This window comes from Sorex araneus, chromosome X, assembly GCF_027595985.1.
Source record: "Sorex araneus isolate mSorAra2 chromosome X, mSorAra2.pri, whole genome shotgun sequence".
In the NCBI taxonomy this organism is placed as follows: Eukaryota; Metazoa; Chordata; class Mammalia; order Eulipotyphla; family Soricidae; genus Sorex; species Sorex araneus.
In genome coordinates, this window is record NC_073313.1 from 181,354,580 (window position 1) to 181,642,937 (window position 288,358).

General features: G+C 47.1%; 5 protein-coding genes and 1 pseudogene across 7 annotated transcripts in view; 4 read left to right on the top strand and 2 right to left on the bottom strand.

Annotated features, from left to right (window-relative positions):
* Positions 1 to 36,547: 36,547 nt before the first annotated feature.
* TMEM37 (transmembrane protein 37) lies at positions 36,548 to 44,594 on the top strand. 2 transcript variants are annotated; one of them, XM_055123424.1, is made up of 2 exons: positions 36,548 to 36,637; positions 43,885 to 44,594. In XM_055123424.1, the coding sequence occupies exons 1-2, from the start codon at positions 36,620 to 36,622 to the stop codon at positions 44,455 to 44,457; spliced, it is 591 nt and encodes a 196-aa protein (XP_054979399.1). In that variant the 5' UTR covers positions 36,548 to 36,619; the 3' UTR covers positions 44,458 to 44,594. The 2 variants fall into 2 exon arrangements, with proteins under 2 accessions (XP_054979399.1, XP_054979398.1); XM_055123423.1 differs by lacking the exon at positions 36,548 to 36,637 and adding an exon at positions 37,155 to 37,265.
* A 2,174-nt stretch (positions 44,595 to 46,768) lies between these two features.
* Positions 46,769 to 117,076, bottom strand: SCTR (secretin receptor). The gene is made up of 14 exons (XM_055121236.1): positions 116,310 to 117,076; positions 116,087 to 116,192; positions 101,739 to 101,859; positions 79,473 to 79,586; positions 76,469 to 76,575; positions 69,658 to 69,755; positions 68,194 to 68,323; positions 65,789 to 65,942; positions 57,110 to 57,170; positions 56,045 to 56,114; positions 54,324 to 54,415; positions 52,461 to 52,587; positions 47,752 to 47,793; positions 46,769 to 46,939 (listed from the first exon to the last, which is right to left on the bottom strand). The coding sequence occupies exons 1-14, from the start codon at positions 117,074 to 117,076 to the stop codon at positions 46,769 to 46,771; spliced, it is 2,160 nt and encodes a 719-aa protein (XP_054977211.1).
* Positions 117,077 to 130,794: 13,718 nt separating this feature from the next.
* On the top strand, positions 130,795 to 220,393 carry CFAP221 (cilia and flagella associated protein 221). The gene is made up of 24 exons (XM_055122322.1): positions 130,795 to 130,853; positions 132,124 to 132,308; positions 135,039 to 135,139; positions 144,372 to 144,458; positions 144,601 to 144,699; positions 146,656 to 146,756; positions 157,562 to 157,665; positions 169,631 to 169,790; positions 171,706 to 171,826; positions 171,906 to 172,017; positions 172,720 to 172,828; positions 176,467 to 176,554; positions 178,757 to 178,846; positions 180,614 to 180,712; positions 184,675 to 184,780; positions 190,030 to 190,160; positions 192,336 to 192,416; positions 196,525 to 196,632; positions 196,722 to 196,856; positions 202,142 to 202,300; positions 203,788 to 203,879; positions 211,834 to 211,926; positions 217,564 to 217,659; positions 220,200 to 220,393. The coding sequence occupies exons 2-24, from the start codon at positions 132,170 to 132,172 to the stop codon at positions 220,303 to 220,305; spliced, it is 2,517 nt and encodes an 838-aa protein (XP_054978297.1). The 5' UTR covers positions 130,795 to 130,853; positions 132,124 to 132,169; the 3' UTR covers positions 220,306 to 220,393.
* On the top strand, positions 134,034 to 134,292 carry LOC101552092 (small nuclear ribonucleoprotein F-like; annotated as a pseudogene).
* A 22,832-nt stretch (positions 220,394 to 243,225) lies between the features above and the next one.
* Positions 243,226 to 246,982, top strand: TMEM177 (transmembrane protein 177). 2 transcript variants are annotated; one of them, XM_055121833.1, is made up of 2 exons: positions 243,226 to 243,259; positions 245,700 to 246,982. In XM_055121833.1, the coding sequence occupies exon 2, from the start codon at positions 245,722 to 245,724 to the stop codon at positions 246,655 to 246,657; it is 936 nt and encodes a 311-aa protein (XP_054977808.1). In that variant the 5' UTR covers positions 243,226 to 243,259; positions 245,700 to 245,721; the 3' UTR covers positions 246,658 to 246,982. The 2 variants fall into 2 exon arrangements, with proteins under 2 accessions (XP_054977808.1, XP_004608213.2); XM_004608156.2 differs by having other exon boundaries at positions 243,242 to 243,309.
* Positions 246,983 to 287,800: 40,818 nt separating this feature from the next.
* LOC129400055 (uncharacterized) overlaps positions 287,801 to 288,358 on the bottom strand; it is a 12,756-nt gene continuing 12,198 nt past the window's right edge. Inside the window, exon 2 of the mRNA XM_055122814.1 lies at positions 287,801 to 288,358. This exon is cut by the window's right edge and continues 511 nt beyond it. Coding sequence (XP_054978789.1) covers positions 288,245 to 288,358 — 114 coding nt within the window. The 3' untranslated portion in view covers positions 287,801 to 288,244.

Consider the following 288,358-nt stretch of genomic DNA (forward strand, 5'->3'; position numbering starts at 1 on the left):
TGTAACCGATACCTGACTTTCCATGCATCTCACACCTCCTTTCTGAGTTTCCACAGTGAGTGGCCCTGTCTGGGTGCCACGTTTGGTAACCTACTACTTCCCATGCCACACAGCATCATTTCCGCCACGGAAGGCATAACTCAGCTGTTATGTCAGCGGTGGCCACTGAACAGAGCTCAACTGCCAACTAGACACACAGAGTCAGGACAGATTTTTCAAGGTTTTATTCACACACCAAAACACACGAATGCAAGGGACTATGTTGAGGGCACTCATACAAGGGATTCAGCGCTGAGGGTTTGCAAGCTGGTACTGTTTCCTGGGTTTGGAACCCAAATCACCCTCAGGAAGAGGTTTTTAAGCCCTATGTCCTCCTGCCTACTTGACTGGGTGCACGCCTGCTTGTCTAGTGCCCTCTGCCAGGTGCATTCTCATAATCTTGAGCAAGTCAGTGGAGATACGGAAGCAAAACAGAGCAGTTAACACGTCTTGTTACACTTGCTTAATCATCCTTGTTTTTTGTGGTCAGAGGTACGGGCATTTATGTCCAGGCCCTTGGAGTCTGGCATGTTTTTCTTGCTAGGTTGTAAACTCATGACCCTGAGGCACAAAATGGAGTCTGGCTTTCCAAAATGGAGTCGCAGTGGTTCTTTCATCAGCCCAGTTAAAGGAGGGAGCAGAGACCTACTTGTTTTATTTGTTTTTTAAGTGAAGCAAAGTAATTCCTATCGAGCTCAACTTGCTTAGAAAAACTGTGAGAAGAAGAGCTGGAGCAATAGTACAATGGATAGAGTGCTTACGTTGCAGATCAGGGTTGACCCCTGGCATCCCATATAGTTCCCAAGCACTATCAAAAATGACCCCTGAGACCAGTATGACAATAATAGTTGCAAATGATCACTCTGGGCGAGAGTTGAGTGTTAAAAGAAGGTAAAGAGATATACACGACAACCTTTCTTCAGTATCTGGACTGAAAATCACAATGCCCAAAATGACACAGAGAGAAAGAGAGAGAGAGAAAAGAGAGAGAGAGAAGAGAGAGAGAGACATAGAAGTGTCTACCCTAGAGTCAGGTTGGGGGTGGAGTGGAGGGGAATTGGGGACACTGGTGTTAGGAAATGTACACTGTGGAGGGATAGGCATTGGAATACTGTATGACTGAAACTAAATCATGAATAGTTTTATAAGGGCCTATCTCACAGTGATTCAATAAGATAGATAGATAGATAGATAGATAGATAGATAGATAGATAGATAGATAGATAAGAATAACCCCTAAGCATAGAGCCAGGAATAACCCCTGAACATCACCAGATATGTCCCAAAAACAAAAGGAAGGGAGGGAGGGAGGGAGGGAGGAAGGGAGGGAGGGAGGGAGGGAGGGAGAAAAAGAGAGAGAGAGAGAGAGAGAGAGAGAGAGAACATGGGCTTAAAGAGCAAGCAGAGACCTCATCTCTTTTTTTTTTCTTTTTTTTTTTTGGCTTTTTGGGTCACATCCAGTGATGCACAGGGCTTACTCCTGGCTCATGCACTCAGGAATTAACTCCTGGTGGTGCTCAGGGGACCGTATGGGATGCTGGGAATGGAACCCGGGTCAGCTGCGTGCAAGGCAAATGCCCTACCAGCTATGCTATCGCTCCAGCCCCGAGACCTCATCTCTTGAAGGGAAATGTGGAGCCATTGGAGAAAGGGCCTGTGGGAGAGAGCAAAGACTTCATCTCCTGAGGCAAGTGTGTCAGTATGTCAGAGAACCAGGAAGAAGGGCCTGTTGGGTGTAAACACCGTTTTAGCTCTTCTGTGGGAATAGAACCTGCCAGAGAGAGGCACTGGCATCTGTCCAGTTCCCCTTCCTGGCTAGCCAACCCATCCATGTACCCTCTTCTTGCTCAGTGCAGAGTGAGATGAGCTTCGGTCACTTTCTGGCTACAACATGACAGCGCTCAAAGGATCCTTGGGCTGCTCAAAGGTCCAGACAAGAGAATGTTTGCAAAGTCCTATCACAGTGAGGAGAGTAGGACAAGGTCTTGCCATCCTGTTCCCTCCCTTTCAGGACCTCTCACTATCACTGTGGATGTTTGAAACAGGTAACTAATGCCATCTCTGTTGTAAGACCAAAGTAGCAACAATTATCATCGTGGGCAGAGCATGCCCTTGACTTGCAAGTACACTCTGGCCACCACTGTAACCATCGCTCCAGTCCACTGCTCACGGGGTTCTTCTCTTTCACAGTCTTCTTTGATCTTCCACTCATGAGTGGCCCTTCTCACCAAGAGATTCTAAACTGCAACCTTGGACAAAAAAGAGAGAGAAAGAGGGGTGGGGGAGGGAGGGAGGGAGGCAGGGAGGGAGGGAGGGAGGCAGGGAGGGAGCAGGGAGGGAGGGAGGGGAGGAGGAGGAGAGGGTGAATGGGGGGGTGGTGGGAAAGGGAAAGAGAAAGAGAGAGAAAGAAAGAGAAGAAACGTGCCTGCCAGAGAGGCAAGCTGGGTGAGTGGGAGAGAAACTTGGGGACACTGGTGCTGAGAAATGTGCTCTGGTAGAGGGATGGGTGTTGGGACACTGTGACTGAAACCGAACTATGAACATCTTTGTAAAGATCTATCTCACAGTGATTCTCAATAATAAAATCTTAAAAAAATAAAATAAGGAGCTGGAGCAATAGCACAGCGGGTAGGGCGTTTGCTTTGCACGCAACCGACCCGGGTTCGATTCCCAGCATCCCATGTGGTCCCCTGAGCACCACCAGGAGTAATTCCTGAGTGCAGAGCCAGGAGTAACCCCTGTGCATCTCCAGGTGTGACCCAAAAAGCAAAAAAATAAAATAAAATAAAATAAAAATAAACTGTAACCTTGCATACTTTCTCCATGTATAAGCAAGAGATATTTGAAATTGCTTTTCAAGAGATTTTTAAACCAGGCTTTTAAGGTATAGTTTCTTTACAAAGCATTGTAGCCAGGGTCAGAGAGGCAGCTCAATGGACAGGAGGCCTGGGTTCCACTCCCAGACTCCCAACACCTACCCCCACTATCAACAGCCCCCCACCCCCACCCCAAACTCAGCCACACTAGTCTGGGTATGGCCCCAAAAACAAAACCAAAAAAGTGGGAAGGCCATATTCATCATCACTTCGTTAAGTCATTTTTGTTATCACTTAGAATTCTGTTGAACTTTTCGAGAAGAAAAGAAATTGAGGGGGAAGTAAGATAAGGAAGTAAAGTAATGGAGGGGAGTTGGGGGGAAGCCGGGGTCAAAGGTCTCAGGTACATCACAGTGGTGGGGAGTACAAGCCACAGGGTGAATAGCACTGAAAATAAGACTCAAATTACAACCACCAACCCCTGTAACTGCCTGTCAATGTGGCAGGCTGGAGAGGGGCCAAGGGGGAAGGAAGCTGAGGACACTGGTGGAGGGAAGTTGACACAGGTGGTGGGACTGGCTAAAATGTTGAATGACTAAAGCTCAACTATCAACAATAACTTTGTAATTCACAGTTCTTTAATTAAAGAGAAGTATATTTGAAAATCTGTTAAGCTTCAGGGTCAGAACAATAGTTGAGCAGGCAGGGTGCATAAACTCACTTGAGGACGACCCTGGTTTCATCCCTCGAACCCCATATGGTCCTCTCTGAGTCCACCAGGAGTGACTCCTGAGCATAGAGCCAGGAGTACGCACCAGATGTGGCCCACAAATAAACAAACAAAATCTGTTCAGTTTTTACTATTTCTAGGGTTAAAAAAAAGCGTATTAGTTTCTTGAGGCTTTGAGACTCCCTTGTAGAGGAAGATTTGAGGGGACAATATAAAGGGTTCAGAGACAGCGTTCCCACATGTGCCCCCACTGCCCCCAGCCCTCTTTCTCTCGCCCACTTGCACAGTTTCTTTTTTTTTTTTTTTTTTTTTTTTTGCTTTTTGGGGTCACACCTGGCGATGCACAGGGGTTACTCCTGGCTCTGCACTCAGGAATTACTCCTGGTGGTGTTCAGGGAACCACATGGGAGGCTGGGAATCGAACCCCGGTGGGTCGCGTGCAAAGCAAACGCCCTACCCGCTGTGCTATTGCTCCAGCCCACAATCCCTGATTTCTGAGCCTTGGTTTTCCTTCCGTGGGACTCTGGAGCTCCCCTGGCAGCTGCGTTCTTCTAGGAGCTCTGCTCTCCCAGTCTAAACGCCCAGTTCCGGCGAGCAGTGTGTGTGTGGGGGGGGGGGGGGGCTGGGGGGCAGGGAGGGGTGTTGGGGGAGGAGTCAGTGGTGCTGGAGGCTCCTCCCTTTGCCAGAGCCACGCGGCTGCAACCCACAAGTCAGTCTGAGGGCTCAGTCGAGTGGGGAGCAGCCGCCCTCTGCGCACCCGTCATCAGGGCTGGAATGTTTGCAAAGGAAACATTTGCAAAGCCTGGAGACGGTGGAACCCAGAGGCAGAGGACAGGAACGCTGGGTCCGCTTTTCATCACGCATGGCTAAACTTAAAACTTAAAACTGGTCGGGGCAGGCTGAGCGCAGAGGCTGCTCCCTGGCCTGCGCTGCGTGCCGTTTCAGCCGTGCTGGGCTCAGGACCCGGCAGTGCACTGCGCCGCCTTAAGGTCTGGCACCTGCACGTGCCAAGCACTGGCCGGAGACATAATACAGAGTGTAGGTATTTGCTTCGCTTTCTGCTACTCAGTTCAAGCCGGGGTCTGAATGTCACATACGTACCGCTGGGAATGATTCCTGAGCACAGAGCCAAGACTAAAACCTGAGATGTGGAGGGTGTAGCACCCAAACCTCTCCCTCCCTACCACCCCGTTCCCCCCCCCCGAAAAAAAAAAAAACCGCAAACACCTGTGCCCAGACCTTTGACTATCTCTTGGCCCAGAATTTAACCTCTTCCCACTAACATATAATAAGCTTCTTAAGAGCCAAGATCCAGAGACTCACAAACAAATCTCTGAAGAGATCAACAAGCTGCAGAATTGCCTCCAGATCCCAAAGTCACCATTCAGTTAAAAAATGTAACTCCAACTGCATCACCCTATTTAAAAGTTTAGAATTCCTGGAGCACATGCCCATGTTCATGGCTGTGTGCGATAGCTCATACATTACACCGCTGATGTACAGGGAGTAGCACAGCACGTTGGATGGGGGTAAAGTAGTATGTAACCGATCTCCACAAAATAAATAAATAAATAAATTATATATATGTATACATATATATATATATACACGTTAGCACACAAATCTCAACCTGTAACAACATGTTAGTCATCTCTTGTACAAGGGCTTAATGACTCCAGGGTTAGATACAAGAATCTTCACACATTTTCTTCTAAGGTATTTTTGATCATTTTTAGAAGATTATTCATAACAAACAATGTAAAATAAATTATTTAGGGCCTTCTACTGGGGCAGGCTTGGGTGGTGATTGGGAAATTTTGAATAATGGTGGTGGGAAGGAGTAATAGTCATGGGATTGGTGTTGGAATATTGAATGTAATAAATTATTGCGAATAACTATAAAAATAAAATAAAATTTTATTAAAAACAGAACTCACCTCTTAATTTCTGTTCATTTTTCAATAAAACGCATCAAGCATACTGAAAAGCTGACTTTTGCAGTGGACAGCCAAGTTCCACACAGAGTTCACCCCAGCATTGGTTCTGAGTTCCTTTATCACACCCATAGTCCCTCCACCCACTATCAGTGTGACAACCTGAGGTATTTTTAGAAGTATATTTCACAGTAAATATCAGGTTTCAGCATGCTCCCCCAAAATAGTGAAGTATGTATATTATGCCTAGAGTTCAATTTTATAATTTTTTAGAGGGGATGAATTTATATATCACAAAATTGAAAAAAAAACTTACATTTGATAAGTCTAAATGCACAAACCTATACAACCTGATCCCTATCATGATATAGAACACTATTCTCAATCCTGAAAGTTTCTTCAAACTGAGTGCTGGAAGTAGGTAAAGGGATATACATGATAATCTTTCAGTATCTGTGTTGCAAACCATAAGGCCCAAAAGGAAAAGCAGAGAGAGAGAGAGAGAAAGAGAAAAAGAAGAAAAGTAGGGGGTGGGGGAGAGAAACTGGGGACATTGGTGGTGGGTAATGTACACTGGTGAAGGAATGGGTGTTTTATATATATATATGCATATATAATATCATTGAAATCCAGTCATGAACAACCTTGTAACTGTATATCTCACTGTACTGTGATTCAATTTAAAAAAATTTTATAAAAGGAAAGTTCCTTCATGGTTCTTCCCAGTCAATACCTGTCTCCATGCTCTAGTTTCTCTACCCTCAGCTAGTTTTACCTGTTCTACAACTTCCTATTGATGAAGTCATATATTTAAATTTTTTTATTTGAAACTCTATGTTTTACAATATTGATACTGGCAGGATTTCATGCATTAAACATTCCAACCCCACCCCTCCACCGGAGCATCTGCTTCCCTTCAGCACTGTCTCAGGGTCCCCTCCCACCCCCCCTGCACTCCCCAGTACCTCTTTTTTTTCTTTTTGGGTCACATGCAGTGATACTCAAGGGTTACTCCTGGCTCTATGCTCAGGAATTACTCCTGGCGATGCTTGGGGGACCATGTGGAATGCCAGGGATTGAACCCAGGTTGGCTGTGTGCAAGGCAAACGCCCTACCCACTCTACTATCACTCCAGCCCCTCCCTGGTATCATTTTTATCCTTTAAGTGAAGGATACTTTTTTCTTGGCCTGGATAAGGGCGCGCCTCAGAGGTCCTCTTGGTCACGCTCTTGGTTATTGAACCCAGCACCACATACAGCATGCACCCAGGCCTTTGAGTCATCTTCACAGTCCCAAGCACATGTAACAATGCAGAAGGAAACTGGCCAGCTATAAAGCCTACTGGGAACCCAGTTTTCATTCGGGGACAAGAAAAATATATTTTCCATTAAGTACAATTTTAAATGACAATAGCTGAGGGGAGATGAAAGAGATAGTACACTGAGTAAGGTGCTTGCCTTGCACACAGTCCACTCAGGTTCAGTTCCCAGCTGCAATAAGCCCTGAGCGCAGCTGGGTGTGTTCCTCACTCCCCCTCCCCACAAAAAAAAAATCAATTTTTTTTTTTTTTAAGTTTTGGAGCCATCCCATATTGTACTCCCAGCACCACACTCAGGGATCACTTCTGGCTGGGCTCAGGGGACCATATGGAATGCCAGGGATCCAGTGCACGTCTGCCGTATAAAAGCAAGTGTCCTACTCACTGTAATATTGCTCCAGCTCAATTGATTTTAAAATAAAATGGTGTTTAATGGGGAACCATTAAGAGAGGGCAAGTGGGAAGATACGCTTGCACTTAGGAAGATAGAAGCCCTAGAGAGAGAAAACAAGAAGACATAACCCAAAAGGATGAAATGACTGAGAGAATTCTATACACCAGACCAAAAAGCATACGGAAGTGTGCTCAACCTCTCATCACTAAGTAAATTCGTTTTATTTCTTGTAATTTGTTTTCTTTCTCTTACTCCTCCCCCTTGCCTTCATTGTTGCTGCTGGTGGTGTGCGGTGCCTGCCGGTGGCTGGAATTTACTCTCTTTAGTGGAGGAACACAGTTACAGTGGAACTCGACAAGGGTTGCTGCACCATTTACACACCTGCTCGCCAAAGGTCACACTTCCTGGCTGGGCAACTAGCATCATTTTTGGCTACAGTAGTTGCTGAGGGTTGCACTCTCTTTTTATTAGATGGTGCTAGCATGTATCTGGCTGGAAACTGCTTGCAGTGCCAGGAATCATAGAAAACAGAGTGGCCAGGATCATGCTTGGCACATGTGGAACACCAGGGATTTGAACTCATGACCATAAAGTTGTAAGGCTTTAAGCTTGTGATATTTCTCCAGACCCCATTAGGAAAATTTGATTTGGGGTCCATGCCAACTGTGCTCTGGATTTATTTCTGGCTCTGTGCTCAGGCACCACTCCTAACAGTGCTCAGGAGTGACATATGTGGTGTTGGGAATTGAACTAGGATTGGCCTCATACGAGGCAAGTGGCTTACCTGCTGTACTATCTCTCCAGGCTTCTCTGCCCTTCTTTCCCATTCAGGAAATTTATACAGATACCAGAATAGAAAAATGAGAAGGGGAAAAAATGCCAAGAGTTGGCAAGAATATAGAGCAACCCAAACTCTCACACACTGCCAATGTTTTGTCAGCACAAATATTTTACCTCAAATATTTTATACAATGGTTTGGAAGCATCAACTAAATCGAAAAATATTTCTACTCTTATGACCCAGCTTGGAGCTCTCTTCCTCCCAGATCCCCATTTTCTGGTAGCTAGGTGGTCACACCCAGAAACTGCCTCTGGCGCCATGTAATACCATCAACAGCCAACATCCAGAGACTATAAAACCAAACTCCCGGAAGCTTATAGTTTATAGCCTAGTTCTCCCTCTCAGAGAACCTGGCAAGCTACCAAGAGTTTCCTGCCTGCATGGGAGAGCCTGGCAAGCTTCCCGTGGTGTATTCATATGCCAAAACCGGTAACAATGAGGGGTCTCATTCCCCTGACCCTGAGAAAGCCTCCAATGCGGCACCGTTGGGAAGGACAAGTAAAGAGAGGCTGCTAAAATCTCAGGGCTAGGACGAATGGAGACAGTACTGAGACTGCTCGAGAAAATCGACGATCAGCGGGATGGTGATGATGATGATGATGATGATGATGATGATGATGATGATGATGATGACGACGACGATGACGACCCAGCAATTCAGATCCTCAGCATATAGCCAACAGAAATGTACATACATATGTTCAGAAAAAATAAAAAAGACATGCAAAAATGTTCAGAACAGCACTATTCATCACAATAGCTCTAAGTGGAAACAATCTGCATTCATCACCAGGATAGAAGGAAGGGGACCCCAGAAGATGGCTCAGGGGATGCCAAAGCTCCCAAAGGAAGCATGAGCTGTGCGTTCAGGCCTCATGCAGCCCCATACACTGCGCTGTCCTCACAAGCTCATCGTCTGTGGGTCCCTGTGAAGGGGAGCAAAGGAACCTTCGCACAATGGAGTAATATAAATCATGGCTGAACAAACTGCAACTTCATGCAACAAACATTAATCTCATGCAATAGTCACTGTCACTGTCATCCCATTGCTCATCGATTTGCTTAAGGGGGCACCAGTAACATCTCCATTGTGAAACTTGTTACTGTTTTTGGCATATCGAATACGCCAGGGGTTGCTTGCCAGGCTGGAGCTATAGCACAGCAAGAAGGGCATTTACCTTGCAAGCGGCCAACCCAGGTTTGATTCCTCCACACCTCTTGGAGAGCCTGGCAAGCATAGAATAGCAAAAAATATAAATAAATAAAAGAACAATCCTGTTAAGAGCCAGAGGGAAAGTGCAGCAGGCTGAGTCTGTGCTGAAGGCCCAGCATTTCATGGTCCCCGAAACATGACCGGGAGCTACCCCTGAGCAAACAGTAGGAAGCAGCACTGCTGGTGTGATACAAAAGAAATATCAGGAAAAAATAAATAAAAGAGAACAAAAGGCAGGCGGCAGGGAATGTAGCTCAATAGGAGAGTACTTGCTTGAGGAGGCCCTGGGCTCAATCCCTAGCATCACAAAAAAATTAATTAAATAATTAAAAAAAATTTAATGGGCAGATGATCTGACAAGGATTCTCTCAAGAAAACATACACATGGCTAACATGCATGAAGAGGTGCTCCACATCAGTGATCTAATCATCAGCAAAAAGCTAATCAAGGACCACGAGAAGTCACATTGCGCTTATTACAATGGCTGCCAGCAGAAAGCCAGAACGTTGCAAGTGTTGCTGAGGGTGCGGAGAGAGGGACACCCTGTGCAGAGGATGTATGCCCACAGCCACGACGGAAAACAGCATGGAGCCTCCTCAAAAACTGGAAATAAAAGTGCCGGATGACCCAGCAATTTCCCCTCTAAAATTGCAAAGGAAGTGAAAACACCGACTAGAAAAATGTATGTGCACCCCTGTGTTCATCGTAATTTTATTTACAATAGCCAAGACACGAAAGCGCCTAAGTGCCCGTCGATGATGAATGGGTAAAGAAAATGGAGTAACACACACACACACACACACACACACACACACACACACACACACACACGGAGGTGGTGGGCTGGGCCTGGACGTGAATTCTACATGGGGCAAGATGAGAGTGTATGTCCTGAGCAATGGAAATGTGACAGGGGCTGCGTGGAGAAGGGGAGGACTCACGTGGAGGTGAGGAAGACCAGCTGTCCCGCTGCAGACATGGGTTTTCCTTTTATTTATTTATTTATTTAATTTTTTTTTTTTTTTTTTTTTTTTTAGTAAAACTGGTTTTATTTGGAGGGTTTTAGGTGTGGAGGGAGAGAGGGTGAGAAAGAGTAACGCACTCAGAAGAGAACGCGGGCTTCTCGAAGGGCGGAGAGCGCCCCTACACACATCCCAGCATTAGACACGAAAGCATGAAAGTCCACATCTCAAGGGGGGAGATTCGGGCGACACATGTGCTCTGGCACTGCATGTGCTTGGCCACTCGGGCACAAGTAGCACATAGGCTCGGGCAGCATATGCGCGCCCTTCCCTTGTTCAAGGTGTCTTTTATAGAGTCTTTTCGGGTTGTCTTGATCTGGAAATTCTGGAATCTTCTCAGGATCACATTTTAATCAGATTAAGGGAGAGGTCCGAGGGTTTGAGGAACTTCATGGGGAGCGGTCCAAGCTCCTCAGGGTCTGCTGAAGGTCAGCGGTTTCCCTTTTAGAAAGCTTATTTTGGGTAAAACAAAACGCCAGTTTGAGTACTACCCTCAATTAGTCGCATTCTTTCAGACAGTTGGGGGAGGGGCAGCTTCCCGGGAGCCTGCAGGGTCTGGCATGGCATGCAAACGATGTGGCCAGCAGGCCTGCTCCCAGGATACCCAGAGCGACCCACGCTGTAATTCTTCTCAGGGCCGGCAGGTTGGACCGAGTTCCGGCTCTGCGGAAGCTCCCTGAGGATCCACCTACTCGTCTGGCAAGTCACTATGACGACAGAATTAATTTAACTGCGTTCAGAAGCGTGGTGCCATTTTCACTGTGAAGCAAGAGCAAGGGCTCAGTGCCGAACTTCAGGTGAGGACTAGATCTGTCTGCTTAGCACGGAGAGTAACACCCTTTCTCTTCCTGCATCCCTTCCTTCCTTCATTCCTTCTTCCCCTCCTTTCTCTCCTCCCTCCCTCCTACCCTTCCACCCTCCTTCCTTCCTTCCTTCCTCCCTTCCCTCCCTCCCTCCCTCCCTCCCTCCCTCCCTCCCTCCTTCCTTCCTTCCTTCCTTCCTTCCTTCCTTCCTTCCTTCCTTCCTTCCTTCCTTCCTTCCTTCCTTCCTCCTTTCTTTGCTTCCTTCCTTCCTTCCTCCCTTCCTTCCTTCTTTCCTTCCATTTTCTGTTTCAGGGCCATACCCGGCAGTGCTCAGGGATGACTTCTGATTTGGTGCCGTGGAACCAAGCGGCACCAGGGATCAAACTCAGGGTTCAGGCATTAAAAGTAGGAGCTCCACTCCATTGAGCTATTTCCCCAGCCCCTCTTCCTCCTCCTCTTTCTCTTTATTCTTCTCCTCCTCTTCCTCCTTCATTTTTTTTGGGGGGGTCCAGGGTCAAACACTGGTGCTCACATAAGACCCTCAGTCCAACCAAACTCTTTTTCGGAGTTGCTGGGCATCCTGCATACCCGTCTGACAGAATAAAGGCCACAGCACAGAACCCAAACGATCTGCTCCTGTGTCTGCCCTCCCCACCCGGAGCTCTGGTCGGGAACAGCTTCTCCATCAGAGGTCATACGGGCCCTGGTGGAGCCCCAGAAAGTCTCAAGGGAGGGTCACAGGTGAGAATCACATTAAGGAAGAGGAGTCACAGAACAAGAATAGGGTGGCAACCAGTCGGATGGGAGTGGGGGAAGCCACAGGAAGAAAACTGATCTCTCGAGAGGCCCCAGTCCTCAGGAAAGTTGAAAATCTTTGGGCTAGAGCTCTTTTTAAAGGCTGGGAACCCAAGAGTGAGCCTTTTTAGGAAGTGTTGGGGCTCCCTCTGGGGGCCAAGCAGTGAACTACCAGGTGCCAATCATCGCTGTAGGCGTCCCCTGCGTACTTAAGTCCTAGTGCTGCATCCTAAGATGCAGCCTCTTAGGATGGCTGCAAGGGATGCTGTGAGAGTAGACATGGGCTGAATCCTGAACTTCTTATGCAGTTCTCAATCCTGAGCCCTCTTCCTGCTTCTTGTCACCTGAATGACGAGCCCTGAGGAGTATCTCCTCCCCCAGCAGGCCTTGTGCATTCCTTCCCACCCCAGCCTCTCCACACATGGACCCCTTCCTCCCTGCCTCTCGCAGGACTCTGTGCTGCATCACAGTGATCCGTTAACACAACTGCCTGCACCGTCCTGACTGAGGTCCCTGACCACAGAGCCGTGTCTGGTCTGTCTCTGTGTCCTTGGAGCTTACCCACATAAATTCTCAATGGATCCCAACTCCTTGACTCTCTCTACCCTACTGCCTTCAAAGATACGTCCAGAAAGTATTTATTATTAACCTGACACTGTCCTCAGACACTACCATAACTTCGTGAAAAGACTCAGGTCTAGCAGTTGGTAAACTACAGGGACCTGCCCACTTTTTTTTCTTTTGAAGTAAGCAGATTTTATTCAGAGGTTTATGAGGGAAGGAGGAAGGGATAAGTGGGAGAGAGAATAGTAAGAATAACGAGCTCAAGAGAGAATGTGGGCTTCTTCAAGGGTGGAGAGAGCCCTTACACACATCCGAGCTTTAGACACAAAAGTATGAAAGTACACATCTCAAGAGGGGAGATATGGGCGACACATGTGCTCAGGCACCGCATGTGCTTGGCCACGTGGGTGCAAGCAGCCCATGTCCTGCCCACTTTTTAAATAAAGTTTTTTTTTATTAGTGCACAGTAATACCCTTGCTCAGAGGATGTCTATAGCTGCCACGGCTCCCCAATGTCAAGTTTTTGCAACAGAGACTGTAGTGTTTGCAAAGCCTAAAACATTTGCTATCTGTATTTTTTTTATCAAAAGATGTAAAGCAAAACAAATACCTATATGTCTAGTGACTGCAAAACTACTACATTTACATTGCAACTTGTTTTTATCATTTCAACTCCATGGGATTCATCTTATAGTCATATCCCTTACACTCTATCTTTTACCTTTGTAGGGTTATGGTAGTGTTTATTTGGGTGTTTGGGTAGGGTTTTGTTTGTTGACTTTCGGTTTCAGTTTGTGGGGACACACTCAGTGGTACTCAAGCTACACCCAATTTTTGCCCTTTGAATTCTCCTCATGGCCCACCGGTCCTTATTTTAATAACTTCTAGGGAAATAGTAAAAAGACTACGGAGAGGAAAAGGAAAGAAGAAGGAAGAGGGAAAAAAAGAGAAGGAAGATGAGGAAAAGAAAGGAATGAGAGGGGAGGAATGGAAGGAGGAAAGGAATATTTACTTGATTAGGACTTACTTTAACTAAGTAGACCAGCAAAGATTTCACCTCCCAGAACTCAGGAAATGATGTGAAGGCAGTTGGTTCTCAAAAGAATCGGAAGCTTGCCAAATCTAGCTTCATGCAATGCTCTGGGCTTCTCTCTACTTGGCAACTTGGCTTAACTGATGTTCCCTACTCTTTCTGGTCACTTCTGGTTTGCTCCTCTCCCTCTGTCTCTATTTTCCCACTTGCAAACAGAGAACAGGTTAGACATTATTTTTTAAACAAACGTATTAAGAAATAAGAGAAATAAGAGGTTAGAGATATAAGTGCTAGTAGGATATTTGTCTTATACGTGTGAGACCCAAGGTTTGGCTCCCAGACTCCAAAAAGCCAAAAAAAGAAAAGAAAAGGAAATGAGATTCATGCATATCAGCACCCTTCTTCCTACTGAAATGTATCCTAAATGCTGTATTTTTGCATTTTATATAATAAGCCTTACTCACTCGCATACAATTATAGCCTCATATGTTCTTAGACTGAAGCTACTCTCAACAATTAAGATTCACTTTTCACTTTTGTGGTAGGTCATTACCATTCCCTAGCTTGGCCAAGCAGTCACTTTGAAATGTGTCCACTGAATGCCCTCCGTGCTCACCCCATCTCTGAACCCACCTTCTGCATATGGCACCAAAGGGGTAGTCCAGACCTTAAGATCTTGTCTAACTCCCAGGATTTGGAATCCATTGCCTCAAAACAGATTTCTGATTCCTCCGGTAGAGGATCATATTAGAGTACAAAACTAATAGAGGCACTTCAATTTAAATAAAATACTCCTGTACTCATTGGCTGGATGGTGGGGGCTAGGGGGTCTACCAAGAGGTGCTAAGAATGCCTGGGTCAGCTTCTGATACGTCGGCCAGAGGATGCAGTGCTAGTTAGGTCCTGCAGTGCTGTTGGGGCTTACCCAATCCACAACCCAGAGAAGCTCAGGGCCTCCGGGTCTGCATCTGACAGTGTTCAGGGACCGTGTCATACCGGGGATGGAAAAGGGGCTGGCTGCCCTATACTATTTCTCTTTCCTTTTCTTTTCTTTTTCTTTTATATTTTTATTAAATCACCGTGAGATACAGTTACAGAGCTTTCATGATTGCATTTCAGTCATAAAATGATCGAACACCTGACCCTCCTCCAGTGTACATTTTCTACCTGTATCCCTCCGGCCACCCCCATCAGACCACAAGCCCTGCCTCTATGGCAGACAATTTCCTTTTTACTCTCTCGCTACTTTTTGCCTGTGCTATTCCTCTGATCCCAGTTATCACTTTAGAAGTTACAGAACTGGGAAAGAAAGCCCTCTGGGCTGGAGAGACAGTGCCTTGGGTAAGGAGTTTGACCGGCCTTGCTGGGTTTCCACCCTCAGGGGCCCCGAGGCAGACAAGTTGTAATGGGATGAGCAACGGGATCCGAACTTCAGCCGGGTCTCCCCCGGGCCTTTTCTTGTGCCTCCTTGCCGGACTGGTCCTTGGTGAGGAGAGCGAACTGCCACTGGGCAAGGATGAGTTGGGGTTGAGGGCCCCAAAGCGGTTGGGGACCCAAAAGGAATCCTGGACCGCGGCCCTCGCTGTGCTGCAGGCTCCTGGCCTCTAGAGGGCGCGCCGATGCTTTGCCTGCTCTCCAGCGTTCTTGGCAAGCCAGTGATCCTGGCTTCAAGAGCAGAAGCTGTTCCCCATCCTTGCCAGTCCTCTTAGCGTCAGGAAGCTTTGCATCGGGTTTGACTTCTATAGGTTTTCATGCTACTATCCTTTTCCGGATAGAAGTTCATCATTTGAATGTGTTTGCTAAACACACAAGTCCCTTCTCACCTGCAGATCTCTCTCTCTCTCTCTCTCTCTCTCTCTCTCTCTCTCTCTCTCTCTCTCTCTCTCTCTCTCTCGCTCGCTCGCTCTCTCTCCCCCCCCCACGCCCCCACACCCCGGATGTCCAAATTACTGCAGGAACAAGGTCAGCTGCACCAAGCTCTCCCCTACGGCTCACCCACCACCCAAAGGCTGGGCACAGAACTGGCCTTTACCTCAGCCCCCATCCTCCGTCTTGTCTCCATGTCTGGATTTGCTCCCTTCCTCCCCAGACTGGGAATGTCTGCTCTAAAGGAGAAGTGAGGAACAGGCACTGCTTCCTTCCAGGAGCCAGCTCACACACTGTGTGTGCACTTGGACCAGAGAGCCTGGGAACTAGGGTGACCCCTTCCCTGGGTTCCCCCATCTCCCTACCCAGGAGCCTCAACTTCCCCACGTGGGAGCCTCTGAGCACCGCTACATGCGGTTCCCAATCTGAAAAAGAAAGTCTCTTTCTACGGTACTCTGTCTTATACTTCTTTGCTGGTTTGATTTGGGGGGGGGGGGGGCGGAGAGTGAGGTCACTCAAGGAGGGGGCAGAGCTGACCATGACCCCCAGCATCTGCCTCCAGAGCCCTAAGCAAACCACCTGGCCTCCTGTAGGGCTCCTTGTCCAGAGAAGGAAATGGTGAGGCCGCACTGCTTTCACCCCCACCAGAAAAGAACTGTCCTGAGTGGACCCCCACGACCTGCCCAGGTTAGGGCAGTGCAAAGTCAGAAAGAGACACTGTGGCAGATGGAGCCCTGTGCTAAGAGTTAGGGTGCCTCCAGCCGGCCGTGAGAGAGGTGTCCTGAGAAGAGCAGGGCCAGGTGCTTACTTTCTGGGAGGCAGCAGGTTTGGAAGCAAAGGGGTACAGGGTTTCTGAAATGTGGGGGTTCTGAGAAGGCATGGAGGAATGGGAATGGAGCTGCCCTCCCTGAAATAATCAGTAAGGGGACCACCGCTCCACCGACGTCCCCTTGCAGATCACCACCCTGAATCTGATCAAGACTCTAGGTAAGGAGCTGAGCCCCAGGATAGCCAATAAGCCTCTTGCTTTGCACACAGCAGACTGGGGTTCGATCTCCAGCACCCATATGGTCCCCTGAATCCCTCCAGGAGTGATCCCTAAGTGCAGAGCTAAGAGTTGGCCCTGAGTACAGCTGGGTTTTGACTCAAAAAATCAAAAAAGACTCCAGGTATGATTGTGGATTTACAAGAAATACAGAGAACCCAGGAGACTTATAGCAGATCCCTTAGGGATGCCACAGATGATACAAGCCCCATAGGGTCAAATTCGGTTTTGAGGCTCTAGAACATCGTGATTAGATCCTGACTTGATCCTGAGCACAATACTCTTAAAATTTTTTTTTAAAATGTCACGAGGGACTAGGGATATGGATCAGTGGTAGAGAACTTGACTCGTTTGACATCCTGAGTTTGATTCCCAGCAACTGGGAGAGAGAGAGAGACAGAGAGAGAGAGAGAAAGACAGAGACAGAGACAGAGACAGAGACAGAGGCTTCTACGTGAAGGAGACCAAAAATTCTTTTAATCAATTTTTTAAAATTATTTCAAGAATCTATGTAGGGGATGGATTATACATAGGGCCCATACGTAAGGCATTTGCCTTGCACATGGCTGACCTAGGTTTGATCACTGGCATCCTATAAAGGAGTGATCCCTAAGGTGGTAGAGTGGTAGAGAAGGTCATTGTCTGGTTGTACCCCCAGTATAAAGTGGTACAGTCCACGGGTAATGCTAGAGAGGTAGAGACGTAGAGAGTTAGGGAGGGCACTTTTCTGGACGTACCGTCCCTTGTCAAGAGGTACACTCGAGGTCTCTCAATCTGGGTAACTCAGGGAAGGGACCACCAAGTAAAATGTGGTCGGAGGTCATGTGGGGGAAGGGAGATGCGGGCCGAATATAGACTAGAGACTGAACACAATGGCCACTCAACACCTTTATTGCAAACCACAACACCTAATCAGAGAGAGAGAACGAAAGGGAAGACCCTGCCATAGTGGCAGTGTGGGGTGGGGGGAGACGGGACTGGGGAGGGTGGGAGGGATATTGGGTTTACTGGTGGTGGAGAATGGGCACTGGTGAAGGGATGGGTTATCGAACTTTGTATGGGGGAAATATGAGCACAAAAATGTATAAATCTGTAACTGTACCCTCACGTTGACTCACTAATTAAAAATAAACTAATAAAAAAAAAAGAGGTACACTCGATGGGTAATGTAGCGAGGTACAGAGGTATAGATGTACAAAGGGCCCTTGTCTGTTCGTAACCTTCATGTCAAGTGGTACAGTTCCTGGGTAAGTCCTGAGCAATGTTAGGTGTGGCCCCCAAACACACAAATCTATGTATATCTGTGTTCAGTACAGCCCTATTTTCAATGGTCTAGAATTGGAAGCAGCCTAAGTGTCCATCAAAAAAATGAGTAGAAAAAGATGTCGTTTGTGCACACAATGGAGAACTCCTTGGCTATCAGAAATGATGAAACAGTGCCTTTTGCTTGAAGAAGGATGGAACTGAAGGGCTCCTGCTAGGTCAGAAGGAGAAAGATAAACATTAATGATCTCAATCATATGTGGGATATAAAGAGACAAGCAAGGAAGCGGGGGGAAAAAAACAAATTCAAACAAATCCTGGATTTTGACTGGAAAACTGAGGTTCCAGGAACCTGGGGGAGCAGAGGGTGAGGGGTGCCAGTGTGCTGGTGGCTACTAGTACCTTGGTGAGGCGGAGGGTGCTGATATGTTTGAAGAGGTAGGAATCTGTACTCCTGGACACAAAGTATTGTAAACCAACATTATCTTAACTTTTGAAAAATCAGTGTGACATAGCGAAGGGTGAAAATAGACTTTCAGTGGTTGACATTGTATGATTCCTACAGGTGCTGACTTATAATGCTCATATCTTAAACCCTTTATCATATAAAGGGAATCATAAAGGGAAAATATATGTATGCCTGTCGGAGAGCCCAGCAAGCTACCAAGAGTATCCCGCCTGCACAGACGAGCCTGGCAAGCTCCCTGTGGCGTATTCGATATGCCAAATACAGTAACAATGACAGGTCTCATTCCCCTGACCCTGAAAAGAGCTTCCAATCGTTGGGAAAGATTTTAGCAGGAGAGGCTACTAAAGGTCTGGGGCTAGAGCTACTCAGGGCTAGGGCTACAGCGGATAGCACAGCAGGTAGGGTGTTTGCCTTGCACACGGCCGACACAGGTTCGGTTCCCAGCATCCCATATGGTCCCCTGAGCACCGCCAGGAGTAATACCTGAGTGCAGAGCCAGGAGTAACCCCTGTGCATCGCCAGGTGTGACCCAAGTAGAAAAAAAAATTAAAAACTAAATATAAATAAGTAAATAAACAAAATCTCAGGACTGGGACAAATGGAGATGTTACTGGCGCCCACCCAAGTAAATCAATGAACAACAGGATGATAGTGATACAGTGATCTGAAACCCACGTGTGTTATAAACTACAGCAAAACATTTTAAGTGATGATCTAACTGAAGAAATTAAATACTGAGATAACACTGATGCTACCCAGGAATTACTGTTTTGGAATGGGTATGATACTGATATTAAGATAAAAAGTTCTTATCTTTACACTTTAAGGTTCTGTTTTGTTGTGTTGGTTTCTAGACCACACCTGGTGGGGCATAAGACACCATATGGGGTACTGGGGATCAAAGCTAGGTTCCCCACCATCCCAATAACCACATGGGTCTCTGTGAACCACTGGGAATGATCCGCAAAGAAAACCAAGTGGCACTCCAATTCCACTCGGTGTGGCCCAGTCCCTTCACTCCAATCATTTTTGTTATTGGTGGTGATGGTGGTGTTTTGGTTCTTGGGTCACGCTTGGGAGTTCTCAGGGGTCACCCCTGGCAGGGCTCTGGGGACCATTTAGGGTTTGGGAATGTGAATCCGGGTTGGCCACATGCAAAGCGAGCACCCTACACACCATATTATCTTTCTGGCGCCCTTTTTTTTTCATTTGTTTGTTTGGCTTTTTGTGCCATACCTAGCTGTGCTCAGGGCTTACTTTTGGCTTTGTACTCAGGGGTCACTCCTGATAGGGCTTCAGGGGACCACATGGGGTGCTGAGATCAAACTCAAGTTGGTTGCATGCAAGGCATGCAATCTTACCTGCTGTCCTCTCTCGCCCACATCCAATTTTTTAAAAAATAGATTATTTTATTGAATTACTGTGAGATTACCCGTACAAAACTATTCATGATTAGGTCTTAGTCATACTATGTTCCAACACCCATCCCTCCACCAGGGTACATTTCCCAGCACCAGTTTCCCTCCTACCCCCCTACCCCCCGCCCCAGCCTGCCTCCATCAATTTTTTTAAAAAGATACCTTTATGGGGAGTTGAAGATGTAGTCGAGCAGGCAGAGTGATTGCCTTGCATGTGGCCAACCCTCCCAGCACACCATACAGTTCCCCGAGTTCTGCCAGGAATGATCCCCAAGAACTGAGCCCCGAGTAATGCTGGATGTGGACCAACCTGTCGCCCCTGCCAAAAACAAAAACCAAAAGACCACCAGATACTTTCACAAATGTACTTCTCGACAAAATAAGATGTATTTGTTTAAAAATCATGGCCAGGGCAGCCAGCCCTGGTTTAATTCCCAGACCACACATATCCCCTGAGCAACCCCCCCATCTCACCCCCCGAGAGGTGGGGACGAGCAAGCTGGGAGGCCCAAATCCACAAGTCTCTTGCTCCAGTCAATCCTCCCTACCGTTGTTCCCAGAGAGGGAGCCATTTCCTGGTTCTTCACCCTCCATCTTTGCATTTGGATATTCTAGAAGATCTCTAGAAAACACCTGTGTGAGATCTGTGAGGCCCTTTAAACAAGTTCAGGCCTTTTTTTGAACAGCCAAGATATGAGTGGCATCTCCGGCCATCCCTGTGGAGGGGCTGGTCTTCAACTCAGTTGCCTTCCCTCGCTGTGGCTGTGTGTGCTTAAACCCGTTACTTGATCTCTCTGCTCTGTCCCGCTGACAACAGTGCCTGCCTTGTGAGGAAGGCCAGTGGGACAACAGAGATGAGGCTGTCTAGTGTGTCTAAAGTGGTGTCTAATATAGAAGTGCTTGACAACTATTCCTCTGCCCTGAACATAAACCCCACTCACTGATAGTTCCTTTATCAGACAGCACATAAATCAGGCCTCCAAATAGCGCTCCAGCAACCGTGGAGAAAATCCTTTTGAAGTGTCTTTCGGGCAGGCCCCTGTGTTCTTAAGCAAGTGTGAACAAACTTCCTATGGACCTGAGGTCATAGGCACAGTAATCTGTGTGATAAATGTTAAAACGCAAGTGGAAAACAGCCTTGAAAATTCCCTCTAGAGATAAAACCAGTTTAGTCACACAAGCATGGTTTAAATTAGCTTATTTCGTCACACTAACTTGACCTAGGTCATTTTTGCTTGTGCCTCTGAAAAATCATAAGCACAATTTGAACTCTTGCCCCGAACTGAGATGAGCTGACCACTAACCAGTTATTCATCAGTTGAGAAAATTCTAGGGCCCAGGGCAGTCTGGTGGGAAATGACCTGGTAAGTGTGAGGCCAGGAGTTTGACCCCCGGTACTGGTCCTTGTTAATAGACCTCAGCAGTGCTGCCATCTGGGATCCCGGCACCTCAACAAAGGACAAAGCGCTGGTGCATCTCAACCAAGGTGGGAGGCGTGCCCAGAGAGAGCTGAAGCCCAAATATGCACAAGCACAACTGAAGAGTGTGGATGGGCTGGAGAGGGAGCAGGATGGCTGGGCCTGGGTTCAGTCCTTGCCACCACACATGGCTCCCTGAGCACTGCTGGGTGTTGTCCAACAACCCTCCCCATGCCCCTCCCCCAAATAAAAGAAAGGGAAGAGGAAAGAAGGGAAGGAAGGAAGGAAGGAAGGAAGGAAGGAAGGAAGGAAGGAAGGAAGGAAGGAAGGAAGGAAGGAAGGAAGGAAGGAAGGGAGGGAGGGAGGGAGGGAGGGAGGGAGGGAGGGAGGGAGGGAGGGAGGGAGGGAGGGAGGGAGGGAAGAAAGAAATGCAGGGCAGGGCGAGCTCCCAAGTGGTTTGTGTGCAGGAGGCTCAGGTTTGTTCCCCAGTACAGTGTGGTTCTCCAAGCCCACCAGTATAACCCTAAGCACAGAGCCAGGAGTATCCCCAAAGCACTGCTGGGTGTGCCAGCACCCAAATATAAGAAAACAGCAAGAAAAATTATAATATTCGAGCCAAATCACTGTATGGGAAAGACTAGTCACTCCTCTCCTACTGCGCGGGTTGCTGCGGCACATCTATACTCTAGCCTTGTTCCACGTTCCGGTTTGAGACCTCCCAGTGCACACAGTCTTTTTTTGGTGTGGATATCATTCAACAATAAACTTCTCCCCCATGCTAGGGAAGAAAACAGGGCCTCAGCCATGAGAAACACGTGCTCTACCCCTGAAAACACATATCCCAATCCAATAAACGTTTACTAATTACTAATCCCATGATTCACTAGTTTTACTTCTGTTATTTCTGAAACTATGATTTAAGTTAATCCGATAATGTTTCAGAAACTCAGTTTGATTGTTGAGGAACTTTGGGTGGGGATAGGTTCGCACTTGTTGAGACAGGTGTGATTGTCGCATAAGTGGTATATGGCCACACAATAATAACTTCTGTCTTGGGTGATGTTTGTGTGAACAGATGTAGCTGTGTAGGTCACCACTGTACACACACACACACACACACACATACAAACACACACACACACACACACACACACACGCTCCCGCTCACAGACCTAACCCACATGCAGAACTCTCTCCCACCCTTCACATGGCTCTGAACAATTGTAAGCAAACTGAAGATCAAGCCGAAACATTGTGAACTCAGAAACAGAGAAGAGAGCAGGGCAAGAAGGTGCGAGAAACAGAAGCCTCACACTAAAGTCTCTGGGCAGGAGACCAGAGAGACAGTGAGCAAGGTACTTGCTTTGCACACAGCTGACCCGGCACCCCATATGGTTCCCTGAGCCCTGCCAGAAGTGATCCCTGAGCGCAGAACCAGGAATGAGCCATGAGCACTGACAGGTGTGCCCCTGCCCCACAAAGAAATCTTGTATGGAGCATCAGGTGTTGGATAACATTGGTTTGCCTTGCTCCTCCCACTTAGGTGTATTGAGTTACTCCCACCACAGTGCTCCCAAGGCACAACCAATTCCATCAGACTCCTAATCCTGCTTCTGTCTGTTCTTTATGTCCTTTGCATGGTTTAACAATGTCCTTTTTTGCATAGATTCAGGAAGACAGTTGATGCTATGCTTTTATAACATGGGAGTTAATTGACTCTAAATAATATTTACTCCTGGGTATCCATCATATTTACTTGACTTAAGCCTCAGTTGCCCTTAGTTTCTACCACCCCAAAATGGGGGTCCCTCCAAGGGACTTGGATGGACCCAGGGCAAGCCATAAGCTACCCTGGCACCAGAAAGAGAGAGGCTAAGTGCCGTAAGAAGTACAATAAGTTAAGAGCACGGTCATGGAACAAACTCTGTCATGACCCAAAAAGAAGTACCTGAATAAGGCCCTGCTGGGATTAGGAAAGACTAACCTGGCCTGAGGATGGTAGTCTGGGAGGTATAATGAGCTGTCCCCAGGAAGAGCCAACCTTCAAGCTTAATATATGTCTTACTGTGTTCATATAAAATGACTAACAATATTAGTAAGAATTAAATTTACTACGATTGTTTAAATGGATTACTAGGAAAGGAAAGGAGAAAGCAATACACCCTTAGATGGAATCCTGCCCTTGAACAGATCTCCTAGTAATCTAGACTGCTGAACCCCTAGATGAGATTTTGTCCTTGAATTAACTCCAAGAACTTCTCCTGAAGGAGTGGCTTTACATCTGTTTATTATTATGATAATGTTCAACCATACCCATGTGTACCCCCACCCTTCATGATTTCTATGTAACTAACACTGTGAGATGAGAGTAAACGGTCACTGATTACCAACCAGCCTGTGGCCCGTTACTTCATTTGTCCATCACTGTCCGCTGGCCCTGTGGGAACCATTCTCCGCCGCTGAACACACCCATGTTTGAACTCACAGTCAGGGATGAGTAGAGGGATCTTTTTGTGGGGTGGAAGGGCACTGGGACTTTGGTGGTGGAACAGTGAATCCTAGAGTCAGGAATGTGAAGTTGTAATCTTGAAGTGCTGCAACATTGTAAACTCAGGAGAACTCAATAAAATATCAATGATAAAATTACTTGGGGAGCTTTAAGTGCTTCTGTGCCCTCTAGCACAGAGCTCCCAGGAGTCTTAGGTTTCTACAATACCGGATAGTCCTTAGGTTAGAGATTGAGAGATCTAGCCTTGCAAACCAGTTAGAGGCCTACTTCCTGGAGGAAAATAACCAGGTCACTTACAATTTAATGCTAATTAGGTCCTACCTAATTAGCATGAGTTTCTGTAAATTGAATTCCAGAGCAATGCAGAGACAATTGTGGAGGTCTTGAACACTTTAGTGGTGGTGAAGATGCAGTAACTTGATACAGTAAAGCCATAAATGTTAGGAGCTGGAGAGATAGTACAGCCTGTAGGTCACTAGCCGCCTTGCATGCAACTGACCCAGGGTTCAATCCCTCACACCCCATATAGTTCCCTTAGCATGATCAGGAGTAATTCCTGAATAGAGAGCATTGCCGGGTGTGGCCCCAAAAACCAACCAAACAGAAAGAACCCCATAATGTTAACATAAATGTCAACATTACCGATAATTCTCATTATATTTTAAGTAAGAACATTACCTGAAATTTAAGTTAAAAAACAAAAGTTGGGCCAGAGAGATAGTGAGAAAGGCATACTGTAACCAAGGTTCAGTCTTCCATACTGCATACATCCCCTGAGTCATCCTTGAGCTCAGAGACAGGAGAAATCCCTGAGTACCACTAGATGTAGTCCAATCTCAATCGCCATATCATCCCCCCTACCCCCCCAATCCCTGCCTCCAAAAAAAGGAGATGAAAGCCAGCTCAATAGGCTGAGAGCATGTTTTGTATGCAGAAGGCTTGGTTCAATCTATTGTACTGTATGATACTTGAACATCACTGTACTCCCCAGCACAGAGCCTGGAGTAGTTTGGTAGAATAGCCTTTTTTTCCTACTTTTGTGGGCACAGTAATAGGGGGTCTGCAAATTAAAGGACCAAAGCACTGGTGGGCAAGATAAAAATTGTATTCATGTACCACCTATGCATCTATCTACACACATACATAAGGGACTCAAGGAAGAGACTTGAATCTTAGACTTTCCTAATAGAAAAGGAGCAGGAAATTGTTACTTGTGAGTGATTAGAAAGATAGACAGGCTCTTAGGAGAACAGATGGAAGGAAGATACATCAGTCTTCAGATGGTGTGATGTGGACTTCTCTTGTGATCAGTCCCTTTTGCCTAACTGCTCCCGGGCGAGGAATTATGACAAATGAGTTTAAAGGGTAGAAGAGTAAGCTACCCCCAAATATGGTGTGTTTGCTCAAGAATCATTTTTAAACTGAAGGCAATGGAGAAGCAGAGAAAGCAAAGAGCCCTCTGTCCTTCCCCTGTGTGCCTAGAATTAGGACATAAGGGCCCAGGGAAGTCATTCAAGTGAAAGGGCACAGGCCCAGAGTGGAACCCAGAGTTTGATTCCTGATTCCACCTGAGCATCCAGGCATTGCTGGGTGTGATCCTGGTGGCACTGGCACCTATAATAATAATGATGATGTTGATAATAATAATAAATTAAAGGTAGGAAGTACATAAACTTGTAAAGTTATCACACCTTTCCCTCTTTCCCAGGGAAAACTAAGGTTGATCACGGGAGAGAACTCTAAATCCTTATCAGTCCAAAGAAGGCGCCAGAGAAATTGCCCTACCAACTTTATTAAGTAGCCCTTATCTTCCATTTCTCCCCCACTTATTTACCTTCCAACATTTTGCTGCCATAGAAACTCAGCCTGTCCTGTCACTTTTCTAGAACGGTATTATTTCATTAAGATTCTGTCTAAGGATCAAGCAAGGACTTCTCCAAGTTATGTGGGGTCATAGGCTGATAGTCTTCAGTTGGCTTTTCTCTGGTTAATCTGTCTTTTTTTTAATCAGTCTAATATAGAGACTCCCAGCTAATGAATCAAAAACAGGCAGGGTAAAACAGTTTTCCTTCTCTATATGCTTTGGGATTTTGTTTCTTTTGAAGACTCTGCTTTTAGGTAGCTAAGGAAAACAAAAACCTATTCTCAAATGCTGTCAGCTCAAACTTATTTTTCTGTGTCAGTGGTGAATTCTAGATTCCTCTAAGATGAAACCCTTCACCTACCCTCAGGTGAAAGAATAAACATTTCCTTATTTCCCTCACATAATTAAGAATCCTGTGGGAAGCACAGAACTACTAACACAACCTTGGCTGATAGGCCTATTCACTGTGGCCCTATGAATGATAAACTTTTATCATTATTATTTTGTCTGTGTGTTTTAGGGCCACACCTGATGGTACTTCTCAGGATTTATTCTTGTCTCTGCACTCAGGGATCATTCCTGGTAGGCTTGAGGGACCATGGGTAGTCTCAGGGATTGAATATGGTTTGGCTGCATGCAAGAAAAGTGCCTTACCTGCTGTACTATCTCTTCTGCCCATGATCAATTCTTTTTTTGGGGGTGGGGGGGAGGAGGAGAAATAAAGCAAGATAGTTGTTTGGTTTTTTTTTTACTTTTAATGACAGCCTTTATTTTTTTTATTTTTTTTATTGAATCACCATGTGGAAAGTTACAAATCTTTCAGGCTTAATTGTCAGTTATACAATGATCAAACACCCATCCCTTCACCAGTGCACATATTCCACCACCAGGAACCCCAGTATACCATTCACCCCCCACCCTGTCCCCCACTCTCCACCTGTGTAGCTGATAAATTTCACTTTACTTTTCTCTTTACTTTGATTACATTCAATATTTCAACAGAAAAATCACTATTATTGTTTGGAGTTTCCCGCCCCACCCCCCCAAAGTCAGACCTCTTGAAAAGGAAGCATTTGATAATTTGTGGGTTTTTTTTCTCCTTCCCGCGCCACCAAGTTCGTACCTGCTTAATAGTCCTCATAATATGGCGGATGCCATGCCACTTCTCCCGGAAAAGGGAAAAAAAACCTAGTAAGAAGGATCTTTCCCCTCCTTGGCCGGCGTGGGGCTGTGGCTTAGTTCACAGTCTAGAGACATGGCTGCAAGCAGTTGCTGGGACCAAAAGTAGTCTAGATGGCCTCCGGATCATGGTCAATCAGCAGCAAAGTGGCCGCACAAAAGTGTGGCCACTTGGGTCTAATCTCGATGGAGCGAGCGCCTGTATCACCCCCGGCCCAAGACTAGCATTTGATAATTTATTTTCCATTGCTGACAATGAAGAGATATGAGGTCACGAGGCCACAATAGCGGCCATGTGGTTTTGGATTTCTGTATTTTAGTAAGTAAGTCCAGGGAAATTTCTGCCAGAAATTGCATCACTGCAAGCTCGTACCTCCCTTTAGTGGTCGTCATAAGATGGTGGCTGTGGCTCAGTTCACAGTCTAGAGATATTTCTGCAAGAAGCTGCTGGTGCCCAAAGTAGTTTAGCTGGCCTCCGGAGCCATGGTCGTGCAGCAGCGGAGAGGCCGCACACATGCGGCCCCCGGGGTTATATCTCAGTGGAGGGTGAAAGCAAGATAGTTTTTTAATTGATTTAAACTAGCTTAGAAAGATGTGAGAAAAGATGAATTGGGGAAAGATATTTAAGAGGGACCACAAGTTTCTCCAGATTATAAATAAGCAAGTAGAGAAGCATAGAAATAAGCGAGAGAGATACATGTTCAGGGAGAACACATGCTTAAGAGGAAGCCATGACCTGTGAGATCAAGTGTGGGTGCATTCGGTGGCCGAGGACTGTCTCACAGATGGCTGACAGCAACGAGGAATGAAGGAACGGGGCCCAGGCTGGTTGGTAATAAGTGACCGTTTATTCCCATCTCACAGCATTGGTTATACAGAAATCGTGAAGGGTGGAGGTACATACAGGTGTGGTTGAATATTAACATTAACAATAAACAGATGTAAAGCCCTTCCTTCAATGGAAATTCTTGTAGGAGATTAACTCAAGGACAAAATCTCATCTGGGAGTTCAGCAGTCTAGATTACTAGGAGATCGCTCAAGGGCAAGATTCCATCTAAGGGCACATTGCTTTCTCCTTTCCTTAGCTAGTAATCCATTTATTTCTAGTCATTTTTGTATGAATACAGTAAGAGATAAATTAATCTTGAAGTGTGGCTCTTTTGGGGGACATCTCATTATATATCCCAGACTATAGTCATCAGGCCGGGTCTTTCCTAACCCCAGCAGGGACCTTATTCAGTTACTTCTTTTGGGGTCATGACAGAGTTTGTTCCATGACCCCGCTCTTAACTTATTGTACTTCTTACGGCACTTAGCCTGTTTCTTTCTGATACCAGGGTAGCTTATGGCTTGCCCTGGGTCCATCCAAGTCCCTTGGAGGAACCCCCATTTTTGGGTGATAGAAATTAAGGGCAACTGAGGCTTAAGTCAAGTAAATATGATGGATGCCCAGGAGTAAATATTATTTAGAGTCAATTAACTCCCATGTTATAAAAGCATAGATAGCATCAACTGTCTTTCTGTGTCTATGCAAAAGGGCATTGTTAAACCATGAAAAGGATATAAAGAAAAGACAAAAGCAATATAGGATTAGATGTGTCTGATGGAATAGGGTGTAACTTGGAAGCACTGTAGTGGGAGTAACTCAATACACCTAAGGCCCCTGTGGGAGGAGTAAGGGCAAACCAATGTAATCCAACAATGACCAACTTTTTTCTTTTTTCTTTTTTTTTTTTTTGGTTTTTGGGTCACACCCGGCGATGCACAGGGGTTACTCCTGGCTCTGTACTCAGGAATTACCCCTGGTGGTGCTCAGGAAACCATATGGAATCTTGGGAATCGAACCTGGGTTGGCCGTGTGCAAGAAAAATGTCCTACCCGCTGTGCTATTGCTCCAGCCCCCAACAATGACCAACTTTTAAGAGGTACTTTGTAGCCAGGGAAAGAAACTTCCAGAAGTAAGTCTGAAGGTAAAAAAAATAAAAGTAAAGAAAAATGGAGTTTATGTCCAATTCAACCAGCTTAATTAATGGCTGAATAAACAGCAGTGCTCCTACATTATTTTAAAAAAATTAAAAATAAAAGAAAAGTTGGAAACAGAGGAATAGTACAGGGTTTTACAGCACCTACCATGCAAAAGTGTCTGGTCACCAGATCAAGTCCCTGGTGCCCAACATGCACACGATTCTGTCAGGTCTGCCGTCTGTTTTCTACTAGCACAAGCAATTTATGGCTGCACCACAGCCAACTGTGTATAAGCACCATAAAAAGGGGTGTAGCCCACAGCAAACATCACCACTGAGAAAAAGTCTCTGTCAGCACCCTAGCCAGAAAGTGCAATCTCAGGCAAGCATGTGTGAGAGCTCCACGGGGACCTGGTGAGCACCACACCCAGAACTTGCCTCAATTAAGAATGTGAGCCCCTGAGACTGCCCGCTTGCCTCCTCGCATGCCCCCACGATGTATCTGTGCCCCTACCACCCTACAGCACACAAAAGTAGGTCTCTAGACAGACTGAACACAATGGTTTGATAATCAGAGTCCATAGTTTAGATCAGTGGCCTTTCAACCTGTATGTACCTGCAGAGAGGCCCCGTCCTCGGTCCTCATACTAGAAAGGCATTTTTCAAAAAGTCTGAACTTCCACAGGCAGGAACCGGGAGCAACACAAGGCTTGGAGAGCGTGCTCTGCATGGAGGGGTCCCAGGTTTCATTCATGACACCCTGTGTCTCCTAAGTACCCTTGGAGGCAACCCCCAAAACCAATCCAGGAGTATCCCCTGCGCACCACTGGGGGGACCCCCAAAACATGAAACAAAAACAAACCGAAAATATAAATACAGTAAATAACAGACAGAGCACGTGCAAAGCATGCAGTAGGCCCATGTTGGAGACTCAGCATTGTGTAGTCCCCTGAAAACTAGGCTGGGAGGGAAAGGCCCTGAACATCACAGGATGTAGCCCAAAGCCAAACAAGCAAATGAAAAGTCCATGTGCAAATAATGTATTTTTGTTCATCAAGAAATTATCGGGGGCTGGAGTGATAGTACAGGGGGTAGGACATTTGTCTTGTAAGTGTCCAACCCGGGTTTGATCCCTGGCATCTCATATGGTTCCCTGAGCACCACCAGGAGTAATTCCTGAGTGCAGAGCCAGAAGTAATCCCTGAACACACTGGGTGTGGCCACAAAACAACAACAACAAAAAGAAATTATCATGTAGGATAATTTTTAAAGTTTTTGTTGAGGTATAATGGACGGAGATGTTACTGGCGCCTTCTTGAGTAAATAGATGAACGGGATGACAGTGATACAGTGATAACAAACATATGTGAGTTATAGGAGTACTATATAAAGAATTGATCTTATATTATTTATTTACAAATTGTAGGAGAACATGGGGTTTGTCCTTTTAGCCTTGCTGAAGGGAACTTAGTTTACCTTAAAGCAATGTCCTTTCTGTATGGACACAGGAAGATAGTTAATAATATGCTTTGTAACTTGGGAGCTGACTGACTCCAATAATACTTACTCCTGGGCATCTGTCTTCTCAACTCAGTTGCCCTTAGTTTCTAACACCCCAAAAGCAGGGTCCCGATGAGGGACAGAATGGACCCAGGGCAAGCTGTGAGCTACCCTGGCATTGAAATGGGCCAGGCCAAAGCACCACAATACTCAACTATAAGTTGAGAGCATGGTCATAGACAAATGCTGTATTTGTCTATGTAATACAAAAAGTATTGATGAGACTAGGACCCTGCTGGGGTTAGGAAGACTAACCTGGCCTGAGGACTGTGGTCTGGAATATATAGTGAATGTCCTCAGGAAGAACCAAACTTTAAGTCTGATATATCTTTTACTGTGCTCATACAGAATGACATTGCTAGAAATATTAGAAGTAGATTTACTATAACTATTTAAGCAGATTACTAGCTCACACCCTGACACACCCTTGTTTGGTCCCCCACCCTTGAGCGGATCTCCTTAGATGAGATTTCCTTAGATGAGATTTTGTTAATCTCCTCGAGAAATGGTTTTACCCTTCTTTGTTGATTTGTTAATGTTCAACCCACCTTTGTGTCACCACCCTATGTAATTTGCTTTATAAACTAAGACTGTGGGGCACTGAGGGGAGACAGAAGAAGACAGGGGGGACAGAGGAAGAAGACAGGAGAGACAGAAGAAGACAGGAGAGACAGAAGAAGACAGGGGAGACAGAAGAGACAGAGAAGGAGACACATGAGAGGACACAGGAGAAGAACAGAGAGGGCCAGATCCACAGATCCAGAGAGAGATCCAGAACCGAGAGAGAGAGAATGAAATAAACTGATAGAGCAACCAGTTTAGCCTTCTTCCTTCCGTTGCCATTCCAGAGCACCGAACATGGGCCGTGAGACAGAGCCGCCTGGAGAGCCCTCGAGTGCACACGCCCTTCGGCGTGCCTTAGTTTTTTACACAAATGAAATGATTATGGTCAGTCCAGGTAACAATATTACCATGCAGTCCACATATTTTACCTTGTAAAGAGAAAATTTAGGTCTAATCTTTTAGCATCTTTCAACTACAGGGCAAACATCTACAATTGCCATTCTGCACATAGCATCCCATGACTAAAAGTTTTTCTTTTTCTTTATCTTTTTCTGTTTGGATCAAACCTGACAATGCTCAGGGGTTACTCTTCACTCTGCACTCAGAAATTACTAGTGACGGTGCTTGGGGGATCATATGGGATGCCAAGCATTGAACCTGGGCAGCCATCGAAAGACAAGGGTCCTACCCACTGTATTACCGCTCCAGCCCCTAAAAGTTTTTCAAGTTATAAAAATGTATTTTTTTAATTGTTTTTGTTTTGGGGGCATATCTGGTGGTGCTCAGTGCTTATTCCTAGCTTAGGGGTCATTCCTGGTGATGTACGGGGGACCATATATGCTAGGGTGGGACTAGGGTCAGTAGAGTTCAAGCTAATTGCTGAACACCGGCAGTATCTCTCTGACCTAATTTTTAATTGTTATGGAGCAATTCCTGGCGGTGCTCAGGAGCCATGAAGGCCATGCTCAGCAGTGCTCAGGGGACCGTGTGGCACCCAGATCTCAAACATTTAAACTTGTTTAAATCCCATCAAAACATTTAACATCAAACCTCCAATTTTGAAATTGACAAACTTAGTTTTGTTTGGGGGCCACACCCAGCAATGTTCAGGGGCTACTCCTGGCTTAGGGATCATTCCTGGAAGTGCTTGGGGAACCAAATGGGATGCCAGGATCAAAGCTGGGTGAGCCACTTTAAGGCAAGCTCCCTACCTGCTGTTCTATCTCTCCAGACCCATTTTTATTTTTTTTGGTCAGGAACATTCTTCAAACAAAACAAAACATGTACACTGAAGCTGGTGAGCAGCTAGAGATCCCTGTCTCCCTTATCACTCCTGGAATTCTTTGGCCCAGCTGCTTTCTCTCCTTGCGAGTATCAAATGGAATGAACAGGCCTATCGGAGGTTTCCTGGGTCTTCCAGAGCTTAGGTGGAGCAAGGTCCCAACCACGTGACTCCCATTGTCATCACTGTGTGCTCAAAGGCCAACTCTGGAGCCTTGGTCTGTCCTGGGCGCTTTGATCTCTGCAGGACGCTCTGATTAGGGACACACATCCCAACCACCATCCTCTTAGAGAAAGCAGTGGTTGTGTGTCTTGAGTTAAAGTATGTGTGTGTCCCAAGGGCAGTAGATACAAGAGCCAGGAGGATTGCCCCATAGCTGGAAGACTGCTTCATGAGCGGAGGGGAGAAGGCAGATGGAATAGAGAAGGGGTCACTAAGAAAATGATGGCTGGAGGAACCAGCTGGGATGGGAGATGCATGCCGAAAGTAGATAAAGGACCAAACATTATGACCTCTCAGTGTCTGTGTTGCAAGCCATAATGCCCAAAAGTAGAGGGAGAGTATGGGGAATATTGTCTTCCATGGAGGCAGGGGGAGGGTGGGAAGGGGGGGGTGTACCCGGGATATTGGTGGTGGGGAATGTGCACTGGTGGAGGGATGGGTGTTTGATCATTGTGAGATTGTAATGCAAACATGAAAGCTTGTAACTATTTCACGGTGATTCAATTAAAAAAAAAATCAAGATAGGGGCTGGAGCAATAGCACAGCAGGTAGGGCGTTTGCCTTGCACGAGGCCAACCCGGGTTCGATTCCCAGCATCCCATATGGTCCCCTGAGCACCGCCAGGGGTAATTCCTGAGTGCAGAGCCAGGAGTAACCCCTGTGCATCGCTGGGTGTGACCCAAAAAGAAAAAAAAAATCAAGATAAAGTAACAACAACAAAAAAGTACCTGTGTGTGTGGGAGGGGCAGGGATGCAGGTGCGGAGCTCAGGCAGGGGTGGACAAGTCAGTGCCCAAGCTGCAAGGAAGACACCGTAGGGTAGATGTGATCCAAAACAGGGAAAAGAAAGTCTGGAGTGATAGTACAGCGAGTAGGGTAATTTGCCTTGCCTGCAGCTGACCCAAGGTCTATCCCCAGCACCACATTCCGTCTTAGGACCCTGCCAGAAGGGATCCCTGAAGCACAGGGCCAGGAGTAAGCTCTGAGCACTGCCAGGTGTGGCCCCTAACATGGAAAAAAAAAAAAGGCGGTGGAAGAAAAGAAAGCAGAGACCCTACAACAGGAAATCCCTCCCATTTCACTCCCTATCAATTTAGAAAAAGTATGCGTTGGGGAGGGGATATTGGAGGGGCGGGGAGGGTGTTGATTTATAGCGTTCAGGAAGAATACCTAGTTTCTGCTTCATTCATTCCTCTCCCTAGGTCCTACTTCATTTATTCCTCCCTACCTAGTTCCTGCTTCAATCATTTCCCTCCCCTCCCCAGCAGGAGCTGGGTAAATAGCACTTCAGAGGCCTTGCAGTGCCCAGGAGGGAAGGCGGGGCCAGGCCAGCCCTGGCCCCAGGCGCTCTAGACAGCTGTAAACAAGGTCTGCATGTTGCAATCCACAGCCTGGCCAGTGACCAGGTCCAAATGCAGGGCTGGAGCTCTAGGAGAGGAGGCAAAGGGCAGGAAGGAGGTGATGTGGAGGGGATGGAGCTCCGGTGGAGGGAATAGGCTGGAAGCAGGGAGCTGGGGGAGGGGCGTGAAAGGATGGACTGGGGAGACTGGGGAGACTGGGGGAAGCAAAGCTACTGGCAGGCAGCATGCACAGAGCCTGGGGGCCGGCCTCCACTTGCCTCTGAGACGTAGAGCCTGTGTCCCAATACCAGTTCCCATTGGGAAAATGCAGGCCTGAGGGGGTGGCTGAAAGTTCTGGAAGTGTCTGTCTCCCATCATCCGGCTGGTTCTCTTGGCAATCAGCCTCGAGGGTGCCAGGGAGTGGGAAGAAGATCCAATAGCCTGAATCACCTCCTGACTTGGACAAGGCTGAGAGAAGGGTAGTTGTTCTTCCTCCAGGGGCTGCTCTGATGGGCTGCATCTCAGCTCCTCACCAAAGGGGCAAAGTGGTAGGTCGTCTTAACTTTGAAGAGCCTGAGGAAGGTCAGCCCTGGCCATGGAGGCAGCAAGCACAAGGCCCCAAGCGAGAGAGCATCTGCTGACTGGGGACAGTGATCTGGCATGGACCTGTAACCCAATCCTGGAATTCAGTGTGGTGGTCCTTCTGATCAGAAAAGAGTGACCAGAGGGGCCGAGTTAGGGTTACCTCCATTCTGCATGTCACCCCTCTGTGCTCGAGACTGGTGGGCCTGTGAGCAGGGACAGGGAGGGGACATGTGTGAATGGATGCCCCACTGTCTGCAGAGAAGGCAGAGGAGAAAGTACAGGAAGAGGCCAGGTTCTGTCATCTCCTTAGCCTTAACCCTTGAGGGTCCACTTCATCTTCCTACTTCCTACTTCTGTCTCTGCCATGGCCCCGTGGCCCAGGGAACCCCCTGGTCCTTTAAACATGAGGGTTCCTGGCGAGTTGCTGCCCATCTCCCCTGTGTTTGGACCACACGCCAAGCATGGTGTGACCACACTCCTCTGCCCTGAGCCCGCACTGAGATAGAACTCGAAAACTCGCCCTAGAATGCAGGGAACCAGCTCCTAGACTTGATGTCTGGGACATAGCACACAGCTCCTGACTCCAGCCTGTGTCCTGGTCATGTTATGACCATAAAATGACAAGGCCTGGACAGTCACTTCCTCATTTTTCCTACATCATTTCTGCTTCTCCCAACTATCTTGCTGACAAGTTACTGTAAATTCCATGATTCAAGACTTTCTGTTCTTAGTGATGAAACTGCAGAGACCCTAGCCCAAACAAGTCTGCTTACACATCAAATCTTAGAAGGCACCCGAAGAGGCACAGTCAAGAAGTATCCAATATGACGTTTCTGATTTTGATTCTAGATGTTCCCCTGCTACCTGGTAAAATGTTCCAGGCTCCAACGACCAGAAAATGTTGCTCACAGAGCATCCTAGGGACACCCCCCCCCCAGCCCCCTCTCAGAACTCAAGGCTGCGGAGGGTGAATTGAGCTCCTGGAGCCCTTCACTACAGAGGGGAAAATGTGGGGCCTGGGGGAGGCCTAGGAGCAGAGCCGAGAAGGGCCCATAGAACTGGGCCTAGCCACCTCCTCTTCATCTGGCTCAGAGGATCCCAGATCCTCTATGCTGCACACCCATGTTAGTTTTGCCTTGTTTGAAATAGGAGCAACAGGGGCTGGTAGGGCGCTTGCCTTGCACACAGCTGATTTGGGCTGGATCCCTGGCACCCCAGAGCCCTGCCAGGAGTATCCCAGAGTCCGGAGTCAGGAGTAAGCCCTGAGCACTGCCAAGTTATGGTCCCAAAACAGAAACAAAAACAAAAGAGAAAAAACAAGAAAGGAAGAAAGGAAGGAAGAAAGGAAGAAAGAAAAATAAGAGCAAGGGTATATGGGTCTTGCCAGACTTGTGTGGAGCCTAGTAATCTGAACCCCCTCCCCCCCAAGATGATTCTGTATGAAAAATGATGGCAGGACTTCAGGCCTGTACAGGGGCCACCAGTTAAATTCTGTTCTGATTCTTCTGGGTGTTAATACAAGGGGCAAGGTTCCCAAGCGCCTGGGGCTGATGAACCACTGAAAGGATGTTAATTCAGCCAGGTCCATCTGGCTGTCCTGGAATCAGACAGAGGTTCCCTGCAAGATGCAAAGGCCATGATCACTTTGCCTCTTTCTCACCTGGCTATGAAGAAGGGAAAGAGGCTGCTTGCAAGGTCTTTAGGTAAGGTTACAAGCGGAGCTGGCTGCCTGCTTGTTCCAAGAAACCAAGTGATTTAATTTCTTTCTTTCAGTGGGAGAGGAAGTGGGGGGAGGGGGCTAGTTCACTAGAAGCAGAGGGCACAGGCTCTACTCCTTAGCAGTACACATTCTCCTACAACTGAGCACGGTGGGACCTGGAGCAATAGGACAGTGGGTAGGACCCTGATTTGATCTGGGGCATCCCATATGGTCCCCTGAGCATCATCACCAGGAGTAAGTAATTTCTGAGTTCCTGAGTGTAGAGTCAGGAGTAACTTCTGAACATCACGGAGTGTGACCCAAAAAGCAAAAACAACAACAACAACAAAAAAACCAAACAAACCCAAACCCAACAAAACAAAACCCACAAAAAAAATAACCCAACAACAACAAAAAAACACAACAGGGCTGGAGTGATAGCACAGTGGGTAGGGCGTTTGCTTTGCACGCGGCCAACCCAGGTTGGAATCCCAGCATCCCATATGGTCCCCTGAGCACCGCCAGGAGTAATTCCTGAGTGAGAGCCAGGAGTAACTCCAGTGCATTGCCCGGTGTGAACCAAAAAGAAAAAAAAAATCAAAACAAAAACAAAAACAAAAAAAACAAAAACCAACACCCACAACAAAAAATTGAGCAGGGTGGGGATCATGCATATTACCATCTTTCCAACACAGCCGCCCCCTTTCCCTTAAGCTACTGTTGCATGCGGGAGGGAGTGGGGCGGGAGGGGGCGGAGATACCAACTTGGCTTGTGGGAACTGAACTCTTATTTGCAGCCTCTTTCCAAAAGCCCAGGAAAAACAACTGCTCTGGCTTGTCACAGATGCTCCTTTGATGGGTCCTGAAGCATGTCTGAAGCAGAGCAGGTATGTGCACCCTTTTTTTTGGGGGGAAGGGAGAAAAATAACTCAAGAATTGCCCCAGAAGTTTCTACTCTGTTCCCATTAGCCTAACGGCCTCCTCAGTCGCTGACCTCTTCCACACATATTCCTACTTATTAACGTTGGCAGCGGCATTAAGCAGGGAGCTCAAGGTCGCACAGCGGGTGGTGAAGACACCAGGGTCCAGGGCGCCTCTTTTTTTTTTTTTTTAACCGGCTTCTTCCTACTGCCTCCTCCAGACGCGGGCCTGGGCTTGCAAACCTGAATGCAATCCTCCGCGCCTTCGAGGAATCTGCAGCCCAGCGCTTAGCTGTCCCCCGAGGCTCCGGGGCCGGGGGGTGAGGCCCCAAGCCCGACGGCGAGCTCAGGCGGCCCTCGCGGGGCGCCCCGGGCTGCGTCCCCACACCCCTCCCGCGCCGCACGCCCCCGGGGCGCCTCCGCTGAGTCGGCGCTATAAGGCGGGCGGCGCGGACAGCGGGTCAGACGGCGGCGGCTCCGGGTCCGTTGCTGCGCTGCCCCGCCGGCCCCGCCCCCGCCCGTCCCGTGCCGGCCGCGCGCGGCCAGGGGCAGCCGCCGCCGAGCCGGACGCAGCATGACGGCCTTCGGCGCGCAGGTAGTCGGGGGGCCGGCAGGGCGCGGACCGGGCGGGCCGGGGTCGCCCGCAGTGCGGAAGCGGCCCTGGAGCGAGGTCCAGCGGGACGCGGGCGGTGGGGGTCGCCGCGCCGGGCTCTCGGGGTCCTGGGGAGGGGGTTTTGTGTGTGCGCGCGCGCGTGTGTGTTTGTTGGGGTGCCGAGAAGTGTGTGCGTGTGTGTGTGTGCGTGTGTTTGTCGGGGTGCCGACGAGTGTGTGTGCGTGTGTGTAGAGGTGTGTGTGTCCAGGTCCCGAGGAGGGGTGTTGTGTGTGTGTGTGTGTGTGTGTGTCCCCAGGCTAGTAGCCAGCCTCTTGGGGTCCCGAGGAGGTGTGTATGTAAGAGTGTGTATGCGTGTGCTTGTTTGTGTGTGCGTGTGGAGGTGTGTGTATCAGGGTGCTGAGGAGGTGTGTGTGTGTAGGAGTGTGTGCATGTGTGTGCTCATATGCGTGTGTGTCAGGATCCCGAGGTGTGTGCGTGTGTGTAGGTGTGTGTCCCCCCGGATTAGTAGCCAGTCCTCTCATGGCCCCGAGGATGGTGTGTGTGTGTGCGCGCGCGTGCGTCTATGTGTGTGTCCCAGTCTAGTAGCAAGTCCTCTCCAAGTCCCGAGGAGGTGTGTGTGACGCCCCCACCCCACAACCCTCCGCTTGCGCCTGATCCCCCGCAAAGCCCCTGCGATGCTGCAAGCACCTAAGGTTGCCAGAAACTTTTCTGCCTCTCTTTGGGGTCACTAGTGCCCTCATGACAGAGGTCTCTCCTTTTTATTTTATTTTTATTTTAGATGATAATAAGACCACCACTTTAAAAAGAGAAAGCTGGGACCCCCTCCCAGATGGGGCTTTTGCTCTATGTAAGGAAGTTAGCGATCGGGGAGAACTCCCCGCCTTCCAGCGCCGGCTTGGAGAAACCATCTCTCTTCCCGAACTGCGTTGGAGCAGGCGGGGAGCTAGGGATGGCCTCCCTGGGGTGCCACTGCAGAGAAGGGCTCAGAGCAGGGGAGGGGAGGGACGGGCGCAGATTCGGGTTCTCCTTGCAGTGGTGTGGCGGTTCTTATGGGCCGAGAACCTATCTCTTCCTGCCCCTGAGCGCGGCGTGTGCTCGCCTACGGGAAGCCGGCCTCGGGACAGCTCTGTCTGAGCTTGGGCGTTCCCGCAGCTGCTCCACCGGGGAGCCCGGAGGACTTTCCTGCAGCACCCCGCCCGGTTAGGGACCACAACGCCCATTTTACAGACGAAAGCTCTGAGGCTGTGGGTAAGCCTGTCTGGGAGATCAGCAAGGAGAATGGAGATTGAATGGAGAAGGCTCAAACCCAGGATTTCTTGGCCTTAAGTCATACCCTAATAGGAGAAATCATACCCCAACACCCTCTCCCACCAACAACCCTCTTCTAATCAGGAGTAGCTAATGTGCTGGGAGTGGGGTGTGGCCCCCTGAGATACAGGGAGATCCTCTTCCTCCTCTTTTGTCTTCCTCCCCCCCTCCCCCTCTCTTCCTCCTTCTTCCTCCCCCACGCCTCCCCTGCCCCTCCCCTCCCCCTTCTCCTCTCCTTCCCCCTCTCCCTCCTCCTCTCCTTCCCCCTCCTCCTTTCCTTCCTCCTCCTCCTCCTCCTCCTCCTTCTCCTCCTCCTCCTCCTCCTCCTCCTCCTCCTCCTCCTCCTCCTCATCCTCTCTCCTTTCCTCTCTTCTCTTTGCATTGAGGCATAACCTTGAGTCCTGACTAGGCAGCTTCAAGGAGCTAAAGGTCCACTGTGGGAGGGACACCCAGTCAACAAGGATTTAGAGGGCTTTGCAGAAATGAGTTCTAAATTCAGAGGTACAAAAGCTGCCAGCAAGATTAACTGGGGATGGGGGTGGCGTTGGGATGGAGGTGTAGGGGGCTCAGTTCATATATGGGAAGCAGGTGGGGGAGCAGAGGGGAAGCGCCAGGGTCTTGGGGGACCCCCAGAGGCTGTGCCATCCAGCAAGGGTCCTGCCGCCTGGGGGTATTGGACCACTTAAAGCACTTGGGGGCTGGGGGTGGCACCTCATTTCCTTGCACTGGCAGGAGGCTCGCCCTGGGCCTGGGGCTATGAGTGAGGAAGGGGCCAGTGAGAAAGAGCTTCACGGTGTGGGAGTGGGGGGTGGACAACTGTCCAATGATAGGAAGCTGTCGAGAAATTTCCAGCTAATGACCATGAGAACAGAGACCTGTGCCAAGGGGACAGTGCGTGGACAGTGCCAGGGCGGCAGGTGGAGAATGGGCAGGGAGCAGCCTAAGGCGTCCTGGGGCTGGAGCAGAGCAGGTGGGGCCTGGACCTTGTCACTGGACTCCGTAACCGAGTGTCACACGGCACAGACCTGCAGGCCACTAGAAAGCATAGTGAGGCCCTGATGAAGAAGGGAAACGGTGTTATTTCAGAGGAGCAACTCTGCGGAGCTGTCAGAGAGACTTGCCGGGAGCCAGCCATTGGGGCCATGCTGACCTCTCTTCTTTCTAGTGTCCCCGCTGGCCACCCGGCAACTGTTGAGGATTTCAAGCCCTCTAGCGGGCAGAGTCAAGGGGCTGCTGCCAGCTTGAGGACCCCACCGTGCTTTGACTCGACGCCATCTCCCCCGTATCACAAGTACCCAGGGGGGCCACTTGTAAGCACTGCTGTGGACGCCCCGGCGGTGCTTGGTGCGCCCTTGGGTATTGAGAGTCGAATCTTGTGTATGCCAGGCTTGTGTTCCAGGGCTTTGAGCTTTGCCCCCGGTTACATTATTATTATTGTTGGTGAGTATTACAGGATTCCCCCACTCTCTGAAAACAGGACCTGATTTGGTGTGTTTTTGGTCAGTTCTTTAGGGGACTGGGACCCTCACTACCACTGACTGATGGCGGAGAAAGTTTTGAGCATCCCCAGACCCAAAATGGTGCACCAGGCCTTAGCAGACAGCAATGCTCAGCTCCCAGACTGCAGGGGAGGCTTGCGTGTGGAGCCCTGCATGAGGCGCCCTAGACCCGTGCTCTCAGCGAGTCCTGGGGGTGCTGTTGGTATCCGAGTTAAAACGAAGTCCTGCTTCAGTCTGGGAGAGGGTCCAGGGCTGCCATCGCTGTCTCTCTGATCCCCAAGACGTCTGCGAACAGGAGATTAAAGTCCAGTGTGTGTGCAGGCAGGTGGGGCACCTTCTCCAGCCTGGGTGATGTCTGGATTCCGTGTCCCTGTGACTGATACTCACCCCAGGACCTTATCAACCTGGGGCTGTGACCTCACCGGTGCCACCAAGGCTGCTGCTTTCCTGCAGGGCTCAGCAAAAAGACACGGGCCAGAGGGAGGAGACCAATGGTTTATAAACGTGGCCTTCAGCTTTTCTCAGTTTCTTGGTGGGGGGAGACATTCCTGGCAATACTGGACTGGAGCAATAGCACAGATGGGTAGGGCGTTTGTCTTGCACGCGGCCAACCCGGGTTCGATTCCTCTGTCCCTCTCAGAGAGCCCGGCAAGCAACCGAGAGTATCTCACCCTCCCGGCAGAGCCTGGCAAGCTACCCGTGGTGTATTCGATATCAAAAACAGTAACAAATCTCACAATGGAGACGTTACTGGTGCCCACTTGAGCAAATCGATGAGCAGTGGGATGACAGTGCTATGGTGATGGTGAAAGGCAGGACTGGGCAAGCCAGGTGGGAGAGCCCAGTGCTCAGGCCTGATGATGCAGTGCCTCTTGGACCTGGCAGTGCTGTGAGGGGTCTGGGTAAGAGGGGCGCATGGTACCTGTTTTGGGCCTTCCCTGCTCCCTGAGGCATAGCCCTGACGCATGCCTCCGGGGTAGAGATGCTTCTGCCCTCTAGGCCGCTCTCTGAGCTCTTCCCTTCTCAGCTACCTGTAGTTACAGGAGGCTGTAACTACACCCAGTAGTACTCAGGGTGCCGTGTGATATACCCAGGGTGGACCCCAGGGCCTCGCCCATGCCAGACTGGGGCCCACACATGGTGGTGCTCAGGATTTACTCCTGGCTCTGTGCTCAAGGGTCATTTATAGCAGTGCTCAGGGTGTATGGTGCTGGTCACTGAACCTGGTCAGCTGTGTGTATATGCCAGACTGAGGGCCATCACTCGCATGCCCTGCTCCCTTCCTGTTGGCAGTGAGCATCCCCCTACCTGCACATTTTATAGTTGTCCCGGGTCAAAGGCTTATTGTGGTTTTGTTGACCCATCTTGGGCCTGGAGAGACAGTCTAGAGGTTAAGACTGTCTCACGGCACCTGGCTGACCCTGCTTCCGTCCCCAGCACTGCATATGGTTCCCCGAGCAACACCAGGAAGTGATCCCTGAACACAGAGCCAAAACACTAAGCCCTGAGCACAGTGGGATGGGGCCCCAAACCCCACCTCGAAATGAAACAGATAAGTGATCTTGGGCCGGTCACCCTACCTTGCTTTGTCTCTTGATGTGTCCTACCAGGGGCTTCCTACCCGGCTCACCGAAGCTTTAAGAATAAATAGGGCCGGGGCTGGAACGTTAGTACAGCGGGTAGGCGTTTGCCTTGCACATGGCTGACCCCGGTTCGATTCCCAGCATCCCATATGGTCCCCCAAGCACCGCCAGGAGTGATTCCTGAGTGCATGAGCCAGGAGTAACCCCTGTGCATCATCAGGTGTGACTCTCCCTGCCAAAAAGAATAAGTAGGGCCTTGCTCAGGCTGGAGAGCTGCAGACCCACTGGGCCTTTATTCTTAGGGCCCGGGGGGATGGGGGTTCCATAGGAGCTATGGCTTCTGCTCAGATGGGCCTTCAGTGGACAGGAACGTACACCCCTCCCCACCCCCAACGCAGCTTTGCTTTCTGACCTGTCCACCCTGCGGCCCAGGGCTGGACTTGCCTCAGGGGGCCCCATTTGCATGGGGCTTCCCATGCACCCCATCTTGTCTGGTTGCCTCCCAAGCCAGGTCTCACCTGGGCTCTGTCCTTGTGTACTAGAAATTTCTGACTGGGCAGGAGCCTGTAAGGACCTTCAGACTAATGATGGCTACACACTTTTCAGTGACGCCAGGGTTCGCCTCACATAGGTAAATGTTCTGCCGCTGAGCTCCTTGCTCAGATGATCATTGATATGTCCCATGACCCCTCGAGAGCAGCCCCTGAATGCCCAGGTCATGTTTCATGCCAGGGGCTGGACACAGTGAACAGGCCCTGACCTCCAGGCAGGCTCCTGGAGAGAGACAAGACAGTGATACCCGACCTGCCCGCCAGAGGCGGAGCTTGTGATGGGAAGGGAAGAAAGGATGAAGGGAACCACGGGGTAAGGGACTGGCGGAGAATGCGGGAGGGAGGGAACCTAGTGTGGGTTGGGGAGGACTCAAAGGCCCCTCTGAGGTAACGTGAATGATAGACAAAAGGGGGCTGCTTGGAGTGGTAGAGGGGGGTGGATAAGAACCTTTTTAGGCAGAGAGGCCAATAAGTCTGAAGACTAGAAGAAAGTTCTAGGCTTTTTCGGGGAGCAGAAAGAGGGCTGCGGGGCTGAGCAGAGTGCTCCAGGGAGTGTGCACCGGGACGGGGAGGCAGGGGTGTGGGATGTGGTGAGGAATTGTGGATTTTAGGGTTTTGTTTGTTTTCAGGCCCAGGCCTGCGGTGAGCTGCAAGCTCAAGGTCACACGTACCTGGCCTGTTGGTTTTCTAAGTTCAGAAGAGATTACGATTTGTTCATGAAAAGAGTTAGAATTTGTGCTCTGTCAAAAAAGGAAGTAGGGGCTGGAGTGATAGCACAGTGGGGAGGGCGTTTGCCTTGCGCACAGCCAACCCATGTTTGATCCCCAGCATCCCATATGGTCCCCCAGCACCGCCAGGAGTAATTCCTGAGTGCAGAGCCCGGAGTAACCCCTGAGCATTGCTGGGTGTGACCCAAAGAGTAAAAATTAAAATTAAAAAATTAATTAAAAAAAGAAAGTAAAGCGGACCAGGTGGTAGAACAAGCTAATCCGATGAATAGGGCACAAAGGTTTGATGCCAGTATTCCATTTCGTCTCCGGAGCCCGCTAGGGGTTGTAGAGCCATGAGTAAGCCCTGGGCACCTTTGGGTATGGCCCTCAAACCAAAAATAAATAAATGGAAAAAAATGCTACTCAGGTTTTGTTTGGGTTTGTTTTGGAGCCACACCACCTGTACTCAGGCTTACTCCTGGATCTGTGCTCAGAGTTCACTCCTGGCTTAAGGGATCACATTGGGGTGCCAAGGATCCAACCCGATTTAGCTTCATGCAAGGCAAGCCCCTCACCTGCTGTACTGCCACTCTTCTCACCTCTCAATAGAGGGCAGGGAAGAGGTAGATGGGGGAGGGGAACAGGAGGATCTGGGCACAGGGAGAGTGTTGGCTCTATTCCCGGCACCGCAGTCCTCCCTCAGCGTCACCGGGATGGCCTGAGCACTGGTCCTTTGCCCCTGGCCATCAGCCCTCTGAGCCACTCGGCTGAGGACGGTCAGGAATGGCCTCCGCCTCCTTCCAGCACTGTTTAGGGGGATACTCTCCCACCTCTGAAAAAAGGGGTCCCCAGGATTCCAGGATTCCAGGGAGACGGGCAGCAACCCGTGGGAAGTGGGAAGGCTTGTGGCGGGCCCCTCGCTCACAGACCGTGTCCACCGTGTCTTCCAGGCGCAGAGGATGCTGGTGCCCAGGAGACCACGCTGGTCCTTCTTCGAATCCCTCATCCGGACACTCATCATCGTGTGTGCCGCGCTGGCCGTCGTCCTGTCGTCCGTGTCCATCTGCGATGGCCACTGGCTCCTGGCTGAGGGGCACCTCTTTGGGCTGTGGCAGTTCTGCATCCTCCCCAGCCAGACTGAGCCTCACTGCCTCCGAGACCTGAGCCAGGCGCGCGTGCCCGGCCTGGCCCTGGGCATGGTCGTCGCCCGCAGCGTGGGCACCTTGGCTGTGGTGGCGGCCATCTTCGGCCTGGGCTTCCTCATGGTGTCGCAGGTGTGCGAGGACCTACACGCGCGGCACAAGTGGGCCCTGGGCTCCGCCCTCCTCCTGGTCTCCTTCGTCCTCTCCTCGGCGGGCCTCCTCAGCTTCGTGGTCCTCCTCAGGAACCAGATCACCCTCCTGGGCTTCACCCTGATGTTCTGGTGCGAGTTCACCGCCTCCTTCCTCTTCTTCCTGAACGCCGTCAGCGGCCTTCACATCAACAGCCTCACCCAGCCCTGGGGCCAGCTAAGGAAACTTTAGCCGCTCCCAGGCGCACCCCGTGCCTTGCTCACTCTGAGGACTTTGGGGTTCTACAGCAAGTGTGGCTGAGACGAGGGCGTTTCTAACACACGTGATCTCTGGTGGGAGCCAAGTGGGGACAGGATCGTGGAAACTACTGCCTCTTAGAAACCTTGCTGGTGGTCAGGCCGATTGTGGGGCCAGAAGCCTGGAGGATGTCAGTGCCAGCAATAGCACGGGCTAAACCAAGCTGTTCGTCTTCGAAGAAAAGAAATTTAATACTTTTCTTGGCTCCTTCTTGCCAGAATGGGATTAGAGGCAGCAGCTCTGGTCACTCGCGCACACGCCACGGCACGGCTCACCCACTGGTTTATTCACAAGTGTGGGGCTGTAGGGTGCTGCTAGGGCCTCAGGGGCGAGTCATTCTTTTTCCTGGGGGTGTCTGCTCGGGGTCCCTGACTTCCTGCTCCTAGTCCCAAGGGCCTTGGTCTATACATCAGCTTTGGTCATAGAGAGGCCGGGTTTGGAACACCCCGAGAATTTCCCCACATACGGTCGGTTTCCAACATTGAACCCACCTTGACTTCTTTGCTAGGTGGGGGCCCCATATTCCCTGGATGACCCAATACGCTGTCTGCCCTGGGGTGTGTGTGTGTGTGTGTGTGTGTGTGTGTGTGTGTGTGTGTGCGCGCACGTGAGTGCGTGTGCATGTGGGCATGTGTGCACACCTGCCCAGTTTAGGGTCCAATGGTCTTGGGGTTCCCTGGTGTGATCCTAGAACACATATCAAAGAGCATGTATCTGAACTGCTGGACTCAAGGGTGGAAAGAGGACTGGGCAGATGGTGGGTAATGATTAACCACCACCCCAGGCATGCGTGCAGGTGAAGGGGACCCGGAACCAGTGGAGATTTCCATTCTTGCTCACAGATTTCCTTGTCACACATCTAACTGCTGCCTCTGCAGTCCCTTTCGTGCCCTGTAGGGGGGAGTTTTGCCCTCCGTCTCCGTCTCTGTCATTCCACTCTATCCCCTTTCTCATGGGAGGGGAGTTCTGGCTTTGCCTAGTTCCTTTTGACCTCTATCGATTGCTTAATGCTTTAGCCTTTGTCCCTTGTTACTGCCAGCCCTGTTAGTAGACTGGTATGAGTGTCAGTAGCTACTTCCTGTGGGCTTTATTGTTTTGTTTTGGGCGCCACACCTGGCTGTTTTCAGGGATCCTTCCTGGTGGTGACCCTATGTGGTGCCAGGGATGGAACCTGGGTCTGCTGCATGGAAGGCAAGCACTTGCCTCTCCCTTGAGGTGAACTTTTAAGACTCGTGTGTCCTTGGAGATGGGAAAGGACTCGAGAAAGGTCTCCCCGACCACTCAGTGCTCTGCAGACCTGCAGATCAGACCTCACCGAGCAGGCAGGTCGGGGTCTTAGAACAACTGGCCCATTTTCACTCCAGGAATAGTGCACAGTGAGCCAAGGGGGGCTCCCCTGGGCTCTGAAGAGGGGGGAGGGCACTGTTTGTCTTTTATCACATGGGATCATGCCAGGGAAATAGCACAGGAGGGAGTTGGCATATGCGCAAAGCACCCTGGCCCTACGCCTGGCACTGGATGCTGCTTCCCAGAATATGGGTGTCTCCCTAGAGGCCCCCAAGCACCGCTGAGGTGGCCACTGTGGTTCTTGAAACCCTCAGTACTACCACATACAGAGGCCCTGCAGGAATTCTCCCCAAGTCTGAAAATTGCCCAGAGTAGTCACAACCCCGCCTCCTGCCAGTACTGCTTGGTAGCTGCAAAAAAAGGGGGGGGATAGGGATCACGCACAATTTCCTGTTCTACCTGCTTTTACAGCTGTGGGTAAGGAGCAGAGAGGACAGGAGAGCCCCGTGGTATGTTTGGGTGACTACAGGGACCCCACTGTGACTCGTGAGAGTCTTTCAGTTGTTTTGAAGGTTCTGGAGAGTGATCAGGGAGGTACCACCTTAGACTCAGGGCCCTGATTCCACATCTTTCCTAGGCTCCTGCATTCACCTCTGAAAGCAGGAAGGGGTGGGAAGTGAGCAGGGGTACCTCCCTCACCTGCATCTCCAGGGCAAGCGGTGAGGCCCATGGACCCTCCTCTGGTCCCACCTCCCACGTAGGTGTGCGATGTTGACCTTTGCAGCAGAATCCTACAGTCTCACTTCGGGCCCCCTCCTGACCCCATGCTGGCCCAAGCTCCCCTTCAGTTCTGGGGATTCACTGTCCCTACCCCCCCAGGCCTGGGGGAGGGGTGCTCTTCGTCCCGGGGGAAGCAGTGGGTGCATCGAGAAGAGGACCCGTCTGCCCGTGCTCCGTCTCAGATCACGCTGGCCCGGAAGGACCCCCGAGCCCCTTCCAGGGGACTGGCCTTGGTGCTGTGGGTGAGGTCACTGGTGCCGTTGCTGAAGGAGGAGCTGAGGACTGGGGGGCGCAAGGGGAGGTCACGGACGCGCCACTGCCGCCACTTCTTCTGAACCTCCAGCTGCACCTGCCGGGACACTGGCCATCAGCCCCGTGGGGAGAGGGCGCCCCATGCCCCATTTATACCAAAGGCTCCCAACACTCTGCCGCCCTGATGAGGACCCCACCTGCCAGCGACTCGGCTCGAGCAGTTCTGGCCCCGAGGTCAGCTAGGGATCGAGAGCCCCCTCCCCTGGGGTCTACCCTGAGTCTCCCCATGTGTGTCCCCAAGAAAGGACTCACACATCTCCCTACCTCCCCACCCCAACTTCGGGTCCCCTCTGGTGGCAGCTGGGCCACACAGCCACTGGAGCCCTGAGCTGCTCTTTGGAGATTTCCTTTCTGGGCCCCAGCTGTGGGGAGCTGCTCTGGACACGTGGGCCTCAGGGAGGGCTGCACCATGCGTGCAGGAATCTGACACCCACGTCCACGGCCCCTACAGGGAGGAGCCTGGGGAGTAACAGGCTCAGAGGAGGTGGAGAGCGAACCCCTCCCCCTTTCCCAGCAGGGGGTTGGCAAGAACCGGGTTCTGGTTGGGGCACCCACACTTCCCTCTGGCCCTGAGGCTGAGTCCCCTGGGTGCTCCCTGACGACATTCTCGGCCATCAGACCAGGCTGACTCGGTTGAATTGGAAACTTGGCCGTTGCTTGGGGGACCGTGGTGCAGAGCGTGGGGCCTGGGTGCACAGAACAGGCCCAGCCTTTTGGGCTCTCTGGCCCAGCGTGGAGGTTCCCACAAGACCCTCGGGTTCTTCCAGAAGTGAGCCGAGACTCCAGAAGACAGCCCCAGGTCCCCCAGCCGTGTCGGTACATTTCCCGCCCCGCTGGGCCAGAACTCACCTCCCCGTTGAGGAAGCAGTACAGGAAGGCCACCACCAGGCCCTGGGGAGCAGAGGAGCAGGGGTGAGTGCCCGCGGGTGCCACCTCCTACACCCACCCCCAAGCTCCTCACCACTTCCAGAGTCTTTCCACACTTCCCCAACCCCAGCAGGGGTTTGGGGGTCCCCACAGTGCCCCAGCCATGCTCGTTCACCCACCAGCCAGCTCCCTTCATCTGTGGTTTTCAGCGTCCACGGCAGCCTTGTGTCTGTAACATGGTTTCAGTGGCACTAAAGTAGGGGGCCAGGCAGGACACCTGAATTAGGGAGCAGCAGCAGGTGCCCTGCCCAAGCGGCGGGGTGGGGGGGTCTGAAGGTCACTCCCCCTTCCCCACGATGGTTTTGAGGCCACCAGCACCATGCCTAATGGTGCTGCCAGGGAACAGGGAGACCTAGCTGGGGCGTGGGGATCAAACTCGGGGACTGTCACCAACAGGGCATGTGCGCCTGCCTTTCCAGCACAGTCTACCTGGGATTTTCAAAAGCACTCTGAAGATGTCTACGCATGGACAGCCCTTCAGATCCGAGGGGCAGTCACCTGGGGAGGTGCGGGCGGGGCGGGGGGGACATGCTTGGGGACAGGTGTGTGCAGGGCGAGTGCAGGCCAGGGCCCTGGGGGACAGACGCATGCCCGTGATTCCTGGCACGGGAATGAGTCTGTGCCTCTCAGGATCCTCCCTCCCTCCCTCCCTCCCTCCCTCCCTCTCCCTCCCTCCCAGTGCTCTGGAGCTCCTGTTTTCCCAATGGTCTTGGCGTTGAGCTTGGCCGGGATAGGGGCCCAGCCTGAGGGAGAGTTTGAGGCCTGAGAGGCCTGTGCAGGTCACGGGTTGGGAGGTTTGTGCACATCCCCAAACTCCGCCAAGGGCCAGCCTGCCACCCTTCTCCCTCACCTGTGACTTCCCTGGCCAGTGAGCTCCCCCCTCCACCATAGGCCTGGAGTGGGGGGTCCCAGCTCTGTTCTCAGGGTTCCCAGCTTTAGCTACTTCCCACATTGGGAAGGCCACCCCAGAGATGAGCTGGCCTTTCTTGAGGGCTACCACTGACCACGCAGGGGTTCTGGCAACCCCACCACAGTCTGCCACAGTTATGAGGATTCGCTTTACAAGTCCAGGCATCACGGCTGCTACATCGAATGGGGGTCAGGGGTTGCATGTGAGGGGCAAAAACACAAAACAAGGCTGGAGCTTCCACATTTTGTTGCTAACAGGCATCACCTGGAAACTTTGGCCCCGGTGCACCCCCGCCCCCCAAGTTCTGATACCCAAGGTGGGATCAGCTCAAAAGCTCCCCAGCTGGTGGCCTTAAACATTCCAGTGTGGCAGGCATCCGAGGGCAGCTAAAGCAGGCTCCAGTGGGGCTGGGTACAGAGGGCTCGGCTGTGCAATAGTGGGGTTCTGGGCCCGGGGGCCTCCCTGGGCCACGGCTTACAGGGCTGGGCAGGACTGAAGCGGGCCCTCTGGCTGCGGCCGTCTCTGGGCCCAGAGATGCCTATGTCCGGACACCCTGTCACATCTCAAATGAGGGGGCAGGAGCCCTGGTTGAGAGAAAGTCACGTCTGCCTCAGGTCTAACGTGCCTCAAGTCTAAACAAGCAGGTCTCACAGCCAGCAATACAGCTGGTAGGGTGCTTGCCTTGCATGCCGCCAACCTGGGTTCAATCCCCAGCAACATATATGGTCCCCTGAGCCCTTCCAGGTGTGATTCCTGAGTGAAGAGCCAGAAGTGAGCCCTGAGCACAGCCAGGTATAGCCCCCACACAAAACCAAACCACTAAGCTGCCCCTAGTGAGGGGTGTGGGTACTGGAGTGTGTGTGAGTGTACGTGTGTGTGTGTGTGTGTGTGTGTGTGTGTGTGTGTGTGAGAGAGAGAGAGAGAGAGAGAGAGAGAGAGAGAGAGAGAGAGAGAGAGAGACTGGCTTTACCCACTTTAAACTCCCTGCTAACTTCTTGTCTCTCTTTTCTCCTTTCCCTTTTAATTCTATATTTTTCTTTTTAGTTTTTTGGGGAGTGGACCCCCAAGCAGTGCTCAGAGGCCCAAGGGGCGACTCCCAGTGATTCAGGACCAACCAAGCCAATGTTAAGAGTCTGAGAATGCAGAGCTACTCAGGACTGCAGTGATGGTGAAGGATCTTTTCTTTATTTTAAAAAGTCAGTGGCCAGAGATAGAGTACAGGCATTAAGCCTATGCCTAGCACCTGTACAAGCTCGGTTTAATTCCCTGGTACCACAAGGTCCCCTGAACATTGTCCTGGCTGAGAAAGAACCCTCTGAGCACCTTTTGAAAGCAACTTCCCCCCACCCGCTGTGTGGATGGTGTGTGTGTGGGTAATTGTTTTATGTTCCCCTCCCTTCCCTTCAGACAACAATAGCAAGGGGTCTGTTCCTGGCTCTGATGGCCTGAAATCTCTCTCTTGCTGGGCCAGGAAATGGGGAACAGCAGAGCTGTCTGGATCTCCCTTTCTGCATGGGATGGGATGGAACTGGTGACCACGTGCTTACAAGGCATTCTAAGCCTCTGGTTCCTCTGGGCCAGGCTGATATCTCTAGAAAAAGCCACTGTGGGGGGCTGGTAAGACTATACAGTGGGTAGAACATTTGCTTTGCACATGGCCAGCCTGGGTTTGATCCCCAGCATCCCACATGGTCCCCAAGACACCGCCAGGAGTAACTCCTGAGTGCAGAGCCAGAAGTAACCCTTGAGCATCACTGGCTGTGACCCATAAACCAAAACAAGAGAAAAAGGAAAATGCACTGTGAGCAGTCTCAGATCCCAAAGTCTGTCATCACTAGGTTTTCCCTAGAAACACGCTTGTTTTTGCTGTGGTTACTGAAAATCCTGAAACGCCCGGTGTTCCTGCCTTTGTGCTGGTTATTGGGATGCTCCAAACGGAACTTATGAAGCACTTTTTCCTCCTTCATAGCACTTTACTAAATTTGTCTCTGTATGACCCAATTTGGGCTTCCTCCCTGTCTCACTGATACCTCATCTTCTTATAGTTTTGTTTTCTGTGCCTTGCCTGAAAGCAGTATCACAGCACTTTATTGGAAGGTAAGTAAAACTATAAATAAGTAAGCAAATTGTACTGTAAAGTTTAGGGTTTGTGTTGAGTCTCTTCTTGGTGTCTGGAGCTCTTCCAGCATGGCTGGGGGTGGCCAGAACCACTCTCTGCTTTGTGGTGCTCAGGGAGGCCACCATCGGCCACAACTGCAATCTGCTCAGGAGCACGCAGTGCTGGGGACTGATGGAGTCCCAGGCCTCAGACATCAAGACGAGTTTTTCCACATGAGCCACATTTCTGGCCCAAGAGTTCCCTCTGTCCAAACACGATTGCGATTGCTACATGTATATTTTAATGGATTTTTTTGGTGTGTGTGTGCCTTTAGGGTCATACTCGGCTATGCTCAGGGATTACTCCTGACTCTGCACTCAGGAATTACTCCTGGTTGGAGCTCAAGGACCATATGGGATGCCAGGGATCAAACCTGGGTCACATCCCTGCACTATCACTCTGGCCCCCATATATATATTGTAAATGAACAGCGATACTTGTAAGTGGGTGGTTTCTCCCTTTGCCTGATTTTATCATGTTGGTATTTATTTACTTATTTCTGTTTTTGTGTCACCCCTGGCAGTGCTCAGGGCTCACTCCTGGCAGAGCTCAGGGCCCTCTGTGGTGCTGGGGGTCAAACCCAGGTCAGCTGGATGGGAAGCAAGCACTTTCTTTATCCACTGTACTATCTCTCTGGCCCTTAAGTTGTCTTCATTTTTAATAAGTTATGTATGCACACGGTTTTTCTTACGACTAAAACAAAAAGCACAGCCGCCTCCTGTCACCCGATCCTGCTTCCTGTTCCTCAGAGGCAGCTACTCAATGCTCTTAACTGAATAATATGCTGATGATGATGCTACGTCTGGATTTTTCCATATCGGGCACTTTCCTGGACTTCCCCATTGATGCAGGGCCTTTCTTTTTTTTTTTTTCCTTTAATTTTTGGGTTATACCTGGCTATGCACAGGGGTTACTCCTAGCTCTGGACTCAGGAATAACTCCTAGCAGTGTTCAGGGGACCATATGGGATGCTGGGGATTTAACCCGGGTCTGTCAGTACAAGGCAAACGCCCTACCTGCTGTAGTATCACTCCAGCCCACCACTATTTTGTTGTTGTTTTGGTTTGGTTTGGGGCCACACCTGGAGGTGCTCAGGGCTTAGGGGTGCCAGGGATGGAGCCCAGGCCAGCCACATGCAAGGCACATGCAAGGCACCCTGTCTGCTGCACTATGGCTCCAGCCCCACATTATTCTTTTTGCATTATTCTTTTTCAGCACCCTCTGTCCATCCCTCCATATCTCTGTCTTCCTGCCCCATTTTCTGGAGCTCAGCCTTAGCCCTGAGCACTGGCATTACTGCGTGGAGGTCTGTGCTATTGAGAGGAACACAGTTGGGGGCTGGAGAGGCTGTCCCCTGCCCTGTGTCCTGGGGTCAGTCTCTGTTCTTAGTCCCCTCGGATGGTGGGATTATGCGTGTTCTTCTGGCACACAGACACCTACCCCTGCTTCCTTGGGTCTGCCTCCAGTGAGCTGCCCCTTCCCAAAGCTCCTCGGCAGGAAGACGGGCAGCTCTAAGGTGGGGGTGGGGGCCTTCCCCCTCCTGCTACCATCCCACAAGCTTACCTGGAATGAGCCAAGAGCCAGTTCAAAGAACAGCTGGACTTCCATGGCGTTCGCCGGGGAGAAGGAGAAGACGATGTAGTGGATTCCGAAGAGGGGGATCAGTAAGAGGGTAGACTTGGCCAGGCGCCTGGGGACACAGGTGGGCTGCAGTCTCCATCCCTCGCCCCACCCCACTTGCATCTCTGCATCCCAAAGGGGACCTGACGGTACCAGCCCCTGTTGTTCTGTCCCTGCTTTTTCAGTTTTACTTTTTTTTGGGGAAATTTCCCGGCTCCCACACATACGTCACTCAAAAGCATGGCTCATCAACCTGTGACCAGTCATGGATTTCCGTAAAACAATATTTTATTATGAACCCACCAGAATAAATGTATTTCTCAACCAGGTGTATTTGTATGAATATGAATACCATTCAAGCACATTATTTTGTGGGGGAAGGAGACGCAATACCAGGTAGTACTCAGCTGACTCCTGATTAAGTGCTCAGGGATCACTTCTGGTGGGGCTGAGGGGACCATATGAGGTGCCAGGGATTGACATCGGTCAATCATATTCTAGACAAGTGCCCTACCCACTATACTACTGCTCTGGCCACTCAGGTACATTATTAAAAGCCAATAATATTTTCACAGGGGAAGCCATGCCTGGCAGTATTTGAGGGTTATTTCCAGCTACCTATTAATGGTCACTCCCTGCAGTGCTCCAGGGTCCATGAGTATGTGGGGATGGAACTTGGGACCTCTGCCCTTCGAGCTCTCTCCCCAACCTGAACATCTTTGAAGGTTTATTCATTTACTTTGGGGCCATACCTAGAGCTGCTCAGGGATCACTTCTAGCTTTGTGCTCAGGGATCACTCCTGGCAGGGCTCAAGATACCATATGGGGGCTGGAGTGATAGTTTAATGGGTAAGATGTTTGCCTTGCACATGGCCGATCCGGGCTCCAGGGTTCAATCCCCAGACATCCCAAATTTTTTCCTGAGCACTGCCATGAGTAATTCCTGAGTGCAGATACAGGAGTGACCCCTGAGCATCACCAGGTGTGGCCCAAAAAACTGTCACTGTCACTGTCATCCCATTGCTCATTGATTTGCTCGAGCAGGCTCCATTGTGAGACTTGTTGTTACTGTTTTTGGCATATTGAATACGCCACAGGTAGCTTGCCAGGCTCTGCCATGCAGGCAAGATACTCTCAGTAGCTTGCCGGGCTCTCTGAGAGGGGCAGAGGAATCAAACCCAGGTTGGCTATGTGCAAGGCAAATGCCCTACCTGCTATACCCAAAAAAACAAAAACAAAAACAAAAAAAGAAAGAAAAAGATACCATATGGGATGCTGGGAATCAAGCCCGGTCAACCACAGGCAAGGCAAGCTACCTATCCACTGGCCTATTCCACTGCCTAATCCCCTGGACATCTTGAAGAGTGCTGTGCATTTTTGCATCCCACATCACAAATATGATGAAAGTTCCCCTTTCATTCTCCCCTGACAATATACAATTAAATAGTCAGAATTCCGGTCCCTGAAATCTACTGGCAGAATCCCTGACACACAGGGGTACAGAACCCTGCTGCGATGCCTCACCTCCCCCCTGCACGCTGTGGTCTTCAAACATCTGTCCACAGCCCATGCAGGTCAGCAGAGGCAGAAAGCTGAAGCACACTGGTCTGACGGACTTGCACGCCCGACCCCACTGGCACCGAGTGTCTAATGCACCACACCCCTTTCCCCCTAAAGCACAGTCTCATACCTGGGACAAGGCCATGGCTGTTCCTTGTCCCCGACCCCTGTGGTGTAAACAGCAGGTGCTCAGCACATGCCTGGGGTCTGGCACATGAGCATGCTTCAGTCTCTGCCTCTACTTACTTATAATGGCTCGCTTCGCGTCCTCTTGTTTCTTGGCTCCTAAGTTTCCTCATCAGGATTCTTAGGATGTTAATAAAAAGGATGAAATTAATCTGCAAGAAACAAGGCAGAGGGAAAGCTGGGGGAAGGGGGACTGGCTTTCTCAGCCGCCTCTCGGGGGTTGCTGCACCTGAGGACAGAGGGGGCACTGCAGTCCACATCCAGATGACACACAGATACTGCCCCTCCACCCCCCACCCCCACTCCTAGTAGGGCACACTGCAGGGGAGGGTTGGTTTGGTGCCTCCTGCCCTGGGTATCTTGTTGCTATGGCTGGAGATTCTGCCTTTCAACCAAGCTCCCCGGAAATGCCAAAGCTGCTTCTTGGACTCTGTTTTGAGGAACAAGGTTTCATGGCAGATTCTCCCACTGTAGATTGCCAGCCGCCACCCAGGGAGAAAAATGAAAATGAGTAAGAGAGATGCTGACTGAGTTATCCCAGGAAGGCCTGGTCACCACCCGGCCATGATCTCTGGCGGGATGGGGGCAGGCTGAGTCCCAATGCATCCCCAGACCCAGCACTCTACCCAGTCATGACCAGCTCACAGCACGGCTAGAGGATCGGCCCAGCTTCAGGACTGATCGAGGCAAGGCCAGAGAGACACACCTGCAACTGTCTGTCTCAGTTCCAAAGCCCCTGAAGCATGTGGCTTCAGAACACCTCCAAACTTCACAGAACTGACAGTCCAATCGATCAAAAGTCCACTAAGTTCAATGAGTGAAAACAGTAACACAGAAGGCCCAACTCACACCTAGCCATCACAGTGAACCCTCAGACCATGACTTTAGCGACGCTGTTACAAGATACATGCTGTAACATGCAATCATTTCAATCACTGATTTGTAATAATTGACTTTAGTCAATTAACTAGTGTCTGCTAAGGGAGCAGGCTTGGGGGTTGGTAGGAAAGTGGGTACACTGGCGGAGGGAAGGGCACACTGGTGGTGGGACTGGCACTGGAATATTGAATACCTCAAACGACTGCAGTGTGAACAGTTTTGTAAATCAAGTGTTTAAATAAAGTTAAAAAAATAAAAGTGAATCTGGGAAGGAATTTGCATTTTCCACAACCTTCCAGAGGCTGAGGCAACTGATCTGGGGGTCTCACTCTGAGACCCACACTTGGGAGCCTTAAAGAGTCCCATCCCAACTCCTGGAAGCCATCCTTTCCTGATGTATGGCAGCCCTGAACACTGCCACTCCATAAGAGCACTCAAAATGCTTTTGAAAGGCCGTGTGTGTGTGCATGCATGTGTGTGTATGTGTGTGTTTGTGTGTCTGTGTTTGTGTGCATGCATTCACTTATCTGCCAATTCAATCAGGCCAACGAGGAGTCAGTTTGTCTGGAGAATGGGCTCTGCTCGCTCCGTCTAAGCTACCCATGGCCATGAGTCAGTTCTGGAGGTTCTTGCTTCCTGTTGCATCCCCACCCTCTTCTTTGAGGGTGGAGCTTCCTAAAGTAAATGTGTGTGTGTGTGTGTGTGTGTGAGAGAGAGAGAGAGAGAGAGAGAGAGAGAGAGAGAGAGAGAGAGAGAGAGATGGATAGAGACACACATGCATGCACATGCACACACAAGCCAAGCTCTGGAACTCTGGGATTGATCCCTATCTCTCTATCCCCTGGCCCTGCCCTCTCTCACTGCCCCCCACCCCCCACCCCCAGAGGAGGATGGCCACTCACCAGAACAGAGAGGGTCACGGGCCCTCGAATGACCCACCAGATGGCCTCATTGGACTTGATGTCCCAGCACCTAAGCAGTGAGGAAGAGAGGGGAGTGAGGTAGATCAGGGATGGGGAAGTGGGCCACCCAGAAAGCCCTGCACCTGGGCAGGACCCCATCCCCAGCCCCCCAACCCAGTCCTGTGCTCCTGCAGCTGTGTGGTCAGTACCCTGACCATGGTGCTTCTTGCTGTCTGAGCCCGCTGCCTCCACACACACCCAGGGCACACGATCATGCCTGGGACCTAAGAGATGGAAGGGCTGAGATTCCAGGGCGAACCCGGGGTCCAAATTCACTGTGGAGCAGGGGGACCCGTGCTCCCCACAGAGCCCTATCAAGGTCCTCTGGGTGATTGACAGTTGACCTTAAGGGATGTCAAGCATGAGGGGCACTTGGCAAGATGCAAAGTGTGTGCCTGGACAGAGGCTGTCTCAGTTGATTTTCTGCACAAGGGCAAATGGGAAATGTAGATGGAACTTTCCATTCTTTCCAGGGACACAGAAAACTCCAGATTTCAAAATAAAGAGGAAATTCACCCATTGCTTAAAAGTGACGCTGAAACAGTAATTTTAGGTTTAGTCTGGACTACAGACAAGAGCTTGATCCGACCTTACCGAGTCTGTAACAGTGGAGCTGTGAGAACCCCGCAGCTTGCCCCCTTCTTTCAGAGAGGTCCTCCCACCCATCTCCCCCAGGAGCCCCCTCCCCATGTGGTTCCAACTCTCCACTCCAGCACAGAGCCTCCTGTCCTTCGGGAACAAGAATAGGGATGGGTTGGGTCCCTCAGAGCTGCTCTAAGCTCTGCCATCTCCAGTGGGTGGGAGCATTTGGGGAAGAGGAAAGTCCCAGGGCAAAGGAGTGGGAGTGCAGGGCAGGGGGCAGTGGGGTAGGGGGGCTCCCCAGGGTCAGCAGGGTGGAGCCAGCCCAGTCGCAAACTCCTGTCCTGAGCAAGTCTGACAAACCCAGCAGGGCAGCCCACAGCGAGGAACAGACCCTGGCAAGGGATTCTCTCCCCGGCAGCTTACCCAGTGTCCTCCCAAAACTTCCTGGTGACGGCCCATAAAGCAACAAAGACAGCCGGGGAACCTGGGGGTCAAAATAAAGGTGGGGCAGGGGAGAGATCTCAGAGGTTTGCTTAGACAGTTTGGTATGTGCTTCTTTTAAAAAATTTTTTTATTATTGAATCACCATGAGGCACAGTTACAGACTCACAAACTTTCGTGCTTGCTTTTCAGTCATACAACGGTTGAGTGCCCATCCCTCCACCAGTGCTCATTCTCCACCACCAATGATCCCAGTATCCCTCCCACCACCCCCACCCCATCCTCCCCCTACCCCATCCTGCCTCTGTGGATCTTGTGCCTCTGTGAATTTCAAGAGAAAAGGCATGGCGGGGCGCGTGGGACTCGAGCGTTCAGTGGCTGAGAGCCACCTGCCCAGGCCGGACATCGGCATCGACGGAGGATGGATGAACAGAGAACTGGGGAACTGGGCCCCAGGCTCGTCATTAGACAGTTTATTTCTCTCTCCTCCCCAGCATAGTCCAATCTCTCCCCTGACAAGGACATCATAGTTGCTTTGGTCGTAGCCCCAGTCACCGTAGTTCCATCATCCTAGTCTCCTTGAAGACCTCAAAATCCTCTCCCTCGTTACACTTTCTTCCCCGTCTCATCATAGTCTCATGGTCCTCTACTTCCAGTCATCTCACCCTCTAGTCCTCCTTCTAGTTCCAAAGTCCCAAGCCTCAGTGCTCATCCTCCCCTATGTCCCCTTACAGCATATATAGGACTCATGAAGGGGGGTATACATAGGTGGGGCTGAACATTGTCACCACAACAAACAGAGCTAAAGCCACTCCTTTAAGAGATTAACTCAAGGACAAAATCTCATCTGAGGGTTCAGCACTCTAGGTTACTAGAAGATCTGCTCAAGGGTGGGATTGCATCCAGGGTGCATTGCTTTCTCCTTTCCTCAGCTAGTAACCCATTTAAACAATCAGTAAATTTACTTCTTATAATATTTCTAGTCATTTTACATGAACACAGTAGGAGAGATATTAAGCTTAAAGGTTGGTTCTTCCTGGGGACATCTCGCTATATATTCCAGACCACAGTCCTCGGGCCAGGCTAGTCTTTCCTAACCCCAAGCAGGATCCTATTCAGCTAATTCTTTTTGGGTCATGACAGAGTTTGTCCCATGACCATGCTCTTAACTTATTATACTTATGGTGCTTAGCTTGTCCCCTTTTGATGCCAGGGTAGCTTACAGCTTGCCCTGGGTGCATCCAGTCCCTTCGTCGGGATCCTGCTTTTGGAGTGCTAGGAACTAAAGGCACCTGAGACTTAAGTCAAGTAAATATGGATGCCCAGGAGTAAATATTATTTTGGAGTCAATGAACTCCCATGTTACAAAGCATAGCATCAACTGTCTTCCTGTGTCTATATTAAAAGGACATTGTTAAACCATGCAAGTGACATAAAGGAAAGAGAAAAACAATACAGAATTATTAGTGTTTGATGGGACTGGAGTGATAGCACAGCGGGTAGGGCATTTGCCTTGCACGTGGCCAACCCGGGTTTGTTTCTCTGTCCCTCTTGGAGAGCCCGGCAAGCTACCAAGAGTATCCCACCCACATGGCAGAGCCTGGCAAGCTACCCGTGGCATATTTGATATGCCCAAAACAGTAACAACAAGTCTCACAATGGAGACGTTACTGGTGCCTACTCGAGCAAATCGATGAACAATGGGACAACAGTGCTACAGTGCTTGATGGAATTGGGTGTGTCTCAGGGGCACTGTTGTGGGAGTAACTCGATAAACCTAAGCTCTTTGCGGGAGGAGCAAGGACAACCCAATGTTACCCAACACTCCTTCTCTTTCTCTTCTCTTTCTCTTCCTTGTGTTGTTTGTTCCAACTGCCAGGGTTGGAAGCCAGGTCTCCAGGTTGGAAGTCAGCAGCCTGCCCAAGGTGGCTGACGTTGTTGAGATGACTAGGGGGTCACACACACCCCCTGCCACTACGCTGCTTGCACGTGCACTCCTTGGGGCTCACGCTCTTCGATGAGGCGCCGAGTCCTGGCTGTGGACACACTGGGGTTCAAACATGTGCTCGCTAGAGCCACACTTCCTGGTCGAGGGGCACCCATGTTGGGGAGGGCTTGGGCCCACTCCAGGCTTACTCCTGGCTCTGTGCTCAGGGAAATGTTCTGGGGGGCTCAGTGCTGAGGACTGAATCAGGGGCAGCTGTGTGCAAGGTAAATACCTTAAAACACATTGACAGGTGTGGGCTGCCAGCGGCTGGCACTTGAATTCGGTTTAATTAATACAAATTGCAGCACGGGCCCCCCACCCCCAACATCTTAGTGCGGTGCTCTTAAGGGTCACACACACCCTTTTTTTGTGTGCTTACGCACAACTGGCTGTGAGGAGATCAGAAATTGCTGCAGAACTGCCAGGGTCACATCCTAGGGCCTGGCCCATGTGACTGTGTGTGGGCGAGGCAGGCACCCGAAGCCCTGAGCTATAGCTGCAGACCAGAGGCCTGGCCTTTGAGCGCATGCACAAGGAAGAGGACAGTCAATGGCCTGCTTGGGTAGAGGAGGGCTTGGTTTCCATGGTGACACCCTTGCCATCCTGCATCAAAGTGAACAAGACTCAGGGTTGCCAGGGAGGCTCTGGGGACCAAGAGGGGATCCAACAGAGCCCAGATATCACTAGGGCCTGAAGTCTCCTGGGACTTGGGGGAGAACCCTGACAGGAAAGAGCCTGGAACCCTGGGCAAGCCCATGGAGCCTGTGGGGGCAGCGGGTGCCCCTCCCCCATAAGACATGTCTGACATATATGGGAGGGTGGGACAGCTTAAATTGAGAAGCATCAATTTTCACTCAACGGTTGAGTTGTATATAACTTGGCCACTCAACAGGTAAGAGCAGTGTTGAATTTAAGTAAAAAGACAGTTTAGATGGTAGATGGAAAGTACACAGAAATCATAAAGATAAAACACAAGAACATTTTCTGTCCCCAGTTAAACATGACAAACTGAACTTATACACTTACTTTCCCCCCCCCCCCGCTTCCGATTCCTCCAAAAGAATATAAAGCAATAAAAATGAGAGGAGAGATGCTGGAGAGATGGATCAATAGGCTGGATCAGGTGCTTTGCATACAGGAGGTCCAGGTTTGCATCCCTGCACCTCACGGTCCCCTATGCACTGCCAGAAGTGACCCACAAACACTAACAGGGAGTTCCCCTGGACACTGTTGGGTGTGCTCCCAAAACATAAAGGAGGGCTGAGGAGATGACTCCGTGGTGAAGTGCATGCCTTGCATGCAGGAGCCCTGGGTTTGGCCTCCGGTGGTGCTAAACAAAGGAAAAGTGAGAAAAGAACAAAATCAAGGGCTAGGGATGGAGCTCAGTGGTAGAGCGCCTGCTTCACACTTATGAGGCCTGGGTTCCATCCCCAGTACCTCCTGTGAGAGATACGGTACAAGCCCAAAGGCACACAGATGGGAAGGGAGATAAAGTGACGGAGAGATGCCAACATGTAGGAAGCTGAAAAGTGGACAGGAGATCTTCCAAAGTGGAGAAAATGGAGACTTGGATGGAGGGGGGCACAGGTGCTGCTGGGAAAGTACCTGAGGGGCTCAGGCTCCAGGGACCTCATGAGCAAGAAACAGGATGGGGCCAGAACACTGGCTGTCTTGGAAATCTGGCTGAAAGCAACTCTCCAGGTGCCCCCGGCCGTCCGGCTAGCTGTCCATCATTCCCGACAAAGGCTTATTTTCTGGAGAGAGGGAGCTAAGGAGAACTCTGGTCCAGAACAGAGGGGAAGATGGTTCTTGATTGCACATGGGGATAAAGTGAGCATCTACCTCTGTGCCACCCAGGACAGTAGCCACTGCTACATGTGGTTGTTAAATATTTGATATGCAGCTGGTTCCAAAGGACAATTGGGGGCCCACCAGGAATAATTCCTGAGTGCAGAGCCAGGAGTAACTCCTGAGAATCACTGGGTGATTTCCCCCCCATACACACTTCCCTACCCAAGAGGGGGAAAAGCGGCAAAAGACAGTGACTGTAAGGTTAGGTGGACACCAGATTTTGTTGAAATGAAAGAATGTAAAAATGTCACCAACAATTTTATATAAATTGTGAACTGAAATTGATGTAGACAGGTAGATTAGGGAAGGCCTCCCCCACATCATAGCAATGAATTTCTGGGAAGTAATAAAACCACCAGAAATAAGTCTGGCCTACCATGTGGACACAGAAAGCAAGACCTGATAAGACCTTCTCCAGCAGCCAACCCGGAGGAGACTAGACCTCTCCCTGCAGAAAGGGCCTGGAGGAAATTACTGGAGAATCCTCAATCCCTCCCTTTAATTTGATTGACCTTCAGCTAGCCTGACCAGAGAAGGCTGGACCTATCCTCCTAGAGAAGATCCAGCAGGAGCAAAAGTCAAGAAAAAGAATTTTAGGGGCTGGAGTGATAGCACAGTGGGGAGGGCGTTTGCCTTGCACGCGGCCGACACGGGTTCGATTCCCAGCATCCCATATGGTACCCTGAGCACCACCAGGGGTAATTCCTGAGTGCAGAGCCAGGAGTGACCCCTGTGCATAGCCGGGTGTGACCCAAAAAAGCCAAAAACAAAACAAAACAAGAAAAGGAATTTTAAAGAAGACCACTCCCAACTCTACCCCACTGGAAACAACCCTAGTAACAAACTCTTACCTAAGCAGAAAGCCCCACAAAGGGACAGATTGGAGAAACCCTGTAAAAGTCACTGGAACAAAGGGAGGGTGTGCATATGCTGCCAGATTCCACGTGCTGCTTGTGCCCATGTGGCCAAGCACCCACATCTCCCCTCTTGAGATGTGTATTTCATGCTCTCATATCCAATGCTGAGTGGGGGTGTGTGTGCAGGGGCTCTCTCCACCTTTGGAAAAGCCCGAATTCTTTTATTTTTTTGCTTTTTGGGTCACACCCAGCAATGCACAGGGGTTACTCCTGGCTCTGCATTCAGGAATTACTCCTGGCGGTGCTCAGGGAACCATATGGGATGCTGGGAATCAAACCCGGGTCGGTCACGTGCAAGGCAAACGCCCTACCCGTTGTGCTATCACTCCAGCCCAAGCCCGCATTCTTTCTTGAGCGAATTACTCTCTGATTTTCTCTCCCTCCTCCCCCTTCCTTAAAACCTCCAAATAAAATCTGTTTTACTTTGCTGCTCCTGAAATTCTTCTCTGCAAAGCAAGATAAGAACCCGATAACCCTGGGTTCCAGGGTGGCAGAGGCGGATTGGGAGAAAGTGACCGTCTCTCTTCTCCTTGCCTCACATAAGCCACCACCCGTAATAAAGTTTGACTTCAAAATGATAACGTTTGGGCTGTATCAGGTAAAACAAAATATATTGCTAGGATGAGGGAGATGCTCCCTAGCACCACACGGCTCTACCAGGCACAGCCCTGGGGGACTAGCATCACTGGGTCCAAACATCAAATATTAGGGCACTTACTTTCTGGCTAAGTATTGTCAGGATGGTCCCTGGGGTCCAAGCACGACTGGGAATGATCCTAATATCTACAGGACTAAGATGAATCCCATTGGTTTCTCTTTACCGGTTTATTGTGGCTATCTTTTTATATTCTTTGTTTTATTTGGGGGGAGGGGGTCACACCTGGCAATGCTCAGGGTTAACTCCTGGATCTGCACTCAGGAATTAATCTTGAATGTACTCATGAGACCATATGGGATGCCGGGGATCAAACCCAAATTGGCCACTTGCAAGGCAAGCAACTTCAGCCCCCTGCGGCTACTCTTAACCCCTAACATGGTTCAGATACCTTTGCAGTGGACACGCTCAGGAATCCTTATGCTGAGTGATCAGGAGCCCACCCGGCCTTCCCTCAATCAGGATTTTCCCTCTATTTCACCTCACTCCTCCCCACCCCCAGACACATAAAATCCACAACACCACAAACCAATGGTAAATGAATGGAAAATTAAGGAAAGAAAAAGAAAAAATATTCCTCTCTGGAACCATCTGCAGAACTGAACGCCCCAAAGGCATATGAACAATGATGCTAGAGACCCACCATACAGTGGCCATTCCCAGCCCAGGGTCCCCAAAGAGACACCCCACTGCCATAAGCCTACAGGTAGCTCTGATTTATTGGAGACTGTACAGAGTCAAGGTCACTGGCTTCTGAGGAAAGCTGATTTCATTTAAAAAAAAAAAAAGAAGAAGAAGGATCAAACAGAGAAAAGGAACTCAGAGGAAACAGACCATCCAGGAGGAACTTGAACAAAACAAGGACACTGAAGATCATTAGAGAGATAGGAGGAAAGATTCTAGGACACAAACAGGATGACCCCCAAAGGAGGAACATTCCCAGAACAAGGGAAAAAGGCATTGGAAATAGAATCCATCCTAATCACGATGAAAAAAATTCCACAGATGGATGGGAGATAAACACTAGGAACATTCCCAAAGCAGAACAAACAACAGAATGAAAAGTGGGATAAGTGAAATGAGAACATTAGAGGTTATTCTAGCGGATTCTGTTGCTCCCACTGATTGCAAGTTTCAGAAAATGAGGCTGGCGAGGTAGGACAGAGATTAAGATGTCTGCCTTGATGGCAGCCAACCTGGGGTGGATCCCTAGTATTGCATACGGCTCCCCGAGCACAAAGCCAGGTGTAAGCCCTGCACACAGCCCGGCGTGGCCCCCCAAGCCTCCCCAACTCAATTTGCTTTTGAAAATTTCAGAGCAAAAATTAGAGGGAAAGAAATGATCAAACAGGTGATGTAAGAGCGATTTCCCAGTTTCCAGAAGAAAGGGTGCGGAGGGGCCAGCAAGATGCATGGCAGCAGTCCAGCAGCAAGTCGAATCAATCCCCATGACATTTCCCGGTACAGGACAAAGGGCAGGCGCTGCACCTACAGGCAGGAGGGGGACAGGACGCCAAGGAGCGGAAGCACATGGCATTTCCTGTCATGCCAGATGCCAACACAGAAGGCTTCGAAATTGGGGGGGAGGGAGGTGGGAAATGGGTGTTGCAACCTAATGTCTCTGCCTAACAAATTATTAGGCGAGAAAGCTGTACAAAGGTCTTTCCTGTTCTGTGATGCCAGGCACTCTGGGGGAGATGCTCCCGCCTAGCTGAAGAGTGAGCCCACAAGAAGATGCCAAGCACCAAAGGGAGAGGCTTGGCAGGGGCGGGGGTGCGTGTGTCATGGTAAAATAATGCAAGACATGTGCTGCACCCAAAGACTGGCACACAGCAAGTGCTCAAAAAGTGAGAGTTGTGGGCTAGAGCAATAGTAGAACAGCTAGGGCACTTGTCTTGCATGAGGTTGACCCAGGTTCAATCCCTGGCATCCCGTACAGTCCTCTGAGCCTCGCCAGGAGTGATCTTGGAGTGCAGAGCCAGGAGTAACCCCTGAGCACTGCCAGGTGTGGCCCCCAAATAATACAAAAGTGAGAGTTGTTCCCATCTTTATTGCTCAGAGAGGGAAAGGGCAACATAGCTGATGAAGCCCACTGTTGGCGTCTTGTCGTCACCTCCTGCTTCCTAGTCACAGAACCCTAAACTTCCCTTGGGAAGCCATGTTGTCTGGGTAGCTTAAGCCAATCGACTAGTCAACTTAATTTATTTCCTCTGGCTACTGTGATGGGATCAAAGATATCAATGAGATTTGAGCTGGACAATGAGAGTGAAAGTCAGAATGAATATATTCTGGTTTTCAGGTTCTCCCTTCTCTGGTCCGGAAGTGACCGTCAGTCCAGAAGACACTGGCAGCTCCCATGCAAGCATGGGTCTAATGATAAAGTTGAAGGCAGAGAAGGCAAAGGCGAAGGACAAGGAAACATCACTGAACCTCTGGATTCAATCTCGTCTTAAGCTGGTGATTCCTAGACTTTTCAGTTAGGACTTTTATGTTTGTTTTTTAAGGGGGGGGTATGCGTTTGTTTTGAACACAGCTGGTGATACTTAGGTCTTATTCCTGTGCTCAAGGATCACTCCTGGTGGTGCTCAGGGGATCATATGAGGTGCAGGGATTGAAACCAGGTCTGCTGTGAGCAAGGCAAGAGCCCTATCTGCTGGACTATCTCTCCGTCCCCTAATTCAGACTTTCTGAGCCCCACAGTCAAAAGCACCCTCATTAATGAAGCATGGAATGAAGTATGAGAACACTTGATGGAATATGTAAAGAGGATGAGGCACCGTGTCATCAAATAGAAAAAAAATAGATAAATTTTTTGATGTATTTTTTGGATATTTTTTCAATTTTTTAAAAAATGGATCTAATAGAAGAAAGTCCTGGACACCAGAAGTTAGATCTATCATTGCTCACTTGACAGATTAAGAAATCAGGGGCTGGAGCAATAGCAGAGCAGGTAGGGCATCTGCCTTGCATGTGGCTGACCCGGGTTCGATTCCAAGCATCCCATATGGTCCCCTGAGCACCACCAGGGGTAATTCCTGAGTGCAGAGCCAGGAGTGACCCCTGTGCATCACTGGGTGTGACTCAAAAAGAAAAAAGAAAGAAATCAAGGCAAGAGGATTAAGCACCAAGTAAATTGTCTAAGATTGCACAGGTCAAATAACTAGTGTGGACCTAGTACAAGAAAACAAATCAACTTTGAACTCTGAGCCTTTCCCACAAAACACACAGTCACTGTAGGTGGAGAAACATACCCCAGCCGAGGGTGACGAAGCCCTGCAGGTACTTCTTCTCTGAGAAGAAGGAGACGCTGAGCAGCGTGTGCAGGTACAGGCCTTCCACCAGCAGCCAGGCGTAGTTGGCCAAGATGCAGTACTGGAAGAATACCATCACCAGCTTACAGCCCACCTGCACAGAGAGAGCTGGTGAGTCCTTGGGTGGGCAAGGGTGACACCCCCCACCACCCGCACAATAAAAAGTGACTGAGTGTAAAAGGTGTGAGGGCAGTAGATGCATGTTGAAAGTAGACTATGGACCAAACATGATGGCTGTTGTTACCTGTACTGCAAACCATAACACCCAAAAGGACAGAGAATAAGAGGGATTGTGCCTGCCACAGAGGCAGGAGGTGGGAAGGGGTGAGGTGGAGGGAGGGATACTGCGAACATTGGGGGTGGGGAATGGGCACTGGAGGAGGGATGGGTACTTGAACATTGTTTGACTGAAACGCAATCATAAAAGTCTGTAAGTCTGTAAATGTATCTCACGATGATTCATAAAAATTAATTAATTAATTAATTAAAGGGGTGAGGGCCCAGGTCTCGAAGTGAGTCCCTCAAGTCCCTACTAGTACAGAATCAGCCCCAAAGATTCTCTCAGGTCCCCCAGGATCTCTCTCTAGAGCACAGAAGCCCACGCATTCGCAGGCTCTGTCAGGATGGTGAATGGGCCACTGAAGAATTAGAGACTGCATCCAAATACAGGAAGTGACAGCCCGTTGTAAAATGATGCCAGAGATTTCCTAACGCCCTCAGTTTTCACCAGAGGAAATAGGCCTGGAGAGGGGAAGTGAATTCTGAGCAGAAGGCTAGTAAGCATCTTGCCAACCTCAGCTTCCCTAAGACAGCTGAAGAAGGAAACTACGTTAGGAGGCAACGTGGTCCCTGGCTCCAAATGGCTCCTGCAGACACACTCTCTCTGGGCTGGAGATTTCTGGATACCTGATGGGAACCCCATGCTGATCTACAGATCTACAGGGATCCCTGGAGGGAGTTATATCCAGTCACGATGGGGTCAGGACCTTAATTAAGTCTTTAGCCTCCCACCCCACACTCTTTTTTCATCCTGGAAATCTCTCTGGTCCTACTTGATGAAACTCTTGGTCTAAATTAGGATATATGCACACACTCGAGCGTGCGCGTGCGCGCGCACACACACACACACACACACACACACACACACAACATAAACTTAATAGCACTGCTAATACAGACTTAACCAATCTTTGAAGAATGATAAGTAGAAATAGTGGGAAGTGGTAGATTGACTGAATTGATCACAATTTCCCATTCTCTTTGTTAGCCTTTGCTTTGGAGCCCATGAGAGTAAAAACTCCAGTCTCAGGGCTGGAGCGATAGCACAGTGGGTAGGGCGTTTGCCTTGCATGTGGCCAACCCGGGTTCGATTCCCAGCATCCCATATGGTCCCCCGAGCTCCACCAGGAGTAATTCCTGAGTGCAGAGCCAGGAGTAATCCCTGTGCATCGCCAGGTGTGACCCGAAAAGAAAAAAAAAAGACTCCAGTCTCCCAGTTTCCTTTGCACTCATGCGTGGTCACATGATAACGTTTTAGATGCGAGGGGGGACTGGAGGAGAGGCTGAAGAGGGATGCATGTTTCTTTCCCAGATCTAAACGCAAACTGTGTGTGTGGTGTGGGGGAGGGGTGTGAGTTTGATCTTGACTGTATTCCCTCTTTTCTGGACCAGGACGTGAAGTCGAGAGTTGCAGTAGCCATAATAACAGAGCAGAGAGAGGGACAATGACTGGCCCTTTGTGGCAACCTGGGGCAACTGTGGGCTCTTTGGATTGCTCATCCACGAACAGATCACGTGGGAAACATCCCCATCTGTTTAAGCCCCTGCTGGAGAGCTTCTTGGTTAGGTATGGCCAACCAGATTCCCAACTGATACACAGAGTAATTCTGCACTGAATCAGCATTCATCTGAGCATTCAGGAGAACGTGGGTTCCAGTTAACAAAACATGATTGTTTTATGCAGACACACTGACATATGCTCACCCTTCTCTGTCTACAACCAACCCCAGCCCTCTCTTAATTTGGCCATCTGTCTACAGCAGAGACTTGGCAGGAGTGGGGAGAGGGGGCTTTGCTGTGCATCTAATTCCTAGGGGAGCTGATCCGCTCCTGGACACAGAAAGCTGCACTACGCCCCCCTCCCTGAGCTTCTGTGCAAACTGTTCTAATCCATGACCCAGTTCACATGCGGGGACACAGAAGACTCACAGAACTTCATGGTTCCGCCCTCGCTGTGCCCCCTGAATCCTGGGTGCTAAGCACACCTTAGTAAGGGCTTATGGGAAGGACAATGGGGCTACTACCTGCTCCCCAGTTAGACTAAATTAGACAGGCTGGCCTGTTACCGTGTGAACATCGCAGTGGGTGTCATCATCGGAGAAGAGCACGGCGTCCTTGATGAAGTTGGACAGGGCACGCAGGATGAAGGACACAAACAGGTGCATGTGGATGTAGTTGCGGGTGCAGTGGAGCCTCCTAGAGGGAGAGAATAGGGGCCAAAGCAGAGGGAGGGGCTGATTTGTGGCCAGGCCCACTGCTCTCCCAGTGCATTGGATTTTTTTTGGGGGGGGTGCAACCAATGGTGCTCAGGGCTCACTCCTGGTTCTGTGCTCAGGGATCATTCCTGATGGGCTCAGGGGACCATATGAGTGCCAGGGATTGAACCCAGATCAGCAGCATGCAAGGCAAGTGCCCTGTCCACTGTACTATCTCTTTGGCCCTGGGATAATGGCTCTTTGTGGATGACACAGCTCCCTGATACTCTGTTAGCGGACCATGAATGAGAACCCAGGCCCCCAGACGCACAGACTACTTTAACTCATCCTGCAATTAAAAAAGAGAAGTTGGGGTCATAGTGACAATGTTTTATTCCATCGTGACTTCCCATTTTCTCCAGTGCCTGGAATTGTTTAGGATGGGGCAGGAGGCAGGCAGCCAAACGGGGAGTTGGGAGCAACACAGAATACAGACTGGGGGAGAAACTCAACTCGCGCTCGGCCACATACTAGCTCGATGACCTTTCCCTGTCCCAAAGTTGGGGTCTGTGTCTGTCATAGAAGACTGAAGTCTATTACTTGCTTTCTTCCTCTGCCACCAGAAGAAAGCTTCCTAGCTCGCAGATAAGGATTGTGACACATGTTTGGCAGCTCTGACCAATTAGCACGCTCGGAGCTGCTGAGTTGTCAAGAAACCCAGCCAGCCCTATGAGAACTTTCCCCAGGAATTTCACTGCAACAAATTGGAAACCCTCTTTGCCCTGATACTACTGCACCAAAGGACTGTACCCCAGCAGGTGCCAGTGGTGGCTACCTCTGGCACTACTGCCAAAAGCCTGACTTCAGAAGAGGCTAAGCAGAGTGAAGAGATGGGGGCTGGGGGGGGGGCAGGGGATAAAACTGCTTCCTTGAGCCCTTAGGACCATCTACACTTAAATCTAGAGTCTCTGAACTTATCCATTACGTGGGGAAGGTCACCTTTGTTTTTTCTTATGTTCTTTTCAGGTGAATTTTTGTTTCTTGCAATCAAGAGACTGGGTAATACATCTGTAAAATAGGGGTAATGATAGCTCATACTATTGTGTGAAAGTTAACAAACATATATGTCAAGCAACGGGTACAAGAAGTTCTTAGTAATGCTCATAAGGCGCAGACTAAAAGAACAAACAAGGTCCTGGGTACTTCCATGTTTTGCCCCAAGTAAGCTTTAGATCGAGAGGCAATGCTCAAACCTTCCTTGCCGGGTACCGAGCAATGCGACGAGGCCTGAGTCTGGGCAGCAGGGGAGATGGAAGGACGGCAGCGAGTTCTCACCGGAAAGCGCAGAGGATGCTGAGCGCAATCAGGAGCACCACCAGTGAGGAGCTGTAGCCCACGGTGTACATGACCTTCAGCTTCAGCAGGAACTTGTGCTGCAGAGAGAGAAAGGCATGCAGCGGCCCCGCCCACCCAGGGCTCTAGCGCGCCTTTTCTGCTTCAAGCTTGGCATCTTGGCTTGGAAAAGCTCCAAGGGATCATCTGATGCCAAGTCAAACACCCAGCCCCTGTGTGGGGTCCTTTCCGATCCCTCAGAATTCAGGCCTTTGCGCGAATACCTCCCGGCACCAGGAGCTCACTGTGTCTCTGGAAGTCATTCGACATACAGCAGCATGAAACAGTACATCGTTGCTTTCTCACATGTAACAAAAATCTATGACCTCCTAACTTCCATGGACAAGTCCCTTTCACTGCTTTGAAGGTCACTTAAGTTGAATTTGTCTGTAAGGCCTATTGTTATTACCGTAATTATTTGGTTTTCAGATGTGCTCAGTGCTTACTCCTGGTTCTGTGTTCAGGCATCACTCCTGGCAGGCTCAGGGGACCATGGGGGAGCCAGGGATTGATCCTGGATCAGCTTCATGCACGGCAAGTGACTGGCCCACTGTACTGTCGCTCCAGCCCCCCTGTTGTTATTTTAAACTAATCACTAGACTGGTAGAAGTCACAAAGAGGTAGAGAAGCCTGCCAACTCACACAGGTCTTTGGCCCTCTCTCTCCGAACAGGCCTCCTCAGCACCAACTGGTCCTCAACTTTAATCCTTCTCCAGCTTGTGCAACTGACATGCTCTGGTTCATCAAAGTCCTTCTTTTTTGTTTTTTTTTTTTTTGTGTCATACCCAGCAGTGCTCAGGGATTACTCCTGGATCAGTGCTCAGAGGTCATTCCTGGTGGGACTCAGAGAACCGTGGGCTGCTGGGAATTGAACCCAGTTCAGCCACATGCAAGGCAAGTGCCCTACAAGGCTATACTATCCTCAGTCCCCAGGTCAGAGTCCTTCCTAAGTAAGACTCCCGGAAGCCTTACTGGAAGGCTCTGAGTGTTTGTCTGGGCAGGAATACAGGGAACTGAACCTTCATGTGCCCTAATCCAGGCGCTGCGCTCCTGTCTGTAGGGATGAGTGGCAGGACTTTGGTTAGGATCATTTCATAAGACAGTCTCATCTAGGGCACCAAAAGCTCTCAGTGGACTGGAGTAACTAGGGAAACACTACTGTGTGTGATATAGATAGATAAACGTGAAGACCTACAGTTCTTAGATTCCAAATATAAACTGTACAACAATCTTTTTTTTTTTTTTTTTTTTTTGCTTTTTGGGTCCCACCCAGCAATGCACAGGGGTCACTCCTGGCTCATGCACTCAGGAATTACTCCTGGCAGTACTCAGGGGACCATATGGGATGCTGGGAATCGAACCCGGATTGGCTGCGTGCAAGGCAAATGCCCTACTGGCTGTACTATCACTCCAGCGCCTTCCCCACTCGATTATTTTTAAGATTGTTGCACAGGGGCTGGAGCAATAGCACAGTGGGTAGGGTGTTTGCCTTGCATGCGGCTGACCCGGGTTTGATCCCCAGCATCCATATGGTCCCCCACGCACCGCCAGGAGTAATTTATGAGTTCAAAGTAAGGAGTAACCTCTGTGCATGGCTGGGTGTGATCAAAATAGCAAAAAAAAAAAAAATTAAAAAAAATAATCAAGAAAGTGACAAGTATAATGTTATATCTTAGCTTTATCAACCAGATGAACAAATCTTTAAAAGTAGAGAAGCTTATAATGAAAATAAAACTTTCATTATTCAATCTTTCTGGAAAGTAGTATGGATCAACAATCTTTGAAAAAATGCACTTTTTTTTTTGGTCTTTCCTTCTACCTCTATGAGTTTTTTTTTTTTATTTTGGGGCTACACCTTGCAATACTTAGGGCCAATCTCTGCCTCTGTGCTTAAGGATCACTCTAATTGTAGGGGGTGCTCCAAGGACCATGGGGGGGGGCAGGGGCTCAAATCTGGGGGTCAACTGTGTACAAGGGAAGTATCTTACTCCACTATCTCTCCAGCCCATTTTGAATTCATATTAAGAAATAAGCACACATATAAAAGCATATTTACATATGAAGATGTTTATCAGAGAACTCTGTGGTGAAAAATACCCACATGTCCAGCAAAGGACAAGGAAGGGCTGGAGCTTCAAAGGTGCAGGTCACTTTCCCCACCTTCACGCCTCACCCCTTCATCACCCACCCTCCCACGAGGGTCAGTGGGCTGAGACCGTGGCACAAAAAGCAAGGGAGGAGGCAGCTGCCAAAGAAAGCAGGGCTGTTCTCAGTTACAGGAAACAGTGCCCCGAGCAGCAGGCTGCCCTGGAATGTGCGGTGCTTTGGCCAGTCCGGGCATGTGATTTGAAGAGGCACATTCATAAACTGGAGTATTTCCGGAGGAGCAAGATTGTGTCATCTGAAGAGCACATGAAAACAGCGGGTTCCTGTTTAAGCAGAGGGCTACAAGCAAACAGGCAAGTTTTGAGAAGAAAAGTATTGGCATTAGTTTGGGGAAGGATCCAAACAGCCAGAGTACCTGGTAGCATGTGTAGGGCCCCAAGTGCGATCCCTGGCTTCTCATGGTCTCCTTTGCACTGCTGAGGTAGGCCCTGATGACTCCCAGCAGGAGGGGGAGGCTCCTGGTAAACATGAATCCCCCTCCCCTCCTCCGTCCCAAAGAGAAACTGCATTTAGATGGGCTGAATTGACAGTACAGCAGGCAGGGTGCTTGCCTTGCACGCAGACAGCCCAGGTTTGGTCCCCAGAATATCATATGGTCCCTGAATCAGCCAGGACTGATTCCTGAGCCAGGAGTAAGCACTGCTGGGCGTGGTCCAAAAAGCCAAAAAGAGAGAAAAAAGTATTGGAAGTATTGAGACAGGGATGGATGAGCAGCAGGGGGAAAGGCGGATTTGACTCAAGAGTGACCTAAAATGTACTGGAGCCAGGAGGTCACCTGCACCCTGGTGCCAGGGTGAGTGCCAGGTGATTGACCTGTTCCCAAAGGACATGAGGAAAAACCCAGAAGCCAGGGCTGCCTCCTGGGAAGAAAAGGAGGACCGTCAAAAGAGCAATCAGCTTCCAGATTCTGGCTATTGTGAACAGTGCTGCATGAACATACAGGTGTAGATGTCATTTCTGCCCTGTGTTTTTGCAACTTGGGGGTATATTCCCAGAAGTGGTATTGCTGGGTCATATGGAAGTTCCATTTCTAGTTTCTAGAGGAGTGCTCATATTGTTTCCCCAAAACATCAGCATTCCCAGCAACAATGAAGAAGAGTCTGTTTATCCCTGCATCAGGTGGGGGCAGGAGGGATATGGAGGACATTGGTGGTGGGAACTGTACACTGATGGAGGGATGGGTGTTAGAACATTGTGTGACTAAAACTGATTATGAAAGCTTTGTGTGAATATCTCATGGTGATTCAATAAAAAAGAATAAAAAGAAACAACTTCAGAATCAAATTGGAGGCTTAATTATGAAATAATAATAAAAATAGTAATAATAATAATAATAATAATAATAAAAGAGCAATCAGCTACATGAGTGCAGTGTTCTGGGTTTGGACGCATCTGAGAGCTGAGGGACGTATCTACACTGGAAGACCCACATGCCAGCTAGGATCTTGCCACAGGAGGTGAAGTCCAGAGCTGGGGGTGCGCGTCTCCCCTGGGACCCCCGTTTCAAAGCCCTCCTTGCAGAGGCAGGTGTGGAAGGGCTGTGGCAGCAGGAGGGATGGCAGAGGGCAAGCCTGGCATGTGTCACTTTGCTGTCCGATTGCTGAGCTGCGGGAGCCCTGTAGACCCTGGCCAGTGTGCCTGCACCCTGCCCTGTTCCTATGTCTTTTTAGGTCTGTTACCGGGTCCTCTTGCCAAGAGGCCTGAGGTCTTAATGCTCCAGCCCCCCCAACCCCCAGCCACAACAGAGCCCCATGTCCCAGAGGAAATTGCTTCCAGAAACTTCCTTGTTATCTTACCTGGATTCTGCTGCCTTGTTCGGCTGTGTCTCCTGACGACACCACCTACTCCATCTAGATCAGGGGTCAGTGGACTTTTCCCATAAAGGGACAGAGTAAATATTTTAGTCTCTGGGACCATACACAGTCTCTTTTGCAATTTGTAGCGCCCAGCACTGGTTCTAGCTATGGCTCTGATTCAAGAAAGAGATAACTGCTAACGAAGGAGGTGGCCAGGTTGGCCAAAAGTGATCAAGCTCTGCTCTATGTAACTGTTTGAATCTCTACTTTGTGGCAGAGTGGCAACTTTGCCTGGTTTTCCTACCAGTCTGACTCCACTGTTGGCTTTGCTCAATAATGGAAAAAGGGTGTGCTAAGGAAGGAAGTTGAATAAAGAAGGCAGAAGAAGGAGGAGGATGAGGAAAGGGGAGGAGGAGAGAGAAGTAGGAGAAGGAAGAGGAAGTAGGAAGAGGAAGAGGAGGAAGTAATGGGCCACAGCCGGTGGTACTCCTGGCTCTGCACTCAGAAGTTACTCCTGACTATTCCTGGCAGTGTTCGGAGACCATATGGGATGCTGGGTATTGAACGCTAGTTGGCCAAGTGCCAGGAAAGAGCCCTACCTGCTGTACTATTACCCTAGCCCTTAAATCTTAAAATTTAAGACAGTGTATCACCTATGGACTTATGATCTGGAGACTCTTTCCATCTTTTTTTTTTTTTTTGCTGTGGGTTATTCTTGGCTTCCTGGTGGTAGTGCTAGGAGGACCATATGGGATGCCTGAAATTGAAGCCTGGTTGGCTGTGTGCAAGGCAAGCATCTTACTCACTGTACTGTCTCTGGCCCTGAATCTCTTCCAGTCTTAAAATTAAGAACAACAAGGTTTCTTGTTTGTTTTTGTTTAATGTGAGTTGAAGTCAAGGCAGGTTTCCTATCCATGATTTTTCTGGCCATTAAGTTTCTGAAGTATGTGTAGAATTTTGCTTTCTTCTTTGGGGAATCCGAGCCCCTTGTGTGGGGATTTCAGTTTGCATCCCACCACTGCCCAGGGTCCATTCATTCCTGGCTGATTAGGCTAAGCCAACAGTTGTCACGTGGACCTCTGCCACACCAGACTCAGGAAAGAAAAGTTCTACAGGATCCAGAACAATTCTTCAGTGTAAAAGGGTCCTTAGGTCAAAAAGTTTGAGTACTGCTGGCCTGAGGCAGTCATACAGGAGAGGGGTGGGGACAGGCTGCGGCCACTTTGTCCAGTGAGATATAAAACCAGGCTTGCTAAGGGCCAGAGAGATAGCAAATAGGGCCGAGCACTTGCCTCGCGTGCAGCTGATCAGACTTGATCTCAGGCACCACACATGGTCCCCAAGCCCGGTCAGGTATAAGCCCTAAGCACCACCATGTGTGGCCCCCCCAAATAAAAATACACAAAATGACAGGTTTACTGGGACACTGGGCAGCAATGCCCGTGGGCTTCTAGGAGGGAGTGGTGGGAGGACAGGTCACCCCTCCTCCTGGCCACACGGGTAGGGCAAGGCCACTCGCAAAGGCCAATGCTGCCATCTGGTCTATGATGTGTTGTCTGTGCACCTCACACACAGTTTGCACCGCAACCCCATTGTGTGTGCCGTGTTTATGAAGCCAGACAGAAACACTTGTTTCTTGTAGTCCACAGTGTCCTCTTTTTTAAAAAAATTGAATCACCATGACATAGATGCATTGTAGTCACACAGTGTCCCAACACCCATCCCTCATCAGTGTAATTTCCCAGCACCAGTGTACCCAATTTCTCTCCCACTCCTTCAAGCTATCCCCCACCCCAGCCTGCCTCTACGGCAGGCACCTGCCCCCCCCCCTTCCCTCTCTCATGTTAGGCATTATGGTTTGCAATACAGATGCTGACCAGTTATCACATATCCCTTCACCTGCTTTCGTCACTCAGTTCTTGTTCAGAGTGATCATTTCCAATTAGTATTGTCATAATGGACCCTCCTCTATCTCAACTACTCTCCATCACCCACACCCTTGTGGTACTTCCCAATCACTGAATAGTCCTCCTGGTCTCTGTTTTCCCTGGCCTTGGATATTAGTTTCATACGTTTTTTTAATATCCCACAAAAGAATGCAGTCATTCTATATCTGTCCCTCTCCTTCTGACTCATTTCACTCCGCATGATAGTCTCCAAGTCCATCCTTTTATTTATAGGCAAATTTCATGACCTCATTTTTCCTAACAGCTGTGTAGTATTCCATTATGTACATGTACCATAGTTTCTTGATCCGTTCGTCTGTCTTCTTTATTCTTGGTGGTGCAAAGGGGTGGGAACCAAACGCCTCCCATGTGCAGGCAAGCGCTCCACAGTGAGCCACAGTGGAGGTCACCGCGCTCCTAAAGCATCCTTTGGTCCTCTGCCTGGCCCCACATCCTGAGAAGCTTCCCTCTTCACTGGATGAATCTTACAAACGTGATTTCACACACTAGTCTCCTGCCATCGTGGAAGTCAATGACAGAGAGGGGTCTGCAGGCTGGAGCCCACCCGCCACACCCTTAGAGACCAAGGGTACCCACGGGGCCGGGCCTTACTGGGATCCATTACTGAAAGCACCCCACTAAGGCCAGAGCCGAATAGCTTGTGTGTTCCACGGCTGGCTGACAAGCCCTGGAAGGCAGTCACCTGCTTCCCTGCTTCCCCCCCCCCAATCCCCTTTTAATGGAGCAGTGCTCAAGCCCCTGTGGATGCCCAGAGAGGGCAGCGGGGTGGCACCGGTCACCCTCTGCACACTGGGCCTTGTGGTCTGCACGCGGAGCGAGGCTTACCCGCTTCTCGTTGTTGGACGAGTTGTTCATGTTGATCCCACAGGCCAGGTCAGGCCTGGGGAAAGTTTCTGACCAGCCGTCTGGAGTGCAGTTTCGAAAGATGGAACCTGTAGGTGTCCAACATCCTGGAGGTGAGTGGTGGGTCTCCTGGGTGCCCTCAGCCGTGCCTTAGCCTAGAACTTCCTGTCAGTCCGCCCCCCACTTTTCTCTAATCCACACACAGTCTCCACTGGCCCTGCTGATCCTAGAAGACAGAGAGAGCCAGGGAAAGAGGTGGGAGAAGCTGTGGGGAGGACAGAGGAGCTGAGAAACACAGAACATGGGATGCTCATGCATGTCTGTGTGTGTCTGCATGTGTTTGTGTGTCTATTTGTGTGTTTGGGGGTGTGTGTTTAGGTGATTTTGTATATGTGTTTTTCAGAATGTATTTGTGTATATATATGCATGTTTGTGTGTACTTGGTTATATTTGTGTATGTGTGTGTATTTATGTGTACATGTGTGTATTTGTGTGTTTGGAGGGTGTGTTGGGTGCATCTGTGTACGTGTTTTATGAGCATTTGTGAGAACTTCTGTGTATGTGTATATTTATATACGTGTGTATATGTGTGTATTTATGTGTCTCTGTGTGTTTGTGTCTGTGTGTATGCACATGTGAGGCAGAAACAGAAAGACCCACTGATACCCGCTGATGACTCTGGCTGGGCACAAATCCCCAACCCTCAGCCTCCGAGCACTCATTGCCTCCTTCATGCGGCCCCTCTGGCCTCACCCACTCACCCCCACCCCTCACCCCCATGCTTCACTGCACGGTAGCCAGGGATGGGGGCGCTGACACTTGTCATGGTTTCCAGACCCCTCCAGTGTCTGCTCCTCACCAGCCCACCGCACCAGGGACCCTCGCATCACTGCTGCCTACAGCACCCAGGGATGGTTCCGCTCAAGCTCCCAGGCTCCAGGATGGAGGATGGAGCCTCCCAGACTCGGGCTCAGGGTCACTCAGCGTTCGCAGAGAGCGGGATGCTCTAGAAAGGCAGATAGCATCTCGGGGTGTGTACTAAGCTGCAGTTTGGGGGAGAGTCGCCCTAAAGCTCTCACTGATACTCAGACAGTAGTGGGGTTAGGACTCCCTACTGCAAACTGGGGATGAAAAGTGGTCCCACCTCCTCCATCTGGCCTTGGGGGCGCGGTGGAGATGAGCCTGTCCGCCACAGGGGGCGCCAGTGTCCCGGACCCCGCCTGCAGGAGGAGCTCCGTGCCAAAGTGCAGGCGCGCCAGCCCTTCGGTTCCACAGCGACCTCGTGTGGTAGTAGGAGGAAATGACAGCGGGAGAAGCAGCACCCAGATGACTTGCAGAGAGAGAACAGGGCCCTCAGGGTCACCCCTAGTGGGTCTTGGGCAACCCCAGGAGAGTGGGTGGGGCTCGAGAAGGAGGCGTTGGGCTTCTAGTTAGTAGTGTGGCCAAGAAATTGTTAGGGGAGGGACGTGGCCATGGACAGGGCTCTGTCGAGTCCCTCTGCAGAAGGGCAGAGGTTCTGGCTCAAGGAAGGCTGCCAGGGCGAGCTGGGAGAGAACGTCAGGCTCTTGGCTTCCGTGGTTCCCCTTTCCTTGGCTGGCTTTACAAGGGGGCGGTGGGGAGGGAGATCAGGAATAAACAGTGTGGGTTTTGGTTCATTCTTGTGAAAGGCTCACCAGGAAGCAGTTCTGGAGCGATAGCACAGCGGGTAGGGCGTTTGCCTTGCACACGGCCAATTGGGGTTCGATTCCTCTGTGCCTCTCAAGAGGCTACCAAGAGTATCCCGCCCACACAGCAGAGTCTGGCAAGCTACCCATGGAGTATTCGATATGCCCAAAACAGTAACAAGTCTCACAATGGAGACATTACTGGTACTCGCTCGAGCAAATCAATGAACAACAGGATTACAGTGCTACAGACAGCGTTATATGTGAAGAAGGGAGCAGCTGTACCAGGGTGTAGACTGCTTAGGGCAGGAGCCAAAGGATAAAGGATAACCAGGAAACTCTTTCGCCTGCATCCAATGTCACCTCCACATGCAGCCACAGACAGACCTAGACTACCACCCAGAGGACCAGCACAGGTTCTGAAGTCAGAAGATTCTGGGCTGGAGGCCTGAGCTCTCCACCACGGGTTGTGATTGGTGGTAGGTGCCTCACCCCTAAATCACTGTTGATATGAGTTTATAGAACCCCGTCGGGGAGCCTGTTCTGGTTATTTTGCTTCTGGACCACACCTGGTAATGTTCAGGATGATGCCTGGCTCTGAGCTCAGGGATCACTCTTATCAGGGCTTGGGGGACCATATGGGATGTTGGGGATTGAACGTGGGTCGGCCACATGCAAGGTTCAGCCCTACCCTCTGTAGTATGGCTCCAGCCCCATTTTGTGGTTTGCAGGGATTTTGTGATGACCACGTGCATCCATGTCTATAAAACTCTAGGCACCTAATAGAGCTTATATCAGTGCTCCTTCCCCTTCTAAGACCACCTCCTCACTTTCCTGCTTGAAATTAAGAGAGTCCTTGTAAACTGGAGCTTTCCTAGGGCAGGAGACACCACTCCTACACCCAGGAGAACAAGGACTTCTGGGGAGGAAACAGCAGATTTGCAGGATCTGGCTGAGTGAACAGAGGGAGCCAGGTTCTCAAAGGCAGGAGAAGCCAAGGTGGTACCCAGGCCCAGGGGCTGGAGCAGGAGACCTGGTTGCTAATGGCACAAGAACATGAGAGGAAGGAGGGGCATGGAATAAAGAGAAGCAAGCCCACGTTTTGATCACTTCCCTAATTCACTGCCTCTTACCCTCTCTGGGTAAGACCTTCTAATCCTCTACAAGGACCTCCTCACCTCCATCGTTCCGTGCTCCACCTGGCCCCAGAGAACTGTCCCTGGTCTCATACTTCCAACCCCGGCTCCATGCAGAGAGCACCCACAGCCTCTGGGCCAGGATTTCAATGGTGGTGGTGGTGGGGGGGGGAGGCAGGGGGTTACCATTTCTGCTTCTGTCTGTGAGCAGCCAGAGGAACCTCGGGCACTCCACTTCCACCATCTGTCCTGCCGCAGCTGACGGCCAGCAGCTCATCCTGTCCCACAGCCCCTTGCAGCCTGGCAGGAAGAGTAACAGCATCAGATCAGGGTGGCATGTGACCCAGTGTCCTGCCCCTGCCCCCACCCCCACATACCGGCCCGGACACCCTTCCTGCCAGAGTACCCCGAAGGTGCAACAGGCCACCCCCAGCTGTGCCCCTGGCATGCTGCTTTCAAGTTGAAGACAACTGAGAAACATCAAGTCCCAGAATGATGCCCGGGAAATGATCCATCACCCTAAAAATTAAGACATAAATTGAGAGATAGTACTGTGGGTAGGGTGCTGGTCTTGATTGTCGCTGACCTGGATCCAATCCCTGGTACCACATAAAGTCCCCTGAGACTTGCCAGGGCCCTGCGTGCAGAGCCAGGAATAAGCCCTGAGCACAGCCGGATGTGGCCCAAAAAACTAAAAGCAAACAAAAATTAAGACATAAATCTCTCCCTGTTTGGAGCTGAGAGACAGTCTGTCTCCCAAGGTCCATTTTTATGTGGAAATAAATCCTGAAAATTTTCTTTTTTAGTTTTCACTGTGTTGGGGATGAACCCAGAGCCCTAGGACCCGTAAGTTTGTTTGGGGTCCGCATTGGGTGGTCTTCAGAGCTTGCTCCTGACTCTGAGCATAGGGATTATTCATTACAGGTCTTGGGGGGACAGGTAGGGTACCAGAGATTAAACCAGGTTGACCAAGTGCGATACTATCCCTTCGGCCCCTACCAAATTTTGTGTTTGCTTGTTTTTTGATTTTTGGGCCATGTATGATTATGCTCCAGGGTCATGCCTGGCTCTGCCCTCAGGAGTCACTCCCAAGTGACTCAGGGGACCATAGGGGATGCGGGGGATCAATCCCAGGTCGGCCATGTGCAAAGTAAGTAAGTGCCTCACCCACTGCATGATCTCTCCAGTCCCCTACCAAACTGTTCTTTAAATGGAAATTTTTCAGATTGGTGGGATATCTCAAAGGTCTGGAGGGCATCCTTGGCATGCAGGAGGCCCTGTTTGGACCCTGGCACTGTTTGGTCCCCTGAGCACCACTGAGAACAGCCTCAAGTCCAGTGCCAGGAACAGCCCTCAGCATTGCTGTGTGGCCTCAAAGCCAAAATAAATAACTTGCAAAACACTGAGCATTTTTTATGGGGAGGGGCTACACTTGTTCAGGGGCTATTCGATACCAGGGATCAAACTCAGGGTTCCTGCATATAGCACATTTGCTCAGTCCTTTGAGCTATCTCTCTGGCCCCTGAAAAAATTCTTAGTTTCTGTTTCCCCCCTCAAAATTATTTCCCTTTCCTCCCCCCCCCCAGTTTTCTTTTCTTTTTCTTTCTTTCTTTCTTTTTTTCTTTTGGTGGTGTCAGGATCAAAACCTTGCTTGGGCCTCACACATTGCTCTACTCTTGAGTCACTTTCCCGTCTCTTTCTGCCGCCGTGTTGGGCCTAGAGATAGTACGGAGATTACCTGCATTACACCTACTGGGTTACATCCCAGCCACCACCAGGAGTGACCCCTGAGCACAGAGCCGGGAGTAAGCCCTGAACACCACGAGGTGTGGCCCAAATCTCCCGCCCTGCCAAAGATAATGCAACCTCGTGGTTCTGACTAGAATAAGGGTTTCTTATTCTGTGGACCTCTGTGTGTAGGCAATGAAATTCATCTTTTCGGGGCTGGAGTGATAGCATAGCGGGTAGGGCGTTTGCCTTGCACGCGGCTGACCCGGGTTCAAATCCCAGCATCCCATATGGTCCCCTGAGCACCGCCAGGAGTAATTCCTGAGTGCAGAGCCAGGAGTAACCCCTGTGCATCGCCAGGTGTGACCCAAAAACCAAAAAAAAAAAAAAAGAAAGAAAGAAAGAAAGAAAGAAAGAAAGAAAGAAAGAAAGAAAGAAAGAAAGAAAGAAAGAAAGAAAGAAAGAAAGAAAGAAAGAAATTCATCTTTTCCCGGTTCGTCTGTCTTGTGTCAATTTGAAGGATTCCCAACCTAGACTTAGAAGAGAGGAAAATAGGCTTCGTCTCTGACACTCATGATCTCTTGAGATCAGGAAATAGAAATGTCCAATGCCATGTAGTGAGGACTCCAGGTGAATGGCACAGAGGAGGGAAGGAAGGTGGCTCAGGGGAGCCTCACCAGGGCAGAGCTTAGGCACTAGCTCCCTATCCTGGCTGCATATTCTGACTCCCTGAGAGCTTCCAAAACATACCCAACTGGAGCCAGAGCCATAGTACAGTGGGTTGGAGACTTGCCTTGCATGCAGCAGACCCAGGTTCAACCCCAACATCTCATAGGGTCCAGGAGTGATTCCTGAGTGCAGAGCCAGGAGTAAACCCTGAGTATCACCTGGTGTGGCCCCCAAACAAACAAACAAACAAACAACCAAAATAAACCCAACTGAGCCCAAGAACCCTGATGTTACTGTTCTATTTGATGACATTAACCCTTTCCAGACAATTCCAATGCAATGGTAGGGGATCCTCTTGCCCCAGGATTCTCAAACATCAAAACAATCTAGAAGGCTCCTGGGAAGAGATTCCTGAGCTCCAGCCCCAGCATGGGTAGAACTTGAGACTAACAGATCCTAACAGCTTGACGTGGTCTCAATGCAATGACAAGCTGAATTAAGAGCGAATGAGGATATCCTTACAGATGTTGAATCTTGAAGCAGTTTCCTTTTTTCATTTGGCCGCTAGGAAGCTCACAGCCAGATCTGTGGTGCAGTTTTGGTGTTCCTAAGGGACTCTGAAGTGAATCCAAAGAATATTAGCTGTTGCCATTACAAAACAAGGCACACCTCTGCATAGTTTTCTGTGTAACTGATTCAACACAGGACACAAAGGTTACTGATTCAACATGGGCCCCTGACTTTTGATGGGATTTGAGTTATTGTGAATCTCTGTATATATCATGGATAATTGATAGCCATACAAGAGAGAATCTTGTCACAGGCTAGACAACTCCAGATGAAATACAACAAACTAATCTGCACCGCTGGATTTGATTAGTTTGGAATAAAACTTAAACACAATATTGTGTTAAGGCTTGTTGCATATTGGCTCATGTTGTTTCGATGGTACGTGACAATAAGCCAGTTTTATATCTATTTGTAAATTCATTTTGCCACTCCATGTTCTATGAATGGTACTTTGATTCCGTGTATGAAAGAGAGACAACATCTTACTGGTTCTCACTCATAAAATCACTGCACGGGACAGGTTTGAGGGGGATCTGGAATAGAACTGAAGTGGCATCCATGAGGTAAGCAGCAGGTCATTCAGTTTGAAGAACACAGAACCCCAAAGCCCACCTTCAGCTGGACAAACAGAATTCCAGCCCTGCTTCACTAGCCCCCCTGCCTAGCATCCTTCTTTGGCTCTTCCAGGGGAACATCCCTCCATCTCAGCTGTCCAGGAGGAAGAACTCATACACCCCTGTGTGAGTGTAGGGGGAAGCACATCCCCCTCAAGACATCTGGTCCAGGCCCTCTTCGACTTTCCCCAGGCCTGGGTGGGTGGGCCAGGCTGGGTCCTCAGCCTGCCCAAACGACTTTCAGCTCAGGAGCTATGAACCAGGTGTGTGACAGGTGTGTTTGGATTATCCAGGGAGCAAACTGCCGGCTTTCACACAGAGCAAGTATCTCCAGACATGAATCCAACCAAGTTCAGGGCACCGAGCTATCCTTGTCATCTTCTTTTTTCACACTCAGCGATGCACAGGGGTTGCTTCTGACTCATGCACTCAGGAATTACTCCTGGTGGTGCTCAGGATGCTGGGAATCGAACTCGGGTCAGCTGCATGCAAGGCAAACCTGCTGTGCTATGGCTCCAGCCCCCTTGTCACCTTTTTGTCCCATGTATCCCCTGACCTGGAGTTCCCCTGAGACCTGGTTCCCACCGACCAGGGCAGAGAACCAAGGTGGAGAAGCACATCAGCTGGCCCATTCCAGAGGCCGCCCCCAGAGTTAAATCCACCCTGAGGCCGAGAGTCTGTTTTCAGAACGAGAATCGTACCACTGCTCCCCACAGCATAGACTGCCGCTGGGCTGGTCTCACCAGATCCAATCTGAGCCAGTGGGACAGGCAGGCAGCGGGCAGCAAGGGGAGGTCAGTGAGCCACAGCACACCTCAGCGCCTCCTTGCACTGGACAGAGAGTCCTGGACGACAGGGGTGTAAATAGGGCCTGTGCCAATAATGGGTTGGACGCGGGGCAGGCACTCGGCAAACGTGTCAGATTCATGGATGAGCGGATGAGTGCAGGCACCTCTGACTTTCTGAGTTGCTGTCACTGGCCCACGGGCTTTCGCTGGGACTTCTCCAGTCCATGTTCTGGGCTGGCCTTCTGGCTCTGGCTGGGCACCAGAGGGATCACCTTGTGCTTCACCCTTATTCACTCTATCCATGGCAGTGCCTGGGGCTCAGGCTTTGCCTCACTCTACATAGGAAATGTGTGAGTGTGTGTGTGTGTGTGTGTGTGTGTGTGTGTGTGTTTGTGTGACACACAGCTTACTATCACACAAACAGGATATGGAGGGGACTGTCAGGTCAGCAGCTTGGGACCCCCTTGTGGGATCTGCCCAGCTGTCCTGTCTCCAGGGGAACCCCCTAGCCAGGAGCAGTTCAGGGCAGTGAGAGGAGCACAGGAGGCGGAGTCGGGCTGGGCTAGAGGTGGAGGTGGAGGAAGCAGGCCTCATGGGGAACAGAGCAGGAGAGTTGAGGGGCTGAAGGCAGGTGGGGTCTGTTTGCCAGGCAGGAGGCAGCCCTGGAAGTTTGGGGCACTGGAGGGAGAGTCCCCACCAGGAGTCCACCAGACTGGGGCTGTGACCTTGAGCCACGCCTGGGAGAGGCAGGGCAGACTGTGGTGCTGGGCACGGTGACAGGAAGAAATGCGCATCTGAGACTCTGCATCCCAGGAGGGGCGTGGGAAGGAAGAATCTCTTGGAGATTCCTGAGTCTCTACCTGCTTGACTCTCAGAGTGAAGCCCAGAGAGGAGGGGCTTGATCAAACCTCAATGGACCCCCCTCCCTCCCCCGGCAGGGGCGCCATTCATGCTGGGCTGGCCGGTGGACCAGATGCCAGCTGTGGCCATAGCTCATGGGGCCCAAGCAGGGTCTGATTGATAGAGCTCCAGTGTCCCGGGGAGGGGGCGAGGCATAAGGAGGGGCTTCTATGAATGGTACTTTGATTCCGTGTATGAAACAGACAACATTTTACTGGTTCTCCCTCATAAAATCACTGCATGGGACAGGTTTAATGGGGGCCTGGAATAGAACTGAAGTAGCATCAATGAGGTAAGCAACAGGTCATTCAGTTTGGAGACACGGCTGTGCCCCTGCTGGAGTCTGGAGGACGGTCCGGCTTGTTTCTGCTCTGCAGGTCTTGGGGTCCTGGCACCTCGTTTGGAGCAGCACTTTTTACACGGTCTCCCCTTCAAGGGAGGTATGTGTTGGGCATATGCCCGACCTGGGTTTGATTCCTGGCATTGTATGGTTCCTTGGCCATCACTGGGTGCAGCCTGGAAGCCCACGGGCACCCCTGGGTGTTCAGGTTATTCCCAGCATCCTGGGGCCCGAACAGTATCATGTCCTTGTTCCTTGCCCTGAATGCATGGCCCAGTTGGTCGGTTGAGAATCACTGTGGTCCCCAGACTACCTAAACTGTGCTTGGGAGCACCCCTCACAAAAAAGTAACAACTCCTTTCCTCCTGATGACCCCTCTGGGCTCAAGAAATGCAATATGTTCTAGTGCTGCCAGAGACACTCAGATTCATCACACAGCTCACCTCGGAAATTCTGAGTGAATTTGTGGTGACAGTGTGTGGGAACCCTTCTACTATTTGTTGTGAACCCCACTCCATCCCCCACATTCAGGCATGTGGCTGCTTATGTTTGAGAAGCGAGGGTTTGAGGCCCAGGATGGAGCTCGATGCGCTGAACACAGGCTTTGCCTGTAGAAGGCCCCGATTTCATCTCTGGCCCTGCCTGGCCTCCCAAGCACCGTGCAGGGGGTGGCCTCTGAGCACCAGGCGGTGTGGCTCCCCACAAAAGGAAGTAAATAAACAGAGGAGGCGGGGCTTACAGCACCTGCCTGCCTTCCTGCCGACTGGACCACCATCACTGCTGAAGGCTGGTGGGGCTTTCCGTCCTGACAGTGGGGAGCTGCTGCAGCCTCTTCCTGAACTTTGGTGCAGCGCATTTGGGTTCTGCAGCTGGCCTGTCCAGGGCCCTGGCTCCAGACTGTGAAGCCGGATGAACCATGTTGGGTCAGCCAGGAAGTGGGGAGGGTGCCAGGGCGCCTGGCAGGTTTCCCACCCCAGGTCACATCAGGCTGGGCTCACAGAGATCCCGGCCTGGTGCTGGCAGGAAGCAGGGTGGGGTGGCTGCTGGCGAGGGGTGATGGGGTGCTCTACCCCAGCTCAAGTTCACTGCTTTACTCTGTATGTCTGTCACTTAGAGAGAGCCTGGCTGGAGAAGGGGCTATCGAGCCAGGTGGGATGCCTACAGAACACTGTGGATGGAGCCTAGAGAGGCTGGGAGGGTCCCTGCCCCACAAACAGCTGGGATAAGGGAGCCCAGCTCCAACGGACGAAGGACATGGATGGTGACAGAGAAGTGTGGCTCGGCCTGAGGGTAGGATGCCCTTGTCTCCCTGTTTCCCGCTGGCTGGACCTGAGGGCAGGGAAGTCTTCCTGTTTCCTGTCCGCCAGGCTAACCCACTGTGGCAGCAGGCAACACCAGGGCTCAGCCCACACTAGGAGGACCGTGACAGTATGGCCACACCTCCCTGCTTTGCACAGAAAGTACCAGAACATCAGGATAAATGGTTCACGGTTAGGAGTCTGTCTCAAGGGGTGGGGGAGAGGGTAGTTGGGACAGAGAAGGGACCATTATGACAATAATGGTTGGGAGGGATTGCTCCAGATTGGAGATGTGTGCTGAAAGTGGGCAAAGGACCAAAAATGATGGCTCCTCTCAATATCTGTATTGCAAATGATAAAGCCCAAGAGGAGAGAGAGAGAGAGAGAGAGAGAGAGAGAGAGAGAGAGAGAAAAGAAGAAGAAGAAGAAGAAGAAGAAGAAGAAGAAGAAGAAGAAGAAGAAGAAGAAGATGAAGAAGATGATGATGATGACAAATAAGAAGATGGAGGAGCAGGAGGAGGAGGAGGAAAAGGAGGAGGAGGAAGAGGAAGAGGAGGAGAAGGAGAAGAAGGAGGAGGAGGAGAAGGAGAAGAAGGAGGAGGAGGAGAAGGAGAAGAAGGAGGAGGAGGAGGAGAAGGAGAAGGAGAAGGAGAAGGAGAAGGAGAACAAGAAGAAGAAGAAGAAGAAGAAGAAGAAGAAGAAGAAGAAGAAGAAGAAGAAGAAGAAGAAGAAGAAGAAGAAGAAGAAGAAGAAGAAGAAGGATAAGGAGGAGGAGGAGGAGGAGGAGGAGGAGGAGGAGGAGGAAGAGGAGGAGGAGGAGGAGGAAGAAGAAGAAGAAGAAGAAGAAAAAGTGCCTGCCATAAAGGAAGGCTAGGGGATGGGGTGGCAGGAGGAATATAGGGGATACTGGTGGTGGGAAATGTACACTGTTGGAGGGACAGGTGTTGGAACATTGTATGACTGAAACCCAGTCATAAAAGCTTTGTAACTGTATCTCACAGTGACATGATGATTCAGTTAAAAGAAAATATAATAAATTGAAAAAAAAGTACCAGAAAAGGCCCAGGGCTCTCGTGTGCTGGGAACACACCAGGGGATGCTCTGAGGGCTAGTCCAGGCAACTCTCACTTAAAAGTGCTCCCTAGGTGCTATATTCGTCACATATGAAAGGTCTGTGGCGACTCCTGTGGCAAAAACCAAACCCACCTGCACAGCTATTCCAACCACGCACTCATATGCCACTGCTGGGTCATGTTCAATTAAGGCCCGTGCATGGTGGAGCCTGGTGTGGTTGGCTGGTTCATTGGTGTTCTGGCCACACCCGGCAGTGCTCAGGGCTTGCTCCTTGGCTGTGTGCTCAGGGATTACTCCTGGCTGTGCTCAAGGGACCATTCGGGGTGCCAGGGATTAAACCCAGTCAGCTGTGCTCAAGGCAAGTGCTTTAACCTTGTACTATTCTTCCGCTAATCGGTTTGTTTTCTGATGTTGGGGATCAAGCCGGGGGTCCCATACATGCAGAACAAGCGCTCCATCTCTGAGCTGTACAGCACCAGCCCTGTACATTGCTGTTTTAGCCATCATGGTACCACATGCTTAAGAAACTGTAGTGCGAAAACCTCTCTCGGTGCCTGGGAGCCAGACAGGCTGTGTGTCCTGCATCACTGCGCTGGCTGGCCGGGTCAGACCCTGTCCAAGATGCACCTGTGAACAGCTGGGGCTGCTGGCTCCCGGCCCCGACTGCAGGACCCTGGCAGTGGAAGGACAAAGCCCGGGGCTCGGGTAAACTCTGACACAAACAGGAAGCATGGGCTGTAAGCAGGGCACCCCACTCTACTGCTGCCTGAGAGGTCACTGCAACCACAGCCAGCCTGGCAGAGCAGAGAGCCCGGAAGGCTGGGGGCATTTTCCTGGGGAACAGGAAAGATGATAACAAACCACAGATATCCTCCAGGGGCAGCGCTGCCACCAAGAGCCCTGGGCCTGAGAAAAGAGCAGGAAGACCCCGTGCAGGCTGGTGGTGTGCGGGCACGTGAGCGAGCTGGGGACCCCCGTCTGCCTGGGGTCCGCAGGCATCGCTGAGACTTCCCGAGCCTTCTTCATCATCTCTGTATACGACGGCGCTGGAAGAGCCTCTGGTGTTTTGTGAGAATAATCTGATTGCTGGAACAGGAGGCTATTTTGTGCTGTTAAATTTGGTTCTTTATTGTTGTTTGGGATCATACCTGGTGGTGTTCAGAGGCCACCTGGGTGGTCCTTTGGTGGTGATGGGGGGACCAGAGGGGAAACTGGGTATTGAACCCAGGACTCCTGCATGCAAAGCCTTGGCACCAGCCCTTGCAGCTCTCTCTGGCTCCTGGATACTTTTTTTTTCTTTTTGGATCACACCTGGCGATGCACAGGGGTAACTTCTGGCTCATGCACTCAGGAATTACTCCTGGCGGTGCTCAGGGGAGGGACCACATGGGATGCTGGGAATCGAACTCGGGTCGACCGCATGCAAGGCAAATGCCCTACCTGCTGTGCTATTGCTCCAGCCCCACCCAGATTCTTTTTTCTCCTTTTGTCTCTCTTTTCTTCCTCCTCCACTAATTGGCATGTGGGCTTTGAGGAGGGGTGGGATGATTTATAATCTTCCTGCCTGGTACTGAAAGGCTTCTAGGGCGTAAGGTGTCCTTCTGCTGCCACCATGCTTGGAGGACATCAGAAAAGGAGCAGGACTCCCTAAGACTGGGGCGACACTGAGCGGGGATGGGTGACCCAGGGGAGACTCCAGAGAGCGGTATGAGAGCCTGCTAGGGCCAGCCCTGGAGGGAAGGGGCAGTGGAGCAGCATTGGTGGGGGGACACATCGAGACAGACCCCAGACATTCTTGGGGCCCTCCACGGCTGCTTCAGGGCCCAGCACAGGCTGTGCAGCCCAAGTCTGGGTCTGACGGCCACCACAGATCAAAACCCAAAGGGCTCCCTATCAGCTCAGTGCTCGGTAAAACCACGGGCAGGGCGAGAAAGTGCCAACGTGTTCCTCCATTCTATAAGAATAGACATAATAAAGTTTGAAAATATGCAGAACGATTACTTTGTTTGAGGGGGGTGTTGTGTTTCTGGGCAATAACCAGGGGTGCTCAGGGCTTATTCCTGGCTGCCTCGTGGGGGTGGAGGGGGGACCATATGCAGTATGTGGGGGCAAACCCGGGTCAGCTCCGTGCAAGGCACGCACTCTGCCCGCTGGGCTAGCTCTCCAGCCCGAGTGTGTGCTTTTGCCCACTGGAGGCTATGAACAAGGATTCGGCTCCTTTCTACTTGTCACACCCCCACCGCAGCTCTGACTCTAGCGCTGGCCCAAAGCAGACCCCCAAGCGGCTCCCTCCATCTGCCCACTGGGGCAGAGCCAATCTGGTAGGGAGGGGATTTGCTTGGCAAAGGCCCAAGAGGGCAGGACCGATACTCGCCAAGCCCAGTTCGCCCACCGAGCAGGGGTGCCGGGCACACAGCTCAGCCTCTGCTAACTGCCTGTGCTCACCCGTCTTCTAGCCCTGGGTTTATTTATAAACGAGCTCAGATGCCCCGGAGATAATCTGCAGCTATTTCGGGAGCGGGGTGTCAGGCTGCAGAAAGATGGGGTCAAGACCAAGCCAGACTGGAGTGGGCCTCCCTGCCCCTCCACACTCCCTCCACCCCCAGCTCCCCTCCCAGGTGCCACATCTCTGCACAACCCCTCAGCTTCCTCCAGTCCTGCCACTCTGTTTCCAGGCCCCACTCGTTGTGCCACTGCCAAGTCTCACTGCGGCACCCACGCTCCGCCTTGCCTTCCACCCACGTGTTCTCTGCCCCCACTCTTTCCTCCTGCAGGGGGCTGCCAGCTCCCGGAAGCTTCCGTCACCCTTTCACCCCATCACCCTCTCCTCCTCCCTGAGGTCTCTCTTAGCTGAGTCAGCAGCCTGTCACTTGGCCTTTCTTAGTCCAGTTTGGCCCCATGACCCGATCAACCAGCAGCTGGTGTTTTCCCTGGCTTTACTCCGACCCGACCTGCAGGGTTTAGATCGAGGAAAGGATACTCTTTCCTGTAATGGCTGGACCACTCCCCCTTAGTGTTAGAGGAACCAAGTTAATTCCAGGATTGCAAAGGTATTTCGACCGGTGCATTGGGCCAGAGAGATAGAACAGCAGTTAAGGTGCCTACGAAACTATGGTTGGATCTCCGGTACCACAAAGTGTCCCTTGAGCACCACCACCCTAAGCACAGAGCCAGGAGCAATCTTTGAACACCATCAGGTGTAGACCCCAAACAACAACAACAAAAAAGCAGTGCATTGCACAGAGGGAAAGAAGGATTCTGGAGGTGTTTTTCTGGAAGCCAAGAGGAATATGGTGTCTGTCCCCTGAGATGAACCAGCCCAGGACAAATGATTTCCCCACCCCTGAGAAGAATTCAAGCTTTGAGATTTGTGGAATTAAGAGGCTGAGAAATGCTTCCAACATGAATGAGAAATGTGTGTAAGGGGCTCTCTGGGCCTCAGTTTCTTCTTCTATAAAACGGGACTAACTAAGGGGCTGGAGTGATAGCACAGCGGGTAGGGCGTTTGCCTTGCACGCGGCCGACCCGGGTTCAAATGCCAGCATCCCATATGGTCCCCTGAGCACCGCCAGGGGTGATTCCTGAGTGCATGAGCCAGGAGTGACCCCTGTGCATTGCGGGGTGTGACCCAAAAAAGCAAAAATAAAATAAAATAGGGGCCGGAGCGATAGCACAGTGGGTAGGGCGTTTGCCTTGCACGCGGCCGACCCGGGTTCGATCCCCGGCATCCCATATGGTCCCCCAAGCACTGCCAGGAGTAATTCCTGAGTGCAAAGCCAGGAGTAACCCCTGAGTATCGCTGGGTGTGACCCAAAAAGCAAAAAAAAAATAAATAAATAAAATAAAATAAGATAAAATAAAATAAAATAAAAGGGGACTAACTAAGGTCCCCACTGCATGGGTTGTTTGTGAAGCTGTAAAGCAAAGTCTCAGGCTGAAGAGAGGGCGGTCAAGGTGCTTGCCTGGCACGTGGCTAACCCTGTTTGATCCCTGCACCACACGAGCACCTCCAGAGCTCCACCTGAACAGAGAGCTAGGGACCTCTGAGCACAACGGGTATTGCCCCCAAACCAACCAAAGTCTAAAATGTAATAAAAGGGGGGCCGGAGCGATAGCACAGCGGGTAGGGTGTTTGCCTTGCACGCGGCCGACCCGGGTTCGATCCCCGGCATCCCATATGGTCCCCCAAGCACCGCCAGGAGTAGTTCCTGAGTGCAAAGCCAGGAGTAACCCCTGAGCATCGCTGGGTGTGACCCAAAAAGCAAAAAAAAAAAAAAAAAAAAAACCAAATAAAATGTAATAAAAGGATCAGGGCTGGAGCGATAGTATAGCAGGTGACCTAGATTCAATTTCTGGCATCCCATGTGGTCCCTGAGCAATGACAGGAGTAATTCCTAAGTACAGAGCCAGGAGTTCTCAGGTGTGACCCAAAAAATATGCATATGTGTATATATATATATGCATATATATAATGTAGTATAAGAATCAGATCAATTGCTCCAAGAAGAAGCTGAGCTGAGGACAGGGAGTGGGTCGCCGAGGGACCAGGAGGGAACTACACTCCCTCAGCCAGCAGGATCTAGAAGGGAGGGGCTGGATCGACAGTAGAGCAGGTAGGGCATTGCCTTGCAAGAAGTTGACCTGGGTTCCGTCCCCTTCATCCCATGTTTCCCCAGGCATCACTGGGAGTGATTCCTGAGTGCAGAGCCAGGAGTAACTCCTGAGCATTGCTGGGTATGACCCCCCAAAAAAATTAAAATAAAGAAGCTCAAAGAGAATCCAGTGTGAATGGGGGTGAGAGAACACAGCAACCAGAGTCAGACATGTGCTGCTCTGACATGTGAACACAGTGGGGGAACTTCCAGAAACAGTGCTCCATGGGAGAAGGTGCCACCAAAGGCCACACATGTTGTCTGATTCCACGAACATTCACTTTCCTGAACCAACAGCTCTGTACAGACAGAAAGCAGGCCAGTGGCTGCCGGGGGCTGGAGAGAGGAGGATGAGAAATGGATAACAGGTTCCACTGGGATGATAACAAAGTTTAGAGTGGCCCTTTGATGTTATCATGCACGTGCTAAATGCCATGAAATTGGTCACTCCATCTGTTAGGTTTGTGGAGCAACAGGACAGGGGTTAAGGCACATGTTTTGCATACAGCCCACCCCACTTCGAGCCCTGCCTCCTCACAGTGGCTTGAGCATCGCTGGATTCAGTCCTAGAAACTCCCGAGTACCACGGGGCAAGATCCAGGCAATCCTTGGCACTGCATCTTTGGGCTCTTGCATTGAACCATTGATCAAGTTGGACCAAAATTGCCAGGAGCCCCCGATGTCCCAAACCCAGCTGCTACTGAGCACTCCCCAGGAGCACCTGCACTCTGATCAAAATGCTTAGGTTCATGTTATGCAAACTTAAGCTCAATAAATTCCCTCTCCCCACCCCCACAAAAGGAAGCTGCCCATTTCCTCTTGCCAAAGCTTCTCTGAGCAGGCACCCGCTGGCACAAGAAGCAAAGGGGGGTGGCATGTCCCAATTTTGGAGGAAGGACACGGAGACCCAGAGAGGATCGATGTCTTGCTCAAGGTCACACAGCCCCCAAGTGACAGAGTGGCACACTTGCCCAGGCCCGTGAGGGCCAACCCCACACCGACCCAGTCAGCACATTGTCTGTCTGGAACATTCTTCCCTCAGGAGAGCCAGCTCTGCGGGGGTATCAGCTTCTGTAAACAGAGCAATAAATAGCCTGGTTGAGCAGGTTGCACAGCTCCGGGGTGACCCTGATACATTTCCCAGCCAATGCCCACACGGCCTTGGCCACACGACCCGAGAGCTGAGACCTTCACTTTGTGCCTGTGTAGGTGTGCAGCGGGCTGACAGCACTTTGAGCGGCATTTCCTGTGGCTTCTGGGATTCAAACATTAACCTTCTCCCCAGGGAGGCCCTGGGCGGCTTAACTATTAACTACCAGCCCTCCATGAAGTTCCTCCCAGCCCCCAGCCCAGGTGTTAACGTGGTATAGCGTGTGGCTTGAGGCCGGGGCCTGCATCCCGGGGAGTTCAACATGCACTCACGAGCACACACACACACACACACACACACACACACACACACACACACTCACACACACACACCCTGCTCCAAGGTGGCTCCTGAGACTCAAAGGTCTCCAGCTCACCGGCCGCTCCTGGTCCTGATGTCACCTGGGCACCCACCTTTCTTTTCCTTCTCTACTCAGTCTTCTCTTCCCTTTCTATTCTTTTTGTTTTTGTGTTCAGAGTTAGCTCCTGTCCCAGCTCTCAGGGATCCCTCCTGGCAGAGGGACCGATGAAGTGCTCAAGATGGACCCTGAGTCAGCTGCATGTAAGGGAAGTACCTTCCCCACTGTACTTGATCTCTGGTTCTTTAGTTTCCTTTTCTTTTCTTTTCACTCTTCTCTTTTCATTTTTCTTTCCCTGCTGTACTTTCCCTCATACTTTCTTTTCTTACAGGCTTCCCCGACCCCGCAGGGCTGGGCAGTACCAGGGGACAGGGAGTGCGGGGTTTGGGGGATGGTCACTCTGAGTCATTCCTACCCAGCAGTACAGGCCCGATGATCTGATGCTTGAAGCCAGTGGTCCTGGTGGCGGGGACACGTGCCCCTCCTCTCCCAGGATCCAACTTAGTGCCTCATACAAGCTGGGCTTGTGCTACATCCTTGAGGGGTCTCCTGAGACCCTGTTTTCAGTCTTTAAAGTTTTCCTGTGGCCACTGCACCCTCCCTAAGTCGCAATGGGACCTTTGCCTCAATTTCCTCAATATCCCTGTGGAAACCTCCAGTTGCAGGGTCTCTGATGGACCCTGCCTCCGGGACTTGAAACCAGCCTTCAAAGCCACACTCGCCTTTCCTAATGGAGAAATGCAAGAGGCTGAGGTGGAAAATGGCTGGGCTTTCGGGGGCCTGCAGCTGGGGGGCGGGCAGCCTAAAAAGCACCCCTGCCCCCACTCTTCTTTGCCAGCCCTCAGGATCATGCCACACACAGGGTCAAATACCCCCAATCCAGCTCTGTCTGTTTTTGCCAGAGAAGAGGGAGGGTCAGAGGGAGCAAGAAGCAGACGCAGGATGGTGAGGACCCTGCCCAGCCCCGGGTGCACCAGAAAGCTGGGGTGGAGCCTTAGGGAGGCAAGAGGAACAGCCCTACAGTGGCCCATGAACTCAGAACCTGGTGGGGTACTGACCATTCCCTGAGCACCGTAAATGAGGGTGGTGCTGGCGGGCCCTAGAGGGGAACACTTTGGGCAGGGCTGATTGCTTATGGGACAGAGGGCTACAAATCATGGCCGGGCGGCCAGTCAGCAGAGCAGCCATGGGAGGAGAGTCCTGCCCTCACATGTCCCCCAAATTGCATCATGAGGTTATAAGATTCTTCTTCTTCATTTTATTTATTTATTTATTTATTTATTTATTTATTTATTTATTTGCTTTTGGGTCACACCCACCAATACTCAGGGGTTACTTCCTGGCTCTGTGCTCAGGAATTACTCCTGGTGGTGCTGCTTGGGATGCCGGAGCATATGGGATGATGGGGATTGAAGCCAGGCCGGCCCAGTGCAAGGCAAACACCCTACCCACTGTACTATCGCTCCAGCCCCGGTTGTAAGATTCTTATCCCCCTATAAAGCTGGGCAAGTCTGACTAGAGAGATGGTCACAGCAGGTAGGGCCCTTGCATTGCACACTGCCCTTGACTGACCGGGGTTCAATCCCTAATACCCCATAAGGTCTCCTGAGTGCAGTCAGGAGGGAGCCCTGATCACAAAGCCCCGTAGGAGTAAGCCCTAAGCAACGCCAGGTGTGGCCCTAACTGCCGCATCCCAATTAATAAAATATAAATAGGCAAGTATTTATATCTTACATATAAATACTTGCCTATTTATATGTAATATAAATATTACATATATTTATATTACACACCTCAGTGGCTGATAGCTCTTGCCTTGCAAGCCCGAGGCAGCAAGCTCCATGCTTGGTTCTGCTGCCAACACTGCCGGTGTGATCTGGGCAGCTCTGATGCATCAGAGCCTGGCAGTTCGGCCATCTCTGAGCCCTGGTGCCGCAACTCAACTCCTGCAGCACCACAAACCCAGGTGTGTGTGAGCCTCACAACTGAGTGTGCGTCAGCCTGCAAACACTGCCCGGAAGACACGCCAGTACAGAGCCCAGGACGGGCGCCCCCTGGCGAGCAAGCACACTCGAGCCTGCACCGACCCAGTATAAGCACAGGAACCCGGACTAAAGGAGTTGAGCTCTGGCCGGCATCACCACTGTGCATATGTGGGATGCCCAGATACTGCAACAACAGCAACAGAGGGAAGGGAAGTGTGTGTGCGCGCGGAAACTAAGAGAATTTGGGGGCCAGATCAATAGTATGGTGGAGAAAAAAGAATAAAACAACACCCAAAAGGAGAGAGAGAACAAAAGGGAATGCCCTGCCACAGAGGAGGGGGGCAGGCAGTGGGGGATTAAAGGGTGGGAGGGATACTGGGTTCACTGGTGGTGGAGAATGGACACTGGTGGAGGGATGGGTGCTCGAACATTGTATGAGGGAAACACAAGTACGAAAATGTGTAAATCTGTTACTGTACCTCACGATGACTCACTAATTAAAAAATTAAAAAAAAAAAAGAATAAAGCTCAATTGCTTCCTCAAAAAAAAAATAGTATGGTGGGGAGGGCATTTGCCTTGCAACCGGCCGACCCGGGTTCAATCCCTGCCATCCCATATGGTCCCTCCCAAGCAGTAATAGTAATTCCTGAGTGCAGAGCCAGGAGTAACACCTGGGCATTGCTGGGTGTGACCCCAAAAGTCAAAAACCCCTAAGAGAATATATATATTATACATATGTATATATATACATATATACATGTGTATACATACGTATATATACAGCAATGGATTCAAGAGCACATTTATTCTTGCACCCAGGGAGCCAGACAGGAAACAAAGCCAGGGCATTCCAGATGCACCACATTGCAGTGTAGAGGCATCAGGAGGGAATCATAGAGCCTGCACAGGTCAGGGGGCCATTGCACATAGAAACTCATCTGGGAGGAGTCTAAAAAGGCTCTAAAAAGTTGATTGGCAGAGTGAAAGAGAGGGAATGGTGTTGCAGCAAAGGATCAGCATGTCCAGAGGCCCAGAAGCATGAAAGAAACAGGGACTGGTTGAGCCACGTAGAAACGTTTGGAATAGAGGCCTGGACAAAGATCAAGTCATGAGACCTCACCCTGGAGCCAATAGATAGCAATGGGATATTTTAAACACATCAGAGGCTAATTTTTTTTTTCTTTTTGGGTCACACCCGGTAACGCACAGGGGTTACTCCTGGCTCATGCACTCAGGAATTACTCCTGGTGGTGCTTGGGGAACCATATGGGATGCTGGGAATCAAACCTGGGTCAGCCGCGTGCAAGGCAAACGCCCTACCCACTGTGCTATCTCTCCAGCCCCACAGAGGCGAATTTTTAAATAATCATCCTTCACTTCTCAGCATAAACTGAAGCTCACCATCACCTTTCCTGGAGGCATTGCCTCCAAGGCTTTATCTCTCACAGCTCGGTGAAGGCCCTAGACCTCATCACTGGCATTTTAGCATTTTAGGCTTCTCCTCGGGACCTGCAGGCAGAAGGCAGCTACCAACTTTTCTGCACCCGAAGACTTTCCTGCACCTGACGTGTTTTTGGCATAGCACAATTTCTGGCAGAGTAACAGTCTTAGCTCAGGAAATCCAGAATCCTGGCTCTGGTGCCTCTCTGAACACCGAGATCACAGTCTGGCTCCCACAAGCAGCTTTCACTGCAGGAGAAGGGACGGGCAGGCTGGAACCACTGCAGCCGGTTCCTCATGCTGAAGGCGGCATTGGCTGAAGCAACATCCAACGCCTGCTATCCATGCCCTGCTCATTCCCCCACCCCACCGCAGGAGTCTGGGGGCCACTCTTGGGACCTGCTGCTTTTTGCTCACAGGCTGTCCTGTGTGACCCCAACTTTAGTTGCCCCTGTGCCTGACCCCTGCTCTGAAGTCTGCACAGAACTCTGGGAATGAAGATTGGTGTAAGCATTTTTAGAAAAACTTCATGGTGGGGCTAGAGCAATTGTACAGTGGGTAGGGCACTTGCCTTGCATGTGGCCAACCTGGGTCCAATAACTGGAACGGCCTATGGCCCCCTGAGAGCACCAGGGATAATCCCTGAGCACAGAGTCAGGAGTAAGTCTTGAGCACCCCTCTGAGTATGACCCCAAAGCAAAACAAAATCTGCAGGATGCCTCCCAACTAAAGATTCAGCAATCCCAATTTGGGGTTGCTAGCAGAAGAATTTAAAAACATCGCACAAAAAGTTTTATGTATATGTGTGTGTGTGTGTGTGTCTGTGTGTGTGCGTGCGTGCGTGCACGCAGACATTTATTATAGCACCATTTACAGTAGCTAAGCTATGGAAGCAGCAGAAGTATGTTATAAACTGGCTGGATAAAGGAAATGTGATCCTTTATCAATGCTATTCACTATGAAGGGCAAATGGAATTTTGCCATTTCAAGCACAACAGAAGTTCTAGAGAATTGTGCAAATGCAAATAAAAGGAACAAAACAAGAACTGTATTTCATGCATGTATGCATTCTAAGGGTATAAAATAATAAACAAAATGATAAACAGACAACAACCCAGCAAGACTAGGCAGGGGAATGGCTCAAAAAAGCTGCAGCACGTGCTTTGCATGCTGGAGACCCCAGTTCTAGTCCCAGCTCTGGTTTGACCCCCCAAGTGCTGAGCTGGGAGGAGACGCCCCTGAGCACACTTCTCCCATCATACTGTGAAGCCAGAATTCACTTGATACCAATGTCAAAGACATTATAAGAAGCTTACAGGCCAATGTCAAAGCTCCTCAATGGAATACTAGCAAATTGGATTAAGAAGTACATCAAGTGGGTTCTATGCCATATATTCATTCCTGCAATGCAAGGATGGTTCAACTTTTACAAATAATCATTGTAGGCTGGGGAAATACTATAGGGATTAAGGTGCTTGCCTAGCACATGGCCAACCCCAATTTGATCCCTGACACAGCATATGGCCCCCCTGAGCACCTCTAGGAGTGACCCCTGAGCTCAGAGCCAGAAGTAAGCACTGAGCACCGTGTCCCAACTATCCCCTCTCACAAATCAATGTAATGTACTACTTTAACAGAACAAAGGACAAAAACTACCCAATCATCTCAACTGGTATAGGAACAGAATTTGGCAAGATTCAACATCCTTCCATGATTCAAAACAAAACAAAACCCCTAAAACACTTAAATTAGATGGAAGGAAATTATATTAACACAATTAAGACCACATTTGGAAAGATCCAGAGCAGCCATTTATACTGGTTGGTAAAAAAAAAAAAAGAACTTTTTTTTGCCTTTAAATTAGGAGCACAATGCTCTCACACTTGTATGCAAATAACAGGAATAAAAGGCATCTAAACTGGAGGCGAAATTTTTCTATGTTAGCAACAACAGAACTAAAGTGTTAAAACGCACACACACATTAAAAGTTAAAAGTGGTACTACGGGTGTGGCTCAGTGGTACAGAACCTGCCCTGCACATGTGAGACTGTAAGTTTGGTCCTGGTACTGCCCCACAGCACTGAGCACTATCACCCACATGGCCTTAGTGACCCTTGGATAACATCAAGTAAATGGCCTCTGCCACTGAATCTAGATTGCTTTTTAAATTAAGGTAGTAGTGGTTGATGGCTTTAGGGCCACACCCGGCAGTGCTCAGATGTACTCTTGATTCTGTGCTCATTCCTGGTGTTACTTGGGGGATCATAGGGGGGTGCTGAGGATTGAACACAGGTCAGCTATGTGCAAGGGAAGTGCCCTACCCACTATACTATCTCTTTGGCCTGGTAACAGTGGTTTAGACCATATACATGTGTATAAGTTTGGGGGTCCAGCGTTCCCACACTGCGTCCACCACCTAAGTGTGAATACCCCTCCACCACTGTTCCTAGGACCCTCCCTATCCACTCACCTAATTCTCTAGGTGACACCGTCCTGGCACCACTATCTACGGGCTTGTTTTCATTGACTATTGTCTATTCCCTTGCTCTGTTCCTTTATATTCTACAAATATTACCTGCAAGTGTTTGTGGTTTGGCCACACGGGGCAGTGCTCAGGGGCGATGCCTTGCTCTATGCTCAGGTGTGACCCCTAGTGGTAATCAGGATATGGTGCCTGGTTACCACCTGGGTTGGCTGCATGCAGCATGCATGGGGGGCATATGCTTTGCCACTCAGTCACATCACTGGTCCTGAACATATTTCTGAGAATCATTCATGTCATAGCATGGATCACTACCGTCTTCCTTTTTTAAAAGGACTGAATAATATTTCACTGTGCATATAAACCACTGTCTTCCTGTTGTTCATCGATTTGCTCGAGCGGGCACCAGTAACGTCTCCATTGTGAGACTTGTTATTGTTTTTGGCATATCAGATACGCCACGGGTAGCTTGACAGGTTCTGCCGTGCGGGCAGGGTACTCTCGGTAACTTGCCATGCTCTCCGAGAGGGATGGAGGAATCGAACCCAGGTCAGCCACGTGCAAGGCAAACGCCCTACCCGCTGTGCTATCACTCTAGCCCCACATTATTCTTTTGCATTATTCTGTCAAGTACAGCCCTCAAGCACTGTAGCCCAAGACCTCCCACACCCCACTAAAAAAAAGGAGGAAAGAAAAAGAAGTTAAGGAAGTGTAAGAAAAATAAAATTAACCTTTAATATTAAATAATAATATTTAACAGCTTGATTTATGATATTTGAACACAATTTCAGAGACACCTGGGCCAGAGAGCTAGTTCATGATTTAAGGTACTTACGTTGCATGTGGCTCTCCTTGGTTCAATCCCCGGTATTCCAAATGGTGTCCCAAATACCACCAGGGGCAATCCCTGAGTACAGAGCCAGGAGTAAACTCTGAGTTTCACTGGATGTGACCCCAAATTTTTTTTAAAAATGAACAACCTTTTTAGCTTACTTTGTATCTTTTTTTTCCCGCTTTTTGGGTCACACCCAGCAACGCACAGGGGTTACTCCTGGCTCTGCACTCAGGAATCACTTCTGGAAGTGCTTAAGGGACTATACAGGATGCTGGGAATCAAACCCGGGTTGGCTGCATGCAAGGCAAACGCCCTACCCCCTGTGCCATCACTCCAGCCCCCAGCTTACTTTACCTCATGCATAGCTATAATCCTGAAGTCAATTATAGCTCCATTCTAGAGGTTAGGAATATAGATCCTACTTTGCCTTTCACTGCTCCTCATGGAGACAGCTCAGATTTCTGGAACCCCAGTGTCAAGAATGCCTTCCCTTCTTTTTTACAAAACTCTGGCCTCATTTGAGCCCTGTGATTTCTCCTGTTGGGCTGGAGCGATAGCACAGCAGGTAGGGCATTTGCCTTGCACCTGGTTGACCCAGGTTTGATTCCTCTGCCCCTCTTGGAGAGCCTGGCAAGCTACCGAGATTATCTTGCCCACACAGCAGTCTGGCAGGCTACCCGTGGCATATTCAGATATGCAAAAATCAAGTCTCACAATGGAGATGTTACTGGTGCCCACTTGAGCAAATCGATGAGCAACGGGATAACAGTGACAGTGACAGTGATTTCTCCTGTTGACCATTGAGCCTTCCTCCCATCTGCTGTTCTGACCAACAGGCTTCCATTTTTCAAGAGCATTTGTCATGTTTGCTGCCAGGTGAGCTTTCACAAATGCACATCTAGGGGCTGGAGAGTGCAAGGAGTAAGACTCTGGCATGGGCTGAACAGGGTTTGGTCCCAAATACTGCACGTGATTCCCTGAGCACTGTCAGGCATGGCTCCCAAACAACAAAACAAAACAGACATAAATAAAAATCTGCAAGCCTGGGATCAGAGAGACAGTGGAATGTGTATGGTCCTTGCCTTGTTTGCAGTTGATTCTGTTCTGATCCTTGGCACTGCATAAGGTCGCCTCAGCATCACTAGGAATGATGATCCTTGAGCCTAGAGCCTGAGTACTGTCGGGTACAGCCCCAAAGCCCACCCCATTTAGACTCAGACAGTCAAAGAATTTATCTGCCAGTGAGGATCAGTCATCATCAGACCCCAGATTTTCCTACCCCATTGTGTCATCCTTGACAACCTTGTTCATCTGGCAGGGCAGCTGAGGGGAAGGATGAGGGACCTCATCTCACCCAGCGCTGACCTTGGGAAGGTCATCAGGCAGAAAGAGGCTCATGCCAGAAGCCACCGGTGGTTTCCACGAGCCCAGAGGAAGGGAGCGTGTGTTGAGGATCAGGCATTGGCGGCGGGTGGGGACTCCCAGCAGGCAGTGGCTGTCCGAATGAGCACTGTCTCCCCAGTGGGCCCCTCTGAGGACCCTCCCCCGAGCATGGGAAGTCTTCGTACCTGGGACTGGCGGTTCTGGGTGCAGGTCTCCCCTTCTCTCCTCCAGGAGCCCCCGCAGGCACTGCTCCTGCTCCTCCTGCAGCACCCGCAGCACGTCACACAACCGGGACACGGCTTCCACCTGCAAGCCAAGGCCAGAGTGTTCACACTGCCAGCGACTCCACGGGGATGCTCTGTGAGCAGGAGGGCCTGCACAGGCGCCACTGCACACGGGGATGGACAGCAAACCCAGGGCCCGTGTCCGGAGTGTGGAGGCAGCCCTTCCATGGGGTGAGCAGAGAGCATGGCAGGGAGAGCGGGGTGGCCCCAGCAGTCTGACGCCTGTCCACTTTGAGTCTTGTGTTAATCAAGACCTTAAGTCTTTAAAATTTTTAATAGTTTTGGTAGAGCCTCCTGCCCTCCGCCTGGCTGTCTTCACCGGGGGCCCCTTGGAGGGGGGCAGGTTGAGTTCCCCTCCTCACCCCAGTAGAGCTCTGGCAGCCAAAGACCTCCAGAACCCAGCCAGAGCCATGCTCAAGGCCCCTCTCCACACACTCGGATGAGCCTCGTGCATGAAGGAACCGGCAGAGGAACCCAGGTGTGCAGGACCGGGAGCTGAGATCTCCAAGTCTGCTTGTATCGGGAGTGGGCCTCCTCCACCCAGACTCCCCATCTTCCAGTAGCTAGGCAGTCACACCCACACCCTGGCGCCCGTGTAATCCCATCAAAGGCCAAGATCCAGAGACTATAAAACAAAGCTCCTGGAAGCATGAGCTGGGCGATTTTTTATTGTCTAGTTCTCCCTCTCAGAGAACTTGGCAAGCTACCGAGAGTATCCTGCCCGCAAAGCAGAGCCTGGCAAGCTACCCATGGCGTATTCAATATGCCAACAACAGTAACAATGATGGTCTCATTCCCCTGACCCTGAAAGAGCCTCCAAAGTGGTACCATTGGGAAGGATGAGTAGAGGCTGCTAAAATCTCAGGGCTAGGACGAATGGAGATGTTATTGGCACCGCTCAAGCAAATCGATGAACAATGGGATGACAGTGATACAGTGATGCAATAGTTTTGGTGAAGGCCAGAGTGAGAGTGAAGCGGGTTGGGGGCTCGCCATGCACATAGCCAACCCGAGTTGGATTTCTGGGCAACTGACCCTGCTTCTGAGACTCCATGCCATAGGCTGGAGAAACTTGCTATGGAAGGATCTGGAACAGCTTATGGTAGGAAGGTTAAAAGGAGCACTTGGGACTCTTGAAAAATGGGGCAGATGAACTTTTTCCTATTAATCCTGCTAATGATTCACGCATCTGCGTGCACAGACATCATAGTCTGGTGTGTGACCTCTGCAGTACCACAACTAAAAGTCTGAGCATCCCAGCCAAGCATGATCATCACAACAATGAAGGGAAGGGGAAGGGAAAGGAAAACTGAGAGCTGTTAGTCTTTAAAAAGCTACTTTGAGCCCAGGGGTGTATGTAGCTCAGTGGTAGAACACGTGCCTTGTATAAGTTTGATTTTTAGCACAGGGGGGAAGGGGGGAAGGCTGGGGAAGTACCTTAACTAGTTTTTAAAAATTGAATTTGGGGTTAGAAAGATATCTCAGAGTGCTGGAGCATATTTTTTATGTGAAGGAGGCTTAGATTGATCCCTAGCACCTTTTGGTACCTCCCCCCAAGTAACTCTAAGAACAATCCTCAAGCACCAAGTTTGGAAGCGGCCTCTGAGCACTTCCAAGGTGCCCCCCAAACTCCAAAATGTGTTTATGCACATTCTTTCTTTCATTTTCACTAGTCCCAAAGAGATTATAATGAAAAAGAGCTTCTCCTTTCCCCTAACCTCTACCTGTTCTCCATATATACACTTTCCACCCTCTTGGGTGTTATTTTCCTCTCTTTTCAAAAGTCATATCTCTCTACTCCTGGATTTCTTAATTTGAGACATTATCCAAAGCCCTATTGTAGAAAATATTTAGTTGTCTTGAAGTCCCCTTACCATGACATCTTTCCCTGCGAAATTACATAGGCTTCTCTTGATTTAATTTTTAGCTAAATGGTCCCATTTATAATGACTTCATCTGACTATGAAATATTGTTCTAGTTGCGTAAAATGATTACGTCTCTTCTTGAACATGTTGTTTTTCCTGAGATCAATAATTACTTTGTTTTCTTCATTTGATTAGTTTTCTGTGTGCATATGGCTATTTTTTTTTTCAAGCGTTCCAACAGCTCTGTTCGGCATCTATCAACAGCCCTATTTGTTTTACCTCAGGAGCCGTCCTTGCCACAGCCGTAACTTTGGCTTCCTCTGGGCTCAGGCCTGACTGTGGCCTGGGGTGTGCTGGCTCTGCCTCAGCTGGTCAGTGGGTCTGTCCCCTCATCTTGCTTCCTTGTTTGGAGAAGCCCATTCTCTAGTAACTCGCTGAGCATGCTCACATGAGAAAAAATTGCAAATCTATGCAGGAGTAAAAAGCTTTCATGAATCTCGCTAGTAAGTGGGGTAGACATTTCTAGGCTGAGGATACTTTTCCTCTATATTGTGAAGGCATTTCTTTTTTGGGGGAAGAAGGAGTCACATCTGGTGGTGCTCAGGGCTTACACCGGGCTCTGTGCTCAGGTGCACTCAAGGTGGGTGATATGGGGTGCCAGGGCTTAAAGATGTATGCAAAGCAGGAGCCTCACCCACTATATTATCTCTCTGGCCCTATCTGGTGGGTTTTCTGAGAAATGTTTGTTACCATAGAATTTCCAAAAAGACTTTCTTATTCCCCAATGCTTCCTTTTCCATCACTTTCTCTTTTTCACACTTCTTGGTTCCAGCATCTTTCCCTTTGACTACTGCCCGTGTCCCTTCCCTGCCCTTTGTGGCTACCGTCACGACGACTAAAGGTTGCATGTTTAGTTGTGTTAGCTGTGGTGCTCCCACTCTAAGCTGTGGTGCTAGACCTAGGGCTGGCACACTTTAGTCGCAGTGCTCACACAGTCTTGGCTGCTGTGTGCCACCGACCACACACTCCGTTGCGATGCCAGGTATCAGAAATGGCAGAACCACCGGAATCATCCTGGGCAGACGTGGGGTGCTGCCGGGGATGGGTCTCGGGCCTTCCTGCTTGAATGGCAGGCTGCTGTTCTGCATCCCGAGCCACACCCTGGAGCCATGCCCCGGCATCTTCATAAGGTTGCATTTTCAAGACATTAGCTATTGTCATGTAATGTATGCTTTCTCATTTTTTTGTCCATGTTTTCTCAAAGTTTGTGTCCACACCGGAGGCCTTCTTCAATGTTATATTTAAGCTTGAGGCACTAATGTGTCCTGGAACCCACTGTAGTCCTGAACAGTTGGCTGACAGGCACCCTTCACTGTAACATAACCAGACCCAGAGGGGCCCCTCTATTTAGAACTCCTCTAAATAAAGGCACCCCTCTATCTGGGGGCCTCTTCTCCATGTTTAATGCCTTTCTAGGGTGCATACAGCCTCCTGGATGGTCTTTCTTCATGTCCCCTATAACCAAAATGCCCACTGCAGGCATTGTGGCTGCTATTTCCCCCACACCATCGCTGGGTCTCTTCTCCCCAAATATTTCCTGACATCTCTGCTTTATTGTTGTCTCCTGTCTTTGTTCTCCTTGATTCTGCACACTGACAGCCTTCCTGTTCTTTTGCTGTTGTTTCAACGGAGTGTCCCAGGGCAGGGCAGATAAACATGTGTAGTTAATCTGCCATTTTAAAACCGGATGTCCTAATGTGATATTGTGATATAATGAGGAATATGTATATCTGGCCTTTGTTCCTGGTTCTTGGCACAGAGATTCCAAAGCCCTTGCAATTTCCTGAGAGCAGCGAGAGGGAGCGTCCTTTGTGATCATATTTAATCTTAAGTCTTTGGTTCCTGATACAAAAGCTCCTAAAGAGCCTTAGAATCTCCAGGATGATGAACAACTCTTTGTCTAATAAGATGACCGGTAGTTGAGGGTCCCAGGTAAATTTAGGAGGAAGGTCAGGCATTAGAAAAGCCAATATGTGGTCAGAGGGTGGGAACTTTTGGCTTCACCCCAGTCCCCAATGGAGAGGGGAGAGAACTCGAGTCTGAGCTGGCCCCAAGAGCTGATGGTCTCACTGGGCAGCCCAGGCAGGGAAGGCCCCTTAAACACCTGTGTAGGGGTTCGGAAAGCTTCCAGGCTGGTGAATCCATTGAAGCTCTGAGAGGGGGTCCCATGGGGGGGGGGCTGGGGACTCTGCACACACCCCTGCCTTGCCTTCTGCATCACTTGCACTTGGCTGCCCAGTACCTTATCTTTCATAAGCAACCAGAGAAGCAAGTAAAGATCGTAAAAAAGAAAAGAAGCCATTTTCCCAATGCTAAAACCCAGGGTGGGGCTTGAAGGCAGCCTCAGCTTAAAGCAGGCTGGTCAGAAGTACAATTGGCCGAAATGTGCCATGGGTTCTCCGAGGTCAGAGGAGTCCTACAGCACAGGGAATCTGGGGTGGAGGGTTAGGGGATGCCTCCAGAACAGCACAGGTGTTGTCTGGAGAGCTGCTTATGGGTGTTAAGGAAAACCTTATTGATGGAGAGAAAGTAAATGGTTTGAGCAGAACCACCTCCTCCCCCCTCGCCAAATATGGTGCCCAGCACGGGGCGCTGGATGGTCATGGAAATGGCACCTTAGATCTAAATACATATGAAAAATATATTTCTCAAATTTAATTAATTTCCATATGGCAGGGCCCGGCAAACTACCCGTGGCATATTCAACATGCCAAAAACAGTAACAACAAGTCACACAAGGGAGACGTTACTGGTGCCCGCTTGAGCAAATTGATGAGCAATGGGATTACTATGACAGTGAGAGTGAATAAATTTGCAGGAAGTCTTACAAAATGGTGCTTTTCTTTTCTTTTCTTTTCTTTTTTCTTTTTTTTTTTTTTGGGTCACACCTGGTGGTGCACAGGAGTTACTCCTGGCTCTGCACTCAGGAATCACTCTTGGGGGTGCTTGGGGGACCATATGGGATGCTGGGAATCGAACCTGGGTCAGCTGCGTGCAAGGCAAATGCCGTACCTGCTGTGCTATCGCTCCAGCCCCATGATGGTTTTCTTTATAATTTAATATTTATCTAACCAAACTCCAAACCTACATTACATATACTTTCCTCTTAATTTAGCATTTGAGTCCATGCTACCTTTACATTTGGGAATTTAAAACAGATTGTTGGACAGCTCAAAGGGCTAGTGCACATGTTGTGTGAGTAGGAGGCACCACAGGGTCCCCCAAGCACTGCTGGGAGTGACCACGCAGCGCTGTGAGGCATGGCCCCAAACCAAAACTAACAAGTGAATAAAATTACTAAAGTCATAAATCATGTCCGGATTTGGCTTTTTAAATATGTGAACCACAACATCTTTCCTCCCTCCCTCCCTCCCTCCCTCCCTCCCTCCTCCCTTCTTTCCTTCCTTCCTTCCTTCCTTCCTTCCTTCCTTCCTTCCTTCCTTCCTTCCTTCCTTCCTTCCTTCCTTCCTTCCTTCCTTCCTCCCTCCTCTCTCCCTTCTTCCCTCCCTCCCTTCCCTCCTTTGTTTCTTTCTCCAGCCCAGTGGTGTACTCAGGGCTTACTCCTGGCTCTGTGCACAGGAATCACTCATGGCAGGCTCAGAGGACCATATGTGATGCTGGGGATCAAACCAAGCTTGGCTGTGTACAAGGCAAGTGTCCCACCTCCTGCATTATGGTTTTGATCCATCACAACATTTTAAAAATTATTTAATTCAATAAAGTTGCTTACAATAATTGATTACATTCAATATTTCAGCACCAATCCCACCACCATTACACCTTCACATCACCATTATTTTTAATTTTCCCACCACCACTCAAGCCTGCCCCAAAGGCAGACGCTAAAGAATTTATTTTGTATTGCTTGTTAAAAATATTATGAGAAATGCGGCCACATGCTCCTGAAATTCTAAAATTTTAAGTAACTGGGGTCCGGAGACATCTCTGCAGTAAGCTGCTCTCTTCCAAGATTCATGTGTGAGTCTCTGGATCATGGCAGTTAACGGCACCAGGAGGCAGTTCCTGGGCGTGACTGCCAGGACTCCCGAGAGATGGGGAGATGGGATGAGGCAGTCTATTCCTGGCTCCATACCCCAATATTTTTGATACAAATTTGATCTTTTAAAAAAATTTTATGTTGTTTCGTTTTTCTTGTTGCTGACAAAATTCACAGGCCTTGGCCTCATCAACAACTTATCACAATTGCCCTCCAAGGTTTTGAATACAACAACTGTGCAATATTGCCAATCTAGTTCCTCGTGGACATTTCTAAGGAGCCCTTGGACTCTCTGAGCCAAATTATTTCTCCTGTAGAGAGGCCGAAACAATAATCAATTTTCCCATGGTGTCCTGTGGGAATTCCAATTTTTGTATCCCGAACTGTAGATTTAGTTATGGCTGATATAATATATATGTGTTTATAAGATATATATTTTCATTCATTATTATTATCAGTTTGGTTTGGAGGCCACACCCAGAAGCGCTCAAGGTTTATTTCTGGCTCTGAGCTCAGGGATCACTCCTGGTGGGATTCAGGAAACTAAATGTGGTGTCAGGGATCAAAGCTAGACAGGCAGCGTATACAGCAAGTGCCCTACCCATTGTACTATCGCTCCAACCCTACAATAGTGCAGGGTTGGAGCGTTAAAAAAACAGTACTTTTTTTTAAAGAGGTATTTAAGTCATAAACTTTATGAGATTTTACACATCTAGATTTTACTCATAAAGAGTGTCACCTTTGAATCTTTGTCAGTGCCACTCTAGGTCACCTATACTATACTACTATACAGGTAGGTAAGTCCCTACCTGTCACTGCATAATTTTGTGCCTTGCTTCCACTGTCCCTGTCTTGGGGGAATTTTTTTTAAATTTTATTGAATCACTGTGAGATAGTTACAAGCTTTCATGTTTGGGTTACAATCATACAATGATCAAACACCCACTCATTGGCAAATAGATGAATTTTGACATGTTTACCTGGTCTACTTGTTCACAACTTCCCACCAGAAGGACCCTTCACCCCTGAACTGATGGGGCTAAAAGGAAGAAAGCTGTGCCCAATTGCTTCCTTCTCCTGGATAGCTGGGAGTAAAGTCAGCCTCATTACTAAAGCTTGTTGAACTTGGAAGCTAAGAGCAGTCATAGCTCTTATTTTGAAAGCTTTAAGAACTGCAAACATGGGCCGTAGTGACAGTACAGCGGGTAGGACATTTGCCTTGTATATGGCCAATCTGGGTTTGATCTCCAACATTTCATATGGTTCCATGAGCACCGCCAGGAGTAATTCCTGAGTGCAGAGCCAGGCGTAACCCTTGAGCATCATTGGTGTAACCCAAAAAGAAGAAAGAAAGAAAGAAAGAAAGAAAGAAAGAAAGAAAGAAAGAAAGAAAGAAAGAAAAGAAAGAAAGGAAGGAAGGAAGGAAGGAAGGAAGGAAGGAAAGGAAGGAAGGAAGGAAGGAAGGAAGGAAGGAAGGAAGGAAGGAAGGAAAGGAAGAAGGAAGGAAGGAAGAAGAGAAAGAAGAAAGAAAGAAAGAAAGAAAGAAAGAAAGAAAGAAAGAAAGAAAGAGAAAGAAAGAAGAAAGGAAGAAGGAAGGAAGGAAGGAAGGAAGGAAGGACAGAAGGAAGGAAGGAAGGAAAGGAGAAAGAAAGAAAGAAAGAAAGAAAGAAAAGAAAGAAAGAGAAAGAAAGAAAGAAAGAAAGAAAGGAAAGGAAGGAAGAAGGAAGGAAGGAAGGAAGGAAGGAAGGAAGGAAGGAAGGAAGGAAGGAAGGAAGGAAGGAGAAAGAAGAAAGAAAGAAAGAAAGAAAGAAAGAAAGAAAGAAAGAAGAAAGAAAGAAAGAAAGAAAGAAAGAAAGAAAGAAAGAGAAGAGAAAGAGAAAGAAAGAAAGAAAGAAAGAAGAGAAAGAGAGAAAGAAAGAAAGAGAGAAAGAAAGAAAGAAAGAAAGAAAGAAAGAAAGAAAGAAAGAAAGAAAGAAAGAAAGAAAGAAAGAAAGAAAGAGAAAAAAAGAACTGCAAACAGAAGACAGGTTGGAAAACCATCACATGGTGAGTGTGAGCTGGGTGAGAAGGGCAAGGGCCAAAGGCAGAGTCCCTGGAATGAACCCGACAGGGCTGTGAGGAGGAACAGACAGAGGGGCGGGCTGGGAACCAGGTGCCAGTGAAAAGCAGAAGCTAAGGGTGGAGGTGAGGGGGGAGGAGAATGCACAGGAGTGTCCCTGGGACCGTGCCTCACACCCCACTATGTCAGGTACACTCTGGGGATAAGTGTGGTTTCTCATGACATTAGAGCCTTTCCCAAGAACCACTTGTGCCTGAGGTAGGACCAGCACCGGGAATTGTCTAGTAAATGTAACCAAATGAAATCTACCTGGGCAAGGAGCAGGAGACATGGAGAGTGGGCTGGCAGCCAGGTGGTGGAGGCCAAGAGTGAGGGGAAGTGGAGGCAATGATCACAGAGGCTTCTTCCAGAATGCTGGAGTTCCTGGCACAGAGGTGGAGCTGTGTCCAGAAAGGCCCAGAGAGTGGGAGTTAGGAGGGAAAATGCCCGACCCTCACCCCTAGCTCCACAGACCAAGCCAGGCTGCTCTGTGGGCGGAATGAGCCCGTCAAGAGGCCGATCATGAAGACAGCACAGAAGCAGGGCTGTGCAGCAAGGCTGTGTGCAGGCATGGAACCGAACAAAGTGTCACTTCCATGGAGATGATGAGACGGCTACACCCACACCCCTCGTGGCCATACACTTGCACAGTGTATGGCCTGCAGGATGCATCTGAACACATGGTCCAAAAGGGGGAAATTCAGGTAACTGAAGTCCTCAGTGTGAGGCCCTTATCCGACAGTCAGTGCCCTTATAAGAGGAGACATCATGAGCTTATTCTCTCTCTCTCTCTCTCTGTCTCTCTCTCTCTCTCTCTCTCTCTCTCTCTCTCACTCTCACTCTCTCTGCATATGTATGTGTCTCTCTGTCTCTCTGTATCTGTCTCTATTTGTCCATGTGTGTCTGTGTCTCTGTCTCTCTTTGTCTCTCTCCCTTTGCTGAGAGGAAAGGATGTGTGAAGACAGAGACCATCACAAGTAGGAGACGCTCTCTCACCAGTCTGGTCTTCTTTGGGGGTAGAGGGAGGGTCACACCCAGCAGTGCTCAAGAGTCTGGAGCTACTCCCAGTGGAGTGAAGGCCCAACAGTGCTTAGAGGAAGAGGGATCCAGGGCCACCGCTGGTGGTGCTGGGAAGTGGAAGGCGTGCAGTTCCAGGGAGAGAACCCAGGACCTCACACATGCAAGGCTCTAGAGCACATGAGCTGCATCTCCCACTTGCTCACAAATGGTTCTTGATCTGAGATATCCACTCTCCAGGGATTGAGAGAAGACTTAAGTTTGGTTGACAGAGGCCCTCACATCTGTTGTACCTTCTCATGCTGCAAGCTCACTGGGACAGGTGGAATAGAAGGAGGAAGAGATGAAATTTAAATACAACTACATGGGCAAGAAGATAGTAAGGGGAAGTTCATCCCAGCCATCCTGACCTGACTGCCAGGAAAGAGGATTCAAAGAAGGAGGAAGTGGTAAGGTCTGAAATTTGAAAGGACTCATGGACATCAGTGTCTAGAGCCTTGGCTGAGTGTAGGGGGTCCTGGAGCAAGCTCAGGAGTCATAGTGCCCATGGTTGGGGCTATTCCCCCTCACTCCTGGACATGAATGATCCAGGAGAGACTCCACACAGGGGCCCCTTGGAATGAGATCGTGGAGGCTGGGCAGCCCCAGGATCCCTCTGTTTGTAATGTAAGCAAGCAGATAGGATCTGAGTGCTGTGGATCTCATGGTGCTGCAGGCTATCCCAGGCTCAGTGAAGGTCAGTGAGAAGAAAGCTCAGCTTGCAAAGACCCAAGAAACAAAGACAACCCCCGCCCCCCACCCTGCAGGGTTTCTGGGCTGACAGAGCTTCCTTTCTGGGTTTCCTAGAGAAGCCTCTGGAAGACAGCTGCCACCTTTCCTGGTGAGGAAGCAACAGGGTAGGATAGGGATGAGAGGGTGGGGATAGGTGAGCTCTATAGAAATCTAAGGGCAGTGTCAAAGCCAAGAGAATGACTCCGCTAAACCATTGCACCTCCTCTTTGTTGTTGTTTTGGCTTTTTGGGTCATACCTGGCGACACACAAGGGTTACTCCTGGCTCATGCACTCAGGAATTATTCCTGGCGGTGCTCGGGGGACCATATGGGATGCTGGGAATCGAACCCGGGTCAGCTGCATGCAAGGCGAACACCCTACCCGCTGTGCTATAGCTCCAGCCCCATTGCACCTTCTGTAGGATTTTGAAAGCACAAGTTAATCTTTCAACTCCTTGGTACAGTGCTGTGTGTAATGCAGTATTTGTTTTATGGTTTTGGAAGGTGGTTCTTCCCAGCAGTGCTGGAGGGCCTGGGGAAACCCCCAGTCACACTAGGCCTAGCAGTGTGGGCCTGATGGTTCATACCGGGGTAGGCCATGAGGTGCCAGGGTTATCTCTCTAGCTCCTGAATTATGTTTTTGTTTTTTGTTTGGGGTTTTGTCCACACCAACAGTGCTCAGCATTTACTCCTGGCTCAGTTCTCAGGGATTACTCTCCTGAAGAGGCTTGGCCTGTAAGGGCCTTGCATGCGATACTGTCTCTCCAGTCCTTCCTATATAATTTTTAAAATTTTTTATTTATTTATATTTATTTTTAATATTTTTTGTTTTATTTGGGCCACACCCAGTGATGCTCAGGGGTCACTCCTGGCTCTGCACTCAGGAATCACTCTTGGGGGTGCTTGGGGGACCATATGGGATGCAGGGGATTGAACCTGGGCCAGCTCATGCAAGGCAAGAGCCTTACCTACTGTGCCATCTCTCCAGTCCAGGAGACATTTTTTATGGCTCATACTTAAAAAGACGCTTTAGTAGATAGAAGCTGGACAATTACACATTGCACAGGACTATTCCCCACAACAAAATATTAGCTGGCTCCCTCTCCTCACCTGTCCCCAGAGGGCCCCCCCCCCATCATTTCCTGAAAGAGGGAAATCACTTTTCTCCTGGGCCCCTTGTACAAAGCCCAAACTTAGCACCCAGCATTGTGCTATTAACATTAAAGGAAAAAGCAGCCCCAACCGCCCATTCACCCACGGAAGAAGTCAAGTCGGTGGTTTTCCAGATGCCAAGGGTTAAAAAGCTCTTCTTCAACTGACAATTTCCCTAGCCCGATGCTCTTATGTATAACTCTATACAGTGACTGCTCTCCAGATGCATCATTTTTGCTTTGTTTTTTGTGGGGGCACACCCAGCTGTGCTCCGTGTCTACTCCCAGCTCGGTGCTTGGGAAAACAAATGCTGTGGGGATCGAACCCAGGCTCCCCAGGCACAGCATACACTCCAGTCTGAGGTGCTTTTACCCTCTTTGCTTGCTGTAGGAACTGACCCCAATTTGAGACCCTCCTATGAAAATCATCATCCTGTCACTCGCTCCTTCATTCAACAATACACATTGACTGGGCTCACTGCAGTTCCGACAGACACTAGGATTGGTGAGTAAACCGGATGAGGCTTCACTGTTCAAGCTTGAAGTGTGTGTTCTGGGTGGAGACATGTGCCAGTAAGTGACCCCAACGCTGCTCTAGGTGAGCTTCACAGGGCCGGTGGGTAGCAAAGGGAGGTATGGTCAGGTTTAGTATGGAGTGCTCAGAAAACTGGACCCATCAACGTCATTTCTTGGAGAAGGGAGTTTACACCCAGCAGTGCTGAGGACGGGGGGGGGGGGGTCACTTGTGGCGAGCTAAGCACAAGCTTCATGAACCACTTTATGAACCACCTTCATGAACCACCTGCTTCAGCTAAGAGGGTACTGATGATCTCCCTCGAGAGGGTGTCCCAAACAAAGGTTTCTTCGAAAGTCCTTACCTTTTCAAACACAAATGCCTGACCACTCCGAGTGAGACAATAGAAAGGCCAGCAGGCTTCACAGGTTGGGAAATAGTCCAACTGAAGTAGGTCAATTCCACTTCTATTTATTAAAGGAGTTCTCTGCCAAGAAGCGTGAGGCCTTGGGTCTTGATATGCCCATAAAACAACCGGAGGCCCACACAGACTCACACAGACCGCCCTCTCGGAATAACCCAGGCCAGGCCCCAGCAGCTGGAAACGGCAGGTAACTCAGGAGCTATGAGCACAGATGGAGCCTTGCGTGGCTGGGAAATAAGAGAGAGCTCGGTCCTAGTTCCAGTTTGGTACCCTAACTTGGTGACTTGGGGGCAGGCCCCTTCTCTCTGTGGGTCTCATTCTGCTCCTCTGTAAGATGAAGGCATGGGGCAAAAGCACAATGGTACATTCATTTTTTAGGTGCCCTGTACCAAGTGGGGGTTCTCATACGCCCCCTGCTAACCTTGAGAAAATCTAGGTTTCCCTGGACATTAAAATGTATTTAGCTGGGAGTGATTCCTGAGTGTAGAGAGGAATAAACCCTGACACTCTCAGGCATGCCCACCCCCCAAAAAAGGGGAAGAATTTTTTTTTTTTTTGCTTTTTGGGTCACACCTATCAATGCTCGGAGGTTACTCTGGCTCTGTAATCAGGAATCACTCCTGGCAGTGCTCAGGGGACCATATGGGATACCAGGGATGGAACCAGGCTGGATATATGTCACGTGCAAGGCAAACATCCTACCCACTGTATTATTGCTCCGGTCCCCAAAAAGTAAACTTTAAGGGAAAAATCTGAATAGGCCCATAAAGGTATAAGAGTCTGTTTTATCCTAAGAAAGGACGATATTGACTTTATGTTAAAAAAATATATTATAGATAATGCTTAAGGTCTGCATGAATAAAATACTATAATAAAATACCTGTGACAAAAAACCTGAAAAGACACAGAACATTCAATATAAATAAGCTGTTAATTCGTGATTTTTAAAAATATATTTATTTTATTTTGAAGGGACAATACCTAGCAGTGCTGATGTAGAGGATTTGAACCAGGGTTGCTACAAGGCCTTAACTCTTCATTAACGGAATTCTTTTCCATAGCTCTACTATCTCTAAAGCTCAAAGAGACACCAACATGCAGACTGGCCCTGAGTTCTGGCACCACATATCTGTTGATTTTTCTGAGGGTTACTGCAAATACGTAAGAAGACTAGGATGGTCACAGCCAAGGAGTTTTCCCTCTCTCATCCCTGGGCACTACTCACCAACACACTTGTGAGGTGTATTTGGCTCTAAATGACCATCTCCACACACACACACGCATACGCCAATATATCACATGTCCTGTTCAGAAAATGAGTGGTACTGTCACAACATGAGCACCGCCTCTGTGGAGAAGGGGGGCCAGGGCTCTACGGGAGCTGGGCTTGAGCCCCAAATCTCACGCGAGCGGACTGTTGCTGGCATGGCACCAGCAGCAGGGAAGACCATGAATGCTCTCAGGAGGAGCAGAAGGCTTTCTGAGAATTTAAGAGGCGAGGTCCAGAGAGAGGAAGGCTAGGGGCCTCTCCAGGGACTTGCCCAGGACACAGATGAGAAGTCGCTGTTGGGTCCTCAAGCACTTTCCCTGCAGAGCTTCTTGGGACCTAAGCCAGAGATGTTAGTTTGAAATGTTGATGGGAAGGAAACGCTCTGGAATCTGCTCTCCAGCGCTTAGCAGGTCCTGCCCTGCCCTCTCTCTGCTCCCCAGCCCCATCCCTACCTGGTTATGGGTTACTGGGGTGGTGGGGAGGCTGGGTTCAACCCTCTGTCCTCTCATTCACAGAACCCAAGGGAGAGGCAGGGGATTCCCAGCAACTGGTGTGGGAAAGTAAAGTAAAACAAGCTATGCACCCCACCGCCTCCTTCTCTTCTCTCTCTCTCTCTCTCTCTCTCTCTCTCTCTCTCTCTCTCTCTCTCTCTCTCTCTCTCTCTCTCTTGCTCGCTCGCTCTCTCTCTCTCTCTGCTCCACCCAGTACGGGGGTTTGTGGAGTCCTGCGGTTCCCAGGGGTCCCCAGACATGCAAACAGTAGGGAACCAAATCCCGCTGGAGCAAGGACGCAGGACTCGGCCAAATATCCCATCCCAGACCAGGAAGCTGCTGAAGGTTTCCCATGTGGGTCCCGTGTGTGTGTGTGTGTGGGGGGGGGGGGGGGGAGAAGGGAGGAAGAAGGAGGAGGAGGAGAAAGTTTGGGGGTAGGTGGGTTCCAATAGTCTTTTCCTGGGGTCAGGATGTTTAGCCTCAGATGCTTTTGCCCATAAAGTGAGGGTGATCATATCAACCTGCAAAGACGATGACTAGGTTTCTGGGAAGTTAAAGGGACAAAGTGCCCGGCATACACCAGCCACTACCTGGGGCGCTCCGAATTTCCGTCGAGGCACGCCCGAGGAAGAGGTGGGGTGCAGGGCGGGAGCGTGTACCTGCGAGCAGCCTTCCCGGGCGCGCACACAGGCGTTCCTTGGGAGCCAAGATGTTCACAGAGGTTAAGGTTGTTGCGGGGGACGGGGGTGTGTGAGGATCACGGTCCCCTCCCCTCAGCGCAAGATCTCGGGGGTCTCCCTCCGCACACCCAACCCTCCGAGGGGCACGGTACTCACGCGAGGCGAGACGCAGGCGAGCAGCAGCAGCAGCAGCAGCAGCAGCAGGGGCGGCCGCCGCATGGTGCGCGCTTCCCGCGGGTGCCCCGACGGCCGCCGGCGCGCACCGCCAGCTGCGGAGCTCAGCGCGCGCCTCTGGGTCCCGGAGCGCGGGCGGCCGCTGCAGGAGGCATGATTGGGGGGTGCCCCCGCCCCCCGGGATTGCCGCTCTACCCCGGGACGAGGTGGCGGCCGCACTAAGCCGCCAGGCCCATTGATAAGGACGCGGCGCGGCTGGCGCGCCTCCGCCCAGCCCCGACTGACCGGCAGAGGAGGAGGCGGAGGGAGGGCGCGGACCCGGCTCGCGCAGGCTCGGCCCCAGGGGCGGAGGAGACCGGGAGAGGGCACGCTGGCTTCGCTTTCGACGCCTCCACCCCCACCCCACCCCCAAGCTAGCCGGCGCCAGGTCCATTTGCAACCTTGCTGCTTGCGCTTGGGCCTGGCTGCAGTTCTCGGGCAGAGAGGTCCCGTCCCCAACCGCGCAGGGGAAGGAGGGCAGCGCGACAGCGGGAACACAGCAGTGCTCGCTCCTCGGGAAATGCTAGTCGCCTCCCACCCCGCGGGGCAGCTGTCCTGCCCTTTCGTTGGGTTTCGTTGTGAAAGCAGTGCTGACCCGTGCCAGGCAGCCTCGCCGCTGCCTGAACGACGTCCCGCCGAGGGATCCCCGAGCGGGCTCTTGGCGACTCTTGGGAGCGCGTCTGACATACCCGGGTATTGAGGGATGGACTGAAGGTGAACAGCTAGAGGTTCAACGCTCCGTCGCTGTCCTGCCTGGGAGCCGGTTCAGGACAGGGAATATTCTCAGTAGTTCATGCAAGAGTCCGACTCTCAGCACCGGTCCCCTCAATCGACCCCTGTAGATGCGGTTTTTCAGTTATCTACACTGGCATCCACTCCTTCCTGCCTGCCTGCCTTCCTGCCTTCTTTCGTTTCCTATTTTATCAAAGTACAATGACTTATAAAGTTATTCATAGTTGGGTCTTAGACAAACCGTGTTCCAGCACCAATCCCACCACCAGTGTCTTCCTCCTTCCACCAGGCTCCCAGCTTGCCTTCCTTCCTTCTTCTCACCCTTCCTCCTTCCCTCCCTCCCTTCCTCCCTTCCTTCCTTCCCTCCTTCCTTCCTTCCTTCCTTCCTTCCTTCCTTCCTTCCTTCCTTCCTTCCTTCCTTCCTTCCTTCCTTCCTTCCTTCCTTCCTTCTTCCTTCCCTTCTTTCTCTCTCTCACCTGCCAGTGCTTAGGGTCTAATCCTGTCTCTGTGCTTGGAGCCACAAGCAGTGTCAGCCTGGCCAGTTGAGCTATTTCTTCTCCCCTCCTTTTCCTCTAGTCTCTCCTTCCTCTGTCTCATCCTTTCTCCCAGACACTTGATCAGCTGAGTTATCACTTCATCACTCCATCAGCTCTTGGGATCTCAACTCCCCCACCCCATGGTGATATTTTGAATGCTGAAAGATGACAGAGAGGGTGGAGGAGGGAAGGAGGGCGATGAGTGGGCTGGGCTTGCAGGACTGAGGGGTGAGGTGCAAAAGCCTGGGTCTGCCCTGGCATGGATGACCCCGGCTCTCTGTTACCTATCATGGGGCACATGCTGCTCCCCTCAGCTTCCTTTCCAGCCTGAAGTATCTCCGGTGAAGTTGGTCACTCACAGCAGAAACCGGGAAGGAGGCGCTTTCTGCAGTCAGACTCACAGCTCATGATCGGTGTCTATGTACTGGGTAACCTAGACGCTTACACACTTTAAGGACCTTCGGCTACAGAAACTCTCACTCAATGAAATATGTTCAGTGAATAGAGCCAGGGAAATCAGTTCACTGTTACACAGATTTTCCTATGATCTTTTCTTCTTTGTGGAAAGCAACCATTGAAACAACCCTGACTTCTCTTTATCTCTCATTACCCCTTTCCCCCCACCCCGCTCCCCTACACATAGTATACACACTACAAAGACAGACACACACACACAAACATACACACACTCTCACACACAGTGAGTGTTACATGACTGAGGTGTCTGGAATAAGAACTGGTACAATATAGTCATACAGCACCCCGTGATCTTGAAATTCAGTTCCTCTTTTTCTCTTTGGATTCACTTGGATTCACTTCATTCTGTCTTGATTCACTTCATTACAAACTTTGTGAAAAGGACCAAGAGGGAACAGGGAGAAATTTCCTTGCTCTGCAATCCCAAACAGGAGCATTCCCAAGAGAAGAAAACTCCGTGTAGGACGAGATGTGTGTGCAGTCCAACCTCTGAAATGCCATAGTGACACCTCTGCTGCTTCCCCTTGTTGGGACACACAGCCCTCTTCTCAGGGAGCCTGGCACTACTGTGGGGGGAAGTCCCTGGCACCTCACAGCCAAGTGAGTGCAGGTACCGGAGCTCAGGTATGTGAGCCTCACAAGTCTTTTTATTTCTTTTTCTTTCCTTTCATCTTTTCTTTCCTTTTATCTTCAATCAAATCACCATGAGATACAGTAACAAAGCTTTCATGATTGAGTTTCAGTCATACAATGATTGAACACCCATCCCTCCATTAGGATACATTTCCCACCACCAATATCCCAGTATCCCTCCTGCTGCCCCCACCCCATCCCACCCCCTGCCTCTATGGCAAGTAATTTCCTTCTTACTCTCGCTCTACTTTGGGGCATCATGGTTTGCAATACAAATAATGAGAGGCCATCATGTTTGGTCCTTAATCTACTTTCAGCACACATCTTCCATCCCAAGCTATCCCTTCAACCATCATTGTCTTAGTGGTCCCTTCTCTATCCCAGCTGCCTTCTCCCCCAGCACGTGAGGCAGGCTTCCAACCATGGAGAAATCCTCCTGGCTCTTGTCTCTACTATCCTTGGGTGTGAGTCTCATATTATGTTATTTTATACTCCACAAATGAGTGCAGTCCTTCTATGTCTGCCCCTCTGTTTCTGACTCATTTCACTTAGCATGATACTCTCCATGACCATCCACTTCTAAGCAAATTTCATTACTTCATCTGAGCCCCAACAAGTCTTACAACTAAAAACCACATGAGCACAGCAGCAGGCATGTGTGTGAGCACCACATCAATCCCCAGGGAGCACTACAAGCAGAATGTGTGTAAGCACCAACACAAAAAGCCATGTCCTCTCCACCCAGTGAGCACCTAGGCCCAGCGCACAACTGAACAAACATGTGTTTAACCCGTCATTCCAACAACAGAAAAGGAAAGAGAGGGGGAAATGTCTCCAGCCAAGTTTATATCCTAGAAACATCTTTCTTGATATCTCTGAAGATCAGGGAAGAGTGGGCCCTTTTGCTCCTGTCACTGTGGAAATTGAACAAACTCACTCAGTTCCAAGTTGTGATTTCTTGCTTTGGACATTCAAATGAAAAGTTTCATTTGTTTTTTGAGAAAGACGATCAGTGGATTTGATGGATTGAGCTGACAGATATATAAAAGACAAATGCAGTGTTTAAAGTACTTTTAATTATATATATATATATATATATATATATATATATATATACACACACACACATATATGGGCTAACAAGGACAGGCTGGAGCGATAGCACAGCAGGTAGGGCGTTTGCCTTGCACGTGGACGACCAAGGTTTGATTCCTCTGTTCCTCTCGGAGAGCCCAGCAAGCTACAGAGAGTATCCCACCAGCACAGCAGAGCCCGACAAGCTACCTGTGGCATATTCAATATGCCAAAAACAATAACAACAAGTCTCACAATGGAGACGTTACTGGTGCCTGCTCAAGCAAATCAATGAGCAACAGGATGACAGTGATACAGTGATACAGATATATACATATATACAATTTTGGGGGTTGCCACACCCAGTGGTGCTTAGAAACTACTACCAGCTTTGTGTATGTCTGGGGATTGCTGTGGGGGTATCTATCATGGAAGTGCTCAGAGGAATAGTAGTGCCTGGAATGAAACTTGGAACTCCTGCATGCAATTCATGAGCAAAGCCCATTGAGGAGCTACCTCTCTGACCCCAAAATAACTTATATTAGTCTTTAATGGATGGCTTGACAAGTACCAAGTCTAATTTAATGCTGACTCACTAAAAAAAGCAATTTATTCTTTTTTTTCCTTTTAAAGCAAGTCATTCTTTTCTTCATTTTATAAGGAGAAATCACCTGGTTGACAGATTTTATTTTTAAATTACTTCTCCAACAATAAATTACATATAGTTTTCATTTTCCTCCAATAGCGATGAACATCTGCTGGAGAACTAATTAAGCACCTTCATTCAGTGCATATTTTATAAAACCTTACTTTGCTCCAGGTGCTAGGCTGGAAGAGATCTGGGAGAATCATCCCGGCAATCTTATGCTGTGCACAAAGCCGGGGTGCTCTGACTACTTCTCCTCCCAGACCTCGGGGGCAGTGAAATGACTGAGACTGGCCAACAAGTCTTCCCAGCTCAAGCATCGTAGGGTGGAGAGGACGTTTCCTCCTGCCCTCTGGCTTCTTCTCAGTTTGGCTTAGTGATCAAATTAGCACAGGAAAGATTCAAGGAAAAAAGAACAAATTTGATTATAGAGAATCCACATGGATATGAGGTCTAAAGCAAAACAGTTAATGAGGGCACTTATTTTCAGGAACTGGGGAGCCTGAAGGGAGGTGGAGGAGGTCTCACCTGGGAGGAGGGGCTGACTCATATCAGGAAGACCAGATGCTTTGTATTTACATGCCTGCCCTGTCATGCAGATAGATTCTCTAATAAGAAACTCCAATAAGATAGAATCTCCAATAAGATAGATCCAATAAGAATCTCCAATAAGATAGATTCTCCAATAAGGTTCACTCTATCACTGTCATCCCATTGTTCATCGATTTGCTTGAGTGGGCGCCAGTAATGCCTCCATTTGTCCCAGCCCTGAGATTTTAGCAGCCTCTCCTTACTCATCCTTCCAAACAGTGCTATATTAGAAGCTCTTTTAGGGTCAGGGGAATGAGACCCGTTATTGTTACTATATTTGGCATATTGAATATGCCACGGGGAGCTTGCTAGGCTCTGCTGTGCAATAAAGAAGGTTATTCCTGGAAAAATCCTAGGTTGGGGTAAAGATCCTCTAACTTTCATTCTTCGACGTAGGTAAGGGTAAATGTTTCTTATAAGCCTGCAGAATCTGACTGCCTTAGCTTGGAAGGATCCATATGCCATGGTGATAAGTCTGAGGGAGACATTATGAAGGGTTTAGCCTTTACTACACAGTTAACAAGCCTATGGTTGATTGACGTAAGAAACTACAGAATACGTGGAAGATGCTGTATGATAATATATGGTGAACGCAAGCCGCGATTCATTCTATAGGATCACATACTAGAATTTGAGCAAACTGGAACTTATCTGGCACTCACTGCTTTCATAGGTAAAATACACTTGATATTAATAATTTTGTAAGGTTCAACCCAATAGACACCTGATTTTTTTTTTTTTGGTTACATACAAGGCTTAATGGCACTATTTCTCTGGTCCTTGACTGATGGTCTTGCAAAAGGGGGAGACATATTCTTCAGTGATCAGGGTTTGCTCCTGGTTCTATGCTCAGAATCACTCCTGGAAAGGTTCTGGGACCATATGTTGTGCTGGAGATAGAATCATGGTCAGCCATGTGCAAGGCAAGCACTTTATCCTCTACTATGTCTCTGACCCAAGAGAGGTGTTCTTAGAAGAGGGAATGAAGGCTGAGTAATAAAAAATAAAGAGGCAGGTAGGGATGGCTAGAGAGATAATGTGGGCATTAAGATAATTGCCTTACCAGATGGAATAGAGAAGGGATCACTAAGAAAATGATGGCTGGAGGAATAAGTCGGGATGGGAGATGCATGCCGAAAGTAGACAATGGACTGAACATGATGACCTCTCAGTGCCTGTATTGCAAGCCACAATGCCCCAAAGTAGAGAGAGAGTATGGGGACTATTGTCTGCCATGGAGGCAGGGGCAGGGTGGGTTAGGGTGGGTATACTGGGGATATTGGTGGTGGGGAATGTGCACTGGTGGAGGGATGGGTGTTTGATCATTGTGTGATTGTAACCCAAACATAAAAGCTTGTAACTATCTCACAGTGATTCAATAAAAATTTTAAAAATTAAAAAAAAAGATAATTGCCTTACATATAGCTGCTTCAGATTCAATCCCCAGCATGGCATATGGTCCCCCAAGCCCTGCCAGGAATGATTCTTGAGCACAAATTCAGGAGTAAGACCTGAGTACATTGAGTGTGGCCCTAATTACCACCCCTATACCAAAATTGAGCCCTAGGATAGTACAGGGCTGGAGTGATAGCACAGTGGGTAAGGCGTTTGCCTTGTACGCGGCCGACCTGGGTTTGATTCCTCGGCTCCTTTCGGGTAGCCCGGCACGCTACCGAGAGTATCTTGCCCGCACGGCAGAGCCTGGCAAACTACCCGTGACATATTCAATATGCCAAAAACAGAAACAACAAGTCTCACAATGGAGACGTTACTGGTGCCTGCTCGAGCAAATCGATGAGCAAAGGTATGACAGTGATACAGCATAGTACAAGGAGCGCCTTGCATGCAGCCAACTCCAATTTGATCCCTGGCACCTGTATATGATCCTCTGAGCTCTGTCAGTAGTGATCCCTGGATGCATAACCAGGAGTAAGCCCTGAGCACAGCTGAGAGTAGCCCCAACACCAAAACAGGAAAAAAACAAAGAACTTCCTTTCTCCCTCCCTTCCTCTCAGACCATGTGGCTTGGGTGTATTTTCACCACAGCAGTTTAAGGAAGCACGTATAACCTGGAGTAGGTGAGGAGAGTCAGACATGCCCACCAACTGGCCACAGTGATTGATTCAGGGATGGTCACAAGTCCCAAGTAGTGCCAGTAGCACCAACAAAGCCAATGTGATGGCAGTATGCTCAAGTGGGTAGCAGAACGGTAGCCTTTTCCACAGCACAGATTCTGATGAGGAGGAATTCAACAGGCAGAGAAGAAAGCCAAGAAATAGAGAGAAAACCCTGCTATCATCTGGTACCTTGTGTGCACAAATAGATGAGAGAGACAATCTATATAGATTGATGATAGATAGATGACAGATAGTGGACAAAAGGTAGGCCATTACAGCTATTCTTTAATTTTTTTTGTCTGGGCATCACACGCAGAGAAACTCAGGGTTTACTTCTGGTTCTGCACTCAAGGATCACTCGTGGCAGGGCTCAGGGGACCATATGGGATGTCGGGAATCAAACCAAAGTCAGCCACATGCAAAGCAAGTACCCTACCTGCTGTACTATTGCTTTCACATCTATTTTTTTCTTCCTTTTAAATCTGTTTTGGTCACTTGGAGGCCCCAAAGCCTGGCCTCTTGGGGAAAGCCATTTGAGATGATTTGGGCAAGGGGTGAGAGAGCACTGGAGCAGGAAGAGAAGTTGATGGTCCTTGGGCTTCAGGGCTGGAAGCCTTCACTGCAGAGACACACAGTCCGTGAACTTGCTCTGCCCCTTAGGTGCTCAATAGCCAAACTAAGAGGCCTTTACTGTCCTGCACACAAGCCTGACTGCGAGCTGAGATAATGTATTATTGATGAGCCATAAATAATGGGGCAACTATGATTTCCTATTCAGTACCGGGGAACAAAAGTATAACAATGACATTTTAATGAGCTTTTTTATGATACAGGATCACTGTTTATACTCTGGAAATGTGGGCTGGCTTTCTCAGGAAAGCATTTTTCCCTTTACTTTTTTTTTTATTTCCCTCTTCCATTTGTCAACATTCCTTTGAATATATATAGTGTTAAAACAGAGTAAATAAAAGCATATTTGAATGACAGTGTTGCTAGTGTCCCCCAGTTTATTTAAGTTTTAACTTCTCTATGGAAAAGATAAGACTTGGGGACCAGAGAAGAACAGAATGTGTGCCTTGCATGTATGAGGACCTGGATTCAATTAGTAGCAGAAAGAAAGAAAGAAAGAAAGAAAGAAAGAAAGAAAGAAAGAAAGAAAGAAAGAAAGAAAGAAAGAAAGAAAGAAAGAAAGAAAGAAAGAAAGAAGGGAGGGTGGGCAGGAAGGAAGGAAGGAGAACGAGAGAGAAAGAAAGAGAAAGAAGGGAGACAAAAAATAAATAGAGGGGGGAGGGAGGAAGGAAGGAAGGAAGAAGAAAGAGAAGGAAAGAAAGAGAGAAAGAAATAGAGACAAAAAATAAATAGAGGGGGGAGGGAGGAAGGAAGGAAGGAAGGAAGGAAGGAAGGAAGGAAGGAAGGAAGGAAGGAAGGAAGGAAGGAAGGAAGGAAGGAGGAAGGAAGGGAGGGAGAGAGGGAGGAAGGGAGGAAGGGAGGGAAGAAGGAAGGAAGAAAGGGAGGGAGGGAGGAAGGAAGGGAGGAAGGAAGGAAGGAAGGAAGGAAGGGAGGAAGAATGGAGGGAGGAAGGAAGAAGGGAGGGAGGGAGGAAGGAAGGGAGGAAGGAAGGAAGGAAGGAAGGAAGGGAGGAAGAATGGAGGGAGGAAGGAAGAAAGGGAGGAAGGAAGGATAGAAGGAAGGAAGGAAGGAAGGAAGGAAGGAAGGAAGGAAGGAAGGAAGGAAGGAAGGAAGGGAGGGAGGGAGGAAGAATGGAGGGAGGGAGGGAGGAAGGAAGAATGGAGGGAGGGAGGGAGGAAGGGAGGGAGTGAGGGAGGAAGGGAGGAAAGGAGGGAGGAAGAAAACAAGGAAGGGAGGAAGAATGGAGGGAGGGAGGAAGGAAGGAAGGAGGAAGGAAGGAAGAAGGGAGGGAGGGAGTGAGGAAGAGCAAAAGAGAAAAAAGAGGAAGGGGAGGGATAAAAGGAAAGATGGAAGGTAGGAAGGAAGGAAATTAGATGTTTAGTACAGTGGAGGAGCACTCTCCAGAGAGAAGGTTGCTTGTAAATATCTTTTGAGTTGACCATCCCACCAGTGCCCTAGGGATTCAGAGACCGTTCCTGGGAATGCTCAGCCCTGCTGTGAATGTCTGGTGGTGATGGACATGAAATCATGCAGTGCTGAGGATCACACTCAGTACATGCATGGATGTATCTGAACCCTTTGAGTGATAACCCCTCTTATTATGGAGCAGAAAAAAGTCATGCTACACTCTGTCTAAATTGCTATTCCACAGAAACCAGAAGAGAGAATAAATCACTACAGTTATTTTAGGGCATCGCATTTTGGGGGTACTTGATTATGGGGAAATTAATAAGTACAATGTAATTTTACCTTAATTCTACAAGGCAGAAACAATTAACAGCAAATTATAAGTTAAGGGGGAAAATGCAACACTTATCACAGAACAAAACACTAATATTCATAATGCATAAAGAACTCTAAAAACTAAACAATAATTTAAAAAAACCAACAAAAACTCAGAGGAAAGTGGGAGATAGTACTGTAGAAAAGAAATACAAATGTACCCTAAACATGGAATCCTGGGGCTGGAGCGATAGCACAGCGGGTTGCCTTGCATACAGCCAACCCGGGTTCGATTCCCAGCATCCCATATGGTCCCCCGAGCACCGCCAAGAGTGATTCCTGAGTGCAGAGCCAGGAGTAACCCCTGTGCATCGCTGGGTATGACCCAAAAAGAAAAAAAAAAAGATGGAATCCTGAATCCTTCGCTTCTCATTAGACAAACATTAAAAACCATACCAAAATCTAACATTTTACCCAACATATTTGCAAAACAGCTCAAGTTTGATTTGTATTCAGATAGTGAGGCTATAAAGAAACAGATGTTCTTATGCATTATAGTTAGGAAGAAGGGCCCAAGAGATAGTACATCTTTATATATCTAAGGTGCTTGCTTTGTAAGCACCTGGAACAGATTCAATCCCCAGCACCACATCTGGGCCCCTGAGCACCTTCAGGAGTGATCCCTGAGCACATAGGCAGGAATAAGCTCTGAAGCACTGCCGGGTATGGCCCCCAAACAAAACTAAAAAGCAAATACATATAGGAACAAAAATGAAAGTAAAACACATGAAGAGTACATTAACCCTTGTTATCCATTATAAATGCTCAAATCCTTTGGTGACTGATCTAGTACTTCTGCTTTGGGGACTTCCTACAGATATACTCATATGTGTGAGACTAGACAGATGTATATACACTTTTGCAGAAGTGATGTGTGCATTGTACAAATTAATCTGTCATTGATTATAGTACAAAAGATTAGGAACCACCTGAATATTGAATAATAGGGGACTTGGTATTATGGAATACTTGTGACTGTAGAAGACAAAGTTTCCTAACACGCTCTGACCATGACAGCACTGTATAGCCAGGCCCTAGCATGGAAATCAGCAATTCTGCATGAAATAGACTGAGCACCAATAGGAATAGCACAGAAATGTTTTCTGACAGCACTGAGGAGAACTGGTGAGACCTTTCCTTGGGGACCCTTCTAAAAAAAGAAAGAGATGATGCTTCATGTATAGATACACAGTGATCACTACATATGGATTATATATAGGAGAGCTATATGTATATATAACTATAGAGCTATATATAGAGAGCTATATATTTATATATATCTATTCTAGGGATTGAATCCAGGGACTCACATATGTGAGCCACATCCCTGGTCCTACCTGTATGTTTTTAAGTGAAATAATGAGAAGAGGAAGAGTAAACCACTTAGACTTTTTTAAAATTTTTTAATTAGTGAATCACTGTGAGAGTACAGTTACAGATTTATACATTTTTGTGCTCATGTTTCCCCCATACAAAGTTCGAGAACCCATCCCTACGCCCATTCTCCACCACCAGTAAACCCAGTATCCCTCCCACCCTCCCCAGTCCCGTCTCCCCCCACCCCACACTGCCACTATGGCAGGGTATTCCCTTTTGTTCTCTCTCTCTGATTAGGTGTTGTGGTTTGCAATAAAGGTGTTAAGTGGCCATTGTGTTCAGTCTCTAGTCTACATTCGGCATGCGTCACCCCTCCCCCGCATGACCTCCGACCACATTTTACTTGGTGTTCCCTTCTCTGAGTTGCCCAGAATGAGAGACTAGCCTCCAAGCCATGGAGTCAAGCTCCTGGTACTTATTTCTACTATTCTTGGGTGTTAGTCTCCTAGTCTATTATTCTATATTCCACAGATGAGTGTAATCTTTCTATGTCTGTCTCTCTCTTTCTGACTCATTTCACTTAGCATGATACTTTCCATGCTGATCCACTTATATGCAAACTTCATGACCTCATTTTTTCTAACAGCTGCATAGTATTCCATTGTATAGATGTACCAAAGTTTCTTCAACCAGTCATCTGTTCTAGGGCACTCAGGTTTTTCCAGATTCTGGCTATTGTAAACAGTGCTACAATGAACATATAAGTGCAAATGTCATTTCAACTATACTTTTTTGCTCCTCTGGGATATATTCCCAGCAGTGGTATTGCTGGGTCAAATGGGAGCTCAACCTCTAGTTTTTTGAGAATCATCCATATTGTTTTCCAAAAGGGCTGAACTAGTCGGCATTCCCACCAGCAGTGTAGAAGGGTCCCTTTCTCCCCACATCCTCTCCAACAACCACTTAGACTTTTTTGTTTGTGTTTGGTGCTCAGGGCTTACTCCTGGCTCTGTATTCAGGGATTTACTCATGACTCTGTGCTCAGGAATCATTCCTGGGGCTGGGAAGCTTGGGGGATCATATATGATACTGGGGGTTGAACCCAGATCAACTACATCCATGGCAAGAGCCCTACCTGCTGTACTCTGTGCTAGCCCTAACAACTCGAACTTTCGTTTCTTTATTTTGGGTTTTGGGGCTCATCCAGTGGTACTCAAGAGCTACTCCCAGCTCAGTGCTCAAGGATCACTCTGGGAGATGATGAGGGTACCATATGGTGTTGGGAATTGAACCCGGGCCTCACATAAACAAGGCAAGTGCTCTACCACTGAGCTACATCCTAGACCCAACCACTTGAACATTTAAAAAGAGAATGATCTCCTTGCAAATATAAGCATGCATATTATTGCTAGTATATGTAGAACATATCCATGGAAGAAGAAATAGGAATCTGGGGACTTGGGTCACCTCTGGAAAAGGAAACCTGGTGTTTAAAGAAGAGAGATAGAGAAACCAGGAAATATACAGCAGTTGGGCACATGCCTTGCATGCGTCTGAGTCAGGTTTGATTCATTGCACCAGGAAATGGTCCCTGAGCATTGCCCGATGCAGCCCTGGGACTCCCAGCATTGCTGGGTTATCCCGGATATCCCTGGTACCAAGCAGCATCACCTCCTCAAACCCTTGCACTGGAACAGTTGGTCCAGTTGGCCAAGAATTGCCAGAGGGACTCCCAATTTTCCTAAGCACCACTTTGGGAGGCCTCCCGGCTGCCCCCTTCACCCTCTGCCGAAGAATAAGATTATAAGGGAAATTTTTCACGCTTGAATTTTGAATTCTGTGGCTATATTTTCCCTACTGCTCACATGTACACATTTAGAACTCACTTGGAATAACTCATGAGGCTTTCTATTTTGCAATTCTTTTGGAAGTTCCACTCTGTACCAGGTATGTGTGAGGAGATGAGTATACTGTGGGCAAAAGTCAGCCTTCACTGCATGTAGAATTAGGAGGACTAAGGGCAAAGAGATGGTTGTTTATGCTGTTTTGCAGTGGGTGGGCATTGCATACACACCTGTCTAGGGTGCTTGCACATTTACCTGTGATGCTCACAGGGCCCCTATCAGTCTGTGATGCTCACACAGTCAACCATGATGCTCACTGAGGTTTGCACTACTTAACTTGTGGTGCAATAGAACGCAGTGCTCTTTAGGGTAAGCACTCCTAGTTGAGGCATGCATGTTATAGTTGTGGTACTCCCACAATTCTGGCTCATGTACATCTCTTTAGTTGTGCTTACAGGGAGGTTGCATTCCTTTATGTGTTTCTCATACACACCTGACTGTAGTGCAGCTGGAAATCACCTGCAGTGCTGGGAAATCAGACATCACAGATTGGAGCTCTGTGCATGTGGGAAACCTGGGATTTGAACTCGTGATAACATGCTTTCAAGACAGGCATTCTGGGCCCCTGTGAGGCATTATTATTCCTGGACCTATTATAATACATATATATACATACATACATATATATACATACATACACACATATATATAAACAAGTAGGGTTTTTTATGCAATATATATGGAAAAAACCCTACTTATTTAATTTGATCTGTGAAGAAAAGCAGTTTTTTGTTTTCCTATGTGTTTGTAGATTTATACTAGTTTTCTAAAGGGGAAGTCCTTCTCTTCACTTAGATTTTCTAGAGTCAGGTATCAAAAAATGGTACCAATTGGTTTTAAAATATTTCTGAAGAAAACAGGAATGTCCCAATTAAAACTGAAACTCCACTTTTCTGGTCTGTATATTACATGAAGCTTCCAACATGAAATAAGTACCGTAAATGAGGCATGGAAATGATTTTCTACATAGGGAAATAAAACCACATGGTAAAATAAAGGAAAGGCTGTGACTTATCTTCAATTGGTGCCGAGTGGGTCAGTGTAGGACAGGCTTGAACACTGTATTTTAAGCCAACACTGAGAAATTTTAAAGGTTCTGGCCTTTTTTTTTTTTTAGCCCTTATCTTTGGGAAGAATATTCTGAAATATGTATGAATAAAATGATGCCTGAGGTTTTTCCTCAAAATTTTACAGATATTAGGAGTAGGATATAGAAATAACAAGATTGGCCATAATTTGAGCATTATTGAAATTTCATCATATATTGTTTTGTCTACCTTTGTGTACATCTGAGACACACCCTAGAAGAGAAAGAAAAGCAAACTTCTTAAGGCTTTTCATGACATGCTTTGCATGCAGGAGCCTCGAGTTGGTCAAGCACGGTCCCCCTGAGCACTGGTGGGAGAGATGCAACGAGCAGCTCCTCGCAACTCCACCGAGAGCAACTCCAGTTGTAGACTTGACACGCCCCCTCAACCCCGACCCAACCATTATCATCAGGATTCTATGAATGAATGGGTGAGTGTGTGTGTGAGTGAATGAATGCCTGAGAAGCCCACCCATTGTCCTTGGATCCTTGGGAGACTCCATCCCATTTGCTCAGCCTCTTTCTCCCCTTTCTTCTGAGCTGGTTTGCAGGTTTCTTACTAATGGTATCTCCTAACTTTTTCATTTCCCCTGGGGAATCCATTGGCCTTGCACCTCACAATTTGAGCTCACTTTCCTCCCCTAGCTCCCCACTGTTCCTAGTCTCCAAGAAGGCTCCCGGGACCCCCAGATCTCCAGCAGAGGCCGCAGGGCTCCCTTCTCACCTCCCCACAACCCGTCCAGGAGCAGTTTGGTAGCGTCCAGCCGCAGCCAAGGGAGCGCGTCTGCGTCGTCATGGCAACACCGGAAGTCATCGGCAGCGGGCTCAGCCCTGCTTGCCTGAGAACCATCTCCAGTAGGAGCGGCCTCTATCTGGGCCCTGGCACCTGGGTCCCTTGGTCGCTGCCGAGCTGCGGAAACAGCTGGAACCCTGGGCAGGTGTCCGGTCGCAAGCCCCCTGGTACAGGGTCTGAGTTACTTACAGCAGGAAGGAAGCAGGGGGTGGCCAGGATGAGAGGCCCATCAGGGAAGTGGATGAGTGAGGCCCAGGGTGAACTGGAATTAGAGCCCCGGTGTGAAAAGGGTTTGACTGTTGCATCTGCTTGAGGTTCATGCTGTGTGGCTGGGGATCAGGGGCTGGAGAAGAGCCTGGGGCAGGTGTTGAAGGGATAGATAGGGATGAAACAGGTGAGCTAGAGGTTGTGTCAAAGACAAGAGTGTCTTTCACAGAGCCAGTGAGAGGGATGGGAGGTGAGGAGAACAGAGAATCTTCTTTCAGAAAAGGCTTATAAAGCAGTGTCATCACTGTCTTTTTCTTGATGCTGTAGACTCTTTGGAAAATCTACAGTTACTAGCCTAAACAAAATAAAATGGAGATCGTGCATGATTCTTCATCCAACTTCAGGGTTTCACCGAGTCCCCAACCTATACAAGGGCCTTGATTCAGAGACTCTGCTGTGGAAGATATGAAGACGTGTAGGATTTGTAAAGTACTATTACAAAACCAAAAACATATATATGATTAAGTCATCTAAGGAATGGAAGTAGTGGGTGCTCACAAGTATTCTCGGGTGTAAACTCTCTGAGGAAGATCGACTGAAGTGAGTGTTACTGGAAGACAAGTCTGAGCCAGAACAAGGTCCTCAGGTCATTCCTAGAGAAGACTTCAATGATGGTGAAGTTTATGACTTCTCTGTCTCCTGTTGGATCCTGATTAGGAGTGCATACCTTGAAAGTGGCTCATAAGGGCCAGTGTCCTGTAATTAATGTCACCAAATGACAAAGGGTCTTGTAGTCACAAACATGTTAGAAATCAACTTGGGGAAATCTCAGGAAGAAGAGACCTGCCTAACTGTTGACTTCAAAATTTTTCCACACTAATTCTACTACTAGAACCTTTTTCTCCCCTTCCCTTCACATGCTAACAGCTTGAGAATCACGTCAAGACTGTATTTTGGGAAAAGTTCTTGAATTAAGGACCGGGGAAGGATTTTGAGCAGCAGCATGCCATTTGGTTGTGATATATGTGGTACAAGGAGATTAATGGGATGGCTGTGTGTGGGAATGGAGTGACCAATAGAGAGACTGGAGTCCGAGAGGGCTAGAATCCCCATAAACCACACAGTGACAGGAGATCCATTTGTCAAGGACTAAGGGAAAAAATGTGTGTGGTTTCTCATGACTGATAATACTACTACTGTTTTCTCAGGAAATGACCTTTGGCTCTAAAAAGAAGACTTCATTTTTCATGAAACATGGCAGCAGTGAAAACCCCCAGCAGAGAACTGAAGAACGGTGAAGAACCATATGATAACATATCACCAGTCCTTTTGAAAAGCTTAGTGGAGGAACCCAAGAAAAGGACAGAGGTACCTAATCACCTCCTGGAATCAAGTAAGTATTATAGAAATGGATTGGCTTTAAAGCCTATGTCTGGGGCTGGACATAGCACAGCAGGTAGGGAGTTTGCCTTGCACGCGGTCGACCCAGGTTCGATTCCCAGCATCCCATATGATCCCCTGGGCACTGCCAGGGGTAATTCCTGAGTGCAGAGCCAGGAGTAACCCCTGTGCATCTCCGGGTGTGACCCAAAAAGCAATAAATAAATAAATAAATAAAGCCTATGTCTTTCTAGAGAACTTGAAGTCCAAAAATTTTTGGTGCTGATCATTCTAATATTGTTTTATAATCTATAATAGTTTGTATTATTAAGAACAAGGGTTCTATTGAGATCTACCCCACTTCACTGAAAGATTTTTTTGGCAAAGCCACCTGGTACTTCCTCAAATGTCTTTCCTACCTGTGAATTCTGTCACCTTGCTTATCATCTTTAGCATGTCATTACTTGATTGTTAGTACTCTCCTTCCTGATCATCCCTTCCTACCTAAATAATACCCCTCAACCCCAAACCTTTCCTTAATGGATTTACAGCTTCACAGCTCACTCAGTTTCCTCTCTAGGGTCCAGTTGAGTATGCTCACCTGGTCCACTCAAATACCAAACTGAGTCCCAATTCCTTCGCTTGACATTTGGCCCCTGGTGCTATTGAATAGGTACCCTGCTCTCTCGCCAATACTTTCCTCTCTCGCCAATACTTTCCTCTCTCATTCCCCACTTCCAGCCCTGCCAGACTCTTATAGTTCCTTGAAGTGCATTTTACGTTTCCTTGCCCTTTTCTAGGCACATCCCTTAGCTTGGAAATTCAAGTCAGTCCTGTAGCTATTCTGTCAAATTTGAACCACTTTACCTGTGTTATTTATCCACACAATATCACAAGATATGTTTTATTTCCATTTTACTACTGGAGAAGCTGATACGTAAGGTTAGGTGACTCCCCAAAGATGATACAACAAAGCGGACAGCTGTTGGCCAGTGTCCTGGTCTTTACCCCTATTTTCAGTTGCTCCCTGCTCATCCTTTAAGTCTGTCTCATGCTCCAGCTCCATCTGTCTGACATAGCTCTCCATTTTGTCAGAATTTGTTGCATACAAAGGAGCAGACTTGACTCTTTGGAGGCATTGATGGAAAAGGTGCCCCTTTATCTGAATTTTGTGGCTCTAAAAACCAAAACCTTCCATGTTCAATATGTTCAGTAGTGTTCATTTTAGCACCTTAAACATGGTCAGAGAGCCTATAGAGATTGTTGGAACCTCTGTGTCACCACCCTTACCCCACCCCAGCCCTGCAGTTTGGCCCAAAGTTGATGAAAGCCACAGGGCACCTGGGAAAGAACAAATAGGAAGCACCTCATACCCACTTGAGCTGCGTCCTAGTATCATGGCCAGGGGGTGTGCAGGAGGTGTCTGTAGCTCGCAGAGGGTATTTATAGCCAAGGCTGAAAAATTATCATTTGTCAGAAAGCAGGAATTGTGTTTAGACAGAGCTGAGCTTGATTGATAATTGCTCTGTGACAGGTTGTGTTGTCTTGATGTAGCTCAGCATCTTCTTCTGCAAACTGAGAATAATACCTACCTCATAAGGTGGGAATGAGTGATATGAACAGTAGCCCTCTCTCTCACTGTTTCGTGGTTCAGGCCTGCAGTCTCGGGTCCAGTCACAAGGGACAGACAACAGTTGGGTCGGCAGCGAGTCACCAGCAGCATCTGCCTATAGTCACAATGAGTTTACCCTTCAATCCCAAACTTTCTTAATGGATTAACAGGAAAGCCAGTCATTGTGAAACTTAAGTGGGGAATGGAGTACAAGGGCTACCCGATGTCTGTAGATGGCTATGTGGACATGCAGCTTGCAGATATAGAAGAATACATAGATGGGGCACTGTCTGGACATCTGGGTGAAGTTTTAACAAGGAGTAATAATGCCTTTTATATCAGAGGTGTTGAAGAAGAGGAAGAAGATGGGGAAATGAGAGAATAATGTCTTTTGGAGGAATATATATATATATATATATATACAGACAATCAAAATTTGTTTTTTTTTAAAAAAAACAGTAGCCCACAAAACACAAAAATCATATTGTGGCAGATTCTCCATGCCTTCTCCAAAAGCTGCAGCTCCTGCAAAATGTGGGAAAAGCCTTGTAAAACTGGACACTTTCATAGGTTCCATTTGTTCTCAAAATTAAAAGAAAAAAGAAAAAAACAGATGTTCCCATGATGACAGTAGCAAGTCAAAGACTTTACTAGTCCAGAGTGGTAGTTATTCTGAACATTAAGTTTACCCTTTCACAAACTGTGATTATATTCATAGGAAAGCAAAGGATCAGAGTTAAATTTGCAGTAATAAAATTAGACTTTTAGTGTTTGGAGCATTTGGAATGGATTTTCATTGCACTATAAATAATGGCAGTTAACCATTGCAAAGACAAGATGTGTGTTTGTACAAAATGTGGAAAGAAAATGCAATAGATAATAGACAATGCATGTGACTGTGCACCATGATAATATCTCCAAATGCCATGTAGAGAGAGAAGGGAGAGCAGTCAGGTTCATTTGGAGCATAGCATTTATCTTGTTGACAACTTCTTTCCCCATGTGAAACGTTCATTTGCTTCAAACATCCTCAATTAAAAGAGGGCCCATGGTGGTTCCCTCTCCTTTTATTTTACCTTTTCTTGTATGTCTCATCTCACGATGTACTACTCATCCTCATTGTTTTTCTAGAAATTTATTCAAAACTTCAGCATAATGAGGTCATACAGGCAATACCCGGCATATTGCATTTTGGAGGCTATCAAGTAGAAGAACAACACCAGCAGATTCTGGTAGGTGCTTTCTGAACTGGGATAATTAATCATAAGAATGAGATGACATGAAGGGCCTGTGTTTGTGTTCCTTATGTATCTGAAGAAGACATGCAGGTGGGAACTGCCCCCTCCCCACAAAAAAAAGGTGCTTCTAAGATGAGAACTTTAGAAGTGGCATTAGTGTCTGCCTGCCAAAGAGTCCATTGTATTCTTTGAAACAGAAATCTCTGTCAAGTGACTTAGGAACAGGCCAGAAACTGCTCTCATGCCTCACATAACTCCATTTAATCCTTCCACCAGCTCTGTGGCAGTTGTAATGTTGCTTCCATTATGTAGATGATGAAACTGAGATTATACATGCTTCAAGAGTTGGCCCAGGACCACAGAAGCAAGTGATGGAGACAGACTGGCCCTCACCCTGCCTTCCTCTGCACCAGGGACTCTTGCTTCATGCAGCCACCACCCGGCAAAGGCCTGTCCTTTCCTAAGGAGTTGCCAATAGAATCCAGTTTTTTTTTTTTTTATCCTGGGGTCAGAGATCCATGCCCAAATCAGTCATTCTGGCCAGAAATTTTCTGGTAGAACTGGGGTAACAGAGGTTCAGCATCACTAAACAGGCTCCAAACGAGAGATGAGAGATTGGACTGAAGCCCTAGTGGCCACAGCCCTCTGCAGAGCACACTGAGATCCAAGACTTGCCCTGGTGCTCTTTAACAGTCTGAGTGTTCAGGCTTGGGTATGCTGAAGGTGACCCAACAGCCCAAATTCCATGCTAAAGGGGACCTAACATTAAAAATACATATATATATATATATAGGTGTAAAATACTTTCAAGTTACATAGTTAGAATATTTCCCAAAATAGGTTGTTTATAGAATGACTGGGGGACATGATTTTTTTATTGCAGTAACATTGGGGTATAGCATGATGAAAGTTTCAGGTGCATCACATTATAGTTTTACATCAATAAACACTGCATCCTGCTCATCACCAAAAGTCTTGTTTCTTTCCACCACCGTACACTTTTCCCTCTTTAACTCTTCTTTGCCCATCTTCTCGCTCCCTCTAATAAACACCAATCCATTGTCTATATCTAAGTTTGATTTTGTCTGTTTTATTTGCCCCTTTGCTTTTCTCCATTATTTTGACTTGCTTCACTTGGCATATAGGTCTCTAGATCTGTCTATGTTGTTCCAAATGGCAATAAGTTGTCTTTTTCTAAGCAGCTGAATGGAATTCCATTGTGAGTTTCCATATCCATATATATACACAGCACATTCTTATCTATTCATTCATTATTGTACATTTAGGTTGTTTCTATATCTTGGTTCTCATAAATAATGTTATAGTGAATATGAAAATGCAAATATCCTCTTGTATTAGTTCTTCCAATGTGTGTGTGTGTGTGTGTGTGTGTGTGTGTGTATGCTGGGGATAAAACCCAGAACCTCACACATGTGGTCCACTGCTAAATTAGATACTCAGCTCTTTTTTTTTTTTTTTGAGAGGGGCACAACTATTAAAGCTTAGGCATTACTCCCAGCTCTGCACTCAGGAATTCCTACTGGCTTTAATCAGGGGACCCTTATGGGATGCTGGGGATCGAACCCAGGTTGGGCACATGCAAGGCAAATGCCCTACTGGCTGTACTATCGTTCTTCAGAAAAGTAAATAGAAGTGGAATCATCACTGGATCATATGGAATTTCTGTTTTTTAATTTTTGAGAAATATCTTTGTACTTTCCACAGTATTTGCACAATTTTACACTTGCAGTAGAGAGCAAGAGTTCTTGTTTGTCTTCATCCCCACCAATATTTGTTTTTTCTTGTCTTTTGGGTAATAGCCTTTGTTTGGTAATCATGGTGAGATAGACAGTTACAAAGTTGTTTATGATTGAGTTTCAGTCATACATTGATCCAACCCATCGCTTCACCAATGCACATTTCCCACCACCAGTGTCCCCAGTTTCCTTCCCACTGCCTCCCCCTGCCCGCCCCACAGCCTGCCTCTATGGCAGACACTTTTATTCTCCCTCACTCTCTTATTTTCCTTTTAGGCACTGTGGTTTGCAATATTGTTATTGAAACTATTGTTGCTGGTTCCTTCTCTGTCCTAACTGCACTCCCCCACACTTTTTGTGACAAGTTCCCACCAAGGACCAGTCCTCCTGGCCTAGTTCCTAAGTCTTAATAACAGCCATTCTTAGAGGTATAAAGATACTTCCCTGTGGTTTTGATTTGCCTTTCCCTAATAATAATTTGATGTACATTTTCCCCATGTGTTCGCTAGTTATCTGTATATTATCGTTGAGGAGATTTTGTTTATATAAATTTTCTGCCTATTTGTTTTGTTTTGTTTGTTCGGGGTTACACACGTTGGGTTTTGGAGGCTATTCCTGACTGTGTGTAGCGGGGAAGGTCACATCTAGTGGTGCTCACAGGACCATGTGGAGTTAGGGAGTGAACCCAGAACTCACTCACAGGCAAAGCATGTGCTCTCACCCCTTGAGCAATCTTTCCAGGTCTGTTCTGCCCTTTTTGAAATCAGTCTCTTTGTTTTTGTTGTCATGCGTTATCTATAGATTTTTGTTGTATATTGTGATAAATCCTTCTCAGATGTTTGATTTACTAAGGTCTTTTCCCCACTCCTTGAGACATTTTTCATTTGGGTGATGATTTCTTTCACTGTGCAGAAGCTTGTAACTGTAATGTAGTCCCGTTGGTGTATTTTGGTTATATTTATTTCACTTCTCTTGCAGTTGGTGTTGAGCTGTAAAGACACTAGAAGATTAAAATCTAGTAGAATACCAGCTCTGGTTTCCTTGGTGTATTTGTGGTTCCAGGGACCTGAACACTTAGGTCAGCTATGCATCGGAGTGATCTCACCCGGATCCCTTAAGATATGTTCAGCAGGATATCTGAGAACTATTTCAATGGAGTTCCAGATCCAAGTGAAATGGGTCTATGATAGGACAGGGCCGAGGTGGGCTTTCTGCACATAGGCCCCGAGACCCTGGATTTGTTTGTGATGCCCACTCTCCATCCTGTCCCCATCTACTCACCCCCTTTATTTTTATTTTTATTAAAAACGTTTCCATTTTATTAAATGAAATTATAGTTAAAATTTAGTCTCACGTATGCCATATTATCTGGAAAATTATACTAGGAATTCTGGTAAGAGTAAGAGTGAGCACAGGAGATTGGTCTCAGCTTATGTTGGTGGCAGGACTGTCATTTGATAATTAATTTCTGGAAATGCATGCTTATTGTACTCACCCCCTTTAAAAAGCCCTGCTTTTAGGTGTATTCCATTCTTAGAAGTCACGTCTTAAGTTACTGAAGCCGATATATTATTATTATTATTGTTGTTGTTATTGTTTAATTTATTTTAGCGGTTTTCATTTTGGGGTCACACCTGGCAATACTCAGGGGTTACTCCTGGCTTTCCACTCAGAAAGCCTGGTGGGCTCCATCACCATATGGAATGCCAGGGATCAAACCTGCATCAGCCACATGCGAGGCAAACACCCTACCCACTATACTATTGCTCCAGCCCCTTTATTATGTTTTTTTTTAACTGTTGTTTTGTTTTTGTTTGAGGGCCACACTGGCCTGTTCTCAGAATGGAGTCCTGGCTCTGGGGTCAAGGATCACTTGTAGGAGTACTTGGGGGACCATATATGGTACCAGGGATAGAACAGGAATTGGCCACACACAGGGCATGCATCTTCATGCCTATATTATATCTGTGGCCCAAAGCAGATCATTTTAAGAAAGAATTACAGATAAAGACAAATTTTGAATGACCTCATTTATATGTGGAATATAAAGAATCAAATAGACTAGCAAGCTTAGACATAGAGAGTAGATTAATGAGTACCAGCGGCAAGAGGTGAAGAGTGGGAGAAATTAGTGCAGAGGATTAAAAAGCACATACTCCCAATACGAAAATAAAGCAATCTTGGGCTGGCGAAATTGTACAGTGGGTAGGGCATTAACCTTGCACATGGTCAACTTGGGTTAAATCTTGGCATCCCATATGGTCCCCTGAGCACCACTAGGAGTAATTTCTGAGTGCAGAGCCAGGGGTAACCCCTAAGTGTCACCGGGTGTGACCCCAAAACAAAAACAAAACAAACAAGGAAAATGTGCACCAAGGGAATGATAATTAATAACACTGTGTTGTATATTTGAAAGTTACTAAGGGAATAGCTCTTAAATATTTTCATCAGAGGAAAAATGTTTTATAGCTATGCCTGGTGGAAACTATGTATGTTATCTAGACTCAGGGTGATCTTTTTAAAATACATCATTATTTCTATACTTGGCATTCATCACTGTCATCACTGTCATCCAGTTGTTCATCGATTTGCTAGAGTGGGCACCAGTAATGTCTCCATTGTGAGACTTGTTGTTACTGTTTTTGGCATATTGAATACGCCATGGGTAGCTTGCCAGGCTCTGCCATGCGGGTGGGATACTCTCGGTAGCTTGCTGGGCTCTCCGAGAGGGGCAAAGAGTGCAAGGGTTGGCTTCGTGCAAGGCAAACACCCTACATGCTGTGCTATCGCTCCAGTCCATACTTGGCACTAGTGTTGTCAATTGTATCTTTTTCAAAACAAATACTCCGAACTTTCATGTGGTCTGCTCAGAAGAGAATCACTAAAGGATGCTGACCACTACTTGTAAGGCACCCAGGAAGCCATCTTGGGTTTTCCTCAGGCATCCACAACCAAGAGAACGTCTTTTCCTCCTTCCAGGCTCAGTAGTGTCAAGAGGCAAAAGATCAGGAGTAGGCCCCCTGAGTGACAAGTTTTTCCTTTCACTAAAAACGTGAGGATTTTAAATTGTAATAAAAAACTTCCCCTATCAGCCTGCAAGGACACATTGCTGAGAATACAACATCAACGACCAAGGTTAAGTTTAGTAATTCAGTATGGTATTAGGTTCACGGTCTAGATAATGGTAGGCTAGGGCTACAATAGATCCAAAAAGTATTATTCTGAATTATTTATTGTTTATAATAAACCATTCCATCCCCATCCCTTAGCTACTTCAGTCATTCCCTCATCTCCCTTACCTCCACCCTACCCAGCCACTAAGGTACTCATGTGATGGTATAAATTTGTCTATTCTGGATCTTTTTATATAAATAAATATTATCAGATACCATGTGATCTGGTGTTATTAGCTTCTTTCATTTAATGTTTTTCAGACTTATTTATCTTACAACATGCATTCCTCCTTCCTTCCTTCCTTCCTTCCTTCCTTCCTTCCTTCCTTCCTTCCTTTTTTCTTTCCTTCCTTCCTTCCTGCTTTCTTTCTTTCCTTCTTCCCCCTCCCCTCCTTCCTTCCCCTCCCCTCCCTTCCCCGCCCTTCCCCTCCCCTCCCTTCTCCTCCCTTCCCTCCCTTCCCTCCCTCCCTCCCTCCTTCCTCCCTCCCTCCCTCCCTTCCTCCCTCCCTCCCTCCCTCCCTTCCTTCCTTCCTTCCTTCCTTCCTTTCCCCCTCTCTTCTCCCTCTCCCCTCTCCCCTCTCCCCTCTCTCTCCCTCTCCCCTACTTTACTTTCTTTCCTTCTTCTTTCTTTCTTTCTTTCTTTCTTTCTTTCTTTCTTTCTTTCTTTCTTTCTTTCTTTCTTCTTTCTTTCTTTCTTTCTTTCTTTTCTTTCTTTCTTTCTTCCTTCTTCCTTCCTTCCTTCCTCTTCCTTTCCTTCCCTTCCTTCCTTCCTTTCCTTCCTTCCTTCCTTCCTTCCCCCCTCTTTCTCCCTCTCCGCTCTCTCTCCCTCCCTCTCCCCTCTTTCTTTCTCCTTCCTCCTTCCTTCCTTCCTTCCTTCCTTCCTTCCTTCATTCCTTCCTTCCTTCCTTTCCTTCTTCCTTCCTTCCTTCCTTCCTTCCTTCCTGCCCCCTTCTTTCTCCCTCTCCCCCTCTCTCCCTCCTCCCCTCTTTCTTCTTTCCTTCTTTCCTTCCTTCCTTCTTCCTTCCTTCCTTCCTTCCTTCCTTCCTTCCTTCCTTCCTTCCTTCCTTCCTTCCTTCCTTCCTTCCTTCCTTCCTTTTCTTTCTTTCTCTTCTTTCTTTCTCTTCTTCTTCTTTCTTTCCTTTCTTTCTTTCCTTTCCTTTCCTCCTCTTCTTCTTCCCTTCCCTTCTTCCCTTCCCTTCCCTTCCCTCTTCCCCTTCCCTTCCCTCTTTCCCTCTCCCCTTCCCTCTTCCCCTTTTCCTCCCTTTTCTTTCTTTCTTTCTTTCTTCTTTCTTTCTTTCTTTCTTTCTTTCTTTCTTTCTTTCTTTCTTTCTTATCTTTCTTCTTTCTTTCTTTCTTTCTTTCTTTCTATTGAATCACTATGAGATACAGTTACAAAGCTTTCATGATTGAGTTTCACACAATGATTGAACACCCATTCCTCCACCAGTTTTACATATATCCACCACCAATGTCCCCAGTATCTTCCCCCATCCCACCCCTCCCCCTGCCTCTATGGCAGACAATTTCCCCCCATACTCTCTCTATATATTCTTTGGGGAATTATGGTTTTCAATACAGATACTGAGAGGCTATCACATTTGGTCTTTATCTACTTTCAGTACACACCTCCCATCCCAAACCATCCCTCCAACCATCCTTGACTTAGTTATCCCTTCTCTATTCCAGCTGCCTTCTCCCCCAGCTCACGAGGCAGACTTCAAACTATGGAGTAATATTCCTGGTACTTATGTCTACTGTCCTTGGTGTCAGTTTCATATTATTTTATTTTATATTCCACAAATGAGTGCAGTCATTCTATGTCTGTCCCTGTCTTTTCTTACTCATTTCACTTAGCATGATACTCTTCATGACCATCCACTTATAAGCAAATTTCATGACTTCATCTCTCCTAACAGCTGTATAATATTTCATTGTGTAGATGTACCAAAGCTTCTTTAACCAGTTGTCTGTTCTCAGGCACTCAAGTTTTTTCCCGATTCTGGCTATTGTGAACAGTGCTGCAATGAACATACAGGTGCAGATGTCATTTCTACTGTGCTTTTTTTGCACTCTCGGAGACATTTCTTTTTGAGGTTTCCATTCAACTCATTATAGTTGGAATTCAATTTTTCTATGGGCTTACTCTCTGAGCAGTTTTTCATGGGTTACTGGTCAGTAAATGCACAAAAAGGCTTGCAGAGGAGAAGCAAAGTGAGAGTTTGGGAAAGTCTTTCTGAGCATAGCAGAGACTTTGCAAGACTTAGAAGCACATGAGACCAATGTGCAAACCAGTCAACCTACATTCTAGGATTTGGGGAGAGAAGGGAAAAACTTCATTCTGAGGAAGAGGGAAGGGACATATCTGTCATTTGCATCACACTATGCTTAAGCCACAGAGGGCACTCAATTGACATGCACATAATAATAAACTCACTTTTTGGGCAAAAAAGGTGAATCTTTATTCACTCAGACCAGATAAATGCAGTGTAAAGCCTGGATAGCCATACTGCTCATATCAGACATTATAACAAACAAATCAATAATGGTACAAAATGATTTCATCTTAGAGTTCTGGGAGGTTGAAAGAGCCAGCCTCCAGTCCTGCTCAGCAGTCAGGTGGATGCTTAATGGGATTACCTTGGGATTCCTGCCAAGCAAAGGGCAAAATCCAACTTTGCTTTTATCTTGGGTATGCTACAGGAAATTATGCAAATGACACAAGAATGGAATGACTAAACATGTGTTTAAAGCCACAAGAAATTGCTCATTAATATCTGAGATTGATCTAGATCTATCTAAAGGCTCTAAGGCAGTTTACTTGGCTTCATATTCAAGTTAACATTTTAATTTACTTTTAAATTCAAAACAATTATTTCCAATTTGCTCAAAATCAAAATATCTTAAATTTTCTTTCCTTCTGTGGAAAGATTTTGTCTGGGGGCAGGGGTTGGTGGTGGAAGAGACTGTTTAAGTAAATAATTGGTCAGCTTTTCCACAGATAATCAATGCTGTTATTTCCAGCCTAAAGCAATGGTCTATTGCCTTATTTTACATAAGTTAATAGTCCCTTGGTTTTCCTGAAATAATACTATTTGTTTTCAGTTCTCTATTTCAGCTTTAGAGATCATTTAAGAATCTTGTTTTTCAAAACTGTCTTTAGTATGTGAGGATTGGGAGAGGTAAAATCACAGTACAAAGAAGCGAAGTACAGTTTTCTGGAGAGTTGGTTTTGCAGGCACACTGTAGAGGGAATATGCCTAACCAACATTTTAAGAAAAAATACTTAGAAGAAGTGTAAGGTAGACCAGAGAGATAGCCTAAAGGGCTGAAACCGTACTTCACATGTGGGAGGGAGGCCCTGGTTTGATCCTTGGCACCATGTGGTCCCCAAGCAAGGCCAGGAGTATCCTCTGAGCATCTTGAGGTATGACCTCAAGACAGATAAACAGTCACACATACAAACAAACATACACATACAGAGAAAGAAATAGAACTGACCTGCTGACAACAGGTAAATAGAAAGCTGGACATTGCAGTATGGAAACTGAAATCAGCAGATGAGATATTGGGGTGTCGTAGACGTAGCCTTCATGTGCAGGTGGGGAGCAGCCCGTACCTGGGTCAGCTGTGCCACACTCATGCTGGAGGAAGCACGTTGTTTTCTTTAGTTCTTAGAAGCATTCTGGCTCAGGCCCTCATGCACAGGCGCTGACTAGCCAGTCCAGCTTGGGGTCCTGGCTCCTGTTTCTGGCAGACCAGGATGTGGTTTCTGCAAACAAGTCTGAGCCCACACAATTCGGACTGCCCAGGAGTTGAGGACAGGCTGAAGTGACTGTCTCCCCGCCTCCATTTCCGGGTTCTGGCTTTCTGCATGGACAGGCATACTGCATGTGGTCACTATAGCTGTGCTCTCTGTTCTCTGTCCCCATAAGCACCCACTTATCCACCCAGCTCTACAGACAGGCCTCTCTGAGTTGTTCCTTGGGTTTGCTGATACTCAGGCATAGCTGTTCCTCTTTGGGGCCCAGAGAGATTGTACAAAGGTTAAGGAACTAGAATGCTGCTGACCCCATTGGCTCTCGGCATGCATATATCATTGCTCATGCCCCACTGGGCTGTGGCCTAAAAACCCAAACCCAACCCTCTCCCAAGGAACCCTCAATGAGTTGCAGTTCATTCTTTCCTGCATAGTCTTATTTCCACTGGTGGAGTAACTGACTTTTGAGTTCAAGTTGATAGTAAGCAAGTAGATGGAAAGCAACATGCTCACTCCCAGTGCTTTTTCTCCTCTCCCAGAGCCTGGTCAATATTTCCAACGATGCCACCCACGTTCATATCTTACCCCCACAGACCAAATACTTCCAGATCAAGTATGTAAAAAAGGTAAGCTTCCTTCGGGGTTGCCTCCTGTCCCTCGGTGCATTTATCTGGGCTCTGGCTTTCTGCATGGACAGGCATACTGCGTGTGGTCACTACAGCTGTGCTCTCTGTTCTCTGTCCCCATAAGCACCCACTTATCTTCTAGGAGAACCGCCTGGTCCCCGGCTTGTCCCTTGCCATCACCGTCACATTTTTTCCAGATGAGTGGCGGTACTATTATGATTGCATCCGCGTTCACTGCAAGGTAAGTTTCTTAAACCCTTGGGGAGGAAGAAAGCAGTAGCAAAACTCATTCTTGGGCTGGAGAGACAGTACAGCGGGTAGAGTACTTGCTTTCTTGCACACGGTCAATTCTGGTTTGAATCTCTGCTTACCTATATGGTGCCCAGAGTCCCTCCAGGAGTGATCCCTGAGCACTCGGTAGGAATAAACCTCAGCACAACTGGTTTACCCTCCAACACACACACAACCTCCCCCTCATTAAATTCCATTTAAAAAGTAAAAGTAAATACCATATGACCCAACAATACCACACTAAGGTATTTATCTGAAGAATATGAGAGCACTAATTCAGAAAGATGTACACATATTTTTATAGCAGCATAATTTTTAGTAATCGAAGTATGAAAGCAAGAAGCATCTGTCATAATGACTGGATAAAGAATTAGTTGTGGTAGAGGGGCTAGAGCGATAGTATAGAGGGTAAGGCGCTTACTTCACACACACCTGACGCCAGTTTGCTTCACACACACACTTGACCCCAGCATCACATATGATCCCTTAAGCACTGCCAGAAATGACCCCTGAGTGCAGAGCAGGAGTAAGCCCTGAGCACTACTGGTGTGACCCCAAAACCAAAAATGAAACTCTGAGGCTCAAGGGAGGAAGAGTGAGTAACAAGTAGGATGTTTCTCTATCTGACGCTCAGCCTCCCTGTGTGGCCTGTCTGTGAGTCCTTGTCTGGTGACCCGGGGCCCGGTAAGGTGAGCAGAGGCTACCAAGATGGAGAGAACACCCGAAGATGCTGTTGACTGCAGGCTTCTCACCTGCCCAGGCCTCACAGCCTCATCCCTCATGTGGTGCTGTGTGCTGACAGGCTTACTCAGATAACCTAAACACTCTCCTTAAGTGCCAGACTTAGAAGCTGACAATCACGTGAGCTGTGAGTATAAACTCCTAAGGCTGGATGGTTTATCCTATGGGAATGCCCTCAGAGACAGTGCGGGGGGGTCTGCTGGGAGCTGGGAGCCTGGGAGGCTGCACTTCAGATACCGGTGCTCTAGGAATGCAAATGGGCTTTTTCTAGGGTGCCCAGCTCAGCCTTTGGCTCCAGCCAGGGCAGGCTTCTGTGCAGTCAGGCCTCTTCTGTCACTGCCCGTTGTATACTCCACTGTTGACAAGTTGAGAAGCCCTCACCGAATTAAATTTAGCTTTTCACACAAAAGTAATTTAGTAACAAATAACTCCCAATTTTCATAGATTACATATTTATTTATTATTGTGGTGCTGAGGACGGAACCCAGGGCCTCATACATACACTCTAGTGGTTCAACCCCTGAGCATGTCCCGGATCCACGTTTCAATTTGAAGGGGGTAGAGGGGGAGAATAAAGCCCAAACTACAAAACAAAATCAGAATATTGCTTTCAGGAGGAATATTTTGTGCCAAGGAGAAAAAGTCTTAGATCAGGCATTGTGTAGAGTACCAAGGTACACTTGGCAATAATGGGCATAATTCCTGACATATTATGCGGTACTTTTTATTTTTTAAAAAACCATCCTCCGTTTTAATCACTTTAAGGAAACAAAGAATTGTCACCAGTTTGCAAATGAAGAAAGGAGACCTGGAAAGGTCAAAGGTGTTGCATAAGGTCACGAACTAAGCAGGCCTTGGACCCTCTTGCCAGTCACTGCTTGAGACTCATCACTTTCTGCAGCATCTGGGTTCTGTACTAGTTTCTTTCTCTCAGGTTTGCATTTCCTTATGAACTTCTGAAATAGGAGCAGACAGATACCGTGTTCATAGCTATCAGACTGCTTCATTGTCTTGACCGGCTCTAATGGATAATAGCAATTCTCATTTCAAAGAAAAGTCCTTAATTTTTTTTAAATAATAGAAACCCAAAGCAGCTGCAGGTTCACTTTTGGAGTTTATAGTTTTCACTGTGGTAATCTTAACTTTTTATCCCATTAATTTTTAGGGGGATGACACTTTGCTCATTCCTATCCATGCCTATCCCATCATGAACACACTGGATTTCCCCTCATTTATAAATCTATCAAATGTTCTACTTGGTGAAAGGTGAGTGACCCAAAGGAACTGCCCCAAGTGCCATAGGATGTAACGAGTAGAGATACTCACATTTCCAGGAACCTAGATTCATATTTATTTTTCCAAGTGGGAAGTTATTCTTTCTGTCACAGTAAGCTGAACATGTTAGTTGCAAAGGCAAAACCAAAATAAGTCCTAAATGAAATAGCATAGGCAAGAAAGGGGATTTGTTGGGGCATATGACTGAAAGGTGTTCAGGCATGGCTGGGTCTAGGCAGTTAAATCAGGCTACAGGAACTTGACTCTTCCCCTCTTAGTTTGCTGCTCTTTGCAGCTTTTCTTCCCAACAGGCTCCCTTAAAGCAGCCAAGAGAGCTGCCAGATGCTCCAAAGACTACAGAGGCGGTTAGAAGGGCTTGGAAGCATTAGGTCCGCCTAAGCGAAAATCTCAGGATTGACCAGGGAGGTCACTACATGGTAAAGTTCATGCGTGAGTTGAGCACCTGGGTCTGATCCCTGGCGTGCAAAAACAACAAGAAAAGAAGCGCAGGGAGAACAAACAAACAAGGCTGATTCTTACTGGGCTAGCTTGGATTACATCCATCCACTAGCCAACCTCTATTATAAGATTTGGGGGAAGAGGAAGATTTGGGGTCAAACCCAACAAAGCTCAAGATTTCTCCTGGCAGCACAGAGGGGACATAGGGAGTGGGGGTGGTGAAATTGGAGCTGGCAATGTGCAAGGCAAGCACGTAAATCCCTGTAGTATCTCTCCAGACCCCAATATCTGTTTATTTAAGATGAAGGGGGGGAAGTGAGTTCAGGGAAAGCAAAGATGAGAGGGTCAAAAGGGAAATAAAGTCTCAGATTCTACCCATACGCCTCCCACTGGCCCTTCTTGTTGGGAAAATTGTGATTCCAGTTGTGCCTTATTCCTTCCCCCCACCCACATGAATAGTTCTTAAAGACTTTACCACACATAGCACTGCTGCTCTTCATCTCCAGGGATCACTGTCCTGTAGTACTGTCATCCTGTTGCTCATTGATTTGCTCGAGCGAGCACCAGTAATGTTTCCATTTTGAGACTTGTTGTTACTGTTTTTGGCATATCAAATACGCCACGGGTAGCTTGCCAGGCTCTGCCATGCGGGCGAGATACTCTAGGTAGCTTGCCGGGCTTTCTGAGAGGGGCTGAGGAATCGAACCCAGGTTGGGCACGTGCAAGGCAAGTGCCCTACCCGCTGGGCTATCGCTCCAGCCCATCTCCAGGGATATCTACTGTTAGATGTTGATGTGTAATGATCAAGTAGTTGTGAAAATACTGAAATACTCCTGTACTGTTTGGAAAATATATAGGTTCTGAGACCCCTTTCCTCCCTGCCAGCTGCCTGGCACTGCTCCTGGTGTCTCCGGAACCATCCAATGTTAATAGGTTTTCAATACCTATCAATTTGGGGATGGGCAAAGAGACCTGCAGGACCCCACTCAGCCTCTCTCCATTCTAACTGATACTGCCTGTGAGGCTCGGATTGACTTTTGAATATCACTTAGTGCTGTAGGTAAGCCAGGCATAGGCCCTGCAGAGGGCCTGGGACACTCCCCCGCCCCTGCCACCAAATAGGCAACCATTGCAATTTTTCAAATGACAGTATTTATATGCAAGCAGAAGGAGGACCTGAGCAATATTACAGAGGGGAAGGCATTTGCCTTGCACATGGTCAACCTGGGTTCGATCCCCAGCATCCCATATGGTCCCCTGAGTACTACCAGAAGTGATTCCTGAGTGCAGAGCCAAGAGTAACCCTTGAACATCACTGGGTATGACCTAAAACAACAACATAAAAAAAATTTGAATTTAATTTAAAAAATCAAGCAGCAGGCATTCAGGTAAGATTCTTCAGAAGCAGAAACAGGAATTGGTTGCATATGATTTATTAGGGCATAACCTGAAAAGAATGGAGGAGAGGGATGGGGTGCCTAGCACTGCCCAAGCCACAGCGCTCACAGAGCCAGGCCTGGGACAGCAGCTGGCTAGCAAGGGCTGCCACCAGCACCTTGACCAATGGCTTGCCGGCAGCCTGGCCCTACCCTGCACATCTTTGATCAGCCTCCATCTGGCTCTGGAAGTGTCCCCAGGGTGGCAGTGTGCTCTGTGAGGGCTTCTGAGCCTGCTGGACGGTACAGGCATGATTGGACAGTGCAAGATGGTGAATCACCTCTGGCCACTTCCTCCCCCTGGGCCAACTGGGGCCAGGCCAGGAGGCATGGGGCGGCCACTCAGGTCTCCGCTGAGGCAGGAGTCGAGAGAGGCAGGCCCGCAGGCAAAAACAATCATGAGAGTTGATAGAAAACTGTTGAAAGACAACAAACCCTGGGGCCAGAAGCAATAGTACAGCTGGCAGGACCTTTGTGTTGCAAGCGGCCAACCCAGGTTCAATCCCTGGAATCTCACATGTTCCATAGCCCCTCCCCCCCTCAACCTGCCAGCCCCCAGCACTGCCAGGAGTAATTCCTGAGTGCAGAGCCAGGAGTAGACCCTGAGCAACACTGGAAGGGAGGGAGGGAGGGAGGGAGGGAGGGAGGGAGAGAGGGAGGGAGGGGGGAGGAGGAGGGAGAGAGAGAAGGAGGGAGAAAGAAAAAGAGAGAGTGAGGGGAGGGATAGACAGAGATAGAGACACAGAGACAGACACCAGTCTGCTTTGGAATGGGTGGGAGCACCAGCAGTTCCCCACGGTGACCATGACGCCCTACTCTTTTTTTTTTTAATTTTTTTTTATTTTTTTTAAATTTTATTTATTTTTAATTAGAGAATCACCGTGAGGGTACAGTCACAGATTTATACACTTTTGTGTTTATACTTCCCTCATACAAAGTTCGGGAACCCATCCCTTCACCAGTGCCCATTCTCCACCACCCGTAAACCCAGCGTCCCTCCCACCCTCCCCAATCCCATCTCCCCCCCACCCCACCCTGCCACTGTGGCAAGGCATTCCCTTCTGTTCTCTCTCTCTAATTAGCTGTTGTGGTTTGCAATAAAGGTGTTCAGTGGCCGCTGTGCTCAGTCTCTAGCCCTCATTCAGCCCGCAACTCCCTTCCCCCACATGGCCTTCGACTACAATGTAGTTGGTGATCGCTTCTCTGAGTTGACCTTTCCCCGGAACGTGAGGCCAGCCTCGAAGCCATGGAGTCAACCTCCTGGTACTTATTTCTACAGTTCTTGGGTGATAGTCTCCCACTCTGTTATTCTATATACCATAGATGAGTGCAATCTTTCTATGTCTGTCTCTCTCTTTCTGACTCATTTCACTCAGCATGAAACTTTTCATGCCCATCCACTTAACTACAAAATTCTTGACCTCCCTTTTTCTAACAGCTGCATAGTATTCCATTGTATAGATGTTCCAAAGTTTCCTCAACCAGTCATCCGTTCTGGGGCATTCGGGTTTTTTCCAGATTCTGGCTATTGTAAACAGTGCTGCGATGAACATACATGTGCAGATGTTTCGATTGTACTTTTTTGCCTCTCTGGGATATATTCCCAGCAGTGGTATTGCTGGGTCAAATGGGAATTCAATATCTAATTTTTTGAGAGTCGTCCAAATTGTTTTCCAGAAGGGCTGAACCAGTCGGCATTCCCACCAGCAGTGAAGAAGGGTCCCTTTCTCCCCACATCCTCTCCAACAGCGGTTGCTTTTGTTCTTTTGGATGTGTGCTAGTCTCTGTGGTGTGAGGTGGTATCTCATGGTTGTTTTGATCTGCATCTCTCTGATGATTAGTGATGCAGAGCACTTTTTCATGTGCCTTTTGGCCATTCGTATTTCTTCCTTGGTAAAGTTTCTGTTCATTTCTTCGCCCCATTTTTTGATGGGGTTGGATGTTTTCTTCTTGTAGAGTTCAACCAGTGCTTTATATACCATTGATATCAACCCCTTATCTGATGGGTATTGTGTAAATATCCTTTCCCATTCTGTGGATAGTCTTTGGATTCTGGTCAATGTATTTCTTGCGGTGCAGAAGCTTTTTAGTTTAATGTAGTCCCTTTTGTTGATCTCTGTTTTTACTAGATTGCTTAGTTCCGTGCCACCTTTGAAGATACCTTTATCTTCAATATCGTGGAGGGTTTCGCCGACATTGTCTTCAATGTACCTTAAGGTTTGTGGTCTAATGTTGAGGTCTTTAATCCATTTTGATCTGACTTTTGTGCATGGTATGACGCCCTACTCTTCCCAGAGGCCACTCCACCTGCAGAAGCAGCGGCCCTCAGTGTGGTCCCCAGCCTCTCAGTGGTCTCCTAACGGGCTGTTCTCACTTTTGTTGCTGTTAGAATTTCCTTATCTGTAGGTTCATGGAGCACCCCTCACTTCCCCACCAGTCCTATAGTCTGGCCCTGCCCTTTCTCTGTCTCGCATGAGGCTCCCCGCTCCTATGTGGATAAGGACACCCCCAAACAGGTCTCCACTTCTTCCTCCAGGGGGCGCCTGTCACTGGGTCAGGAGCGCCTGTACCTCCCAGTGCTGCCGCTCTGCCCACCCGCTCCCGTGTGCCCTACCCGCCCAGTCCACACAGGGCAGCTGCCGCGCCACCTCTGTGCTGTCCTCCTAATGCCACCATTTTTGACACAGAGCACGGCTGGGGCTGACTCTACCTGCCTGTGTCATTTCTGACTCATTCCGCTCCCCGCACTGAACCCCCCAGATGTAATCTGTTCACACTGCAGTCCCTCTTGCCTCAGGCCAACCCTCATGTCCCTTCTTGTCTCTGCAAATGTGTCTGTCCTGCACAGTTCACGCAGATGCAGTTATGCATGCTGGTGCGACCTTTGGTGACTGGTTTTTCCCTTAGCACACTGCTCTTCCGGCTCATTACACCTGTAGGCTGGGTCCGTGCTTCGTTCCTTTCTGTGGCTGAGTAATATTCCACTGTAGGAATGTGCCAAATTTTATGCACTTATTCACCTACTGAAGGATATGGAGCTTGGGGATGATTTTTAATAATGGGTATTTGTACATGTTTTTCATATTACATATATACACACACATGCACATCTAGTGGACATGCTAGACTAGACTGTTTTCCAAAGTGGCCACAGGGCTGGAGCGATAGCACGGTGGGTAGGGCATTTGCCTTGAACGAGGCCGACCCAGGTTCAATTCCCAGCATTCCATATGGTCCCCTCAGAACCGCCAGGGGTAATTCCTGAGTGAAGAACCAGGAGTGATCCCTGTGCATTGCCGGGTGTGACCCAAAAAGTAAAAAAACAAAAAAACAAAAAACAAATTGGCCACACCATTTTATATTCCCCTCTGTAGTGAAGGTTCTGATGGAACTTACGATCCCTACCCCTGCCCATTCCCCTTTATTTTTATGTTGTCTGGGGGTCACACTCTTCTTGGGTGTGGTACTTATGGGTAGTGGAGAGCACTTGGTTGTGCTGCTTGAACATACGTGACTGTGGTCCACCACGGGCTGTACCCCTGGCCTCATGGATGGCAGGCAAGTGCCTGCTGTGAGTCACATCCCCTGCCCTGATCCTTGTACTTTTCAAGATCATCAAGTGGCCATAATGGCAGCGAGAAAAATCCTGTTCTATTATGGAGAAGGACAGAGTCGACGAGAGAGCACAAGTTCAGCAGAGGGCAGGTTCTGAGATTCTGAAGACTGTTTCATCTTGGTGTGTGCGCTAAATCAGGGCAGAACTGTCAGATGTGGTCGGGAGTGACTTTTCATGACACTTCCTTACTGTCTCATTTTGGAGTACCCTCTGTGGAGAAGCAGCTGTGTGGGGAACCTCTCTGAGCCCCTCGGTGAGTTTTCACGAGGTCAGGGAGTCCACGTGCCGTCAGCTGCATCATTTTCATTGGCTGGCACGATGGGTGTGAATTTTCCTTCCTGAGGCAGAACTCCAGGTGGACACTTGGCAGCCCCCTGTAAACAGCCGCAGTGGCCTGGTAAAACACGCTTTGACAGCTTCTCTAAATAACAGAAAGTTGCCTTCCAGCTTCTTTCCGAGTTTCTAAATCAAGCCTGGGGGTGCAAGGTGGCCCTGCTGCCTTCTCTCCTGCAGGTGGGAACTGTTGTTTATGGCTAGGAGGGTTACATCTCGTCATTGCTTCATATCCTGCCGAGGATCATAGATTAAGTCCAGCCTAACCCCTTCCACATATCCAAGTAAGGGAGAGCCGTGCTTAGACGGGGTACTGAAATGTTCTGTCATTCCTTTCCCATGGTTCTAAAATGAGTCGTGAATTCATCATGCTCGGCAGTTTCTTCAGCAGTGTCTGCTTGGCACCAAAGAGCTGAATAGCTGATTGAAATCTGGAACCTGTCCAGCTAGTTGGCCGGTGGCTCTCTCCATGCAGGTGGCACCAGGCTGACTTTGTGACCATTTGGCCAGTGGACTATGGGCCTGGGGCCACAAAAGCCTCCTGGCTTCCCTGCCCTACCCTATCCTACCCCCCCCCACACACACACACCCAGGAACTGGTCCTCTGGGCAAGTCCTTTTTCTGTCACAGCCTGTGGAACTGCATGTTTCTCTCAAGGCAACAGGTGCTCTGTAGCTCCCAGGCCTCCCGTCACAACGCAGGTGGGAAAGACCCCTGGCAACTGCACGGCAAAGCCAAGATATTTCAGGTTCTGGAATGCTCATGTTGGAAAATTCACGGAATTTACCAAAGAATGCTTTTCCTTAGGCAGTGGACTACATGGCTTGTTTTAGAAAATGCGAGAACAAGCCAGGCTAAAGCAGGATGTCCAAATGCAATTGAACACGTCACCACAGAGAGTGAGGGTCCTCCAGCTGGCACAGAGAGGGAGAGAAGGATGGAGAACTGGCCCAGCATCCATGGCAACTTGTCTCAAATGGGGCCAGTGAAGAATGTTACTGTAGAACCAGCAGTGGTGGTATCAGGATTTTGGGAAACTCTCCCTGCCAAGAGAATACAATGCCATTTCTCAGCTTGTTGAGGGAGACACATTCTTCCTTCATCCTAGCAACTCATGTATGTTCTGTGTCCCACTATCAAAGATGGCTTTATGGGACCATTCTGACCAGTGTGACTTGAATGTATCAATTCTCTGGTACTCTGCCTCAGTCCCAGACTTGGGTGTATGAAAGAATGATGAGCTTATATTTAAAAACTGCTTCAAAATTGATATTCAGATAAAACAATCACTGTCATTTAACATAACCCAGTTTTTTTTTACTTATGGAAAATCCTTTTCCTACCAACCTTTATTTATTTATTTATTGGTGGAAAGATCAGTTTGAGGTCACTCCCAGTGGGCTCAGGGGCCTTTCCTGGGAGGGTTTGAGGGACCATATGTGCTGGGGGTTGAACCAAATTGGCCTGACACAAGGCAAACATCTTAACCCCTGTATTATCTCTCCAACTTCAAAATTTTTCCACAATATTTTTTAAAAGGCTTTTTTATCAAAATGTTCATGGGGGGGCGTATTATCATCTTTGCAGATGAGAGAGGGCATCTGTCACCTCTGACTTCTGCAGTTCCACTGATCCTTAGCTAAGTAGGCAGCCATGACCTCTTTCAAGAGAACTGCAGTGCACATAAGACGGTTCCATAGCTAATCCTTAATATTAGAGACCTGAAGAGCTGTCAGAGTACCATGGTTAAAAGTACAAGTGCAAGCTTTAATCTCTGCTTCACCTCTTATGGCTGGGTGATGTTTGACAATTGTCCATAACTTCTTGGGAAGTTCTTCTTATTCTGATGCTCTTTTGCTTAAATTTTATGTGAGCAGGACAACTCATGGCCAATTTGTCATGCCTTCTGAATGTAGCATATTACAACAAGTTAGCATTTGTTATGCACATTGTCACTAACCATTCATTGTTCAAAAAAGAACCAATTTTTTTTTTGGTGGGAAAGGGAATACATCTGATTGTGCTCAGAGCTTATTCTTGGCTTTGTGTTCAGAAATCACTCTTACAGTATCTTGAGGGACCTCATGCAGTGCTAGGAATTGAATCTAGGTCGGCCATATGCAAGAAAAATGCCTTACACACTGTACTATCTCTCAAGCCTCCAGATCTTCTTTATTTAAAATGATCCCTTTGTTCTACTCTCCAAATACTAAGATCTTTAAACTTTTGAAGATATTTTTATTTTGCTATCTACAATAAGCTTGTAAGATCACTCATTCTCTGAAAAATTATCGAGTACTCATTTAAGAAATGTTATATTGATGGGGCTGGAATGATAGCACAGCGGGTAGGGTGTTTGCTTTGCATGCAGCCAACCCGGGTTCGATTCCTAGCATCCCATATGGTTCCTCAAGCACCACCAGGAGTAATTCCTGAGTGCATGAGCCAGGAGTAACCCCTGTGCATCTCCGGGTGTGACCCAAAAAGCAGGAAAAAAAAGAAATATTATATTGAAATGTAGGGCCACTGGTCTAAGAATAAGATCAGAATAAATCCAAAATATGTGTTATATAATTAACTGGAAATTAATATGATATCTGGCCTTCTACTGGCATTTACTTAGAGAAGTGACAAAAAAGGAAACCTAAATTTATACTATTATTATAATATTTACTTTCTGTGAGACAAATTTGTTCTCTCCTGTAGTAGGCACAAAATTTATACATGATTATAATATAAAGCTTGGTTTGGACTTTGGTTGGACTTTATTTAAAACAGAGAATAATTCTTCTAAAGTACTTAACCTGGGTCAGGAATGTGACTCAGCAGTAGAACATTTGCCTCGAATTTGTCAGGCCCTGGGTTTAATTCCTGACATTACTGAAAAACAGTAAATAAATAAAGTATTTGACCTACTGTGATACATATACTTAGCATAATTGATGAAAAGTTTAAACAACAGTATAAACAAGAATAACAGAGATGAAAAGATCAAAATAATGGAGATATAAGTTGACCTTACCTTACCTGAAGGGCTAATATTTTTGAAGTCATAGAGGAACTCTAGCTCAGGGTTCAATTTACTTTTAAGGAACAATAGGCATCAGATGTATATCCTTCTATTCTCCATTTTGTAGATCAGTTTTTTTAGCAATGGGAACTTAGTTTAGAATTTTTAATTCCCCTTCACCCCCAGAATCTAATAGGATTCTGTTTTTTTTCCAAATGTGTTCTAAATAAACTAATCCTTATATTTGTCAAAATCCCTGTGGACTCAAATATATCTGAAGTGCCTCTGCTATGTATTAGGGTAAGTATCCACACAAATTTGACGCCCATAATAGGAAAAGCAGTAATGAGAGTGGGGTTTAATGCTCCTCTCCGTTTTGTACCACTCATAACTTCTGAATCAAGGTACTTGGAATTGTGTGCCCTCAAGCACCTGTTTGTTTTTCCAGACTAGTTCATGCATCAGGAACTTGGCTTCCTATAATCAACATTAAACAAATATCCTGACACCTTTTCTATGAGAATTATCAGAACTCTGAAGTTAGTTAAAGAACTGGGCATAGGATGAAAAGCACCGGCAGTGTTTGCTTGTTTTTCTCGTCCAGTTCAGAAAAATGCAAACATTTCCTTCTAGTAGAAGATTTCCCATAACTTGGGTTGTTCTGCTGAGACCTCTGACACTGAGGAAGAGTCAGGATCTAATCTTCAGATCCTGGGTGGCAGTGTCATGCTTCACTGTGACTCTGAGCCCTGGCTCCCTACATTTGGAGGGGTGCGTGCCACTTGTAACGTGAGTTTGATCTCTCCAGTCAGGGTCATGAAATATTTGATGGTCAATGGGGCCAGGGGACCTGTGAGGTTGAATGCCCTGGAAAGTGCAATGAGCATTGTATTTCAGGGGTAGGAAGCACACAGAGTTCAGATGGGCTGGATACTTCTAGTGGATCCTGTTTATGGACAGAATTGATAAGTTTGACTAAAACAATGAACTATTCATCTCATCGATGCCTGAAGAGGTTTCCATGTATGACGACCCCAATCCAGCATTGACATCAGTGGATTAGAGCTGAAAAAAAATTAATACCAAGAATTTGTAAATTAGGAAGAGAATAGACAACCCAATAGAAAAAAATGGGTAAAGGGTTTACACAGGCAATCTCAGAAGAGGAAACCCAAATTAATGCATATGTATAGAAGTTCAACCTCAAATAAACAGCTATAAGATACAATCTCACCCTCATTGGATTAGAAGAAATTAAAATGCTTGAAAAGTCAAGGGTCCCATATTCTGTTAGTGGGATTATGAATTGGTAGGATGACAATTATTTTGCATTAACAAAAACATTGTTGTTTGGTTTTGTTTTGATTTTTGCTAGAGTTTTGGGTAAATCGCTAGCTTGGTTAGAAATTTGTTAGTAGTGAATAAAGGGATATTATTTCATTATTCTCTGTATATTTTTTAAAGTAACAAATTAAACTCCCCTGATTTTATTGAGGCACCACGATTCACAATACTATTAATGGTAGAGTTTCATGCATACAGTGACCCAACTCCATACCCACTGGAGTGCCCACTTCTTTCCATTAATGCCCCAGAGACCCCTCTCATCTTTCATCTGTCCCCACTCAGGTGAGTCCAGTTCTGGCCATTCAACTTGCATTCACTCCACGTTCTGCCAGTAAGATTGTCTGGACAGGACACTCATCCTTTCTTGTGCCTCTGTTTTCTCTTTTCTAAGAGGAATAATCCTCACAGAAGGACCTCATGGAATTAGAGTTAGTTCATATCTAGGAAATGGGGAGGATAGCTGGTACCTAGGAATTATTCTATCAGCCAGGATTGCTGAAACCACTGACTACCACATAATTTACATCTGTTTCCTGATTGCTAGAAGATTTAGCTACAAAGAAAACACAATGTTTTGTTTTGTTTTGTTTTGCAGCAAAAAGTATGTCATTCCTTTGCAATGCAGCTGCCCTGTAGATTTTGAGTTTCAGATTAATCTGTTGAAAACTCATCAAGCTTTTACTGTTGAGCCCATATCAGGTAAGGCGAGTCAGTATTGCCCATTCCAATGACCTTAGAGTTCTTAGGTCAAAGAAGTGTTGAAGAGTAAATCTCATATTATAAAAGGGAACAAGTCACATTTTAATATGCCATTTATAAATGTGTAGCTATAACACCTTATCCATATCAGAAGTGATATAAATTGGAAATATACACCTGGGAATAAGGACACTTTGTGGATAATTTGTAGCCTGCAGAAAATTTATAATAGTGTCCAGGTATATTTTCTTGCAAAGTCAAGACTTAAAATCAATGGTTGATTTGATCTCATTTTCATTTTTGGCTATTTGTAATGTTTGGTATTACTTTCAAGTTTTGTTTGTTTGTTCATTTATTTTTGCTTTTTGGGCACACCCAACAATGCTCAGGGCTTACTTCTGACTCTGCACTCATGAATTACTCCTGGTGATGCTCAGGGGACCATATGGGATGCTGGGAATCAAACCCAGGTCGGCCTCGTGCAAGGCAACCACCCTATCGCTGTGCCATTGCTCCAGCCCCTATTTTCAAGTTTTTAACTCAATTTCAAATAAGATGACGTGGACAGTCTGTCTCTGCTTCATCCAAAGGGCACACATTCCAGTGCCACTAGATAGAAAATGGAACCTCCATCTAAAATGACCTCTGCTTCCTAGTGTCCCTCTTGATGTTTAATTTTGGGATATAACTATCTATACATGATGATCTGCGTTGATTGCTGAAATAATTTTGTTTTTTTTTATCCTTTACATACTTAATTTTTTTTAAATAATTTTGTTTTTTTAAGCTCTACTGAGATATACTTTACAAATAAAACTCTAGGACTGAGTTTCATCAAACTTTTTGTTCCTGTGGACTGACGCTAGTCCATAGAACAGCGGTTAAAAATTATCAGTCTGAGACATTTAAATCCAAACACAGGGCCAGAGAGGTAGTGCAGCAGGCGCAGCGAGTCTGACCTGGGTTTAGTCCCCGGCAACCCACAATGTCCCCCAAGCTCTGCCAGAAGTGATCCTTGAATGCAGAGCCAGGAGTAGGCCCTGAGCACCACTGGGTGTTGTCCCAAATCTCAAAATAAATAAATAAAATACAAACACAAGGATGTGGCATCTACTCCCATTACAAAAGGATGCCCCTGTCAAATTACATATTAGTCACCTCTCATTGCCACATTGTTGTGTTGAGGATGTTCGTAAACAAATTTGGATGATGCAAGAGAGTGTGACCCACTCTAGTAGAGACCTCTCCCTTTTTTCAGGGGGACAGGCTCCCAAAGCTGCCGAGGAGACACTGGGTCCCCCTGCAGTAATTCTTGTCTACTGGACCGGCGGTAGTTCAGTCCAAGGTCCTGAGAATGCGATGCTGCTCAGCCTGCAGTGCTGGTGAGACCCGAGCCACTCTGAAGTGCTGGGGGGTCTCCAGGGATGCATCCAGCAATGCTCAGGAGGCTGGGAGGGGGTCAGGTGGTGCCAGGAATCGAACCCAAGTCAGGTGCATGCCTAGCATGCCTTACTGCGGTGTTATTTCCCAGCCCCATAAATCTCTCTTTCCCCCCACTCTTCCAATCTTTATTTAAAAAAAATTTTTTTTATAGTCCAGGAGTCTCTTTATTTTTAAACAAACACCTCTCCTGCCATGAATTCACAGGGAGTGGGCTCCAGCAGCGCAGGCTCCTGTCCATAGTTCTTACAAAATGTGCTTCTCTGGGTGGAGCAGAGAACGGCCCAATCTCTAGGAAACATTTTACCACCCTTATTTTGTGACCTTGATTTTCTTCCCCATCTAGAGTCCACATGTAAGCGCTACCATGCAATATGTCTATTTCTCTGTCTGGCTTATTGCACTAAAAGTAATGACCTCCAGGGCTGTACTTGTTGCAAGTGGCAGGATTTCAGTCTTCTTTGAGGCTGAGTAATATTGCATCATGTACAGTAACATATTGTTTAGCAATGTCCATCACTGTGTCTACAGCACTGTTTTCAATTGGCTATGCCATATAATCTAGTTGTGAGGTAGGTCATACCATCTAGGTTTGTGTGGTTAAGATTTATGACGTCCACACAAGGTTAAAATCACCTAATGATGCATTTCTCAGAACACATTCCATTGCTAGGTGACTGTAGCACGATAGCACCGTAGCACCGTCGTCCTGTTGTTCATCAATTTGCTCGAGCGGGCACCAGTAATGTCTCCATTGTGAGACTTGTTGTTACTGTTTTTGGCATATCGAATATGCCACGGGTAGCTTGCCAGGCTCTGCCATGCAGGTGGGATACTCTCGGTAGCTTGCCAGGCTCTCTGAGAGGGATGGAGGGATCGAACCGGGTCAGCCTCGTTCAAGGCAAGTGCCCTACCCACTGTACTATCACTCCAGCCCCCCAAATCCATTAATCCCTGATGAACTCAGGTTGCTTTGAAACCTTGGGTGTTGTGAATAATGATGCAATAGACGTGAGGGTATAGGCATCTCTTCAAGAAAATGATTTGAGTTTCTTCTAGGAACATTCCCCAAAATGGAGTTTCTGGATCTATTGTAATTTTTTTATTTAAAAGAAATATTTTTTTGTTTTTGGGCCACACCTATTGGTACTCAAGTCTTGCTCCTGGCTTTGCACTCAGGGGTCACTCCTGTTGGGGCCAGGGGACCATATGAGGTGCTAGAGATAAAAACCATGTTGACTGAGTGCAAGGCAAGTGCCCTACCTACTGTACTATCTCTCCAACTCCCTCGATATATGGTAATTCAATGTTCAGTCTTTGGAGGAGACTTCATACTGTTTCCATAGGTACTGTACCAGATTGTATTACCAAAGGAAACGCAGGCTCCTCTCACTCTAGCTCTCTAGCACTTTTATGTTTACATTTATGTTTCAGGTTTATGTTTAAGATTTATCTCACTGTATATCTCACTGTGATTTTTATTTATATGTCTTTTTATGTGTCTCTGCTATTCATGATACCGAGCCCCCTTTCTCAGTATAGCTATTGGCCACCCGCATATTTTCTTTGGTCCTTGGTCTTTTTTTTTAATGGGACATTTCTGATTTTTTGCTATTGATTTGTTTGAGATTCTTGTATAATTTGGATACTAGTGCTTTATTAAATTTATGTGCTGAACCCATTGATCTCTTTCCAGTCCTCTGCAAACCTTTTGTGAGACTGGGTGTGTGCCTAAGTCCACTGGTCTCGTGGGCATGCTCTGGCGTTGGTTTCCCACTGTTAATCAACGCACCTTTGTCTCTAGTATCTTCAAAGCTATTGACTTGAGCAATGACTTTTCTTTTTTTTCTTTTTTTTTGCTTTTTGGATCACACCCGGCAATGCTCAGGGGTTACTCCTTGCTCAGCACTCAGGAATCATGACTGGCGGTACTTAGGGGACCATATGAGATGCCAGGTATCAAACTCGGGTCAGTCGCATGCAAGGCAAGTGCCCTACCCACTGTACTCTCGCTGAAATCCTGAGCAATGACTTAATCACCTGCAATAAAACACATTGTCTGCATGGCCCACGAATGGGTAACACGGGCCATTTTGGTTCATGGGTTTCCCTGACTTACCAGGTGTCTAGAAACTCAAATAAGCCTCACTTGTCGGGTGTGACTCCTAGACCTTCTGATTGGATAGTCAGGGATAATTTGGGGGGATCAGTACATTTTCATTACATTCATTTTCTAGTTTGGATCCAGGTAAGCTAATAATACTGGACTAACTTTACATACTTAGCTTGTATGTTTGTAGATTCTGTTTCTGACACATCTTTGCAAACGGATTGTCTAAAAACTTGTGGTGACATTCATAGTCTAAAATGCTATAAAGCAACCTCTCTAGGAGGTAGATCATCTGCATAATTTATCCATGCCTTCCAAGCATTGTGTGCTCAGGCTTATCAGTGAAAGTAAGTTGACTTCCATTTAGAGGCTGGGAATCTGACACGGTCCTCTCAACATTCACTCAACTACCATTTACCCACAGGGAAGCCCTTAAGGTGCAAGTGAAAGTGCATGGGAGCTGACAGCTGTGAGGTGTGTAGATAATGCCCAGAGTTTCCTGAGACTGGAGAAAGGGAAGAAAGGATTTTGTGACTTTCCTTCCATAGCTGAGAGGAAATCAGAAGCTATTAAAACATCAAGGACGCTCTGTTAATAATTTTGGGAAAGTCAGCAATGCACAACTTTAGATAAAATCTAACTAGCATTGGAAACCAGTCAAATGCCATCCGCAAATACTTGAACTTTTTTACTTTGGGCCCCTTTGAGATCCTGGACACTGGCATGGTGTCTCATACAAGCCAGAAGAATGCATCCACTTCATACAAATGGTGAACTAGAGCAGAAAACGGCTAATTAAGCAGTTGTTCCTGGGGGATATCACCCAGTTTATGTTTAAGGTTTTAATAGCCTTTTTCTAAGATATGAGATATGTCAGCCATTTACCAAGAATTTTTCACTTCACATTTTCCTCCAAAAGACAAATTCCTTGCAGCTTTGCATTTATTTGAGGGAATCTTAGATGTCTCCCCTTGCTGAGGGTCCAGACCATCGTTTGGTTGACCAGGGTGACCCACCTCTCAGGCAGCACATCCTGGCAGAAAAGAATCCCCTTCCTCTAGATGAGCACTGGAACCAAACACACACTCCACCTGTCCCCTGAGTCCCGGGAGTCTTAGGGCAATGGCCCGTTTGGTTTGTGCTCCAGATTGAACCCTCCCAGTCTGGCTGTACCTGCACTGTCCCCACCCCATCACCTATCCATTCAGGTGTGAAAAGGCGAGTGTTTTAGGCACATATTTGGGACCTGAATGTCAAAAGGACTGTGATTGAGGAGACATCCATGGCCCGCAGTTATAAGGCAGCATCTTTAGTCACATCCTTTATCACTTGATGCCCCTCCGAGCACCCCCCCCCGCCCCTACTCAAGATCCCTGATTGTTATCCCACAATAAGCTTCGCCTGTGGAATCTAGATGCCTTTGGCATCCACGGGCAAAGCTATTCCTTCCAGGGTCACCAGTAGTACAGGGATCAAGGCGCTTGCCTTGCATGCAGATAACCCAAATTCAATCCTTGTCACCATGTATGGTTTCCTGAGCACTGCAGGCTGTGGCCAAAACACTAAAACTAAGTGAAACTATTCCTTGCAGACAGGAACAAGAATAGATCAGTTTGCCCCATTGTTCCTCTCCTGCTCATCTTACCTGCAGCAAGATGAACCAGAAGAACCCCAACTGAAGCCTGAAATAAAGGATGGGGTAAAGCCCTATATTATAATATTACAATTTTTTGCGTACACACATACCCATGACAAAGTTTAATTTATGAAACAGGCACATCAAAAGCTTAACAGCTACAAATAATAATAAAATGGAATGATTAAACAATATACCATGATTAAAAAATTATGTAAAAATGCTTCCTGTGTCAAAAAATTGTCTTGTACGGAGTATTTGAAGACCCTGGTTGTCTCAGGTAACTGAAAGTCAGAAACTGCAGACACAGAAGGAAGCCTGCCACGGGCAGAGCTGACCAGCACACTGAGGAAATCAGGAGAAGGCAGATGTATGTTTCCACTTGCTTGGTCAGTGATGTTTCATCTTCACTGTTTCATCTTCACTTCAGGCACACCTGAAGATGTTTCATCTTCAGGTGTGCCAGGGACCAGTTCCAGTGAGTGGGTCTGAGTCAGGGGTGCCACAAGGATTAAGAAATAAGACAAACATCACAGACTCTCAAAGATATGATCACTTAACCTTTGATAAAGTAGCAAGAAACGTAAAGTGGAACAAGGAAAGCCTCTTCAACAAGTGGTGCTGGGAAAACTGGACAGCTACCCCCCCCCCAAAAAAAGAACTCTGACCTCTGTCTAATGCCAGGCACAAAAGCCTAATCAAAGTGGATTAAAGACCTCGATATCAGACCTGAATCCATAAGGTACATGGAGGAAAATGTAGGCAGAACCCTCCATGACATTGGAGATAAAAGCATCTTTAAAGATGAAACATCACTGACCAAACAAGTGGAAACATACATAAACAAATGGAACTACATTGAATTAAGAAGCTTCTACACCTCAGAAGAAACAGTGACCAAAGTACAGAGAAAGTCCATGGAATGGGAAAGAATATTTGCCTAATATCTATCTGATAAGGGGTTAATATCCAGGATATACGAGACACTAGTAGAATTGTACAAGAAAAAAACCCCAACCCCATCAAAAAACGGAGAGAAGAAATGAACAGAAGCTTCCTTAAAAAAAGAAATACAAATGGCCAAAAGGCACATGAGAAAATGCTCTATATCACTAATAATCAGGGAGATGCAAATCAAAACAATAATGAGATATCATCTCACACCACGGAGCCTGGCATACATCAAAAAGAACAAGAACAACCAGTGCTGGCACAGATGTGGGGAGAAAGGGACTCTCTTTCCTTGTTAGTGAGAATGCTGAGTGGTCCAGCCTTTTTGGAAAATAATATGGGCATTCCTTAAAAACTAAAAATTGAGCTTCCATATGATCCAGCAATACCACTTCTGAGAATACATCCCAAGGGTACAAAAAAGCATGGTAAAAATGACATCTGCACCTGTATATTCATTGCAGCACTGTTCACAATAGCCAGAACCTGGAAACAACCTCAGTGTCCAAGAACAGATGACTGGTTAAAGAAAGTTTGGTACATCTACACAAAGAAATATTATACAGATATTAGGAGAGATAAAGTCATGAAATTTGCTTATAAGTGGATAGTAATGGAGAGTATCATGCTGAGTGAAATGAGTCAGAAAGACAGGGACAGACATAGAATAACTGCACTCACTTGTGGAATATAAAATAACATAATATGAGACTGACACCCAAAGACAGTAGACACCAGGGCCAGGAAGATTGCTCCACAGTTGGAAGCCTGCCTCATGAGCTAGGGGAGAAGGCAGCTGGAATAGAGAAGGAATCACTAAGTTAATGATGGTTGGAAAGATGGTTCAGGATGGGAGATAGTGCTAAAAGTAGATAAAGGATCAAACATGATAGCCTCTCAGCATCTGTATTGCAAGCCATAATGCCCAAAAGTAGAGAGAGATTATGGGGAAAATTGTTTGCCATAGAGTCAGGGGGAGAGCTGGGACGGGGGGGTACTGGGGAGACTGGTGGTGGAAAATGTGCACTGGTGGAGGGATGGGTGTTCGATCATTGTATGACTGAAACTCAAACATGAAAGCTTTGTAACTGTATCTCATGGTGATTCAATAAAACATAAAATAAAATAAGAAAAAAAGAAAGAAGATAAGACAGACATAACAGAAAAGCATGGGGTTTGGGGCTCACAGCTTCATCTACCGAAAGCCCTGATTCTCCAGCATGGTCTTTATTCATTGAAGAGCAAGGGTAATCATTTACAAACATCCATTTACATGTGCTAACTTAACCAGGCTAAGCTAACGCAAATCAACAGAAACTCTGTGACTCACCGGGCAGAAGGGCTGCGTGACTGAGGGGAGTCTCTAAAGTGAGTTTATCACTAAAGAATCTTCTCTGAGAGAAGTAACAGATGAGAGCCATTATAGGACCCCCACCAAAGGGCTTTTCCAGGAGATAAAATTCCCGTAGACCACTTATCCAGCCCCTCTCCTGAGTCTAACTAATCTTTTGTTTTTTAATTTCTAATGACAACTTCTTTAGTTTATAATTAAATCACTGTGAGATACACAGTTACAAAGTTGTTCATGACTATGTTTCAGTCACACAATGTTCCAATACCCATACCTTCACCAGAGTACATTTCCCATCACCAATGTCCCCAGTTTCTCTCCCGCCACCCCACTCCGCCCCCCACCCCCCCACCCCTAACCATCCCCTGCCTGCCTTTATGGCAGGTATTTTCCCTCTTACTCTCTCTCTACATTGGGGCACTATAGTTTGCAATACAGATACTAAGAGGCCGCCATGTTTGGTTCTTTACCCACTTTCAGCACACATCTCCCATCAAGAGCAATCCCTCCAAGCGTCATTGTCATAGTGGTCCCTTCTCCATCCCAACTGCCCTCTCCACCCCCAGCACTTGAGGCAGCTTCCAACTGTGGACCAATTCTCCTGGTCCTTATTTCTACTGATTTTGGGTGTTAGTTTCATTCTATGTTATTTTATATTCCATAAATAAGTGTAGTCTTTTTCTATGTCTGTCACTCTCCTTCTGATGACTGATTAAAGAAACTATATTTAAATCAGACTTGTCCAAACCAGCAGTTAGGATCAACTTCAGTGCCCTCTGGTCACTAAGAGCATTAAGCTATGGTGGCATGTCCTATGGCATACTGCTCAGCTATAAAAATAAGAGACAAATCCTGTCCTTCATCCTTAAAATTGTTTCCAATATTACATTCTCTTCTTGATGCTCATTTTTGGGTCTGGGGATGACTAGGTTTTGTTTGTTTGTTTGCCTTTATTTTATTTTATTTTTTGCCTTTTGGGTCACACCTGGTGATACTCAGGAGTTGCTCCTGGCTTTGCACTCAGAAATTACTCCTGGTGGTGCTCAGGGGACCATGTGGGATGCTGGGAATTAAACCTGGGTTGGTAGCGTGCAAGGCAAACGCCCTACCCACTGTACTATCACTCCAACCCCACCTTTAGTTTATTTTTAAGTTTAATTCTCTCTCTGCTTTACCACCTTCCCTCCCTGTGATTTTTGATACTACCCCAAGTTTTAAGATCGTGATCTAAAGTTGGCTCCAGATGAAGTAGGACTGAAGTCATATCACAACATTATGATTTGGGTTTTTTTTTCAATGAAATAGGAATTTGAGTGGCACCCTGCTTGCTTTTTAAAACATTATACATATTCTCCTTCCTCCCACCATCAGTTTTGGCCAAGCAGTACACTGTGAGTGCCCAGCACACCTTTTATAGCTGTTAACATTTACAATAAGCCTCCATCAAGTTCTGTGTGCAAGCTGTGTTAACTGGCATCCCTGTTAATGGAAAAAGCAGTGCACTTGGTTGCCTTGGCTACACTTCCAGTGTGTTTTATTTATTAGGTCTGGACTAGGCACACTTAAAATAAATCATCCAGGTCAGGGCAAACATTAATCCTTGCTCCAGAGCTTGTTCTGATTATTTTAAGTTAATGAGCTGAAACAGAAGCAATTGAATATTCTTAGTCTAAAGCCCCCTCAGTGAACTGTGGGTCAAACAGGTCTATTTTCTTACCAAGTGGGTGGTCAAGGTATTCAGCTCCAGCACATCACAAAGTTCCTATTTCGTTGGTGTTCGGTTGATGTAAATAGAATTGAGCTCTGCTGCTTACTCTTCTCTGCTCTAAGATCACTCAGTGGATCTCAAGAAATGGATGAAAACTTGTTTCTCAAGCACTATGTTATGATGATAAAAGAGCTTTGAGGCCTAGAATCTTCCCTAATGACTTAGAATCTATCTAGTTGGGAGACTTAGAAACTTGGAATGGAGCAATTCAGATAGTCCCTGAGTGCTGAAGGGTTGACAGCAGTTTAGGAGGGTGAAGGAGTAGGAGAACATTTTATGTATCATGGAGGTTGATGGAGGCTTTGAAGTCTGTGTTCATTCACTTGTTCAAACTATCTTTATTGAGCTGGGAACACACTAGTGAGCAGGCCCCAGCTTTTATTAAACTAATTGGCATATATGGATTTTAAAAACTAGGATTACTCTTTAAGGAACTAGAAAAAGAAGAAATTTCAAAGCCAAAAGTCAGTCGATGGAAAAAAATTATAAAGGAAAGCAGAAATTAACCAGACAAATACAAAATACCATTGTCAAGTAGACAATCCAAAAGATCAATGAAATCGAGTACAGATTCTTTAAAAAGAGGGGTAAAAGAAAACACAAAGTCAGAAATGAGAGAGAAGACAGAAAATACCACAGAAGTGTATTCACAAATTACACAAGCAAGAAAAAGCAGGCAAATTCTTAGAAATATGTAAAATTCCAAGAATTAATCAAGGAAAAAGCAGAACAATGAAAGAGACCCATAGAAGTAACAAAATTGAAACATTAATCAAAAAACTCTCCAAAAACAAAGCCTAGGCTAGGTGGATTTTATGGTGAGGCTTAAAAAGGGAAAAAAGAAGAAGAAGAAGAAGTAATACCTATTCTTTTCAAACTCTTCAATAAAATACAATTTTTCCAAACATTTTATGAAGTCACTATTACCTTGATTGTAAAACTAGACAAGGACATCACACACACAAGTATGAGTCCAGTATCCTGATGACCATTGTTAAAATCCCTGTCAATAGCATTTTTTTCTTTTGCTTTTTGGGTCACACCTGATAATGCTTAGGGGTTACTCCTGGCTTATGCACTCAGGAATTACTCCTTGTGGTACTCAGGGGGCCATATGGGATGGTGGGAATCAAACCCAGGTCAGCCTCGTGCAAGGCAAATGCCCTACCCGCTGTACTATCACTCCAACCCCAAGTCAATAGCATTCTTAAAGAAATAAAACAAAAATACTAGTGAAACTTATTTGGTACTGCCCCCAAAGACCTCAAAAATTAAGTACTCCTGTTAAAATTAGAAGACGCAAAACTTTGTTTCTTTGTTTGTTTTCGACCACACCCAGTGGTGCTTAGGGACTGCTCTCTGCTCTGCACTCAGGTATCACTCCTGGAAGGCTGGGGGTGGGGGGTAATGTGATTGCCAGGAGTCAAACCTGGTTGGCCACATGCAAGGCAAGCATTCCACCCACTATCTCTCAGGCCAGACCCAGAACTTTTGACATCTGAAAGGTATCACAATTCTTCAATGTTTCAACTCCATTGGCAAAGAGAGCAAGCAAAAATAAATGGCACTACAAACTAAAAAACGTCTGCACCACCAAAGAAGTGCTCAGTAAGTACTAGGAAGGCTGAGTCACAGTCCATGGGCTTGAGCGCAGAGAACAAGGGAAAGTAGCCCATGATTCAGAAGAGGGTATAGATGCAAGGCCAAGTCTTGACAAGAGAACAAACAGGCTTTTGTGGGGACAGTGGCCAGGCTAGAGGCACAGGGATGGGAAGAGTCCTCTAGATAGCAAATCTAAGAGCCGTCAGTGGAAATGAGAAGAGAGAGAGAGAGAGAGAGAGAGAGAGAGAGAGAGAGAGAGAGAGAGACCGAGAAATGAGAACTAGTTCTCCCATTTGGTACACTGATCCTCTCTCCCTCTCAATGTGAGAGACAAATTACCAAGAGAATAATAGTCTGTCCTAAAGATTTGCAAGGAGAAAGCAAAATTGTACAAAAAAATAGTGAACTATATTATCTTGATAATAGCACAGCAAAAAAATTTTTTTTCAGATGCAAATTTTTAATTTCCTTTTTAGCTTTTGGGTATACCTGGCAGTGCTCAAATCTTACCCTTGGCTCTGCATTTGGGATTAATCCTGGTGGGCTTGGGGGGACTGTATGGAGTGCCACAGATTGAACTCATGTTGGCCACATGGGAGGCTTTACTCACTGTATTATCTCTCCAGCTCTTGGATGCAAACTTTTATCTGTATTCCTAGCATTTCTTTGTTGCTTATAACATTAATATTGACATCTGGAAATCAGCTTAAAGTTTACAGTCCTGGGAATCCATCTCTGATTCAGTATTACTTACTGATACGTGTATATTTGCCTACCTGACACAATCAAATAATTACTATAAAGCATTAATGTAGTGATGGTAAATAAGATTACTGTAAAAACTCAGAAACAGTTTCATGTGTATTTAGTGAAAAGACTATAAAGATAATAAAAATACTGTGGTTATCATAGAAAGAATGTATTGTGGTGTATGAATGCACACGAGTGCACGTGTGTGTGTGTGTGTGTGTGTGTGAGAGAGAGAGAGAGAGAGAGAGAGAGAGAGAGAGAGAGAGAGAGAGTGCGTGCACACATGTGCATGTGCATGCCTTTGATGGGATTAGCAAGAAGTGAAAGTGTTGTGTCTTCTCATTTCTTCCTTCTCAGGAATTATTCCAGCTAGCGGGAAGATTAAGGTGACTGTTACATTTAAACCTTTTCAATACGGAACGGCACAGATGAGAATGCAGCTCTGGATTTCACAGTTCAACTCTCAACCATACGAATGTGTCTTCACTGGAACCTGCTATCCCAACATGGCGCTACGGTGTGACTGCTTTGGAATGATATTGTTTGTTCTTAAAACCTTCCCAAAAGCCAGTGTCTATCTTTCTTCCAGTCTGCTTTTCTTTCTTGTCATAAATAGAATGCCATAAAAAATGAAATTGTAAGCTTCATAAAATGCACTCTAAAATAGAATAGCAGTGCACAGAATGCCTCTACGTCTGTAGCAATAGTTGTTTCTTACTGCCAAAATGGGAGATGACTGAAAGAAGTTTTGAGGGATAGATTTTTTTCACTGGTCTTTATGAATTTACATAGATGTATAAAACTCTATTAAATTTTTTAAGTTTTTCTCTAGGTTTATGATTACACAGTGCCTGCTGTAAGCAGTGACTATTGCAATGTCCCATGGGGAAATGGGTCAAACCCTGGGAAGACAACAAAGGGACAGAATGTCATGGTCAGTAAGTCATTTTGACATAAGACAGAAATGGAAAGATGCCACATGGGAGTTGTTTTAGTTTTTTTTCTCTGTGAGAATGTGTGTGCATGTGTGCACCACTAGGATGGAGTAGATCTCAAAATTAGCTTATTATTTTTCTTCCTTCCTTCCTTCCTTCCTTCCTTCCTTCCTTCCTTCCTTCCTTCCTTCCTTCCTTCCTTCCTTCCTTCCTTCCTTCCTTCCTTCCTTCCTTTCTTCCTTCCTTCCTCTCTCCCTCCCTCCCTCCTTCCCTCTCTTTCTTTCTTTTCTCTTTTTATTTCTTTTTTTGTTTTTGTTTTGTGGACACATATAGCAGTTTTAGGGCTTACCCCTGGTTCTGTGCTCAGGAATCATTCCTGGAAAGGCTCCAGGCACCATATGGGGTGAAGAGAAAAAACCTGACTGGCCCTGTGCTACAGAAATGCCCTACCCTCTAAACTATCTCTCCAGCCCTAGCCTGAGTACTTTTTTTAAATTAAATTTCTACTCTGTGTCAGATATGATGGGTACTAGCATTACATATATTAATAAAATACTGTTCTTTTTAATTTTTAATTGAATCACCATGAGAGTCAAAGCTACCATCACAAAGTTATTTATGATTGGGCTTCAGCCATACAATGTTTCAACACCCATCCCTCCACCAGTGTACATTTCCCATCACCAGTGTCCCCAGTTTCCCACCCACCCTCCCACAGCCCACCTCACTCCCCACTCCCACCCCACCCCCATCTGCCTCTGTGGCAGGCATCTTTCTTCTTGCACTCTCTCTCTCTCTCTCTCTCTCTCTCTCTCTCTCGTGCATTATGGGTGGCAACTTTGGGTTGTGTACGTGACTGCTGCTTTCAGAGTTATAAGGAGGTGAGAGGAAGTAGCCCATCCTGAGAGAGCCTGGAAACTTTAGTCACAAAAACCGCATATACAGATTTTCAGCAGATCAGTATCTTGATGAGGTTAAGCCAGGGGCATGGCAGTAATTTTGGATTGTGGGAGCAATGAGCTACTTTCTTAAAGATCTTGCTCTAAACAGTGGGTACAATCATTCAGTTTCTAGGAAAATAAGTCAGTGAAAGTATTGTTATTTTATTTTGTGTAGAAAATTGTGCTATTGAAAATCAATAACCTAGCAATGTATGTGACTAGGCCATGAGAGTTTTCTCCAGCATGTCAAGTTGTACCACTTGGTATATCATTTGAGACTGTAAGAAGAAACAGCCCTTGGTAATATACTGACTAAATATATTTATATGTGTACATATAATGTGTGTGTATATATATATACATATATATGTACTTCAGTTTGCTGATACTACATATGTTGACATGCACTATTTTAGCGGGTCTAAGTTTTAGCACACAGATTAATTTTTAGTTTAGATTTAAAAGTTTAGTCATGGGATATTATCATGGAACCTAAAAACCTGAAACCTTGACTTGCCCAATTACAGACTAATTTAGTATATCTTTCAAATAATAGGCCAGAAGAATTTGAAAAACTAAATGCTCTTTCTAAGAAAGTTGATGTTCCTCCAGAAAAGAGAATGCCACGTGTATATTTTCCCCAACCTTTACCTACAGTAAAGCCTGCCAAGCTTAAGGTAAAGTGGACATTATGATAAACACATTGGAGAAAACAGCAAGAAAACAAAATAATTTTCTCTCCTTATTTGGTCTCAGGAAATTGAGTATAAGGATTTGAGATTTCCTGTAGATTTATCAAATCCATTTGCCGTGGCAACCGTTTTGAACCAAGAGCCAGGAAAACTGAAGGTTAAACACTTAAGAGAAGGTAAGCAACTTGATTCATCATAAATCAGGCCCTGGAAGAATAGGATAAAAAATTGTCATTGCTGGGGGAGGCAGAACCTGCCCTGCCTCCTGCCCAAATGAGACCCCAAGCGGTTGCCCATGGACAGCTCCTCCGCTCCTGAACAGCCATGATCCCAGCGCCACAGAAACCAATCTCGGAATGCAGCGGCTGCTGGCAGAAATACCTCTGGACTTAATACCAGAATTCCAAATCTGAGCGGCCGCTTCACGACCGTGCAACATCATATGCTCTTTGTTACCAACAATAGAAAACGTACAATCTAATGATGTCATTCCGACAGGTCTGACTGTTGGGGGTAAAACACCAAATAATGATAGTGAGTTTCCTGTCAAAAATTGAATATAGTCAAAGTAAGGAAAGAGTAAAGTGATAATCATCTGCCACACAGGCAGAGGGCGAGTGGGAGGGGGTATGCTGGGGTTATTGGTGGTGGAACATGTGCACTGGTGAAGGGATGGGTGTTTGAGCATAGTATGACTGAGACTGGATCCTAAAAGCCCTGTAACTGTTCTCACGGTAACTCAATTAAAAAAAAAATTATCATTGCATTTGCTACTTATGAACCACAGCAAAGCCCAGTTAGATGACTGTACTTTGTTATTTGAAATGGTGTATTTTGCTGTGATTTCCCGGACAGCCTTTGTTTGTGCTTGCCCTCAGTGATGGACCTAGGTGATGATATTTCAAAGACAAGACAGATGAAGGAAGCACTCTTTGAACAGAAGGTCAGACAGCACATTAAAGAACAGCAGGAAAATCAAGTGAAGTGGTAAGTGTTGGGCAGTGACACCTAGTGACAGCCCCATGTTTATAGTTCAGTTTAAGTTGCCTGGTTGTGCTGGGAGACAAAATGGAAGTATTAACTATGTGCGCCCTTTGGAGAATTTGGTCATCTTCCTTCCACTGGAGCTTCTGTTTTTCTCCAGTGGCCTTTCTGTCAGGAATATATCCATGTGGCCAAGCTACACCCCTTCCCTAAACGTGACCAGCGAGATCTGTGCACAAACACGGTTCCCTGCTGGCCACTGCTGCCATCACCTACCTTGTTCCAGGCGCCTCAAATCTCGGCCTTCCACGCATCCCCTATGCCTTCTGGAGAGCTCAGGGGAGCGGGACAGAGTGGGGTGGCTCCTGATGAGCACTCTAAAACCTCAGGTATAAGACTTCTGACTTGCGCTCCTTCAGTTAACTCTTTCTTTTTTATTTTTAAAATTTTATTTATTTATTTATTTATTTATTTTTATTTTTTAAATTTTATATGGTGGTTTACAATATGTGATTACAGTTAATATTCAAACACCAATCCCACTACCATTATATCTTCCCACCACCCAATTTGGGATATTTCCATCCCAGGCCCCAGTACCTGTCCCAAAGCACAACTGAAATAATATATTTTATATTTTCTGTTTTGGAAAACCGTCTTATGATGTATCACACCCAGAAACATTTGGGCAACGGCCTTAAGCATGGCCGTGATTGGGTTCTGGAGGTTTTCGGCTGCCGGGGCTGGCTGGGTTCCTTGGGGTGGGGAGGGCTCTCACCCGAACCCCTCTGGGCACCCTGAGTGAAACAACCTGACGCAGAGTCCAGTGGCATGGCTATGGCGGGCATCATGTTTCTCCCTTCTGAGAAAAAAAAAAAGCCATGTGACCTGGATGGTGGCCAATGAGGAGATTATCTGGCACTGGCAGGAGGTGGCTTATGGGCGTGACCCCTGAGTCACTGGAGACTGGGGGGAAATGGGCATAGGATCTCCTCTCCCAGTCCCGTTTGATCCCAGAGTCCGGGGTCACAAAGTTCCACATTACCTGGGTTTTGTCAGACTTTCCTCCTTCAGTTAGCACTTGAGTAGGTTAACAAAGGGACTGCTGGGAAGGTGCGGGAGAAGTTGCCTTGTCCAGGCCCCAGTATTCCCAAATGGGGGCAGAACAGGCTCCAGTTCCAGGGTCTGCTCAGGTGGTCTCAACCCTCTGTACTGCTGACACGGGAAGTCACGCCATCTGAATCTTGTTGATATTCTTTCAGTTTCCTTTGAGGTCTCTCCAGGCACTCTGGCCTCAGTTGAATGAGAAAGTTGTGCCAAGTAACTGGACTGTGGTGGAAGGGTGTGGGCATCTCCTAAGCGGAGCCCAGGGGCCCTCACTCCTCTCCTGTCAGTTCTCAGCTAACAGGCTGGCATTAGTGGGAGGAGCCAAGGATACAGCACTGACCCAACACTGCTCAGGGACCAGCAGGGCTGCCCTGGTGGTGTGGGGATCAAACTTATGCCAAATGTGTGCCTTAACTTCTCTATAATCATTCTGGTCCCGAGAAGGTCATTTTTTGTGTGGTTTTTATTTGTTTGGGCCACACCCAGCAGTATTCAGGAGTTACTCTTGACTGCTCTCAGGAATTACTCCTGGCATTGCTTGGGGGACTCTATAGAACCTGGGATTGAACCCCGGGTTGGCTGCATGCAAGGTGAGCGTCTTACCCACTGTACTCTCTGACCCCTGGAAGATCACTGTATCACTGTATCACTATAATCCCGTTGTTCATCAATTTACTTGAGTGGGCACCACCAGTAACGTCTCCATTTGTCCCAGCCCTGAGATTTTAGCAACTTCTCCTTACTCGTCTTTCCCAACAATTGGAGGCTCTTTCAGGGTCAGGGGAATGAGACCTGTTATTGTTACCATATTTGCCATATCGAATATGCCACGGGGAGCTTGCCAGGCTCTTATGTGTGGGTGGGATACTCTTGGTAGCTTGTCGGGCTCTCTTTGAGGGATGGAGAACGTATATCAGAGAATACAAGCAAGTATGTTAAAACCAAACTTATGTGTGCTGCTTTAGGCACATCAGTGGGCTAGATTTTAAAAAGATTCTTAAAAAATTTTTAAAGATTTTAAAAGATTTTTTAAAAATGCATTCTGAGATATTTTTAAAAATCTTATTTTTTTAAAGATAAATTGTTTAAATCTGTTCCTATCATCCACGTCTACAGATATGGATGGAGTTGAGAAAGTCATCTTTCTGGCATAGTTTTAACCCAATTAAAATGAAATTAATTGGGCTTTTTAATAAAAGGGCTTTATTTAATTAAAAGGGCTTTTTAATAACCAATGCAGCCCATGTCAAAGAGCTCAACTCCACCATTTCACAAATGTTTTCTGCAGACACCAAACTGCAAATAATTTTAGGTACCCCAGTGTCCAGGCTAAAACTCTGGGGTTTTCTCGAAATGGGGGTGGGCAGCCTCCCACCACCCCCATATTTCTGGAAGCCCTGGAAGCCAATCTCACCCCCCCACACACACATACACAGCCTCCACCACGTCAACTCATTGTCCAGATCATAGATCCTGACGCCTCTGGACCACACGGCTGCATATTCAGCTGTGCAACACCTCCTAACTCCTCAGTACTGAAAGTCCAGAGAGAGCACACCAAATTAGAGGGGGAAGTAACACAGAAGCCGAACAAGTCAGCAAACAGAAATAATAACACAAAAGGTTCAGCTGCAACAAACAGCTTGATAAATTCTTAGACAAGGACTTAACAACCTGGTGATCAGCTGTAATAATTTTCACATAAAAATTGAATTTTTTATAATACTGACTTTAATATTGGATTTTGTTATCTAATCAGTTTCAACTCTAGAATTGCCTCAAAAGTTATGGCTTTGGTCTACATAATTTTTTAATTTAAATTTTAAAAATAAAAGGGCCATTGTTGAACTGTTCCAATTGGAATGCTTAAGCTGTGAGCACATTCAGTGGGCTGTGGTTACAGTAATTACAAGCCTGTGAAAGTCAAATTGACAAAACTGAATATAAATAAACTGGAACCGAATATAAACCAGGACAACCTACTGCACTAGTTCTTTACTCTTTGGGGTTCTGCTGCTGCTGCTGTTGTTACAAGAGTTGCCAAGTGGTAAATCTGTAGTAAAAATTAATTAATTAATTAATAAAAAGTAAAAATCACTGCATTCACACACACAGTTCAAACCTGCTAGTTGCATCCCTCTACACTTGCTATTAGCCTGTTGTTGACATTATGATGCCACATAGACTTGTTCTTCCTCCCTGCAAACACACACACACACACACACACACACACACACACACACATACACACACATGGGCACCAGTGTATACTGGGAACACACATGCTCCCATTGAAAGGAAGTTGCTGATGTCATGAAGCTTCACACCTAAAGACTAGAGCATGTAATTCCCAAGAACAAGGACATTATTCAACGATACCATAGGCCCCTCCAGGAGATTTAATACTGAGAAACTATTAAATCCTTAGTTGTCTTATTTTTCAGTTGCGAAGACATTCTATTTTAAAATTACTATGCTATTCCAATTCTACAAGTTATGTTTTTTGTTTATCATGTCTGTTGTTTCCTTCTTAGGCAGGTGCACATTGGTAGAGATTTTATGTCTCTGAAATCACGTAAGGAAGTTACTGATGAATGGCAGAAAGCAAGCAACAAATACAAGGTCAGTATTACCTAATTTCAGATCATTTGTTTCACTGAATGTTTTCAGATCCATGTCACATGCAAGATGCTGCAGGAGAAGAGAGAAAGATTGTAAAATATTGGAAGGACAGGAGGCTGATGACCCTAAGTCAAGTCTGGCTGGCCCCAAGAGACCTGCAGTGGCTGTTGTGGGGACTGAGAAGCCAGGGAGGACGTTAGAGACCCTGGCAACACAGAGGTCAGAGGGAAGGAAGGAATAACTCAAATTGGGGCTGGGATTCTCAGCATAAGGTGTCCTGGTCCTGTGATCTGCAGAGCATGAAAGGAATCAAAATTCAAAGACAGGGGCTGGAGTGATCGAACAGTGGGTAGCACGTTTGCCTTGCACGCGGCTGACCCAGGTTCAATTCCCAGCATCCCATATGATCCCCTGAGCACTGCCAAGAGTAATTCCTGAGTGCAGAGCCGGGAGTAACCCCTGTGCATCGCTGGGTGTGACCCCCCCCAAAATAAAAAGCAGCCCAGGGCACCTCTGGGTGTGGCCCCCAGACAAAAAACAAACAAAAATAGCAGAAAGAAAGAAAGATAGAAAGAAAGAAGGAAGGAAGGAAGGAAGGAAGGAAGGAAGGAAGGAAGGAAGGAAGGAAGGAAGGAAGGAAGGAAGGAAGGAAGGAAAGAAAGAAGGGAAAGGAAAAGAAAAGGAAAGAAAAGAAAAAAGAAGAGGGGAGGGGAGGGGAGGGGAGGGGAGGGGAGGAGAGAAGAGAAAAGAAGAAGAGAAAAGAAGAGAAAAGAAGAGAAGAGAGAAAAAGAATCACCCTGGGATGGGCCAGTTTGATCCCTGGTACCCCATATGGCTCCCTGAAACCTGCCAGGAGTGACCCCAGAGCACAGAACCAGGAGTGACCTGAGCACCCTGGTTGTTTGTATGGTCCAAACACCAAAAGAGAAAAAAAAAACAAACATCAGCCCTGGACTGTGAGCTGTTTTCCACACTTGTTGCCACTGGCAACAACTTCCAGAAGGGAATGGAGGGGTCAGAGCAGGGTGGGAGACAGAGATTGTCTCAGATAGGAATAGACTTCTCTGTAGCACTGTAGCACTGTTGTCCCATTGTTCATTGATTTGCTTGAGAGGGCACCAGTAACGTCTCCATTGTGAGACTTGTTGTTACTGTTTTTGGCATATCGAATACGCCACGGGGAGCTTGCCAGTCTATGCCATGCGGGCGGGATACTCTCAGTAGCTTGCTGGGCTCTCCGGGAGGGACAGAGGAATTGAACCCAGGTCAGCTGCATGCAAGGCACTACCCACTGTGCTATCACTCCAGCCCCTATGGAATATTTTTTCTTTTTTAAATTATTTTTGCTTTCATCACACCTGGCTGTACTCAGAACTTACTCCTAGTTCTGCACTTAGGGATCACTCCTGGTTGCCTCGGGGGACCATACGCTGTGCTAGGAATCCAGCCCAGGTCATCCACGTGTCTTACTCACTATACTATCTCTCTGGCCCAGGAGTATTTTTTCCTTCTCCACTTTGAAGTTTATATCAGGAAATTGAATGAACTTATCTCTGTCTCTGTTTCTCTGTCTGTCTCTGTCTCTCTGTCTCTGTCTGCCTCTCTCTCTCTCTCTCTCTCTCTCTCTCTCTCTCTCTCTCTCTCTCTCCCTCTCTTTAAATGAGAGACAAAAGAATGTAAAGCCATCACATATTGCCCAATATTAGCATTTAGGAAAGGTACCTGGTATGTCAGATTTGATTTCATTGTTCTCCTTCCCTCCCTTGTGTTTGCTGCAGTGCTCAGGAATTGAACATGCACTTGGCTGATTTTTGTTTTTTTCTCTTTTGCTGTTTGGACCACACAAACAACTAGAGTACTCAGGTTATCCTGGTTCTGTACTCAGGGATCACTCCTGGCAGGTTTCATGGAGCCCCTCATCCTTGGTGTTCCCCGGGGTCACCCTCTTTCATGGGGCTGCTCACAACATGCTTACAAGAATGCTCATACACGCATTCTTGGAGCTCCTGAGGTCACACCCTTTGCCGTGTGCTGGGAGGTCCAGACAGCAGGGCTGCTGTGACTGTGCTTGAGGCTGTCCCTGTTGCCTTCGTCCCCGTGCCAGCTCCATGCGTGGGTTTGACCAATTGCTTAGGGGGACTTTAAGAGAGAAATAAAGTCGCATACATTTGTATTTCATTGTGAGTTGTGTGAAATCCCCAGCTGGATCGAGGAGATCCTGTTTTGAAGGAGGAGTTTCAGCGCATCAAGACAGAGATTAACAAGCACCGGGTGGTTCATGATATCGGAAAGGTGGGTAAGTTGCCAGTATTTGGAATCTCACCATTGGCAGTTCTTTGTGGGTCTTTGTTTTTTTTTTTTAATTTTATTTTCATAAGGTTGTTCACATTCATTGATGACATTCAATATTTCAACACCAATCCCACCACCATTACACCTTCCCACCACCATTATTTTGAAAGTTTCCATGCCGTGAAGCGCTGCCCAGGCCTGGTTCCTCCTTTCCTGGCCTCTTTTCTCCATGCCTCGGCCTCCTTTTCAGCTTCCCTTCATTCTCCTAGGTCCTGTCTGCAGGGACTCTGCTGCTGGCCCCCTCCCCTCGGTGGGAATAAGGCAGAGCCAGGGTGGCATTTGGTGACTCTGCCACGGACCTGAGGTGGAGAGATGCCCTCTCTGCCTTGGCCCCTTGGTATAGCTCCTCTCCCCGCAGTTCCTCTGTCCTGTCATCATGTCAGGAAAGGTCCGATCTGTCATAGCTCCTTTCTTTCCCTTCTGTTGATGTTGTCACTGCTGCTGGAGCCCTGTAGGGTGGCGGGGTGTCCCACCCTTGTGGTTCTGGGGATTACACTGGGTCATATGAGGTGGTGCTAGACTCCAGACCTCTGAGTCATGTGGCAGGCAGGTGGGTGGCAGAGGAGGGGCAATTTTTGGAATGAAAAGTTTCTCCCAGTTTCCCCACCTTTTGTCAATGCCCCGATTTTCCAGGCTTGCTGCTTCTCAGCTATTTCTGCTTCTCCCGCACATTCAGTCTGGCTGCACAATCTCGCCCCAGCTCTTCTTCCACAGTGAACACCTGAATCCACCCTTCATATCTGCCCTCAGTGCATTTGCTGATAAACTGACTCATAGATCAGACCCTCCTTCCTCTCTGCAGGCGCCTGCCCTCCCTCTGCCCCCTGGCCACCTAATCCCATAGCCCTGTCCCTTCCCCTCCTCCCCCTGCCTCCCACCTCCAGCAGGAGGTAATTTGAACAAGTTCCCTTCTGACATCAATCATATCATCTGTATTACTTCCCTGTCCTAAGAAATTCCAAGCATGGGTTTCTAGCTGCCCCTTCCTTTAGAGACCCGTGTGCACCCGTGCCCACCACAAGCAGGCCCAGTGATGTGCAGGGGTTGGTGGAACAAAGGAGCTCCCCTCCACTTCAGAGGAACCCCAAACACACACACACACACACACACACACACACACACACACACACACACACACACACACCATGGTCGGTTTCTCTTACCAGACAACAAATGCCTTAAAATCCAGAATCCCATCTTTTTTAAATTAATTTTTATTATTATTTTTTGATGAATCACCGTGGGGTACAGTTACAGACTTACAAACTTTTGTGCTTACGTTTCAGTCATACAATGATCGAGCACCCATCTCTTCACCAGTGCCCATTCTCCACCACCAATAATCACGGTATCCCCCCCCCTCCACCCCACCCCACCTCTGTGGCAGGGCATTCCCTTTTTGCTGTCTCTCCTTCTGGGTGTTGTGGTTTGCAATAGAGGTATTGAATTGCCATCATTCGGTCTGTAGCCTACTTTCAGCACGCATCTCCCCTCCCTAGCGGGCCCTCCAGGCACCTCGGATCCTATCTTCTTCCTCTTTCCATCCCCAGTCCATGAAGTAACCCTTGTCCTACTCTGTATGCTAATTCATACTCCTTAATGATAGAGTGAGTCATTTAAGACCAAATCTAAAAAAGTTTCATTATGTGCCTATGCCCAGAGTAAAACATCATCATCTAAGATGTCTCTGTGTCATTATGTTCACAGAAAACGCAAGAATTTCATCCCAGTTTTGATCCTCTCCTTAATAATACTTGGGTCAACCGATTCAGGGCACAAAGACGTTTTCAACAAGCAGCACGCAAGGTAAGTCTCCCTACAGCAGGAAAAAATTGGAATTTGCTTCATCATTGCACAAGGGAATTGAACAAGAAGGGGCTTGGGGGCTTTTTTTTTTTTTTACAACCATTTATTGAGATGTACTTTCACATCCCATAAAACTCACCCTTGTAAAGTGCGCTGCTCGGTTTTTAGTCGTGTTTGCTGTAATACAGCCATCACCGCTACCTACTTTTAGAACGTTTTTATCACCACGAAATGAAACCCTTTCCATTAGCAGTCCTTCTCCATGACCACTCCGCTGCTTTCTGTCTCTGTGGATTTGCCCCTTCTGGAGATTTACATTTCCTAGCAATGGGATCAGACCCAGACACCTCCCTGTGTCACTGGCATCTTTTGTGGGACATCCCTGTGGTTGTACAAGTCAGAACTTCATCCCTTCTTATGGCTAAGCACTGCTCCCTTGCCTGCACAAGACTACATACATGCCTTGTCATCAGCTGAGACATGTTGTCTTGCCCTGATGGGGCTTAGTAGCTTCATGGAACCTTCTGTACAAGTTCATGGACATGCTTTCCATTCTCGGCATCTGTCCTCAGGAGTAGAGCTGCTGGCTCCTAGAACAAATCTGTGTGAGGGCTAGCACTTGGGAATTCCCCAGGGATCTTGTCTCTAGCAACCAGGCCCTTCGAGTGGTGTCTTCTCCCTGCCAGTGCCCCTTCAAATTACGCCAGCCTCCCACGCAGCACTTTTGCAGCCTGCAGAGGCCTACTGTGAGTGCGTCAAATGAAGACTTCTATTTTTTTTAATTAAAAAAATTTTTTGAGTCCTTGTGAGATACAGAATTACAAAGCTGATCATGGTCGGGTTTCAATCACACATTGTTCTAACACCCATCCCTCCACCAGTGTACATTGCCCACCACCAATACCCCCAGGTTCTCTCCCATCACCCTTCCCCCAGCCTGTCTTTATGGCAGGCACTTTCCTTCTTTCTCTCTCTCAGGTACTGAGAGGTTATCCTGTTTGTTCCTATACCTGTTTCAACACACAGTTCTTGGCCAGAGTGACCATTCCCAACTATCTTTGTCATGGTGGTCCCTTCTCTAGACCAGCTGCCTAAATGAAGACTTCTTAGAGTCTCATGCTGATGCAGCGCGTGTAAGGGAGCCCCTGAGAACTCTGCAGCTGCGCCCTCCCCTCTGTGTTGTCCAGTCCCTTCTCCCATACACATCAGCTCCTTTCCCGTTATAGCTATAAATGCTCACGCTCCAACCGAGACACCATTCCATCTCTGCTCCTTCTGTCCACCCCTGTCCCTTGGACCAATTCAGCTCTCCATCCCCTCAAGGATCTGTCCCTTGAAGCTTAAATACCTGGCAATCTCCGTGTGTCTTAGGCTGCCCTTGGAACTCTTGACTCTGCCACCAGGGCATGGCTCTCCCCAGGGGCAGAGCCCCAAGGTTGGGGAGAGCAGTGGTCAAGCCTTAGGTGCTGGAGCCAGCTCGCCTGCATTCAGGTCTCGGTGTTATTTCCTGGGTGCGTTCTGGTCTCAGATAATTTCTGTGCCATCGTTGTCACACAGGGAACCGAGGCTACCAATGAGGTGGTTGTGAAAATCGATGAAGGAGTAGGGATCAGAGGTTCCCACAGGTTATCACATCCAAGCAGTGGCTTACTGGGCTGGTGACAATTGGCCAGAGAGACCAGGCTCACGACAGCAATCACCTGCCTTCTCACCCATCTCCAAGGCCAGACACAGCCGCTGTTCTTGCTGTGCCAGTGTCTGGGCGTTTTCTGTGTAGTGCAGATCTTGGGGGCTCTCAGCAGGAACTGGGTGCTGGAAAGAGGCACGGGGCAGCCATGCTGTGGGGTGCGGAGGGAGCACAGATGCTGACCAGGGAGAGACACAACATCCCGGATCTTGGCGGGTAGGCCTGGCACAAATGGGACCACTGAGGCCCTTATGCAGCACACCCTCCTGTGTGGAGAGGGAGTAACATGAGCCCTCTCTGAGTGACGGCTCTGGCTTCCCCACCGTACACTCTCCTGTGTGACCATTTCCCCAGCCTGATGTATTAGGTATCCCCAGATCACTCTCTGTCCCTCATCTCTTGTGGGCTCTCTGCCACTGATCCCACTGCTTCTGGTCCCCCAATTCTGCCTAAAGTGCTATCTTCAAAGCTTTCAAGTTAGGACCAGAGAGATAGTGCAGAGGTTAAGGCACTTGCCCTGTATTGGCCAACTCTGGTTGGAATCCCCCCGCACCATGTAGCCTGCTGAGCACCACCAGCAGTGATACCTGAGCTCAGAGTAGCCCAATTCCCCATTCCCCCCACCCAGCTTAAAGTTAACAATACCTCTCTCTGGTGACATTCCAAAGACTTCCCATGAGGACAAGAATTCGCAGCCCAAGTTTTATCAGGCTCCAAAGTCAGACCAGAACTTTGTTCTGAATTGGAGTTTTGTGTTTTCTGATTCCCCATTTCTTGGGTCTCTACATCATCCAAGTGTCAGAATAAAACCTTAGTTCCTTCCACGATGCTTGCTTATGTGGCTAGAGCACTTCCCTCCCAGACCCTTCAGCCACACTCTTGTGCATGTCTAAGTTCCCATCTGCTCAATGGCATTTATCCTGTGTTTGCATGTTCATTATCATGCCCCCTTCCCCAACACACACACAGTGAAAGTGTCAGCCTGGACACACAAAAGAATCTCAGAACTCAAAGGCTCGCTGCAAAGATGCCTCCAGACTTCGCACCAGGTCGATTTCACCAGGATACCTCAGACAGAAGCAGACATTGTCCCTCCACCTGCCCCCTAGGAATCCCGGTGGCCACCATCTTCCAGAACCCAATGAAAAGCCAAGGTGCTTGGGATTAGTGATGGCAAACTACAGGCCTCATGGCATAAGGGATGGACCAGCCCTTCCCATCTCTCTGCCCCCAAGGGACACTGGATGTCATGCCCTCGAGCTGCCTTTGGTGAATACTTAGGCTCATTAATGGACATGATCCAGAAACACACAAAAGAATCTCAGAACAGAACACATCACTGCTGAGATTTCTCCAGACCCTAATGATCTAAAATTTCAGATTTCTAGGAGCACGGCCACGTGACATCCTATATTATTCATACTAGGCAATGCAAATAAATTATCTAGCATCTGCCTGTTCAGCAGGTTTGAGTGGTGGTAGGAAATTCAAAATAATGGTGGTGGGAAGGTGTGATGGTGGTGAGACTCATGTCAAAATACTGAATGTAGTCCATTATTGTGAACAACTTTATGAAAATAAAATATATATACATGCATATATACATATATATGTATGTATGTATGTATAAATATATATACATATATATAAAATGTCAGCCCTATGCACGCAGGACATCTGTTTGCTACCATCTATATTTCCCATACCTGGCCACACAGCAGGCGCTTGCTACTATTTGTTCAATCAGAGTCCTCTGCAAGTGGGAAGGCACATTAGACATGGAACCAGTGACAGCCTTAGCAGTCGTTCTATGCACAGGTAAGTCCCCCTTCCAGGAGCATGCAGAGTGTGTGGCTGGCCCCCTATAGCCCTGCATCTACAGAACCGTTAGTTGAAATGACACTAACTCACTCTGAAAATATCTCAGCAAGATCACTTTTCAGATATGGTGAAAAGTAGAGGAAAAGGTAGAACTAGCAGTCAAGTTTTGCACTCTAGGAATACAAGAAAATGGGGGCACATAAATTCAGTATGACAAGGTCAGATGATCAGCTGGTTGTTTTTCTGTGTTTGTTTTTGCAGTCTCGTGTTAATATTGTCCAGTCTCTGAAGTGTGTATGTCCTTATTAGTGGCAGAGAACACTTACTCTGTGAATTCTGACTGACTGTGGAGGCCTCAGCCCTTCCCTGTGGTTGGATAAAAAGAATTAGATTGAATTTCCAAATGGGCCTGTGCACAATCATAACTCCAAACTGTCATTCTTTTAAATTCCAGGTCATGGTTAATCGACGGCTACACAAATTGCTAAAAGCTGTACGCGAAATAAATAAGGAGGAAGTGAAGAGAAATTTGAGTCTAGGAAGACAATCGATAGAGCAAGGTAAAGGGCCTCTATGAGGGATGAGGGTCTCCCCAGTCAATGAGTCCTCTAAGCCTGAAGTTTCTCTACATTGAACTTAACTATGCAGACACAAAAATTTTTCACAAATAAAATTTATTTGTTTCTATTGCTATTGTAATAAACCACTGTAAACTTACATATTGCCAGAAAAACAAACTTATCATCTTGGCCAGAAAGATAGTACAGGTAAGGTATTTGCATTGCTCATGGCTGACCTGGTTGGACACGTGGAACATCATATGGTTCCCCCAAGTATGCTCCGGAGTGATCCCTGAGTGCAGAGAACAGAGCTACACACCTGAGTACTTCCGAATGTGGCCCCTTCCCCCCTCAAAAAAAACAAAACAAAACAAAAATTCATCACCTCATTGTTCTTCAGAAGTCTGACTTCTCGCTGACTCAAGGCTGACTCCTCGTGGAAACTCTAGGAGAGAATGTATTCTGGCCTTTCCCACTTCTGAAGGCCTTCTGCATTCCTTGGCATGTGATCCCTTCCTCACAGCATTCAGGTTTTGCTTCAGTCAACTCATCTCCACTAGGAGTCTACCCTAGGCCCACCTGCCTCTCCCAGGACAATCTCACCAAGATCTTTAACTTAATGACCAGTGCAAAGTCCTTTTCACTGGACAAGGCGACATCTTCACAAGGTGCAGGAAATGGACTTTGGGTATCATTGGGAGGAGGAAGAAGGGTAGGGGTATAAACCAACAAGACGTAAACAAGCCTCCATACCAGGTTTAGCTAAAATATCTATCCACGTGCTGAAGACCAATCCAACCTGGACTGTGAAGCTTGACTGGTCAGATCTCTTGTTCTGTGCCTCTGGTTCTTTTTTTTGTCACCAAAAGACTAGAATAATGATCCAGAGGAGGAACACAGTGACTTAGAGCACTTGCCTTGCAACTTTGTAAGCATACTGTCATAAGTTTGAATCCCCAGTGTCCTGTAAGTGCCGAGTGACATCCTGCCAACTTGCTCTTTGACCTTGTTAGTTTTGTTATCCGTCCTCCTGCTACCACAAATAGTAGCCATCTTTCCTTGTTGATTAGCTGGACCTGTTGTCATCTTCATTCATCCTTTGCACACACAGCTTTTGAGCTCTGCAGCTTAAGGAAATTTGAATCCCCTGACCTTGGGTTGACTTGTACAGTGGGAGACACATTCTAGGCAGTTTCTGGGACCCAAAAGTCACATCACCACCTTCTTCCCAAATACTTATTTCCAATCTGGGGCGCATATTCAGAGCAGCAATGATTCTACACTCTTCCTTCCCATCTGAGGCTCAGTGTCTCCATCCTCCTGGAGCATCAATGTGCCTCTCCTCCTGCCACATCTCTAGATGTCTGTTTTTTTTTTCTCTAATAGTTTCTTGGCTCTTCTTCTTTCTTTCCTCTAAGGTGTCTATTGAAGGAGGGCCAGGGAGACAGTATGATGGCTGGAGCCCAGGCTTTGCATGTAGGAACCTGGATTCAATCCTCAGCAGAACATGGTTCCCCTGCACTGCTGGGAGTGGCACCCAAGCACCCTGCCAGGAGCAGGAGTAACCCCCAAGCACCTCCACAGATTATCCCCCAAACTAATTATACAAATGTTTACATATCTATATATAAACATTACTGTGAATTATGCATGTATGCCTACAAAATATCTTCACTGATCTCTTGAACTTAGTTTTTTTTTCCTTGCCAACAAGGGCAAAGAGTATTCATTATAGAGACCTAAATTAGGAATTATAGATCTTTGGAAGTAAAAGAATATTTTCTAAAATTTTGATAAAGAGTTTGAGGCAAGGAAAACTGCTAGTGGTACCAGGGGACCATTGTATCTGCACATAGATACTCATTTTGAAATGGTGTGTGTGACAGATTCATAACTAAAGTGACAGATTCATAAATAAAGATGGTAGTTTCATGTAAAAATGCATTAATAAGTTCCTGACGTGGGGAGGAATAACTATAAAGATTCACTCTGAGCCCAGCAGGAACACAGCTAGCACAAAAGAGAAGACGTGTAGAACCCAACCAAGTTCAATGTGTGAAAATAATAACACAGAAGACTTTACCAGTACCAACCAGTTTTGTAATCCCTGAGAGTGACGTTAGTAATACCATGTTGAGAATGTTTTTTTTTTTTTTTGCTTTTTGGGTCACACCTGGCGATGCACAGGGGTTACTCCTGGCTTTGCACTCAGGAATTACCCCTGGCCGTGCTCAGGGGACCATATGGGATGCTGGGATTTTAACCCGGGTCGGCTGCGTGCAAGGCAAACGCCCTACCCGCTGTGCTATCTCTCCAGCCCCCCATGTTGAGAATGTTTAAAGGGTTCAAAGAAATAATGTCACAGAAAGCCAGTCAGCAAAGCACAAGAATGTATGAGAGTGGAAATGAAAATACTACATTTCTTTCAGTGAAAGAAATGGATAACATGGTTGGTGATATAAGACACACACACACACACACACACACACACACACACACACGAGAGTCTGAGCATCAGAATAACAGCAGCTGAGGAAAAGATCAAGGAGAGCCAAGATGAGATGCAGGATGGCTCTAGAAAAACAACAGAAGATGAGAAGATGGCAAAAAAAGTTTGAAAGGAAATGAAAAAAGCACATCAGAAAACTATGGGATGAAATCAAGAAGAGCAGCATAAGAATTATTTGTGTCCCTAAAGAACAGAAAGGTGAATTCTGTGAAGAATTACTGGTTAAGAGAGATCATAGCTAAGAATTACTGAGAGTTGAGGAGTGCAGGGACTGAGATCAAAGAGGCCAAAAGAGTCCCAGCATAAATAGACCCAAACAGAAGATCTCTGCAACTCATTATAATCATGACAAAAACCATAGATAGGTGCATAATATTAAAAGCAGTAAGACCAAAAAAGGAACTTACAAGGGAAAGTCCATAGGTTCACAGCAGATCTATCAAATGAGACTATGAGCCAGAAGAGAATGGTGAAGAAAATAGATGGTGAAGAGAATAAAAAGAAAAAAAAAGAAGAAGAAAATTGAGTGAAATGAACACATCACCAAGAATACTCTATCCACCTAGATTATCATTCTGATTTCAAGGAATAATACAGAGCTCCATAGACAGGGTTAGAGAATTTATAGCCCTGAAACCAATTCTGCAAGAAGCATTAAAGGTGCTTGTTTAAAAAGCAAGAGATCCCTCCAACCATCATTGACACTGGTGGAGGGGTGGGTGTTCGATCATTGTATGACTGAAACTCAAACATGAAAGTTTTGTAACTGTAGCTCACAGTGATTTAATAAATAAATAAATAAATAAATAAACAAGAGAAACTTCTTAGTATTCTGCTATTGAGAATGGCATACACTTGTGGATATTATGGTTGCTCTCTATAAGACTAAGAAAGGTCTGCTTATGCCCAGGTTGCTAAGAAATTTTAAATTTTTCAATACTAAATTATGTTTGAATTATATTGAATATTCTGTGTCTATTCAGATTATTTGTGTGTATTTATGGATATTTTTATTATAATCTTTTACTTCTTAATGCAAATACTCAAACATTGTCTATAATTCTTTCTATTATAAAGCCTATATTCTTTTTTTAGGAAAAAACATATTTTTATAAGTCTATTCAGATTTTCCCTTAAAATTTTCTTAATTCTCCTATCCCTGTTCTTATGAAATTATGTATTTGTAGGAGTCACATATATTACATTAATTTTTGGATGTTTACTATAAAATTATTCACTATATAGAGTTTTTGGAAAAATATTTTTTCAGCTTATCATTGATGTACAACTTTGTGGAATTTTAGAAATTTTTCTTTAATCATCTATGTATTTGTAGGTGTTACCACCTTCACAATAAGTCTTTAAAAAGATCTTTCTCATGTGTAGGATATAAATAGATTTAGTAAGGAAACAACAAATGGCTAGAACAGTTGGAACTGGACATTTTTTAAAATTATAATTTATTGAATTATAAGTTGGTTACATGAATTACAAAGATTCAAAATGATTCATGATTGAGTTCCAGGGGGTCAATGTTTGAGCATCAATCCATTGACCAGTGTTACCTTCCCTCACCAATGTGCCCAATTTTTCTTCCGTCCCTCGCCTATCTCACTGGAGGCACTTTCCTCTTTCTTTTTTTCCCTTTACGCATTTTGGTTTACAATGCTATTATTGATAGGGTACATTCATGTCACTTTACCTCCTTTTATTTTATTTTATTTATTTATTTTGCTTTTTGGGTCACACCTGGCGATGCTCAGGGGTTACTCCTGGCTCTGCACTCAGGAATTACTCCTGGCAGTGCTCAGGGGACCATATGGGATGCTGGGAATCGAACCCGGGTCTGCCGCGTGCAAGGCAAACGCCCTACCCGCTGTGCTATTGCTCCAGCCCCACTTTACCTCCTTTTAGCACCCAGTCCTCATCTAGAGTGACCACGTTCCTCTATCATTGTCTAAGTGGTCCCTTCCCTGATCTACCTCCTCTGTCACAACAGTGGCAGACTTCCTACTAAGGAATTATTCTCCTACCCTTTGCTTCTATTATGTCTGGGCTTTAATCACTCCCATATTATGTAAAGGATCCTTATATAAAGGATCAAGATCATTCTGTGTCTCTCCCTCTCATTTTGACTCATTACATCAAGCATGATAGTCTCCACATCCATGCGTGTAACAGCAAATTTCAGGACTTCATCTTTACTAAAGGCTGCGTAGTACTGCACTCTGTAGATGTATCATGGCAGCTTCATGCAATCATCTGTTCTTGGGCACTTGGGTTGTGCAGATTTTGGCTATTGTGAATAATGTTACAATGAACTTAGGAGTGCAGACATATTTTCTGCATTGTGCTTGGACCCTTAGGGTATATTCCTAGGAGTGCAATTGATGAGTGATATGGAAACTGAATTCCTATGTTATTTTTTGAGGAATGCCTATATTATCTTACAAAAAGGATGGACCAGTCGACAAATCCCACCATCAGTGAATGAGGATCCCTTTTGGAACTGGAGATTTTGTCTATGGAATTGAGTTTACGTGGGAAAAAGGGTGGTTGGGGGTGGGGTGGGGGGCTTTGGACTGGTGGAGGGAAATGGGTACACTGTGATAGATGTGCTGTTGGAATGTGGCATGAATGAGAAGTATAATTTATGGTATTGTAAACCCTGGTACTTCAATTAAAATGGCTAAAGATTTTTTGAACTGTGCTCACATGATGCTTTGTTTTTTACCCATAGAGATGGATTTGTCCAAAATTTTTCATCTGTGGATGAGTAATGATTATCGTCCTCGTCATTCTTTTTCTCCCACCAGCATTCTACCTTTCTCCTTCCCAACCTATAGTCCTCCTCAGGACTCCAAAGAATTGGTGGGTATCATCAGGTTGGGGGCTGGGGGCAGGCACAATCAGATGGTTGTTAGGAAGACACCAAGACCATCCCAGGGTTTCATCCCCTTTCCTTCCCCCAAGAAACTCCTAAGGGAGCTCCATGCCCAGGAACTCGTGGGCAGTGGTAAAGCAGGAGTCATCTATAGCCGTGTCCTTGGCATCCGATGCAAGCACCTGGGTTGTTTCCTTCCCAGCCTGGAACCCAAGGCTGAAACTCCCAGAAACTGGGGCTAAGAGCAGAAAGTTATATGGAAAAACAAGAAAGTGGATATTTCTCAAGTGAGCCCTCTTGCTTTGTAAGCAAATGGAGAGGCCAGAAAAGGTTCCTACAAGCTGACCTGTGGAATGAGGGCATGTGGCCCCTAAACCTAGTCTTGAATACCACCAGACTTGGAACTTCCCCCCTTCCTCCTTTCCTTCTCCAACTTCTTCACCTCTTTCTCTTCTTCCTTCCCTTTCTTCTGCTTCTCTTTTCCTCTTCCATTTTCCTTCCTTTTCTTTTTTTTGCTTCTCCTACTTTATTGCCTCCTCCTGTCCCTCTTTCCTTCTCCCCCATCATTTTTTCCTCATCCCCACTTCTCCTTTTCATCTTCCTCCATCTCTTTGCTGTATAATTTTTCCTCTTGTCTTATGACATGCCGTGCATTATAGTAAAAACAATGGCTATTATTTTGTATTTACCAGGAGTGAAGTGGTGTCAAATACTTCAGTTGAATGACTTTTGCTTTATCACCAACAAATAAGTATGAAATGTTTATCATCTTTTGATAAACATTTGAGATGAGGCAGAAACTGAGACACAAATGCATAGTAATAGAATACTGTCCAAGCTCACATAGTTTGTTGATATTGGGAGTCTATATCCAAAGTAATATTTTAGTTTTAAAAAATTAACTTGCTGTTCATATCCTATAACATTTAAGCATTTCAAGTAAATCTACTCAAGAATTGCTGAGCTGACTTTCAACATTTCACATGTTAGACTGGGAAGGTAACCCAAGTTCAGTCCCTGGCACTACATGACCCCCCCACACACACTCTACACTATGGGGTGTGGCCCTGGAGGACCCCAAACACTTTTGGGCCCAAGTAACAGTGCATCACTGAACCTCAGCATTGAATTATCCAGCCCAGTTTGCAAAGTATTTCTGAAAGTGGTCTCTGGGCCTCTGTAAATTTCAATCAATAACAAGGATATGGCACTCAATAATACAGGTGGAAAGGATGATAGGATAGAATCTAACTTATCATTTCTGAATTACTCAAAGCTTATTTCATTAATTTCTATGATGCTCAGGATTAATGAAAAACAAAATTTTCAGCATTCCTAGTTACAAAGAAACTTTAAGTTCATATCATAGGTACTATATCCTATCAATCCTAAAAATCACATCACGTTTTTATTTAGCATCTATGACACTGGAAAATATTTGGAAATGGATGACATACTATGGTTGTACCATGTTTGTTTCATGATGATATCTCAGATGAAATACAGATAAATACAGATGAAATAATGTATTGAGTGAGCATTACTATGGCAGGGACTGCTGTAGGTATTCTGGCTGTCTGCAGCATGTGACAACAAAGAGTTTACCAGGAAGTGCTGTTGACATGAGGACCTGCAGGTGGGAGGGCCACAAGTGGACACACAGTTGTAGGACTAGAATCCTTCAGAGCAAAGACCTCAGCTAAGCTTATGACAGCTCTGGAGCTGACGTAGGGAGCCAGGATTCAGCTCCCACTGCTGTCCAACCTGTCCTTGGATGGGCTCCCTTGAAGGCATGTGACCTTCACTGAGACAGCTCTTTGGAGGAGGCAGCTCCTGTAGAGAGCCAAGCCCTGAGGGCTATTTTTATCAGCCTAGTTCCTAGCATCTAGAAATAAAATCCTTCTTTTCTGAAACAGGTACTGGGTGGCACCACAGTTTCCACAAATGTATAAAAGAGATGAAGATTCTCAGACACTAAAAGATAAGGAACAGGGGCAGTGGCCACCACTGTTTCTTTGCCCCCACACATTGAGTAGCAACTGTGGTCACAGTTACATTGAGAATAGAACTATTTGTTTATGCTCACAATGTTGAGAGAAAGACACATCGTCACTGTGGCTCAGTGCTGATTATATGTCATAATTTGATTTTTCACATGTTAGGCTCCCGATGGCCTTGGACCAGTCCCGATTAAAGCTTCAGAAGTTCAAATCAAGCAAAGTTATTCCTTCTTCAAGCTTCAGGTCAGATCTGTCATATATAAGTTCACTGGATTTCTTCCCAATAACATTGAGGGTTATTGCTCTGTTTTTGTGGTTTGTGGGGTGTAAAACAGATTCCTTCCAGAGGTAGCTTATGGGAACTTTCATCTTTACTCTGAAGAAGCATGTTTTGTATTTATGAACCTATCTTAAGCACATCTTTTAGAAATTAAAGGGAGGGGAGAAACACAAGTTAACATGAATGAAAGTTCTCTTGTATCACTTGTCATCCTGTTGCTTATCGATTTGCTCAAATGTCTCCATTCGTCCCCGTCAAGTGCTAGTGTTGCCCAATGGTGTCTGCTCGCTCCAGGAACATGAAGAGCCTCAAACCTTTCGTTCAGGGTCTTGATGAAGAATCTGACCATCTTGTAGGTGGGCGGCCAGGTGTTCTTTTGACGTCCTTTGGAATCCAGTCAATAACAGCTCTAGTTCAGTGGTCGTCTCCAAATCACATTACATGTCCAGCCCATCTGACTTTCAACACATCGGCCCATCTTGGCAAAGGAGACAGTGTCCTTGATTCTTGATCATCAACGGAGGGTGGAACTCCGGATTCCTTCTCTCACTTGAGTGAAATGTGATATTCCAAGCATAGCTCTTTTGATTCCTCTTTGGGAGACCCGAATAGCGGTCTCATCCTGTTTTCGTAGGGCCCAGGTCTCTGAGGCATATGTTAATGCAGGAAGAACAGTGAAGTCAAAAAGATGTGCCTGGAGCTGGAGGTTCTTTGTCCTCTTAACAACTTCTTTGACACTCTTGAAGGCATTCCATGTCATTTTCTTCCTCCTGCACAGCCCAGGTGTCAGATCGTTTGTCATGTTGAGTTCTCGACTTAGGTACACATAACTGCTGCATTTGGAGATGTTCATTCCATTGAGAGCAAATGGAATGTCAGGGACTAGTTCTTTTTTCATGAGCATCGTTTTGCTGAGATTTAGCTGCAGTCTGACCTTTCCATACTCACGGTCCAAGTCAGCCAGCATTGGTGCTGCTTGGCTAATGTTTGGTGTTATTAGAATGATGTCATCAGCGAAGCGGAGGTGATGTAGCTGCCGACCATCTATCTTCACTCCCATTTCTTCCCATTCCAGTTATTGCATGACATTCTCAAGGGTAGCACTGAAGAGTTTTGGTAAAATGGTATTGCCCTGCCGAACCCCTCATTTTACGTCAATGATCACTTCCTTGTAGAATGGTGAGATCCTGGTGGTGAATACATAATACAGCTCACAGAGGATCCTGATGTACTGAGTTTGAACACCCTGTTTGGCTAGGGCTTCAATGACTGCTTCAGTCTCAATAGAATCAAAGACCTTCTTTAAATCAAGGAATGTTAGGCAGAGTGGCATCTTGAACTCTCACGAAACCTCAATGAGCTTGGTGACTGTGTGGATATGGTCAATTGTGCTGAATCCTTTTTGGAACCCAGTTTGCTCACATGATTGTCCCTCATCTAATGTTCTGCCAATCCTATTCAGGATGACTCGAATGAACAACTTGTAGACAACGGACAACAGGCAGATCGGGCAATAGTTGCTGCTATTGTGAATGTCTCCCTTCTTCTACAACAAAATGGTCCTGCTGGTTTTCCATTAAGATGGAACCTTGAATTCAGACAGGTAGCATGTGAAGAGCTGAGCCAGTATATTGACAAGTACTAGTGGCAGATTCTTCAGGTGCTCAGGTGTCCAGACAGTGACCTTGTCTGGACCGGGTGCTGTATGCTTCTTTACCAATGAAATGGCGTGGATTTTGGAAGGGAGAACGCTGGGAACGACATATCCATCCTGCGAAATTTGGTATGTGGGCAGGTAGACATGGCTATCGAAGAGATTTGAGTAGAAATCGTGGATAACCTTTTCCGTTGCCCTTCTGGAAGATGTGATAGATCTATCAGGACGTCAGAGGGCAGTAATCTTGGTCTTATAGTTGGCGAAGGACAGGAGAATGTTGCGAATACTTTTCCCGACTTCTGCTGCATCAGCCAACACTGCTGCTCTTCTCTTTTTGAGGTCTTCCTTTATCGCTTCTCTGCAGTGGACATTAGGAACAACATATCCATTCTGTGGAATTTGGTATGTGGGCAGGTGGACATGGCTGTCGGAGAGATCCAAGTAGAAGTCGTGAATAATTCTCTCCATTGCCCTTCTGGAAGATGTGATAGATCCATCAGGACATCAGAGGGCAGTCATCTTGGCCTTGTAGTTGGCGAAGGACAGGCAGGTGTTGCAAATACTTTTCCCAGCTTCTGCCACATCAGCCAACACTGGTGCTCTTCTCTCTTTGAGGTCTTCCTTTATTCCTTCTCTGCACAGCTTTGTGAGCTCAGACATTAGCTTGTGATTGATTGCCTGAGACTCGTGCCAGACCACATTGGTGAATGAGCTCGAGAGTTTCCAAAGACAGGCGTATTTTTGTGGCTTTCTCTCAGCATTCCTCACATAATCATGAAGGTGCTGAACCAGTTGATTGCATTCCTCCTCGAGGTTGTCAGTGATAGCATCTTCCCATATTGCTGCAATAGTGCCAAAGAGCTCCCAGTTGGTGGTGGTTCAGGGAATTCTTTTCTTAAACTTTGCAGCCCTTTCTCCCCGCTTCATGAAGTAGAATTTTGCACAAAGAAGCCAGTGGTCTGATCCCATTTGGAATTTTGGGACAACAGCGGCGTCCATCAGGCAAAACCGTCGATTGAATATGATGTGGTCAATTTCATTGTGGAACTTTCCACCGGGAGACTCCCATGCAAACATTTAGATTCAGCCTTCTGGAACTGCGAGTTACCATGGATGGTCTTGATCGATATGATGAACTCAGACAGTCTCACCCTGTTTGTTCCATTCTAGGCCATGGGTTCCAATGTGGAGTTCTTCAGGTGATCTTCTCAGTCCAATCTTGGCGTTAAAATCACTGACAATGACCTTGTAGAAGGTGTAGTCTCTGTAGAATTTCTCCAGCTCCATGTAGAACTCAGTTTCTTCTTCATCGTAGTTGGATGTTGGTGCGTAGACAACGAAGATAGAAACTGCCGGCAAAGAGCCATGTCTATTCAAGCGGTAATTGTCTGATTCGGGTTGTTAGGCATTCGAATGAATCAATGCTCATGGCCAACTTCATGTTGACGAGGACACTGACGCCACCAACACCTCTACTGTTGCATGTTCCAAGGAACAGTTCTTCTGCAGTGTTGAAAATGGCGTGATGTGATCTATGCCTTCTCATCTTGGTCAATCCAATGAAATCATACTTGATCTTCTGCGCTTGCACCATCAGGTCCTCGATGGATGCTTCCAATGCCAGCGTACATGTGTTAAAGTGCAGACAGTCATTTAGGTCCTACTTTATTTTGGCAGCCTAGTTTGGCCCTGAGATCTTAGTAGCCTCTCCTTGCTCATCCTTCTCAGTGCTGCCGTATTGGGAGCTCTCCCAGGGTCAGGGGAATGAAGCCCATTTTTGTTACTGTTTTTGGCATATAGAATATGCCATGGGTAGCTTGCCAGGCTCTCCAGATGGGTGGCATGTTGTAACTATCTGCACGATGACAAACACGCCACACACCTTGAGCAATATGGACGTGCTACCATGTACAGAAAGTACTGGCCAGATCAACACAGTAAATGCAAGGAGTCCAGCCCTGCACCTGCCTGCATCTCTGGGCAGCACCTATTGCTTTGCTCTTCACTGGTTGGCACCATTGTCACCCCCTTGCCAAGATGAGGCGGTGAACCATCGAGGGGGGAATAAAAGTTAGACCTTTTTTTTAAAGGCCTATGACCCTTATGTTTTATAAAAGGATAGACATCTGAAATTGACAAACCAGTGTTTGGTGTATTTCTCCAGTGAAGACCCTTGATCTATGAATGCTCAGATTATGTTGGGACCCAGGACAGGGCTGGTTTTAGCACTGACGTTCCCCACCCCCGCCACTGATGGAGGGAATAATTGTTACACCTGATGCTCAGAACGTGGCTCTCTGTTCTTATTCCATCAGGCAGCCCCATGCTGCACTTGAGAAGTCCATCTCTGCCCACCTCGTCGGGCTTTGAAGGACGTTCCACCATTGTTTATTTATTTATTTTTTTACCCTCAGGTTCCTCAGCTGTACAAAGTCAAGGGCTACCAGCCGTTCTATGTGGAGGGGTCTTCCATCAGTTATACAACTCAAAATCTTGCTCGAGCCCTGAAGCAGGGAGCTGAGGTAACAAAGCCTGTCTGCCAGAATCCCCCCCTCACCCCATCCCCTTTCGTCCTGATGTCCCTCAACATATCTGCTCTGGTCATGCCCAGGATGAAGCCGCCACTGTCATTACGCTGCCAAAGCAGGACAGCACCCCGCAGCTCCCCAGCAGAATCTCCATCCTGAATATGAAGCCACCGAAGACCTTAGCCAGTTCTCTGGACTACGACCCGCTTTACATTTTTGTAAGTGATACTTGTGCTCTCGGCCCCTTTATTTTCGCAGTAGCTATGTACCATAACAGAAACATTCTCCTGTGCATTCCTATCTATCTTTGCCATCACTGCCATCAAATGGTGAATCCTCTTTGAAATGTCCGGCCAGTGTTTTGAGTTTGAGTATTTAATATTCCCAAAAAGTTTATCTCCCACACAGGAGGAGATCATTCTGTGTCTGTTCCTCTCCCTCTAACTTCACTCAACATGATACTCTCCAGATTCATCCATGTAGTAGCAAATTACATGACTACATATTTTCTTTCTTTTCTATTTTTTTTATATTCGAACCATGCTTGAGCATTTGATATATGCTCAGGAATTACTCCTGAATTTATGCTCAGGACTTACTCCTGGCAGTGCTTGGGGGACAATATAGAATGCCAGGGATTAAACCCAGCTTGATTGTGTACAAAGCAAACTATTTCTCTGGCCCCAGATACAGTTTTTCTTACAGCCAAGTAGTATTCCCTTGTGTATTTGTACCATGGCTTTCTTATCCAGTCATCTGTTCTTGGACTCTTGGGTTGTTCCCAGACTTTGGCTATTGTGACTAGTGCTGCAATGAACATAGAAGTGCAGATATCCTTTCTGCATTGTGTTTTGGGGCGCCTGAGGTATATTCCAAGGAGTGGGATTTCTGGTCCTAGGAAGCTCAATTCCTAGTTTTTTTTTTGAGGGATGATCACATTGTCTTCCAAACAGGCTGGACCGTTTGCCACAGGCAGTGAATTCGAGTCCCTTTTCCCCACATCCTCACTAAAACTTTGCTGTTCTTTGCTATGTGTACCAGCGCCAGTCTCTCCAGTGTGAAGTGGTATCTCATTGTTTTGATTTGCATTTCCCTGATGATTAGTGATATAGAGTATTTTTTCATTTGTTTTTTGGCCATTTGTACTTCTTATTTGAGACAAAATTATTATTGTTTACATAGGTATTCCAATGGAATTTCCCCCCAGATCTACCAAAATGGAATGAATTTATCAAGATTATAGGATACAAGATCATCAAGCAAAATGGCAATTATATTTGTATAGACTAACAACAAATAATTCAAAGTTTAACTTTTAAAAGAAATTACCTACTTAAAAATATGAAAATATGATATATTGGGGTAGATAGACCCAACAAAATAATTTGCGATTGATACACACTACACTGAAAAATCATACTACTGAGGTAAATTAAAAAATAAATAAAAGTAAAAATATACCAATGTTAGTGGAGATTAATATTATAAAAACATCATTTTTTCCAGACTGAAAAAAAAATTAGTAAGATCCCAATAAAATTAGTATGGTCTTAAAAATTAATGTTAATTGGAGATTTGTGGGGTAGAAAATGACAGGTTTATTCTAAAATTTGTATGGAATGCAAGTATATCTAACAACTTTGGGTCAGAGTTTATTTTTATTATTTTTAGTCTGTTATAGTTTTCTTTTCTAATGATTTATTTGTTTTGAATAATAGAATCAACATCACTGTGTTATACATGCAGTGTTTGCCTTCAGAATCCTGAGTCCCTCCAGCATTAGCCCAGGCCCTCCCCACCCCCAGTCCTGCACCTTTATATCTCAGTGCTGCTGACTGTATCTCAAGAATCCGAAACAGCTGTGAAGAACAAACTGGAGGTTTATTCTACTCTGCAGAAGCCTGTGTTCTCTCTTGAATGTGCATCTATCTTTCTCCTTTCCTCTTTCTCACTCATATTTCTATAAATAAACTTCTGTAAATTAAACTATTTTACTTCACCTTTTAAAAAGAGAGAAAAGTTGAAGGACTTTGAGGACTAATACTACTGAATTCAAGGCTTAGTATATAACTACAGTGATCAAGACATATAGTATTATCATAAAAATAGAGAATCCAGAAATATTTGCACTCATATGACCAATTCTGATGATTTTTTGACAAGGGTTAAAAAATATGATTAAAGTCTTTTCAATAAATAGTGCTGGGATATCTGTTTGCTAAAAATAAAAAGTAAAAGAACTTCAGCCTGTACCACATGCCATTTACAAACATTAACACAAAATAAATTATAGATGTAAATATAAACATAAAAATCTCTAAATGATATGGCTTTGCAACCTTGGGTTAGACAAAGATTTCTTTTATACAACACTAAATTCACAATTCATAATTTTTAAATGAATTAATTGGGCCTTTGTGCAAATCAAGAATTCCTGCTCTTCCAAAAATGTAATTTAAGTAAATGAGAAGATAAATCGTAGACTTTAAATAAAATATTTAGAAATTACATATCTGGTAAGAGAATGAAAAACTATTAAAAGGGAATAAAGAAAACAAAGAACCAATTTAAAAATAGCTGAGAAATTTGAACAGAAACTTCCCCAAAGAAGTTAAAGAACAAAAGTGCACGTGGAAAAAATGCTCAAAATAATGTATCAGCTGTTAAATGCAAATCTGAAACACAGTAAAACAGTAAATGTCTGTTAGTCTATCTAAAACTAATGACTGTTGTGGGAATGTAAAATGGTACAAGTATTTTGGAAAAATAGTCAGCTTTTTAATAAAGTTCAGTTAAAAATTAATAGTAAATACACGCCTACCAAATGATCTAGCCATTCTGTTCCTAGATATTTACCCATGATAATAAAAGACTTTTGCTAAACTACACAAAGTAGCTTTATATTCCCAGGAAAGAAAGAAAGGAAGGAAGAAAGGAGAAAGGAAAGAAGAAATGTCAACAGATTAGTTGGTATTACTATGCAATTGGAATACTCAGGAAATAAAAAGGAGTGGTCTCATGATACATGTAACAACATGAATGAATCTCAGAATAATTATTGTGTGTAAAATAAATCAGACCAAAAGAGAGAGACAACTATAATATATCATTTATATGGAAGGCTGAAGCATCTTAAGTAATCTATAACGGCAGAAGGCAAATTAGGGATTGGATTAGGGATGAGTGGATGGATGAATGGATTTGGAGGGTGAGGCAAGAGAGATATAAAGAGGCAAGAAGAAACTTCGCTGGGATTGGTAATGGAGATGCTTATGGTGGTGATGTTTTTATAAATGATATTTATGTCAAAATATCAACTAATATACTCAATCTGTATAGTTTGTTATACATTAATTGTACATCAATGTAACTATAAATTAAAGGATTCGGAAGCCCTAAGTAAAGATCCAGGGCCAGCCAAAAGGATGCTGAGATGCAGGTTAGGCAAGGCCACTACAAAGTCAGTGAACTGGCGAAATGTCCTAGAAGGAAGCATAACACCAGCTCTGACCGAGTCCAGCAGGAGGTGAACGGCCCCACTGCTTTCTGATGGCAGTCACTAGACTAACACTGGGGACAGAGCGGCAAAAGGATCCTTGAATGCAAAGCCAAACTTCACTGGGAGAAAAAGGAAGGGGCAAATATGAGAAAGACATATTTGAGAAGATGCAGGAATAAAGTTCTACTCAACTTTAATTAAACGCTGTAAAATGAAAACTGATGTGAGAGGAGCAGCTCAGCCCAGATGGGGGCGCTCATACTCTTCCCGGCCCTGTGGTTCTTCTTCCACAGTGCTCTTGCTGGCTGGCTTATTAAGGGGACAGATAGGGGCACAAGAAACATCTCTCCCACCTCCCCAGACACCAGCTTTCTTGATACGTGTTTTCTTTCTTCACCTTCACCCTGCTCTGTCTCACCCCTACATTCACCTTGTTCCCTCCCAACCTGCTTGCCCCTGAGTAAGAGAGATAACCCAGCTTTAGGGATAGAACCCAATGCTTACCTGCTTCTCCGTCTCTTGTTCCCCATCCTATTTGGCTCTAGGGATAGAAACGAATCTGGAGCTAGAGAGACAGTATAGCAGGTAGGGTGCTTGCCATGCACGTGACAGACCCTAATGTTTGATCACCAGCCCGATATGGTCCCCTGGACCTCACCAGGAGGGACCCTTGAGCAATCAGAAGTGACCCCTGAGAAGCACTGGGTGTGCTCCCCCCTTGCCAAAAAAGTAAGAGAAGGAAAAGGAGAGAAGGGATGGGACAGGACAGGAAGGGGAGGGAGAAGAGAGAGACCTGCTGTTGTGTTATAACTCTATGTGTATTTATATACATATGTCATATGCACACATACACACACACACGCTCACAAGACTGCCGGTGCTCATTGAGGGGTCTGCCTGTTTCTACATTGTAATGTTTCTACGCTGTCTGGCACATGGCATCATGGCCTCCCTTTCCTCCTTCCTTTTCATCCCTGAGTTTAGCCAAGAGCCCTCCCCACATCTCTCCCCCTGACCCTACTCCCAAGTCAGCCTCTCACTCCTCTACCCAGCATTCCTCACTCCCCAAGTCATTCATACACCGGCCACCACTTGCCTTTTCCTCACTGCTTCTAAGAGCTGTCACACCTCTCTCTTCGAGCTGCATCTCCTTTCTGTTGGGAGGGGGATGTGGATATTTCTTGGCAGTGAGATTGAGTTTCCATTAGCCCTGTGGAGTTTTGTTATTTTTTAAAATTGCTTTTGAAAATCTTGCAAACAAAAAAAGAATGAAATCTCGACTTAGTTCTTAAACATCTAGAATTAATGAGTGGTAAAAGCTTGTTGAATGGGCCAAGACTGAGATTTGTGTTGGGCAAGCCCTAGAAGGAGTAGGAAAAAAGACTATTTTCTTATTTTTAGAATAACTGCTTGTTCTGTGTGTCCATTGGTGCTGCTAGAAAATTGGTTTAAAAAACAACACAACAGGATCTCTCTTAAAACCAGATATTACATCCAAATGGAGCCCTCCCGAACTAAAAACATTATCCAAACAATGTTAAATGTTGGCATTTCCTGGCATAGCAAATGTCACCCTCTTCTTTGTCTTCTCTTTAAAGTAATTTTAAAGAAGCTATTTTTGTTTTCAAGACCAGAAGTCATTTGCTTTCAAAAACCAGTTTGCTTATTTAATAATTCCCCTCAATTCATCAAATTTGAAAACAAATACTTTAAGCCATCCCTAAACTGGCATATCCATTAAATTTGCTTCCTTGTGAGTTTTGTGAATCCACATGGTATGTAATGAAGCCCCTGAATCAGAAAGGCGACATTTATGAATGATGGTGACATTTAAAATGCTGTCGGCTTTCAAACGCCTCTATTCTCTTTTTGCAGACAAGTTGATAGGTAGCAGAGGGCTAGGGCCTCAGAGTGCCCCTGAAGACCCTAGTGCCACTTAGAAACTGACGAAGAATCAAGAATCTGGGCTGGTTTCTCCTCTCTCTGTCTCTCTCTCCCCTGCAGAATCCCGCCCCAGGAGTATTTGCTGCAAAGATCCCTCTGACCTATGTAGAAACCTCCATAGATTATCATCTGTGTCCTCACCCCAAGTACAAGTTCACCAAAGAGTGCCACCCCAACTCCAGCATTCTCTTCACCCAGAAGCAGTTTCTCCATCACACGGTAAGACCATCCCCTCACCTCAAGGTCAGAGCCTGGGCTGGGCCGCAGGGAAGGGTGAGGGGCAGGGGCAGAGGGTCCCAGCTGGGACTGGGAAGGTTTGCGGCCACTATCGCAGCATTTGAACGTGGTCCCAGAGTGTCTGGGGCACCTCAGGATCCCCCAGTCTTCAGTGGTGCTGGGAAAACCCAACTCTACCCACACCCCATCTTTATCCCCCATCACAGGCTGCATGCTGCCCTTTCCCCAGCATCATCATCTCCTTTTCCCTGGAAGGCTATCCCTGATCTCTGTTTTATTCCTCTTTCCACCGTGGAAGGAAGAAACTATGATGTGGTGGGGACAATCCCTGCCAGCCTGACCTCCTCTGTTTTGGACCCCAACAAGTAGACAAGCCAGAATGGACATGGCAGTAATGTGGCAAATATCCAGTTAGGGCAAGGCTCTAAGTGTCTTCTCTCCCCCAAGAGAACTAGCCTGAGCAGAACAGCCAGGGACTGTTGCCCTTCAGTCTTTCAGACTCAGTAAATCCAGGGCAGGGGAGATAATTCCAGGGGGTAAATTGCCAATCTCATATGCTGCCAACCCTGGTTCCATCTCCTGCATTGCATATGGTCTCCTGAAAACTGCTCGGGGAGAGGGGGGGCCTGAGCACAGAGCCAGGAATAAGTCCTGAGCACCACTGATTGAGACCCCCAAATTCTGCCCACTCCAAAATAGCAAAGCCAAGCCAACTCAGCAGATCCATAATTCAGGTTATAATCTCTGTCCTCCTTCTGCCTCCGGCACCTCAGACAGCCTTCTCTTCCTGTGTTTCCTGCTCGCCTCTTGCTTCAGTGACCTGTGTTAGAGGCACTGGAAGCCTCATGATGCCTTCCTCTCCTTTCTTTTTTCTTCTAGGCATCACTGGGCCCCACCAGCCTGCTTGAGACTCTTCCTCTCCTCCACCCCATAGCCCTCCACTGTGCCCTCCCCCTTACTCAGCCCCACGAACCTTCCTTCCCCTGAAGTCTCAGCCTTTCGCTGTCCAGTCTGAAAGTTCCTCATGGTCCCAGCTTGTTCACTTGACCCTCAAGGTCTTTCAGGACCAGCCACCTGCCTCTCCCCATAATCTCCCATCAACCCCATTATCTGTTCTGCATGTGACTGAGACTGTGGCCTCCTGCCAGCTCCCACCATAAACATACTGTCATACCCAATCCTCCCTCCGTCCCCAGGGCGTGTTGCATGTGTGTCTGATGGATTGGGGGGATAGGACTGGGCAAGTATTCTCCCTTGTCCCTATTTTAATTTCCCATTGCGTTGTCCTATATGTTTGTATTGGAAAAGTTATTTTTTTTAGATTCAGAAAATTCTCTTACACTTAAGGAATCAACAAATTTGAGAATTGCACTTTTATCTGAAAAATGTCAGTTGAGTAAAATGGGGAAATCCTTCCTGAACGTTTTCCTTACAGGTGACAAGTAGCACCCCTGTAACTCTCATTTCAGGACATTATTCCTGGAGTGATGAACTGGAAAAAGTTCCAGCCCTTGGTTCTCTCCCCATTTTTTGACAACTATAAGGTGGAGACGACGCAGAGGTAAGTCACAACCCATCTTTTTGTCTCTAAGAAATATTCTTATTTCGTGGATTACAGTGTCAATGATTTCCCCCAAAGTTAAAATCAATAATTTGGCAAATTATTAAGGAAGTTTGGTAGTTGGAGAAACATGGCAGAGTCAATTTTCACATTTGCCTGTGTCTTCATTGACACATGCACACGTACAAAGCTTAGGTGTTCAGTTGTCTAGACTAGAATAAAAGTAGATAGTCAAAGGATATAAACCACACTTTGGGTGATAAACAAAAGATAACTTGTACAGATGTTGATTTATAATGTGGTGTGCCTGAAATCTATGTAATATACTAAAACATTACCTTTATAATGTCTTTAAAATTATTATTACTTTTTTTCAAAGGAGGAGGTCAGGGAGATGGCCCAAAGGGCTGAGCTTATGCTTTGCATTCAGAAGACCCAAGATCTTTTGTTTTTTTTCCATTTTTTAATGTGTTTTGTTTTTGTTTTGCGGCCACCCTCAGCAGTACTTAAGGATTGCTCCTGGCTCTGCACTCAGGAATTACTCCTGGCGGTGCTCTGGGGACCACATAGGATGCCGGGGATCAAACTTGCATTGGCTGTATGCAAGGCAAGTGCCCTACCCATCCTGCTATCTCTCCAGCCCCACTATTGTTTTAATTTTCAAAGTAGAGAACCAGGGCCCAGCACTGGGAGGTAGAGAATCTACTTGTCACCATCCCACAAGCCAAGTGAAATTCTTGCAGTGCTGCTGATGTACCTTGGGCTCCCCCACAAAGTGTGCTGTCTTCTGTGCACTGAAACCAAGTGTGTGAGAGCTTGAGTCATCACAGCAACAATAAAAGCAACAAAAACAGAAGGAGACAAAAAAAGTCTTTATAGTAGGTAACCAGCTCATAGAATCCAGCTTACATATCCAATATCAGTTTTTTATATTTTTATAAAGTTGTTCACAATATTTGATTGTATTTAATACTCAAATACCAATCCTACCACCACTTTATACCTTCCTACCACCATATTTCCATCCTGAACCCCAAACCCTGCCCCCAAAGCAGAATTGAAATAATTTATTTTGAATTGCTTGTTATGAATAATCTGCTAAAAATGAGACAAAAAATGTTTCTTAGAGGAAAGTGTGTGTTGTACTTCACCCAGGAGCTATTAAGCCCTTCTATAAGAGGTTAGTAACATGTTGTTAAAGGTTGAGTCTTGTGTGCTTATATCTATATTTGTATAAATATATTACCCCCTAAGATTGGTTGCCCTCCCAATCAAATGCAGTATGCTACTCTTGGTGTACTGGTGGTGTGAAGTATGAGATGTTGCAAGGCTGCGAATTTGGCTACACAATCCAGGAATAGATTTACTCATGGGTGAGGCTCATCTGAGTGTGTGGAGAGCGGCTGTGAAGATGGGGGCGGTTGAGTTCTGGAGGTTATCGGCTGCCGGGGCTGGCTCCATTGGGGAGAGGAGGGGTCTCACTTGCCCTCCCTCTGGGTTGCCCCAAATGAAACAGCCTGGTCAGTTTTAAACACTTAAACTTGTAGCAATCCGTCTCCTAGAGCCTCCAGATCCAATCGAAGCCAACACGCTTCTCTCCCATGCCACAGCTGGACATACTCTCATCACACATAGCTCAGCACTGGGTGCAGCTGGAACTCAGCTCCAGAAACAGAACCAGAAGGTGATAATATCATAGAACCCCACCACCCCCCTCAAAAAAATAGAGTAACCACATCCTCTCTTGTCCGCTTATTATACACTCCTCTAAAACCCTATTATTAAAGAAGTAGGCCCAAGGCGGTAGCTCTAAGGGCTGGAGATTATGTTTAGCTGGTGGGACTCTGGATTCTGCCACATGATCCCCTGAGCTCCAGGTGGCCCAAGCACACACATTTCATATTTACATATAAAGCAAGTAGCCTGCTGCTTGATGTTGTTTCCTTAGGATTCTGTCTCTGACATACTCCTCAGCCTGGGATTTTGCTTCTTTGGTCCACTGCCCTTATAACTACAGTCAAAAATGAATTATTGGTGCGCAAACGTGACTGAGATCCCAAAATGATTGCCATCAGCAGTCACCATTTTCTCCCCTGAATCCTTTGATCCAGAATGACGCCCACCCTAAGGTGGCAAAGCCCCAACCAACACAGTCCCAGGAACAACCAGGAGCCTTGACCTCTGCCACCAGCCAAGATAAGCCAAGGACTTTCCCAGTGCCCCCTAACCCCAGCCCCCCAGCATGTCCCAGACCCTCCGTTACAAACTCAGCTTCCCTCACCCACAGCTCTGTGCGGCACCCCAGAGCTCTGTGATCTATACCCCCTCTCTGAACCGAGCCTTCTGTGTCCTGAAGCCCCTTCTCTGCACGGTCACTGGCAATTGATCAGAAGCAGGCAAGTCACCCTCCTAGGTGGTGACCAGATCCTGCAGCCCACAGCTGGCCCCAGAATTGAAAGAGATAGCTGAAGACCAGTCTGTGGTTCTAGAACATTCTTTTTCACTTCTTTCTTCATTTTTCAGAGGCAATGTTCTTTCTGGACGAAGTGAAAGTGAGCCTTATTCCAGAGCCTTTCCATGGGCCATCTCTGGAAACTCTCTGCTTAGTACTTCACTACCATTCTCACAGGGAGGAGTAATGGGACACAAGTAAAAGCCCCCCTCCCCCCACGTCTCCCCACCATGGGATTCGGGATGTGCCTAAGGAGATGCATTCCTTTTCTACGAGCCCCTCTCCACCCCATCCACCCATTGCCATCTCTGAGTTCTGCATCTTTCTTTCTTTGGGAATATTTCTAAAAATCTGAGCTCCCCCGAATGAGGCAAAAATGGGGACCCTCAGAGAGCTGATCCACTGGGCAACCAAGAGACCTTCTCCAGCCTTGTCAGCTGTGTCACTCTATGTCCTTGAGTGAGTTACTCATTACTCAAACCCGCTGATCATTTCCTGGCCTGTGGGCCCCGAGGCAAGCTGCTGACATCCTCCTCAGGCTGTGGTGAGGATTAACAAGAACTGATGAGAAACATTTAGCACCTTCTCTGATGGCTCTTCCAAGACCTCTACCCACCCCCCTCCTCCGCCCCCATACCTGGCAGTCACTCAGTTGCCAGTAGATGACAATGGCCAACCACCACCTTGACACACCAGCTCCCTTTGCCACTGGGTAAAGACATTTCAAAGGTTTTATGCAATCAGTCAACCATGCTGGGTGTGGGGGACAGTGTCGAGACACGTTTAACCAAATGAGAAAGGTGGGAAGTGGAGATTGCCTATATCCAACAGTTGTTAGGCTAGACTTAAGAAAAAGAAAAAGAGCCTCCCTTCTCCAACACACACACACACACACACACACACACACACACACACACACACACACACACACATACTCACACCACCACCACTACCACCACCATTTTTTCTCCTCCAAATCTGTGTCCTTGGAAAAACCTCCTGAGGCCTTGCTTTCAAAGAGCAGTCAGAAGGCAGTTAGTTACCTTGGGCTTGAGTCAACTATGAATTAAACATGAATGCTACATGAATTAAAGAAAACTCTCACCATGACTTGTTACTTTCAGCTTCTGTGCCTGAGTGCTCTGTTGGGCCAATTGGTTTCCAAATAAGCTCTAATTGCATGTGGATCACCAAACTGAGAGACTATTCCATTTTCCTTTAGTATGGGTTTCCATGAGTTGTGACTCCGGATTCTGTTTTCATTTCTAAACGCAATTACAGTGTACCAAGGGTGATATTTTTTAAAATTCCCTGTAAACTCATTAATGATCCCTTGCAGTCATTTGCTTGAATGACTTAAATAGTCTATTACTGATGAGGCGTTTCCTTTGTTTCTTTTGCCCCCTGTGAAGCATCCATTGTTCTCAAATCATGCAATACACTCATTAAATGTTTATTCAGTCTTCTTTGGGGGGTGACTGAGTAGTTAATATTAGGTTTTATTTTCTCTTTGAATAAATTATACATTCATAATTCAATCAATACGTATTTCAGGTGCATATCATTCTAAATCACTGTCTATCTATACTGCATTAACTTAAGTACTGCAGTCTTTTTCCATCTTTCACCAGACCATTATTCCCTTTGTCCCAGGTAAGAGATTCTAGCTATGAACAACAGCTATACAGGTATCCTGCAGAACTGTCTGTCGCTGTTATATTCAGGGGAGGGTATCTCCTGAGACAAAGTATGCAGCTTCCGGTGGGAGGGACGCACGTGGATGGAGCCAGGAGGGAGGAAAAGGGCACCAGATCAACTCTGGCGACCAATGAGTTGACAGATGCCACCACCAGATGGCCTTCCCAGTTTAACTACTCCTGCTTCCTCCTTCCCTTCTGGTAACCACTACAATTGATTTTATAATCTAAAAGGGTTGTTTGGTTTGATTTTGTTTTGTCCCATTCTTTCCTTCTTTTGTTTCTTTCTGTACCACATGTCAGTGAAATCATGCCTTGTTCGTCTTTCTCGGGCTTATTTCACCAAGTAAAATATCCTCTAAATCCATTCCCATTGTTACATATTCAGTTATCTTTTGTGCTTATGATTATCAGAACCGCTCACATGGTCTCTGCTCCTTAAGACATTCAGAGAGGCTTTATTGAGTCTCTAGAAGTTCCATAAATCTACTGGTCAGCAGCAACTGAAGAAATGATGTGATCCAATAGTTCTCAAACTTCATGCTTCTGTATATGAGCAAAATGCCCCCAAAGAATTTTGTGAACCAACTCAGGAGTATCAAAGTTTGACTTTGCTTCCTAAGACATTAAAACCAAAGCAATGCTAAACAAAATACTAGACCAACATCCATTATCACAACCACTGCAGTTTCACAATACGTAGTCACACAAAAAAGGACATGGACTCAATGTTTTTAAATTAAATAAGTTTGATAAGTTTTGTTCCATTAAAAACTCTTGCTTGTTTCTATTGCCTCTTCTCAGACCAGCCTGGTGTCTGGAGAATAATTGGTTAAGGCCTCAGCATCTCATTCCCCATCTAGACAGGGTACCCTCCCCCCGCCCCCTGTACACAGGCTTAAAGTTTCAGGGGATCTTCCATTAAAACCTGCATTCTTTGTCATAAGTCAGGAAGCAGTGCTAATCTCTGATTGGTGGATCTCCATTCCTTGTCACAAGGAATGATTTTACAGACCAAAACCCAGGTTAGAGGTGTGCGCATTGTTACCGGGATGCTTCTATTTTTCAGCTTCCTCACACAAGCTACAATATGCATATGTGCTATGGAAAACATGCATGCACACAAAATACATAAACACATACTTATATCCACATGTATACATGAGCACATAAACACAGGTACATATTCGTATACATGAGAGGGTACACCCAGCTGTGCTCAGAGGCTATTTTTAGGTCTGTGTCTGATGATGATCCGGGTACACAATGTGATGCCAGGGGTTTGAACTAAGATTGAGAGAACATAAAAACAGGTGCCTTAACCCCTGTACAGTTTCTCCAGCCCTATTTCTGCATATTTCAGGAATCACAAATTCATACCAATGCTTGTAATTCCAGCCCACTTATAAGAAGTTATTAAATGTTCTTCCTATTTCACATTTGCGTGTCCCTTTTTCCCTTTTTTGTAAAAACTTTGACACTTAATATGTTTACTTCACTGTATCATTGTCATCCCATTGCTCATCGATTTGCTCAAACAGACATCAGTAACGTCTCCATTGTGAGACTTGTTTTGTTGTTACTGTTTTTGGCATATCAAATACACTATGGGTAGCTTGCCAGGCTCTGCCGTGCGGGCAAGATACTCTCGGTAGATTGCCGGGCTCTCTGAGAGGCTCAGAGGAATCGAACCTGGGTCAGCCGCGTGCAAGACAAACGCCTTACCCGCTGTGCTAAAAAATTTCTGTGCTTTTCTATATTCCTCCTCCTTCAGTCTCTCTGTCTTCCCCTTCAATGTGATTATGTAATACATATTATTATTATCATTATTATTTTTGTGTGTGTCTGTTTGGGGTTTTTCTTTCACTTTTTAAATATGTAGAACATTAGTAGGCTTTCCAAACTCAGAGATGCACTCAGAGAAGTCTTTTTTTTTAATTTTCATAAAGTTTTTCACAATAATGGATTACGGTCAATATTTTGACACCAGTCCCACCACCAATACACCTTTCCACCACCATTTTTTTTAACTTTCCCACCACCACTCAAACCTGCCAAAAGGCAGTTGTTAGATAATTTATTTTGTATTATTTGTTATGAATAACCTAAGATGTGGCATGGCCTCAAGAGCAGCCACACATTCCTGGGATTTTAAAATTTTAGATATTTAGGGTCTGGAGAAATCTCTGCAGGTTCCGAGATTCTTTTGTGTGTATCTGGATCATGGCCTTTAAGGAGCTTAAATAGCAGTGGAGGCAGCTCATGGGCATGACCTCCAGGGTCTCACAGGGATGGGAGATGAGAGGGACCAGCCCATCCCCTATCCCTTGAGGCCTGGTGTTTACTGTCACTCTGATCCTGAGAACCTGGGCTTCTCACTGGGTTCTGGAAGTTGGCGGCTGCCAGGATTCCTAGAGGGCAGGTCACTCAGAGAAGTCTTAATGCTGCTATGAATTAATCACCGATTTGGGCTTCTAACATCTTCCTCATGTTTCTCTTTGTAATGCTAAACAGGTTTTTTTTCTTCTTTTCTTTTCTTTCCTATACAAAGTATAAGTCTGTAAAATCACTTATTAGATATGCTTCTATATTTTCTTTGTAGTGAAGCAAAATAGCTATTTCACACCATTTTTATTGATACAGGGATTTGCAACATCTTAAATTATGCTTTCTATGAATGCATCCCTCCGATACCACAACCACTACCAGGGACTGTGCTTCCCTCCACCAATATCCCAGGGACCCGTCCCATCCCTCTTCCCCCACCCCATGTAAGTTCAGTTCTATAGACAAAATCTTCAGTTCTGATGACTTTGACCAGTTACTGTTATCTTACTATGTTTTTTTTTTAAATCTCATAACAAAACAGTTTTTATTGAATGAAATTGCCTTAGAGAAGTGTGAGAAGAGAAAAATAGAAATACGTGCTCAAGAGAGAACACAGGCTTGGGGAGGAAAAACCTGTATTTTGTTTTCATCATTTATTTTCACCTGAAATCACTCCATAATAGTTGACCTTCCTCACCCTCTTTCTAGTTGTCAAAACCTGAGTATAATCTTAACTAATCTTCAGCCTTACCAGGTCTGCAGAATGACAAAACAAGGGAAAGAAACATATCCAAGAGTAACATAGACACACACAAAGTGCCTGTTAAATCCCCTGCTTCTCCCACTCCTGTCTTCTGATTTACATGCAAACTTTGTGTATTTTCTTATATTCCCATCACTGTTTTATGTTATGGTTTATTCCTTTAAAATCATTTGAAATATGGAGTTGAGATGAAAGAGAGAGAGAGAGAGAGAGAGAGAGAGAGAGAGAGAGGTGTTGTGTGTGTGTGTGTGTGTGTGTGTGTGTGTGTGTGTGTGTGTGTGTGAGATTAGTCCATCATCTTGAAACTCAACTGCCAGCTTTTAAGGCTTGATAGTGAATAGAATGATTAAGGAAGAGTATGAATGTGGGGAGAAAACATTGAGAACAAAAAAAGATGAACTATCTAATTATCCCCTAACAGCCCCAGGAAATAATATCATTTCAGGCACTACCATTTTAAAAAAATCTGTTTCCAAACTTTGGAAAGAATCTTATTTGAATATGTTCTCCAGATTGACTGGCTCCTCTCCGCCCCTGCCTTTCCCTCCAGGGAGCCATGCTCAGGTTTCAGGACAGACGCAGAACAGAAGGTTGAAGAGGTTGAAGCCTCCCTGGGGCTAGAATAAATGTGTTTTAGAAAAATGTACTTTAGGCCCGAAGACTGTGCTGATGTGATCATTGATCTCTGGCTGCTTGTGCGACTTTTCCCCACAGCTGTGATTCCTTCAGTTTAGCTATGCTTCCTGAAGATGCCCCTGCCATCCTGGACGCCTTGCCAGAAGAAGACAGACTGGAAACCTTAGAACGGTACTCTCTTCCTTCCTTTCTTTGTCTTTCTTTCTTTCTTTCTTTCTTTCTTTCTTTCTTTCTTTCTTTCTTTCTTTCTTTCTTTCTTTCTTTCTTTCTTTCTTTCTTTCTTTCTTTTCTTTATTCCTTCCTTTCTTTCTTCCTTCCTCCCTTCCTTCCTTCCTTCCTTCCTTCCTCCCTCCCTCCCTTCCTTCCTTTCTCTTCTTTCTTCCTTCCTTCCTTCCTTCCTTCCTTCCTTCCTTTCTTTCTTTCTTTCTTTCTTTCTTTCTTTCTTTCTTTCTTTCTTTCTTTCTTTCTTTCTTTCTTTCTTTCTTTCTTTTTTCTTCCTTCCTTCCTTCCTTCCTTCCTTCCTTTCTTTCTTTCTTTCTTCCTTTCTTCCTTTCTTTCTTTCTTTCTTTCTTTCTTTCTCTCTCTTTCTTTTCTTTCTTTCTTTCTTTCTTTCTTTCTTTCTTTCTTTCTTTCTTTCTTTCTTTCTTTCTTTCTTTCTTTCTTTCTTTCTTTCTCTCTCTCTTTCTTTCTTTCTTTCTTTCTTTCTCTCTTTCTTTATCTTTCTCTCTTTCTTTCCTTCTTTCTTTCTTCCTTTCTTTCTCTCTTTCTTTCTTTCTCTTTCTTTCTTTCTTTCTTTCTTTCTTTCTTTCTTTCTTTCTTTCTTTCTTTCTTTCTTTCTTTCTTTCTTTCTCTCTCTCTCCCTCTCTCTCTCTTTCTCTCTCCCTCCCCTTCCTTTCTTTCAGCTTTTGGTCTCAATAACCAAGCTCAGTGCTGTGAGAGTAAGAGCACAATACCTGAGTTTGCAGATAAAGAAGTAAAGGCTAATATCCATCCAGACACTCATTAGCTAAAAGGTTCGAAATGTGGTCAGAAGTTGGTGCCAAGATGTTGAAGAAGGGTTCCCTGTGAGATTCCCCAAGACAAAAACTGCAACAAAATACAGAGCGATCACAAAAGCCAGCCTTGAAGCCTTTCAATGCATGGGAGTAACCTGGGAATAGCTCCCATGAGGAACTTTGGAAAGGCAGAGTTTGAACAATAAAACACCAAGAGGAAGGAGAGGAGGCGTGGAGACACAGAATGTGTCCAGGGGAAGAGGAATAACAGGGAAGGTAAACAGAAAAGAAGCAAGGCGCCAAAACTCTGCAGCCAGCCTCATGGATCTCCGTCCTCACTGAGCAGGAGGCCAGGGCGGGGCCTGGGCAGGTCTCGGGCTGGCAGTTGCAGTGGATGCACATCTTCCTGGGCAGGGAAGCAAACCACTGACACTTGAAGCTGAAGTGAAGAGAGAAGCCCACCCAGGTGAAGAGAGAAGCCACCAGCCTCATCCATTACTTCTAAGTGCAGGCATTCTCTCAGAGTCAGAGAGGGACAGTGTTTGCTCCAAAGACAAAGGGAAATCGTTTCTGTTGTATGTGGCTGCCTAGACTTAAAAACTGTAGCAATAAAGCCAAGATATGGCACCAAAAACTGAATCCTGGAGGGCAACTCTGGTCAGCAATGCACAGTCTCAGCAGTGGTTGGAAGCAATACAAACTTAGCCCGCAGGCTTTGTGTGCAGTTGGCCAATGTGAACCCTGAACTGCCACACAGACACACCCTTAGATCTCACAGTGCTCTACACAATGAAAAAGGAAAGGAACCCACATATACGAAAGGACCAAAAGCTGTCTTCAAGGGCTGAGTGAGTGCCTTCTCTGCAGGCAGGACGTCAGGCTCAACTTCTGGCACCACTTGGTCTCCCACAAAAAGTTGAAAAGGTCCCAACTTGGTCTCAAAGGACACAAGAGCTCTCTGTATCTCTTGGATAAATCCTTCAAAGATGTTTACGATGGCAAGGATGTCCACTGAATTGAGGAAAGCAATAGAAGAGACATCCATCGAGGAAAGAGAAAGCAAGATGATGTGAGAATATTGTAATCAGAAGTCATTGAACTGAAGAACTCAGTAGATGAACTAAAAAACACAATAGAGAAACTCAGCAGCAGAGCAATAGAATCCAGAGTATGAATCAGTTCTCTTGAGAATAAAATTCATGAGACTATCAAAAAGAACAGAAGTAGATAGGAATTAAGAAAAATTTTTTAAAAAATCAGAGATCATTGAGACAATTTCAAGAGAAAAACAAACTTTCAAATTATAAGGGATAAAGATAGGGAAAAATCATTAAAGAAATTATTGCTGAGAACTTTACCAATCTGAGGACTGAAGTGCTAGTACAGCTGGTAGGGCATTTGCCTTGCATGTAGTCGACCTAGGTTTGATCCCCAAACTCCACCTGGTTCTGCGGGCATAACCAGGAGTAAGACTTGAGCACCCCAGGTGTGGCCCCATAACAACAAAAAGCAGTAACAACAACAACAACAACAACAACAGCAGCACTTTACTAATCTGAGGATTAAGCTATATTCATAGATCCAAGAAGCTCAGAGTTTCAAATAAACCCAAAGATAAGAAAACCAAGACATGTATAATTAAAATGAAAACTATAGATGCCTGACACAGGATCAAAGAAGAAATTTAGATGTAACATACTCTGCTAACTAGGAGATGTATGATATAGCAAATAAATTGTTGTTGTTGTTGTTGTTGTTGTTGCTATTATTATTTGCTCATAGTCATTAGTCCAGCTGGCTTTCCCGGTGTCCTAGAAAAGTATGATACTAAAAACATAAAATGGAGAGGAATTGTACAGACTTAAATTTGTAGGCTCTTCAGGAGCCCAAAAGATGAGAGACAGAGGTAGAGCTGAGTGGATCAGAAGGTTTGGGTGGTCACGTGAACTTGTGTTAGTAGTTGAAAGTTGGGTAGGTTGAGAGACATAAAGAAATATAAGTCCCAAGTCAAGGTATTTGAATTTGATTTTACTGGAGAGCACGCATATGATATAAGAGCATGCCTGAGATATCCTTGAATCTCATGTTTCCATCCCCTTTTAAACACTCTTACATGTGGGACTGTAAGACACCTTACATGCATCCAATCTGGGTTTATTCCCTGGTTGAACCACACATGGTCCCTTGAGTACCTCTGGGAGTGATCTCTGAGCACAGAGTCAGGAGTAATCCCTGAACACCACCAGATGTGGTTCAAAACCCCAAATTTTTTAATTAAAAATTTATGCTTTTACATGTAACCAGTCCTATCCAAGATGTACATCTAGTGCTTCTAAGACATGGCTCCACAGTAATACTGGGAACTACCTAAGTGCCCAGAGATCAGGATCCAGTCTGAATAGGAAGGTTGAAGTGTCTTGCGCTCAAATGTTCACTGCCTGAGGGTAGTTCCTCAGAGTGCTCCAACCCTTGCCAACTGACTCACATTTCCTTGAGATTCAGAAAAACGAATTCTGTCTGATCATGCCTGCTAAGAAGATACTTAAGAGACCAAGATACAGTTAACTCCTCTCCACTCAGCCCTGATATGTGTCCAGTGGGAACATAGTTTCCTCCTCTTTGAGGCGTGTAGTCTATCACAAAGTGGGGGCTGGAGGGAAGGTACTGGGGAGCTGGGAATCAAACCCATAGACTCATGCATCAAGTCTACCACCGGGCTACATACCCTTCTTCATTGTGACCTCATCTTGATTATTGATTTATTGATATTTACAAAGTTGTTCATGATTGGGCTTCAGTCATAATATTCAGTCATAATGGTCCAACACCCATCCCTTCACCAGTATACATTTCCTACCACCAATGGCCCCAGTTCCCTTCCCCATCCCAATCTCCTTTTGGGCATTATGGTTTGCAATAAAAATAAAAGTTATCGTATCTACCCCTTTATCTACTTTCAACACTCAGTTCTTGTCCAGAGTGATCACTTCTATTATAATCTCATCTTTAAATAGAATGAATAATAGTACCTACTTTAAGGTTGAAGAGTTATCTCCAAGGTCTGAGTACATACTCTGCAAGCAGGAGTCTCGGCCCAATCCCTGGCACCTCTTGGTCTCCCACCAGGTATGGACCCAAAGCAAGGAAACAAACAAATTAGCACCTAACTTCAGGGGACTAGTCATACTAAAAAGAGATAATGATGATGCCAACAAAAAGCATGAGAGCAATAATAACTAGCATTTACTGAGCAGTAAAGGTGTTGCAGGCACAGCACTTCTCCAGCCATCTCATTTAGGGTCCACCATAAGGTCTTATTATTATCTCCACGTTAGAGATGAGGAAATTGCAAAACACCAGAGTGATGATTCACATAGAGCAGCTGCCTGGTTAAAATTGGCTTCAATGGTAGGGGGCAGGAACAATTTTTGCCGATTCCAATGGTCCTTTCCTGAATGGAACATTGCTGTACCTGCCTTCGTTTTTCTCAGCAGAGCTGCGTTCCTGATGGCAGTTCTAAACTTTGAAACCTTTTTTGAGCTGTTACTGCTTAGTTTGCTATTGAAACTCAAGGCTTCCCAAGCTCCCTTGAAGCTCAGGCATGGATTTAACCAGGTTTACCAAAGAATATGAGTAGATCTGAAATCCTCCACTTCTAAGCCTTAGCACAGCAAGTGTTACTCATCATGCACTCTCACAGTTTCACTCTAACTGGAACCTATACATGCAGTAACCCAATTTTTTGCCATCAAATAACAAAACTGTGACCCATGATCAACTCTGACCTGCCACCTATTTCTGTCAATAAAGTTTTATTGTAATGCAGACACGCCCATTCACTCACGTGTCTTTCGATTCCTCTTGGATTACAACAGGAGAGGTGAGTCATTGTAAGAGACCCTAGGCTGTACAACGCCCTTTCCAGAAAGAGCCTATGAACTCCACTCCGAGGGACAGGGCAGCACTAGGTCCTTTCCGTTCTAGGGCATTTGCTTTGCACGCGGCCGACCTGGGTTCAATTCCTCCGCCCCTCTCGGAGAGCCCAGCAAGCTACCGAGAGTATCTTGCCCACATGGCAGAGCCTGGCAAGCTACCCGTGGCGTATTCGACATGCCATAAACAGTAACAACAAGTCTCACAATGGAGATGTTACTGGTGCATGCTCGAGCAAATCGATGAGCAATGGGCTGACAGTGATACAGTGGTACAGTGATGTTTACAATTTTAAAGCTGTTATGACTTTATTTTTCTTTGCTAATGATATGCAGAATATAGTCTTGAGTGATTTCCATCTTTTAAAACCATTCAGGGCTCTTTATGCCCCAAGATATGGTCAATAAAGTGAATGTTCTATGTATGCTTGGAAAAAATATGAGGTTTTGGTTTTCTTTTTTTTTTTTTTTTTTGAGGTTTGGGGTCACTCCCAGCAATGCTCATGGGTTACTCTAAGCTCTGTGCTAAGGAATTACTCCTGGCGATACTATGGATACTCCTGGGACCATATGGGGTTGCCAGGGATTTAACCCAGGTCAGTTGCATGCAAGGCAAGTGTCCTATATGCTGTACTATCTTTCCAGGCTTGAACAGGATATGAATTCTCTAATCCTGGTTAAAAACTGTTTCTTCACTATACCTCCAATTATTTATGAGTGGTAGGCAATTCATCAGTTTTATGCTTTCTTTAACATAAAACTAGACAAAAGGAAGTGGAACTAATGCTGAAAGCCATAAGAACTGCATAATTCCTAAATGACCACAGTTCTATTTGGGGAGCAAACAAAAATGTTCGTGAACCATTTTTATTCCTTTTTAGAGAACTTTGTGAACAGAATATGGAAGTTACATTAACACCAGGAATGATAGAATTGGAATTCCCTATGCTGGATGACAAGGACTCCAAGAAGGAGAAGTAAGTGGATGTTCTCAGTCTTAGAAAAAGTAGTCTTGGATAAAATTTGGCCTAGATGATTAGAGCTATCATGTTGTCAGAATCTAAGTATCTCAGGCTTCAAAAGAGACAGATTTATTTAGATGTATGTTTTATTTTCTGTGCTATCATGTTCCTTCAGATGTGTTGGCAAGTAGACCTTTCAAAACTAAATTCAGGGGCTGAAGCAGATAGGGTGCTTGCCTTGCACAGGGCCCACCCTGGCTCAATTCCCGGCACCCCTTATGGTTTCCAGGAGCACCATCAGAGCCAGGAGTAACCCCTGAGCACTGCTGGGTGTGACCCGAAAATAAAATCAAAAAGGAAGATAGAAAGAATAATGGAGGGGCCGGAGCGATAGCACAGCGGGTAGGGCGTTTGCCTTGCACGCGGCCGACCCGGGTTCGATCCCCGGCATCCCATATGGTCCCCCAAGCACTGCCAGGAGTAATTCTTGAGTGCAAAGCCAGGAGTAACCCCTGAGCATCGCTGGGTGTGACCCAAAAAGAAAAAAAAAAAAAAAGAGAAAAAAAAAAAAAAAGAAAGAATAATGGAAAGGAAGGAAGGAAGGAAGGAAGGAAGGAAGGAAGGAAGGAAGGAAGGAAGGAAGGAAGGAAGGAAGGAAGGAAGGAAGGAAGGAAGGAAGGAAAGAAGGAAGGAAGGAAGGAAGGAAGGAAGGAAGGAAGGAAGGAAGGAAGGAAGGAAGGAAGGAAGGGTGGGAGGGAGGGAGGAAGGAAGGAAATTCAACTTTTCCATTTGTTGTCATTTCATTTTGTAACTTAATTGCTTCTGAGTGGTAGATAAATGATTTTCATTCAGTGTAAGGATTCAGACTCTGCATATATATGAACTTGGGGGTAAATTTCAGCTCCATCATGTATCACCAGGGCACTCTTCCGCAAAGTTACTGATCCTCTGTAGCTGGGTCTCAGTTTCCTCATTTGTCACAGGCAGAAAATAAAATCTCTCTCAAAGGTAATTTTGGGAATTGAATGAGATGCCAGTCTTAAGGCATGTGACTGATTGTTTGATGTAAAGTGAACATTTAGCAAATGTTTCTTCTTCTTTCTGCCTCCCCTTCAGGGGCTCATTAGGCAAACATCCTCATAAGTCTGAAAAAAAATAATAATTCTGCAGATAATATTTCAGTTAGCTTATACATTTGAAATTCAAGGTAAACTTTTATTTATTTAATTTATTTATGGTTTGGGCCTACCCTAGCAATGCTCAGGGATTACTCCTTGTTCTGCAATCAGGAATCACTCCTGGCAGTGCTCAGGAGAATGTATGGGATGCTGGGGATTGAACCTGGTCAGCTGCATGCAAGGCAAGAGCCTTACGTGCTATGCTATCTCTCTAGCTCCTCAAGGTATACATTTTTTTTTTTGCTTTTTGGGTCACACCCGGCGATGCTCAGGGGTCACTCCTGGCTCTGCACTCAGGAATTACCCCTGGCGGTGCTCAGGGGACCATATGGGATGCTGGGAATTGAACCCAGGTCGGCCAAATGCAAGGCAAATGCCCTACCCTCTGTGCTATCACTCCAGCCCCATCCTCAAGGTATACATTTTTAAAGAATACTTTCTTATTAAAATAAGAAAATATAAAGAAGAATATCAGGAATAGAATCAAAATAATAATCAGACATTGAGAGGTAGTAACTTATATTGATGTATTGTCTTCCAAATATTTACTTATAGTCTTCCAAAGAAATGGAAAAATACATATATATAAACAAAGTTCAATCATCTAATAATATTGTTTTTCTTCTAAGTACTTATTTAGAAATATCTCATAAATGTCCTTATAAATACATGCATGCCTCTTTATATTTTATGGATTGACAGATCTAATCTTTAAACCAACCCTCTAGCAATGATCTTGTAAATCTTTTCAATGTTTGGTTCTAAACCGTCATACTCCAACAGACATCCCTGAGTCATAAATTCTTGGAAATTTATCCAGTGGTTTCTTTGGGATAAATTTCTAGGAGGCAAATGCTGAACCAAAGTGCATCTGAAATACATAATATTGACTACTCCATCGCGTTGCAGAGGGTAACCAGCATCCCTCTGAGGGAGCGCAGGACCTGCCCTATCAAAACCCTGAGCACCACCAAACACTGTCCTGTGGCCTCTTTACCAGTACAGATATTCAAAACGACCATCTAGTTTTACTTTCAACTTCTTGGTGTGTACAAGTGATATTAAAACTTGTAAAAAAAAATATTTTTCTCCTTTCTGAGAGGCTGTTTCATCTCTTTTTGCAGGAAGTATTTGCCTCGTTCTAAGTTGTAAGAATGCTTCCTACCTCAGTAATGGTCTTTCATATCTATAACATCATCTCAGCTTGCCTTCTAACATTTTGTGATGCCTTGTTCTATCCATACATATAATTTCACGTATAAGTATATGGTTGTATAAATATTCCCAGCTTGTCTGAGTGCTCACGGACAAATTCTGAGTCCAGCAGAGGGCGCTGGTGGGAGCCGGCAGTGATTACTAACCCCCTTGTCTCTTTAGGGAGGTGAAAGACCAAGCGCCGCCGCTTGAAGTGGGAGAGAAGGTGCTAGAGGAGATGAAGAATCTGCGGAGCAAAGCCATCAACTCGCACTTGATTCTCGAATAAGAGACACCAGCGGGGCCGGTCCTCTCATTTGCTTGCTCCTGGTCCTTGGTACCCAATTACGTCCCAGTCATTTTTTGCAATGCAAGTTTCTAGGGAACAAGAAAGTGTGGATGACGGGTATGTTTTTAACTGATCAGAATTTGTAAGAAACAAATAAAAGTCATTAGTCTGCTGGTGGTGTTGAAGCCTCGTGGTGCGGGACCCGTGTTGGCAGCGCCGCCTCAGGGCAGGGTGGGAGGCGCGCGGGGCTGTGCTGGAGCCTTTGGGGGCTGGGGGCCTAGGGGCGCAGAGCAGGCTTTGGAGATGGTCGGCGCCCCCACTTCTGCGCAGGCCCCTCCACCTCTGAGTACCGCTGGCTTTGGCGGCTGCTCCGGAACACAGTTACCCAGGTAGCTGCAGAGGCAGACGCTGCGGGCTGGGGACCGGGGTTAGAGGGGACGGTGCGGAGTGGCCAGGCATTGTGGGCTGGTGTGAGAGCAATTGGAAAGCTGGGGCAGAGGTCTCTGAGTAGGGACCAGGACTCCTTTGGACACCTCCATGAAGAGCAGCCCTTTCACTTGTGTTTGCCCACATGGGCCCATTCGTTTACAGAGCCTGGGAAGCTGAGGACACTTGGGTTAGTGAAACAACACCCAGGAATCCAAATCTGTGTCATGTGTCCCCTCCACTCTTTTTTTTCCCTCTGTAGGCATTAGATAGCAGACATCAGACAGGCCTATACCAGTTTGGAAAGGGCTCTTGGTTTAATGATCCTGGCATTTTCCTAGGATTCTTTTCTCCTACAGCGGAACCAAAATTCTTTAGGGGTTGGACCTTAGCTACAGTTTCTTTGAGGCGGTGCTTCACAGACCTTAGACACAAAGTGCTGTAAATAACCCTTCTCTGCTCTCTCAATATAGTAGGTAGACAAGTGAGTTTGGGTCTCAGCCCACTTCTTGGGGTCTTGCAGCTTATCCCAAGTGCAAAATGGTTGTTGGGATTTGTTTATTTTTCTTTATTATTATTATTATTATTATTATTTTGCTTCTTGGGTCCCACCTGGTGATGCACAGGGGTTGCTCCTGGCTTTGCACTCAGGTATTACTCCTGGTGGTGCCCAGGGGATCATATGGGATGCTGGGGATAGAACATGGGTCAGCCGCGTGCAAGGCAAACGCCCTACCTGTTGTGCTACCATTCCAGCCCTGGTTTGTTTATTTTTCAATCACCCAATTCAGCATCAAATCCCAGTGGAGAATACCCGGGGGTGAGGGATGAACAGTGACAGAACAGAGCAGAGTCCAGTGGCCACTCCTCCAAAGTTAGGGCCCCAGTGATCCACTAACTCTGAATTGCAGGAGCTGGGGGGATATCCTGGTGCATGTGCACTGCATGCCAGAAACCTGGGTTCCATCTGTAGCACCACATGGTCCCCCCAGTATGCAGGGAGCCAATCCTGATCACCAACTCAAGAGTTTCCCTGAGCACCCAAGTTTGGTTCAGGTGTGACTCAAAAAACAATTTTAAAACTCTCTGAATTTCAGATATATGGTAAGTAATGTTTTAGAGAAATGTATCCAGGAGTCTATTTACTATTTGGGACATAGTCCACTAAAAGGGAAAAAACAACGTTTTAAGTTCAGTGTTGATCTGAAATTCATATTTAACAGGGGATCTTGGGTTTGTGCTAGTGGAAGTAGACAACCCAATCAATCCCCAGCAGCCTTTCGAGAGAGAACATTCAAAGGAGCAGTTGAATGATGGATGGGAGCAACAGGGATCTTGAGAGGAGGAAGACAGGCTCTGACCAGCCAGAAGCAGAGGGGGTGTTTCCCCTGCAAGCCCCCTCTGTTGGTCCACAATGAGATATGTCTGTCCCACCCCCTCGCGCTCCGCAAGTATCCAGGGGTTCCAAAAACGGAGGCACACCCAGGCTGGTGCAGATTCAGAAAGCCCCCCCCAAGCTACATGTATTCCTCTGGGCCAGGGAATGGACCCCCATTCCTGGGGACACTAGAGTTTCCATTCCAGAGCCACCCATGAAACACGTGGATGTTTTCTGGCTGCTGCCGACTCCTCATCCACCTGCCCACCTCCTTCTCCTCCTCCTCCTCTTTTTATTTCACTGACCTCAAAATCTTAAAGGATAAAATAGGTCACAAACTTTCCATACTCAAAGTTCACAACTTAGATCTCCCATCACCTCTAAGCCAAATGGGGGTGCTTTGGGTCTAGGAGTTCCTTTTCCTTCCCAAGATGCAGCTTAAACAGTCCAGAATCTAACTTCGTCCCAGAGGCTGGTCCTGGTGCCCCTGAGGAAGCCAGGGGACTAGATCTGTTTCCCTGGAGCCATGTCCACAGGCTGGTAGCTGAAGCAGGTTCAGAGGTCACCCCACCATAGCTGGCCAGGCAGGGGTGCCCAGGGACAAATGGAAGAAAAAGCCACTCCTTTTATAAGAAAGGCACAGGTACATGGACACATGCCAAGAATTCAGAAGTGCACACACAATTCATAGGCACGCACAGAATTCAGAAGTGCAGACACAGAATTCAAAAGTGCACATGCAGAATCCAGAGGCATGCCATAGAATTCTAGAGGTGAGCAGATAGAATTCAAGGGCACGCACAGAATTCAGAGGTTTGCACACAGTATTCAGAAATGCACATACAGAATTCAGAATTCAAAGGCATGCACACAGAATTCTAGAGGCGAACACAGGGAATTCAGGGGTGTATGCACAGAATTCAGAGGCACACATGAATTTCGGGATTGCTGAGCTGCAATGACAAGGTAGATACCAGAACCAGCACCATTCATAAGGGTAGTCACCACCATCCAGGTCCAGGCCCTGATCCTCCTGTTCAAGTTCAGGGGCAAGTGATTGCAAAGTTTATACCCAAAAAGCACTGATATGTGACAAGCAAGAAGTGGAGGTGTCCAATAAACACTTCTTAGAAGGGTGTGACTGAAAGATGCCCACAGGCAGGACGGAGCTACCCAGCACATGGCCCTTGGGGACATGCATTTCGGGACAGCCAGGGGTACTGTGTCAGGGACCCAAGCCCTGGTCTGAGGTGGTGTGCAGAGGTGTTGGGAACCGAATCTCACTGGATGCTGAGACCAGGACCCAGACCTCGCATTTGGAATTTTATTTTGAGGAAGACGAGGAGCTCTTGGAGACCCTAGGGACCCTAGTGCAGGTGATGACAGGAGCTATTTCTGTTTCAAATGGGCATTGACCGCTTCTGCGGAGCAGTCACCATCACATACAGGGCTCACGGAAGAAGGCCAGTTCAGGAGACCGTCTGCGGGACCCGGCACCAGAATGTTCCCGTCTGAACATTCTGGCATCGGGGCTTTTTCCGAGGACAGACAGGCTGGTCAGTCTCATCTCAGGGTCAAACATCTTGTTACACCAAGAAAAACAACAAAGAAAAACAAGCGTGGGAACTCTGGGCAGGAGCTGGTGGGGTGTGGCTGGAGAAAAGCAGCCTGGGACACAGCTCCTGGCTCCTGTGCTAGCCAGACCCTCCGGGTAAGGACACCACGATGACGGCTCAGGCCTGGTGGAGAAGGTCAGGCTCGCTTCCAGGAAGCGAGTCCCCTGCTCTTCTTAGAAGGCCAAGGAGAGCTCAGTGGCAAAATGCTTGCCTTAAAAGCATGAAAACTTGGTTTGAGCCCTGCCGGCCACTGCCCCATGTGCTCAGAGCACTGTCCCAGTAACTACCATTGGCGATCTCCAGCCAGGGCACCATAAAGTATTGACCACCACAAACAAGAGTCTGCAAACTCCATTTATCACAACAGCTGCAACCACTGCCATCAAAATGCAAATTAAATAGCTATTTTATCCTTTAGGAGCTGGAGAAATAGTACACAAGTGTAAGACATTTAACTGGAATAGAAAGGGGATCACTAAGTCAATGATGGTTGGAGGGATCATTCGGGATGGGAGATGTGTGCTGAAAGCAGATAAAGAACGAAACATGATAGCCTCTCAGCATCTGTATTGCAAGCCATAATGCCCAAAAATAGAGAGGGATTATGGGGGAAATTGTCTGCCATAGAGTCAGGGGGAGGGTTGGGATAGGGGGGTAATACTCGGGACATTGGTGGTGGAGAATGTGCACTGGTGGAGAGATGGGTGTTCGATCATTGTATGACTGAAACCCAAACATGAAAGCTTAGTAGCTGTATCTCACGGTTATTCAATAAAAAAAGGTGGGTTCGGTTTAAGACATTTGTCTTGCACATGGCCAATCTGGTTTAATCCCCAGCACCCCATATGGTCCTCCAAGCACCATCAGGAGTGTCTCTAAGTACAGGAGTAAGCCCTGAGTACTTCTGGATGTGGCCCAAATAGAAGGTTTCAATTTTTACTTAAATTGACAAACCTTTTTTTAAAAAAGCAAACATATCCCTCCATCTAGCTATACCCCTAATCTCTCGCAGCCCCATTAAAGTACAATACCAGGGTCATAGAGATAGTACAGTTGATAGGATGCTTGCCTAGTACACTGCCAATTGGTTCAATCCCTGGTATCACTACATGGGTCCCCAAGCACCACCAGGAGTAATCCCTGAGCACAGAGCCAGGAGGAATAAGTCCTGAAGCCTAAATCCTTCCCCTATTCCGCTTCAAGTAGAAATAAAATATAATATTCAAGCCCTAGCTCAGACCAGTGAACCTCACTCTGTTATGGGATCTAGAAAACAATCATCTCTAAAGCTCCTCCATGGAGACCACAGCCATAGCATATCAGGCAGGGCACTTGTCTTGCATGAGTCCAACCCAGGTTTAATCTTGGGTACCCCCTACAGTCCCCTGAGTCTCACCATGAGTGATCCATGGGTGCAGAGTCAGGAGTAAGTCCTGACACCACCAGATGTGGCCAAAAAAAAAAGCTTCTCCATGGATCTGTCACGGGGGAGAACCACTTGCCTTCAAGGTAAGGTCACATGCCTTAGGCTGGATCCCAGGCCTGACTTCCCCATGTTTTGTGGAGGGAGAGAGCCTACCATTGGGGGCTAAGAGGTTGCATTTGGACCTTCTCTTACCCTGTGGCTGTCTGAACTTGTTTGAGTTCCCATTTCCTGTGCCCATAACAGGCTTCACTGCTCCCCTCACCTGGAGCCCTGAGGATTAAATCAGGGAATATGAAGAGCATAGCTGGCACTCACAATAGCTCCAAATGTTGCTCTTAACTCACAGAATAAAAACAACAAATTGTTTCTATTCTTTTGGAATAATTAATAATGCAAAGAAAAAGTTGCAAAACTGATACAGAGAGTTCCCATGTATCGTTTGCCCAGACTCCCCTATTGCAACATCTATATTGGTACAATAATCAAAATCAAGAGATTAAAGGTGGCCCAACGATATTCATTACTGTCCTTTCGCCCTTCCAGGATTGTTATTCCACCACCCAGGCTCCTCGGGCTCTTTTCTGTGACTCTCCCTCTGTCTCTGTTGGCCTTGGCAGCGCTGGGTTCTGTAGATTCTCCTTCACTGTAGGTTTGTCTAATGTATTTTCTTGAGTAAAAGGAGATGATATATTTTGGCGAGAGTTCCACACAGGTGTGACGGGTCATCCTCAGTGTATCTGATCCAGGGGTCCCTGATGTAGGCGTATCTATCCTTGGTGATGTTTACCTTGATCACACAAGGTACTGTATGCTCAATTTCCTCACAGAAAACAAATATTTTCTCCTTGACTAGTAAGAAATATCTTAACAGAGATCGTGAGATTATGCAAGCAACTATTTCTCTTCAGCTTTGCTCCCATTCATTTTGGCACCCACTACTGCTTCTTATCTACAACAACAATTGCCATTTTGTTTACTTATTGATGGTTTTCATAAACTTCCATGTCCCTTCCTCATTCATTGATTTCTTATTTATATCATAATAGAATAGTGTCTACTTACAGTGTGTATTTAGGCATCAGAAATTGTTTTGATTCTTTTGGAATAATTAACAATGCAAAGAAAAAGTTGCAAAACTGATACAGAGAGTTCCCATGTATAGTTTACCCAAACTCCCCTATTGCAACATCTATATTGGTACAATAATCAAAATCAAGAGATTAAAGTTGGCACAACTCTATTTACTACTGTCCTTTCACCCTTCCAGGACCCATCATTTCACCATGAAATCACAGCCCTGACATTTATTTTGTTCAAATTGTTCCACCTTTGGCCACTTTGAGTTGACTCCTGTTTTCTTTAAACATGTTCCTGTCCTTTTAGAAAATTATCCCTTGTTTTCTGGGATTACAAGATAATCCTGGTGTATTTTACAATTTCTGTGCCTAAGTCCTGGAGTCAACTAATTTTCTAAAGAAACCTGGCTCCTTTTATTAGAAAGTTAGGCTTAGAAACCAAGACCGGGGGATTCATTGTTTCTAAGGCCCCATTTTTCCTAGGCTCTTTCAGGAGACAAAATGCGGAAATATCTGTAGCTAGGCTAACTCACACATATATGCACATCCATATCCACATCCATATCTCTAATCATATGTCCAAAAATCTCTACTGATACTTTTTTTTTTAATTTATTTATTTTTAATTAGAGAATCACCGTGAGGGTACAGTTACAGATTTATACACTTTTGTGCTTTTACTTCCCTCATACAAAGTTTGGAACCCATCCCTTCACCAGTGCCCATTCTCCACCACCCGTAAACCCAGTGTCCCTCCCACCCTCCCCAATCCCATCTCCCCCCCACCCCACCCTGCCACTGTGGCAAGGCATTCCCTTCTGTTTTCTCTCTCTAATTAGCTGTTGTGGTTTGCAATAAAGGTGTTGAGTGGCCGCTGTGCTCAGTCTCTAGCCCTCATTCAGCCCGCAACTCCCTTCCCCCACATGGCCTTCGACTACAATGTAGTTGGTGATCGCTTCTCTGAGTTGACCTTTCCCCGGAACGTGAGGCCAGCCTCGAAGCCATGGAGTCAACCTCCTGGTACTTATTTCTACAGTTCTTGGGTGTTAGTCTCCCACTCTGTTATTCTATATACCATAGATGAGTGCAATCTTTCTATGTCTGTCTCTCTCTTTCTGACTCATTTCACTCAGCATGAAACTTTTCATGCCCATCCACTTGACTACAAAATTCTTGACCTCCTTTTTTCTAACAGCTGCATAGTATTCCATTGTATAGATGTACCAAAGTTTCCTCAACCAGTCATCCGTTCTGGGGCATTGGGGTTTTTTCCTCTACTGATACTTTTGATTCCAATCTAGCACCATGCGATTCGTTTCAGGAGAACCTGGCGTCACCTATAAATGTCTCTCTCCTACAATGATTAACCTCATTCTCATTACCAACAACTTGTTTGGTGATTTATTCCATCTCGGGCTACCCATAAACTAATGTCAGAATTGACATAGAATGTGGACTGGATTTGGCTTCTAAGCCCCGTTCAAGGAGCCCAACCGACAATTTCTCAAAGCCAACTAAACAGTTTGCCTAACCCATGGCCTCATAGGCCACATTCTGCCCAGCCCACAAATTCTTCATGGCAAGCTAAGCATAGGCCTTTGACTATGATTTCCTACCAGCAAGGTAGAGGGGAATTCCTAGTTCCGGTGTTTGATATCAATCATCTTGCCTGTTATTTTACCTTCCTGGGTCGATAGGAATGAAACAACCCCCTTCCCAGGCCTGTGCCCCATTGATCCCCACTAGGCATGCATTGTCTTGGTGGTGTGTACCAGTTTTTGGAACCATTCACAGCAAACACCAGTCGGCCATGTGCAGACCAATGGGCTGCATACAGTTCTTGGAGCTGAGTGCAACATCTCTTGTCAATGAACACGGGAGTTATCTGATGAGGCAGATGTTCTCAACTCCAGGATGGCAGAGTTTAAAACCCCTGACCAGGGGCCTTTCAAGAAGCTAGCTAGAAGATATTAGCTTTCCAAGAGTTCTCCCTTGTACTTGAAGCATAAGCCACTGATAAAACTTTGGAAACATCCTCAGTCACTATTCATTTTTTTTATGGCATGCTGCAACAAATAACTTGAGGTCTATAACAGAATCACTAGCTTATATCCCTGGGAGAAATACACGGACTATCTAGATTTTAGCATTTGTGTTCTTCTTGTCTTTAGCATTATAGGAAAGATCCAGTTAAAATAACAGTTTTTCTGGCTGGAAAGATAGGTCAAAGGGCTAGAGCACATGCTTGCATACAGGACACCTAGACTTGGTCCCCAGCACTGCCCAAGGCGACCCCTGAGTATGATCTCAGGAGTAGGGCTTAAATACTGCCAAATGTGGCCCAGAAAACAAAAAAAAAGTAGAAATGTTTCCTAAAACTATTTAATTTTTAAATTATTTTTCTTCAATCTTAACAATATTATTCCTATACCATGAATAGGAATAATAATGAAAAATGAACAGATATTTCCGGGCTTTCGAGAGAGGTGGAGGAATCAAACTTGGGTTGGCTTCGTGTAAGGCAAATGCCCTACCCTTTGTGCTATCACTCCACCCCTGGTAAGCTACCAAGAGTATCTCACACGGCAGAGCCTGGCAAGCTACCTGTGGTGTATTCTATATGCCAAAAACGCTAACAACAAGTCTCACAATGGAGATATTACTAGTGCCTGCTCGAGCAAATCAATGAGCAACAGGATGACAGTGACAGTGACAGTGAACAGGTATGATAGGACATATTCATTAGACATAGGTTTATTAGTTATGCACTAAGGTTCATCCTGAGTTCCTCTTACATTCTTATAGATTTTGACTATTTTATATTTGGGATATACACAGGGTATAGACATTCTGCAGATAACCAATCTCATTAACTTCTAATTTATCCCTCTCATTGATAGTGTGGGGACCATACACAACAGTCCCCAGGGCCTACTTAAAAAAATTTTTTTTAATTGAGTCACCATGAGATACACAGTTACAAACCTACATACATGATCAGGTCCCAGTCATACAATGATCCAACACCCATCCTGACACCAGTGTCCATTTCCCACTACCAATGACTCCAGTTTCCCTTCCACCACACCCCGTCCCCAACCTGCCTCCATGGCTCTATGGCAGGCACTTTCTCCCCCCTCTTTCTCTCTCTCACTCACTCACTCTCTCTGTCTCCTCGTCCTCCTCTCTTCTTCTCTTCTTCTTCTTCTTCTTCTTCTTCTTCTTCTTCTTCTTCTTCTTCTTCTTCTTCTTCTTCTTCTTCTTCTTCTTCTTCTTCTTCTTCTTCTTCTTCTTCTTCTTCTTCTTCTTCTCCTTCTCCTTCTCCTTCTCCTTCTCCTCCTCCTTCTCCTCCTCCTCCTCCTCCTCCTCCTCCTCCTCCTCCTCCCTCTCCTTCTCCTTCTCCTTCTCCTTCTCCTTCTCCTTATCCTTATCCTCCTTCTCCTTCCCCTTCTCCTTTTCAGAACTCAGTTCCTATCCAGAGTATCATCTCCGACTATCTTAGTCATAGTGGTCTCTTCTCTATCCCAATTGCCTTGTCCCCGAGCACTTGAGACAGGCTTCCAACTATAAACTAATCCTCCTTGACAGGGTCTACTTATAGCTCAGTGCTCTGAGGTCCATCCTGGCAGTGCTCAGAGGACCGTATTGACGCCAGGGATGGAATCCAGCCTCCCACATGCAAATCATGCATTCCAGTCCATTGAATTACTATTGATCATTTTTCAAAGCTCCCAGGATTTAGAAGCCCCACTCTACCCAGCACACCACCCAACACACAGACCCAACACACAGACCCAACATACACACATTTACTAGTCTTAGTAGTTACTAGACTTGGCTCACCCTGTTCCTAAGCTCCACCACCTTCTCACCTTCCAACTCTCACAACTCATGCAGGCTTGAGGGAGTCAAGGGGGCTCAGTCTTTCCTCTCTGGACACCTGATCCTTCCCCGTGAAGAGGAGAGTGCCCTGTCAGTGCCCGTTCGGGGAGCTGTTTCCCTCAGCATTTCAGACTCCACACCACATTGTTTTACTCCCTCCAAGCAGCCTTACTGAGCCCCTGACTGGTTCACCTGCCCATCCCAATTTTTCTTGGCCTTAACTTTGCATTATTGGCATGATTTTTCTTGCTCAGAGCTTGTTATATCAACTTTGAACCTGTTCTCCTGTATTTACATCCACCTCAATTTCCCACCTATCAATAAGAGATAGTTTAGTTTTTTTCTCTCTGCCTTCTAAGAGGCTTTGTGTGATAGTGGCCCCTGGGCAAGGTTGAGCAACTGCTGGAGATCAAGTGCCACCTAGTGGATCCCATAAGGAAACCTCTTCTGCCTCCCAGGAACCTGGGATTCCCACCAAGAAGCAAAGGAGGTTCTAAATACTGAACATCATCTGAACTTTCTCTCCTTCTTTCCCAACTATCTTTATACGCAAAGGGCAAGAAACCCATATTTGCTTTGCCTTCTGTAATCAACTCATGACAAAAGTTCCTCAGTGAAATTCTTGACCATGTGAAATTGTGGAGGTCCCCCATGGGATCAATTAGCCATATTCCATAGGGATCCTGGATACCATCAAAGGTTGGCTGCACACTGAGAGCTCAGGGATAAACAGCTGTTTCTGCAGGATTGCAAGCTTCTTCCTCTTGCATCTACTCAGATTATCAAATCATCCTCTCTACAGTCAAAGAGCACTTTGAATCAGAGCACAATCTCAGAATACAATCATAACACTGTAGCACTGTAGTCCTATTTCCTTGAGCGGGCACCAATAATGTCTCCATTGTGAGACTTGTTGTTACTGTTTTTGGCATATCGAATACGCCACGGATAGCTTGCCAGGCTCTGCCGCGCAGGCCAAATACTCTCGGTAGCTTGCCGGGCTCTCCAAGAGGGAGGGAAGAATCGAACCAGGGTCAGCCGCATGAAGGCAAACACCCTACCTGCTGTGCTATCACTCCAGTCAGAATACAACCATACAATCTCAGAATGATTCATCGCAGTTGCTTCATTCTAGATGTAATTTTAATTGCTCTCTCTCTTCGGAGCCAAGGGCACACCTGGCAATGCTCAAGAGATACTCCTGGCTCAGTAAATGGGGGTCATCTGCGTGGTTCTGGGGATGGGGCCTGAGTCTCTCATACATGGAGCATGAGCTCAGTTCTTTGAGCTATCCTTCTGGCCCCTAATTGCACTCTCTCTCTATCTGTCTGTCTGTCTGTCTCTCCCCACACACAGTATTCTGAGGAACAGAGAATAGAAGTTGTTGTCATGGTTTACACAAAGAGAAATAGGTCCAGAGAGGTTCATGGGTTGTCCCAATTAGTAGAATGACTGAGCTCCGCGGAGATGCCAAACTGCTGAAAATTTCAAGTACACCAGGTTGTTTATTAGTTGACCTTTTCTTGGAGAGGGAATAGGCAGCGAGCGCGCACGCACGCACACACACACACACACACACACACACACACACACACTCCTCCACCACCACCACCACCACCAGACTTCTGGAAGCCCTGGCGGCCACACTCACATCCCACAACCACTGCCATGTAAGCTCACTGCCCAGTCAAATATTCTGGAGTTTATGAAGTGTGCAACCGCATTCATGGCGTGGAACATCTCCAAAATTCTAAAATACCAACATTCCAGTAGGAGCACATCAGACTGGATGGGGATTTAACATAGAGGCCAACTGCGCTCATTTAACAAAAACATGAAAGAGAAGGCTCCATCCACTAGCAGCAATAGCTTAGCTAACTCTCACATGAGGACTTAATGTCCTTATGGTGAGATATAACAATTTTCATAAATTTTCTTTTACTGAAGTGTTTTTTATAATCTCATCAGCCACTTAGTGGTAATAAAAAATATAAAATAAATTATTTTGAGTTGCTAAGGGAACAAATTTGAGGGGTGATTGGGTAAAATGGAAACAATGATGGAGGAAGGTGACAGTGGTGGTAAGATTAGTGTTGGAATATTGAATGTCTGTAATAAATCATCATAAACATCTTTGTAAGTTGTGTTTAAATAAAATGGAAAAAAATAATAGAAGAGCCAGGCCCCAGCAGAACTTAGCAGAACCATCCAAATATCCTAAATCCCAATACACTCTTCTCGATACCACATGAGAAATCAATAGCAATATTTCAGATTTTTATTTCCTTACTTTTTATTTAAGCATTCATACTTGAGGTCTATAAGCTTCAAGACACATAACACTATATTTCATGTAATTATGTGTACTTTTTAATTTTTTTTAATTTTCAAAGAGTTGTTCACAGTAATTGATTACATTCAATATTTTAACACCAATCCCACCACCATTACACCTTCACACCATCTTTATCTCGAGTTTTCCCACTACCACCCAAGCTTATCCCAAAAGCAGATGCTAAATAATTTATTTTGTATTTCTTGTTATGAATAGTTGACTATAAATGATCCCAAAAGGTTTTTCTTGGAGTGTGAAAATTGTTGTAACTCATCTTGGAGCATTAAGTCCCTGAATTAAAGATCATTGACATGTTGTTAGAGTTTCAGTCTTGTGTGTGTGTGTGTAAAATACATATGAATTTTTAATAAAGATTGGTTGTCTTCTGCCTTACACTCTATCAAATGTGGTGTACTACTCATGGTATTATGTGCACTTTAAAATAGTCATATGGGACTGGAGAAATAGTACATTGGATAAGACACTTTCCTTGCATGCAAGGAACCCTGGTTTGATCTCTGGTACTATATATGGCCCCCTGGGCCCCAGAGGAATGATATGAGCACAGCTATAAGAAAGAAAGAAAGAAAGAAAGAAAGAAAGAAAGAAAGAAAGAAAGAAAGAAAGAAAGAAAGAAAGAAAGAAAGAAAGAAAGAAAGAAAGAAAGAAAGAAAGAAAGAAAGAGAGAGAGAAAGAAACAGAAGGAAGGAAGGAAGGAGGAAGGAAAGAAAAAGAAAGAGAAGGAAAGAAAGAAAGAAAGAAAGAAAGAAAGAAAGAAAGAAAGAAAGAAAGAAAGAAAGAAAGAAAGAAAGAAAGAAAGAAAGAAAAAGAAAAAGAAAGAATAAAAAATAAAATCTAATAACTATGCATTTTCATGAACATACTTTTTTTTTTTTGCTTTTTTGGGTCACACCTGGCGATGCACAGGGGCTACTCCTGGCTCTGCACTCAGGAATTACCCCTGGCCGTGCTTAGGGGACCATATGGGATGCTGGGATTTGAACCCGGGTCGACCGCGTCCAAGGCAAACGCCCTACCCGCTGTGCTATCTCTCCAGCCCCATGAACATACATGTTTATGGAGAGTGTTTGCTATATAAAAAAAGAGGAGCTGACACTAACAGATGAGTTTAAGTTTTAGAACTGTGGAGCTGGCAGAACTACAAAGCCTCATGATGCCCTATTCTGGCAAGCACGGGTGTCATCTCAGAAATTTCAGCCAATTCGTGCAGTTGCCATGACTTTCTTTAAACAAGGGTAAATAATAGTATTGACCTCATGGGATTATTGTGAGATATAATTGGAAGCACAGCTCATAATAAGTAAATAGTAAGTGCATAAGTCATTATTGGACTCTCAGTATTTATTTGCCGGGAGAGTGAAGTCCTGACCTTGTCTTCCTCCATGCCTCTGCTCACCTTCCGCCCATCTATCCCTGGGTCTCCAGTGGCTGAGGAGGAAGGTGGGCCTGAAAGACCTTTTCAGATGACAAGGGAGTGGCACATTGCACTAACGGACACCAAGGCACTCTGAGCAGGGTGTGGGGGGGACAGGTCTTCAGGCACATGCTTGAAGATTGGAGATGTGGGCCTGGGCCTCTGAAAGTTTGGGTGTTGACTAATTGCACATCCTATGACCATGTGTAAGAGTTAGTCTCTGTCACCTTCTTCTTCGAAGTCAGGCCACGACATTTTGCACTTCTCCCACTAGATGGCATCAGAGTCGGGAATCCTAGGAAGGGAAGGCGGGCTATCTCTCCAGAGGGGTCAGACAGGAGGCCCCCTTAATGCAGAGCCAGCCACTTCTATCTCAGGTGCCCAGCCCTTGGCACCCCTTACCTCCTGACAGTGAATTCCATCAGCACAAGCAAGGAACCTCACCCCAAAGCAGACAGGAACCAGGCTCCCAAGGAGAAAATATAAGTGAGCTCCTTGGATCCCTTCTCTCAGGGAGCCGAGGAAGCAGGAAGACCCGGCAAATTAGCAACAAATGAAATAAGTCCACTGGGGAGTAGAGAAGCTGGGTGGGCCCTGAGCAAGTGAGGTTGGCAAGTGGTGAGGAAGTGGGATGATGGGACTGGTGAGCCAGGATGCACCAAGAGACAAGACACAGAGCGGGTGTGAAGCCCGAGAGCCTGTTTCTGTCTCTCACAACCACCGTGCTTCTTAACAATGTTTCAGGGCTCTGTGGCTATGCCAAATAGCCCTGTTAAAGCTCAGAAGCAAGTCAAGGCATGTGTAGGATAACATTGGTTTTTCCTTTCTGCCTCGCCACAAGGGGCTTAGGTTTATTGGGTTACTCCCATCACAGTGCTCCCATTCCTCTGTGTTTATTTGTAACCTCTTTCTCTGTGCTCTGGCTCCCCAACCGGTCAATCACCTGTATCTCCTACTCAGACTCTGTTAACTTATAAATACTGCTTGTCTCTTCTCCTTAAGTCCTTTGCATAGTTAATTCAGGGCAACATCCTTTTTGTATAGACACAGGAAGACAGTTAATGCTATGCTTTTGTAACTTGGGAGTTAATTGGCTCCAAATAATATTCACTCCTAAGCATCTGTTTTCTCGACTTAAGGCTCAGTTGCCCTTACTTCCTAGCACCCCAAAAGCAGGGTCCTGATGAGGGACTGGATGGAGCAGCGCAAGCTGTGAGCTACCCTGGCATTGAAGGACCAGGCCAAAACGCCATAATACTAAACTATAAATTAAGAGCATGGTCATGGACAAAGTCTGTCATGATCCAAAAAGTAACAACTAGATTCGGACCCTGCTAAAGTTAGGGAAGATTAATCTGGCCTGAGCACTGTAGTCTGAGATCTATAGCGAGATGTCCCCAGGAGCGCCACCCTACAGCTTAAGTATTTCTTCCTGTGTCTATACAAAAAGTTAATTCAGACCAATGTCTGAATTAACTATGTAAAGGACTTAAGGAGAAGAGAAAAAGCAATATTTACAGGTTAACAGAGTCTGATTAGGAGATAAAGGTGATTGACTGGTTGGGGAAGCAGAACACAAAGAAAGAGTTTACAAATAAACATGGAGGAATGGGAGCACTGTGATGGGAGTAACCCTATACACCCAAACTCCCTGTGGCAAGGCAGAAAGGACTAACCAATATTATCCTACAGCATGAACACAGGAGTCTGGTGACACTTTCCTCAATAGCCCTGAGTGCTCCCCCAAAAAAGTTTCATTGCAGATGTCTTGTTGGCAGGAAGTTTGTGAAAGCCATTGTGAAAAGATTTTAGAGGAAGTCGAGCAAAAGACCTTGAAATGTACATAGTATGTTGTCAGACAATGCTTCCTTCCCCTTCCCCCACCCTCAGCCCCACACAGGCTCCAGGTTCAGCTCTCAAGAACTCAGCAGCTCGAGCCCCCAGGAGCAGATTACATCCCTGATGGCCTTCCAGAGAGAGGCAACTACTGAGGTCCTTGTTATCAGACACTCCAAGGGGCTGGAGTGATAGCACAGCGGGTAGGGCTTTTGCCTTGCACGCGGCCGACCCGGGTTCGATTCCCAGCATCCCATATGGTCCCCTGAGCACCGCCAGGAGTAATTCCTGAGTGCAGAGCCAGGAGTAACCCCCGTGCATTGCCGGGTGTGACCCAAAAAGAAAAAAAAATGACACTCCAAGCTGACCCCCTTCAGACTGTCACTGCCTCTGCTCTTCCCCTGGCCCTTTCCAGCCTTTCAGGAGCTCCCGCTCCACTTCAGGCCAACGCATCCGGCTCTCTACCTCCCGCTGCCAGCCCACCACTCCCCTCTCCTGTAACTCCCAACTAATTGCTCCAGCCCTCAGCTCACTGCTCACCCACCTTTCCCCGAATCCCAGATCTCCAGTACTTTCCACCGCTAATGCAAGCTTGTCTCCAAGTGCCTCATCCACCACCAAAAATCGAGCTAGATGAGCAGAGGGTCTAACAGAAGGAGACAGGGACTGGGTTACCATCAACATCAGCTGTTTATTTCAAGAACCACAAGTAGGAGGTCTGCCAATAAGCAGTCATGTAAGGAAACATCTCTTCCCTACTGCCTTCTAGAAAAATAAGCCCCAGGAAGAGAGCTAGGGGGGAGAGAGCAGATCACACACCCATACCCTGAGACATTTGCTGGAACCTCAGTGTGTCAGTGTGTCGGCTGCTTTGGGGGTGGGGTTTGCGCTGGGGGGGGGTCAGCTCCCATTGAGCACACACAGCCTGGGCTGCCTTTGTGTGAAATCCAGGATTGGTGCTTAAAAACAATGAGACTGAGTCTAAAGCAAAATGATACTGTCTTAATTACTGATCTTGAAGACCAAATTATAGATTTTTGACTGTGCATCAAGGGAGCCTGCTAGTATGGGGAAAATCAGATGGTTTGAAGAGCTAAGTTGGTGGCAATTACTGGAAAAATAAAGTAATTTCACTGGCCCCCTTACCAGCTGGTATTCCTCAATCCAGCTATTCACATTGCAGTTATCCCCCACCCTATCCCACCCACCCCCCCAGTCCCAGATTCTGGAGTGACAGAGACATTCAGGAATGGCAGGTAGTAGAAAATTGGATCATTCAAAACAAAAGGAGAGGGGCAGAAGCAATAGTACAGCAGGTAGGGCGTTTGCCTTAAAGGCAGCTGGCCTGGGTTTCATCCCAGCATCCCATATGGTCTCCCACACTTCTAGGAGTGATTCCTGAGTGCAGAGCCAGGAGTAACCCCTGAGCATCACCACGTGTGACCCAAAAAGAGAAAAAAAAAGGAGAGGTGCAAAGGGCCTAGGCCAGAGGTCCAGGATCTAACCCGGTCTCCATGGGGGAATGTTATAGTACACAGTGTGGCATTTACTTAATAAATTAAGGAACGCCATAGCCGGGGATGTGGCCCATCAGTAGAGCTTGCTGTCTTGTATTTGTGTATGTACAAGGTTGCGGTTCCATCTCAGGCACCATAAGAATAAAATTAAAAGCTAACATCTCAGAAAAGACAAGACAAAATAATTTTTTTCTTTTTGTTTTGTTTTCATTTGGGGCCCACATGCAATGATCTTAGTCCCTAGGGCTTAGTCCTAACTCTTTGCTCAGAGGTCACTGCTGATGGTGTACCAGGGATCAAACCCAGGCTGGACGTGGGCAAGGAAAGCCCCTGCACTGTCTTACCCCCTGTGCTGTCTCTTTGGCCCCACAATTTCTTTTCTTTTTGGGTCACACCCGACGTCGTACAGGGGTTACTCCTGGCTCATGCACTTAGAAATTACTCCTGGCAGTGCTCAGGGGACTATATGGGATGCTGGAAATCGAACCCAGGTTGGTTGCATGCAAGGCAAATGCCCTACCCACTGTGCTATTGCTCCAACCCCTCACAAAATATTTTTCTAATAAAGTTTAGACATTTTGTTAAATTGGATTTTAATTTTAAAAAATAATTCCATGCATGTCAAGAATGCATCTTTTCTGTGGGTGTCTCTAAAGTGTCTGCTGGGCCACAAGAAAAAAATGAAGCCTTGCAGTTTGCAGCAACTTGGGATAGAATTAGAGTGTATCATGCTGAGAGAAATACACCAGAGGCACAAGGATAAATACACGATGATCTCACTCATCTGTGATATATATAGAAGCAAATCAAGGGTCTGAACAATATCAATTGATAACAAACCTCAGATACCAGAATACAGATCTGAGAGTGCCAAGCTAGTGGGGTGAAGGGGAGGGAAATGAAACGCTTCTGGGAAATAACACAGGAACACCAGTGGAAGGTGTGAGGCACCTGATGTGAAGGTGCTAACAGTAAGCACTAAAGTCATGATTATCAATCAACAAATAATGAGGCTGGGGTAGGAGGGAAGAAGTGTTGGACCGAACGTGACATAGGGATGAGGAAGGGTCATGGACACTTTAGTGGAGGGGCTGGACTGTAGCTTTGTATAGTGATGTCAGAAACTTGAACAATATTATAACTCCATCACCTAAACTATAATAAAATATGTGTGTGTTTTAATAAATAGTCTACTGGGATATTCCATTGACCATTTTCAGTATCAAAGAGAGTAATTTGCCCAAAGCACATAGGTTTTTGTCTCAAATTAAATTTCTTCTGCAAAAACAACCAAGGAGCCTTGTAAATCTTTCTCATTTTATATCTTGGAGCAGAGATTAATTAAGATGGGCCTGGAGCATCCATTTGTTGCCAAAAGGAAAGCATGCTTTCAAAGCAATCCAGGGCAATTTTAAAGAATAAAGAAGTCAGTTTCAATGGGCTCCCGCTGAGCAAGTTGTGACATTTTTGGCATTCAATAGGAAGGACTAGTTTTCCACAGAACCTCATGATGCATGCTAACAAAGCAAAATAGAAAAGAATGACTGTTTTTTTCAGACGTTTGCAAGTTTTTGATGATGTTTACAGTATGCTGATGAAGCCAAGCTACATGCATACCAACCTTTTACCAACATCAAAACTTCATCATTACAAATTAACTAGGACATTCACTGCAGTCCTGGTAGTATGCAGACTCTCTTCAGCTTTGTGCAGGCAAGGGAAAATTGGGGAAAATTTTGCTATTACAGAAATAAATGAGGGGGCCCAGGGAATGCTCAGTGACAAAGCATCTTCTGCTTTGCAGGCATAAGGCCAAGAGTCTGATCCCTGGCACTATCTCACATGCAAAGTATGATCCCTATGGCAGTACTATTTGGGATTCCTGACACCAAAACAGAAATGTGCAATTTCTGGCACACTGTAATCAAGTATGTGTGAGCACCACAACTAAAGTGTACAATCCCTGGCAAATGCCCCAGCTGAATGTGTGACCTCCTGGTGAAATACCACAACTGAAAAAGTGTAAGAGACCCTCAATCACTGCAACAACAACAACAGCAAACGGAAGGGAGAAATTAAAACAAGTGCATTAATTAATTAAAAGACTTAGAAAGCCCAGTGCTCTTCATAGCAATTTAAACTGATATGTTAATAATTATATAGCAATAATTGCATATCAGTATATTCATATATGAATAATTCACTCACTGTATCACTGTCATCCCATTGCTCATCGATTTGCTTGAGTGGGCACCAGTAACGTCTCTATTGTGAGACTTGTTACTGTTTTTGGCATATTGAATATACCATGGGTAGCTTGGCAGGCTTGCCGTTCGGGTGGGATACTCTCAGTAGCTTGCTGGACTCTCTGAGAGGGACAGAGGAATCGAACCCAGATTGGCAAATACCCTACCCGCTGTACTATTGATCTATCCCTTAATTCACTCGTAATTCACTCATGATATATTATTCTGTAATTATTACCCCTGTCCCCAGCAAAAATAAACCATCAATAGTTTGATCCACAGAATCTATTGATAGATTAGTGAGGTAATGGTTAGAATTTCTATAATAGCATTTTATTCCATCATTTTTATTTACTTTAAGATGTTTCAAACACCTTTGTCTGTTTTGCTCTATTGTTGACGGGCCTCTACTTGGTGAGAGTGGGGTTATCTCACCAGGATGCCTCTTCTGGTGAGTGCTTCACCCTTGGGGTGTTTATTGACAATTTTGACTCTCAGTCTCTGAGTGACGAATACTTCACCTTTCTCTGCACTGAACCCTGGCCACAATATAAATGGGAAAATCAGGAAATACGGCCAGAAGAAGGAAACGTAAATTACAACACATTCTGGGAAGCAGCTAGGTCTCACAGGAGAATGAGAGAGGACACAGTGGTCCTCTCTGTCCAACTTTTTGCTCCAGGTCCAACGCCAGCGGTTGGAAGCTTACCACAAGAGTGTATGGGAGGCTAAGGGCAGTTAGGATAGAGAAGGGACCAACATGACAATAAGAGTTGTAATAGTTGGAAATGATCATTTTGTACAGGAAACTGAGTGTTGAAGGTAGGTAAAAGGATATACATGATAACCTTTCTTTTTTTTTCTTTCTTTTTTTCTTTTGCTTTTTGGGTCACACCGGCGATACACAGGGGTTACTCCTGGCTCTGCACTCAGGAATTACCCCTGGCGGTGCTCAGGGGACCATATGGGGTGCTGGGAATCAAACTCAGGTCGGCCACTTGCAAGGCATCCTTTCATTATTTTTAATGCAAACTATAAGTCCCAGAAGGAGAGAGAGAGAGAGAGAGAAAGAGAGAGGGAGAGGAGGGAGGGAAGGAGGGAAGGAGGGAGGGAGAGGGAGAAGAAAAGGGCCTTCCATTAGAGGCAGGTTGGGGGGAGGGAAACTAAGACCATTGGTGGTGGGAAATGTACACTGGTGAAGGGACAGATCTTGGAACATTATATGACTGAAACCCAATCATGAAAAACTTTGTAACTGTGTACATCATTTTATTCAATTAAAATAAATTTGGAGGGGGACTGGAGCAATAGCACAGCAGGTAAGGTGTTTGCCTTGCACGTGGCCAACTCGGGTTCAATTCCCAGCATCCCATATGGTCCCCTGAGCACCTCCAGGAGTAATTCCTGAGTGTACAGCCAGGAGTAACCCCTGTGTATTTTTGGGTGTGACCCAAAAAGCAAAAAAAATTTTTAAATTTAAAAAAATTAAAAATAAAAATTTTTTAAATAGCTCGACCTCGGCAAGGTTGCCAACTGGATCCAGCTTTATTGGATCTGTTAGGCATAGTTTGGGGGAGTCTTGACTGATAGGTATCTCCTCAAATTTTGTTTTGGAAGTCATACACTGCCTTACTTTGGGCTCCTTTGCTTCTAGGACAGGAACTTCCTCACAAGTGAAAGACACTCCAGTCCTCAAATGCTTGAACATACCTGTCCAGTGGCCCGGTGAAAACCAGAATCTCATTTTGTGCACAGATGACAGTTCCTTTGTGGAACAATATTTTCATTTGATTCAGCAATTTTACCACTTAGTTGGGTATTGAAGACATATTTGCATACTCATGTTTATAACAGCATTAATCATGACAGTTGAAACATGGGAGCAACCCAAGTGTCCATGAACAAATGAATGGAAAAGCCAAATGTGCCCTATTTTGATTATCATGTTTATCTACATATTAGTGTTTTATAATAGAATGACATTCAGACTTTAAGAGGAAAGAAATTCTCACTCACACTGCGCCAAAAATAAACCTTGAGGATGTTATGCCAAGAAAAACAAGCCAGTCACTATAAAAATGAAATACTGTATGATCCTACTTATGTGAGATATTCAAAAGTATAGTAACAGAATGTAGGGTGCTAGATAGGGCCTAGGAAGTGAAGGGTAGAGAATTGTGTTTGATGGGTACGGGGAAATAAGGAAAGAAATAAGGAACCTAGCCCTGCTCCTTCTGCCCTTAACAGGCCTAATCCACTCACTTCTCAGAAACACTGTTCATTCAGTATGATTGTTGTCATGGCTAGAGGTTGCATAGGAACTATAGAGTGTACTCATGTTTCCCTATAGTTCTGAGCATCATTTTATGTGTTTGACGGCCATTTGTATATTCTCTTTGAAGAAATGTCTATTTGAGTTGTTTGTCCATTGATTAAGAGGGTTGTTATTGTCGAGTTGATAAACATTCTTTATATATTCCGAATACTAGACCCTTCCCATATGCATGATTTGCAAATTTTTATCCTATTCTGTGGGCAATTGGCTGATAATGCTGATGCACTAAAGCTTTAATTCGATTAAGTGCAATTAATCAGCCTACTCTGAAAGATGTTTTAAACAAAACATTTATTATATGATTTTTAATATAAAAACATAGGTAATAATATAATGGTTTTACATTATTATATTCCCCGGGTTTGCCATGAAGTTTCAACAACCACTAACATTTGTCAATATTGTTTTATCTTTGTGCTTTATTTATTTTGTGTGTTTGTGTGTGTGTGTGTGTGTGTGGCATTGTTTGGGCTACAATATCTTGAACTAAGTAGCAGGCAATGTGCTAGTGCACTTGTAAATTCTTTACTGTGCACCATTTTCGGTTTCCATAAGCGTCAGATTTCTCTCCATGGCACAAAATCAGGAATTCAGCCTGCTGACGTTATACTTAATTCAGGCTGAGATTTCTTCATTTGCCAGGCAAGCTTCGGAGAGTATCTCGCCTGCAGGGCTGAGCCTGGCAAGCTACCCGTGACGTATTTGATATGCCAAAAGTCTCACAGTGGAGACGTTACTGGTGCCTGCTCCAGCAAATCGATGAACAACGACAGTGCCACAGTGCTTACCTTAAAGGTATATTTTCTTTCTCAATACTGAGATTCTCAACAATAGACATGTTACATTCAATTGCTCTTTTCACGTCCCTTACCACACGGATTTGTGGCCAACTGGGTTTGGGGTACAGGCGGACGTGACCCAGATCTACTCAGATAATTTGGACTTGGGCGCCAATAGATAATTTGGACTTGAACTTGGGCGCCAATAGAGTATTAGCCACAGGTCGCCTCCTAACCCAAATTTAGCGGCTGTCTCTTTAAGGGGTAAAGGGGATTAAGCAAAGCTGCCTTCCTGGGGCAGAAGCTAGCGGGGAGTTGGGGGGGGGGCGGGGGTGAGAGGGGTAGGGGTGGTGGTGGCAGTGTCCAGCTTTGCTCACCCGGAGAGCCCCAGCCAATCACACAACCCTACCCCTGGAGCCGCGGTAGAATTTCAAGTTCGAGGTCCCGCCCACTAACGTACCTCCAGCCCCGTCCCCGCCCACAGAGGCTGAGTGGTGAGCTCTGAGCCTGTTCCCCCTAGTAGCCCTGCCCCGGAGCCCTGCCGCGAGCTTTGAGTGGCTCCCTGCACCTAGTCCCGCCCCCGAATCCCCGCCCCCTGCGGGCCCGGCGTGCTTTGCGCTGGGCCCCGCCCCGCGCACGTGTCGCGACGTCCCCGGTGGAGGAGGAGGTGAGGACGCGGAGCGGGTTGGGCCGGTGCGCGGATGCCTCCCGCCCGCGGTGGGTTCGAGCCTGCAGGTGTAGCCCCGAGCCTGTCCCCGCCGAGGGTAGAGTCCGATCCTTGGCGAGGGTCCTACAGCCGCCTCCACCCGACCGCCAGGTGGATGTAGGCGCAGTCTCCGAGGCGGACCCGGCCCCGGCCTTGGTGCTGGCGCTTCATTCCGATTAAATGGTTTTGTTTTTGTTTTTACGGAAATACTTACACAGGAGGTCATAGGATGCCAGGGATGTGTTTTAAAATTAACTTGTTAGGAAGGGGATATGGGTGGTAGTTGGAATGGGAAGAAGGGGGAAAAAAAGGATAGCCTTGAGTTGGAGTTGGCTGATTTGTCTCCCTCTGCAGTGTTTGTAGCTTAGCAGGGATTTCCCCCCCTAAGATTGAAAGTTTGCCATGGACATCTGCAGCTTGAGTTCAAATACGAAACCTGTATTGCCAAGATAAGTACTGGGTGGCCTGGGTGCTTCAGTGACAGAAATGTGTTTGCTCATAGTTTTAGAGGCTAGAAACCCTAAATCAGGAGAGGAAAGATAGCGCAGGGGTTAAGGCACTTGCCTTGCACCTGGCCAATACAGGTTCTATCTGTGGCACCACAGAATGTCCAGAAGTAAACTCTGAGCACTGCCAGGTGTGCCCCCAGCCACCACCCCAAAGAAAAGAAAAAGAAATAGAAAACCAAGGTGTCCGCCGAACTGGTTTCTTCTGGAGCCTCATTAGTTTGTAGGTGATACATTCTTGTTTTGTGTGGGGGCTACACCTGGCAGTGCTCAGAGCTTACTCCTGGCTCAGCACTCAAATCACTCCGGGCAGGACCCTGGGGGCCATGTGGGGTCCTGGAGTTGAACCCTGTTGGTCGTGTGCAAGCAAGGCAAGCACCCAACCCACTGTACTACATTCTCACTGGTATCCTCTCATGGTCTTATGTGTCATTATCTTCATCATCTGGTCTTCTGAGGATACCAGTCATACTGGTGACAGTTTTGCTTAATTCTTCCCCCCTCCCCCCACACACTTTATTTAAACACCATGATTTACAAAGTTGTTCATGATGATTTGTTAACAGCGTTCAGTATTCCAACCCCAGTCCCTCCTTCACTGTCACTTTCCCTCCACCATTGTCTCCATTTCCCCAACCACCCCTCAAGTCTGCCCGCATAGAAGGCCCAAGATACTTTATTTTCTATTGCTTGTTACCACCGAATGGTTAACAGAATGATCAAAAAAATATTTCCATGGAAGAAAATTTGTGGAAATTGTTGTATCTCACCACGGGGGACATTAAGTCGTTGTCTGAGTTGCTTAATTCCTTCAAGACCCTATCTCTAAACACATCCTGACCTCAGATGTGGGACTTAAAGATGCAAAGTGAGTTCAGCAGCAAAGGCAACACAGTGGGCAAATTAATCCACACAACTGAATTGCAAAAGGAGAGGCTTGGCGTCCTGGGGAAGGGAGGTGACTCCACTGGGAAGGGGTCTGGTGTTGTAGTCATGGGCCAGGGAAACCATCATTAACAGTGTTGTAAATCACAGAACCGTAATATTAAAAAGTTTTTAGAAAATTTTTAAAATAGACACATGTTGAGGGTGTCGACCTTCCAGTACAGGAATTGGGGAAGGAATCTGGTTGTACCCCTCAGTTGGTAACACTGAGTAGCGCTGTATCACTGTCATCCCGTTGCTCATCAATTTGCTCGAGCGGGCACCAGTAACGTCTCCATTGTGAGGCCTGTTGTTACTGTTTTTGGCATTCAATTCCTCCGCCCCTCTTGGTGAGCCCAGTAAGCTATCGAGAGTATCTCGCCGGCAGCAGAGTAAAACTGATACAACACAACAATTGCTAATCAGAGCCTTTGAGTCCTTTACTTTCCTTGTGCCTCCACTTTCATGTCTCTTAAGTGGGGCCAATAGAAATGACTAGGTCTTGGAGTTTGGGGAGTTAGTGGTCAGATAATATGTGTAGCTGGCTCAGATCTGTGTCTAGCATATGTGATGCTTCCTGAATTGAGCATGTTCCCCGCATCAGTGATGGGTCTGGGATGAGGAGAGTGCAGTAGTCAGGTGCTTGATGCTCTGCCTGACCATGGAATAAAAATAATGGTCACGGTCAGTATCACACGAGGTGTCTGCTACTGTGCCAGATCTTGAATGTTTCACAAGCATGCTTGTGTTTACTCATCACAGCCATTCTAGAGGTGGGTCCTTGTCACGTTGCCCCTTTGGCAGAGGGAGGAATGTAGAGGTAGAGCTGGATTTGAGCTTCGGCTCAAAAGCATCTTGCCCATGTAAAGAGGGTGAGTAACCCCCACAGCAGGAGAGAGGACAGGGGTGTCCGCGCTGCAGGCAGCCCCCCAGAGCCAGTTGCTGACTGACTTCTCTTTCTCTCGGTCTAGGTTTACAGTGGTGGCAGCACTCATGGCTGGTCCCCTGTGGCGGGCCATAGCATTTATCCAGAGACACAAGACAGGCTTCTTGGTGACTTCCTGTGCAGGCCTGTTTGGGGCCCAGATCTCTCCTCACCTCTTCCCCGTTCCTGCGGTCCAATGGCTTTACCAGTACTGGCCTCAGGGCCAGCCCGCCCCGCTCTCCCCAGAGCTGCAGTCGCTATTCCAGGAGGTGTTAGAGGACATGGATGTCCCCCCGGACCATAACTTTGAGGCCTTCACCACCTTCACCTTCTTGCCCATGAGTGCTGGCTTCCCCAGACTAGCTTCTGGAGCGATGGTTGGCATCCCTGCCACCTTCCTGGGCGGCCCTGTGATCGACACAGACCAGCCGATAGTGATCCATGGGCACAAAGTACACTGGCAGAGTCCTGCAGGCATCCGGCTCAAAAATGCTCTGATCCTGTCCCACAACGCCAAGAAGTTTGCCTTGACCAGAGAGGTGGCCTACCTGGAGAGTGGCACAGCTGCCCTGCAGGCCCTCCCTGCCCCGACTTGCCTGGCTGGAACCTGGGCCTTAAGTGTGAGTGCCAAGCATGCCCTCGGGCTCTATGGTGGCCCCCTGCCCTTCCGGGTGGCCTTCAACTTGCTGGCGGCGGTGGGTGGCTTTGTGGCTTATGCCTTCTGCACAGACTCTCTCACTCATGCCCTGGAGTCCTGGCTGGACCGCCGCACAGCCTCGCTGTCTGCAGCCTACGCCCGGGGTGGGGTGGAGTTCTACGACCAGGTCCTGTCGGGCAACTTAGCCCTGCGCAGTCTGCTGGGCAAGGAGGGCGAGAAGCTTTATACCCCCAGCGGGAATGTCAATCCCCGCAGCTGGTTCCGTATCAAGCACCTGCCCTACACCTCTCGCCGGGACGTCGTGCTGCACACATGGAGGGCGAAGCTCAGCACAGGCCGGGCCTGACAGGGCTTGTTGCAAGGACACTTCGAGCTGGGCAGGACCACGGGGCCACTGGCTGGCGGGAGTTGGGGGTGGCAGGGAGAGGTGGGTTCTCTGACCCCTGTAGCCCAGACTCGGGAAAATCAGAGACATTGGAAGTTAAACAACCTTGATTCTACCCCCAACCCTTCAGTTAAGATCTTGGTCACCCCGGACAGGGCCCTCTGAATCTGAACCTGGCGTCCCCACCTGCAGAATGGGGACCCTGTCAATGGCCTGGCACGATTGTAGGGCTCTGTGAGCTCGTGACCATCAGGGCCTTCAATAAACAGGACGTGCCTCTGTGGTCTCTGCCAGAGTAGCTGTGGACTGTGGGAGTTGCTGCATCTCCCCACCCGAGGCGACTGTCGGAACGGGACACTGGCCTTTGGTGAAGGTCCAACTGCCCTAAGCTTGCCCGTTGCCCAGAACCTAGTTTCCATCTGCCATGACCCACCTAAGAAGCCTTCAGGTGTCAAGTTGGGAAATGAACGTGGGCTTGGAGTTGGGATGGTGCTTTCAGGGGGAGGGTGGGGTAGCCAGTGCAGGCCCTTAGAGAGGGCTGGAATGCTAACAAGGGGAAGCAGGGCCCTGGGAGAGCCCCTGGGCCTCAGCGGGAAAAGGTTTTCCTGGAGCCTGCGAAAACCTGTGATGTGGGAGGCCAGAGTGGAATTGGAGGGACCCCGCTATTGCCGTGCTTCCCGAGCAGGCAGCCCTGCGGGCATGGGACCAGGTGCCAGTGTCAGGAAAGGAGGTGGGAGGGCAGAGGCCTGGGCTCTGGCAGCAGGCGCCGTGCCCAGGGCAGGTCTTGTCCCAGCCCTGTGTGCTTCCCCTGAGCCTGTGGAGCAAAGAAGACCCCACTCTTCAACCCTAAAACAGGCCGTTTGGCCGACAGGGCTGGCTTTGTATTCATTCTTGGGATTGTGTCAGGCCTGGCACCAGTGTGTGGCTCTGAAGGGCTCAGCCAGACCCAGGGAAGGTTGCAAAGCGGTGCCGGGGGCCATTCAGTGGTGGACAGTACGTTAGACTGTGGGCCAGAGCGGATAATCGCAAGCCAAGGGCTTGAACTCTGCTCCAGTCTGTTCTGTGCCAGCCTGTGTGTCTCCAGGTCAGATGTGGGAGACTGAGTTCTGGAGGGCCAAGTCTTCCCAGCTGCCCAGTCCCTAGGCAGGTCAGTTGTAGGCACAGTGCAGCAGAAAAGCATGGGTGAGCTGGTAGTGTAACCAGTGCCAGGGACCCCTCAGAGTGTCACTTGGCCCCTGCTGCCCAGTGGGACCACAGTTCTTGGCTGAGAAAGATAGTTTGTGCCAGGAATTTGGGTGTCTGTCATCTCCCCATTTCCCATCCCAGCTGGCCTTAGGCCTTCCTGCTGGTATGACCCCTGCTTAAGGTCATGGCATTGCCCTCACTCACAGACTGCCCCCAGTGTGCCCCATGGCCCACCTCCAATGCTCAGCTCACTGCATTTGCTCTCTGACACTCTCTCACCGCAGTGCCTGCTGAGTTTGCAGCAAAGAGCACTTTTCAGTGAGGGCTTGCTTTTCCTGGGCATACCTCCCTGCCACCCGTCATCCACACTCAGGGCTAAGGCAGCACCCAGCCCTGGTCCTGCTCGCTATCTTCTGGCTCTTTCTGTGCCCTCCCCAGGAAAATGCAGACAGCTAAGCTCATTTTGCCCAGCTCTTCAAAGTGCCATCTGACACATGCCTCTCCCCCTCAAAAGCCCTTTGTGGGGACATCTTGCTATGGATGGAAACTTCCATCAGAGTTAGCGTCTGAACATCCAGCCAGCCTGTCTGGGTTCGCTTCCCTCAGCTCCGGAGATTGTAGCCTTGTGCTTCCTCTCTTTAGCTGTACCGGTGTCCTTGGTCAGCATGCCTCTTCTGGTCCCCGCTTTGCTCAGCTCTTCCGTGGCTCCTAAAGAGATCTGACTTTGGGGGGGAGCCTTCTCTATTCATGCCCTGTTCAGATCCTCTACCTCACTGTGGACTGAGTCCATCAAGTTGCCGTGGACTCCGTCTTGGTATCTTCTCTCTGTCCACATGCTGTCTACTAGGGCAGGGTTTGGGCAAGGCCCTAGGATTTATGTGACCCTGTTCTGTCTTCCCAATTTCAGAGTTTCCAAGGGCAGTGTCTGGTATCGATCTCTCCGGTAACTTCTGTAAAGAAACCAGGACACCCATTGCCCCTGCAGAGGGCCTAGAGTGCTACTTGGGCACCAGGGATTTAAAAGGCAGGTGGGCCCTTGCACCCAGCCCCTGGTTTTGTGATCTGTTCTACCCCTGTGCACAAATTCAGGAATTGATCTCAGAAAGGTTAAAAAAGTACTTGTAGAGCTTTCCAGATGGACCATATGGCAGGAAGTTACCTTCGAACTGCCCTGCATACTCTCAGACATCCTGCTGCAGGAGTGCAGAGCCAGGAGCGAGCCCTGCACAGTGCCAGGTGTAAATCAGAAAAACAAAAAGGGTTGAATTCCTAAATTTCAGTAATGTTTTTATGTATTTGGACTCACTGTCCAAATCCCAGCACAATTCCTTGAATCTTGGAAACATCCTAGGAAACTGCCCAATCGGGCCTACATGTAGAGTTTTCAACACCTCAGAAAGGCAGTTCTTTTAAGTTGCTATCAGTTGACACCTTTGGACCTATGGAGAAATTGCTTACCAGCGATTAGGAGCAAAGTCTGACCCAGGTCTGGGTCTGGCCCTGTGAAGATATACCAGGCTCGGGGGGGGGGGGGGGGGGGGGGGGAAAGATATACCAGGCTGTAGAACAGAACATTATTGGAGATTTTTATATCTCCCCTAGGAGTAATTTTGTTTTGTTTTGAGCCACACATGGCTGTGCTCAGGGATCACTCCTGGCGGGCTCAGGGAACGATATAGGATGCCAGGGGTCAAAGCTTGGTCATGTGCATAGTAGACACCCTACCCACTGTACTACCACTCCGGCCCCCTGTATGATTATTAAGAGATAGGACATTCAGTGTCAGTGGGGTTGTGGTAAAATTGGTTGCAGGCACATACAAAAATTGAGGACATTTGTATCAGACTGCTGCCAAAGTGGTCCCCATGACCCCTGCTCCTGGTGATTTTCCTGATGCTCCTTTGGGTTTGGAACCATAGAATCTGAAGAGGAGACACCAATTCTGTGATTCAGTTACAAAACATGGTGACTTCTGTCTTGCTAGGAAATTTTACTGTCTTCTCTGATGCATGCTTTGGTGGTGCAAGTGTTATGTTGGAGAGGCCCACGTGGCCAGGAACTCTGCATTTCTGCCCAACGTTCAAGAGCTCACAAGAAATTGAACCCTGGGGCTAGAGAGATAGTATGGCAGGTAGGGCGCTTGTCTTGCACAAGGCTGACCTGGGTTCAATCCCCTGCATCCTATATGGTCCCTCAAACCCGTCAGGTGTAATCTCAGAGTGCAGAGTCAGGAATAAGCCCTGACCACCACCGGGTATGGCTCAAAGAAAAAAAAGAAAAAGACATTGAATCCTGACCAGCCATGTGAGGTAGGAAGAGAATCCTTCAGGGGAAGGATTCTCCTTCAAGCTCTGAGATGAGAGTGCAGTCTCAGACAACACCCGCATCACAGCCCGAAGCAGAGAAAATGTTCAGCTGTCCTTGGACCCATGCCACACAGAAGTAGACAATAAATGTGAGTTGCATCAAGCCACTTTGTTCTGTTCGTTTTTGTTTGGGGGCCACACCTGACTGCTTAGGGCTCACTCCTGGTGTTGCTCAGAGAACCATATGTGGTGCCAGGGACTGAACCTGAGTCAGCTGCATGCAAGGCAAATGCCCTGCCCACTGTACTGACTCTCCAGGTCCTTTTTTGTTATAATTTTGTAATGCAGTAATAGAGCATTGTTACACATAGATTAACATTTTTTTGGGGTGGTGAAAAGTTTTATTTATCATTTGATTCATTAAGAATGCAAAAAAAAAGTAGTGAATCTAGTGGACAGTTCCATTGGGACTTAGAGAAGTGCAGAATAAAAGTTGAGACAATGGTTTATTTTTGTGTATACTTTCTAATATATTTTTCTGAAATTTCCCATAATTTCAAATATAGCAGCATGGTTTCAAACTGCGGTATAGCCTATCCAGGTACATACAGAATTTGAGTATGTACGTTTGGGTATATCTTCTCAGAATTACTGAGATATAATTGCTATATAAGACTGATTTATACTTGAACCCTTTATGCATGTATATTATGAAATGATTACCAAGATAAGCTTAATTAACATCACTTCATGAAGCTACCATTTTTGTTTAGTTTTGCAATTCGACAGAACTTTAACCGCAAAACTACCTTTTGATTCAATACTAACCATTATTCAATACTAACCAGTGTTTCAAATTTAGAAATTTATCCTAGAGCTGTACTTCCCAAAAAGCAAATTACTATATTCCCAGGATGTAACTATGGCCATTAAATAGTTTTGTTGGTTTGTTTTTATAAGGATAATGGAAATGTAATACGGCAATGGTTTGGGAAATTGTGGTCCATCCATTTGTTGAATTTTGTTCAGTTGCTAAAAAGTATAGTTAAAGACTATGGCAGAAACATGGAACTGTTGGTTATAAATATCAAATCTTTTACAATTGAAATGCTTCCAGATGATAATGATTGCAATTATATAAACATGGTAAGAGCCGGAAGGAAATTCACAAAATTGAAAGTAATTCTGGTAGAATTTGGAATGCCTTTGTTCAAGTAGTTAGGACTTAGCACTTAGGGTTACATGGTAAAATTGTGAAATTGTGTGAGTGTGTGTGTGAGTGTGTGCACACATGTATATACATATATATGTAAAGGCTCACTCAGAGCAACCTGGGGAGCAACTCTTCCTGCATCAAGGTGACAGTTTCTGGCATCAGTGCCTTGGCCCTGTATCTTTGGGGCGTGGCCAGCCTCCATCTGTTGGTTACTGTGGCACTCACGAACATGTGCTGTTCAGCTCTGCTCTGGGAGCAAAGCTGACTGACACCCGCAGCTGTTGTTGCTCCAGCTCCCCCAGGGCAGACCTCCTGCGGGTGTCCTGGAGCCAGTGGCTGATCCAAAGTCAGGCCCATGGCACGTGCGGGATTCCTTCAGGGATAGCCGACCCAAGGATTCCCAGTGGCCTGGGCGGACGTTTCCCAGAACTGCCCTGACACCTCCTACCCCTCCTTCGTGCAGTGTCAGAGGGGAATCACCTCACCGTAGGAATTGGGATGAGGGATTCTCTTGTAAGGAGTCCAGAGAGCTCCAGATACATGAAGAAACAGCTGTAAGGAGTTACCCTGCCCAGGCTGAGATCCAGTCCTCATTGGAGAAGGTGCCAGTATGATCACTGGTGCCAAGGAGCTGCTCCGATGCCACCCTAGCAGAACTTACTGGAAATTTGCCCTCTGGGATAACAGGGCAACCATCCACAGGAGGTGCCCCCACCTTGGAACTCAATACAGAACTGCCCAAGGGGAGCTAAGGGCAGCCTCCTGGCCAACAGCTTCGCCATTGTCCCTCCAGCAGAGCCACCAAAGGGACAGAGGGGCAGCTGCCAGGCAGGACATGAGCAGGAGCCAGACACCTAAGGACTAGCTACAGCTGGAGAAAACCAGCCTGGGAGAGCCTGGCACGATGGCATAGAGGTGGAGAAAGGCCCAGTCCTCCTCCCGGCACCTCTAGCGCTGTCAACAACATTCAACACTGGGCAGTTTAGGGAGAAGTACCTGGAGAGTCCCTGTTGTAAGAGAGACCCCAGAAGCACTGGTCCGTGGCGATCAGCTCAACACTCATGTCTCCTCGAGCCACAAGGGAGGACCTCTAAACCCCAGGCCTGTCCCCTCTGAGTTAGCACCTCCCGGAAGCCTCTGGAACTGCCTTGGGGTATGGGTGTCGTGCAGCCTGATCATCCCAGGGGGAGAGCGAGGCCAGCCTCGACGGGCAGCTGCTGCCTCGCAGAAGAATCCTGGCTGCAGAGCAGCAAAGCCCCCCGCCCCCGGACCGGAGAGATAGGACAGGGGTTAAGGCTCTTGCCTTGCACACAGCAGACCCCGGTTTGATCCCTGATCCTGCATATGGTTCGCTGAACACTGGCAGGAGTTGTCCCTGATCAGAAGCCAGGAGAGAAGCCTGAGCACCACCAGCTGATGGCCCCAAAACCAAATCAGAAGCACAGGCTCCCGGAGCCCTCCATCCCAGGAGTCAGGGTCCATTTGCCTCCGCCTGGCGCTGGCCTAACCCTCACCCTAATTGCAGATCCAGAGGCTTCCTGACCCCTGTGCCACCCAAGCCAGACCCTGCCCCAGGGTACTCCCTGCCAGCCAAGTGACTGGCAGGAGCCATCTGTTGCCTGAGCCAGTGGCAGTTGCTGGGGGCAAACGTGCACACACACGAACTGCTTTTGTTTTGCCTCACAGTAAGCTCTTCAGTTGAGCAAGAGAGATATGCTGAATTATTCAGAAGCTGCATTCATCCGAGGAAGGCAGAACTGTCGGGCAGGGGAGGAGCCGGGACCAGGAGCCCAGAGAACCCTGCGGGGTCTGGGCCCCGGAGTGCCCAGGCAGGGCTGGCACTGGACTGGACCTCAGCAGGAGCAGCAGAGTTGGCTTGAGGTGCTCATGTAGGTGGCCAGAGTGCTCTTCTCTCCTCCAGGGATGAGGGGACAGTATTACAGCTCTACTACAGGGAACAACTGCTCAGCGCCAGGCTGCTTTCTAACCTTGCTTCTCCTTTAATCATCACACACACACACACACACACACACACACACACACACACCACCTCGAGGAAAGGCAGATATTAGCTCCCTGGTTAGACTGGGAGGTTGTAGCTCAGACAGGTTAAGAAACTTGCCCTTGGACACACAGAGCTGGCTAAAGAGGTCCGAAGGGAGCCTGGATCCCTCATGCAAAGTCAGAGCTTATTCTTCTCTCTCTGACTCAGCCTCCCTGCGCCGCCTAGGGTCTCCTATAGCGGGGCAGCAGCATCCTCTCTGGAAGTAAAGATGCCCCCGGGGGTATCCAGAGAATCCCATCCGCAACAGGGCATTCTTGGTGAAGCAGGGGGGGCACCCCGGAGCCGGGCAGAGTCCCAGTCGTGTATAAGGTGGCTGGGAGCTGGGGCTCTTCTCAAAACTGGATCTGCGCAAAGCCTCCTCTGTGGGCAGGGAGAGAGAAATCAGGTCTGCTTTCAGGAAAGAGGGTTCGAGCCACCTGAGACTCGTGATGAATGCAGGTTCCCAGGCCTCTCTGAGAACTACCCAATGAGACTGTCCACAGGGGGATGTGGGGGGGACACCCAGCACCCCACAGACACACACACCCAACATAGACCTCACCCACACGCATACATACACACGGAGCTCTGAACCCTCCCCTCCCCCACCACAGTCCACACGCACATGCGTGCACACAAACGCACAGACCTGCACCATCCCTCCCCGAGCACACGCTACACAGACCTCACACACACCAACACACACCACACAGAGCGACACCCCACACCTACTCCTACACAGACACTGGGCAGCGTTTGGAAGCCCGCAGAGGCAGATGTCACCATCACATCCTGTCTCAGGTATTTAAACCAGAAGAGCAGAGCGGGGAGAGTCGGTCAGGCTACTGCAGGGCCTTAGAAACCCGGAGCCCCTCAGGGGTGGGCAGGATGGGAGTTCATGTGAAAGAGGGTCACACCCCGCAACTGCTGTTTCTCCCAGACACCCCATGACGACCGCCACCACACCACTCACACATACAGCCCACATTCTCTGCCTCTGAGAGGTGGTGGGGGCTCAGTGGGGCACACCCACGGGAAGGCGTTCCAGAGCAGGAGGTGTCATTGCCCTTTCCTGAGAGGGCCTCCCAGGGAGCATGGCATGGAGGAGAGGCCCCCCCAACAGAAGAACTGGGCTCAGCCACACACCAAAACAATTACCTTTAGGAAGCTGGAGAGATAGCACAGCGGGTAGGGTGCTTGCCTTTATGTGGCCAACTCAGGTCTGATCCCCGGCACCCCATATGGTTCCCTGGGCCCCACCAGGAGTAAGCTCTGAGCACTTCTAGGCACAACCCAACCACGCCCCCCCAATTAAAAACTAATCATTAAAAATTAATGTTTGTGGTGTTGAGGTACAGATGGGGGGTTACTTGCTTCCATCCCCTCCTCCTTCCCCACACTGCAGTGCCCCTTGCTCAGACTCTGCCCCAGAAGATGTTGGCCTGCACTCTTGCTAGGAAGTGAGAATCCTGCTCGCTCCACACAGTTCTGCATCTATTGAATCACGGTTGAATCCTTCAACTTTTTAATCGCTTCGGCCTTCACAGTCTCTTGCAAAGCCCTTGGGGGCAGGGGGGGGGGGTTGGTGGGAGAGAAACCAAGCACTGAGACTGGATTGTGCAACCCAGGAAGGCTCAAAAAACGCCTCCTTGATGGGTGTGTCCGAGCCTCCTGGTGTCTCTGCTCTGGTTTCCAATGTTTTCCACTGAAAGAGTAGCAGCTCGGCTCGAGGGGGGTGGGGTGGGGTGGCAGGGGGCCAGCCCTGGGATGCCAGCATAATGGCACTGGGGAAACGGGGTCTTCATTCTCTGCCCTCTCCAACCCCGCCCTTCACCCGCGCCCCCTTTGCCAGGCTGAAAGCAACGCACAGATGCCAGGGGCTGCTTTCCTCTCGGGGGTCCCAGCCCCCCTCTGTTCCCATGGCAGCCTGGCAAGCTCCGCCACGCACTCTTCACACCGCATTTTGTCTGGTTCCTTGTCAGTCGCTCCCAACTGGGCTGCGAAAGTCTCGGGGCTCGGCGCGCCTGCCCGCCCGAGGCCGCCACCTGCCGGCGCACCTGGCGCTCCAGGTGAGTCGGGGAGGGCTCCCCGCGGACGCACGCGGGCCGAGCTCTGGGGCGAAAACCGCAGGCTCCCCTCCCTTTACAAACACCTTCCCGGACATTATCTGCCGTACTTCCTCGGTGTGATGATGAGACTCCTGTTGTCCCTTAGGGGGAAGAAAGAGGGAGGGTGTTTGCAGAGCTCATGGGGAGGCAAAAACGGCCCACAGCCTCAGTCCCGACGTCTTGCTTTGTTACTGATTTTTAGAGGGGCTACAGCCGAGGGCCGGAGGATAGTAGTGCATGCAGCGCAGGGGGAACTAAACCCAGGAACTTGGCGTGCAGCCACTTGCTCCAGCATATTGCTTTTGAATCCTGACTTCACCCCCCACCGGCAAGCTGCTGGCCTCAGAAAAGCTCCAGAGATCTGATCTTCTTCTTTTTTGGGGGGGCGGGGGGTCACACCCAGCGATGCTCATTGGTTTCTCCTGACTCTGCACTCAGGAGCTACTCCTGGTGGTGCTCAGGGGACCATATGGGATGCCGGGGATTGAACCCGGGTCAGCTGGGTGCAAGGCAAACACCCTACCAGCTGTACTATCTCTCCCGCCCCAAGATCTGATCTTCTAAAGGAGGGATAGCTCTGCCCACATCCTGCTCTGTCCACCAGGGCCAGAGTGGGCCGGGAGACGGCTCAGCTTGACCCCTCTCCTCTCTGCAGTGCGTCATTCAGAGCACGGCTAAGGGACATGAAAGGTGTACAAGCTGGAGAGGTGTCCCACAGGAGCACAGCGACCTCAGCCATGCCAGGACATGTGCCCGGAGGCCAGTTCTCAGAGTGACCATTAGGCCCAGGAAGCGTGTGGTGGCCAGTGGCTATTGCTGCCACCTTTGAGAGCTCAGTCTATCCCAGGAGCACTGGGGCAGAGGTCATGGCCAGTGGTGTCTTCCGGTGTGCCCCAGAGCCATCACACCAGGATGGTGAACGCTTCCTTTGTGGAATGTCCACTGGATACCAGACCCTGGTTTAGGCCCGAAACGGCAATGGATAAAGTACCCGCCTTCCCAGACAGTGAAGAAGGACAGAGCTTCTCTGTTCCAAGGCTTCTCTGGAATAGGAGAAGGGGAGCCCTGGGCTGGGGGCCAGACGTGTTCTACCTCGGTTGGGTGAGCAGTGTCTGCATGAGATGTGCCGTGGGAATGAAGACCTGAGCCGAGTGGAAGGACAGGCAAAGAGTGTCCCTGTGAGCGAAGGGCCAGGGCCGGGGCACTGGGGCAGGAGGCGGAGGAGCTGGGGGCCAGGCAGGGGAGCAGGAGACTAAGGGAAGGACCAGGGCAGGGGCTAGCGAGAGTTGGGGCCCCGTGAAGGAAGGAGGCCTGGGTCTCCCCACCTTCATCTTCACTCAGACGGCATCTGCAGCCCAGAGCAAGATTTGAGGCCTCAGTTGACCATCTGCTGTGGCGGGATTGGCGCTGACCCGCCAGAGCACCTTGGTGGAGCCACCCGGAGACCCAAAGGGGGCAGGGCCCACTCCGAAGGACCCATACGGCGTGGAACTGCAAGCACACAGGGTGCTCTGCTCTCCCCATGGGCTCACGCTCGGGCCGGCTCCGGGACAGACAGCCACTGACTCTTCTCCTCCACCTCTGCAGGTGCTCGGCTGGCACCTCCAGGCCCCGCCTCCCCAGGGAAATGCCCAGTTCCTCACAGCTGCGCCTTTGCCACCTGGGCTGCTGCTGCACCCCCACTGCCTCCGGGGAGAGAGTTCCTGCTTCCGGTCTTTCTCCTCCCAGCTCGCCTGCTCATCCCTCTGAACGGGCACCTACGTAGGCACCACTGTGGGAAGCAGCGGGGAAGACACCGTATTGGCTCCCTGGGCCTGGGTGAGAGCCCAGCTGGGCCTGGAGACCAACCGATGGAGGGGGACAAGAGAGAGCTGGACGCAGCAGGCCAGCTACTCCCAACCTCCCATCCCCTGAGCAGGCTCCTGGCTCCACTAGCTCTTAAAGTGCCACTGTCCTTCTTGGGTCCATTCCAGGTGCCAGGCTGCCCTGCAGGCCCTTAGACTTTGATTCTGTCTAAGCCTTACCTCAACACTGCAGTATAGACATTCGTTCTCTCCCTTCCCGGGCAGAGGCAGGGGACCCCAGACTGCGGGGTGGGCAGGATCTCCTAGATATGTGCTGTGTGTCGACCTCGGTACTGCCTGAACCTGGGAATGATCTTCTAGGCCCTTGTGGCTGGGGCGCCCGACAGCAGGACTGTCCTGATCACCTTAGCTCATGTTCCAGTGTCTGGGTTTGAACTCATAGCCCTATGCCTGCCGAGCGTTCAAACCATTGAGCCATCTTCAGGGCACCCCGCTGTGGACATGCTTAGCCTCACAGAGGAGGAAGAGGAGACAGTGCGGAAGCTTTAGTTCCTGCTCTTGGCCATGCTCTCGCCACTGGGCGTGAGCTTCAGAGTCAACTGCAAAAACCAAATGGAGGCCTGATCCTGAGTGCCTCTGAAGCATTTTGACAAAGATTCCCCAGCCTGTTTTCCTAAAGGCCTTTCTTTAACCCCCTCTCCCGCCCCTCCCCCATCCCTCCCCCTCACTGCGAGTTCTCTCCCTTTGTTTTTCTCTCCTCAGCCCCTCACTGTCCTATCCTGCCTCTTTCACGCTCTCCTGGGCTGTCAGGACATCCTAACATCTTGACTGGTGGCACACTTTGGCCTGGGATGCAGAGTATTTAGGAGCTGGGGGAAGGCCGGGGTGGGGGGGCGGGGGGCTGCAGGGCTGGGCCTGCTGCCAAGGGGTTCACAGCTACGCCTCTGTCTCTGAGAGAGCAAGTCATGCCTGGGGGCCCCCCTTCTATTATCCTTCCCACCCACCCCCCTACACACAGGAGGGGTGAGAGCTGAGCAGAGGCGGCTCCTGGAGGCGGGCATCATCTAAGCATTAGATGATTCTCCCCCAACCCCCATCCCACCCCCCTTTCCCCTTCCTTCTTTCTTCTCCAGCTTGAGAGCAGAAGGCTGAATGGAGGCAGTTGCTTCCTGGCTTTTGTTTGTCAAAAGTACTCCCAGACCGTTTGGGAGAGAGACAGTGCCTTGGACTGTCCGGGAGGGGAGGAGGGGCAATGAGAGCAGGTTTCCTGCTGAGGTCCCCTCCTCTCCTGGGGTTCTGCTGTAAGTAGAAGGGGCCCGGGGCCTGCTTCCTGAACTGGGCCCTCACTCCTGTAAGCGAAAAGGGGATTCTCTCTCCTTTCCCCGGGACTGACCAGATACCAGCAGGGGACAGACAGGAAGGAACTTTGCCTTTTTTTTTTTTTTCTTGGCTGTTCTTTTTCTTTTCTTTTTCTTAAATCACCATGAATGACAGAGTTACGAAGTAATTCCTGACTGAGTTTCAGGTGTACCATGTTCCAACACCCATCCCTCCATCTCCGTTTCTCTCCTGCCCCTCCACCTGCCTCTACAGCAAGCAGCATTTAATTTTTTTCCTGCCCTTGCCCCCTTTTAGGCAGTGTGGTTTACTATAATGTTTCTGATAGGATATCGTGATGTCTCTTTACCTCCTTTCAGCACCTAGACATGGTTCTTGGCTGTTATTTCTGCAAAGTGGGTGTCCTGTGAATGGGGGGGACCACGGACCACCACCACCACCATAAAGGAGCCCACAGTCTGGGAATGTGGGGGATGTCAGGGCAGGGACTCCCTGGCTTATTCCCCATCTCAGCTTTTGGTAAGAGGGGGTGCCTGTGAGAATATACTATTGGTGGCACGTGCGTGCCGAACTATGGGAATGTGCCCTCTTCCCCCTGGCCCCTTCTCAGACAGAATCCCGGGGAAAGGGCGAAGAGGAACTCTGAAATGATCAACATCACATTACTACAACTTCTTGGTGGAATTGAAGGTCAAAAGAGAACATGTAGGGGCTGGAGGATAGTACAGTGTGTGGAGCACTTGCCTTGTCGAATTTGAATCCCTAACATCGTATATGGTCTCCGAGCTCCATGAAAAATGATCCCTGAATGTAGAGCCAGGAGTAATCCAAGCACTGCTGGGTGTGACTCCCCCCCCACACACTCCCCAAAAATGACTAGGTTGAGGCCAGTGAGATAGCATAGGGGTTGAGCAAGATAATGTTTTTCTTGTTCACCTGAGCCAAAACCAAGCACAAAATGCTCTAGGTGTAAGGTGTAAAATATTACTTACACTTGGGTTTAGGAATATGAAGAGGAGGGGCTGGATCAAAAAGATGTAGGTTCTCGATATAGATGCAGGTGATGTGGATAAATATCGAGCACCAGTTTAAGTTTCACTGTGTCCAAGCAGCACTAACCAGGACCGCACTCTATCTGAAGGAGGTGAATACAGGCTCCTTTGAATTCTCAAACTCTGTGGCAATTTTTCAGGGAACTCCTCGAGCCTGGGAAGGTATTGGTGGCTATTAACTTGATGACCAATACAGAGAACAGCATGGACGAAAACAGGCACAGTTTTCTGAAAATGTGTTGTCTTGCCAGCAGGGGGCGCACGTTTGCCACATCTCCAGCCTGGGGGATGGAGTGCGGGGAGGCGGGGAGTCCAGAATGAAAGCCCAGAATTGGGAGCAAGTTTCTGACGTTTAATAGCCGACTAAGGGTGCTTTTATGGGTCAGAGCCACCCCTGGGCACCTGTCTACCCTCCCTCTGCCCTGGGCTCAGCACTGCATAGTCTGAAGAACAGTTCTTTTCACCCAAGTCTTTAGGACGCCAACTGAGCAAAGGTGGTTGTTATAGCCTAAGAAGTTTTCAAAGGGACACAAGGATTGCTGCGACAGAGCTGAGTCTCGGGGGCTTCTCTTCTGGACTCTCCAGACCTGCTAGTTATAGAAAGACCCCCATCAATAGAAGCAACTAATTGGCAGATGCAGAAAAAGGACTCTGAACAAAAATGCCATGGCAGTAATTAAATAGACCCATGTAAGTTTCTGAAATGTTTCTCCTGCTAATTATCATAACAATAAATCATCATAATAATGATAAATTATAAACCCACATTTGGTGAAATATTACATTAAAGAGACAGTATAGGGGTTGAGACACTTGTCTGGCATGCTGCCGACCCCATTTACGTCTCTGACCCGTAGGTGGTACTCAGAGCACTGTCAGGAATGACTCCTGAGCACAGCACCAGGAGCAATCCATGAGCACCAATAGGTGTGGCCCCAAACCAAATAAATAAATAACATCACTGTCTTGGGGATGGAAAGACAGCACGGGGTTCAATTCCTAGCCCCGATGGTCCTCCTCCCTAGTACCACAGCGTGTTGCCCTTATTGGCCCTAGCACAGTTGGACTCGAACTATGCATGACTGAGTGCCACCAGGAGTAGCACCAGTCCCTCTAAGCAGAGCCTGGGAGACAGCACACCCCTCATTAACAACATAATCTTCAAGGGACATTTGATGAGATGAAACAGTGCTTGTAATATAGTACTAGAAGAAGCAAGCCCCTTCTCCGCCTGTGCTTCCAGAATCCATATTTTGCTCTGCTCCACACCAGGAAGTTGACTTCAGGGGACAAACCTCACCCTGATTTGTCCTCTGGCAACGAGTTAGTGCCCTTTGAGTTCAGCGAATGGAAGCAGCAGTGGGAGGGGGCAGGGAGGGAGGAGAGAGAGGCCTATATGTCTTCTCCATTCTCCCCTTGCTTCTGTGGGGCAGCCCCCCGCTGTGCCCACTGCACACTCTGTGCTCTGCACTACTATTTTCTCCCCTCGCCCTTTGTCCTTCGAGCCAGCTCCTGGGTGCCTCAGCAACCTTTGTTGTTTCCCCGCAGACTTGTCCCCCATCTCTGTAAATCATCCTGCACTCAATGGCTGTGCCCTGAAATCATTCGAGTGAACACTGCTTGCTGCCAGGATTCTGACTGATACTCATGTTATGTGCAAAGAAGAATGCAAAGCTTTGTCTTGAAAGAAAGGTCAGGGCTTTATCTGGAGCGTTATTTCCCTGAATCCTCACAGCCATGCAGGGGCATGGAGCTGAGAGCAGCGTTGACACCAGATTCAAATTTAGAAAGCATTTGAAGGAACGTTCTAATAATGTCTTTATGGAAGAGGAAGAATATGCTGATGAAGGAAAAGGCAAAAGGGTGCACTCAACATTTATTCCATTTAAAAACTGCCTTAAGTTACTACCAGATTGCATTTTTTTAAAGCATGAATGTTTAACTCTTAAGAATGTGCTTTTGATAAGAAGAAAAGGCAGAGCAGGAGGGAGAAGAGGAGGAGGAGCTGGAGGATTCATAAAGTAGGCCACATGAATGCAGATGACCTGAATTTTTCCTAAAGTCCAATTCTAGCCCAGCTGAGAATGGGAGGAGGTGACTCAATTTCTTAGAATCCCAGCTCTACATCTGTGGCCTCAGTTTATTTTTTAAATGTTTTTTGTTGTTGTTTTTGAGCCACACCCAGTGATGCTCAGGACTTACTCCTAGCTCAGGGTTCATAGATTTCTCTCTGCAGGGTTCACGGAAATATATGGGGTTCTGGGGATTGAACCCTGGTAACTTGCATTTAAGGCAAGTGATCTACCCACTGTACTATCTCTCCAGCCCCTGACCTCAGCGTTTTAGATATGTAAAGTGATTGTGTGTGTGTGTGTGTGTGTGTATTTTTGTTTGTTTGGGGGCCACACCTAGTGATGTTCAGAGGTTACTCTAAGCTCTTCACCCAGGAATTATTCCTAGAGGTTCTCAGAGGAACATATGGGATATCAGGGATCAAATTCAGGCCAGCCACATGCAAGGCAAGTGCCCTACCTGCTGTCCTATTGCTCCAGTCCCTAAAGTGGTGATATTCATACATACCTCATAGTGATGACTGATAGAAAATGTATGTAAAGTATTTGCTCCTGTTTCCAGGTCATTGTAAGACCTTAACAAATGTAAATTCCCCTTCCCATCCTTTCTTTTTGTCGTTTTTTTTGGGGGGAAGTGGGCATTGGGTCACAGCCAGTGGTGCTCAGGGGCTGCTCCCAGCTCTGTGCTCAGGGGTCACCCCCTTTGGTGCTGGGGGTCCAAGCCAGGCCTCCTGCCTTCAGAGCACGCACTCAGCCATAGATTTGTCTCTCCAGCGTCTCTTCTTAGTCTTTCAGCCAAGTCTAGAGCAGCCAACTTACTGAGTGGCTAACATACTGCTCTGGCCATGAGCAAATAGACGGGGAGACAGAACCTTCCTATTGTGATCTAGATGTGCCTATGCATAGCCGGGGCTGTGGGGAGGCCTTTAATAAGTAACCGAGAAATCACTGAAAGCACAAATGAATGCTCTGCCCAGATCTGCCCTCGCTAGCCTGGGTGCCAGGAGGTCTCTTCACAGCCTCTCCCGTCTCACCCAAGCCTCCCTGTTCTCTGCCCAGTGGTTTGTGCCAGCTGGTCCACAAGTATGCAAAAGGCTTAAAAACCACTGCTCAGTCCCATTGCATTGTTTTGTTTTACTTTTTATTGCTGTGTAAGAAATAGTTACAGTGACTGAAAACTGCACGTATACGATCTCAGACTCTCTGAAGACAGCCTCGCTGAGTCCTGAGTGGCTGTGAGCTGGGGAGGCCGAGTCCATTCCCTGCAGGCTAGACTGGGGCTGGTCCTAGAGCCAGCACAGGCCATTAGCTGACCTCAAGGTACAAGCCACGCAGTCCAGTTATTGACTTAGATGGAGGGCTGGGCTCCTCTTCTTATGCTGGCTGTTAGCAGAAGTCTCTCTTAGCTCAGTGGGTTGCCAATGGGTTTTTTTTTTATTGTTGTTGTTGCTTGTTTGTTTGTTTGTTTGTTTGTTTGCTTGCTTGGGGGCTATACCCAGTGGTGTTCAGGGCTCACTCCTGGAAGGCTTGGGGGAAAGAGGTGGTGCTGGGGGTTGAACCCAGGTCAGTTTTGTGCAAGGCAAACGCTCTACTCACTGTATACTATTGCTCTGGCTCTGCCTTCGGTTCCTGCCAAGAAGTTCTCTCTCATCTAGCAGCTTCCTTCTCAAAATCAGCATTGAACTCTCTCTCTCTCTCTCTCTCTCTCTCTCTCTCTCTCTCTCTCTCTCTCTCTCTCCCCCCCCCCCCTCTCTCTCTCCAGTCTGCTCAGAGCTGCAACCACATGTGTGCAGATGTGCAAGCAGACACACACGTACACCTTCATCAGGGAATGATAGTCCATTGCCTCTGCTGTATCCCAGTGGTCAGAAGCCCCAGGATCCGCCCATACTCCGAGCGAAAAACTGAGGTTATGTAGGGTGTGGCTTGTCAGGGCCACCTCAGTGTTATCCCGAGTCCTATTAGCTGTTGACTAATGAAAAAAATCATGTATTTTTATTCTCTAAGATTATAAGCATTTTCACCTGAATATTCAGGAGCTAAGCCCTTAGGCCCAGATTACTGTGGTCACATCAGCAACCCTGGCTACTCAGCTCTCCTGGCTTCCTCCAGGGAGATGCAAGGGAGAGTCTCACTGGCAGAAACCGTTGGTCATTGTCCTTCAGGTAGCCACTCACCTGTCCGCATCCACTCACCTGGTTATTGGCATATATTTCTTGGGCATCTGTGCTGTGCGTCACACTACATGCAGGCGATGTGGTTAGTCCTTTGTGGCAGACAACTTGTACTCCCTTCGTTTCATTGCTTCCCTCTGTGGAATATTAGCATGTTCTCTGCTTTGCATCAAGGTATGTGTTCAACTGCGAATTACACAAAGCATAACAAATGAGTTTAAATAAGCACGGGATTTATTTTAATCCTCTAACAAGAAGCTCGGGGCTGCTCAGGGCTGGGGCAGCTGCTCAGAGATCCCATTATTAAGGGCAGACTTCATCTAGTGCTTAACTTTAGTCCTTAGGGTCACGGCCTGCTGCCGCATCACCTGGCATTGTTTTCATTGAGAAGAAGCAGTGAGGTAAAGGAACTTGACTTTTTCTTGCAGAAGTAACATCCAGGACTTCTGACCTTCCATGCACCAGTGGCCAACAGCCACTCTAAGGGAACTGGGCAAGGAATTTCTCAAGCTGGCCCACTGGAAGCTGAAACAAAATCAGGTTTTTGTGAACAAGAAGATAGAAAATGGGTTTGGGGCAGGTCAACAGCAAGACTCTTGGGCCAAAGGGAGCTCCCCAGTCTCCCCAAGCATCTCCAGGGACTGGAATAGGCTCTTCCTGGGTCTCACTGACATAGATGTTCTTGGTTCCCCTGTCAGAAAGATGTTATCTGAGCATCCCCAGCTGCTGCTGCTCTCCTCTGCCCCCAGGGCCCTGCTGCCCCATGCTGGGGGCCCTGGGATGCCCCACAGCAGGCTTTGATGGGATGAGCTATCGATGTGCAACCGTGTTTAGGGTAAAGATCACGTTTCCTCCCCTTTACAAAGATACACACTAATGTTGGGAATATATGTAGGTCTTTGCTGTGCAGGTGCATAACCCTCAGTGTTTCTTTCTGAGGTCCTCCCAAGTGGTACTCACAGCCCCCCGCAGACACCCTCGTGGGCTGGTGGTTCCAGTGTGGGAGCCTGAGGATACCAGGGGCTCCAGGGGCTCCAGGCAAGTACCTTTTGGCAATGCTCCTCCAGCCATGGCTGGCTTCCATCTGGGTTTTCTCTCTGGCCCCCAGTCTCCTGTCTCCCCAGTAGCCAACCACTGCAGCACGTCCTCCTGCTTTACATTTTCATGTGATGTTTTTTGCCTCCTGGTTAGCACCTGGCTCACAGGACACTGAACACCACACACCCATCACCGAGCTTTAACAATGATGGTCATTCTGCCATTCTCACTGCATCTATTTTTATTTAGTGTGTATGTGGGGTGGGGGAGCACAAAAAATCCAGGCCCCATGAAAGAAGAAAAGAAGGAAGGAAGGGAGGGAGGAAGGAAGGGTAGGAGGGTAGGAGGGAGGGAGAGGGAAAGGGGAGAAAGGACATTTTCCTACAAAGCAAGCACATTTGAATTGTTCCCACCTAGGTGCACACATTAACACATCTCACAAAATGAACAAAGGTTCCTTCTGGTCAGTTAATACCCAATCTGTATTCAAATTCTCCCCCATTCTTTTGAAGGTGTCTGTTTCACAGTTGGTTGGTTTGAATCAGGACTGGGCAAGTCTGTGCTGTGCATGAGGTAGAGGGGTTTCCTGCCTGGCTCCTAGTGCCCCCACCCCTGCTCCAAGTCCTGGGCACACAGGCACACACACGTGCACACACACGGATGCAGGTACACGTGCACGCATGAGCACACAAGGTTGAGAGCACAGCTGTAGTTTCTGCTGCAGGTGCCCACCTCTCCTGGGAGCCCTTCCACAAATTGCACCATCAGCTGTGAGATGCAGCCCTTCCCTCCCTGGGTCAGTGGTCCTCTCTTCCCTGGAACTTTGCAGACTGAGAATCAGGGCTCCATAGTTTGGAATGTATATATATACACATATATAATGGTATATAGCCACTCTGGCAAAAACTAAGCCTCTAAGCAACTTTTAAGTACAAACACGTCTCACAGATCATCTCGCCTATTTGTTTTATAGTTTACAGATTGCATAAATAGTACACGAACCACCCATCTACAGATGTGAAAACTGGGGCCCCGAAGAGGTGGAATTCTTTCTCTCTATCCCTTCCTTCTGTCATTTTTTGTTGTCATTGTTATTGTTGAACAATTAGTGGAAGTCACTGATTTTGTGTGTAGTGCTTGCACACACTTGGCTGTGGGCTCACCAGAGATCACACACCTTTTCTGTGCCTCTGAGAATAATGATGGCCATGGCCACCAGGATCTCACATAGCATGTGTGCAGGGTAGTGGCAGGCAACAAGTTTGTGTCCTCACTCCTGCTGGGGCTCTGTTGCAAAGCTATCCCAGGCCCCAGGAAGCAAAAAACAGCTAAATAACATAGTGCAGGGATCAAAGAGCTAGTACAGAGAGTAGAGACCTTACCACACCTGCGCGCACGCTCACACACTACAAATTGGCAGCAGAGTGCACTTGTGAGGTTTCAAGACCATTTTCCTGCATGTCTGGCCCTGGGCATGAAACGGAAAATGCCTGTGAAGAGCATGTTAATATCTCATAGATGTCTTATGACTCTGAATCTGAGCTTTTTAACTACTTGAGCGGAGGTAGTGGTAGTTCTTTAGAGACAGTTATTAAAAGCAAATGCTTGGTTCCTACTGGATAAAAAATCCCACCCTCAATTACAATTTCTTTGAGTTGTCAGCGAGTGTTCCAGCCAGCACCAGACGCCTCTGAGAAGCTGATAGAGTCAGCCAACTCGTCTTACGGAAAGCAGTCCCAAGAGGGAACGCCAAAATACTCTCCGCGTGTACACCCATGGAAACAAAGCAGAATGAAGTTGGCCAGTGGCTGGGGGGAGGGAGGAAGAGCTTGTTGATGAATGAGTGGTTATTGGTGGCCTGAAGTGTATCTTTTTTCATGCCTGTGACTTGAATGGCCAAACATTTGCCTTGCGTGTGCCATGTTCTGGGTTCAATCCCCAGTGCCATGGGGGTCCCTGAGCAACACTGAATGTGGCTCTCTGACCCCTAACTCCTCCAAGCTTGAGTATCCCCCAGGAGTGGCCCCTGTGAATAAAATAATTAAAAAGTAACGTTTCCCTGGGTTGGAGAGGGGCCAGCTGGAGGTCTCCAGAGGGGCTTGTGTGCACAAGCTGACTGATTTCCGGGGACTGGGGAGTTAGTTTTTCAGACATTGAGCGTTTTCCCCCTATAGTCAACCCAGGCACAGGGACATGGATCCAAGGGAGAGAAAGGAGAGGCACAGGCTTTTTTTCTGCTTGGGAGATGGCCTTTGGCTACCCACCATCCCGAGAACACCAATAGAGAGCCCACAAACTCAGGGGAGCAGAGGCTGTAGTGAAAAACCCAGCGAGGCAATGTTTGTCGTCTTCTCCCCAACCCTTTCTTAGGTCCCCAAGTACAGGAAAATAAAAGAACCGGGACCAATGAGCTAGATGGGGACAAGAGCTGAAGCAAGCCCAAAGGCCTGGAATTTGCCCAAGATTTTACTGAGAATTGTGAAAAGGAGATTTGATGTTAAGTCTTTAAAAGATGGGGGTGGGTGAGTGTGATGGAGTATTTGTGCCCCCTAGTTATCAAACTGAAGTTGCTTAGTCTGAATCTGTTTTCTCATTTGTAAGAAAAGGATGATGTCTTCTTGCTAGATGGCACCAGTTGCAGTGTTCTGTGGATTAATATTCATAGAGCACCTGGCATGTGGGAAATGAACAAAATGTGGGATGGAGTAGCAGCTTTCAGAAAGTGCAACAGCAAAACCTATTTCCAGGGAAGCTGATACTTTTGAGTCAGGCCCATCACTTGGGGCCCAAAATATAGACAGACCCTTCCTTTCTGCCTTCCCTTCCCTTCCTCCCTCCCTCCCTCCTTTCCTTTCTTCCACTTTCCTTTCTTCCTTTCTTTATTTTCTCTCTTCCTTCCTTCCTTCCTTCCTTCCTTCCTTCCTTCCTTCCTTCCTTCCTTCCTTCCTTCCTTCCTTCCTTCCTTCCTTCCTTCCTTGCTTCCTTCCTTCCTTCCTTCCTTTTCTTTCTTTCCTCCCCTTTTCCTGATGCTACTTTCCTTAACTAACTGAAAAAGAACACAGAAGAAAGACCATATGAGGACACAGCGGGAAAACAGCCACTTGCAAACCAAAGAGGAAGTTCTCGGGAGACATCAAATCTGCCAATACTTTGATCTTGGACTTCCAGCTTCCAGAACTGTGAGAAATGTAATTTGGGTAGTTTGAGCCCCCTCGTCTGTGGTACTCTGTATGGCAGCAGAGCTGACTATTATGGTCATGGATTTCTTGTATGCCATCGAAGGTAAGTAGAAGTGACAATGTGATAGCTCCTAGCCAGAATCTTAAAAGACAGCACACATTTCTGCTCTTGCTCTTGTCCTCCTGCCTCTCACTATGAAAGTAACATGCTCTGGGGAGCCCCTGGCACAAAGAGGTCCGGAGAGATGCTGAGCAGACGCCAGCACTGCAGCCCAGAAGCCACTGAGCTGTCTGGGTGCAGCTCCCTCAGTGCCCAGGAACATGCAGGAAATCAATGTTGTTACATACCACTGAGGTTTAACATAGACACAGGGAAAGTCCCACATGAATCGCCTATGAGAATGAAGTGCTCTAACTATGAAAAGGGAAGGAGGTGACCTGATGTTTCTCTTAGTACACCTATCAAGCTTCACCAAATCTGCCACACTAGACAGACCCAGTGACATCCCTTGAACAGTGGCCACAGAATGGGTGTTGACTGATGACAATGGATATAGTGAGGAATCAGTATAATAAAATACATTTTTTGTTTGGCTGGTTTTGGGATCACACCTGGTAATGCTCAGGGCTGAGTTCTGACTCTGTGATCAGAGATCACTCCTGGCTGGCCTTGGGGACCATATGGGATACCAGGGATCAAACCCAGGTCAACTGTGTGCAAGGCAAGAGCCCTACCCTCTATACTATCCCTCCAGCCCCTCTAAAATACTTTTCTTTACTTTTTTTATTTTGGAGTCACACCCTACGATGTTCAGGGGTGACTCTTGGCTCTGCACTCAGGAATTACTCCTGGTAGTGCCTGGGGAACCATATGGGATTCCGGGGATTGAACCCTGGTCGACCACATGCAAGGCAAAAAAGCTCTACTCGTTGTACTATCATTCTGGCTCCTATAAAATACTTTTTTTTTTTTAAGAATCCATTGTCAATAGAGAATGGACAGGAAATAAAGTGCTTGCCTTGCATGCAGTCAATCCTGGTTTGGGTCATTGGCACCACAAATGATCCCCTAGGCACCACCAGGCATTGCTTCTGAGCACAGAGCCAAGAATAGCCCCTGAGTAAGGCCACATGTGACCCCCAAACAGAGAACCCACTGTCTTACTTTCATGCTATACACATAAATGATCAGTCAATAATTAAATTCAATACTATCAAACTTTTGTCTATGCTCTCTGTGCAGCTTTAATTCTGGCAGAAGCTAATTCCTCCTCTAATCTCTTGACATGTTCTGCAAATTTTACTTCAGATTTGCAAAGGAAATCCTTCAATTGGTTCATATCTATATTTTATCAACTCTCATGTTACTGGGACCCAAATTAATTACAAATAAGTATTTCAATGTCTTCTATCACACCTTTCTCCTCATTCCCTGCCTCCCTTTTGGGGAACTGAAGAATATTGCATCTCATTGAATCAAATCCTCACCCCTATGCTACAAGGTGGCTCTGACTCGCTCACACTTCACAGGTGGGGAATCAGGCTCAGAGAAGTCAGTTGCTAATAAGCAGTTGAGCTGGACTGGGGAATCAGGTTTGTCTGGCTCTAAGCACATATGCCTCCCAGAAGCAGAGTCTGGGCATTCCACCAGAAGTGGGGTTCTGGGGCCAGAGAGATAGTACAGTGAGTACGGTGCTTGACTTGTATGGAGCTGGTCTGGTTCAACCCCTGGCATTCATATTGTCTTCCAGAACCCACCAGGAATAATCCGTGTGCAGACCCAGAAGTAAATCCCGAGCATAGCCAGGTGTGGCCCAAAGAAAACAAAACAAACAAAAATTTAAGAAATTGGGTTCTCTGGTTCAAGCCTGACTCCACTGGAGGCAGATACCAGAAGAAGTATGGCATACACAATGGAGCCAGGGCTGGGCACAGAAAGACAGGAGGTGTCTCACTATATCATGAACATTCAAAGAACTGAAAAGGTTGGACACCAAGGACTGGGCATGGGCAAAGGGATGTGGCAGGACCACTGATGTGTCTAGAGATGTAGTGGAGCTGACCCTGGTGTGCCCTGCTGCAGACAATAGGAATTCAGCTTCCAGAGAGAAATTAAAGACGCATAAGACCACTTTCTGTGGTCTGAATTGTGGCCCCTTCCCCCAAAGATCTATGTTTACACCTTTGTCTTTGGTGATGGGACATCTGAGTGGCAGTTTGGTTTAGTCCAGACTTAAGGTGGAGTCCCAAAGATGCCATTAGAAGAGGATATGCAGGGGTGCTTTCCTTCCCCTTCCCTGCTGCTCACCCCCAATGTGAGAGGACATAGAAAAAGCAGCCTGCCTACAGGCCAACAAGACGGTAGTTCCTCAGGAACTGACTCTGTGGGCACCTTCATCCTTAAGACTTTTAGTCTTCCACCTTTGAAGATGCCTTTAACTTTAATGTCGTGGAAAATTTTGCCTATATTTTCTTCCACATACCTTACGGATTCAGGTCTGATGTTGAGGTCTTTAATCCACTTTGATTTGACTTTTGTGCTGGCATTAGAGAGAGGTCTGAGTTAATTTTTTTACATGTAGCCATCCGGTTTTCCCAGAATTACTTGTTAAAGAGGGTTTTCTTGCTCCACTTCATATTTCTTGTTTCTATCAAAGATTAAATGACCATATATTTGAGAGTGTGTGTCAGGATATTCAACTCTATTCTATTGATCTGCAGGTCTATCTCTATTCTAATACCTGGTGTGCCCTGCTGCAGACAATAGGAATTGCTGTTTTAAGTAGTACTACTTTGTAATATAGTTTGAAGTTCAGTAGGGTGATGCCTCCCATCTTCTTTTTCCCACAGATTGCTTTAGCTATCTATGGGGGTTTATTGCTTCATATGAATTTCAGGTAATTGATCAATTTCTTTGAAAAATGTCATGGGCATCCTTTTAGGGACTACAGTTGGATCTGTATAGTGCTTTGGGGAGTATTATCATTTTGGCAATGTTAGTTCTCCCGATTCATGAGCAGGGGATGTGTCTCTATTTCTTCATGTCCTCTTTTATTCCTTTAGTAGTTCTTTGTAGTTTTCTTTGCATAGGTTTTTTACCTCTGTAGTTAAGTTGATCCCAAGGTACTTGGTTGTCTGAAGCACAATTGTGAATGGTTGTGTGTGAGTGTGTGTGTTTTAATATCACTTTCTTCTCTTACAGAATGGGACTTAGAATATTGAAGCTAATGACAAAAACCTGTCCTTAGCCTAAGGAGCAAAGAAACCATTGAAGCATGTCTGCTTTGTATCACCAGCGAACACCAGCACCCCTCCAGCATGTCAGGGATGAACCCTTATTCCCGTGATGTAGCTGCCCCCTCCCTCCCTGCATTAGCAATCTCATTAATAGTCTGCTTTAAGAGAAAAAGAAACATACTGGGTTCAGCAAATGAGCAAGGGTTAGTTTGATGAATAATGTGACTGAAATACCAGCAATTGAAGCTCAAAAGGATATATATAGTAAGCTAACATAAAAACTTTCTTTAATATACTGGCACCACATTTAAAGTAATGTTTCTTTTTTTCAATTGAGGAGAGTTGATAGGAAGACGAAAAAGATTCTTAAATAAAAAGGGAATGTTTCGTTTTGTAAAGTAGGTAGTTTATTATAGTATTCCCTGTACATTTTTTTGTGGAATTAAAACTCTCTGTCCAAAAATTACACCATTGATCAGTCTAGGGGTCTGCTGTCCTGCCATTATGAGGGTGCCAAAGGATCTGGTACCAATCCCCCATAATTTAATCTCCATCCTCTCCTGGCCTGGAGGCGAAGACAAACCTAAGGAAGAGCTTTGGGGAAGAGAAGGGAGCTTGTGTATGTCTGGCCCAGGGTATGGTGGGGACCAGGGAAGAGATGTGGCTAACTAGGTGAGTAGAAATGGATCCTGGAAGATGCCGGGAGCCATATTGGAGAGCTTGGGCTTTGTATGAAGAGGAGTGTAACTGGGATAGATCAGGAACTGGAAGCATGCAAGATAGTGATGGTGGGAAGGTGGGATCTGTCTGCAGTTACAAAAGGTAATTGGGAAAAGGAAGCTTCTCAGGAGAAACAGGGGCAAATCGAGCCTCATGGCTAGTCGGCTGTAGGACGGTAGCCAGATCCAGCTGGAGGTGGAGTTTTCTGGGTAAAAATGGAAGCAGCTAGCGAATGCTATTTATAAAAATAACTACAAAAGCTTGACAACCCAGCGAGAATGCTGAAAAAGTAAATTGAGGGCTGTTGGGGAAATGCTCAGTGCTTCTCATCTTCAAAGCATTTCTAAGACATGAGCTCATGCAACCCAGAGCCCTGAAAGAAACAGAGGAAAGAGGGAAGGTGAGACCAAAGTGGGTGACTTCCGCTATGCATCAGGAGAAGACCGCTGGAGTTCTGATCATAGGATGCGACTGGAACGTTAACTTCTTCCAACTGCCCTGCCGCCCTGTCCCTTGGCCTCATTACAGTTTTGACAGTGCAGAAGCAATAAAAATGGGACATCCACGGGAGAGGGAAAGGCAGACAGGCCATGGCGGCAGCTGGCCTGGGTGATGGCAACTATCCCCATTGCATCATCTTCAGGTAAGAAAGAGCAAGTATAGGGGCCATGCAAAGTGGGGGATCTAGATAAATAGTTGGATGAAGTTCAGAAAGCTTAACCATGAAATTGTTTCAGGCAGGGCTAAGGTATAAGTACTGGCCAGGAGGAAGGTCTGAATCCAGACAGGCCAACAGGGAACCGAGGGCAGACAGGAATCAGTCACTGGGCACCCCCACACCTGGATAAGAACCATTAGTGGTAGGGAGCCAACCAGTGACTTGTACGTCCAGGCGAAAGTACAAGCAGAAGGCAAGGACCTATGCCTGCTCCTCCCCAGGAGCTCATAGGCACAGCCATGGGGGTTGCACCCAGATCCTTTGGCACCCTCGCTCTGACTCCTGAGGGACACTCTCAGTCGCCCTTCTGCTGGCAGCCTCCCTGCACTGACCCCAGAGAGAACTATTAACTCCTCTGCTCACCCACAGCCCGAGCAGACCCCCCAGGGAGCGCCCAGCGGGCACAGCTCAACCTGACAAGGACCTTGCCTGGGTCTTCGTGTCTCCGGTCAGACTCCCAGGAGGGAGAGGTCGGCGGGTCAGACGGTCTTTGCCCTCCTCCGCAGGATGTCTTTGCTGGCTGCCAGGGTGGGCTGCCAACAGTGGGCTCAGAGGCAGATTGTTCAGAGCAAAGACTCCTGTTTCCTGAGGTCCGGCCCAGGGTGGTTCATGCGTAGCATCTAGGCCCCGGGGGCTGTGGCCTACCTCAGTGTACCAAACGGAGGGGAATGGGCTACCCAGAAACCCAACAAGGTTATTTCCGAGAGTAGACTGTGCTGGAAGTCCATTGGAAGAAATCAGGCCTGGCTGGGCTGCGTCTTCAGCCAGGGCTGGGGGCAGAGGAGAGAGGAGGACCTGCAGGACCACCACGCTCCCTCATTCAGAACCAGGCATGCAGGGCTGCTCTGACCTGCTGGATATTTAAGCCCAGCCCTGCTCAGTGGACAGTGGTCACCCTGTCTTTTCTCCAGGATCCAAAAACTTGGCCTTCATTTTATAGTTCATCAAGTTTGCTCTGGCCTCCATGGGGAAAGACGATTTCAATTGCCTTCAACAGAAGGCATATTTGTATGTGTACATATGCTTGGGAGAAATTTACTGAAAAGATGTGGGTACGAGACCAGCTGGCAACACTCGCCATGCCAACACCCTCTTCCAGCAAGCTGCCCGACTGTGCGGGTTGGCAACGCTCAAAACTCAACCGTGGAGAGAGGCAGTGGCAGGACACACAGGCCAGCTTAGCACAGAGCCCCTTTGCTCGGCCCTCCATGGACGGAGTCCCGACCTGGGAGGAAGGGTGGGAGAGGGAAAGGATGTCTCTTGGGTAATTCATCAGGCGCAGAGCCCAAGTGGAAGAAGGAACTGTAATTAGTCCAGGGATTCTCTTTTGATTTTGCTTTTTGCTTGTTCGGAGGCCACAGCTGACCGTGCTCAGAGGCTATGTTTGGCTCTGTGCTCAAATCAGTCCTGTACTAAACAAGGGTACCAAGGCCACAGCTGTCTACTAGGTGACGATCACCTTAACCTTTGTTCTACCTCCCTAGGTATTCTCTTACAGTCTCCTAAAAAACTTTCTACAGCTACAGTGATAGTACAACAGGTTTGCCTTGCTTGCCAGAGACCCTGGTTCAATTCCAAGCATCATGTGATAATCCCCTGAGTACTGCTAGGAGTAATCCCTAAATGCTGAGCCAGGAGTAACCCCTGAGCACAACTGGGTATGCAACACACACACACACACACACACACACACACACACACACACCACAATTAAACAAAAGGCCTTCTTTAGTTCTTCAATTCCTGAGCCTGCTCAAAGAACATAATTTATATCCTTTCTCCAGGGTCTTTTTTTTATTTTTCAAACTTAAGATTTGTGTTGATCTTCAAATATGTCAGGTCTAGGAGCATGGAAGAGAGGAGGAGAAGGTGTTGGAAGGAGTCGCAAAACACAAACTCACAAAACGGGTGAAGTGGGTCACCAGGTCCACACTGCAGGTTAAACTGTCATTAAGTCCTGGTGGGGGGGAATGTACAGCCCAGAGGGAACAAGACTGTGTTTGAAAGCTGCTCTGAGAGGAGATGCTAAATGTTCTCATCACAAGAAAAAATATTTGTCGCAGATAAATGTCCAGAGAAGAATGTTGTTTATTTCACAGTATATACAACTATCAAATCATGAAGAAGGGCGAGCCAGCAGGCCGGGGGACTGTGGGGACAGGCCACAGGGGCAGCCAGCCCTGCTCCGGGTTGTCAGTGGCCTCCCTTTCACCTCCCTTCGGGCCCAGGTTAATTCAGAGGTTTTGCTCCGGCTCCAGGGCGATGATAAGCCTGTGGGTGAGCACAAGCCACAGTGCCTTTGAACCTTCCGGTTCCGCCCTTGCTGACTTTTGCCCCTGATGGAGACTTGAAAAGGAGGGTATGCTTTGATGCCTATGAGCAGGCCCCCTTCCCAGTGCTCCTGCCTGCCCAGATGCCCCCCTGAGCTGTTTCCTTCTGGGGTGGCTGCAGCTTCTGCAGCCCCAATACTCAGAGTCAGTAGAAGTGGCCAACACCTCAATTGTGGACTTCTCAGCCCCCAGAACTGAGAGTTCTGACATAAAAGCTGGTTAAAGGCCTCCCCTACCCAGACCGAAGCATTTTGTTAAAGCAGCTTGAGTGGACTAAGCAAGAAAAAAAAAAAGTGACGATTTGGAGGTGGTGGTGATGGGGGGGAGGGGGGCGGGGGGCATGTTACCCAACTGGGAATGGCCAGGACCTAACTACTCTGGAGAGTAGAATAGGAGCGAGATGCTCTGTAGAGCAGAGGCTCCAGGTTTGATCATGACACCACACAGGCTCCCGGGTGGCCCCCAGCACCAGGGCACCAGAGAAACATCAAGTTGCCGGCCCCAAGCACTGAACTAGGTCTGCACAGCCAGCAGGGTACAGTCAGGAGCCCCCCACCCCCACCCCCACCACTCTGCAAATACAGCTTCCGATTCTGATAGGCAGGCTAATGGGCTCTGCATTTCTAACAGGCTCCCAGGTGATGTGGGTGCCTTGGCTTCGAACCAGACTTGTAGTAGCCGGCGTAGAACCTCAAACCTATGTACAGAGGACACGGAGATAGAACACATGCCTTGCAAGTTTGATCCCCAGCTCCACACTCTGAGCCACAAGACTTACAAGAAAATGCATGATAATGCACACAGTTTGACACTAAATGCACCTGTTAACCACAACTGAGATTCAGAAACATCTCCCCAGATGACCTCTTACAATCACTGTGCCCTTCCACCTGCCTAAAGGTGACCCCAGTCTTGACTTCTAACACCACAGAGAAGGGTGACTTATTTTTGAGCTTTATATTGCATGAGCGATGGGCATTGAATGTCTGTGTCTTCCCTAAATTTCTATGTTGAAGCCTTAACTAAATATGGTTGAATTTAGAGATTGGGCCTCCAAGGAAATAAGTACGATTAAATGAAGTCACATGGATTGGACCCCAGTCCCACAGATATAGTGTCCTTCTAGATAAGACAAGAGACAGTTTCCTCCTTCTCCCTCTCTTTTCTCTCCTCGCTCTCCTTCCTTTCTCCCTTCCCTGCCCTTGTCCTCTATCCTCCATCTCCCTCTCCTCTCTCTGCCCCTCCCCTCCCTTTATACCCCATCTCAGCAAGTGGCATACCAAGGAAAGACAGTAAGAAGGCAACTGGCCTGCAGACTAGGAGAGTCCTTACTGACACCAGTCTTAGCCCTAAGCTTCTGCCAATGGCCTTTATAATAAGACTACAATCATAAACATACAATGCTTTCTCAAATTCAGTGAGTCGCTCTAGCATATTATATTACATTTCCCCCCTCATCAGGGATTCCCCAGATAGTGGGGGCTGTCAGGATACCTCCACAAATGTGGCAGTTACTGTGACTGATTTCAGGGTCTCACACTCATCTGGGTGCTTTGGAAGATGCTGGGTCACATCCTTCTCTCTGGGAATCACAAAGGGTGCAATTGTTTCGGTAACCTGGTCCATGTGGCTTTACTCTCACTGTTTAAGTGCTTTACACCACTGACAGCCCCTCTAGCAAATTACTGAACCTGAGGAGTCATGGAAACCCTTGAGGTTTGTTCATCAACAGGGTGTTGTGACTGGGACCCCAGTTGCTGTTGGCATCAGATGTGGGGAGTCTTGTTGAGGACCCTGCCCTTTCTCATACCGTATCTGTACTATGCTGGCAGGACTGTGTATCTGGGAATTATATTGCAGGGCACATGTCAGTGTCAAAACAGTGGAAATCTGAATCATGAGCCTCTCCCAGAGTGACAGAGAACTGTCCAAAGCAACACAGCAGTTTCCAGCAAGAAAGAGGAAAAATACATCCCGCGAGTAGGTATCCCCCAAATATTGAAAATGTACCCCACAAATACAGAATATTTCCTTTCAATCTTACCATGCCTACTTGTGTCATCTTAGACATAAGGCAGTTACCAGGAGAATATCACAAATTGATTAGTATAAACCCAGGTTCTCAAATCCATCACGGCAAGCATGAGAGATCTCTGTGATGAAATTAACCAGTCTTCTTATATGGTAACAAGAGTTGACATGGATGCCAGGGATTAAGCTCAGTGGTAGAATACATGGGTTGTCTGGATAAGACCCTGAGTTTTATCCCAGAAACACCAAACCAAAAAGAATTGGCAATAGGTCCATCATTTCATCCACATAAGCTATTTTATTTAGAAGAGGGGTAAATAGCCAACAAAGTTGAGTTTCTTCTAGGAAAGATGGGGCAGTGAATAGTGGCTGTTAGGGAGACCACTAACAGCATAAGCCATACAAAAAAGTGAAAGGTCTTCAATTTAAATTCCAACTTCAATATTTACCAGCTGTGGAAATGGACCCTCAGACTCTGTTTTTATTACCCATGAAGACTATAATGTCTACCTGAATGAGTATTTGAAACATGAGCATTAAGCAAAAATGCATACTGTGTGTGACATTTAGTAAATGTAAAATTAGCACATAGTACCTGACATAGCAGGTGCAAAATTAATGCATAATGCCTGATGTGTAGTAGGTGCATAATTAAGTGCAAAGTACCTGACATAAAGCAGGTGCCTAATTAATACAGAGTTCCTGACATGCTGTAGGGGCATAATTATATGCACAGCATCTGACATGTAGTAGGTGCACATGAAGTCGATTTCTTCACCCAATCTCCTTCTTGAGACTGAGCTGCCTGGGCTGAGAACAGCCCTTTCATCTCAATACCGTGATGAGTGCCTGGAGTAGAGTGAGCATTTAATAGCTGTTTATTAAGTGAAAGCACAAGAGAACAGTGCTCTCAGTAACTGGCACCCTTTCCTTCTTCAGCACATAAAGAATTATGCAACCAACTGTGTCATCCATTCTTGCTTTGACCCTCAGAACATTTTAGCTCGCCACACTTGAATCACAGCTAGAACACCACTTTGGCCTTCTTAGCGCCTACATCTTCTATCCTTCTATTTTTTAAAAGATAAAAACCTTATCTTGATTTTTCTATTCCCATCTTCCTTGGGCTTTCATTCCTACCTCTATTTTTTGGTTGCTTTTGTTTTGTTTCCCAGGAGTATTTCCCTGCAATGGTCCTTTGCGGTAAGACATTTTCTTTGAAAAAAGAGATAAAGCAAAAACAAACAAGTGAGTCTAACCAAATCCTAGCTATAAAAGAAAATAAAAAGTGGGGGGGAGTGCTCTGAAGAGATATCAAGGCCTTTCTGCCATTATTAAGTGATCTTTTTCCCAGGCGCGTCTGAGTAGCTCCCAGACTTTTCACCGGCTTTGTTCCAAGGGGGTGGGGGGTGTCGAAGGGAATACTGCAGCCTGAAAGACATCCAAGGAAAAAGGCTTCATTTAGAGGCGAGCCTGCCTCACACAGTTGGCAGGGCTAAGTTGAACGTTCTTCCAGCTTCCAGGGGGAAATGAAAGACATTCCCCCCATAGCTTCTCTTTCAGACCCTCACAGCTGGAAGGGCAGGAGCGCCAAGTTCCGCCCTTTTCAATGCAGGTTGTCACTCGGATGCCAGGATCTGCTGATCTATGAACCAAACAGCCAACGTGAGAAAGAGGCCATCACGCATCTTTTTTGCTTATCCGTCCTTAAATGCTCCATTGAGCGCAAAAGAATCCAATTTCCCTTTTTCTCTCTTGCCACCACAGCTCGGAGAATACCACAAGTAAGAGAGCAGTTTTTTATTTTTTTAATTACAAAGAGAAGGAAAAAGAAAGAAACACAATTGCAAGCAGACACCCTTATTTGTAATTCTGCACCTGAGGTTCTGGGTGTTTCACGGGAATCTGAGAACAGAACAAGAAGTTGGGGATCCGCTAAAGTGACCCTCTCTTATTTTGACAGATGGACAAGCAGATGCTTGGAGAGGGACATGGCTCAGGCAAGACCGCAGGGCTGAACAATGGCGGGGCTAGACCCCGTGGACTGACGCCTGATCCAGTCTTCCCTGACTGCTGTAGACTTTTTCATGAGCCCAAACTCACTCCCTCCTGGAAGAGACTTAATAAGTCAAATAGATGGTGCCCTTGCCACAGGGCAAGCTCCACTGCCTCTGCTGCCTTAAACCAACGATGCGAATCGTAAAATTCAAGAGGCCAGTTTATTTTTTCATGTCCTGCAGAAAGAAATAGTTTACAGACCGACTTTCCCGAGCTCCCAAATAAACTGTGTGCTCACAGTGTGTTTGGAATTTGCTATTTAGAACGCAGGATGTGTTTTTCTTCCCGGGGAAATCACATGATCCAGTGCGGTTAGAAGCCCAGGCCAGGTCACAGAGGCTGATTTAACCAGTAAGTCACCACGGTGGAGGTGAAGCAAATTCCCGTCCATTCGTTTTTCAAGCAAAAGCGCATTTCCGTTTTCTCAGTGGGAATAATGGAAACGCAGCAAGTTCCCCAAGCCCTGGCAGAGAGGTGCCCCTCCCAGGTGAGAGCTGGAAGGCAGGACCCAGAACTGGGCAAGGGCTCTGGATGGAGCTGGCTCTGCATCTCCTCTGCAGTTAATAAATGAGCTGGTTCCTCAACCTCTCTGGGCCGCTGAACAATGGGGATGATTATAATACCTCACAAGTAAGTTATTAAGGACAAAAGAAAACAATGCATTAAAAGGACCTATTAAAGTGTCTTGCAACTATGGCAAGCAATTATTTATGATTGAGGCTGGTTCTTTTTTTTTTTTTCTGAGGGAGGGAGAGAGGGAGGGTGAGAGGGATGGGCTCCACTACTAGGCAGAAGCAGAGCATTCGACGGGGCAGAGGGGAAAGTGGGTGAGTAGACCCCACTGTGGAGGAAGCCTGATGAATAGGAGGCAGTGAGGGCCCTGGGTTCTTAGCATGCACCCCTATCTCTTAGGCAGAAGAAGTGACTGGGAGGCATGAAGCGCTGAGTGGTGGCCCAGTGTTCCACCGCACAACACTGCTATGGACAGGGCTGGACTCGGCACTGCTCAGAAACAAAACTTAGGATGCCCTGCAATCCTCTTTCCTGTGTGGGGGACCATCTCCTGCACCCCAACAGTATGTATCTAGGTCCTTTCCAATCTCATGCCAAGGCAATATAATAATCAAACTCCCAGTGGGGTAAGCTTTTGTTTGGTATCAGAGGCTGTGAGAGAGGGGTGGGGGTGGGGGAGGAGTTAGTGCAGGTTTTCATTTGCTTTGTGTTTCATGGAAGTCTCACGCCTGGCAGACATGGCAGACATGCCCTCTGCCACTGCGCTACCATCCCCAGACCCAGTGTGAGTGTGAGGTTTTTAGCTTCTGTCACTTTTGCCCCAAAGCAAATCATAAGTAGCAAAGAAAGGGCACTTGAGAGCATCTCAGTAGGGGGTCTTTCGCTGAGACACCTTCATGCAATTTGCTGTAGGCCAATGTGCCCAAGTTAAAAGCTTCTCATGACCATTTCCACCCATGTCACTTTCAACAGGTTATCTTGCATCTCTGCCTCAATTCTCTCACCCCGGGCATAGTACCCAGCTCGCTGAATTAATCTGGAGGATTGCAAAAGTGACATCAAGAATCCCAGTGTTTGGGTACTTGATGTCAGTACCCAAAGCTCAGTCACTATCAATGTTATTACAGGTAAGATGATAATAAATACTTCAGTAAGTTTCAAGCCTATCTGTTGCAGGTATATTTTCTGAAGTTATTTTCTTGCTTTCCACATGCTCGGGCCAAGCCTTACGCATAAGTGAACATATTCCTGGACCGACACATCATCATAAAGGGAAATATATATGCCTCTTGGAGAGCCCAGCAAACTACTGAGAGTGTTCCGTCCGCACTGAAGAGCCTGGCAAGCTCCCCATGACGTATTTGATATGCCAAATACAGTAACAATAACAGTCTCATTCCCCTGACCCTGAAAAAAGCCTCCAATCATTGGGAAAGACGAGTAAGGAGAGGTTGCTAAAATCTCAGGGGTGGGACAAATGGAGACATTGCTGGCACCCACTCGAATAAATCGATGAACAACAGGATGACAGTGACAGTGACAGTGATTTTCTCAGTTTTAAAGCAACCAGGGAAAGGGCAGACATCCTCTAGTAGGAGAGTAAGTTTAGTCTCTCTGAAAGGTCATTTAGCAATAAGTTTCAAACAGTAACTTTAACTTGCCTTTGACCCAACAGTTCCACTTCTAGGAATTTATCCTGAGGAAATAATTAGAGAACTGGCTAAAGATTAATGTGTAAGAGTATTCATTGCAGTATACTTAAAGCAGGAAAATATTGCAAGCAATCTTAATGTCTTAAAATAAGAGATTTGTTAAATAATAGCCCGTATCCATAACAGAATACCAAACAGCTATTAAAAAACATCTTTGGGGCTGGAGTGATAGATAGCACAGCAGCAGGTAGGGCATTTGCCTTGCATGCCACCGACCCAGGTTTGATTTCCAGCATCCCACATGGTCCCCCGAGCACCACCAGGAGTTATTCCTGAGTGCAGAGCCAGGAATTAACCCCTGTGCATTGCCAGTGTGACCCAAAAAGCAAAAAAAAAAAAAAAAAAAAAAACCCGAACAAATATCTTTGTTGACTTGTATGTTTATGATATAAAGAGCAAATATATGTATACTGTATATGTGCATGACATATATTACTATGCACACAGCATATGTGTATATATATCACTGTATCACTGTATCACTGTCTTCCCGTTGTTCACTGATTTACTCGAGCAGGCGCCAGTAGCATCTCCATTCATCCCAGCAGCCTCTGAGATTTTAGCAGCCTCTCCTTACTCGTCTTTCCCAATGATTGGAGGCTCTTTTCGGGGTCAGGGGAATGAGACTGTTATTGTTACTGTATTTGGCATATCGAACACGCCACAGGGAGCTTGCCAGGCTCTTCCTGTATATGTGTGTGTGTATGTATATATATATATGTAGCACTGTAGCACTGTTGTCCTGTTGTTCATCATTTGCTTGAGCAGGAACCAATAACGTCTCCATTGTGAGACTTGTTGTTATTGTTTTTGGCATATTAAATATGCCATGTGTAGCTTGCCAGGCTCTGCACTTAGGATACTCTCGGTAGCTTGCCGGGCTCTCTGAGAGGGACAGAGGAATCAAACCCAGGTCAGCCGCGTGCAAGGCAAATGCCTTAGCTGCTGTGCTATCCCTCCAGTTCATATATATATATATATATTTACATATAATATAGTCCAGGGTTTCTCTGGGCTTAGGTATCATTATAGTCTTATTGAAATCAAAAATTAAATACAGATACTCAGTATCCCAGGTTTGGTCTTCAATATGGTATACTGTTCCCCAACCCCAGTATTGCTAGGAGTGACCCTGAGAACTGCCAGGTGTGTCCCCCAAAAAACATATAATTACATATCTGGATTTTAAGACTATTAATGTACTTCCCCTCAACCACATAAAAATCTGGCACATTTTAATTTTTAATTTTTGCCTAACATTATGTAAGAAATGTATTAAACTATATAAAATGATTCTATAAACTTAAGTGTAGTAATAACCATGAAGTGAGTATTTCATGATTTAGATCATCAATTATTGTTGGGGTGGATTATTCCAAATTTCTTTTTAGGTACTATTAACAACTTTAATGTGAATATATTTTTTTCATTTTAGTCATATTTCTTTTTTTTTTTTTTTTTGCTGTTTTGGGTCACACCCGGCAATGCACAGGGGTTACTCCTGGCTTTGCACTCAAGAACCACCTCTGGCGGTGCTCAGGGGACCATATGGGATGCTGGAAATCGAACCCAGGTCAGCCGAGTGCAAGGCAAACGCCCTACTCACTGCGCTATCGCTCCAGCCCCCATTTTAGTCATATTTCCTAAACATCAAAAAAATCTAATTACTCCGTCAAAGTACAGACCCAGTATGTTTTTGTGAGGAATATTAATAGTTTTAAGGCTTTCAATAATATTAACATAACACTTTTATTTTTGTTTGTTTTGCTTTTGGGCCACACCCAGCGATGCTTAGGGGCTACTTCTGGCTCTGCACTAAGGAATTATTCCTGGTGGTGCTGGGAGTGAGGGTGGGGAGAGAGAACCATATTAGATGCCATGAATTGAAACTGGGTCAGCTGCATGAAAGGCAAATGCCCTTCCCACTATACTATTGCTCTGAGCCCTTAACATACCACTTTCTCAAAAGGTCTGTTGATTCACACTGGACTTGATGTGGAGCTGCTGCTGGTTCACTTCATGTAGTTGTAGTCTGATTTTCTCTGCAGAATCCCCATTGCTTGTCCTATATCTTTCACAGGGTTATTGTCCCACCGTCGAAGTCATCTGAGAGTTTTTGATCTTTCCGTTTTGATGAAATCTGGTGTTTCAGATGAGATCTGATCAAACTACTCCAGTTACACCTCCCACCTTCTAAAAATGGAAGAAAATGTATTTCACAGTAAAACCCTCTGAGTTTCTCTGGAAAAAAAAATCAACGGGTCAGAGAGATAAAACAGTGGATATGGCATCTGCTTAATCCCAGTTTTTTCCCTGGTACCCCGAGCAATGTCAGGAGTGATCCCTGAGTGCAGAGCCAGCAGTAAGCCCGAATCACTGCAGGGTGTAGCCCAATCCCCCCGCCTACCCTCCCACAAGAACTTGATTGTGTTAGATGCAACTCAACTCAATAATCTAGAATTATTCATTACATTTGAATTGCATTCTAATCCTTTATCGTGGCGCTCAGGGCCTACTCCTGGATCTAGCTCAGGGATTGAATCTGGGTTGAATTCGTGCAAGGCACACACCTTTTATGCTATAGTAGATCTCCAGCCCCCATTTCTGGTCCACTTTACATATATTTTTAGAGTTATTGATTAGTCTAATAAGATTTTTGAAAAGAAGTATCTTAATGGAAACCTCAGTTAAAAATTAAAGTTATGGGGGCTGGAGAGATAGCACAGCGGGTAGGGCGTTTGCCTTGCACGCGGCCGACCCGGGTTCAAATCCCAGCATCCCATATGGTCCCCTGAGCACGGCCAGGGGTAATTCCTGAGTGCAGAGCCAGGAGTAACCCCTGTGCATCGCCAGGTGTGACCCAAAAAGCAAAAAAAAAAAAAAAAAAAATTAAAGTTATGTCTGTCTCTCTCTTTCTGACTCATTTCACTTAACATGATAGACATAGAAAGATCACACTCATCTGTGGAATATAAAGTACCAGAGTGGGAGACTAGCACCCAAGAGTAGTAGAGATAAAGACCAGGAGATCTGTCCCACATTTTGGAAACTGGCCTCAGATGCTGAGGAAAAAAGCCGCTGAGATAGAGAAGGGAACACCAAGTAGAGGATGTTGGGAGGACCCATTCTGGTTGAAAGATGAGAGCTGAAAGTAGACTATAGGCCGAACATGAAGGCCACTCAATACCTCTATTGCAAATTACAACACTCAAAAGGAGAGAGAACAAAAGGGAATGTCCTGCTGCAGAGGCAGGGTGGGGTGGTGGGGGATGGGGTGGGGGTGGTGAGAGGGATACTGGGATCATTGGTGGAGGAGAATGGGCACTGGTGGAGGGATGGGTAAATGATCACTGTATGAGTGAAATGTAAACACAAAAGTTCGGTAAGTTTGTAACTATACCTCACAGTGATTCACTAATTAAATTTTTTTTTTAATTAAAGTGAATGGGACAGGCGAGATAGTACAGCAGATAAGGAGCTTGTCTTGCATACAGCCAACCTGTATTTAACGACTAGCACCATGTACGGTCCATCTACTCGACTAGGAATGATCCCTGAGTACAGAGTCAGTAGTATTCCTTGAGTGCTTCTGGGTAGGACCTAAAAACCTAACAAACAAAAGTTAAAGGTAAAAGGCTTAAAGAAATTTCCAAATGTCAAAAACTCTTGGGACTTGAGCACATGCTTTATGTGTAGAAGTCTGAGTTTGACTCCCAGAACCCCATTGTTCCTGTGCACCACAGGCAGTGATCCCCAAACCCAGAGCTGGAAGCTCCCCACCACCACCAGCACTGTCAGGTATAGCCTCCAAACAAACACACACACAGAGACACAGAAACACACATACACACACAGAGACACTAGACACACACAGACACACACACATACACAAGAAGTCTCATTCTATCACAAGAGAAGGTAAAAGTTCTGATGGGCAAAAATATGAGGTTAAGGAAAGGAATCATAGCCAAGGATCACCAGTAAGAAAGTACAAATTACAAAAATGACAAGAGAAAAGAAAAAATTAAGACTCAGATTAGGTCAAAACCAATACTTAATTAAAAGGACGAGAGACATTTTAAGCATAAATAAATGACTGAATAATGTAATTTAATGAAGAAGAGTGAATCCAATGAATATATTGAAAAAATACCCGAATTCTTAATGATTTGACCATGAAATACTGCCATGAACAAGGATAACATAGACTCCTGGTCATTGCTACAGGGACACTGATGCAAAAATGTGGGGACAGAGCCAAAAACTACAGGGGGAAAAGTATATTACCAATGTGTTCAATGGTTGACCACTGAAAAATTAAGTTATTTTTCTGGATTTTGTGATATTTGTGGTATTGGTTAGCTTTTGAAATCTCATAATTTGTTGTTATTTCCCCTAAATTAACACTTACCTACCAAATATGTCTTTATAAATCAAGTTTTTCTTAGACATGTTCCAAGTTTGTATAAGCCAAGGATCTTAAAAACTGCCCCAGCCAAGAACAGAAGCAGTGGCAAATGGTCTTAAGAGAAAATTCCAAATCCAGGTGAGTTTATTTTTATCCCCAAACCTGGCATGTTTTGTAACAAGGAGCTTACCAGAGTCAGAGTATTTTCTGGAAGGATTATGCAACACGAGGACAACTCTTGATATATAGGATCTGTTAGTGGGGAAAAAATGGGTTAGTTCACTAAGGCTTTTTACTGTTAAACTCTCCATTGACTAAGCAGCACTGGTGACTCAGATGAAGGATAACATGCACGAGAGAGCCAGTCCCAGAGGCAAACAAGAAATCCATGTAGGAACCAGCACGGCTCAGCAGAGCATAATCCTAAAGCAACTCTATTTTTTTTTTAACCATTTATAAGTTTTTTTACTGAATCACCGTGAGAGCAGTTACAAAGCTTTAGGGTTTAAGTCTCAGTCATACAATGATGAAACACCCCGTCCCTTCACTAGTGCACATTTTCCATAACCCAAAACCCCGGTATACCCCCCCCATGCCACACCTTCCCCCTACCTGTGTGGCAGATGATTTCCACATTATTCTCTCTCTACTTTGATTACGTTCAATATTTCGACACCAGACCCACCATTATTATTTGGGATTTTACCCCAATACTCAGATCTGCCGTAAAGGCAACATTAGACAACTTGTTTCTATTGCTGATTATGAATAGCATATGATGTCTGTGGCCGTGCAATTTTGGAATTCTGAAATTTTAATAAATAAATCTTGAGGGATTTCTGCCCAAAGCTGCTGGGTTCTGAGATTTGTTTCTGAGTCTCTGGGATCATGGCTGTTAAGCAACAGCTTGATCAGGAGCCAGAGAGGCCATTCGTGGGCCAGCAACTCTATTCTTGTCCCCGCTGTGTCCACCTAGCCCTGGGGCATGCTTCTATGCCCCTACCCCCTCTGATGTCTTGGTAAGGCATCCTAGATGGGTCTCTTGAAGTCAGAGTCGGGTCCAAGTACTGGTCAGAATGTTCAATTACCTGTAAATGTTCTGTATCGGTCCTCTCTTGCTCAGAAATTGCCACTCGTGGAAGAGTGTCTGGATGTGGTCAACCCCCCTCTGCCCCCAGCATCTATTTCTCACTAACCAGGCTTTCTGCAGGGGTATGGACAAGGTTAAAGGAACCAAAATGGTTGTATTTGACAGTTTCAAACACTGGGGTTTGACAGCTAACTTCTTTTTAGGGGTGCTTCTGGGGATCTTTTGTTGAACTAATAAGAATTTTGTATGCTGCAAAGTATCTAACATAGGATTAATGGGTAAAATAGAGAAATGAGCCTGAGAGATGATGGTACGGGGTGAAGGCACTTGCCTTGCATAAGGCTAACCCTGATTTGTATCCCCAGCACCACATATGGTGCCTCAGAGCCCCTCCAAAGGGCTACAGAGCCAGGAGTAAGCCCTGAGCACTGTTGGGTGTGGTTCACAAGCAAACAAATAAACAAAGCCTTTCAAACATAATTTTGGGGCTTAGAGAGATAGTACCAGCTGGTTAGGTGCTTGCCTTGTGTGCAGCCACCTGGTTTCCACCCCTAGACCACATAGTTGGGAATGTGACCCCTCTGCATCCTTCCCTATGCCCCCCCTAACTTGTCAAAACAACAAGAACAGAAATGCCCAGATAAATTTGAAGCTTACATCAACAATACTTTCTTTTAGTATAGCTCAAATGTGGCATGTGACAGTAAAAACACATCTATTTGTCTTATCTGAAACTCAAATGCCAGTGGCATTTTTATTACACATTACAATGCTATCTCAGCTCCAGTTTCATTGTGAGTCTGGGGGTGGAGGACTGCAGGAACTCAGCTGGTTTTCCAGGGGTCCCTTTAGCTACACCGTCTCTGTTCCCATACACCAGCACAGCCCTCTGGGGGTAGATGCCCTCCAAGGAGGGAATGTGACCCACATCCAGTCCCCAGAAACCAAGTGCCTTCACCCCACCTCCCTACACAGCCATGCAACCCTGCTTCTCACTCCAGTCTTTATGTCTGCTCAAACTGCAAAAGGGACACGGCAAGCTCCCTGACACCCTTCTCACATACCTAGAGGTGAAGGGAAACTGTGGGGGTAGTGAGAATACACCCACACCGACCTCAGCCAGTCTCTCCCAAGCCCTCTCCTCCACCCCCACCCCACAGCCGCTCCATTTAGATCGTGAGCTGGGCAAAGGAAGCAGCATGGTTCTCTGTCACTCAGGAAATTTCAGCTTCTGTGGGTAGATGGGTGGCTTCCTGGCCCCAAAGATTTTGTTCTCTGCCTTTGACAAGTTGGAATCTCCAGACAACCAGAGAAACTCCTTTGAACAA

Bases quoted from the DNA above. Each gene is read 5' to 3' on its own strand.
- TMEM177 (XM_055121833.1), top strand. From the start codon at position 245,722: ATGGCTGGTCCCCTGTGGCGGGCCATAGCATTTATCCAGAGACACAAG.
- CFAP221 (XM_055122322.1), top strand. From the start codon at position 132,170: ATGGCAGCAGTGAAAACCCCCAGCAGAGAACTGAAGAACGGTGAAGAA. The intron at 169,791-171,705 runs GTGTGACTGCTT...TTCAAATAATAG, and splicing joins TATCCCAACATGGCGCTACG to GCCAGAAGAATTTGAAAAAC. The intron at 184,781-190,029 runs GTAAAGGGCCTC...TTTTACCCATAG, and splicing joins AAGACAATCGATAGAGCAAG to AGATGGATTTGTCCAAAATT.
- SCTR (XM_055121236.1), bottom strand. From the start codon at position 117,076: ATGTCAGACGCGCTCCCAAGAGTCGCCAAGAGCCCGCTCGGGGATCCC. The intron at 101,860-116,086 runs GTAGTGGCTGGT...CTTGGCTTGCAG, and splicing joins GGAAATTCGGAGCGCCCCAG to GTGGAAGCCGTGTCCCGGTT. The intron at 65,943-68,193 runs GTAACAGGCCAG...CTCTCTGTGCAG, and splicing joins CCCACTGCGATGTTCACACG to GTGGGCTGTAAGCTGGTGAT.
- TMEM37 (XM_055123423.1), top strand. From the start codon at position 37,245: ATGACGGCCTTCGGCGCGCAG. The intron at 37,266-43,884 runs GTAGTCGGGGGG...CGTGTCTTCCAG, and splicing joins TGACGGCCTTCGGCGCGCAG to GCGCAGAGGATGCTGGTGCC.